General features: G+C 35.3%; 1 long non-coding RNA gene across 1 annotated transcript; it reads left to right on the top strand.

Moving 5' to 3' along the window:
* Positions 1-107,146: 107,146 nt before the first annotated feature.
* Positions 107,147-262,222, top strand: LOC141571820 (uncharacterized). The gene is made up of 3 exons (XR_012496877.1): positions 107,147-107,230; positions 260,840-260,935; positions 262,175-262,222. It is a non-coding gene; the product is annotated as an uncharacterized LOC141571820 (long non-coding RNA).
* Positions 262,223-288,358: the final 26,136 nt, after the last annotated feature.

Genomic DNA, 288,358 nt, shown 5'->3' with positions numbered 1-288,358 from the left:
TTTTGTAGCCAGCAACTTTACTGTATTCGTTGATTGATTCTAATAGCTTTTTGGTGGAGTCTTTAGGGTTTTCTATATATAGCATCATGTCATCTGCAAAGAGTGATAATTTAACTTCTTCATTCCCAATTTGGATGCCTTTTATTTCTTTCTCTTGCCTGATTGCTCTGGCAAGGACTTCCAACACTATGTTGAAAAGCAGAGGTGATAGGGGACAGCCCTCTCATGTTCCTGGACGTAGAGCAAAGGGCTTCAGTTTTTCACCATTAATTATGAGATTAGCTGAGGGCTTGTCATATATGGCCTTTATTATGTTAAGGTATTTTCCTTCTATACCTATTTTATTAAGTGTTTTAATCATAAATGGATGCTGTATCTTGTCAAATGCTTTTTCTGCATTAATTGATATAATCATATGATTTCTGTCCTTTATTTTGTTTATGTGATGTATCACATTGATGGATTTGCGGATGTTGAAACATCCTGGTGCCCCGGGGATGAACCCCACTTGGTCGTGATGAATAATCTTTTTAATGCATTGTTGCATTCGATTTGCTAGAATTTTGTTTAGGATTTTTGCATGTGTATTCATCAGAGATATTGGTCTGTAGTTTTCTTTTTTTTGTTGTCCTTACCAGGTTTTGGTATCAGGGTAGTGTTGGCCTCGTAAAATGAGTTAGGGAGTACTGTTTCTTCTTCAATTTTTTTGGAAGAGTTTGAGCAGGATTGGTATTAGATCCTCTTTGAAGGTTTGGTAGAATTCACTAGTGAAGCCATCTGGTCCCGGACTTTTGCTTTTGGGAAGGTTTTGGATGACTGATTCAATTTCGTTACTGGTGATCGGTCTGTTTAGATTTTCCAGTTCTTCATGGTTCAGTCTTGGAAGGCTATATGTTTCTAAGAACTTGTCCATTTCTTCTAGGTTATTGAATTTGGTGGCATATAGTCCTTCATAGTATTCTTGGATGATCCTTTGTATTTCTGTGGTGTCCGTGATAACTTCCCCTTTTTAGTTTCTGATTTTGTTAATTAGTGTCTTCTCTCTTTTTATCTTAGTGAGTCTAGCCAAGGGTTTGTCAATTTTGTTAATCTTTTCAAAGAACCAGCTCTTTGTCACATTAGTTTTTTCTATTGTCTTTTTGTTCTCTATTTCATTTAGTTCTGCTCTGATTTTTTTACGTCCTTTCTTCTCCTGACCTTGGATTTCACTTGTTCTTCTTTTTCTAGTTCTTTAAGGTATAACATGAGGTTATTTATTTGGGATTTTTCTTGTTTCTTGATATAGGCCTGTAATGATATAAATTTCTCTCTTAAAACTGCTTTTGCTGCATCCCAAAAATTTTGGTAGGATGTATTTTCATTGTCATTTGTTTCTATGTATCTTTTGATCTCTCCTCTAATTTCTTCTTTGACCCAGTCATTCTTTAAAAGTATGTTGTTTAATCTCCATGTATTTGTGTTTTTTCCTCCTTTCTTTTTGCAGTTGATATCCAATTTCAAAGCCTTGTGATCAGAGAATATGCTTGGTATGATTTCAATCTTCTTAAATTTGCTGAGGCTGATTTTATGTCCCAATATATGGTCTATCCTTGAGAATGTTCCATGTACACTAGAAAAGAATGTATAGTCTGATGTTTTAGGATGAAGTGCTCTATATATGTCAATTATGTCCATTTCATCTAATGTGTCATTTAGGGCTGCTATTTCGTTATTTATTTTCTGTTTGGATGATCTATCCATAGCTGTCAATGATGTATTTAAGTCCCCTAGTATAATTGTGTTTTGGTCAATTTCTCCCTTTAGTTCTGTTAGTAGTTGCTTGGTGTATTTCGGTGCTCCCTGATTGGGGGCGTAAATATTGATGACTGTTATGTCCTCTTGTTGTATAGTTCCCTTTACCATTATGAAATGTCCATCTTTGTCTCTTGTTATCTTTTTCACCCTGAAGTCTGTTTCATCTGATATCATTATTGCTACACCTGATTTTTCTCTGGGTACCATTTGCTTGGAGTGTCAGTTTCTACCTTTTCACTTTGAGTCTATGCTTGTCCTTGTAGCTGAGTGTGTCTCTTGGAGACAGCATATGGTTGGGTTTAGTTTTTTGATCCAATCTGCTACTCTGTGCCTTTCTATTGGTGAGTTCAGTCCATTTACATTTAGGGTGATTATTGATATGTGAGGATTTCCTGTCATTCTATTTTTATTTTTCTGGTAAAGCTGTGTCTCCATTGTTTCTTTGCCTTTTTGTTGTTGTCTATTATTTCTATGTGGTGGTATTCTATGATGTTTCCCTCTGTTTCTTCTTTTATTATAGTACATATTTCAGTTCTGGATTTTTTTTTTGAGTGGTTACTCTTAAGTTTATGTAAAATAAAATTTGATATTTAGAGTATTCCATTTTCTTCAGCACGCTTACTTTCTCCATTCCCATATTCCGGTTCAAGCCTTTACTCTCCCCCTTTTTATGTTTTGTTTGCCACAAATTGTCCCTGTTGATGGTGGTCGAATAGCCTCCTTTAGTATTTCTTGTCATGGAGGTTGTGTATTAGAAAATTCCCTAAGCTTCTGTATGTCTGGAAAGGTCTTTATTCCTCCTTCATAGCTAAAGGATATCTTTGCTGGATATATTATTCTTGGCTCATAATTTCTCTCTTTCAATAGTTTGAATATTGAAACTATTGAAACTGGCTTGTAGAGTTTCTGCTGAAAAATCTGATGATAATCTGATCTGATAACAGCTTCAATACAATGTGCCTTGGAGAAGGCCTGTTGGGATTGAGGTAATTACGTGTTCTTTTTGCTTCTTGGTTTCGAGGATCCAATTCTTTCCACAAATTTGGGAAGTTCTCATCAACAATTTTTTTTGAATATATTCTCTGTTCCCTTCTCTCTTTCTTCTCCTTGTGGTATGCCCATTATTCTTATATTGCTCTTTCTGATGGAGTCAGAAAGTTCTTGTAGAGTTCTTTCATTTCTTTTAAGTCTCAAGTCTCTTTCTTCTTCCATCTGTGTAATTTCCAGGTTTCTATCTTCTATGTCACTGATTCTTTCCTCCATCTGGTCAACTTTACTACCTAAGCTGGTTATTTCATTCTTAATTTCTTCTATTGAGGTCTTAATCTCCAGAAATTCTATTTGGTTCTTTTTAAAATTTCAATCTCTTTCGTAAAATGCTCATGCTGTTCTTTGATTGTGTTTCTGAGTTCATTAAATGGCCTTTCTGTGTTTTCTTGCCTCTCGTTGAGTTTTTCAGAACTGCAATCTTGAATTCTCTGTCATTCAAGTCACGTATTTCCATATCTTTAAGTTCCCTTTCTGGAGACTTTTCACTTTCTTTCTGAGCTGTCTTGTTGCCTTGGTTATTCATGGCAATTACTGATTTATTATTTCTCTTCCTAGACATCTACAGGAGTGGCTTCTGCAACAGGTTGACAGGAAGAGGTCTTTCTTGTGTTTTCCCATACTTGTAGGTAGAATGTTTTATTTTCTCTCTGACTGCAGCCTTTTTATTCCTCTCTCACACAGTAGTGCTATGTTTTCTCTGCACTATTCCAGCTTTTCACACAATGGGGGGATTCCCTGGGAGACGAGCTTCTCCTCTGTTAATAGTTTGCCTGGGTCACAGGGCGCAGTGTCCATGTGGGTATGCGGAGAGCTTTTGAAGTTCCAAAGCTCTCCCTGCACCAGATTCGGAGCCCGTATGTTTCAGCAGTTGTTTACTCCTGCAGGGATCTGCCCAGATAGGTGGGGCCAGGGGTAGGGTGAGTTGTGAGAGGTGGCCCAGAGCAATGGCGGTGACCACCACCACAGCCGGTCCTGCTTCCACAGCTCCCTCCCCTTTGCTGGAACTAGTTGGGCTGCGAATCTGTTTCTGCAGTCCATAGTTCTCAGAACAGCAAATACTTTGTTCTTTTGATCTGACACTGCTACTGTTCCACTTGTAGCACTGGGCTGGTGGGGGCGGGGTGAGCTCTGGGAGCGTAGGGAGGGGGCGGTTAGTCTCAGTGCCTAAGGCTTCTGTTCTCTGCTCGGCAGTGAGGGCTTAAACCACCGTTTTCAGCCTTCTTCCCTCAGTCTTTTCTCCGAGGTCTCTGCCGTGAGCGTAGGGTTCAGCCTTGTTATGTGCTGTCCCCTCAGCCCTGTGGGCCATAAGCGGACCCCTAGCAGTCCGAGTTCTTCCCTCTCCTGCAGCTTCAGTAGTAGTTCTGAGATGCAACGAGCTCAGAGCACTGAGCTAGGTCTGCGTCCTGTGCCCACACGGCCCTTCCCACCTCTTCCGCTCGCAGGATTTGCCCACCTTTAGGTGAATTCAGTACTGGGCCTCTTCGTCTTGCCTCTTTGCTGGGCAGGGAGTCCTTTGTGGAGTTATAGTTGTTCGATTAGTTGTAAATTCCTGGGAAGACTTACAGAGACTCACCTCACGCTGCCATTTTGATCTCCACACTCATCAATTTTTAAATAAAATTTGAGTGCTGGTTGAATATGTGACATATTGTAAATATTCGATTAACATTTGATAAGTTAACATATATATGAATAAGGCCTATCTGAGACAATGTTATTCAAATGTTAAATGTCATATATGTGTCATCGAAAATTTCACCCAATTATCCATCCTTTCCATTACGATATTTTCAGTACAGTAAAGAGCTTTAGGGGGCCAACGATGTCAGAAGACACACAATCCTTTCAAGAGTTATTGGTAACTCTGCTCTGTGAAGGAGGGAGTTGTCTTGTAGGATAGGAAACATGAAATGGCATCCTATTTGGGCCATTTAACAGAAGCACCCTTTCTGTTTTAAGGGGAACAATGACACGGATGTTTTCATTCCTCTCTCTCTTGGTTTCTGCCCTATCTTCTCTTTCCTAGAGGTTTTTAACCTGTAGTTTTATATCATGATTTTTAAATTATAAGCCACAAGATACTAAAATTAAAATGATTATAAAGCATTAGTCATTTCTACATCAATATTATTTTATCTAATTTGTCTTTTCTTTTTAAAATGAAATTATATGCTTCCTTTTCCCATGCCTATTTTGGAATCAAACCAGAATCTCTCTGTTACCTGACAGCTCAGTTTGTGTTGTAGGTGGAGTAACCCTGAAACCAGAAAATCTCATGAGTTCTGTGTTTCAGTAAAGGACTTACTGGAACTCAGAGGAAGCAGCACAGCAGATAAAATTCTCTGTATGCCTAGGTACTCTAAAAAGTGGGTGCCTAATTTTATTTATTCATTTGTTTATGGATTATGTGGTGTTTCTTTTCATAAAGAAAGAAAGCTGTTATTCTACAGAGCACTACTGTCTTCTTTCTGTGCAAAGCCCATCCCTTATTTATTGATTAATTCACTTTTACGCTGATCCCTCATTCCCATTTCCTCCTCCTACAGCCTAGGATTCTAGTGTGTTCAATTTGTACATTTCAGTTTTTTATGTCATCTTAAAATTATCATTACAGTTTAGTATATTTTTGTCTGTAAACATGGTAATTTACATGAAATTCTATATTTTTACACTTTCTCTAAACACTGGCTTTTTAAAAAAATGTATGTTTTAAATTTATTGGGGTGACAATTGTTAGTAAAATTACATAGATTTCAGGTGTACAATTCTGTATTACATCATCTATAAATCCCATTGTGTGTTCACCACCCAGAGTCAGTTCTCCTTCCATCACCATATATTTGATCCCCCTTACCCTCTTCTCCCACCCCCCACCCCCCTTACCCTCTGGTAACCACTAAACTATTGTCTGTGTCTATGAGTTTCTGTTTCTCATTTGTTTGTCTTGTTCTTTTGTTGTTTTTGGTTTATATACCACATATCAGTGAAATCACATGGTTCTCTGCTTTTTCTGTCTGACTTATTTCGCTCAGCATTACATTCTCAAGATCCATTCATGTTGTCACAAATGTTCCTATATCATCTTTTCTTACCGTAAACACTGGCTTTTTAATAGCTACCCATGGTACAGGAAGTACATGTAGTTGTTTGCTTCTAACTACTGGATAGCATTCTACAGTATATGTCCACTATATTTTCCTTACTTATTTGCCTAGATGTGGGCCAAATATTGTCTTCAACTACCTTCTGGTGCAAACACAATAATGAATACCCTTGACAATCTAGTAAATTATGGATTTTTGTGAATATTTCTTGTTCGATATGAACTTTAAAGCAATATTGCTGGGTCAGCAGTTTTGTCTGGAATGAATTCTCCCAGGGAGCTTTTCAGGACTTTCGCGCCAGTCTGTCCCCCACCCGAAGTGGGTGAGTGTTCCTGCTTCATGCCCTCACCAACATATGGCATTGCAGTATTTGCTAATCCATAAGGTAACAGTTAGTATTTTACTGTTTTGATTTGAATCCCTGTGATTACCAGTGTACTTGAGAATTTCTTAACACTCAGGTATTAATCATTATGCCTTTCTTTCTGTGGATTGCCCTTCAACATCCTCACCTGTCTGCCTATGTGCTTATTTTGCTGTTGACTTCCTGGACAGCTTTGTTTATTCTGGACATTAATCACTTACTAATCTTAGATACGACCACTGTCTCGTTCATCCATATCTCTGTGATGTATTTGGGGGTTCCACAGTGGTCTGCTTAGTGGCACATTTATAGCCTTAAAAAGTTCAAATACATACATCCGCCAATATATGCAACTGATGGTTTACAGTAACTCAAGGGAATAGATTATGAATCAATTGTCACCTTCCTTTTATGGCTATGAGAACTAAAATATATTTTTCCCCCATGCCTGAATTCCGAGTAGCACTGTGTGTATGGTGGCTTTAGACACAGGCTAAATTTTTTGTGAGGTTTGGAGGGTAGATTAGAAACAGCAGTTGTTTCAATATTCTAAAGGTGAGTGTAGGGTGCCAGGAATTGCCACAGAATCATATGATTCATAGAATCATAGAATCATATGATTGTTGCTGATCTGTGCCTCGAAGTCCTCCAGTTCCCACAGTATCTTCTTCTGAAGCTTCTCCACATGCTGGACCTCCTGATGATTTTTTTACCCCTCAATTTCCATGTAATTTGTGGGTAGCTCTGTGGTGAAGGATTCGAGCTCCACCTGCGGTCACCTGCATAAAGAGTAAAGGCAACTTGAGCCAGCTGTGGCATAGAATTGCTTCTAGCTCTGTTATACTTTTACATCTAGAATTTCTTCACATCTGTCAGCCTGGCAACTGCAGACTCAACACCAGACACAGAAGTAACAGCTTTTGCATAAACTTCTTCACCAGTTTTCACAACTGGACAAAAGTCCCTAGAATAAATCCCTTGTTTCAAATGACTTCCAGTTTTTCTGCTTCTCAGACCAAATTCTGACTAGTAACAGTATTTGTATAATAAAGATGGAAGCATGCACTCATATGTAAATCCATAAGCAAAGAAATTTACTTATCACTGAATCTGTCTCGGGGCATAATTCCAAACAGGCAGAATATGAAACCTTATTTATGGAGGTAGGCCATTTATTAGAAAATAGAATCAACTATTTTAATTACATTCTTCGAGAACAATCATTTTTAACTTATTTTGGATAATGCACCACTTCGGGACTCTGATAAGCTGTGGCTCCTTTGTCAGAAAAAGAAGAAGTACAATGTTCTGTTTACTACTGTAGGATGTTTACAGATCTCCTGAAGCCTATCAGTAGACCTCTGAACCATTGAGGGGTTTATGAATCCCAGGGTGAAAACTCCTATCATAGACCAAGGCGCACATTTTGTTTCTTGCCAGATTAGTCTGTGCCTGGTTAGCTCATCTGTTTTGAACCTGGTTCTAATGTGGATGAGATCACATATTCAACTCATGTATAGTTCAGATGACTTAGCTCTTCAAACTAACAGGTTAGATATTTTTCATATGTGTGCTATGAGCCACAAGTAGGATCTTGGGAGAACGTAAGATGGTTCAGTGAGAATTTATTCTTACTAGCTGTGATTAACAACTGAAATTCCTGCCAATAGGTGGTTGATAGTACTACATTGTACTCAAAGTAAACTCTGAATTTATGGTGTGGACAACAGTGTCCTGCCTTTGAAGCCAGTGGTTGATGATAAACAGCTAAACTGTCCAATGTGTTCTTCTCACTTTTGTATGATTGTCAGAGTCCAGAAGTCCAAAAAGTTTCCATCTATCACTGTGGAATAGAAGCAAACACAGCCAGTGGTGAGGGTGTGGTAATATTCAGCAGAATTTGGTTAAGGCAGATTCAAATTTAAACTACTGTTTTTCCAAGCCAAGAACAAATAGATACCAGACATTGGCTGGGGAGGGAAACACAGCTAATTAAAAAGTTTCCTGGTAGCTTTTCTTTAAATATTACTTTTTTTTAAAAAATGATGAACAATCACTTCTGACGAAAAAAGTGAATAAAATGCATACTCCTTAATTAATTTAAAACGAGACCACATAAAATAAGGCTATGAACCAACCTAATTATTCTCATTTCTGATTTCAGTTTATTTCTAAGGACATGGAATGAGATAGAGAATGATGATAAACTCCTGGAAAATACTGAGATCCTCTAAAGAAGAGCTGCTAAAAACTGATTATGTAACCATGACTATACTTTTCCCAAACTTTTCATAACGTCAATGTTCCCACCAGATTACTTCCTAACTAGCAGTGGATGTTTGGGAAACTGAGAGTAAAGAGATTGCCCCTTAAAGGATTTGGCTTGATTTTTCCCTTTTTACCCTGTGGCTAAATCAGACACACCAGAAGTTTACTTAAGCCCCAATATACTCTGGGTTTTATATGTGTCTTATTACCCTTTCCTTCTAAATGAAGAAATTTCAAATCACCTTTTTGTTTTTTTAAATGCTAGGGGATGAGGAGACGGGAGAATGGGAAGTGACTAGTGGATACAGGGTTTCTTTTTTTGGAGTGCTGGAAGAGTGCTGGAATAAGGTAGAGATGATTGTTGCATAACTTGTGAGTTACTGAAAACCACTCAATTGTGTGTTTCAAATGGTGAGTTTTACCATTTGTCATTATATCTCATTAAAAAACAAAAAACAGTATAGTCAAGAAAGCCACATAAAAATTAAATTCCCACCCAGTGAAACTCAAATAGAGCCCTGTTTCCTTTTCTAAGCATCTGCTTGTTCTACTGTTCTCCCTACGTCACATTCCCATCATCAAAACATGGTCAGGGAAACCTGCCATAGTGTGACTAGTCCCCCCAGTTTGCTTGGGACTCTCTGATTTTAACACAAAAGTCCTACATCTTAGGAAATCTCTCAGTCCTGAGCACACCTGGATGGTTTGTCACCTTTACCTGTTAACAAGCAGTTCTTTTCTAATTAGAGCTTGCATGTTTTCTGTATTTCCAAAAGCATTTGTATTTTCTCTTTTTCAAATATACTGCCGCTTTCCCGTTTTACCTTGGGAAGAGCAGACAATACCTTTGCGAACACCTGGCCTCATGCTCCTTATTCAGTTGTTTAACTGAAGCCACGATTCTTTACATTACAGTTTTGGCCTGGAGTCACTTGTTTGAATATTTGAGTTCATTTAGTTAACCAGTTAAAGAAAATAACATTTGTCAAAAAGATAAGAAATGAGAAATGTATTCATTTTTCCTTAAAAGAAAATAATCAAAATTCTCCTTTCTATAGCCACTGAAACTCAATTTTCGTGCTCTGTGTATGCTTCTGCTTTAGAAATAAAGACTCAATAGAAATGTTTCTTTACATCTTTCAGGTTGGAATAAATCCTCTCAGGGCCCAAAGCAGATCTGGGTTATAGATGCTCATTCATTTCTCAGTGTGGGGGTTTCTCAGCATCACACAGTTACAAAGTATGAGATACAAGACTTAGCCACAATGGCAACATAACTTGCTTGTGTTTCCTTTGATCTGCAAAAATGCAGAGAGCACACAATTCTAGTGTGTCACCTCTAATTTTGTCCTATATCCAGAAATATATGGAGGCATTCCATTTTTCTGAGACCTTCAATCTTTCTGTTGAAGTTAATTGAGTCAAATTAACCTTTATACAAAGTGTGATCAAACAATATGGTGAATGTTTAAATTTAAAAAAAAATTAAAGTAAAAGATATAATGCCATTACTCCCTCTAAAAATATCCCCCCTTGCTTCAAACATACTTATTCCATTGTTCTTGCCATTTTTTGGAAACAGTTCTGGAAGTCCTCTTTTGTGAGTGTGTTTAGTTGTGCTGTCGTGGCTGCCTCAATGTCCTGAATCATTTTGACTTTGGGGAAGAGCCAGAGTCCCACGGTCCCACATTTGGTGAATAAGGTGATGAGGACACACTAATGTTTTTGTTTGACAGAAATTGCCATATACCAGAAGTGCAGAAGTGGTGTGTGACTGGGAGTGTTGTCATGATGGAGGATGATTTATGGCACACTAAAACACACCTTCTCTCAACTGTAGCTCACACCTGAGTGATTGTACCAAGCAAGTTGAAATTTGTCACACACTGTTATGAAAGTTCGATGCACTGCTTCCCATATTGAAACTCCCTTCCTTTCTGTTGGATGGGATTCAGCAGCATCATTCACCATATTTTGTGATAACAATGGGAACGTTCCGTGTCACACATCGCTTCTAGTACATAAATTTCTGTCAAATTAAAACATTACGATGTGTCCTTATCCACCTTATTCACTGGAATAAGTCATGAGATTTCTGGCTCTTCCCCAAAGTCAAAATGACCGTGAAAGGTAAACGTTTTGAATCAATTCAGGATATTAAGGCAGCCATGACAGTGCAACTAAAGATGTCCACAAAAGAGGACTTCCAGAACTGCTTCCGAAAGTGGCAAGAATGATGGGATAAGTGTGTTTGAAGCGAGGGGGAGTATTTTGAGGGGGATTAATGGCAATGTGTCTTTTACTGTAATAAATGTTTTTAATTTAAACATTCACCATATTTTTTGATCACACCTCATAATTGTTTCTTCTCTCACATCAGTCTTGGTCATTTCAGAAGGTGGAAGGCGAGTGCAATGTATCACAATGACTATAGCACTAGGAGCATCCAGGAGTGGGGAAGCTTTTCATTAGTTACCGTATTTAATCTTCACAATTGCCCCTTTAAGCATGGAACAAATTATTATACTCATAGCGCACACACAGAAAGGAAGGAAGAGAGAGAGAGAGAGAGAGAGAGAGAGAGAGAGAGAGAGAGAAGCTCAGAGAGATTAAAATAATCTTCCTATGGTCGCATGGAGCTGAGGTGGCTGAATCAAAATTCAAGACCAGTTTAGCTTGATTACAAATTCCGTGCTCTTTCTGCTACACTGTGCCTGGGCAATGAGCTACGTGGCTGGGATTCTGGAAGAATATCTACCACTTTGATAATTAACCTTGCCTTTCTTTAAAATCCTTCCAGTAATATCCCTTGCTTTGTGCAAAATCTATATAAAACCCCAAAGTTATTCACTTAAACTTTCCCAGCAATTCCTAGCATAGGAGTAGAAACAGCATGGGGGCTTCTGAAGGATGATAGGCCCCCTTTCAAGTGTAGCTCAAAACCAGCGCTAGGAAACTCACAGCTGCTTTTCTATCCATTTTCCTGTTTTGTTTTTGTCCAAAGTACAGTTTGAGTGGCCATTGATTTTACTTATTTGCTTATTATCTCTCCTTACTCCAGTATGTAAACTCCATGACAATAGGGATTTCATCTCTGCTTCCTTGCTTTGTCTCCAGTGTCTAAGTGCCTGGCACCCAGTGTGTATTTTTGAATGAATAAATCAATGACTCCCTCAATGGGACAGAAAAGTAAAATATAGTAGAGCTGTATCTCATGGAAAATTAGGATAGACAGTCCCGTCAAGTGCAGTACCTATGCTGACACACATACTGGGTCTTCCTCAATCCAACAGATTATTTGTCCCTCCAAGAACACTGAAACAGATGTATTTTTTTATTGTACTTTCCTTGCAAAAAGTACAGCTACCATATTATACTGAAAAAATGCCTATCTTTACAAACTGGAATCTCAATAATCACAGAATTTCTCTAGATGAACACAGGTAAGCGAGATGCTCCACTAGTACTGTCAAGAGAAGTGCCCCTTCCTAAGACAGCCAGACATCAATGCCAGGTGGTACAATTTCTCTGCCTCTAGAGTGAAATAGAGTGAAGAGCCTTCCTGCTAAGGCATGAAATGGGGACTAGCTTCAAATCTCGCTTTCCATCTAGAGTGCCACTTCATGTTCTACTGGAATGGCTGTGCTCTGAGTGAAGTCTGGAGTTGATAGCAGTCCCATCTTGCATCATTCAGAGCTGGAAGGGTGGCACTAGCATGACATTGATTTTTGAGTCCCTGGAAATGGCAGTGACCTAATCACTCCCAGTTCAGCCAAAGGTCAGGATACATGTAGGACATTTTCAAAAAGAAATAATGGTCCCTCAGATTTCTCTGCACTTTTGGATTTCTCTTGTGGCTTTGCTCTCCTACTGCCAGCTTGGTTTTCCTTGCTGTCTTGGTATCTTTGCTCTGGCAGTGACCAGATAGTCCCAGTTCAGCATGAGTTTGGATTTTGTGTATAACACCTATTTGGACAGGCAACCAAGTGAGATATTCCAAGAGTTACTTGAAGCTTATGCTCTGCATTTTTATCACATCATAATATACTCAGGGAGAAGATTGCTTTTGGCAAATACAAAGGCTTTTTATTTGCACATCACTCACTCACTTGCCATATGACTAGGGAAAGACATTGGAAAGCTACGTCTGTCTTAACATTGTGTGATTTATTCCAGGAGGAGATACACAAAACAAAGAAACAAATCCCCAATCTTTTAGGTACCTTTTAAAGAAATGTCAGTAGACCTAAATATGTCCGGTGGGTTTCAGTAAGGTTCATGGTGCCGTGGACATACCTGAAGCATAGGGAAAGCAGGAAGAATGTAATATGACCAACCATCTTGGTTTGCCTGAGATTGAAGCTTTGCTAGGAAGTGGGACTTTGGAGCTAAAACTGGGAAAGTCCTGGGCAAATCCAGATGGTTGGTCACCCTGGAGCAGAAAACAAAGAAGAAAAGGCAGTGAATATTATTAGAGTGCCACCCACAAGCGATTCTATTCCTTATTCCCTCACTGAGTCAGTGTTTTGGAGTGTGTGCTCTGAGCCCAATCTCTGTGCTAGGCACAGGGCACATACAGTGGTGATTAAACCTCATGGCTCATAGTGTCCAGAGAATCCACGTCTCTAGTGGAACTTGAGAGGCTGGAACTGAGTAGTAACCCAAATATCTTGTAGTCAAAACCATTCTACCCTGATTGATAGATAAGAACTCTAAGACTCAGAGGTTTTGAATGGCTGATGCTCCTACAGTGAGTCAGACCCTCAGTTCTCCTAAGAGCTGCACCAAACTGCTTTCCTATCTCCCATCAGCCAGCTGCTTGCATTTCAGACCAAGCCAGCGTCCCTCATCATATTCCATCTGTGCTTACTCAGCATATCCATTTACATCCTACTGTCTCTACATCGACTTCTAGGTGTCAGATTTAATTACAACCCATTACTGAAATGAGAACAATAATTTATAGAGGAATGCTGACCTAACATAGGTACCAAAAAAAAAAAAAAAAAAAAAAAAGAGGATGGAGGGAGAATACTCATATAGAAATATACACACTGAAATTGTGTGGGTATATACTTAAGTTAATAATCCTGTATGTTTGTATCTCTCAAGACACTTGCCACTTTTCACTTTGTATCATAATCATTTACAAGAATATGCTGTATCTTTTTGAGCGAGGAGTCTATATCATCTCTATCATTTCACCATAATCTTAGCACTTTCCTTGGTTCCTTTGAACATACAGCATTTCCCTGAAAATAAGACCTAACCAGGCAATCAGCTCTAATGCGTCTTTTGGAGCAAAAATTAATATAAGACCAGGTATTATATTATATTAATTATATTATATTGTATTATATTATATTATATACCCTGTCTTATATTATAGTAAAATAAGACCAGGTATATTATATTATATTATATTATATTATATTATATTATATTATATTATATTATATTATATTATATATTATTTTATTTTATATTATATTATAATATTATATTTTTCTATTCTATTCTATTCTATTCTATTCTATTCTATTCTATTCTATTCTATTCTATTCTATTCTATTCTATTCTATTCTATTCTATTCTATTCTATGACACTGTTTTATAGTAAAATAAGACCAGGTCTTATATTAATTTTTGCTCCAAAAGATGCATTAGAGCTGATTGTCCGGCTAGGTCTTATTTTCAGGGAAACACATAGTAGCATCTTTATGCATGGTTGCCAAGAAGTAAATACGTGAATGGAAACTTATTTTCTCAAAGTCAAAACCAGTTCGGGCAACTACTTTCCTTTAGCTCAAGGACAACTGGTTTAACCTTGTCTTGATTTGATGCAGTCTCATACAAAAAGCGTTTAGTAACTAAATGCCTGCATATTTTGGGCTTTTAAAATGGATTCACTACCACAGGTCTGTTCTATTTATCTTTTCCATTTAAGATAGCGATTAATGATGTAGACCAATGTCTAATGTCACAGAAAATAAGAGCTCGAGGAAGCTTAATTTGGAAGCTGATTTGCCAAGTAAACTTGTTTTCCCTGCATCTAGTACAGTGCCTAGCACACTCTAGGTCTTTAAGAAATTCTAATTGGATGAATAAATTGGCAAATCAGGTAAATATTACTAATATATGGGATCCAAAGAAGGAGGAAGACCCTTTTATCAGCTCTTAGGCTAGAGGTGTTTATTTATTTTAATTTAATTAAAAGGAAAATGCTTTTAAAATGCTGAGAACAGGTTTTGTGGAAATAGTAAATTCTTTTTGAAATTAAAATAAATGTAGGAATAACTTTCCTCATCCCTAGGGGAAGAAAGATTGACCCAAGTAACTTTATGGATTGTTTCCATTCATTAACTATTGATCCACCTTAGTTATAGCTCATCAATTTTTATAAAGTTCAAATTGTTCACAAAGAATATTTCAGCTCATCCCACAAGTTATTCTTTTGTATATTTTAGGACAATTCCCATCTCAACATTGTATGAAGCATGTCGCTGAAATCTAATTAGTACATCACCTGCTACAGCAGCATGTGCTTTTATCTCATTACTCTTCCCCTGTGAGCCATATGTCTGCTTCCAAAATCAATCTTTTTATGTAATTATTGCAACAAAGAATTTATTTGGTTTTGCAACAACTGTCTCACCTCCTTGCAAGGCATTTTTGTTCTTCAGTTTCCCAAGGCAGACATCCTGCAGTTGTCTTTCTCAACATGGTGCTGTATGGTCCAAAGTAATACAGTTTCTTTTTCTATCTAATGTGCCGATTTATTTATTTTTTTAGATATTAATTGCTACCACATTGTTTTTGTTGATTTCATTTGTTTATGCTCTCTGGGACTTTCTTTTTTAATCAGAAAGAATTATAATAACCTCATGCTGAAATTTGTGTCCAAAACTTGTGCTGTGCCTTGATATAATAGGCAGAAGTCAAAAACAGACCAAAAAAAAAAAAAATAACTGGGAAAAGGGTAAGGAGTGAATTGAAAACAATGGCCAGTCTTGGATGTTTTTTTTAACTTTTTTTACATTGGATGTTATCCATTTTGAGAACCTAACTGTTTTATTGTTGGGAAAAAGTTCTCATAGGAGAAGTCTGTCAATTATAGAACTAAGATACCAATTAGTTTGGATGATCTTATCTTAAGTAGCCCAGAAATTTTCTGAGATGAAATTAAAACTGCTGTGAATAGTGTCCACTTTTCTGCATAATCCATGATTTTCTTTTAATATTTAATACAACAGAATTTATTCTTTCAATATACATTCTTTAATGCCTGCTATGTACCAAGCACTGTTGTAGGAGCTGGGAATTCTAAGGTGAACGAGACATACCTCTTCACTGCCCTTCCACCTCTTTTGGACTATTGAGGAAGCCAGACACTGAACAAGGAAACAAAACAAATGATCGTGACCATTGGAAGAAGAACGGGACACCCGGCATTCTTAACCTGGTAGAGAGGAGTACTCTGAGAGTACAGCAACTAAACTAATGCCTGGGAAGTGAGTCGAACTGACTGGAAGCACATAGAGATACTGCTTCACAGACAATGGAAAGACCTTAGGATACAAACATCTTTGAATGAGTTGCAGTAGAACCACTTTGAGAAGCTATTCATTTTGTAGCCCTCAGTAGATTACTCAAGAAAAATGGAAAACTTCACTACTCTTGCAAAAAAAAAGACTTCTTCCTGACTCCACCGAATCTCATCATTATATGCTTTCATAGTATATTCTATCTTCCTTTTAAAGCCCTTACATAATTGTCATCTTTCCCAAAATTTTATTATGAACATTTTTAAACATACAGAAAAGTTGAACGTGAACAGCCATGTGCTCAAAACCAAGATTCTGCAATTAACATGTTAATATATTTGCTTTGTCACACATCAGTCGTCCATTCATCCCTCTATTCATCAACCCATGTTTTTCAAAGCAATTCAAAATTAGTTGCATATATAGGAACACTAAATCCCTAAACAATTTCAGCATTCACATCACTAACTAGAGGTGAATATTTGCATGTGTCTGAGTGTATATGTGGGTGTATAAAATCAAATATATATTTTAATATGTTTGGTATAGTGTACACACGATGAAATATGTACACAAAACAGTTATTCTAGTTAATACGTTTTGAAATATGCATATATGAGTACTTATGTACCCCAAACTCCTATCATGATACAGAACATTCCCCAAAAGTGACCCCATGCCCCTTCCTAAGTAATCTCTGTCCCTGCCACTCCCAAGCCAAACACTGTTCTTGTTTCTTTCCAGTGTACATTAATTTGACCTATTTTAGAACTTTATATAAATTGATTCATATAGTAGAAATTCATTTAGCAAAATGATTTTGAGATTTAATCATGGTATGTTATTGCCTTTTAATTGCCAAGAATGATCATTGCATGAATATGCAACAGTCTCCTTAGTCATTTTCTGATTACAGACTGTTGGCTTCTTCCAGTTTAGGGATATTATTAATATTAATAAAGCAGCTATAAACATTCTTATGCCACTGCATTTTGTTGTGTATGTGGTTTTTTTTCTTTTGAAATATGCTTTTATTTCTCATGAATAAATTCCTAGAAGTGGAATTGCTGGGAGACAGAGTGTATGTTTAAGAACGGTGTAAGTATGTTAAGTAAGGTTTAAGTCATAAGAAACTGTTAAGTTGGTTTTTATTAAGTGGTTATACTGTGTCTTCTCACCAGCAACATATGAGTCTTAATTGCTCCACATCCAAGCTGATTTTAGGGCTTGTCAGTCTTTAATTTTAGCAATTTTGGGAGTAACAGTAGCTAACGGTAATGTTGATTTGCATTTCTGAAATGATTTAATGATGTAGAGTACTTTGTCTTGTACTGTTGGTCATTTATATATCTTCAAAAGTGAGGTGTCTGTTTAATCTTTAAACTAGTTTTTTAATTGGACTGTTTTTAATTATTGAATTGTAGATGTTCTTTACACATTCTGGATTTGAGTTCTTTGTGAGATATGTTTTGTGAATATTTTCTCCCAGTTTGTGCCCTTGATGATTCATTTTCTTTGCAGTGGCTTTTGAGGAGGAGTTTTAATTTTGATGAAGTCTAATTAATTATGTTTTTTTATTTTATGGTTATTGCTTTCTGTAATGTGTCTAAAAAACAGTAGCCTATCTCTAAGTAATGAATATATTCTTTTATGTATTGTAAAAATTGTTTTGTTTTAGCTTTTATGCTTAGATCTAAGTACCACCTCAAATTAATGTTTGTGTATGTTGTGAGGCAGAGGTTGAGGCTAATTTTTTTTCCATGTGGATATTCAATTGTTCAACACCACTTGTTGAAAAGCCTTTCTCTTCCCACCTTGGATTGATTTGGCAACTTCGTCAGAAATTAAATGACCATGTGTGTCTATTCCTGGGCTCTGATTTTGTTCCATTGTTGTTCTTTCTGTCTATCTTTAGACTGTAGTCTTGACTGATACAGTTTTTTAGTAAGTCTTGTTACCAGTTAATGTAAGTCTTCCAACTTAGTTCTCTTCATTTTTCCCAAGATAGATTTTGCTCATCTGTGTCATTTGCATTTCTATATAAATGTTAGACTCCAATGATTGATTCCTACAAAATTGCCTGATGGTATTTTGATTTACATTGAATTAAACCTGTAGATAACTTTGGGGAAAATTAACAAAATGCTAGCAAAGTAGTCTTTTAATCTGTGAACATCATATAAATCTTATTTAATCTTTCTCTTCAATCTTTTGTGGTTTTTAGTGTGTTATGAACTGAATGTTTGTGTCCCACCAAAAAGTCATATGTTGAAGCCCTATCCCCCAAAATGATGGTATTTAGAGATGGGTCCTTTACAAGGTAAGTAGGTCTTGAGGAAGTGGTCTCTGTCTGATAGAGACACCAGAGATTTTGGTCTCTCTCTTTCTCAGTGCAAGCACTGAGAAAAAGCCATGTGAGGGTATTGAGAAGGTAGGTGGCTGTCTGCAAGCAAGGAAGAGAGCGCTCACCAGAACCCGGCAATGCTGGCACCCTGATCTTGGATTTTCAGCCTCAAGAAATGTGAGACAATACATTTCTTCATTTTAAGTCACATAGTTTATAGTATTTTGTTCTGGTAACCTGAACCAACTAAGGCATAGTGTATCGGTTCTACATTTGTTTTGATAAATTTTTTCCTAAGGATTTTTATTTCTTTTTGGACACTATTGTAAATGGGTTATTTTTAAATTCACTTTTTAATTTACTGCTCATATATATAAAAATCCAATTGATTACTTTGTGAAAGGAATCCTGTTTCTTTGCTAAGATCACTTAGCATTTCTGGTTCTGGTTATCAATTACTGAAAAGCACATTCTCAAGCTTAGTGAGTTAAAGCAATGAAGACATTGATTTTGCATAAAGCTGCAATTTGGGGCAGAGCTCTGTGGACATAGCTTGTCTCTGCACCATTCAGCTGCAATAATCTGAAGGCTCACTTCTTTACTCGCCTGGTGATTGATGGTGACTGTTGGCTGGGGCTGTGCTTAGAACACCCACACATGGCCTGTGTGTATGGCTGCGTGGATTCTTTATGCCATGTTAGCTTGGTCCTAAGGGTACAACTCCTAAGAGCGTTTGAGTTATTTATCTGTCCTTTACATTTTTGTTTTCTACCTCAATTTCAAGCTATTCATTCAAGCCCTAAAACCTACATTGATTTTATAATGCCTTCTCTAAGGAATTCTCTTTATGATGCCTTCTCTTTAGAATCCTGGTCTTGAGCTTGTGCCTGGCATACGCTAGGGCGTTTATAAATATGTTTTAAATTTGTGTTGTTCAGCATGTAAACAAAGAAAAGCATGAACATATGAATGGAATTAAGGGATGAATGAATGCTGACTGCTGTTCCTATTTAATTTTATATATAACTTATCCCCTGACTACCTGCCGACCCCGTCTTCCTGGTGGCTGAAGGACACCGAGCTTGTACTTTGTTTAATTCACTTGGTTTTCATGTTTTGGCTTGAGTTCTCTTTAGCTCCACGTAATCTCTTTGCAATTTTGGCTTCTCTGACATCTGTGCACATTTGGAATCACACTGACCTGGCACATGATTCATGCCCTCCTTGTTTTGTTACTTCAGTGCTCCATTCCCATAGAATTTCTCCTTAATTCAGATCTCAGTCATCAGTCCTTGAACTTGTCCAAGCAATGAAAATTAGATCTCTCCTGACACATACTGGATTCCCAGCTTCAGTCCGACTTCTGTTTTCATGAAGACATTCATTTCAGCCAGCCCAGCCTCAGCTGCAGATTTTGGTGTTCAAGATACTCCTTACTGCTGGCCCAGTTCTGTTGCTTTCTCTTGCATACTATTGATCATGTTCTACATACTATCCCTGCAATTCTTGTTTTTATTTGCGTGTGATATGATGAATGGATAACCCAGTCAGATGTAATATTGCACAATATGCGTTCGTCTTCAATTCCCATTCTTAGTCCATAGGGTAGGTAGTCTATAGAAAGGGTCTGGTGCTTATGCTTTGGGGTAATAATTTCAACTGCAGAAGGTTTTTAAATATTTACCCTTTACATCTGAATCATGTTCTAGGTCAGTGTTTTACAAGCATTTTTCTATCTTAACGTACAATAAGAAATTTAACATTAAGGCATAATATAATCTTACCTTTCCCATGCAATGATATACTCTAAAATTTCTTATCCTGTTCTATTTTATCCCATTCTACTTATTTTAAAATAATATTTGTTGCTACCCACTAATGGGTCATGGTTTCTATATTTTATTAAACATGTAAGATTATTGGACTGCATAAAAAATGTGGCAGTCCTGGAATTTCTTTCAAGAGTAAGTTGCTGACCTTATTGACTTTCAGCAACTGTGATCTTCACTTAGGGAATTAAAATTTTTTTAAAAAGTGAGCATAGAAAAATGTTTTGTACATCATAGATTTTTGTATTGATTATTTTCCCACTGACTGTTTAGTTCCCTTCTCCCTCTCATGGAACATAATACCCAATCCTTTTCAGGTTGCAATCATGTTTAAAAATTAAAAACCCCAATTAGCCAATTCAAAATGTAGCCATTAAAAGTCAAAGAAACAGGAAATATTTTAAAGAGGGCAATATAAGGTATTTCTGCCATAATGGCAACAATTTTCGTTAGTTGGGCTTTTTTCATGATTTCGAACAATGTAGGACAGATATTTTCCCCAGTGGTGTTCTTCAAAGTAGTAAAAGGTAACACTTCAAAAAAGATGCTCCATAATGTCCAATAATCTCGGAAAATTCAATTTTAAAGAAAGTTACATTTTTAACTAAAGGACTTCTCCAAGTCTTCCATATGCTAACACGCATTCTGAATCTCTGGTTCAGTCTGCCATGGGATACCATCTTCCAAATACCATTGTAGGACATTTTATAGAAAGAGAATACATTGAGCTGGGAGTTGGGAGACAATTCTCACCCTAGCTCCTTATGCCCCTGAACATCTGATCTTTCAATTTTTGTTATCTCTAAAGTTAAGAAAACAGAATTATCACTGAAGTCACTTACATTTTAAGAACTCTAAGGTAGGAAGAGTGAGAAATTCCCAAAGGGATTTGGAAACAGAGTGTTACTGATGAGCTGGGGTGCAGGGCTTTACTTTTAATAATGTCTCATCTGCCATGGCTGCTCACCCTGAGCCTTCTTACTCAACAAACAGTCATAACTCTGTTCTGTTGGTAACAAAAACTTCGCATATGGCTTGATTTTTCACTTGAAACTCAATGAAACTTTCTACTTAAAGTGGTTTGGGGTTGTAGCCACAGACACCTAATTTACAGGCACCCAGCCCTAGTTGCAAACTTCAACAGGCTCAAAATACACCCATCCAAAATTTACAATTATTTCCATTTTCTTAGCCAGACCTTGAGAGTTCAATATCTAAAATTCAGACTAGAAATTTCAAGTGAAAGATTAGTTATCATTAACGAGTGTTTATACTCTAAATTGAAACAAAAGAATAAAATAGTAATTGAAGAAGGAGTGGTAATTTCTAGAGGGACTATTTAACTATTTGGGAGTAAATCCGAGAAATTATTTTCAGGTAAATCATATTCATTAACTAAAAATCATGGCTATTCTGAACAATAAATTAAGCACAAATGGATTCTCTTGAATCCAATAGGAAGATAGAAAATAATAAAACTTTAATTTTGTATTAGAGTATTGGGTTGGAAAAGTGCCTTTCAGGTCCCATTTCATAAACATTGTAGGAAAATAATTTCATAATGGCATTTCAAATGTAAATATTATTTAAATAAAGATCTAGAAAGTCAGACAACCAAATTCTAGAACAGGTGTCATTTTAGAACAACTACTTTAGAACGATTAATTTAAGAAACTATTTCATTTTTCCAGAGCATATTTCCAAAATACCGATCCTGTTTGGCTTTAAATTCCCAACATTTGTTCTGTTGAAGTGGTTTACCTTTGAATAGAATTCTTTTTTGCTAAAAAATGAACTTTTTAAAAAATGTTAAATTTTATGACTTAGTACAAGCCCTCTTTTCTTCTCTTCTTCCTTTGCCTGCCTTAGCTATTTCCTTTTGCTTTAGAAAATGTTAGCTAAACTTTTTAGTTTCCAATGCCTTTAGATTTCAGAAAAGTTGCAAAAATAGTGTAGAGTTCCAGTGTCTCTCATCCCAGTTTCCCCTGTTATGAACATCTTATGTTAGTATGGCATATTTGTCATAATTAATGAACTGATGCGGAAATGTTGTTGTTTTTTTTACTAAATTCTGTACTTTATTTTATTTATTTATTTTTTAAGAGAATTTTTATAAGACTTTATTTGATCCAAACTGAGGACAAGCCACCTTAGTAGTCAGATTTCTTTAGTTTTTACTTAATGCCTTTTTTTTTTTTTCTGTTCCTGGATTCTCTTCCAGATACCACATTGCATTCGGCATTCATGGCTCCTAAGACTCTTTTTATACTGTGACAGTTTTCAGTCTTTCCTCATTTTTGATGACTTTGAAACTGTTGTGGAATACTGGTCAAGTATTTAGTAGAATACTAAATTGAGATTGGATGATCCTTTTTCCTATGATTAGGTGTGTTTTTTTGTTTTGTTTTGTTTTTGTTTTGTACAGCATCTCCTTTTCCGTACTGCATTCTTCGTAAGGAAGTCACTTTGTATTGCTCACACTTAAGGAGTGGGGATATAATAGCTTTTTTAAAATAATAAAGATAACATAGAATATAATGGGGATAAACAGATTTATATAGCCCTTCACAGCTTACAAAGTGTATTTACATATGACCTAATCACCAACCCTATGTGGTAGGCATGGAAGAAATTATGGTGGTAAGAATAATTGATAAAGTATCAAATAGGTGAGAAAAAATGGAAAATTCATTACATGGCAGCTGGTTGGCTTCAGGCATTCCAGAATATTCCATTGTTTCTTACTCTTATTCTGTATCTTTTCCAACGTTACTTAGAAATCATTCTTTGAATGTGTTGTCATCACTCCAGAATCAATGTTACGAATGAAACCTCACTGTATTGTCCATCCTCTCCCTCCTACCACCTCAGGTCTCTCTCTCTCTCTCTCTCTCTCTCTCTCTCTCTCTCTCTCTCTCTCTCTCTCTGTCTCTCTCTGTCTCTCTCTCTCTCTCTCTCTCTCTCTCTCTCTCTCTCTCTCTCTCTCTCTCTCACACACACACACACACACACACACACACACACCCTTGTTAAAACAACTCTTCATCCAAACTTTCCTGATTCTGCCAGAAGAACTACCCTTTCCTCTGTTAGGTAGGCTGGATTCTGTGATTCATTTTGAAGTAATTGTTTAATTCTTCATATCCAAGGGGCCAACAATTGTCTTCTTTAAAATGTCCTTCATTTCTACCCTTTTCTATTTGTTCTGAAGCCTACGCCCTAGTTATGCTTACGAGTATATTTCCTCATGCCTGGAATACTACAAAGTTGTTTCAGTTGTTCTCTGTTGATAATAATTCTTTCTTGCAATTGTCCTTAAATGCCAATTTTATTGCCCCTCTTCTTTGCTCAAAAATTAAGTGACTCTGATTCTTAGCATATCTCTTCGTGTCTTACGGATTCAACAGCATGGCAGACATGACCTAACTTCCCATCACTGTATGACTCGCATGTGGAACTCTAATGAGGCTGAAATAATGGCTCTAAAAATAAGCCTAATGCCCTCCCCCTCCAATGCTCTCCTAATGCCCCCTCCTCATCTATTCAGACTGTAATCATTCAAGTGTCAGTTTAAATTGTCTTTTCATCCAAGTGCCTCTTAATATAATCTTAGGTTCAGAGCAAGTTGAGGTCAGTGGACGCTGGAGTAAAAATAAGTTAGCTTATCTGAATCGTTTGATGTTGTCTTACAGCGAGGTAAAGCTTCTGGTTTCTTATTCTTTTGTATTCCCCAGAACACAAAGAGTACTGATGGACATGTAATAGTATTCACAATAAATGCTTCATGTTGATTGATGATGAAGTTTCTATTTCTCTTTAGGGAAGTGGCCATTGAATCTTGGCCGCTTTCCCTTTTGCATTTGTCTGCCAGCATTAAACATTAATTAGGCTATGTATTCCAATTTTCAAATATGTCACTTTCTGAAAAAAATAAATCTTCTTAAAGTGTTTTCTCAAATTTTAACTAAGCTCTGCTGGCTACTTTCCAGACTTGAGACATTTTTTTTCCTTTGTAAGCTTTTCATACAAAGTGGATTTTTAAATTTTCTTTCAAAATTATAAACATATAGCAATTATGATTTTGTTGAATACATAAAAACTCTAACAAGAAGGAGGAGTTGACTAGAGAGCCAGTTTATCTTTACCAAAAATGGAAAAAAAATGATATTTAGAGAACTTATTTTTGTTTCCCTCCTGTGGAAAATTTAAGGGATTATTTTTAAGGTCATATTCCAAGTGAATGCAGTAAAGGGCTCCCTATTGAGTTGGAGTGGTTTCCAAATAAGTCCCATCAAGAGGAGATCTTACTTAGGAGCATTCGAACAAACTCTCAAATTGCCTCTGTTCTGTGCTATCCAATAAGAATGAAACAGAACAAATTAGAGAGTGAAAGTGGCTCTGGAGAGTTGTTTGCCAACCATTAAAACAACTGAGGATACTGAACTGAAGGAAGTTATTATTTTTATCATCAAAGTTAGTTTCAGTGCAGACTTTAAATGGAAGCATAATTGCTTTAGAAAGTGCTTCGGGGTGGTGGTGAGTGGGCACTGGAGGCCTGGAACACTAAATTAATTCAATCAGCAGAGGAAGGCAGAAGCACCCAGCACAGTGACTCTGTAGGGACTGTCCATTCATTCATTAAATATAAATATAATTGCTTCAACACAGCTGAACACCAAAATATTCACTTAAATTACCAAAAATTGGTATACCTTATTAAAGCCAAGGGGAAGAGAGTTTTGTGTATCTTTTAATCACTATATAAAATGAGTTTCTTTGAAGGCAACTCATATTTATTGTACCATTACACTGAAACCAGTGTTGTTTTCAGAAATGTGTGTTTTGCTGAAAAGTTACGATAAATCTCCTTCTCTCTCTCACCAATTATTATTTTTCAAAAACCAATAAAATCATGCTTATTATAGTCAGACATGCCTCCTGCCTTTACAAACATGAAGTTCTGAAAGAGGCAAAACTAGTTAAACGTATAGATACAATCACATACAAAAGTCACTATTAAAACTGTTTTGCTGGCCACACTCTCTCCCTATGCTTTCCTCCTTCCAACCATTACCTTTATTTCTTTAAATTTTTTTTTGCCTTCCTGTCTGGGAATTGACCAAATTAAATTAAAGATGTCATGAAGTTGGAATTTGCCTAAGCAAGGGAAAGGATTCACATGGTTTGCTATCTCTTCGAGAGTTTCCTTAGGTTGTCAGCAATAGAGATCAGTAGTACAGGTTAGGCTTTTTAAAGAACTATAACTTTTCAAGAATTGCTCTTTCAATTCAGCAGCCCCATTTTTTATATTGAAAATATGTACTTCATAAGGAAGTGGAAGATGATTTTAAACTTTTAGCTCATTTAAAATCTGTCTCTTTTAAGGAAATAAAAATTACAAAATGGTGTGGCACATTTTTATAAGTAACCTTTTAAAGGTCATGGTGTGAAACATGATTAATAAAAATTCTGGATAAAGAAAATAAACCAAATTTTCTACTTAAGAAACAATATGAAAATAAAACACTAAAGAGAATAATCACAGAGAATCTGAATCCTAAGTAACCTGAATAAGTGACTTAGATTATGTATTGAAAAATGTTTTCACATGTGTTATATCAGTTGATATCAGTAAATCCTTTCAACAAACTTGAATTGATCACATGCTGTTGAGCTCAGTGAGGTCCAATTCACACAATACTGAAGCTGGCCAGTTGAAATAAAGGGAAATTGAAGAAGTGAGATGTTACCTATTTCTTAATCACTGGGGAAATTTTCTTTGCTTGTTGCTTTCTACTTCCTTTCTTGATATAATTCCTGAAGTCTATTGTCTAGGGACAAAGGGGAATTGTTATTATTCAAGGAAAATATGATTGTATTTGTAGAAAATTCTACCTTATATACAAAAAAGCTAGTAGAACCAATAAGTGAGTTTTTCAACGTATTACAATACTGATTCAACAAATAAAAAAATCAATTATGTTTCTATATGTTTACATCAAACAATTTTAAATTGAAATTTAAAAATATTAAAAATAACATCAACAATAAGAAATACTTAGAGATAAATTTTATGGAAGATATACAATACATATATACAGAAATTTATAAAATGCTGCTGACAGAAATTGCAAAAAGCTAAAGTAATGGAGAGATATACTACATTCATGCATCTACTTTTGTAACCACTTAAAATCTAAATAATTAAAATTATAAAAACAATTTTTACTTGATGGGAAATACAAAAACAGAAAATCAACCAGATTTGGCCCATGAGCCATAATTTGCTGACTCCTGCTATACAAATCACAACTAATCAGCATTTGAACAATAACACAAGGCCACTGTCTTATTTAATTAATATATATTAGTAAAATGAACAACTGACAGAGAAATTAAGATACAAGTTTAATATTTGAACATCTACTTTCAGGTGTAAGCAACCTAGACTGAAATTTTTCTTATATGTTTTTTTATGCTGAAATTTAGTCAGTTGAAGTGTAAGAGTATATTTATTATTGTGAGGATAAGCTGATTAATGATAAAATGATTAATTTTGTCTATGATTGCAATTATTAGGGGTTTTAGATGATTCATCAGTAAAACATAGATAGTTAGATAACATATCAAAGCACACACATCTTTTGAACTGAAAATATTGATAATATTATAAAATTCGAAGCAGAATACTAGATATTGTATTATATCCTAATTCCAATCTTATAGAGTTGTCTGGTGTTTTATAACTAATAATATTAAAAACAATCGGTATAAACTGTACTTAATTTTTATTATTGTTTTCCAATTATACTATAAGTATTCTGAGAAGAAAAATACTATTCTTTTGGGATTTTCTATCATTTAAAGATGAATTAGAAGCAGAATAGTCTAGCTCAAAATTTCATAAGAAGAAAAATAAAAAGCCCTCCAAAATAAGATTCAATTAAAACATTTTATGTTTAGAAATCTTTGATCCAAGAAAAATAAAAAGTCAAGAAAAATAGTTTTTGGGGAAAAGAAGTATTTAAAACAATTTTCGTCTCATCAATCAAATTTCAAGACAATAGAGTGTTCCGGAATGCTTTAAAAATATAATTCTTTGTAGTTTTACATATATAGTTGGTAAAATTTAAATGAAACATGTTGAAATAATTACCACAGCTACCAACCATTTTAAATAAACATGAAGGATTTTTTAGATCTGTTCATGGAATGAAGTCTAGGTATAGTATTCCATCTAGACTCTTACTACTGACAAACTTTTTTCTGCATTATGTTCTGATGTAAACCTGAAGATTAGTGGTAGTAATTTAAGTATTTCTGTTTTGTGTACATTTGAACATATCAAAACAATAAGAAATTAACTTTAAAAAAACTCAGTGGATAATGATGAGTTCAATCTTGCTTCTGCTTGACCTACTTGCTGAGAGACTTTTTGGTTTCAGACGGGTAACAACATAGTGAATTTAACTGAAGAAATATTTATAGAAGGGAAAATAAGAAAAATGTTCCCAGAAACCAGCTGACGTAATCAAATTCAAGTACTTTGAGATGATACCTGCTGAAAGATCCTCCCATTATTCTACTCTAGGGTAGATGCTGAAATTATAGTGGAAGTAATGAGAGCAGAAAAGCAAATAGAAATTGAGAGATGATTATGTTATATTGAAAGCCATTTGCTTTGCTCCATTGTTATATTTCTGAGCCAAAATAGAGTACTTTCTTTTCCTCAAGGGATTTTGTGTAGTAGCAGGTGTGTGAACAAATGTTAGAAATAAAAACATTATAAGGGAAGGAGGCAGTTTTAAGTTCCCTTTTGAAAATATTTCGAATGCATCATTAAGCTTCAATTTATAAGATTCTGAAAATATAATTGTTATTACAACCAGCAAAATCTTTAAGTGTAGGAATTGAAAAGGAGATATTAGTTTAGATACTTTCTAATAGGGAAGAAGAAAAACTTCGTAGCAATATTTATTTAGACTTTTTTTCTGTAAGGAGGAATTATCTCTTCTTCTACATTAATTTACTCCTTCAGTTATTTATGTCAGTCAGTCAAAAAAACTGATGAGTATTTATTTTTTTCTTTGGATTACAATTCAATAGTATCAATCATTAGTTTTTTTGCCTAAGTTGTTTTAGCTTTGGCCATTGGGAGTTTAGTTAGTCCATGCTAGCACTGTGCATGGCCCTATCTTCTCTCTCTCTCATTGTGCACATTAATAAAATCATTTATAAGTGCTAGGAGCTCTATTGTAAGTTATTTAGTCTTTATGCGGACAACCATGTTAGTGGCAGATAGGGACCATTCTATTTCTTCATTTTGATCTATATGCCATCTGTTACTTTTTCTGGCTTTCTTATACTAGCTAAGTATGATATGGAATAGAAATGGTGACAGAAGCATCCTTGCCTTGTTTCCAAAATTAATAGGAAAGCATTCAGTTTTTCACCATTACATTTGATTCTAGCTCTGGGGTTTTTGGAGAGGCCTTTACCAGGTTAAGGAACTTCTTTTTTATTCACAGTTTTCAGAGAGCTTTTATCATGAATATGTAGATGTTGAATTTTGTCAGATACTTTTTTTTGTTCTGTTTCTTTTGAGGTGATCATGTGTATTTTCTCCTTTATTCTGTCGATGTAATGAATCACATCAATTGATTTTCAAATGTTGAACCAGCTTTTGTGTATATTGCAGGATCCAATTTATTGCTGAGTATTTTTTGTGTGTATACTTAGTCTGTAATTTTATTTTCTTATATTTTTCTGATTTTAATTTTAGAGTAAAGATATTTTCATAAAATGAATTGAAAATATTCTTTACCTTTGTATTCTATGGAATAGATTGTGTAGAAATGATATTTCTTAAATGTTTGCTAGCATTCATCAGTAAAATCATGTTAACCTTAAGGTTTGAGTGTGTGTGTGTGTGTGTGTGTGTGTGTGTGTGTGTGTGTATGTCCGTGTCCTATTTGGAAAATTTTAAACTTTGAATTTAATTTCTTTTAATAGACATAGTTCAACTTATTGATTTCTGAGTCATTGCTAGTCTTTTGGTAGTTTCTGTCTGTCAAGGAATTGTTCCATTTATTCTAAGTTGCGGAATATTTGGGCATAAAGTCGTTTGTATTATTAACTTATTTCTTTAATAGCTGTGGAGTCTATAGGGATATGTTCTACTGTTATTGGATGAAATGCTCTATAATGTCAGTTAGGTCTAATTGTTGGGCATGCTGTTCAGGTCTTTTACTTTCCTATTTATTTTCTACTTGTTCTAGTAATTACTGGGAGAGGTGTCTTGAAGTTTCTAATGATCATTGTGGATTTGTCTGTTTCTTATTTCAGTTCTATCAGATTTTGTCTCATACATTTGAAGCTCTGTTATTAGGTGTATACACACTTAGAAGGATTTCATTTTGGAGAATTGATTGCTTTATCATTATGTAATGTTCCTCTTTGTCCTGGGTAACATTCCTTGTTTTTAGGTCTACTTTGTCTATTATTAATATAGCTGTTCCAACTTTCTTTCCGTTTATATTCACATGGTATTATTTTTATCCATTCTTTTACATTTCCTCACCTGTGTTTTTGCACATTTTCTCACCTGTGTTTTTGCACATATAGACAGCATATAATTGGATCTTGCTTTTATCTGAAGTCTCATAATCTCTGTCTTAGTGTGGTTAATTCAAATTTAATATAAACATTTATATGGTTGAATTGGATCTGCCATCTTGTTGGCTGTTTTCCATTTGTTTCTTGTTGTTTTTATCATTTTCCCTCTTTGCTTAGTTTGAGGCTAATTGAGAATCTCAATGATTTATATTAATCTTTTGTTTACTTTTTATTGTCTCTTTTAATGTAATTCAAACAAATATAGAAAATAGATTGAAGCAAATAAATCGAACCTCAGGGTCCTGGAGACCCTAACAAAAAATCTAACATCTTTTCATCACAGCCCTGAAAAGCAGCAGAAAGACAACAGATCTGAAAAATATTGGAAGGAATAATGGCTGAAAAAGTTCCAAATTTGGCAAGAGATATGTCTATGTATTCAAGAAGCTGAGTGAACCTCAAACAGAGTAAACACAAAATATCCACATTCAAACACAATATAATTAAAGTTCTGATTAAAACAGACCAAAAAAACAAAACAAAAAACCCAAAACAAAACAAACAAACAAACAAACAAACAAAAACAACAACTTGAAAATAGTCAGAGAAAAGGGACACCTTACAAACAGAGAAAAAAACATACAAGTGACAGAGGATTTCTCATCAGACACCAAAGAGATCACAAAGAACTGACACAATGTTTACAGGTGTTGAAATAAAAGAACCGGCAACCCAGAGTCCTATACTTAGCAAAAATATCCTCAGAAATAAAGGGGAAATCAAGGCATTATCAATCAGATGAAGGAAAATTAAAATAATTTGTTTCGACAGACTTAACCTAAAAACAAACAAAACAAAACTAAAGGATGTTTTCTAAACATAAAGGAAACAATAAAAGAACAAACCTTTGCACTTGAGGAAGGAAGAACAGAGTAGGTGATATTTGGAAGATGTGACCATTAGGCGAAACTCAGTACAGGATATGTGGGATCTCTGTGTTATGTCTTACAACTACATGTGACTCTTCAATGATCTCAAACTAAGATGGTTAATTTGAAAAAAAAAAAAAAAAGAATTTAAAGGTAGTGTAGCTCTTTCTCATTATAAAAGTGGTAGGGACTCTCCTTTTCAGCTCACTATATCCTGGTGTTGAAGCTTGAGTATAGAAAGGGATTTTTATTATTATTATTATGGGGTTGGAAGGAAGGAAATCCCTAAAGGGATGATACAGGGCTTTATTGATTTTATACATTAATTATAGTTTAAACAAAGTCTTTGAAACCACATTTACCAACTTTTTTGATACCTCAAATTAATTGCCCCTCCTCTCCTACCCCCTCCTCTTTTCACTTCATTTTGCCTTGCCTGCTGCCTCCACCTCTGCCTCAGTTCTCTTTCCCCGTCTTCTTTCTCCTCCTTTTCTTTTCTCTCTCCTCTTAACTCCCTCCCTCCTACTGTCCCCCTCCATCGTGATTTCAAACCTATCCACTTTTTTCTATCACAGTAAAACTTTTTGAAATATAATTGTCTATAGTGGTTGCCTCCACATACTCACTATTTTAAACTAATGTCTGACCTCACCACTGCACTGAAACTTCTGTTGAACAGATCACCAAACATTTGCATGTCACTATTCTAGACTGTCAATCTTTCAATATTTATTTTAACCTCTCAGGAATGTTAACACTGCTTACAGGTGTGGCCAGTTTGGGTTCATTTTATTTGGGACTCCCTGCTCTTCCTGGGATTGTATGCGTATTTCATTCTCCAGGATAGGAAAATTTTCAGTCATTATTTCTTCAAATAGGTTCTTAATTCTTTGCTTTCTCTCTTCTTCTTCTAGTACCCCTCTGATGCAAATGTTACTCTTGATGTTGTCCCAGAGGTTTCTTAAACTACCCTCATTTTTTTGTATCCTTTTTTCTCTTCCAATTGGGTGTTTTCTGTTGCCTTTTCCCCCCCAAATCACCGATTCAATCCTCTGCTTCATCTAGCCTGCTGGTGATTCCTTCTAGTGCATTCTTGATTTTAGTTATTGTATTCTTCACTTCTGACTGGTTCTTTCTCATGGTTTCTATGTCCCTTTTTTATGCTTGCTATCTCTTTGTTGAAGTTCTTACTAAGTTCCTTGAGCACCCTTATACCTATTGTTTTGAACTCTGTATCTGGTAGGTTGCTTGCCTCCTTTTCATTTAGTTTTATTTCTGGACTTTTCTCCTGTTCTTTCATTTGGGACGTATTTCTTTGTGTCTTCATTTTGGCTGCCTCTCTGTTTGTTTCTATGTATTACATAGATCTGCTATGTCTCCCAGTCTTGTCCAGGTGGCTTTATGTAGTAGGTGCCATATGCGACCCTGACACAGTCTCCTTGGTCATCTGCTCTGGGTGCTCCAGGAGTGTCCTTTGTGTGGGTTGTGTGTGCCTTCCTGTTATAGTTGAGACTTGATTACTATTGGCAGTGGGTGGGATTAACTCTCAGGCTGATTGGCTGTGGGATTTGGCCACATCCACAGCTTACTGGCTGCTGTGCAGGGAGTTTACCCCCACTGAGTGGGATTTGCCCCAATGAGCTCTGGTGCCTGGTTGAGACCATTCTTTGTTTGTACCACTTTGGGGGCCAATTTGGCAGTGCTCTGCTATGGTCTGAAGCTATCTTCCATGTATGTTAATTTTGGGGCCTCTTGGGAGGGGCTCCAGTACAGGGCCATGTCACTCAGTGCCTATGACTGGCTGGGGACTCCCTGGTAGGAGCTACAGTACCATTTGCAGTTGTTCACTGCTTGTGCTAAACTTGGAGATGCATGGGAGGGGCAATGCTCTGAACTGAGGATGGCTGCCACCAGTATTGGGCCTGGGGTAGCTCTGCAAAAAGCTAAGACACCCGAAGGCCACCTGCCACCTGCTGGCTCCCTTAAAGTTCAGCCGTTGATAAACGCTTCTTCAGTATTCAAGTTGGGTAAGGCAGGGTCTCAGGGAGTCACTAGCGTGAGATGTATTGTGGTCACCAGATTAGTGTAGATTCTGGTTTAGTGCCAGTGCTGAGCCTGGAGCTACTCAGCAAAAGTCTCAGATGACACCAACGCCAGTTACCACCCACCTGGGACCCATGGACTGATTATTTTCCAAGGAAGAATGCAATATGGATGGGGCTGGCTGCTCTTGGAGAAAGTTCCTCTGGTGTTGAGGGAGTAGGTGAGGCAGGGTCCCAGTGACTCAGCACAGTGGAGCAGTGGAGCTTACCAGGCCAATCAGATTCAGATTTGGCCATAAGCTTAGGGGGCGGGATCAACACAGGAAAGATGGTGCCCACCTGCTGGCTACACTGAAGCAGACCCCTCACAGGGAAAATGGCAACTGTCCTTCAGCCCTTGCTCAGCAGCCATATACCTTAGTCTGCTCCCTATATGACTCTGATGCCCTCCGAGTCACTATTCTTCTGTTGGAGACCCAGATGAGTGCCTGAGAGCAAATGAGTCTGTGTGTGGGCCATTTAAGTGGATGCCTGGGTTTTCTGCACACTTCCATCCCACCCTGACTGTTAGAATCCCCACTTTTTTTCACAGCCAAATGTTGTTGGGGCTCCCCTTCTCAGCACCAGTACATTAGCCTGAGGAGGTCGGTGTGGGGCGGGGATCCCTAGCTCCTCTGGGGGGAACCTCTGCAGCCAAGATATCTTTCCTGATTCTCATCCACCACATGCAGGTGTGGGGCTCATTTCTCAGCTCTGCCTCTCCTACCTGACTCAGCATGTCTTCTTCTTTATATCCTTAGTTATAAAACTTCTGCTCAGCTAGACTTCAAATGATTCTCCAGGTTGGTTATTCTATAATTTAGTTGTAATTTTAATGTGTTCACGGAAGGAAGCACGAACAAGTGTTTATCTACTCTACTAGCTTGTATCTCCTTTGATGATTTTAAAATGTAAATTTCTTATCTGAACTTTGGCCCTATAATCAAATGAATATATTTACTTGGATATTCCAAGATATTGCAAAATTAATGTCTATAAATAAACTCACCATCTTTTCCTACATACATTCCTTCTGTATTTCCCAAATAAGTGAACAGTACTGCCATCCATGCAGTTTTTTGAAGTGAGAAGTTTGGTGTCATTATTTCTCCTTCTCACTCTCTCAGCATTTTTTCTGTAATTGTGTTCTATGATTTTTACCTCTCATCCCTACCTCTATTCCACTAATAGAGGCCATAATCATCTCTTGTTTATATTACCGCAATAGCTGCTTATTAGGTTTTCCTGTCTACATCTTGTCTCTTCCAGTTATCTCTGGTGAGAGGTTTATGTAAGGATATAGTGCAGTATGCGCTGAGGAACATAATTTTTTAATTAATTCACTCATTCATTCCATTATCAAATATTTGAGTGCCTCTTACAGACCAGGCACTGTGCCAGGCAATGGGGTTGAGGTGAACAGGCAGGGTTTTGCTTTCATCAACCACATAGAGGCAAAAGTCAGTTCACCAAAGAGGGTTTTCCTGGCCACCTTAGCTAGAATAGCACTCCACTTCTATACACTTCTCTTTCTCTACTTTCTTGATATACTGTACATTCATTTTTTAAAAAATTTGTTGCCTGTCTTCTAAAATGTAGACACCAAGGGTGCTGGTAACTTAAGTTTGTTTTGTAGATTGCCATACTTCAGAACAATGCTTGGTACATAGTAGACCCTTTATAAATATTTTTTGAATAAAACATTAAATCTTGGAGGCAATAAGTAAGAATCAAATTTGACAAAAAAAAAAAAAAGGATTTTAGGTAAGTACTATGAAGGAAATAAGCAGGATGCCCCATTAAGACTGAATAAATAGCTTACTTTTAGACAGCTGGAGAGAAACTCTTTTAAGTCAAGACTTGAACCATGAAAAAGAAGCAGCCGTATGAATATCATGGGACAGAACATTCTAAGAAGGTGAACCAACTTGCACAAAACTAATTAAGTGGGATAGTGCTTTGCATGCTCAAGTAATAAAAAGAGGTCACTGCTGCTAGAATGTAGAATGTGATACAAAATGAGGCTCATCATGCATGGGAAGAAATTTAGATTTTATTATAGTTAGTGAACAGACTATTAAAAATAATATTTCTTGATTGTACATAGCCACTGTGTCATAAGTATTTGTTAAATATCTGCCTTTCCTGCCAAAAGCTTCATGAGGGCAAAGAGCACATGTCATTTACTCTGGATGCTCACGGCTTAGCAAAACCTGGTATATTACGAGCACTTATTAAATAGATTGATTGTGAAGGCCTGGAGTCAACCTCATTAAAAACATTTTTTTTCTTTTTCTTTTTCAATTGGTCTACGTAAAATTTATTTCTCACAGTTCTGGAGGCTGGGAAGTCCCAAGATCAAGGCACTGACACATTTGGTGTCTGGTGAGGACCTTCTTAGCTATAACTTGACACAGTGGAAGGGGTGAGGAGTCTCCAGGGCCTCTTTTTTTTTCTTTTTCAAATTAAAGTTTATTGGGTGACAATTGTTAGTAAAGTTATATAGATTTCAGGTGTATAATTCTGTAATACATTATCTGTATCTCGCATTGTGTGTTCACCACCTAAGGTCAGTTTTCTTTCCATCACCATATATTAGACCCCATTTACCCTCTTCTAGAGCCCCCTCCCCCCTTACCCTCTGGTAACCCCTAAACTATTGTCTATGTCTGTGAGTTTTTGTTCCTTCATTTATTTGTCTTGTTCTTTTGTTGTTTTCAGTTTTATATACCACATATCATTGAAATCATATGGTTTTCTACTTTTGCTGTCTGACTTATTTAGCTTAGCATTATTATCTCAAGATCCATGCATGTTGTTACAGGTGGTACTATTTCATCTTTTCTTACTGCCGAATAGTATTCCATTCCAACTTCTTTATCCATTCATCTATCGAAGGACGTTTTAGTTGTTTCCATGTCTTGGCTACCGCAAATAAAGCTACAATGAACATTGGAGCACACGTGTCTTTATGGATAAATGTTTTCAGATTTTTTTGGTTGATATCCATGAGCGGGATTGCTGGGTCATATGGTAATTCTATTCGTAATGTTTTGAGGAACCTCCACACTGCCTTCCATAACGGCTGCACCAGTCTGCATTCCCACCAACAAGGTATGAGGGTTTTTTTTTTCTCCACAGCCTCTCCAACACTTGTTACTATTTGTCTTGTTGATGATAGCCATTCTGACTGGAGTGAGGTGATATCTCATTGTGGTTTTTATTTGCATTTCTCTGATGATTAGTGATGTTGAGCATTTTTTCATGTCTATTGGCCATTTGTATGTTCTCTTTGGAGAAATGTCTCTTTAAGTCCTCTGCTCATGTTTTAATTGGATTGTTTTTTTCTTGTTGAGTTGTATGAGTTCCTTGTATATTCTGGATATTAGCCCCTTATCCGAGGCACTGTTTGCAAACACCTCCCATTCAGTTGGTTGCCTCTTTATTTTGTCGATGGTTTCTTTTGCTGTGCAGAAGCTTTTAAGTTTGATATAGTCCCATTCATTTATTTTAGCTTTTACTTCCATTGCCTTTGGAGTCAAATTCGTAAAATGCTCTTTGAACCCAAGGTCCATGAGTTTAGTACCTATGTTTTCTTCTGTGCAGTTCATCGTTTCAGGTATTATGCTTAGGTCTTCGATCCATTTTGAATTAATTTTGGTACATGGTGACAAATAGCAGTTCAGTTTCATTCTTCTGCACGTGGCTTTCCAATTCTCCTAGCACCATTTATTGAAGAGGCTGTCTTTTCTCCATTGTATGTTTTTGGCTTATTTGTCAAAAATTGTCTGTCCATATTTATGTGGGTTTATTTCTAGTTTCTCACATCTATTGCATTGGTCCGGGTGTCTGTTTTTCTGCCAATATCATGCTGTTTTGATTATTGTTGCCCTGCAGTGCAAGCTAAAGTCAGGGAGTGTGATACCTCCAGCAGTGTTCTTTTTTTCTTAGGATTGCTTTGGCTATTCAGGGTCTTTTGTGGTTCCATACAAATCTGATGATTTTTTGTTCTATTTTTTTAAAAAAATGCCATTTGGCTTTTGATGGGGATTTCATTAAATCTGTATATTGCTTTGGGTAATATGGCCATTTTAACAATGTTGATTCTTTCAATCCATGAGCACAGAATATTTTCCATTTCTTTGTGTCTTCTTCAACTTCTTTTAAAAATATCTTATAGTTTTCAGCATATAGGTCTTTCACATCCTTGGTTAAGTTTATTCCTAGGTATTTTATTCGTTTTGTTGCAATTAGAAAATGAATTATTGGGTTTTTTGTTTGTTTCTTTTCCCGAGATTTCATTGTTAGTATATAGGAATACAGTGGACTTTTGTACGTTGGCTTTGTAGTCCAGAACTTTACTGTATTCGTTTACTGTTTCTAATCTCTTTTTGGTGGAGTCTTTAGGGTTTTCTATATATAGCATCATGTCATCTGCAAAGAGTGACAATTTAACTTCTTCATTCCCAATTTGGATGCCTTTTATTTCTTTCTCTTGCCTGATTGCTCTGGCGAGAGCTTCCAACACTATGTTGAAAAGCAGAGGTGAATGGGGACAGCCCTGTCATGTTCCTGAACATAGAGCAAAGGGCTTCAGTTTTCACTGTTAATTATGAGATTATTTGTTTGTCCTTGTAGCTGAGATATGTGTCTCTTTAGAGGCAGCATATGGTTGCGTTTAGTTTTTTGATCCACTCTGCTACTCTGTGCCTTTTTATTGGTGAGTTCAGTACATTTACATTTAGCGTGATTATTAATATGTGAGGATTTCCTATCATTCTATCTTTAGTTTTCTGGTAAGACTGTGTCTCCATTGTTTCTTTGCCTTTTCGTTGTTGTCTATTATTTCTGTGTGGTGGTATTCTATGATTTTTCAATCTGTTTCTTCTTTTGTTATGTTACATGTTTCAGTTCTGGATTTTTTTTTGAGTGGTTATCATTAAGTTTATGTAAAAGAAAGTTTCATATTTATAGTATTCCATTTTCTTCAGCACGCTTACTTTCTCCATTCCCATATTCCAGTTCAGGCCTTTACTCTCCCCCCTTTTATGTTTTGGTTGTCACAGATTTTCCCTATTTATGCTGGTCGAATAGCCTCCTTCAGTATTTCCTGTAGTGAAGGTCATGTGTTAGAAAATTCCCTCAGCTTCTGTATGTCTGGAAAGGTCTCTATTCCTCTTTCATTTCTAAAGGATGTCTTTGCTGGATATATTATTGTTGGCTCATAATTTCTCTCTTTCAATAGTTGTAATATTTGATTCCACTCCCTCTTGGCTTGTAGAGTTTCTGCTGAAAAATCTGATGATAATCTAATGGGCTTTCTTTTATAGGTTACCACCTTCTTTTCTCTGGCTGCCTTGAGAATTCTTTCGTTGTTGTTAATTTTTGACAGCTTCAATACAATGTACCTTGGACAAGGCCTGTTGGGGTTGAGGTAATTAGGTGTTGTATTTGCTTCTTAGATTCAAAGATCCAGGTCTTTCCACAAGTTTGGGAAGTTCTCGTCAATTGTTTGTTTGAATATACTCTCTGTTCCCTTCTCTCTTTCTTCTCCTTCTGGTATGCCTATTATTCTTACATTGCTCTTTCTGGTGGAGTCAGAAAATTATTGTAGAGTTCTTTCATTTCTTTTAAGTCTCAGGTCTCTTTCTTCTTCCATCCATGTCATTTCCAGATTTCTGTCTTCGATGTCACTTATTCTTTCCTCCATCTGTTGAACCTTACTACCTAAACTGGCTATTTTATTCTTCATTTCTTTTATTGAGTTCTTAATCTCCAAAAATTATGTATGGCTCTTTTTAAAAATTTCAATCTCTTTGGTAAAATTTTCATTTTGTTCTTTGATTGCATTTCTGAGTTCATTAAACTGCCTGTCTGTGTTTTCTTGCATCTCGTTGAGATTTTAAGAACTGCAATCTTGAATTCTCTGTCATTTAAGTCACATATTTCCATGTCTTTAAATTCATTTTCTGGAGACTTTTCATTTTCTTCCTTAGCTCTCTTGTTACATTGGTTATTCATGGCAATTAATGATTTATTATTTCTCTTTCTAGATATCTACAGGAGTGGGTTCTGCAACAGGTTGATAGAAAGAAGTCTGTCTTTTCTTTTTTTTTCCCAGTAGGTGTTGGTAGAATGTTTTGTTTTCTCTCCAACTGCAGCCTTTTATTCTCTCTCACACTGTAGTGGTATATTTTCTCTGCACTATTCTGGTGTCTCACACAATGACGGTGATTCCCTGGAAGGCGGGCTTCTCCTCTGTGAACAGTTCAGCCTATGTGGGGGATGTGGAGATCTTCTGAAATTCCAAAGCTCTTCCTGCACCAGGTTCAGAGCCCATGTGTTTCACCAGCTCTGTTTACTTGTGCAGGGATCTGCCCAGATAGATGGGGACAGGGGCACGGTGTGTAGTGAGAGGTGGCCCAGAGCAATGGCGAGGACCACCACCATAGCCAGTCCTGCTTCCACAGCTCCCTCCCCTTTGCTGGAACTAGTTGGGCTGCGAATCTGTGTCTGCGGGCCACAGTTCTCAGAACTACAAATATTCTGTTCTTTTGATCTAACACTGCTACTGTTCTGCTTCTAGCACTGGACAGGTGGGGTTGGGGTAGGCTCTGGGAGAGTAATGAGGGGGCGGCTAGGCTCAGTGCCTAAGGCTTCTCTTCTCTGTTTGGCAGTGAGGGCTTAAGCTACCATTTTCAGCCTTCTTCCCTCAGTCTTTGCTCCGAGGTCTCTGCCATGAGCATTGGGTTCAGCGTGTTATTTGCTGCCCCCTCAGCCCTGTGGGCCATCAGCGGAGCCCTAGCAGTCCAAGTTCTTCCATCTCCTGCAGTTACCGTAGTTCCGGAATGCAGCGAGCTCGGAGCACCGACATAGGTCTGTGTCCTGTGCCCGCGCATCCCTGTCTCTACACTTCTCCCTTCCATCTTCCTCCACTCATGCAATTTGCCCACCATTATATGATTTCAGTAGTGCACCTCTTAGTCTTGCCTGTCTGCTACACAGGGAGTCTTTTGTGGAGTTATAGTTGTTCAATTTGTTGTAAATTCCAGGGGAGTTTTCAAGAGGCTCACCTCACGCCGCCATTTTTATGACGTCATACAACATTTTTTTTTCCCACTGCCAGCTTTAATAAATATTTCAGTAGGACCTGAATATAAAATCTCATTAAGTATTATGCTGAAATTGAAAATATTCTATCAGATTTTATCAAGAATTGTTTACATAGTATAAGATTTATTGTCTAGAAGCAATAAACTTTTCCTTTTTTGTTTGTGTGCTTTGTTTCCCCCCACCCCACCCCAAAAAAGAAAGAAAATTGGGATTAATAGGTAGGAATTTGTTCTTTGGTGATTTATGAGTTTCCCAAGTTTCCTTTCATTGGGAGTACTTAAGCAAAGTCTGACTTACAATTTATCAGTTATTCAAAGGAAAGGATTCTTATATTGGAACGGTTTGGACTACAAGAAAACAGCCATCTTTCCTGCAAATATAAGATCTGACTCTTTCATGGCTGTTATCATAAATACATTTCTAATAAATTACAGTTGTTTACTTAGACAAATGCAATTTTATATTGCCTTAGTGACTCCTAACTTAGGAGTTTGACATTGAAATGATATATTTTTGGCCTCTAGTTCCTCGTATGTTCTACTTGCAGTCAGTACAAATATCAGTAAACATTTTGAAAATAAAGCAAGTATGCAAATACTTAACAATAATAACAAATTGAGGATATAGATGAATGTGAAATAGAAGGCACAGAAATCCATTATTAGACCAAAGTGTTTTTTTTTCCTTTTTTAAGATTTTTATTAAAATATATCTAACATACAATATTAGTTTCAGGTGTACACTATAGTTATTCAACCTTTATATACCTAAAGAAGTGATCACCATGATAAGTCCAGAAACCATCTGACACCGTACCATGCTATCACAACATTATTGACTATATTCCCTATGCTGTACATAATTATATCAGGTGTACAGCATAGTGGGGATACATTTATATAATTTAAGAAGTGATCCCCCTCACTAGTCTAGTACCCACTTGGCTCTGTATAGAGTTTTTACCATGTTATTGATTATATTCCCAATGCTTTACTTTACATCTCCATGACTATTTTGTAACTACCAATTTTCATTCCTTAATCCCTTCACCATTTTCACCCGGTCCCCAGACCCCCTCCTATCTATCACCTGAATAAATCTAGTACCCATCTGACACCATACATAGTTATTGCAATATTATTGACTATCTTCCTTATGCTACACCCTACCTCCCCATAGCTACTGTGTTACATCCCCATGGCTACTGTGTGACAATCCATTTGTACTTCTTAATCCCTTCCTCTTTTTCACCACTTCCATCTGGCAACCATCAAAATGTTCTCTGTATCTATGAATTTGTTTCTGTTTCATTTGTTTGTTTATTTTGTTCTTTAGATTCCACTTACAAGTGAAATCATATGACATTTGTCTTTTGCTGTCTGACTTAACTACACTTAGCATAATACCCTCTTGGTCCATCTATGTTGTTGCAGATAGCAAGATTTCACTCTTTCTAATGGCTGAGTAATACTCCATTGTATATATGTACCATCTCTTCTTTAGTCATTCATCCATTCAGGGACACCCAGGTTGCCTTCATGTCTTGGCTATTGTAAATAATGCTGCAATGAATGTATGCAAGAACACATCCCCTCAAATTAGCGTTTTGGGTTTCTTTGGATAAATATCAAGAAGTGGGATTACTGGGTCCTTCTTTGTTGTTATAGCCTTTGTTTTAAAGTCTATTTTGTCTGGCATAAGCATTGCTACCTCAGTTTTTTTTTTTTTTTTCTACCTTGAAATAACTTTTTCCATCTTTTTACTTTCAGTCTATGTGTGCCTTTTGAGGTGAAGTGAGTCTCTTGTAGGTAGCATATGTATAGCTCCAGTTTTCTTATCCATTCAGCCACCCTGTGTCTTTTGATTGGAACATTTAATCCCTTTATATTTAAACTAATTGATATTTAAACTAATTGTTGATATGTGGTTATTGCCATTTCATTATTTATATTTTTTATTTTTATTTTTTTTCATTTAAAGAAGTCTGTCTAAGATTCCTTGTAAAACTGGTTTGGTAGAGATGAACTCCTTTAGCTTTTTCTTGTCTGGAAAGCTTTTTTTTGTCCTTTGATTCTGATAGCTTCGCTGGGTAGAGTAATCTTGGTTGTAGTTCCTTGTTTTTCATCACTTTGAATATTTCCTGTCAATCTTTTCCTGCAAAATTTCTGTTGAAAACTCAGCTGACAGTCTTATGGGAGCTCTCTTGGAGGTAGCTAACTCCTTTTCTCTTGCTGTTTTTAAGATTCTTTCTTTGTATTTAACCTTTGGCATTTTAATTATGATGTGTCTTGGTGTGAACCTGTTTGGGTTCATCTTATTTGGGACTCTGCACTTTCTGGGCTTGATTATACATTTCCTTTATCAGGGTAGGGAAGTTTTCTGTCATTCTTCAAATAGGTTTTAAACTCCTGCTCTCTCTCTTTTCCTTCTGGTATCTTTATGATGTGAATGTTGTTATGCTTGATATTGTCCCAGAGGCCCCTTAAAGTGTCCTCACTTTTTTTTTTATTCTTTTCCTTTTTTGCTGTTCTGTTTGGGTGTTTTCTTCTACCTTATCATCTAAATCACTGATTTGGACCTCTGCTTCATCTAATCTACTGTTGAGACTTGGTTGCTGGGGGGAAGGATTGATCCTTCAGCTTATTGGCTGTGAGAACTGGCTGTAACTACATTGAAGGACCTGTTGTGGAGAGTATGAACTCATGTACCAGATTTGCTTTAGCAGGGCTCTTGTGCCTTCCCAGTATGCCCTTTGGGTGTGTTGTCCTTGGAAGTGTCTGGTGACACTCCAGCTTCATTCAAAGCTGGCCACTGGGCATGCCAGCCTCAGGGATACCTGGGCACGAACCCGTGGCAGGCCAAGTTTACTCACAGCCTGTGCCCTGAATGGGGTCACCTGGTATGAGCCACAAAGGAATCTGCAGATGGCAGCCACTCACACTGTATTTGGAGGTGACTTGAGAGGCCATGCAATAAACCAAGGCTGGCTGTTGCTATTGTCTGGCTTAGTGCTACTCAGCCAGAGGTATAGGACATGCCCAAGCTAGATGCTGCTTATTTGGGTTTTGGAAACCCTTGAGAGACTCTAGGAAAGTCTATAGTACAAAAAACCCACTGTAAGCAGCTTGGATGTGCCTTAAATTTTGGTAGGGTGTGATCTCAGAATCTCTAGGGCATGGCAAACGAATGGTGTTAGCCAAGTTGATGGAGACTCAAATATGGCAGCCATCTGCGTCTGCACACTGGGAAGGGGGAGGGATCAACAGAGAAACGATGGCCTTTGCCAGCTCCTCCATCCAGGAGAAAGCTTCCCCTCCAGCCCTTACCCTGAAGCCAGCCAATTTAGTTCCTCCTACTATGTCTCTTTAGCCTTTTGAGATGCTGCCCAGTGCCGGAGCTCAGAGCGATTGAGTCCATCAGCGAGTAAGTCCATGGGTGGGCTTCAGAATATACCTGCCCTTCTTCCCATTCAGCCATAATCTCTGCTGTTTTTCACAACCAGGAATTATGGGGACTTCTCTCCTCGGCACTGGAACCCTAGGCCGGGGAGCCTGGTATGGTGCTGGGACCCATTACTTTTTTGGTGGGAGGACCTCCACAGCCGAGATAGCCCTCCCAGTTTTTAATGGTGGCATATGAGTGTGGGACCAACCCATTTCACATCTCTGCCCCTCCTACCAGTCTTAGGTGGCTTTTTCAATATGTCGTTAGTTATAGGACTTCTATTCACCTAGTCTTCAGGTGGTTTTCAATGATGGTTTTGTAGTTTAGTTGTAATTTTGATGTGGTCCTGAGAGAAGGTAAGCACAGCATTGATCTACTCTCCCATCTTGACTGGCCCAAAGTGTTTCTTATGCTAAAATTTAATTCATCTTAACATCCCAAATATTCTCATTGGCCTACTTTTGAAAAAAGAAGGATTAAAATTTTGCTGGCTGTAGGCTTTTGACAGTTCTTATTTAAATAAAGTTATAAATCAAATTACATGCAGTGATGAGTTTCTAGTTTTCTGAAAATCTTTTAGAAACAGTATAACAATTATAATAGAAATAAGTGTAAAATAACCAGATTCATATTCACATTCTTGAAATAATTTTTAGTTCTCCTTCCTGATAGAGGAGCAGAAAGCAGTTCTGCACTGATGACTTTATTGTTAACTTTGCATTGTTAGGTTTTTCTATCTCCTTTACAGTTGCTCTTGTTTTTTTATTATTTCATGTAAATGTTAGTTTTCTAACTGCATATGAAAATAAGTATGACATTAATCACAGCCTAATGAGCAACCCGACTATAAAAAGAAAACTTACTGAATAAAAATATACTCAGTAGCTTGAACATACCCAAACTTACATATGAATTAGGCTTATTTAAATATCACCACAAAGATGTGTTCTTTGTGAGCTAAAAATGTCCACACGGTTGCTGTGGTTTAATTTATTCCCTTGATTTGAGGCACATTAATGTCTATGTGAAATATGCCAAAGCTCAATGAAATGAGTCTCATTAGTATATAAATACAATGGTTAATTTATGTTGTTATTTGTTGACCAATTATATTAGAAATTATAGTGTTTAATAGAGGACAATCAGGTTTCCAAGAGCTATAACTTTGCCTGCAGTGGGTACGAGACAAATACAATCAATGCTCAGTACTAGCACCCCCTGTGTTTCCTCCATCATCTTCTAAATATGTCTATTTTTATAAATAAGTAATGTAGGGCTAAACTACGCTTTCTCAAATTTTGCATCGTGTCTCAGTTATTTAGAGTGAGTTTTAATCTTCCTCTTCACTGATTTTTTTCCCTGTTCCCTTATCTGAGATTCATATGTACAACAGCCTGAGTTTCTTAAAATGTCTAGATGAAATCTTTTTCATAATGAATTTATAAAATATATTGCACGTTTTACTTTTAGGACTATATGATAGCAACATATATTTATATTAATTTGTATTCACCAATTATATCTCATAACCTTTAGACATAACACCATATTATATTGTTGATAAAAATGAAATAGCAATGATTTGCTGATTGTGTCTCAGTCTGTAGGAATTCTAATTGCTCTTTATTGTCCTGTGCATATATTAACTCTTCCAAGAATTCTTCCCTGATTTTTCTAGCCAGCAATCACCTTTTCCTCTGCTTAACTTCCATGTACTATGTTTAGATTTCCCATGTGGAATTTACCTCACTCTGTTGTTCAGTATGGTCTTGAAACCAATGAGAAAATAGGACGAATTATATTTTTGGCAATGGTCATTATAGTAAAGCAGTTCATACCCCTAAGATTCTGGAAGATTTCGAAATAATTTGGTTAAAGTGTCTTATTTCACTGACTGAGCTTTGGCACTTCCAAATTTATTTACTGTTATTTTGAGAGGTGAAATCAGGGAGCATGGGACAGATTTAAAGGGGAAGATTTCCTAAAATGTGTGGCACTCCTTCAAGAGAGGGAGAGAACAGGTGACAGAATGTGTGCCTACGTCCTTGGGGTAGAAGGAGAACGCCACTATGGAGCCTCATGAGAGGTCCTGAGGGCAATAGACCCCTAACTGGAGTGAGAAATGGGTAATGAAAGTGACATGGAGGACATTTTAATCACATTTCACAATTCAGCCTCTGACTGTCCCTAATAAAGAGGAGGCTTACCTGTTTTCTGTGCCTACAGAAAACCAGACCAGATAATAGGAAACAGGCTTATCTTACTTTAAGACATAAGTATGTTGGTTGGTCGTAAGAAAAAACCTCTGTGTGAGTACACATCAAAATGGGATATTGGGAGAAGTTTCAATATTTTAAATTTATGATGATTTAAAGAAAGTAATCACAGACTATTCTCTGGATTGTTTAGTGTCTTTATAATTCCTTAACATAGTGAATGGCACTAGACGATTTAATTTCCCTTTTAGTTGTCTAATTTTATAAGGAAGAACAAAGTCAAAACCGTAGGACAAGAAATTGTCTCTCTCTCTCTCTTTCTCTCTCTCTCTGTGTGTGTGTGTGTGTGTGTGTGTGTGTGTGTGTGTGTGTGTGTGAGGGCTATGTATTTAGGAAATCACTGTCCAGTGATTAATCATTTAAGTGCCATGTCGGTCATAGACTTAAAGTGACCTTAACTTCAATGTTCATCTTCTCGTAGGACAAGTGATGAGAAAAACGATGCTAATGGTAGAATAACCCATATACCTAGGCACACATGTCCTACTGGTCTATTAGTCATTCCCTGTGTTAGGCTAGGCTGGTGGGAAGGGAGGTGCACATTGTATTGACTATGGTAATTTTTGTGCAATGACCTGATTTATGTCAACCTGATCACATTGCTGATGTTATGTGATTCGTTCATGAATCGATGCCTCTGTCATCTTGTATTTTCTTTCTCTCCCCCCTTCTTTCCATCTTCCTCTGCTCCTCCCCTTTGTTTTCTTCAAGAAATGTTGGAAAACTATTACTTCCATAGTCTAAAGCGTGCCTTAGACATACATTGGAAATGATGTACAGTCCTTTTCCTTGGGGTGCAAAATATCAGGGTTGCAGCAATCTTTGTCAACCATATCTAAATGATCTCATCCAGAATTGGGCCCTTAGTAGTCAAAGAATTACAATTTTTGAGTGCTTTCCATGCACCAAGGTCTTTACACATCAGTTAATTTCCTCAGAGGTACTATGAAATAGAACTTATCATCCCTGGGGGATAGAGGAGGAAACTGAAGCTCAGGGATGTTAAATAACTTGTGTGATATTTCATAGCTTAGAGGCCATTAAAGCTGGGCTCTAAAATCTGGTCAGCTTGACCTCAAGGAATATGCCTTTAGTACAATACTGCCTATCAGATATTGTTTTATTATTTCAGATTTTGATTATTATAATAGTATTAAAATCAAGCATAATTCATAGTGTCCATATTTAATTTGGAATTTGGGTGTATGACTTGGGAAAGAGAAAAATGGAGATAGGAAAGGAAAAGTCAATGCCAAGTTTTTTTTTTTATATTTAGCATGTCATTTGACTATGGCATCAGGTATAAGTGGGAACTTTGTTTTTTTCACTTCTACTGTGCTAACATCCAGAATTCAGTGCATATTTGTTGAATGGATAAATTAATGAGAAGCTATCTGTGAGATAGGTATCATTATTCACATTTTGTAGTTGAAGAAACTGAGGTATAGGAAAGTTAAATAATTTGCCTAAAAATCATACTGCTAGTAAATGTCAGAAGAAATTTAACTCAGATCTGTTGAGTCCAACATTTTGCTGATTAACCATTAGATAATAGCACTTTTCCCCAAAGCATTATTGCTCTAGAGACTTCAGATGGACACTAATTTTACAACAAATGAAAAATAAAGCGACATTTTAAATGCTTTTCCCCCATCAGTCTAAAACAGTGCTACTCAAAGTGCTTGATGAAGCTGATGGTTTTCCGGTTCCCACTGGGATGAGGAGTTTCAGCCGGATGAAAAGTAACTGCATGACCAAATACTCTGTTTTGCACAAATGACATTTTTTTTCAGCACTAGACTTTCTTTATGAAGGAATCATTGTGTTGATTCACATTCTGGTATGAGCTCTATCTCCTCATTGTCATGGTCTGGGGTCAGTGGTTCAAGGTCACTCACGGATCCTGGCTCCTACTCTGAGTGGTTCTGACTCATGTGCCCCATCCCAGTCCTTTTCAACGGGAATCCGAAGACGTTCTGCCTGTGCATGAACCTTTGAAAAGCACTGGCATAGAGGACGTTTCTAAGTGTACTTTTTCATAAACATCCGGCAAAAGTTACCAAAAGATTTTTGGATTTCTTTTTTTTGACATCCCACATTTGGGTACAGTCTTTGAAGATGTCCAATAAATAATCACACATGAATGATGCTTTAAAATATAGACGAATTTAATATGCACAAAATCTTTTGAATTTCAAAATGATCCTGTGTTACTGTTTCTTTTACATAGGAGGTAATTTGGGGTTAATGAGATTAAGAATTTGCCCCAAACTACAAGCTAGTAAATTGTAGTCAGTACTTATCCTCAGCTTTCCTGGTCCCACCTCTCCAATTTACTGTATGATTTATTTTTTTCCTGTTTTTCTCTCATTAGGAATTGGACAGATACACCGTAGTAGACATCCAATGTGTGTGTTTAGGAGGAAATTATGAATTTTACTTCACAATGTACCCCATGAAATATACAATTTTTATCACTCTATTTTGAAATATACACTGTTGTGTATTTAATTTGTTAGGCAATCAGTAGAAGTACTTTAATACTCAAAAATTTAAAAGTCGAACTTTTACTCAGGGGACAGAGAAAAATATGAGTTTAATTATATTGCAAATGAACATCTTGCAACATATAAACAGCCCAAATCACATTACATCACAATGCTCTAATAAAAAATAATTAAAACAAGGAAATAAACTGTCACAAGTACTAAAATGTACCCAAGAGCCAATAAAAAGGATGCAAATGAGATTTCCCAGAGAGAAATGTGCTGACTTGGATATTTGCAAGTCATTTTCTTGGATGGTGAAATCTGTAAAGAAGGTAAATTTGAGTGAGGAATTGGTTTAGGATTCAGTATTGAAAGCCTTTTGGTGATACCTCCTTCCATGCCCCTGTTTTTTTGTTTTTTAACTTTTATTTTATGTTACCTGTTTGTCATTCTGTGTATGGAATGAAAACAAACAGCTGTATGTCAGAGGATATCATTTACTATTTGGTAATGCAGTTCTGCTTATGAAAAGCAGTTATAAGGATAGTAAATAGGCATTTTTTCATTCTTATCTTTTGTCACAAATGTGCACGTTGAAATCTGAGAGCAGGTGGGAAAGAATCAAAAGCCCAAACTGTCATATATGCGTATGTGTTCCCCAAACAAGAAAATTCTGACATTACGCTGTGGAGATTATATATTTTTGAGAGCACAGTTGACAAACAGAATCTTGCAGGTACATTGAGGGTAAATCTAATTGAGTTAGAGCTGCCTTCCTCACTAACTACAAACATTGTGGTTTTTGGACACAACAGCCACGGAAAAGAAATGAACACAGGTGACATAGCCCGGGTGAATGAATTATCGGAATTACCTGGTGCCAAATGATAGTCTGCGTTGTGGTTACCTTTTTCTATAAGTGACAGATGATACAGAGCACAGAACCAGGCTCAGATAAGTTTTTGCATGGTTGGTGGCAGTGTTGGATGGGAAAGATTGTTTTCCTTGAGGATTCCTCCTGTTGTCAGTGAATTCCTGGGGATGGAAAAGGAGCTTCTTTGAGAAATAGAGTGCTATGCAAAAGCTTTCAGTTTTCCCTCTTTGCTGTACTGATCCTGACAGCAGGAAGTAAGTGTTTCAGATAAGAGACATCCTATATGCATGTGGAGATGATTGGCAGCCCCTAATAGCCAAAATAATGGAAATGACTTGATATCTGTTCCATGAAATTTGTGAGATGTACTTTATTATTAATGTTTCATACAAAGTCTTGGAAGTCGGTATTATTTTAGAGGTAAAGATGAAATACTTATAGTACCCACCTGTAATAGAAGAACTAAAATTCTAGCTGTAGGGAGAGTAGTTGATTTTAAAGTCCAATGACTTCCATCTTACTTTGTTTTTCTCTGTCTTCTACATAGACATGCTATTGGTAAAATACTGTACATTGAGTCACTTTGTAGATTTTTTGCTTGGTCTCCTTTGACTTCCCAAATGGATTTGGGGATGACTAACCAAAGTTAAGGTACAGACTGTAGGCATAGAAGGGAATAGCACAAATGAACTCACTCGTGCAGAGATTGAACTGAAAGCCTTTGCATGGTTCTTGCTCTGCTTCTCTCTTGTGCCTCATTTAGCAGTTTTCAAAGGCTGACATCCTAGATGGCTGCTCCTTTTTTCTCCCATTCAGCCGTTCTCACTCGCTCTGTTGCAGGACCCTTATGAATCAGTTAATCTGGTCAATTATTTTCCTCACCATTTATAAAAATAAAATAGCAACATTAATTTCCTTTTAGGATAATTAGGAGAAATGAATTGGAAATTAAGAACAAAATGTATTCCCTATAGAAGGATTTTGGGGGAAAATAGAGCAGAACTATTCCCTTAAATCTTCTGCAGAAATATAATCTATATGGTGCAAATAATTTATAATTGTTGCCATCTCAGAGTTTTGTTTTGAGGCTTATAGGCATATTATTCAGATAACCAGAATCCCCTGGTAGACACCTATTTCTTAATTCTTTTTGCCAGACAAGATGGAGCCCATAAAATTGACACAGGTGATCTTCTTTTGTTCGGGAATGTCATCAACTGGTAAATACCTGTAATAATTTCTGTCTCAGTCTGCTGCCATTCAGTATGCAATTAATTGCCTTATCTACCAGCCACATCTATGTGATTTGATATACTAAGGACACAGTTTATATTATTATCACTGTGTTTTATGTTATTGTCATCGACTAGTTTTCTCTCTCAAATATATACATATTTGATATATATTTTTTATATCAAGATATACATTTATTTATATATCTTAGATTTATATAATAACATAAGTTTATATATAATTATAATATGTAATTCATATATTTATATATCTTCATAATGTACAGGAAACCAGCTATCTTACCATGAGGTAAACCAGGAAGATACTCAGCCTTACATCTTATAAAATAAAAGACTCATATGCAAGTACAAGTACTTGGTACATGGTAGGCCAAGCCTACCATGGATACATATTTGCAGAATGTGTAAAAGGAAAAAAAGGCCAATTTGATATCTATCAATTGCAGTAAAAATATATCAAGTCCAAATACCATAATCTTAAAATAATAACAATAATAACAATTGAGCTAGTGTGGAAATAATTCTCACATAATCTTTCCTGATAAAAGCATGATCTCAAAGTACTATCTCAGACTTTTATTACCAAATCACTCTGAGTTACTTTATTTTGGGCAACTAAATCAAGTAGAAACTTGCAATAAAAATATTCATATGTATGTTTAAAAAAAACCCAAAACTTGAAGATTCACGGTCTTACCATAGGGTGTTTTAGCCAAACTATATATATGTGTGTGTGTTTTTTTTGAAAAATAAAACCAAAATGTCCTACTTCAAGTATTAATCATATTTTGTAAAATTTTCATTTAGAATACAGAAAATGTTTTGAATCTGTTAAGACTTTATAGCAGGATCACTGGATAAATTTTCTGTTCGGTTATAAAATGAAAATTGAGTGAAATTAAGGAATGGCAACTAGAAGGCTCTATGATAGTTATGACGGATAAACGGCTTCTTTCTTATTGTAGCAGTGGAGAATGGAGATTGCACATGGAACATTTATCAGGATAGAATTTATGCCAGGCAACAAAATAAGTCTCAAGAAATTTCAAAGGATCGGAATCATGAAGAGTATATTCTCTAATCATAGCAGTATTAAGTTCTATTAAATAAAAAATGAGGTGACTAGAAAATCTCAAATATTTGGAAATTAACCATATACTTCTAAATAATCTCTGGGTCAAAAAGAAATTACAAAAGAATTTAGAAAATATTTTAACCTTAATGATAATGAAAATAATGACATACCAAATGTTGTAGGATGGAGTTAAAGCAGTGCTTAGAGGAAAATATATACCTTTAAATGCATATATTAGAAAAGATTTTGCACTTTAGTGATTTAAGCTTCTACCTTAAGAAATAAAAAAGAAGGGCATAATAAAGCCAAGTAAGTAGATAAAGGAAATAATACAAATTAGAGTAGAAGTCAATGATAGAGAAAATGGAAATGAAAAAGAAAAACAACAAAGTCAGAATTGGTTGTTTAAAAGGTTTATTAAAATTGACAAACTTTTAACCAGATTGATCATAAAAAAGAGAAAACTGAATTGTCAGTACTAGGAAGTATCATTCATATATTGATGTGTTTCATTAAATTCCCTGTGATGAGGAGGCATAGATAACTGCCAGTGGGGACTCTACTTGGTGCAATGTTTCTCGAATCAAGTTTAGCAAGACAGATCCAATGCCTTAAAAACCAGAAATGTAGCTTTTAGGATTGTATTCTGAGGAAAACATTAGATATGGGTTGTGAAGATTGATGTGTGAAGTTGGTCATTGTATCATCATTCACACTGGGATAAAAAGATACCCACCTAATATTCCCATAATAACTGATTAGTTAAACTATTGGTGCTTCTTTGGGATGACGTGTCATGTGGCTATTAGAAACCATATTGCCAGTATTTATCAAATGATGTGGTTTAATTTAAAATTAGAATATAAAACTGCATATGTAGTATTTAAATTTTTTAGAGAGAAAGAGTGGTGTGTGTTTCCCCTGGAAATTACATTATTATTTTTTTCTTTATTTTGTCCAAGGTGAAATATAAATATAACGTAAAAAGAATATGCATGTGGTGCATGGAAGGAATAGAAGTTCTGATACAGTGAGGGCAAGAGAGAGTGTGTGTTTAGGAGCTCCACATACCCACTGTTGAGACACAGAGGGGAACTTTGAACAATTAAGAGATGGAGTGACAGGATAAGGTCTGTAAGGAGTAGAAGCTACAAGTGTCAAGAATGGGAGGTGGATGAACAAAGAAAATCATGACTCTATTTGACACACTCAATTTTGCTCTGAGATTGTATTTTTCTTTTTTTTTACCTTGTGTATTATTTCTTAGGGCTGGCATAACAAATACCACAAGCTGGGTAGCTTAAAACAACAATCATTTGGTCTCTCACAATTGAGAAAGCTAAAAGTCCCAAACCAAGGTCTGGGTAAGGCTAGTTCCTTCTGGAGGCAGAGGGGAACTGTCTTCCATGCCTCTCTCCTCGCTTCTGGTGGTTACCAGCAGTCCTCGGCATTCCCTAGCTTGTAGCTGCATATTTTCAATCTCTGCCTCCATCATCACATGACCTTCTCTATGTGACTTTCTGTGTCCTCTGCTCTTCTTACAAGGACACCAGTTATTGGATTTAGGACTCATCCTATTCCAGTATGACCTCATTTTAATTCAACTAATTTCATCTGCAAAACACCTATTTCCAAATAAATTTATATTCTAAGACATCAAATGGACATGGATTTCAGGGGGACACTGTTCAACCCACAACACCATCTCCATTCATTTTCCTTTTTATTTTGCTCAACTTGGAATGGAGGGAGGGAGTTCAGATGAAGGTTAAGCCATCTACAGTGAGCAATTCAAAGGTGCTCTGTGAAGAATCTTTGGAATGGGCATAAGCCAATTCTCGCTTCCTCAGCACATTAAAGAAGGTATGTGGAAATAGCATTCTATAGAGGGTTGGGTACAAACTCAGCTTAGTAAGGGTTATGCTTGAAATGCCTGTTTACATTAGGCATGCAAGTTATTTTGACTAAATTTTTCTCTTTTAGAACACGAGATTTGCTTTATAATGTTTTGTATGTTGACAGTTTATGTTGTGTCTGTGAGAGACATGGTTTTAAATCTGAGAAAATATTTTTCCATATTGGGTATAGTTTCCAGTTCTTGATTTCTATCTAAGCAACACTGTCCCACTGTCCTAAGTACAGAGTTTAAGAATGAGACAGAACATATAATCCAAGGTAAACATATGTTGGATAACAATACCTTTAAATCTGTCTATGTGTGGCATTTGTAAAAACCAATTTTATGATTGTCCATGTGATGAATTTACTAATTTTCTATCCTTTTCTTTTGGTGGCTAACATATTCTTTTGAATTGAGGTGTTTGGTTGCTAATAAAGATAGCTAATTATACAATGCTACTAAGACTGCATAGCTCAAAATCTACTTAGCAATTAATGCTGAAAATGTTTTTCATTCTCTTTGATGACATTTTCAAATATAACTTTTTCTTCCTAACATTGCTGCATAATCCCTTATTAAGAATACTCATGTCAAAATTTAATAACTAGACAGCTTTCTGGTATAATGGCAGCTCTTTAGATTTTTAGACTTTATAAATCTAGCCTTAGCATTGCTTTATTCTTTAGACAGTTACTAAGAGCAGAGCTCAGCTAAGAGAGCTCAACACTCAAATGTTATGAGAGGCATCAGGTCGCTTTCTTGTTGTTGACAATGCAGCTAGCACCGTCATGATTCCTGTTTTTAAGTGTTAGTAGTGAATTATTTCTCAGAAAAATAATGTGATCCCTGTCAGCAGGAGATTTGAGTATTTTTATTTTTCTTAAAGAAAAACATTTGTGGGCAGAACAGGATACAATCAATAATATTTTCTAATATTGTATTTAAGAAATAGAAAGAATGGTTAAACATATTCCACTTCATTTACTAATTTATCAAGTCAAATTAGAAGACAGGTCAAAAATGTCATTTAAATGTGATGCTGTCAATCAGTCTCCTTTGATCAGATCTGTTAGCTTATTTTCCAGGTTCAGACTGGATGACTCACTTTCTCTCGTCTTTTCCTATTAAGGCCAGAATATGAAAATGCCCAAATGACAAGCAGTAGCTGGGAGAAAATAAATCTAAGACTCTAGTTAAGACTGCACCAACTTATACTTTAATGTCAGGTCCTGGGATTTCATACCGAATTGAAAGAAGAATGTGTTCATGAGGAACATTTTGCACTGTTTGCTAAATCTCTGTTAGACACATTATGCATTGATAGCTTAGTTTCCTTTATATAAGGATTTGTCTGACATATATGCCTTTTTGAATTTAGCGACAGAGATGCTTTCCACTTCAAAAGAACTATTTTATTTCTATCCAAAAATGGAAACCATAAAGCTCACTGTATTAACCATTCAGTAACCACATTGAGCTAACAAACATCTCCCTTGAAACTCCCTTCACCTTCCTCATTTTGTATTTACATATTTTTTCGTTGTATAAGTCATGCACATAATTATAAACATGAGAAGTGTAATGAAAAGAATACAGTCACTCATATTTGCTGTCATTTCTCCTATGTGCTATTACCATTTTGCTCTATAACATATTTTATATAGAAAATCTGTATATAGAAAATGGGATTAATTTAAGCATAGCATTTTATAACTTGATATTTTCCTCAAAGTCTGAAAGTTAGTATTATTAATAATAATATTTTAAGGAGTAGTATTGATAAAATTGTACATAAGCAATGTGGTACACATTTATTTGTTGGCCTTTCAAAAGAATAACATCAGTAGTGTTTGTTTTTTTAAGAGAGGGGTTCAAAGAAAAAAATAGTATCAGTCTATGTGTATTTACACACTCCTCTGAAAGATGAAGAAATGAGCAAACATATTTTCTTTCTCCTTCCGTCTTCCAAATTTCATTTATTGTATCCTTGTTTTTAGTTCTTGCTGTTCTTTTTATGACTTTATGTAATATACCTCAAACTCTGTCTCTTAATGTATCTGCATTAACCTTTATCTATTGATGACATGCTAAAGAAATGTAAGTAATGCTCCTACTCTAGGAGCATCTTTATTTTTCCTTTACTTTCTCCTGAAAAAAAAAGTTGTAATATTACTGAATTCATGACATTTATTTTCTGTGACCCCACTTTTTACAGTTTTTTAAGTTAAATTTTAGATTTAGGTGAATTCAGTGCAATACTTAGTTCTGTTTATTGTGGCTTTTCTATTTATTTCTCATTTGGTTCTGTCATTAACTTGTCATTGTTGTTTTGTTTGTACTTTTAACGAAGGTTTCTGCATGATATATTCCACTAAAAATTTTGACTTCACTTTTATCTCCAAATTATTTTTCAAACCATTTTGTTTGGAGGAAGAACAATTTGAGATCCAGGTTCAATCTACCACCTTAAACAATTTCTTCTGCTATATCAAAAAGGATGGAAAGCATATTGTATGTATTCTTACTACTATAATACAATGTTTCAGAAAAAACCTCAGGATCTCTTTAAACTGACAAATATTATACTTAAATACATTAACATAATTGATAGCTATATTTTTATGACCAGTTAAATAATAATAAACATTTTAAAAATAGATTAATCTTTTCAGATATTTACTTTACATATAAATTCTCTGGTAATCTCATCTAGGTGGCATTCTGCACAAAAGTGTATGTGATCCAGGAATCATATTCAGTTTTTATTATGGTTGATTTAAGACTGATAACTTTCACCGTTAAAATCCTTCAGGTTAAAGCATTTTTCTTCCATTATTTTATGGTTTAGAAATTTTGAGTTTCAAATTCTTATTTAAGTATTCAAGGATATATACTACTTAAAAAAAATTAAACAACAAAAATAGCCATATTCTCACTTCTGTAGCATAACTGTAGCAAAGGAATGATATTCCTCAATTAAGGTAAGAATGAGTTTCCTTTCCTTGGTATTCATCAAAATTACCATCTACATACATGTCAGGTAGCTAGACTATATGTTTTTAATTCTATTAATTCATAGAGTTCCCTATCCCAGGAATTCATCTACCATAGGTTAGAGAAAGAGACAGTTTACGTTATTTAAACAGTAAAACTATTAAATTGATAAAACTATTAAGACAATTTAACGAATCATAATTTTATCCTGTTGTGTAACCTTGAACATGTTGCTTAAACTCTCTAAACCTCAGTAGGCAGATTTGTAAAAATAGTGATAAAAGAGTGACTATCTCACCGGATAACCTGTTTATTAAATAAAATGATATAAATTAAGACTTCATTTACAATGCCTCACATAAAGCTCTCAATAAATGGTAGCCATTATTTCTTGTTATTAATAACATCTTTAATTTTAAAATATCACTATTTAGAATTTGACTATGAGATTTCTAGAAAACCAAAAGATAATTCAGGCTTTCATTTTAATTTATTGCCATTTAACTATAATTTACTAGACAACTACTCTGGGAAGCTCTATAGAAGATACAGAAAAAATAACTATAAATTAATTCTGGCTCAAGTAGATAACTTTTTAGTTAATTTGATTGATGTGTGTGGCCAAACCAGATAACCAAATCTCTTACGTGGACATTTGTCTGAATCAAATGGAGATTACTTAAATAATTTCCAGATTGAGGTGAAGGTGTGCATAAAATAACAGGATAGAAAAGGATAAGTCTACTTTTATAGATAACACTTGGTTCTGTGGAGGCTGATGAAGTCTTAATTTCACTCTGCAATGAAAATTAACTTGATATATTTGGTCAGGTGGAGAAAAAAAATCCAGTTATTTTCCTAATGTGACTGGGAAGTTGTAGACTTGCACCAATTTTTTTTTTTTTTTTTACAACGTAGAAATGATAATAGTGTATGTTTTTCATTGTCTTTTTAAAAAATTGCTGTGTTGAATGATCCGTGTAATAGCTATGTATACAAAGTGTCACATGTCTGGTGGCTATTACTTCTAGCGTGTTAACCAATAATGCCTTGCAGGTTATAAGGCAGGCAGGAATTAGCAAAGCCTATCCACTAGAAATCTTTTATTCTTTTCCCCGAACAAGGATCAGACAGGTTCAGGGGCTGTCTTCTGTCAATTATTTCCCTTCTTTAAGGTCTTGTTGATAAATAATATTTCCAAGAAGGGCAGCCCCCTTCTCAGAATACCTGTCATTGAGGCGGGACTTCCCGGAGTGGCAGGGTAACAGGTATTTTTTTCTCTTATTGGAAAAGTAGTAGTTAATGTCAGAAATCTAGACAGATTGCTGAGTGTGCTCCAAAATAGGTAGACCAGGCTGATAATGGGTAATTGAGCTTTATTTTTTCGCAGAATTCATTCTTTCCAAGCAGCTTGCTTAGAAGCACTTCATTTTTATATTGAGTATTTTTGACTGAATGCTTTCACCATGGTGACAGATCTATGGTAGTTATTATTTGCTCAAGGAAATCTGTCGATGTCAAAATTTTCCAGATTGTTGCCTTTTGAGAGATCGAGTTATAATAGATCAGGTTCCCATTGCCACTAAAATCTGGCAAATCCTTTCCTGAGGATGATAATCCAGACTATTATTTACATTCCAACAAGCCTTTTGTATTTCCCAGATGTCTTATTCTTTTTCTTGAGAAATAGTCTCATCCTTCCTTCTTTTCATTGAGAGTTTCAGCCTGATTTCTTTCTTATTACTCTCTTGGGTTTTTCTTATGACTTGCTTGGCTGAATTGGTTTTCTCTGATTTGAGATTTTGATATTTTCAATGCTGGGCCATATTTTTCTCCTTGATTCTTTTTCTTCTTTCTGTTCCACCTCTTTATTCCTACGTTCTGTATTGTTCCTCATAGAGATTTTACCTGAAATTGAAAATGTGCAAGCAGTTTCAATAATCCCATGAAATCATATATGTATACATTTATGTATACATGTCATTTTTTCACAAAGCTTTTATATAGAATGATCTCATTTGCCCAAAACAGTTATTACATAGTGTTTTATTTGGAAAAGTTGCTCAAATAAACATTTTAAATCTGCTACACTAAAATATTTACTGTTTTTTGCTTTTTTATCATTTTCTTGTTTTCAGCAAAATACTTTACCTTTTAGCGGGTTCTTCTCTCATATAAATATTAAAATTTAGCTCACAGGGACCTTGGAAGGGACCTTTAGTCTAAACTTGTAGAGATCAGAAAACTGAGATCAAGGTGTTAGATGCCTTCTTCAAGATCACATACGTATAATTGTATAATCAGTACTCGAGCTGATAACTAGTTTTACTTGAATGTGCTTTCTGTCACACTGCCATGCTGTTTTTCGTGGATGTTTAAAAAACAACTTATATTTAACAAATCATTTCTAAATTACTTTCAAATTAATTAAAAAAACAGCTGTTATTCAAATAATTATTGTTAACAAAGTCCAATGAAATAAATATGTGATTTAGGCAATCTGAAGAACTTTTACATTTGCAGTAATCAATAGCTGGTCAACACTCATTATTTTTCATAAAAATGCTGTGTTAAGAAATTAGTTAATGCGTCTTTCATTGAAAAGACATGGGCCACCATGTCCTTTGTACACAAAATGACAGTTAAACTAATTAATTTGACATATAGTTCTTCTTTACTTATGGGACACAGGTGGACAGTATCACATTGTCTGAAAAAAATCTAGCATGAAACTGCAATGATTTAATTATGACATATTAGTTCTATTGCTGAGTAACATGGTACTACAAACTTAGTGACTTAAAATAACATCCAGTTATTAGCTCATAATTCTGTAGGTGGGCTTGACTGGGTATCACAAGGCTGAAATAATGGTACAGCCCAGACTGAACTCTTTTCTGGAGGCTGTGGGAAAGAATCCCCTTCCAGGCTCATTCTTATTATTGGCAGAATTAATTTCCTCAGGGTTATAGGCTGTATTCCTCATCTTGTGGCCCCCTCTATCTTCTAGCCTGTAATGGCATGTTAAAATTTTTTGTTTTTTTTTCAGTTTAGCATCATTTATTAAGTGATCTCAGCTGCGGTTGTAGCTGCTGTGTGTCAGCCTGTTCTTAAAACATAAAACGCTCTTCCAATTCCTCTTGTCCAGGACAGAAGGATCTTCCAGGTAGCTTGCCAACAGAACAAGAGACTCCGATGGTGCCAGCTTCAATTATTCTGATATACACTAGAATTTTATACTATTGCTTTGATAATACCGTCATTCCCCCCCCCCCCCAAGGTTAGGAAATTCCAAATTTCCCTGTGCAATCAAAACTGTATACTCCAGAATTCTAGTAGCTACTGGCAATTCTGGCAATCTGATAGAACTATGCGACTAGGATTTCCATTGATACATACTTTAACACTACAAATGAGAGGAGAGTAATTCTATTTTGAGGTATAAATTCATGGAAATTGAATTTTGTTCGTAGACAAGTTCTTAACCAATTATAATGAAAATACCTATAAATATTTTATTTTCAGGCCTTTTGTTGTATTTCATCTGAAGAATCATATCCAGAACTCAGAAAATTAGAAAATGATGTTTAAATTAAATGTCAGGTTTTCTCATTTTTAATAATTATCCAAGTCTCTTTTGACTCTTAGTTCACATCAAATTGTGAGTCATGACACCCAAAGTAGTAAGAGTGTATCCACGCAATAGCATACTAATGCTTTACAAAGGAACAAATGCACACATGTGTGGGCTGGTGTGATTTACTCTTGGAACCATGAGGAATAAGGTATATCTTACTCAAACAGCTGGTTAAATATTCTGTACCAGAGAGGGAGGTTTATATTTCATATAAGTGGTGACCTTCAGGTTGGTTAAATGGCCTGATAGTTACATTTTTTTATTTTTTATGTTTTTACCCTCCTCTTTCTGCTTGCATTTTGACTGTTGATGGCTTTGCCTAAGTGCAACTTTTTAAGGTCATTCATGTTGAAGCATGGAACAGTTGCAAACAGCAATTTCCCAAGATGTATAGACAACCGATTTCTTTCTAAAGGATCTTATTTATAAGTAGTTTTGTATGAACAACATTTTAATTTTGTCAGTGCATTATTCTGGGAAACAGAAGTCGTAGGTTGGGGTTTTGAGTAATTTTTTAAATCATAGACTCTTTAAAAATCTGATGAAAACTCTGGACAGTTCTTGCCGGACATGAACATCCACATTAAAAATGCAAAATGTTTAAACAACGTTTGGAGAACCATACATCAATAAATTCCATTCATATACTCTTGAATTCCATGGATCTCCCATGTGAAACAAATGAGCACTTGCCAGATATGTGACCTTGTTTATTTCATTTATAATAGATGGGGCAAATTGTGGAGACTAGGAACTAGATATTATTTTTTGTGTGTTAACATTCTCTTTTTTGTAATTTAAATTAGCAAAACATGTCAGTTTAATAGATATTAAATATGGTTTAGAAATATGGATGGCCATATAGTTTGGCCATATATGGAATAAGTTTAGTCCAGTAGGCAAATCAATTGTCTCGATAGCCTCAGCTTCAAAAGTAGGTGGGTTTCTGGAATCAATGCAGGTTACTATAGTATAGTTTTGTGGATTTTGAAAGTTTGTTTACACTCATAGAAAATGGAAATGATAATAGCCTCCTATTTATAGGCAAAAACAGGCCAAAGAAGTTAAGTGGGCCCTATTACATTTTTCTGTCATGGATGACAGAATGAGCCTGTAAGTATCCATCTATAATTCCAAAGTCACCCCACAGATGGAGCATGTTTATACTTATATGATTACGAACCAAATTATAATCACATTGAAGAGGTCCTTCAGCAAGGGAGATAATATTAGGAGATGACATCTGAGAATTTCCATAATGGGTCGGTGCATTTTCAAATAGAAAACAAATATATCAAGATGCTCCAATTTTGTCACCAGAAGTGGTAGTTTGACTAATGCTAACCACAGAACTATTTAGACCATTTACTATAATCCAGTTGTAAATAATTTTAGGCTGTCTTTAATTTTTTTTTCCACTTGGAAAACAGAGAACATTTGTAGTAACTAAATGCTGGCCTTAAAAATTACATATCCATATCTTATTCCCTGGACCCTATAAATGTTACTTTATTTGGAAAAAGCGTTTTTTGCAGATGTAATTAGGTTAAAGATACTGAGATGAAGACATTATCTGGGATTATCTGGGTGAGCTCTAATCTAGTGACAAGTACTGACACACATAGGAGAAGACAGATACAGAGGAAAAGGCAATGGGAAGATGGGGACAGACAATAGAGTGATGTGGCCACAAGCCAAGGAAGCAGGTGACCACTAGATGCTAGAAGAGGCAAGGAAAGGGATCTCTTTTGAAGCCTCTGCAGGGAATATAGCCCAGCTATCTGAAATAATACATTTCTGTTGTTTTAAGACACTTAGTTTGTGGCACTTTGTTACAACCGCCCTAGGAAACTAATACAGCTGTTTCAAATGATCTTTCTTTTTGTATTAGTTTGCTGGGGCTGTCATAACAAAGAACCACAAACTAAATGGCTTAACCAACAACAATTTATTGTTTTCCAGTTCTGAGGTTGGAAGTCCAAAATCAAAGTGTTGGCGAGATTAGTTCCTTCTAAGGGCTATAAGGCAGAAAGATGAGGCTTATGTCTGAGGGATATTATTATAATTTGAACTCCATAGGCTGGCAGCAAACCTTGAGGATTGCAGAAAACATATTTGCTGATCTAAATCTTATTAAGTTCGGCTGTTTATAACCTTTTACTTTATATTTCTGCATTTTAATGCTTTATCTTGCATGATGTTTCTTCCAACCATTGTTCTGTAAGCATTGTGTGCCCAGGACTTTGAGGAGGCAGAATAAATTGGGGAAGGAAAAGAAGTAAGATTATAGAGGGTTGCTGTAGCAGTGTTTGCCCTTACAAACTGTACAATCTAGTTTCTGAGATCACTAGGGATAATAAGTGCTCTTTTCCTCCTTTACAGGCTTTCTGATCGCTCATCTGAATTCGAATGAAAACAGTTTTTTGCTTTTTTTTTCCCAAAGGTTTTATTAAGCCAGAGGGACTATTACTTTGTACATGGTTATGTCTCTAGCCTGACTGGACTATGATTGATGCCCTCATTACATCTCATTAGTATTCGTGGTGGTGCTGGTATAGCTGTTAAGAGTGAAAGCCTGGGGAAGAAAAAACAAAAACAGAAAACTCCAAGAATCTTAGAGAAAGCTAACCCCTTCTTCCTTTCTTCTTCCTGTTTAAAGTTGACACAAAACTTTGATTTTGAAGCTATTTCAAGAGAGGAACAAAAAAAAACAACACACACACAAAAAAATAAGCACACAGACAAGAAGTAAAATGGAAACAGAAAAATAGATTCAACATAAATAATGTATGCTCCAATAATTTTGTAGAGAATTTGTAATTCCAAGTGATATAAATTGGCTTCAGCATCTTTCTTCATTTCTGCGGCCCAGATCTTTCTGCTTACTACTGGAATATATAGTTGGGGTATTTAACACCTCTTCATTTCAAAATGGAAATGAAAAGAAGCTGCAGATTTCTCCTGTACTCCAAGGAGAGCAGAAGAAGCATTTATTGTTTGAATTTCCTTGATTTCTTTTTTGCATGTCACACACTGCTTAATTATGTATTGCTTTCTGTCTCATAAGGAATCGTTTCAAATAACACAGTGGCCCATGTTAAGGAAATGATTCATCTTCCTAATGTATTTGAAAATATGGTTTGCAGCACTATTTTAGAAGCTGCATTATAAGTCTCTGCTATGCAAAACATCTTTGGAGGCTAAAATTAATGTCCACAAGAAGCTTATGCAACAGGAAAAATGAACACAGGGCAAAGCAAAGCAAAAATAAACCCCTCCTCCCTGACTCTTCTGCAGTCAATGAGACGGCAAATTTAACATTCTCAGATACTCCCAGACAGATGAAGGCTTTTGTGCATCAAAAAAGTGTGTGTGGGGGGGCACAGCCTGAATACACCAGAGAAGTCTTTTAGTTCCTGTTTTTCCTTTCCTGCCTCTTTCTACAAATTCTCTTTGTGTGATGTAGGGATTGTATATCTCTAGTAAGATGAAGAAAAAAGAACATTTTTATGCCAATATTTAATCTCAGAAAATTATAGACCACTGAATACAGAGTGGTGACCTATACATGTATTTGAGTTAATGAGTCAATTCTCTTCATAAAGTCCAGAGTAAGTAGAAAGTTTATGGAGGTCCAACAACTGAAAAGGAAACTGTTAGTGATCACAATAATTTTTATTCCTTACACAAATGAATACTATTTGCTTTTCCAAATAGTAATCTCATATCTAACTAGCAATTGTATGTACAAAGATGATTTATTCCAAGTATAATAAACAAAACATTGACTTTCTCTAATTCTGTCATATGACACTATATTTTGTAATGATGAGAATTGCAATTGGAACATAGCTGAGCTTTTTTTTTTTTTTAGTCTTATGATTTTTATATTTAAGTGGGAACCTGGGGGATATTGACAAAAGTTAAAATGAAAAGCCCTGTAGGAACAGCAGGGAAGGAAATCAGACACATAGTAGAACCTCTAGACATAGTTTAAAGAAAAAAAAGAAAAAAAAATGGTAAGCACCCAAATGCTTTTCTGAATAAGAGGCATCACAAGATGAGTCTTCACTTTTTTAAAAACAAAAGTCACACTTTTACAAGTGAGATCATGATAAGGTTTTATATCAAGATGTCAAGTGTAGAAACATTTACTATAAAGGAACCTCTGTGAAAAGTGAGATTCAGGCAGAAGAAGAAAGGGGAAATCAGAAACAGAAAACAGGAAGTAAGAAGCTGAAAAATGGAAATGTGACAACAATCAATCAATAGGAAGCCAATTTTGCAGTCTCTAGAGTCTTCGAAGTATTGTCGGAAGATATACCCTTTCCCTATGTTTATTCTCTCACAATTTTTTCAAACCTGCTCTCTGATAGTAATAAGGCTTTTTGTTATTTCTTTCTTGCTTTCAAAATACTTTTATTTACCTTATTTATCACAGTGACATTAGGTTTTCAAAGGTAGATAATACTACTATTTTACAGTTGAGTTAAATAAGGCTTAGATAGGTTAAGTGTCTACAGATAACAGAGCTAACTCTTGGTTCCCATCTTTATCGAACTTCATTATGCATCTGTTGCTGTGTAACTAATTTTCCCCAAGTGACTTAAAACAGCACTCAAAATTTATTATCTCAAACAGTTCCTGTGGGTAAGGAATTTGGGGGAGTGGCTTAGCTGGGTGTTCCTGGTTCAGTGTCTCCCATAAGTTTGCAAACTTGGTGTTGGCTATAACTGCAGTCCTCTGAAGGCTTTCATAGTGCTGGAGAATCCACTTCCAAGATGACTCACTCATGTGGCTGTCAAGCTGGTGCTGGCTGTTGCAGCAGGCCTTAGTTATTCTCCTTGTAAACCACTACATAGGGTCTTCTCAACATGGCAGCTGACTTCCTGAAAAAAAGTGCTCCAAGGACAGAAGCGACATGTTTTGGCCTCACCTTGGAAGTCATTCCCCACAATTTTTGCAATATCCTATTTGTTACATAGGCTAGTCCTATTCCATGTGGGGTGGATGGTGGTGGTACAAAAGAGTAAAATTGTAGGGGCAGGGGACCACTGGAAGCCATCTTGAAGGTTGGCTGCCACACCAGGTGATAAAATTTACGTTATGATGCTCTCCCATCCTTTTTTACTTTTATTTCTATGTTTCTGTTTAAAACTTTATAGTTATTTGGGTGATGATTTATTTGCCTTGCTTCTTTACCACTTATCTTATATAGACACACTAAAATGTAAGGTACCTGAGCATAAGCACTGGAACTTCCATCTATTAGCTGTTTACAGATCAGATTATAACAGTTTGAGAATAATGGTTTCCCCATTGACCCTGAGTAAATGAAGAACTAAATGCGTAAGTAAACTGATGAAATGAAGATATCTAATTTGTCAACAGATGTGCCAGGATCAGGTTTATAATGATGGACTTCCAGATTTCAAGTCAAAAGTGCCAGAATTTATTGCCAGGAGGAAGTTCCCAAAGCAGATTAAGTCAGATTTGCCTACAGTCTTAAATCCCTCATACAAGCAGCTTCTTTACTGTCTCTTTTAGATTTACTAGTCTTCCTGTTACGGATAATATTAGTGATTTCTGCAGGAAAGTCATGTAAGATAGTGATGACACAGTAACATAGTAAAACTAAAATGTTCCAGAGGAAAATAACCAGAAAATGTTTATTTTCTTTGAATCAGAAACTTATTAAAACAAGTACAATATATTGACTTACAGAATTCATTCTCATAGAAAAAATAAACTGAGTTTAGGTAGTTTAAGATGCTTTGGAAGGCTGTGTATTATGAGAACTAACTGCTAGAAGGAAGTTAAGAGACTTTTTTCTCTTCCTAGAAATAAAGAAAATAACCCTTTCCCAGATCCATATCTTCATGTTTCAAAACCGGGCCATATTTTCTCCAAAGTAGATTCTTCTTAATAAAGCAGGGTTGGTTTTGATGAAGAAAAGGCAAATAAGCATACTGGGAAGAACAAAGAAACAGAGAAAGCAAATATTTTAAAATAAAAAAAAAGTGAAGATATTAAAAAATCACCAGTAATGTCTTTTAGCAAACTATTCACAGAAGTTTTCTCTCTATTCCATGCTCGTGCAGTGGATCACTGCTTTAAACACAGGCTTAAAACTTGGAGATCACCAAGGCCATCACATACGAATTTACTAATCCCCCACCCAACAGCATATATGAACATTTATTTTGTTTTAAAACAGTTTTACTGTTGTATAATTGACTTACAACAGATGCACATATTTAAAGTGCATTTTGATATGGCTAAAATTAGCCATATTTACATATATCCCCAGATGGAGGTAATGGATATGGCCATAACTCCCCAAGTTGCCTTTGTGTTACTTGTTAATCTCTCATGTGTCTCCCACCCTTCTCACTGCCTGAACCTCAAGCAACCACTGATCTGCTTTCTGTTACTCTAAATTCGTTTTAATCTTCTGGAATTTTATATAAGTGGAAGGTATCGTACAGTATATACTATTTTTTGGTCTGATTTCATAATATAATATGATTCATATAATATGCTTATATGTATTATTAATATATACTATAATTATTTGGGGATTCATTCATGTTGTTGCATTTTTCAAAAATGGATTCATTTTGATTGCTGAGGAGTACTTCATTGTATGGATATACCATAATGCGTTTATCATTCATCTGTTGATAATTTGTGTTGACTCCAGTTGTCGGTTATTACAGATAAATCTGCTATGAACATTTGTATTTAAGTCCTTGTTGAGCATATGATTTCATTTATCTTGGGTAAATGCCCAGGAGTGGAATGGCTAAGTCTATCGGCAGGTATATGGTTACTTAAGAACTGCTGCTTTGTTTTCCAAAGTGACTGTGCCATCCTACATTTCCACTAGTAGCATATCAGTGTTACAGTTCCTCCAAATCCTCACCAAGACTTCGTAGGGTCAGTCTTTTTTTAATTTTAGCCATTCTATTAGGTGAGTAGCAGTGTGTCATTATGCTTTTAGTTGGCATTTCCCTGGTGACTAGTGATGTTAAATATATTTCTGTGTGCTTATTTGCTATCCATATATGTTTCTGAAAAAAAAAATCACTTCAGATTTTTTGGACCGATTTAATCATCTTTTTTATTATTGAATTTTGAATGTTTTCTAAAGAGATATTTTGAGTACAACCTCTTTATCTGATACATGATTTGAAAGTGGTTTCTCCTAGTATATGGCTTGTCTTTTCATTCTCTTAACAGTGTTTTTCAGAAAGCAAGAGTTTTAATTTTTGATGAAATACAATCTATAATTTTTGTTCTTTTATGGATCTTACTTTTGAAAAATTGATTTTCTAATACAAGATCACAATGAAGGATACTTTTGCTGATTATAGAATTCCAGGTGCACAAATTTTTTATACTGTCAGCACTATAAAGCAAGTCTCTCAGGCCCTCACTCCTCTGGATGATTTAAGGTTTTCTCTTTACAGTTGATTTTAGGCAATTTGATTACGATGTGCATACCTTGGTATAATTTTCTCATGTTTCTCAGTCTTGAGCTTCTTAGATCTGTGCGTATATAGTTGTCATTATATTTGGAAAGATTTTGGCTACTAAATTTTTAAATATTTTTCTGTTTCCACCCCATTTATACCTTTCCTTTAGGGCCTCCAAGTATATCTTCTTTTGCCTGTTTCAGTTTTAACATTTCAATAATGTTTATGTATTTATAACTTCTTTGTATGAATCAGAAGAATACTACTTCTACTAAACGCATATATAGCTGCTTAAAAGTGTGCACAGCTCACTGATGATATGTTCTTTTGCTTCCTTTTAAAATCAGTTTTCTCTCTCATTTGGCTTATGTCTATTGCTATGCATTCAACTTCACTATTTTTCTACTGTGATATCTAATTTCTTCTTAATTCCATCAAATATTTTTTCTCACCTATTGTAGTTTTCATTCCTAGACATTTGATTTATGTATGTTTTAAAACATTCCATTTCTCTACTTAACTTTTTGAACAAATAGAATCAAGTTATAATAACTATTTTAAAGTCTTTGTGAATCCTAACATCTTTGTTAGATCTGAGTTGATTTTAATTGTTTTTTGTCGTTGTTGTTGTCATTGTTATTGGTAAATATTTCCTCCTCCTTTGCATACCTGGTGATTTTTATTTGACGCCAGTGACTGTGAATATTACCTTGTTGAGTGCTGGATATTTTTGTATTCATGTAAATATTTTGAACTTTGTGCTGGGAATCAGCTAAGCTACTTTGAAAGACTATGATCCTTTTGAATCTTGCTTTTTCTTTTTGTTAGGTGAGACGAGGGCTGTCTTATTCTAGGACACGGTTCTTCAGCTTTGACATTATTGATATTTGGAGCTGGATTATTGTGGGGTGCTGTCCTATGCTTATAAGATGTGATGTTTAGTAATAGTCTTGGACTCTACTTATCTAATCCCACAGCACCCTCCACCTCTAGTTTGACAACCAGAAATTTCTCTGAATATTTCCAAATGTCCCCTGGGGTTCAAAATTATCTCTGTTTGAGAAGTACTGATTTAAAACTAATTCCTACACTCTACTGAAGCAAGACCTTTCTGAGTACCCTATCAGAGCTTTGTGAATTGTAAGGTTCTCTCTTCTTGATGGCAGGAGCAGGCACCGTTCCCAGCTTTGGCAAGTATCAGACACTCTTCCCCCTATTCTTTTCAAATGTTCTTTTCTTGGCTTCGTGTTAGTTTCTTCATTTTCATGGGCAAATCCACACTCTGCCTGAATACTTGGGGAACCTCTGCAGATTTCCAGTGTTTGTTCTTTGTGTAGTTCTTTCTCCTCTGATTTTCTGTCCTGCAAATTCTAACTACATTTGTCTCCTTATTCTCAGCTCTGTCTTTTCAACTCATAGTTTCTGATAGGTACCTTTTCCATATACGGTAACCCAGAAACTCTCTCAAAGCAGAAAGCTTGCATCCTTGTAAGTCTCAACCTGTTTGTTTTCCATAATCTATCTGGGATCATTGAACTTCATTATCTAATGTCCAGTGTCTCATTTTATTGTGTGTGTGTGTGTGTATGTGTATACACACACACACACACACACACACACACACACACACACACACACACACATATATCTGTGTGTGTATGTGTGATTTTAGTTATTTCAGGCAAGAAAGTAAGTTTTATCCTAATTTTTTAACCTTAGTCTGAAATGGTTGTCTCTCACATATTTTCTTTAACCATGACTATATTATCTATTTTATTCCCACTCAAAATTTTGATTCAGCCATCTTGTTTTTCTTCTGTTCTCATTAGCTAATATTTTCATGATAAACCACTAGATAATATCTGGATTTTCAGAAATATCTATGTGATAGTTATTAGTATGTAGCTTTTATTAAAGTCACGGGCCTGGATAAGATTACCTATGTAAAATATAAAGATAGAATTGAGAAGATGACAGAAGTTATTCAGGTCTGTGTGATTTAAATTAATGTGTTTTATATAAATCATATCACATATATTTACATGCAAAATAACCTGAGTTGTATATGCTTAGCCCCCTTTTGAGCCTGAACAAACTTTGAGTACCAGGACTATGGCTTCTCTACCATCTGTCATCCCAGTATAATGAGGGAATTGATGATGAGTGGTAAATGGAGCATAGAGGAAAGAGGGGAGAAGTGAGGAAACAAGTTGAAAACATGCTGTTTCACCTTGTCCTTACTGTTTTATTCTGCAGTCAGTTTGAATTATTGCAATCCTAGTCCACCATAATAAATAGATAATTGTTTGCTTTATATTTATCAAGAAATAAAGTTCAATTCTCACTGAACAAAATAAATATTTAGGTGGACCTTTTAGTTGGTTGTGTGTCTTCAAAACATTAAGGCTTCCATGTGTATAAGTTTACTCTAACCAGGACAAATTATATTTGTATACAGTGCTATGAAATAATTCCTTTGAACTTTATGGAATATTGTTATCTGGATCTATTGTTATCTTATTTATATAGTAAAGATTATATATCTTTACTATATAATCCAAATATTGTTATAATATTTGGATGATATAGTAAAACTGAAAAAAAATTCTGCTTGGTCTTCTTACAGATGCTCTGTAATGGCAAAACCAAATGCACATATCAATATGGAAAGTCATTAAAAAAAAAATATTGTTTTAAAAATTCCAGTCTTGCCTGGACAGAGGTCCAAATTTGTTTAGTGAATGCTTTGATAATACTACCAAGAGGCTAAGAAGCAAGGAGTCTGCTGCAACCTTGGATTATGAGAACCTGGTAGAGTTGCTCTGTGTTAGAAAGAGATGTCTTTCGGAAAAGAGAAGGGAGAGGCTAGCAGAGGACAAGGACAGTTGGGATGGAATCAAGGAAATCTGAAATATAAAGGAGTTTTGGGAAGGAAGAAATTAACAGATGAGTACCTATTCAATCATTTGCTATGTAGTACACAAAATAAGCATCTCTTTTGTTCCATGAAACATTTAGGAAGGTCAGCGTGGCTCATTAGAGATTTGGGAAGAAGATTTCTTTCCTCAGGATATGATGAAGTTTGGGATCTAGATTAAGGGTTTGGATGAGACAAACCCAGGAGCCTTCCAAAGAGACATAGCTTTTACTGGGCAAGTGTAGTTTTATAGAAACATCAAAGATTTAGGCACTCTGTATGCCACTAGAGATTTTTGGGTAAGTTACTAATTAACCAAAAATTTGTGTTGCTTTTTTCATATTGGTGTAGAAGTGCCCTATGCTATATTCTATAGAGCATTACAAATGATGTATGTCACTTTGCTAGTCTCTATTTTATTTCAACTAGCAAAGTAGATTTAGGCAAAAACCTTTTTATTACTTTACCTTCTACGATGATTTTGAAGAGTATATTTGTAAAGTTATTTCAAGATGTAAAAACTTTCTTTCTATAAAGAAGTATCTATGGAGCTTGTATAGCTCAGGGCCAAAGGTCATATTAATATCTGACAATTCCACTTAGTTTTTTAAATGATTTTCATTTTCATTGAAGCTGATAACACCTATAATTTCTATAAATTGATAGAGTTAAAAAAACATAGAGAGGTTTTTCTCCAAAGAATAGAGGAAGATTGGTTAAAGAAAAGCAAGATTGTTATTTAGACGTGGATTCCCTATTGATAAACTGGAAGGGACTGTGAAGTTGTCATAGTCTTTTAAAATTAATGGGAAAACATTTCAATGCTTTTAAATAAAGGTGAACAAAGGCAACTTCCCACAAAAGAATTTTAAACAAGAATAAAATGACAGAAGGCATTTAATTCCTCTTTGTTCCTGCAGTTGGTTCAGGCTTGAGAAGTACATGATAATTATCTCTTCTGTTTGATGATTCACTGATAAATATGAAACTTATAGAAACTCTTTCAACATTTGTATTGTGTTTGAATCAACATAACACTATTATGCCAAATATAGAAATAATTTAAAATGGATTTCTACTTAATTTTATTTAAAAATGTGAATAACTAAATAGTGTATGCTCTCTCCCTACCAGCCTTTTTATCTAAAAATGTTACCGTTTTTTACTTTCAACTATTTATTATGTATTCAGATTTTATTTTAGGCAAAAGGATGGACTAGCTAGTTAATGTCTTGATGACCAACATACAAATTTTTCAGTAGCAAATACTTTGAGTGTAGGCTTCCTCTGTACCATTGACAGTGGTGGGAGGTGGAAGCATCCCCTAATTTTGAGTTAGACATGACTTTCTAACTTAAAATATCAACAGACATCAGTATGTCTAGGTCATGGAATTATTTCTGCCCTATAATTGCTAATCTCTCTCAATTGCACTTTATCCCAACTCCGCTGATAAGGCCCAGCAACTTTCATCAGTTCTCTTAGAAAACCAAACTATAGGCATAAAGTGACAAAAGACTATTTTTATTTCAAGTAATATCTAATCTGATTAGTTTAATTTTCAAGTGCTTTTTGTATAAGTTATCATATATGTACACATATGTGTGTGTGTGTATATATATATATATATATATATATATATATATATACATTTTTTTCTCACTAGAGATGAGAAGCTAAGGATTAGAAAGGCCAAGTGACCTGTCCTAAATCATAAAACTATGAAGCAGATAAATCAGTCATTTAGGGAGACATAACTCCCAATGTCTGTGTTCCTTCCATTATATTGAACTGGACATATTGAACAAGGTGATGGTGTGGAATAAGGGGCACTGGGCATCCCATAGTTAAAAATACTAATTCAGTCACATTGTTGAAGGGCCCCTCCAAGTACATAGTCTCTGCACTCAAGGTATTGAGAAGTTAGTGTAGGAATGGGCACATACAGTTGGCTGTACTACAAGAACATCTAGATAAGTGCCACATCTTATCATAAAATGATATGAAAATGACTAAAAAGTTCTGAGACAAAAGGAGTCAGGGCAAAGCTTTCTGTAATTGTCTGGGAACATTATAAGATAAGCAGATATTCAATAAAAAGATTCATGGAAAGGCGATTCTGGGCTTTTAGTCATCACATGAGAAAAGTTGTTGAATGAGAATTTGTGGCAAGGGTAATGGAAAAAGGGAAGATTGGCACATTATATTGTAGAGCCAGCAGTGGTAGAATTTATACCCCTCTCAAAAAATAGCCTATGTTAGTTTTGTATTGCTGTGTGAAAAATTGCCACAAAATTCACAGTTTAAAACAATACCCATTTGTTAGGTCACAGTTCTGTAGGTTAGAATTACAGGTAAAGCTTATCTGGGTCCTCTGCTCAGAAACCACAAGGCTAATAGCAGGGTCATGGCCAAGTTGTTTTCTCATCTGGACTTTAGGCTCCTCTTCCAATTTCAGGTGCTTGAGAAATAATTTAGTTTCTTGTGATTATAGGATGGAAGTTCTGTTTCCTTGTTCCAGTCAGCCAAACATTGCTCTCAGCAACTAGAGGTTGCCAATATTCCTTGCCAGATGGCCTCATGCATCTCCAAACCCAGCAACAGAGACACACTTTCACATTAAATCCCTTTCATATTTTGAATCTTTCCTTCAGGAAGAGGTCAGTTCCTTTTATGGACCCACCTAATTAGGATAATCTCCCTTTTTAAGGTCAAGTGATTTGCTACCTTATTACAAGTATAAAACCCCTTCACAGCACACCTAGATTTGTGTTTGAATAACAGAGAATATGTATGTACACCAGGGGGGCAATCTTGAGTACCATCTTAGAATTCTACTTACTATTAACCTGATGAAGTTAGAGAAAGAGAGAAGAAAACATTTAAAATAACTTCAAAGTTTTTAGAAGATTTACCTTCCAGAAAAGTTAATGGTCCCTTTTATTGAGTTGGTGAGTACAGAATTTGGAGCTGATTGCGATGGAGGTATTGAGATTAATTTAGGTCACTTTGAATTTGAGGTTCCAGTGCCATAGGATAGGCAGCAGTCAGTTGTCAGTTTCAGTCTGGAAGTTAGGAAGTAGGTGATGGATATTTGTGAACCATTAGCATTTTAAGATTTAAAATTCTTTTGTGAATGAATTCACCCAAAGGAGACTTGGTAAGAATTTCAAATTCGATGGAATTTGGAAAAATTGATAGCTCTGTTAATCATCTAAGTGTCTTCATAGTCTAAAAGCTCCCTGAAAGCAAGAAGACTATTTTGCTCACCATTATATCTTCAGTAGTCAGTGGTGTGCTTAACACAGAGAAGATACTCAGTAATAAATGTGCATTGAATGGCTTGATGAATGAATGAATGAATGAATGAATGAATGAATGAATACACTCATGAAGTCATGGGTGGGAGGTGCCCAATACTACAGAGAGGTTAAGTGAAATGAACACAAAGAAAGTCAATGGACTTGACAGGAGATGATTCATGGATTCTTAAAACTAGTTTCATCAGAACGGTGAACATGGATATTGGTTATAAATAATAATTCTAAATTATTATGTTGAGAATAAGCAAGAAGTAGCAAGTAGCAAGTACATTTCTCATATGTAAGATAAATTTTAAAAGGTAGCTTAAATGGGTAAACATAGTCATGAGTCATGAGGAAGAGAGTGTGTGTGTTTAAGATAGAATATATTTGAGTACGTGTTTTGTTCAGAAGGACAGAATTAGAAGGAATAGAAGAGATTAAAGAAATTAATAGGAGAAAGAGAACAATGGGGGTCAAACTATTGATTCGTTTATCTATTTATCAATAAATGTTTACTAAATACCTCTCATATACTGGGCAGTAGTTGAGGTGATTGGAATACACTTACATCCTTGGGGTACTTATATTTTAATAGGAAAATAGATTGTAAAATATAATATAAAATGAGTATAATGAAGATCTGTTTGAAGAAAGGGCATTTAAGGCTGTCTAAGAGAAGGAAGGTGAGAGATAATGGTTGATATGAATATACATATATATTCATATTCATATATAGACCTTGGTGAGCATATGGAGAATAGGTGTGGCTGAGAATGAGTTGTTACCAATCGCTGAGGTCAGAACAAGGTCTAAAGCAATAAGAGGAGGAAACAAGGATAAATATATTAAAGAGAAGTATATTCAGGTCTTGCTGACCCCATGGATGTAAGAGATGTGAGAAAGAGATGTTGTTAGGATGACCCTAAGTTGTGGCTTGATAGCAACAATCAGGATACACAACACTGGCACATGAGTAACTTAGCATAATTTTGAGGTACTTATGGAACATCTGAGAAAAGATTTGTGATAATCAGTTGAAAATAGCATGTCTGTAACTCAAAATGAAGACAGAATTTTTAAAATCCTCAACACAGTGTAAATTATTAGAAGACATTCAAGCAGATGAGATCGAGGTAGAAAATTAGCTTCGGAAGAAACTTCAGATGAATTAAGCTCTAAACAATAAGGAAATAAGAAGAAAAATGGGTAAAAGGATATGACCATTTCAAGAGAGACCCTGGTGAATATGAGAGAGTTCATAACAGAAAGACATCCATGACATATTAGACAAGAATTACTGGTAAGACGGAGAAAAAAAAAATTGGGAGGGTGAGGAATGTGAAGAATGTTTGCAGTAGCTGTTAGGCCAAGATGGACATTGAGGTGGCACCTCAATTATGGCTAAGACAGAGGAGTAGAGAGGCATAGAGAGGTCATCAGTTTGGTTTGATTGTATTACTCAACATTCCTCAGAAAGGAAACAAAGATCAATAGCGTTAATCCAGGTTAGGGAATTTACTAGAGGGGCACTAGAGAAGGCAAGTGTGCCTTTCTCTTTTTGAGGATATTAGTTGAAGTAGTTAACTATAGGATCTAATGGGCTGATTAACTAAGGAAGAACTCAAAATACTGAAAGCTATTAAAAAAGCTTAAGGATAGGATGAGTAGGTTGAAGGAAATCTGAGAGCTCGAAGCAGAGGCAATGGTGATCAGAAAAGAGTATCTGGGATTTATACTTTTAGTTGAAGTACTAGGACTTCAGAGCAATTTGAGTTGATAAAGCAGAGAAAATATGAAATTCAGAGATGTTCAGATCAATGGCCTGTGAAGACTGAAGACCTGAGGGCTCATCACCATGTTCTCAATGCGGTCGTTCTCAGCTGGGGCCGACTTCGTCCTCCCAGGTTGGGTTGCCAGATAAAACAGAGAACACCCAGTTGAATTTTAGTATCATATGAACAACAAATAGCTTTTAAAGCAAAGTATGTCCCATGAAATATGTGTGACATATTTATGCAAAAAATTGGTGTTTATCTGAAGTTCATATTTAACTGGGTTTCTAGGGGACATTTGGCAATTTCGGTCATCACACTGGGAGAAGCGTTGCTATTGGCATCTAGTGGGTAGAGGCCAGAGATGCTGCTAAATATTGTATAATGCACAAGGCAGCCGACCACAACCACAAAAAAATGAAATAACTTACAATATCAGTAGTTCTGTGGTCAAGAAAACTTGGCTTAACAGAGCTTTTTCAGAGAATCTTTCCCTGAAATAAACTTTCTTCTTTATGCATATTTTCATTATACCTATTTTCACATTATTTCCTAACCATCATTCTAGGTTAGGTTCTCCTACATATATGCCACAGAATTTTATTCTCTTTGGTCGCATGTGCTTATCAGAGTTGCAATAAAATACTTACTAGTTCAAGGACAATTTTCCCCTCAAGATTAGAAGCCCCATCAATGATGTAATCCTAGTTCCTAATCCTGCGCTAAAGCACAAAATAGCCATGCAATAAATATTTATTAAATGACTGAATGAACAAAGGGTCTTGGAAGTCACCTGGGATGATGAGAGTGGATGAGAATGAAAAAAATACAATAAACCAGGTGCCAAAGTTCCTATGGAATAGAGAGCAGTATTTTAGAAGAGGTCATGCAATGATAATATTGACAAGGAGAAAGTACAGTACAATAACTGGATTTAATGTTTCCATGGAGAGGATCCAATATCCGGGCAGGAAAATTACTATTGGAAAGTTCATTAAAACAGTCATAAATATAATTAATTTAAAAACTTGTTGAGATTTTGTTAGTTCTAGTTAATAGAAAAGGATTGTAATGCTTCAGACTGACTTTCTTTGTGTGTGTGTGTGTGTGTGTGTTCCCTTTTTCTTTTCTTTTTTTTTAAGTTAAAATTTATGGGGGTGACAATGGTTAGTAAATTACATTGTTTTCAAGTGTACAATTCTGTAATACATCATCTATACATCACATTGTGTGTTCATGACCTAGAGTCAGTTCTCCTTCCATCACCATATATTTGACCCCGTTTACCCTCTTCTACCACTCCCCTCCCCACTAACCCTCAGGTAACCACTAAACTGTTGTCTGTGTCCTCAAAGTATATTACAGAATTTTCAAATGTAATAGAACACCTAAGACTGCTTGAAAAATGAATTTGTTGGATCAATGGCTGAAAGACCAGGTTCCCTGAAATATTACTTTAAGTAGCACATTTCACACTGCTAGTGTGAAATTCAGAAACTCTGAAAAAGTGCTATGTGATCTCTGTAAAAGATAATAACATATTTATTGGATTTCTTTATTATGAAACTAGGGATTTAGAGTTTATGATACCCTGCAGTACATCATGACAACTATTTACTCTTTAAATGCTTTTGTTACTCTAAATATAAATATTCTAAAAACTCAGTTGCTTTTGATGGCTTCTATTTATTGCTAAGAGTATCATTTTTCAGACAGTCATAAGGATGAACTGGTTCATCTCATTACAAGAAGGCACCATTAAAAGACAAGTTTTAATCATTCTGCCATAAAATATCTATTTTTTCTAATTTTGTGTAATGAATAAATCAGTCATTTAAATAGCACTTATTAGATAACTAGAAGTTTCTGTCTCTGTAGCATCGCATACCTATTAATTCAGATATACTGTTTCAATCAAGAAATATTTATTGAATACCATGCTTTTTATAGGCTCTATCTTGGGGAGGAGTGTAGAGGGATGAAATGATAAGCAAAAATGTATATAGTCCCTACCTTATGGAGCTTGCTATTCACCAAGGGAGCCATTTATTAAACAAAATATTATAACACAGTAATTTAGTTATAATTGTAAAATGTATTATGAGCACCTTATGAATATATTTTATAACTTATTATAGGAATACTGTGATAGTTATCTATGCAGCATAGCAAATTACTTCAAAATTTACCAGCTTAAAACAACAAGCATTTGTTATCTCACAATGACATCTGAGAATGGCCCAGGTGTGTTGTGTTGACTCAAAGTCTCTCATGAGATTGCAGTCAACATGTCAGCTAGGGATGTGTTTATGGGAGGGTTGGCTGGGATTGAAGGATCCACTTTCAAGGGACTTACTCACATGGCTATTGCCAAGAGGCCTTAGTTCCTCACCACTTTGGCTTCTCCATGGGGCTGCTTGAACATTCTCAGGATATGGTAACTGGCTTCCTCTAGAGTGAATGATCCAAGAGAAACAGCAATAAAGGAAGCTACAATACCTATTACAGTGTAGTCTCATAAGTTGTTCAGTGCCATTTCCACCGCATTGTATTTGTGAGAAATGAATCATGCAAGTATAGCCCATGTTCAGGGCGGGTAAAGGCATAATTGGGCTTCACCTTTTGAAAAGAGGAGTGTTGCATAATTTGTGGATATAGTTTATCACTAGATAAACCATCTAGATAAATGCCATGGGGGTTCGATGGCATTTGGGCATTTGTGATTGGTGCCTCCTTTAATGTTATTGGCTTAGGGCAAGGTATTCAGCAAATGAAGAGCATGAAAGTCAGGAGGAGGAACTTGGATTTGTTAATGTGTGGTGTAAATAATGAGTTAAGATTAATGGGGAGAGTGTTCAGGGTGCTTCCCTATAGGAAGGAAATGGATTTAAGGAGGTCCTTTGTCACCCTAATCTAGAGTCTGAGAGTCTTGTTAGATTTGAAATTAGATCCAGGTTAGACTATGGCTTTTTATGGAAGGCAAGCCAGGCAAGTAGGTGTGGTCATTTTAGGAATCAGATAAACTCTGATCTGACACTTGATTGTGCAACTTATCATCTGAGTAACCTTGGATGAATCAACCAACTTCTCTGAATCTCACTTTTTTCCTTTCTAGTGCAGGAAAAATTACCTCATTAGTGTCTCTTCTATTCTGTGGTCAGTGCTTTCCCCCTTCTTCCTGGCCTTTCTCTTCTCTTGCACCCCTGTTCTGTTACTGTGGATGTGTTGATACTGTTTGGGAGACCGAGAACTACCCGATTGAACTGCACATGCCAACTCATGTAGCTGATATATACGGGACATCATCACTGACTAGGAGACCAAGCAGATTATTAGCTGACAAATAGATATGTAGAGATCAGCCAGTTGACAAATGATCTGAACAAAGGCTGAAGGCCAAAAGCCCAGTCTAAATCAATAGGAAGCCCAAAAGGGCCAATTAAAGGGGGTGCAGTAGTTTCCCAGAAGACTAAAATTACTGGGAGTCCATGTTCTATGTTTGTCTACAACTCAGAAGACATAGATAATAAAGACTCAAAATTTAATCCAATCAGAAAGTATGATTGCTCAGTTTGGTTTTGGGGTGAATAAATCATCACAATGTCAATATCACAGTGGTTTGCAGGTTATGTTCTAGAGTGAGACCACCTGGGTGCAAATACTATCTCGGACATGTAGAGCCTGTGTGTAATTGGGAAATTACTTCCATCTCCTGTACCTTAGTTTTCTTATCTGTAAAACGTGGATAATTATAGTACTTTCTCAAAGACTCTTTTTAGGATCAGATTAAGTAACGCATGTCTTGGGTTGGATTGAACCCAACCTGAAGACTTTAGGTCTAGCAAGTTCATAGTTTAAATCACAACCGCCCAAGCTGACCCACACACACTAGGTGAGGGGGGGAAAATGCTCAAATTTTAAGCCACAGAGGTTTTAGCTGATTTGTTATGCAATATTATTATAGCAATACCTGACTTGCCTTTTGTGAAACAATGATTTATTATTAGTAAACAAGCATCAGGTGTGCACTGCCTGTTTCCCTAAACGGCTTTAAGCAGAGTCACAAGCCCAACCCAGACTAGATGAGCCACAGTAATTGTTATCTGAGTTTGGGAGTACTTTTTGTGACAGTAGATGACTGATACACCTACTCTGTGCCAGGCATAGAAAAGAAAACAGTCAGTTTTGCTGTGGTGTTTGCATTCTAATGAATATTTTTAAATAGTACTAAATGCAGGCCAAATGCATTTATTCCTGACCAGAATGTTTTTTAAATTTAATTTATTGGAATGACATTGGTTAATAGCATTATACAAGTTTCAAATGTACAACTCTATAATACTTCATCTGTATATTGCATTGTATGCTCACCACCCAAAGCCCAGTCTCCCTCCGTCACCCTATATTTAACCCCCTTTACCCTCCCTCAACCCCCTTACTCGCTGGTAACCGTCATACTGTTGTGTTCTGTGTCTACGAGTTTGTTTGTTTTGTTTATACATTTGTTGCTTCCTGTTTTATAATATCTCGTATATAAGTGAAGTCATGGTTCTTGTCCTTTTCCGTCTGACTTATTTCGCTTAGCAAGATACTCTCAAGATCCATCCATGTTGTTGCAAATGGCAGTGTTTCATCTGTTCTTATGGCCGACTAATATTCCATTGTATATATGTACCATATCTTCTTTATCCAATCATCCATTGAAGGACACGTGGGTTGTTTCCATGTCTTGGCCACTGTAAATAATGCTGCAGTGAAATATAGGGGTTCATCTATCTTTATGAATAAATGTTTTCAAATTTTTTGGGTACATACCCAGAAATGGGATTGTTGGGTCACATGGTAACTCTATTCTTAATTTTTTAAAGGAAACTCCATACTGTTTTCCACAGTGGTTATACCAGTTTACAAGAATGTTTTACACAAAATGATACAGTTCACTTTTCATCTTCCACTAGAGTATAAAGCTATAATATAAATTCTTAAACCCATAAGTGAGAAATTAAACCCTAGAATGTATTATAAATGAAAGCTACAGAATCTTTCCCTTGAAGAATTTGAAATATAGCATAACTATCCTTTTGCTTAGAATATTTAGATATCTGCCTGCCTGAGGGCAGGGGCATGGACCAGAAAACTGAAATTGCTCTGCTTTTATGATTTAATTATTTCAGTCAGTTTGAATGATCTTAGCCAGTTTGAATGTCAAGGTAGCTGCTAGGCACTTTTCTAAATAGTTTATGAAGGTAAAGATTTATAAAATTTTATCCTGGTCCAGGTAAAGGAGGTCAACAGCTTGGAAGGCTTTGTTCTTAAGAGTTTGAAAATGTAGTGAACAACTTGATGAAACAGCTCATGCTGGGCATGGAGTTTTACAGCAGCTGTACACTTTCAGGTTCTAATAATCAATCAGTTACACCTGAATAAGTTTATACACAGATTTATCCTTATTTGGCTGCTCAGTTCCATTTATTACAACTTTTATTTTATTTTTAAAAACTTTGAAATATGGAAGCTCAAGCTGGAAATTAATGAGTCATGATATTTATTTTTGCACTTGTAGTTTACAATCTAGGACTTCTTTTCATAAGGACTATTTTTGGGTATACGTTTCTACCCCCTCCCACGTTTAAATATGTATAAGATAATTTATATATGGGGGAAATACTTCTTAATATAGATGATCACTTCAGGAAATCTCAAAGGTGAATTTAAATAGGTAAAGATTGTATTTTATATTCACCATTTCAAATGAATTGAATAATTGTTTTTAAAGGCTCTAAGCTCTGAGGTAATTTGAAGCTCTAAAAAAACCAAGATTTCTTAAAATACTGGATTAGAAAAGGATTGGTAGATTCAAGTATCTCTTATTACCAAGAATCAAGGGAAAAGTCCTAATGTCCTAATATTAATTCATGAATCTAAGTAAAAGTCATTGAGAGTGGGGGAGGTAGTTAAAGCCTGTTCCAACTAAGAAAATTCACATTCAAAGTTTTTAAAACGGTTGTTCAAGGGATTTCTGTTTCCTAAGATATAGAAAGCCACAAAGAATGTTCCTCCCATTTTAACACTGAGAAAAAGCTTAGTAAACTATAAAGTCATTACTTTGAAACCATCAGAGAGCTGAATTTGAAAAGCCACGTTAAAGTGACCATTTTGTAGCTACCAATTTGTACTTCTTAATCCTTCACCTTTTTTCAACCTACCTGCAAACTGCCTCCCATCTATCACCCTGATAAATCTAGTACCCATCTGACACCATACATAGTTATTACAATATTATTGACTACATTCCTTATGCTATCCCCTACATCCCCATGACTACTTTGTAACAACCAATTTGTTCTTAATCCCTTCCCATTTTTCACTCACTTCCCATATGGCAACCATCCAAATGTTTTCTGTATTTATGAGTTTGTTTCTGTTTCATTTGTTTGTTTATTTTGTTCTTTAGATTTCACATATAAATGAAATCACATTGCAACTGTCTTTCTCTGTCTGACACACTCCACTCAGCACAATACCCTCCAGGTCTATCCATGACTCCACAGATCTCAAGAATCCATTCCCTTCCATAGCCAAGCAATATTCCATTGTACATATGTACCACCTCCTCTTTATCTGTTCTTCTACTGATAGATACCCAGGCTGCCTCTACATCTTGGTCATTGTAAACAATGCTTCAATGAATATATGGATGCACATGTCCCCTTGAAATAGTGTTTGGGTTTCTTTAGATAAATACCCAGAAGGGGAATTACTGGGTTCTTCTTTATCTCTTGTTATAGACTTTGTTTTAAAATTTATTTTTTCTGGTACAAATATTACTACCTCAGCTTTTTTTGTTTGTTTGTTTCCATTTTCATGTAATATCTTTTCCCCAACCCTTTACTTTCAATCTGTGTGTGCCTTTTGATCTGAAGTAAGTCTCTTGTAGGCAGCATATGTAAAGGTCTTGTTTTTTTATCCATTCAGCCACCCTATCTTTTGATTGGAACATTTAATCCATTTACATTTAGAATAATTGTTGATAGATATGTAGTTGTTGCCATTTTTGTATTTATGTTTTTTTTTTCTTTCTCTTCTTCTTGAAGTCCCTCTAAGATTCCTTGTAATGCTGGTTTGGTGGTGATGAACTCCTTTAGCTTTTTCTTGTCTGGGAAGCTCTTTATCTGTCATTCCATTCTAAATAATAGCTTTGCTGGGTAGAGTAATCTTGGTTGTAGGTCCTAGTTTTTCATCACTTTGATTATTTTGTGCCAATCCCTTCTGGCCTGCAGAGTTTCTCTTGAGAAATTACCTTATGGTTTATGGAGCTCCCTTGTAGGCAACTAACTGCTTTTCTCTTGCCACTTTTAAGATTCTTTCCTTGTCTTCAACCTTTGCCATTTTAATTACAATGTGTCTTGGTGTGAGCCTGTTTGGGTTCATCTTGTTTGGGACTCTGCACTTCCTGGGCTTGTATATCCACATCCTTCATTAGGTTAGGGAAGTTTCCAGTCATTGCTTTTTCAAATAGGTTTTCAGTTTCTTGTTTTCTCTCTTTTCCTTCTGGTACCCCATGAAGCAAATGTTGGTATGCTTGATGTTGTCCCAGAGGCTCCTTAAAACTATCCTAAATTTTGGGGTTCTTTTTTCTTTCCATTGGCTTTTCCACTGTGAAGTAAATGAGCTCAGGGTGATGTCCTTCTTGACTTATTCATGGTTCTCACCTCTCTAGATGACTGTTTCTCAACAGTCTTCTCTAATCTAAAATCTCCAACTCCAAATCCCTTGCCCGTCTTTAATCCTAGATTGCTCTACTTACTGTTCTCAATTCCTCTCCTCTTGAACCTATTTCAGTCAGTCTTTTGCCTTCACCACTTCACTAGAATTGCTCTTGTAGAGCTTATTGATGACTTTCACTTAGTTCAACTCAATTATCAATTATTAGATCATGTTTTGCTCTATCTTTTAGCAGGGTTTGACGTAGTTCACATCTTCATTTCCAGACACCTATCTCTTCAATTGTCTTTCTGCCTAACTGGTATTTCCTTTTCAATCTCATTCAATTTCTTTTTTCTTTATCATTTGGCTGACTTAAATATTGATATAACCTTGGCTTAGTGCTCTCACTTCTTATATTTTCTAGATATACTTGTTACCTTGGTGATTTTATTAAGTTCCAAAGCATTAAATACAAAATACTCTGAAGACTCCCAAATTTATGTCTCTATTAACATATCTATCATGCAATTTAATAAAATCTAGTAGATCACCATATATAGAGTTTTATGCAATAGCTGATATATGGCCAAATTTGTGGTGTCAGCCCATTCTCTGGTGGCACATGCACTTTTGTACATGATCAATCATGAAAGTGAATTCTCTACTGTAAAGAAGATTTGGTTCATAATTAGGGCAGAAAGTTATTATTAAAATGTTCTTTTTGCCAAACAGGATTCCTAATACATAATTAGAAATATTTATGTCTCGGATTAAAATTAGGAAAATGGCTATGGACTTCATTCTTATAAAAATAGATTGCTTTGTTATTTATCCACTTCCTTCCCCACCACAATAACATTGTGCCTTCTTAACACATGCGCATGTGCACACACACACACACACACACACACACACACACACACCTGCTGGGCCTATGGAACTGTATGGACCACAAGCAGACTAACAGAACATGTTTGTTTGTTTGTAGTAATCCCAGTTACGGTGGATAGTAGAGCTAAGACATTCTTCTGGATATGATATGATTTATGGAGGGGTTAGTTCAGTCTTCAGTAAACCAGTGCGTGCTTATCAGCTTATCCTGTGCCATCACTGCCAGGCATACCAATTTCCCCCTATATCTCACAATGTCAAAACCATCCCTGTCTGAGCCTCTGTATCTTTGTCATTTAATAATATTCATACCCCTACCATGCCTCCTCCAGACACTCTTCTCCTCCTGTTTTTTTTTCATTTTCTTTAAGATGTGGGTTGTGATTAGCCTGCCTTGTGAAGATTTCATAGCCTTGGATAATCAAAGAATATCTTTATTTTCTCAGAAAAGAGTGTTACACTTAGTTGCCCATAACTCAGGATATATTTCAAGTATGCTGACAAACCTTCCTATGTGATAATGACTGAGACCACATTTTGTCTTCTGAATTCACAGTAAATATTTGATTGAATGATTGATTTACTTACTGAAGATGGAACCTAATATTTATAATTTTATCAAGTTTTACTGTTCTGAAACTACTGATTTTACTGGATATTTTGTAACTAGCTTTTTAAAAAGGCATTTTCTTATTTTGAGTCTGCCAATTTTTTTTTTATAAATAATTACCTTTTTCATACTGGGCATTACTACTCTAGATTTAGTAGAGATAATTTTGATTTTAAAAGTATGTCTATAGTTTGGGTTTCATGTTTTAGTCTAATTATTTATAAATAGAACCAATATTATTTAAATACAATGATTAATATAAACCGAATTCCATATTCAACTAGAATTCCATGCTATGGTAGAAGACTACCTGGATAGACTATAATAGACTTCAGTCCTGAAAGTGTCATCTCTGCCTAAAACTACATTTTGAAAAGATCTACAATTGTGGTTTCTACAAGGATTTTCCAGAGGTATACACTCAGATTTGCATATAATTTGTATGTTTTAGTGACATTGAAATCCAGCCTTAGGCATTGTCCTCGTTAAAGTTTTGTTTGGCTCTTCCCAAGGTCATTTTTTGAGTTGTCTTTCTTTTTCTTTTCTTTTTCAAATCTATTTAAAATAATTAGTCTAAATATATTAAGCATTGATTCTGAAGTTTACTAGCTTACTTTCTATACCAACTGAGACACTATCAACAGCAGTGGCTCATTATCACATGGATTGAGAGAGAGAGAGAAGAGGGCTTTCTTATTTATACCCCCTTTCCCACCTCCTACATAGTGTCTGGATTGCATTTGACAATTATTTGTTGAGTGAATGAATGAATGAGTCTCATTTGAAGGGTGGCTGATTTTATGAGTGAAGCAATAAGGCATATCAGAAGGAGTTTGAATTTGGAACTCAGATATCATAGGTTTAAAAATCAACCCTGCCACTTGATGGCTATTTGATTAAGCAAATTATTTTAGTTTGAGGTTCATTCCTTATCTCAAGCAAACTTTCCTGAAGGGGAGAAGGTAGTTATATATTGTCATCTATTCTTCCTTTACATTCATTTTTCTATTAACTAGTATACTGTTCTTCCCAGGGATAATATCTTTTCTTCTGTAAAATGGATCGAGTGTGGTTGTATACCCTTAAGGCATTATGAAACTTCCATTTCACACTTGCCAAGCACCTTCCCCTTGGAAAGTTATCATTGTTCCTACTCCATCCCTATGACTAGATAGCTCAGTGAAAAGGAAAGCAATTGAAGTAAAAATTGCAAAAAGAGTCTTGCAATGTTACTCAAACAGTACAGGTTCTAGGAAGGGGAACAAACTGGCTGGTCTACGATGTCTACCAAATCATCTGGGTAAAACTAACAGCTTTCACAACAGGAGTCCGTGCTTATTAAAAAAACCAAATCTATTGTAATAACATTCTTTTAATTTGCCAAAATGCAAAATTTGGGCCCAATAAAAAAAAAAATGATCCAAAGTGTTTGAGGTAATGATTAAAACCCGATGGCATCGAGGAAAGTGGGGCTTGAGGATTGGAATGCGTGAGAGGTCTGTGAGGAAGGATGGGGGAGAGCCACAATTGCTATTCTGTTCGCACATGGGCTTTTTCTGCTGTATTTTTCCCACCAGTCTTCTTTGCTTATACGTTGTATTTGTTTTATAAGATTGTTTATCTCAAAGATGGAAACTTGGAGGGTGTTTGAGACCCTGCAGAGCATGACTATGGTGCCTAAGGGAATTGTCACTTTGCATCGAAAAGCATCTGGTAGAGATATAATGGCAAGCATCAGCTGCTTGAAATATTTTCTTGGGCTCCACTCGGTACACCTGACTCCTAGTCCCCAGATGGCCCAAACTCAGTGACTGAACTGAGAGGAAACCTGACCTGCTCTGCCTCAAGTCTAACCCTTCTGTACTCTAAATGAAAAATCGAGCTGTGACAACCATCTGAGTGTGGGGACTAGTGACATGGAGTTGGTAAAGGCTCCTTTTGAACCTTTTGAAATTAACATGCAAATATGAGGTATTTGAAACTAACAGAAGTGCTATATTCTGCTCCAAGAATTTAAAAGTCTTCCTGAAGCAGTGATGAGACACATTTCTTATAGCAATCTGCTTATGGTTCAAATTCAGAGGTGTGAATTTCTGATTCCTAATACATAAGGTGCAGATGGAGGAGTATGCAGAGATACTTACGAAGTTTTTTCTTCCCTCCATAAAGTTATATTTGTTTACTATCAATGCTTAGATCATGTATTTAGTAAGATACCGTTTTACTGGAGGAAGATAAAAAAATCCTCGTTTGATTTTCAGCTTTATAATTTCAGATGTAATGTAATTGAGCACAGCTGAGCAATTAACTGATCATATTGATCTCAAACTATAGCTCAAGTCAAAACAAATGTTGGTCACAGGCATTGATTTTTCCTTAGTTTTGTGTTTTCAAAGAGGAAATGCTTCCAAGATTTCATACGCTTCTCTTTCTTCTTAAAGTATTAAATGGGTTATATTTCAAAACTCATTTTATTTCCTTTAGTTCTCCCTTCCCTCTGACCCTCCCTCATCCTTTACATTTTGTCTCAGATAACTAACTTCGAGGCCAGTGATGAACCAGGGCTGGCAATTCCTAACGTGGTAGAAAGCTCCAAGGGTTGACAATGTGACTGAGACCTGAGACTGTTGCAGACATATCTTAAAACTGTATGATATACGTTGTATAAATGGTATTTGATGGCCTTCACTGAATATGAATAACAATAGCATTGGCTTTTTACATGTGCAGTCATTTAGTGAAGAAAGTGGTAAACCTTCCTAGGAGTGTGAGATTTTCGTGAAGTGGCATGGAATCTTCTGCACGTCCATCATGTGAAACAAGACACCATTTATCTTTTGTCTTCTTTACTTTGTTCTTTTTAATTTAAGGTTATTCCTTTAAGTATCCTTACAAGGGGTGGGGGATGGGGGGTGATGGGGTGGAGCTTTAGTTTCATTTAATTCAGTGTTTTATCTGACAGTTCCTAATAGAAACCCTAATGTATTTGAGTCTTAGGAGATAAACAATAAAATTCCACATTGCTAAGAACCCCAGATTTTGCCACATGTATTTCCTTATTTTCAATAAATACAACAAATTACCAAATTTCACTTCAGTCATAAAAATATAAAAGAAGATCCATTTTTATTTCACTTTCTGGGAAGCTAATTTTCATTGCTAAAAGTTAAATGGAAATTTCTGGCATCACAGAAATGAATGAGCATAATGGGCATTGCCACATATGTTGTTGAATGCCATAAAATAAAGAAGGCATTTGAGGGAATGTTCTACTTCTACTGATTTCAGAGGTGGTTCTGTTGGTAGTGGTAAGTAGGTGGAATTCATTGCCATTTGTGGGTTGCATTTCCGTACAGGATAGAAGGTTTTTGAAATGCCATAACTATTGACCACCGTAAAAGTTAAACATTAGTCTCTACATTAAATCTGCATATAAGGATTAAAGGCAATTGTCACAATATGTTTTTCATGGAACACAGTGTAAAAAAAGAAAGGAGTAGATGTTAACTGGCATTGCTTAGTCTGAGATTGAAGATTTCATTTAAATGAAAACTATGCTCCATGTGGCAACAGTAGAAGGAGTATAAGTCCAGGGCAAGAGAGTGGATACACTTGTCTGGAAAACCAGAGAAAAACACTTGATAATTTCTATTTATAAATAAAAGATTTCATTTTAAAAGCATTATAAACCATTATAAATGCAGGGTTTCTCTGAAGGCAGATGATCATGCTATTTGTTACTGGAGCTCTAGAATCTACCAAAATCAATGAGAGAAAAAGAAAAACACTAGGATAGTAGCCTTAGTGCTTTAGTAATGAAGGTTATTGACATTAGAGAAGTTGTATACTTGAGAGCTCTCGGCAAGTATTGATACTAATTAATTGTTAAACTTTCAATAAAAGATTGATTTCTATGGTGATTTAAAATTCATAACTTGTTCTTATTGTTGGCAATTTAAATATGATGTATTTTCCCCTTTTATTTGCCTAAAGGATTCCCATAAACTAATCAAAATACCTAGAATAATTATTCAAGAATATAACCCTTTATATAAGGCTTTATTTTTCTTAATGATCTTCAGAAATTTTAATTTTAATAAATGACACAAGGTTAAGTCTCAAGCCACACATCCTATAATCCTGTTAGTGGCATGTAATATAAGAGAAAAAAATAGGGTACCTTTCTACTTGGTGCACAAATGTTTTTGTTTCATCCCATCATTAAACAGTTCTGGTATGTGCTGGTGTAGCACCTACTGAGTTTCCCATTTTAGATGTTTAAGGGTTTGCCATTTTCTGCCAAGGATCTGATGTTACTGATTCTATTATTTTGGTAGATTTGCAGAGGTATAACCATTTCTTTCATTTAAATAGAAATGCACACCTGTTAGGAAATGCATTATGTTTAAAGCTGCTGTTTGCAGAAGATAACTTTGAAATCAAAGTATATCAAGCCATAAAGACTTGGGCTTCTTCACATTATCTCTATTGACTTTTACTTGGCCCTGGAAATGGTGGTCAGTATTTTGGTGCTTTTCTGTGAGGTTTCCCTGCATGTAAAATGAGTGAGCTGTCACTCACTCATTACAAATTGGAGTAATTCATAAGAATCACACATGTACAGACCTTGCACAGTGCAGAAAAGTACCAGCTTAGCTGAAGCTATTATAGGAATGAAGGTTCATGTTCATATCTGTCTCCATAATAGTCACCTGCTGTGTGCATACATATTAAATACTCTATCAATTTATATCACTTCCAACCCTTGCTAGAGAAACCACATCTGTTTCCTGAAAAATCTTAAAGTAAAAATAATACTTTGTGAGTCGATTATTTTACATTAGAAACTAGATAAGAAAGTGACTATTAAACCAGATCTTTAAATCAAGACAGTTCAGAGATAATATTTTTTTTATTAGTTTCAGGTGTACAAAACAATGTAATAGTTAGAGATTTATACCCCTCACAAAGTGATAACCCTCTTCCCCAACCTACTGTGTTTCCCTGAAAATAAGACCTAGCCGGATGATCAGCCATAATGCGTCTTTTGGAGCAAAAATTAATATAAGACCTGGTCTTATTTTACTATAATATAAGACCCAGTGTAATATAATATAATACAATATAATATAATATAATTTAATACCGGGTTTTATATTAATTTTTGCTCCAAAAGATGCGTTAGAGCTGATGGTCTGGCTAGGTGTTATTTTTGGGGAAACACGGTACTATCCCTCGGACAGTGTATATAGCTGTTACAATTTCATTGACTCTATTCCCTACACTGTACTCCACATCCTGTGATCATATATATATTAAATTATAGTTGACATTCATTGTTATTCACCTTCAGCTTCAGGTGTACAGTGCAGTGGTCAGGCATCTACACCGTCCCTGAAGTGGTCTCCCTAATAAGACAAGTGTCCATCGGATACCCTACAAAATCTTTACAACATTATTGATTATATTCCCCAAACTGTCTTTCGTATCCCCGTGGCAGTCTTGTGGTTATCAGTTTGTGCTTTCTAATCCCCTCACCTTCTCCCTCATCCCTACCCTCCTCCCATCTAGCAACCCTCAGTTTTTTCTCTCTATCTCTGAGACAATATTAAAGACAGATTTCCTTACTAACAACTATGATACCATTGAAGAGTGAGACTTCTAAATTTTTTAAGTACATGTTTTTGTTTGTGTTTGTCAGGAGATACTATTTTGACATGTCTCATTTTTATGGGGAAAATTTTATTTTATTTTCAATAATAGCAATTTTCAGCCAGAAGGAAATCACTGTATCCTGGGAAATGGTACATGTTCTCTAATTCTTGATGTAGAAACACAAAGAATTGCCTTGATCAATGGTCATATTTTGCTTACTGGTTTAAAATCCTTGACCAGTGTTAGGGAATCCTGAAGAAATAGAGAATGAAGGATAAGCCTATACCTAATAAAGGTATTTCAAAAGTTTTCTGAAGGGTGAGGTTATAACTTTGAAAATATAATACAATAAGAAATGACATAAAGCAAGACACTGAATTGGAAAATGTGACAATCAATAAGATCAGATTGTTTTTTGCCTCACACCACCACCCATTTTTATTTCTAAAAGGTCCTTTATATATTTTCAGTATAGAAAACTTGGAGAAAACACACAAAAATAAAAGAAAAAAATTAAGATTCCACCCAGATATAATCGCTGCGCTGTTAACATTTTGGTGATTGTATTTGCAGTTTTTGATATATATGTCTCTATTACCTGGATTCACAGAGTTGAATTAATGCAGTAGATACAACTGTATTTTCAATATTTTAACCTTGTCATTTTATGAGCTATTTTAGTATTTTGGTAAACATCATTTTTAATGGATGCATAGTTCTGTGTCATATAAATGGCTCCTCAACTTTGAACAATACTTAATAATCTCAACTCATTGAATACCAATTTCCAGGCCGAGCTAATATTGTTGCAAGCTTGGAGTTCTACCAAATTCTTTCAACCTGAACCATAGTAAATGTAGTCTTCTCCTAGTATTGATATATTGTGTATTTTTGGAAAAGATAATCAGAGGCTTTTGTTTCAGTTACCTCATCCATAAAATGAACAGCACATTTCCCATTTTACCTCATAGAAATGTTTTGTGGGTAAAATGAGATGCAAGACATTTCGTAAAACAAACAAACAAACAAAAACAAACAAACAAACAAAAAAACTACAAAGGACCACACAAATGCAAAATGGTCTTGTTTTTAATGCTGAGTTTTATATTGAGTTTTAATGCTGATGGATTTATATTGACATATGTCTCTTTCCCTGCCATCATTTCTAAGGGTCAGTGTACAAGCTGAATAGATACACTATTTTGTTGCAATTGCTTGAACTAGCCAGCATCATGGGTAGGTCCTTCAGGAGTCTGTGTTTGAAATCCAAAAGTAAATAAGAATTAAATCCAAAGTGGTTATAAATTAGATTTCTCTTCAACTGTGTGTTAGGTCCACTTAGGGAAAATATCAAAACATAAACATGAAAATCACAAATTTATAAACATGAAAATTACAGACTGGAAACTGCATGATATAAATATGATTCTCCCTAATGCAAAATAAATGTCTTGTATGAATTAAGATATTATATTACTTTTCAGAATAGAATATAGAATAGACACAATAGAACTATATAGAATAGATACAGATATTGTCTATAGACACTTAATTGCGAGGTATGGCAATTAAGTTCACGAACGTGTTGCAATGATGTTGCCAACGTTTTTTGATATCAGAGGGATTATTCATTTATGAATTTGTACCAACTACACAAACAGTTAACCAAGTTTACTATTTGGAAGTGCTGAAAAGGCTGCGTGAAAAAGTTGGACGACCTGAACTTTTCACCAACAGTTCATGTCTCTTGCATCATGACAATGCACCAGTTCACACAGCACTGTCCGTGAGGGAATTTTTAGCCAGTATACAAATAACTATTGGAAAACCCTCCCTACTCACCTGATCTGGTCCCCAATGACTTCTTTCTTTACCCAAGGATAAAGGAAATATTGAAAGGAAGACATTTTGATGACATGCAGGACATCAAGGATAATATGATGACAGCTCTGATGGCCATTCCAGAAAGAGAGTTCCGAAATTGCTCTGAAGGGTGGACTAGGCACTGGCGTTGGTGCATAGCTTCCCCAGGGGAGTACTTCGAAGGTGACCATAGTGATATTCAGCAATGAAGCATGTAGCACTTTTTCTAGGATTAATTCGCAAACTTAATTGTCCTACCTTGTACTTTTGGTTACCTGCCCATTAGCTACGTATTTCTATTTTTAATTGTCAATTCTATTTGTAGCAGCGTTTTCAGTCCCAAGTGATGTAGTCAGTAATTAAGTTATCTTTATTTCCCTATGACAGATACCTACTTTCCTAACTTCCTTTAGAGGTAAAGTTTATTATAGGAAGAAGAAGATTTTACCTTTTTTGACATTATTAAACCTATAGGTATGTTTAATAATCTATTAAACATTTAGACTTCTTTTTGTTTTAAAAATTAAATGTCTTCTGTTTAATCATCTGTTCGTCTGGTACTTTGCTTATTGTTGACGAGATTCTTAAGTTATGTGTAATATATGAGTAAATATAATGGAGTACATCTCAACAAGAATTGTCTTCTTTTTAAATCCCCAGAACTTAGATAATGTTTCTTACATGATGGCTGCTAATAAATACAGTTTGAATAAAATCAATACAAAATACATACAAAGACATATATTTATATATATTCAGGGCTTATAACTTGTGGAGAAATTTACTTAAACTAGATTATAAACAATATGAAGGCAGGGATTTTATCTCTTTTATTGACAATTCTTCTCTGAGCTCCTAATATAATATTTAGCAATAGCATTCCTCATTAAGTGTATTTCAATTCATGGATTCATTGAGTAATGAATTAAACATTAACTTGTGTGATTACCACAGTAACCCTACAGGGCATATCTGGTGAGTATTAATACTATTTAAAGATGAAGGAAGTAATTTTTGACTAAATTATTCACTCAAGGTCACATTGCTGGTAAAAGTTAGAACAGGAGCTGAAAGCAGATCTTTTCATACCATGGCTGCCACACTTTGCAAATTGCCAAGTACCATCTCATTTAAAAGCATGATGGAATACGTACGAATTGGTTTGCACTCTAGTCGCTGATTTACCAAAGCATTTCTACATAAAAGGTATATCAATTAGGATGTTTCAGCTTTAGCAGTTTCAGATAGCACTTTCAGGCTTGGCAACTACCAGAGAAAGAAATAGAACGTCTCATCTCTTTGTTTTGTTTTTTGGAGTGAGGAAACCCAACCTAGAATGCTCCCCCCAGTAAGCTTCCTCTTAAGTCTCATTGGCCATATTATCATCACATTCCTGTTTCTAAGCTAATCTTTGACTGTATTATTTAGAGCAATTTAGATTGCTATTGTTTAGAGTGAAGTGATATTGGAGAATTGATTGTAATGACTAGTACTTAGGGGCAGTGCACTATTACACCACTATGTGCTAATGTCGTGTTATGTAAAGTTACATTGGAAAAGGCCAACATGTATGTTTCTCTTTTTTAAAAAAATGTGTTGTGTTTCTTATATTCATACTGAATCATATTAAACAAACCTAACTATGACAGTAAAATAAAAAGTCTGCCTTCATTTTTTGTTTATCTCTTGAAAGCTTTAAGCATCACTCCTCCGTTTTCTTCCTGTGTCCCATCCTCTGAATCTGGCATGCTGCTAAGAAAGTCTGTGTGCTTCTTCCTTTGGTGCCATGCAGACCCCTGCCTGCTAGTAGAAACCTCATCTCAGCTCTACCTCATCACGATCAGAGAAACCCAAAGTCAGGCACCTTTCCCTGCGAATCTCAAGCCATTTGTAGACCGTCTGGGGCGATATGGCCTGCTCTCTCCAGAAAACCTCATTATGTAAGGGATAAAACGTTTTCATACACTCTTGATGTGTGTGTGTGTGTGTGTGTGTGTGTGTGTGTGTGTGTGTGTGTGTGTGGTATCATCAGTGACAACACCCAATCCAAATTTTGGATGGGGATCTCTCCTGTCTTTACAGGGTGATCATAACAGGAAGGATAATAGTTATCAGAGATTTATGAAATATAAACTTTTAAAACTTAACTTGCTCTTTGCTGGCACATAGATCATCCTTATTAATAAACTGTTAAGCTATTATACTATTTATTTGGTGAGTTTTAAGCTGTCCTCAGAAGTCCAAGTTACCTGCTTCTCTACTCCACAACATTTTAACCCCACTGTGGTTATTTAAATTGCTCCTGTAGTAATTCCTGAGTGTTAGAAATTTGGTCTCTGTTCCTAATATTTTTAAAAATCACTCCAGGAAGGCCTATATTTTAAGACCATCACTCCATTTTCTCAATGAGTTTTTCCAATATTTTCTACTTAATTGAATAAACCTAAGCTCTATGTAATGTCCTATTTGGTAGACTGGAAATGGTGTAAGAGACACAGAAAAAGAAAGAAATTAAAGAAAAAACAAAGCAGACGGCAACTCTGTTTTAAGATGAGAAACCCAAATACTTTATGACACTCTGAATAAGGTACACTGTTTAAAGTTTTTGGATACTAACTTTCTAAAATATCACGCTGTGTCATTGCTACCTTCAAAAACTGCTGACTGTTATATTTTCTACAACACTGAATCTAATCTCCTCTGACAGGCATTCAGGTTCCCCTTTATCTGATCACTTCCTAAATTATACATGCTTATTTCTCCATATTTGTCGACTACATCACTCTACTTTAACTACTGTATTTTGCCATGTATAATGGGCTCCTGTGTATAATGGGCACCCACGTTTTTGGCCCAGACTTTCAGTGAAAAAAACATCATTAGTTTTAATTTTTTAATTCAAATTTTTATTTGTTTAAATTTAAGTACTTGTTTTCTGTATTATAAAGTAATTTTAGCATTTATTTTTTAACATTGTGTACAAGAAATTTTATGTAACAAATAATTACGAAACACAAGAACAGATACAAGATACAAGAAATTTTATGTACTGGTAACAAATTTACCATATTTACACATCATAGAAGGCCAAGAACTCTTTGTTATTGCAAGTTCGTTGCAAGTTTGTCCCAAGTTCAACAAAACTGATGATCCTATTCCAGGGTATTATTTTGCATACGGACATTGTTATTGATTTCTAGAGTTACACTTTTAACTCATAAGCATGAATAAAAAAATTAAAAACATTTATGTAGATACGGAATTAGCACTACCCATGTATAATGCACATCCTTATTTTTCCCTCACAACTTTGGGCAAAAAAAAGTGTATTATACACGGCAAAATATGGTAAGTCTATTTCTTTAGTCTTTAAATTCTCTAGGAATTGGCTCACTTTATTCTTCCCACTGTGAAAGTCTCACCTTTTTATTTCCAACCACCTAAGTTTCATGCATCTTTCAAGAATCAGTCAAGCCCTCCCTTTTAAAATTGACTGACTCCCTATTTTGCCTAAAACATTCTTCTCAGTGTTGGTGATATAAAATAGTGATACAGGCATAATGTCGGTCCTCACTGAGCTTAGAGTTTAACAAGGGGCGAGCCAAGTTAACCAACATGTATATAAGCATTGATTTATCGAACCCCCAATGCTTTGGGAACATATTGGAAGGGCACCTCAGCAAGTTATTAAATATTCTAGCCTTCACTGATCTTTTCAATCTCTTAACATCTACGTACCCCTTTTTCTGTACCATGCAATTTAGCACTTAATATTCTCTTGTGTTTTAAAATTGTTTCAGAAGCTGAAGGTGGAGAACATTTTATTCACTAGGTTTTTCCTGGAGAAGAAAATTGTCTTTCTTTCATAGAAATATTTTGATAAGGAACTTGGGGTAGAGGCTGAAATTTGATGGCCTTCATGTGTAGCTGAATTGCTATGAATGAGAAAATAAGAATTCATATTGTTCTTGAGAAATAAGGAGGTGGGAAGGGGGAGAAAGAAAAGACAGAGACAACAGAAGAATTAATTAGAGACAGTGGGAATGCACACAATGTGTGATGTGGATCTTCAGCAATGTCACTAAACTGCCAAAATTTGTGATATGAGTGCAAGTAGATGCTGTGTGCATATGTGAGAGAGAGAGAGAGAGAGAGAGAGAGAGAGAGAGAGAGAGAGAGAGAGAGTTTTGCTTTGTCTCTGACATAAGTCAAAATCTGCACTGGTAAATGAAGGAGCCCTGTAGGAAACATTTATTAGTGCTACTAATCCAGCTAGGTTATATGCTTTCTTAAGTCAGGGGCTGTGATTCATTTTTCTGTCCACCATGAGCAAAGAAGGCATCTAATATTTTTTTTCATTTTTCAAAAAGTTCTGTAATTTCTTACAAATTGGCATTCATGTTTGGGGCTGCAGTCAGATGTGCTGGAAGGTAATAGAGACAGAAGGGGAGGACATTTCTGGAAGTGAATGAACATCCATTAAATAACCAGCCGGCTATTAATGTTGCTCCTTGCTGAGGATTTCCATAGAATCAGCAGCACGGCTTTTCTACCTTTCTGATACTCTGAATAACGTTCAGTTCCAGAGCTGCTGAATGTGATTAAACAACATGAGTAGCAGCATGCCTCAGGAGAACAGTGTGCGGTCGTCTGTGCTGCGTGGTTGGAGGGATTGGCTCTGTGCCGCCTGTCAAAATACATAACCTTACATGTCGGAAAGGTCACAGCCATTTCCTGTATGGATGCAGCAAAGCTACTGAATGAATTCTTGATCAGAAAACGTCCTAGGTCAATATACACCACAGGGAAACCAAACTCTGTGCTATAATGGGATTTACTTCCGACTGCTTCAGGCTTGGAGGAGAAATGGTTGATCAACTCTCATAAAATTGTAATGCAGAGAATCTGCCTTGCCACTCATCATATTAACACTCACTGATAAAAGCTTTTTAATTGTACTCCAAAAGTCCTCCAAACTGCGTGTTTTTTTGTGTTTTTTTTTTCATAGTGGTGCTTTCCACTGCATTTCTCTTGAAACTGTATCCCACTATATTGCCCAATCTCTTTATTAACGAACACATTTGATTCAAGCTTCAGCTATGGTGGAGTTTCACCAGTCTGGTTTCACACTCTCTCAGAACTGTAGGCTTTGTGGTCCTTCCCGAATTTTGGAAGTAGAGTCTCTGGATGCTACATCCTGGAATCTGCATTTTCAAACAAATTAGAGGTGATTTTGATGAGCAGTTAGTCTGTGGATCCTTATTCAAAAAAGATAGTATGGTCCCTACCACCCCGAGTTACTGAATTTAAAAGTCTAGGGGAGGGCCCTGAAACCTTCATTTTTCATAGGGACTCTTGAAGATGCTATAACCATCCTTGAAGTTAACCAAGTGAAAGATATAAAACATACCAAATTATCCCTGTTTTACATAATAATGACCAAATAGCTTAACCAAATTTTCACTGATGTTATTGATTGTTTTGACACTAGTTGGACAGAACCTCTGAGTCTCAGTTTCACCATTTAGACAGTGAAAATCAAACAGAAAATAAGAAGGAAATTAGAGTTATTGTAAAATGTGCTGTTTTATAATTTCATCTAGGGAGCTAGTAGAATACTTGCAAACAATAAGAGGTGTAAATTGAAAGGAATTAAGAAATTAACCAGGATATTATTTGCTATCCTTTAATAAGAAAATAGTTAATAAGCTACATCACTCTAAATAAAATGGTCACCAAGGACCTTATTTATTCCAGAAAATAACAGATATTTCTCAGAAGACAGATCCTTCTAGCTCCCACCTCACTTAAGATTTGGGGAAGAGCTGAGAAAACATCTCTCAAGCTGTGAAATGAACACAACACCGTCTATGGGATCTTGTGTTTTGGGGGCATGACTGTTGAAGAGCTCTGATTCTGAAGCAGGTTCAGGATACCACTGACAGATCAGAAATTCTGTCAAATGATGGTAGAAAACATGATACATATTAATTGATCATTTAAGAGAAATACGAAAATTTTTAAGGAATTCTTTATAGAGTCTGGAACTCTATAATTGAAAAAGATTCATTAGTTCCTATGGGAGATAGATGTCTATTGTGAGAAAGTAGAAATAAGACATATTCATTTATTTAAATCTACTTGTGGGTAGAAGACTTGAGCATGGGTTTTGGGGCAGCTAATTTTTATGTCAACGCTACTGGCTTTACAGTAAACAACAATCTGTTTACTGTATCATTCGTAAAGCAGGTCAAGTCTCAAGCAAATTGGGCAGAGTTGCTCCCTCTGGGTGGTTGACTCCACAACCCCCATCCCACATCCTGGGTGGAGGGTGACCGGCCTAGTCCCAACTCCCTTATCACAGGCATTAGTTCAGGCAGGGACATGACCTAAGTAGGTTTGATGTGTGTGAAAACGAAGGGCTTCTGCTTGATAGTTTGAGGAAGAGAAGCCCTTCCTTTCAGGCTGGTCTTGTGCTCATATAAATATGAACCAGAATTGCAACAGCCATTTTTGCTACAATGAAGCAAGCAAACCTTTAGAAAGCACAAATTGGTAACTACAGTGTTGCCACAGGGATATGAAAGGCAGTTTGGGGAATATAATCAATAACGTTGTAAAGATTTTGTAGGGTGTCAGATGGGCATTTGTCGTAGTAGGGAGACCACTTCATGGATGGTGTAGATGCCTGACCACTGCACTGTCCACCTGAAGCTGAAGCTGAATAATACCGAATGTCAAGTATAATTTAATATATATAGTCACAGGATGTGGAGTACAGCATAGGGAATACAGTAAATGGAATTGTGACAGCTATATATGAGGTCAGAGAGGTAGTAGATTGGGGGAGGGGTTTATCACTTTGTGAGGGGTGTAAATGTCTAACTATTACATTGTTTTATACACCTGAAAATAATTAAGAAAGAAAGAAAGAGGAAGGAAGGAAGGAAGGAAGGAAGGAAGGAAGGAAGGAAGGAAGGAAGGAAGGAAGGAAGGAAGGAAGGAAGGAAGGAAGGAAGGAAGAAAAAAACCTTAGGATGAAACTAACACATAGAGAAGGGTAAATTTCTAAAACCAGTGGTGAGGAACTGGAACCTTGATGACAATGGGACTTTCTCTAGCAAACATTATGTGACTTCTACTTCTCCCCAGGACTATTTGTATAAGTCCAATAAGCTCTAGCACCCTTTTCCCCTTACAATTTCATAATGTACATAAAATGTTTAAAGAGTATGAGTAAACACCCAACTGCTCCCCACAAAGCTTAAGTGGAGTTTATTTGTACATCAGAAACTCACTGTGTTCTCCTCCCAGTTCCTTTCCCATCCCATTCTCCAGGGTGACGGTGACTATAATCCCGATTATTGTGTTATCATTTTCATACTTTCCTTTGTGGACACACCATATATGTAGTCATTCATAAACCGATATAAGAATGTGAAAGCTTGAATATATGAAACATATGATGAACAAATGTTAAACATAGAAAGGAAAATTATGTTGGACTATATCTCTTCTTCAGAGAATAGGTGAATGATGTATGGTATACTTGTTGGTTGTCTTTTTAGGACTGTTCACCTAGGGTAAGGTACCACAGTAACAGTCAAATTGAAAGGTAATCCTAGAGCTTTTACAGCACAAGAATAAGAAAAAGAACAATTGTAAAAGGAGAGGTAAATACGAAGGACCAGCATGATGTCTTCACCAAGACCACACACATGCTCAGGCATGTAAGCTTATAGGTACTAGAGAATGTATAGACATTGCAGTTCTGATTGTTCAGCCATACAGGGGAACGGAATACTGATACATGCTACAACATGATGAACTTTGAAAACATTATGTAAAGTGAAACAAGCAAGTCACTGAATGATAGACATTATTGGTTGGTTCCATTTATGTGAAGGGTGAGAAATAGGCAAAATAAAGTAGATTCATGATTGTGGGGGGCTGGGATGAGGGGTATTGAGTAGCGACTCATAAAGGGTACAGGTTTTGATTTACTTTTTCAAAGTGGTAAGAATGTTCCAGAATTTGATAGTGATGATGGTTGTACAACTTTGTGAATATGCTGAAAGCTATTGAAATGTACACTTTAAATGGATAAGTTTTATTGTATGTGAATTAGATCTCAATTGAAAAATGATCTGTGATTATTTGGCATATTTTCACATACTCTTAGGTGTATATATCATCCACTTTGAGGTCTGCTGCCCTATGAACCCCATGAATTAAAGGACAGAATTAGGAATAGGGAGGCAAATAAAAATTTGTATAGAAAGGCATCAGTTTCTTTGATGAAGTATATAGGTATACAACATTTGATAAAAAAAAACAATGAATACCTGGGTACCGCATACCACCATGTTTCAGAAATGAAACTTATACTTAAAATTTTACTTCTGTTTAGCTATACCTTCTTACCTTTCTATATTCCTACTTAGAAATAACCATTGTCCTGTATTTGATGTTGATCAAACATATTTGTCCCAAAGTAACATACAGTGGTGTTTAATTTCAGTCTTTAGTTTTGATACATTCTATGTCGACTGAAACGCTGTCCATCCCTTTGATTTTCTCCTTGATCCCTCCCCTTTGCATTCCTTTCACTTCTTCACCTTACTTTAAGTTCAGATGGATTTTTGAACGTAGAGTGAGATCCAGGAGTGGTATGACCAGTACAATTTCTACGAGACAGAGAACGTTCATTCTCTTCCCTCTGCCAAAGATCTGCTTCGTGCAGAAAGATCTGTCACAGGCACTCTTCCTGGAAGCAAACCCTGAGTTGTATATGAGTGAACATTTTCACTTGCAGTAGCAACACCTCTTCTCCTTCCAAACAAACTATTGGAAACCAGTGGCTAAAGGCTATGATTCTTATTATTCTAGATAATTGGAAGGGGGAGTAGGCAAAGAGTAGGCAAAGATAAAGTTAAAGAGCAGGGAACTTGGGGAAATTGTGGCAACTCCCACATTATTAATTTTTGTTTCTCAGTAGTATTTGTTTCACAATAGTATTCTCTCTCATTAGGTACTACTATCACCTTCTTCGCTGACTGGGGGCATGTATACAGTAGGCAGCTGCTTATATAGCATGGTTTGTAGCCCATTGTAGGTTTTATGTGCCTAAACCATAATTATTTTGCTCCTCCATCCGATTTGTAATTCCCACTATTAATCATTTTTTGAGTAAAAGCCATGTCTTCTGGTAAATGGTAAAATGAACACAAGTTGGATAATTAGAACCTTATTTGTCTCTGCAAACTTAGCAGCAAACGGATATGATAATTCCCATTTTGCTTGCCATGTGGGTTGTCTTTCAATCTATTAATCTTTTATTCATTTGACAACTATTTATTGAATATTCACTGTGTTCCTGCACAAGGATTACAGCCATAATGAAGTCACACAGACCTTAAAAGTTGGCTTGTAGAATAGGGTGAGATTATAAAGGGGTGCCTCGTGAGGAACGTCACCATGTTTAGGGACACTGAGAATCTGGGGAGTGGAATGACAGAGGCATATGGAGTGGATGAAAGGAATCTGAAGGTCTAGGATAGGACGTGTATGTTTGTGTGTGTGTGTGTGTGTGTGTGTGTGTAAGGGTGGTCATAAAAGATGAGTGACTGGAGGATCTCTGAACTTAAACTTCACCTGTTCTGCTATTCAGTCCATGGTTAATCTTGACCTCCTCTAAATCAGTGACGCGGTAAGAAACATAGTATCAACTACAATTCAGTTTTGTGTTGCTCGTTACCAGAAAGATTTGTAAAACTACTGAGGTGTGTGCAATTGCTATACAACTTTTAAGACCTTTAAAGGGTCACAGCAAACATTAGATAGGACATTTCCTGGGGAAGAAGGAACATTTTCATTGATGGTAATAGCCTGCCTCCAGGCCTTCACTTCTGTTTAGTCTCTGAGTCTGTCTCCCTGTCTCCATCTGTCAAGTTTTTGATGAAACCTTTTTTGTTCCTTTGGGAAAAGTGGACTTTTCCTCTAGAAGCTCCTAGAGAATTATGTCTGTGCTTCACTTTGATGCTTACCACAGACATTTGTGTATTCTTATTGTTGGTATACCCCTTAGGTCCTTGACAGGGACTGCCCTATGTATAACCTATTATCAATATTTAGCAGTTCATCGATACATGCTGAGTAGGGAATACATTATTCATAATGATCCTGTAATATGTTAATTTGCCTAGTTTGTGAATAGTGTTTAAATTTGACATGTAACTTCTCCAAGTTCCTGTTTTAAAAATGCTTTTAGTTTAAAACCAAACATTTTTGTCTAGAGAAAAAGGGAAACAATAGTATACCATGTTATATGTATATATTTGACTTTTTTATTAACATGTTGTCTTTGGAAGCTCAAATGCCTCAACTATTCATTTGGTTTGGCCTATTGCTGAATTCCCAGATTGTACATGACCCGAACTGTCATCTACTTTATGAAAAAGAAGCTAATTCTCCCTACAGAACAGAGAGGCCAAAATCCTGAGATGAGACAGTAAACAACTAGATTTTTTCATGTTAGTTTCATGTGATGTTAGATTGATATTTGAAAGTAATATGTCTATGGTGAAGAAACTTTGTCTGAAATTCACCCAAAATTTTAGTTTTATTTCACTTTCTTTTCTTCATTGAACTATGAGAAAAATAATTGAGTATCTCTTTTAAAAGTAATATCATAATCTGAACCTTTTTTTTTTTCTTTCTTTCTTTTGTTTCTATCTTTGTTCTTGCCATATTGGCATGTTTGGGACCATGAACACCAAATGCTAACAGCACTTCCTTCAGTGTTATTGGTTTATTTTAAACTTTTTTCTTTTGCATTGGCCTGTGTTTGATTTTTAAAAATATTAAGCACATATGATTTTTACAAGTCATTTCCGAAAAGAAATTATTTATGTACTATTTTCATGTTTAAAGTGTGTGAATAAAATCTAAAGAAAGAACCTATTACAAAATATATTCACTATACTTTAGTGAATCAGCTAGTTTTGTCATTGAAGCTTGTACCTTCCTTGAAATTCTTAAACACCTCTTTATGTAAATCTTCCACCCTATTGGAATCACACATCTGCATAAGTAGATGGTTTACTTGCAAAAATCCTGTAAATATCTTGGACTCCATCTTGCTGTGTAACAGTCTAAATGCAAATGAGGATTTGATCACAAATGGAATCACAGAAAAGTTGTGCCCCTGCCACATTACTATTTTTGAAAATATCAATTTGACTTTCATATGTAAACATCATAGTAAAATAATATATTTCTCTCTATATTCTTTGATACAGAAAAAAATGTTTATTTTCTTTCAAGTGTTAGAAATGGCCTTTGTAAAACTTTAGCTATATTAAAAACTCAAATTTTTAATTTCTATAAGGTAACACTACAAATAAGTTTGGTTCCTTCCTGGCCTTTGCTGGTTCTTTTAGCATTTTTGTATTACTAGGGATGAGTAAGGGCAGGGGAAGGTGCAGTTTTATAAGGCATATGGAGAGTATTACTTGAAGGACACTACATGCCACTATCACCTTGTTCCTAAAACACTGGATCAGTCATGCTATATTAATAACAGCATCTTACACTTATATGAGACCAGGGAATATTAAGACACTTAACAGATAATAACATATCTAATCATCATAATCATTCCTATAGGTTGCTTTACACAGATAAAGGAGCCCTGAAGTTGTCACCTGCCTAATGTCACAAAGCTTGAAAGTGTCAGAGCTATGACAGGAAACTACCGTGTTTCCCCGGAAGTAAGACCTAGGCGGACAATCAGCTCTAATACGTCTTTTGGAGCAAAAATTAATATAAGACCCAGTCTTATTTTACTATAATATAAGACTGGGTCTAGAATAGAATAGGATAGAGTAGAATAAAATGGAGTAGAATAGAATAGAACAGAACAGAACAGAATAGAATACCGGGTCTTATATTAATTTTTGCTCCAAAAGACGTATTAGAGCTGATTGTCGGGCTAGATCTTGTTTTCTGGGCAACACAATAGAAAGTTTGTCTCCAGAGTTTATGTATACTGCTTATTTGATAATCCAGAAGATCGTTTGCCTAGGTCACTAATAGCCATGTTCCTAATTCCGTAATGGGTAGAATGACCATATGAGTAGCAGTAACATGAATAGACTCAGTAAGGCTCATATTATGAACATGCTTGAACACTGAGACTGTTCTCTAAGGGGAAAGTAAGTACTTACTGATTGGTGGTATGCACCACCAAACTTAGTGTGTTTAATCTTTAAAAGTGTGTGTGCATGTGGTGTAGGGGGTTTGCAATTAAATGAGTCTGAGAAGAGATAGGGAAGCAAATGCTTCTGGAGGGTACTCCTGTGGGGTCACATTGTCAGTGTCATTAATGCTCTAGAGTCATAAGGATACGTGTTCCTATATGTTTTCATAGGAGGCAAGGAGGCAAGCAGACAAGGAGAAGAACATAAATCTAACTAAGAACAGCATAGCAACCAGCACTACGCCAGTGTGAATCAAGAAATAAGTCTCTGTAAAGAATAGAGCATGGATGTTCACTTTTATTGTGTAGCACTGAAGATTATTATGAGTCAGTTCAACTTATGTTTCTGTTGCCAACAACATTTATAAAATTGACAGTTTTGCAGGGAGGATTGTGAGCAGCTATAAAAATATTATTTCCCTATTGATAAGAGTTAATTCCAATTTTGTTCAACCTGTAAAACATCGTTTAGGGGTCAATCAAAAGATTCAGGAGCAATGGAGTCTAGAATCCCATCTTGGCAGTTGAGTCTTTAAGGATATGCATATTTAGACTATATTTTCTTTGATCACAAGCCCCTCTCTGACAGTGAGTTAAGAACCTAGAAGTGATGTATTCTTTCAGTCCTTTAGGGAACCACTTATTTTACTATTGTAGCCATGAAGTTTTAAATATAACAAACCCACTGGCTCCCATTAAACAGTACACACACACACACAAAGCATTTTACAGTGGGCATTTGGAGGTGGCCTTAAAGTTGTTAAAGATTTTGCTTGTCTTGGTTCAGTCATCAGTTCAAATGGAGACTGAAGCCAAGAAATCAATAGAAGGCTGAGACTTGTAAAGTCAGCAGTGCAAGAATTAGGAGAGTTCACCAAGAGCAAAGATGTGTCATCAGAGACCAAGGCTAAGAACCTCCACACCTTCATAATTCACAATTGCTATGTGAATTACAGATGTGAAAGTTGGACTGTGAAGAAGTCTGGTAGGAAAAAACTGGATTCGTTTGAAACATGGTGTTGGAGGAGAGCTCTGTGGATACCCTGGACCGCCAGGAAGATAAACAAGTGTGTCCTAGAGCAAATTAAGCCTGAAACATTACTGGAGGCAAATATGAAGAAACTAAAGCTGCCCTACTTCTGGCACATCATGAGAAGGCAGGGTTATTTGGAAAAGACAGTAATGCTGGGAAAAATAGAAGGCGGCAGGAAACAAGGAAGAGCAAATATGAGATGGAGTGACTCCATACAACAAACCATAGGCATGAGTCTACAGGAGCTGAGCAGGGCTGTTGAGGATGGGACGTTGTGGACATCACTCGTTCATAGGGTCGCCAGGAGTTGGAACTAACTTAACAACACATAACACTCACATTTCGGAGGCTAGAGGAAACACAAGTACTACAGTACAGTGTCTGGCAAAACTCTGTTCTTGAGACCAGCATAATATGTATGTTACGTGTCTGCCTCTTTGATATGGTCATCAATATGTTTTATATTTGCAAGTTCACCTTCCCAGATAGAAAAGCTTTGAGAAAAAGCTTGAGTTATGCTTCTATCTGTGTACTGTAGCTTATCTGAGAGAATGAAAGAAAAAAAATCCATAAGGAACCTGTAAAAATGAAAAATGAAAGGGTTGTGGAGAGTGATGAAACTGTGCATGTGTGTGTTAGATAAGTACGCATAACTTTTGTCATCTAAAAAAATGGAATCAAATGAAACTTGCAAACAAATAATCAACACTAGAGTTTGTCAAAAAGGATAATGAAATACACAGGGCAAAAAGAGAGGAACCTATGTGCCATTACATTAAACTAGATATTTTTTATTCATTCATTTAACAAATGCATATCAAGCCCCTACTATAAACTACTGTGTTTCCCCGAAAATAAGACCTAGCTGGACAAAAATTAATATAAGACACAGTCTTATTTTACTATCAGACCGGGACTAATAATATAATATGATATGATATGATATGAATATGATATGATATGATATGATATGATATAATATAGTATAATAATATAATAATACCAGGTCTTATATTAATTTTTGCTCCAAAAGATGCATTAGAGCTGAGTGTCTGGCTAGGTCTTATTTTTGGGGAAACACAAGGTGTATTTTAGATGCTTGAAATATATCAATGGGACAAAATAGATACAAATTAAATACGTTATGGAGCTTAAATTTTAGCAAGAAGAGAAGGGTAATAACTAATAAATTAAGTAGTATAGAACATTAGGAGGTGAGAAATATTATAAAAATAGAGTAAGACAAGGGAGTTTATGGAAGAATTATAAAATTAAGTGCCTAGACACTGAATTTGGAGTATACAAAACAGCTAAATTTAATATTTTAAACAGAATTATGAGGAGGATATCCAGGCAATAATAATTCAAGCAATATTGTCGATACTTGTGATGGTTAATTTTACATGCCAACTTGACTGGGCTAAGGGATGCCCAGGTAGCTGGCAAAACCTTATTTTTGGGTGTGTCTGTGAGGGTGTCTCTGGAAGAGATTGACATATGAATTGGCCAACTGAGTGAAAATCACCTTCACCAATGCAGCTGGTCATCATCCAGTCCTCTGAGGGCACGAATAGAACAAAATGGTAAAGGAGGGGTGAATTTACTGTCTCCTTGTGAGCTAAAACATCCATCTTCTCCTACCCTCAGACATCTGCACTGCTGGTTCTAAGGCCTTTAGACTCAGACTGAAATATATCATTGGCGTTCCTGGTTCTCCGGCTTGCAGAAGGTACATGCTGGGACTTCATGACCTCCTTAATTCTGTGAGTGAATTCATATAAACTATCCTGTCTGTTTGTCTGTCTATCTATCATCTATCTATCTTTAAGGGAGGAGCGTACATTAATAGAGATTCCTTGTTATGTACAAGATGTTGACTGCATAGACACTGGTATGTCTGTTTTCCTGGGTAGGGATGTAAATATGGCGTCTGTTACAATTCACCAACCTTATATAATAGTACCTACTTTTGCTCCATTTCATGATAATATATCACGATATAAAAATACCTCATTTGTTATTAGGAAGTCCAGGGAAAGGAACTGGAACACGGGGCAGAAGGGGTTCTCCTAATTATTTTTCCAGTTTAAGATGTTTTCAGAGAAAAAACATATTTGAAAATCCAGTGACTAAGATCTACATTTCATACTTTGCAACCTTGATTTATGGTATAAGACATGGGCAAGGGGTACAGTACTGCTTGGGAAAATAAGAATGTTTTGAGTAGGATGCTGGAAGTGGTTAACTGATTTATGGAGTTACGGGGAAGAATGCTACTAGGTCTGACACAGAATAACTGCCATTAGAGAGTTCATATGTCATATTTGGGGAAATTAACAAGGATATGAACAGGAAAAATGATGTACGTATGTCTATATACCATTGCTAAAATAGATCAGAAACAAAATATCTGACACATTTTAACAATATCACAAGTATCAAAACTTGGTAGTTATATTGCCTGTGCTTGGAATATGGAAATAAAATAAAAACAAGTAAATAAAAGCAGTGATATACAGATGAAAAGAACTCCATGTGAGAAGAAATCAGCTTGTGTTGCAAGCAGAGTAGAGAGAAGTTAGCTGCAATTAAAAGGAGAGAGAAAGAAGTGACTGATGACTTTGGAAATGTACATACTCACACATTCTTTAGAATATGCATAGAGACAAAAGCCCCTTTTAATGAGGTTCCATGAAATTCTGCCAAAAAGAAATCATCTTTAGTGGATTATAAATTAGCTTACACTATCAGAAAAATAAGACAGATTGAAGGGTAGGCTTTCTAATTTCAACCTTGCTTCATGTACTAGTCAGGATTCTCTGGATATTAAGGAAAAGAGTCCTACTTAAACCCGTGCAATAAAAGTTGGATTTTATTTTAGGAATACAAAGACTCGAACAGCAGGGACTGAAGAATGGTTAAGTGTCGCAGGAACTAGAAAGCTAGAATACCTGATTCAGTCACTTATCTTTGTGTTTATGTTCCATTCCCTTCTCTTTGCAGATTGACTTTGTTCTGCCCCCAAATAGTGATTTCCTTAACTCCACACCAGTATGAGCTTTCAGTTGGTCTCCATCCAACTAATTAATCCAGTTTCTTATTGATTCAATTTTATAATTTCCAGATATATATCTGATTGGGCTAGTACATCTTTTTTATCTTGTTATTGCTATCGAGAATTTTTTTTTTCATTTTTTAATGGGAGGGGGAGGACAGTGAAGTGATGAGAAATGACAGACACCCTCATCTCCCTTCATAGGCCATCAGCTGATCAGGTTGGCAGGACAGAGATGTCTTTCCCAGGTTACAAAAATGTGAAGGACTCTCCACTAGATCCCATCAGGAATCCAACGCCAGAAAGCTTAGCTGGGGCAAATGTGGGTCAGTTCAGGGTTCAAATCCTGGGTGATGTGGTCAGTCTAGCCATCCCACTTCTTCGTCTAATGCAGTCCATCTCTGTTACTGTGGTCCAGGGGTGTGCTTTAGCCTAAGCCCTGGGTTCTGATATTTTCACAATGGTGTCTTGTCTATGGCTAATTGATTTCTTGGGAGGGGATATGAAGTCAGGTACTACCTTGTTACTACCTTCATGACATCATTGCAGTATTGGTATTGTTATTCATAGGTTGTGGTTTTTATTTTGTGGTACACAGCAAATGAGTAACTATATTCATATCTCTGAGACTAAGATTTTTGGCATGAAATAAATTAGATTCAATTGTAAGATTAATGAGGCTAAGTAAAAACTCTATAATACTGAACTTGAAATAAAATAACCAGTAAGAACTCATGATGTATTTTATCTTTAAAAATATAGATGGAAGGAGAACTGACTCTGGGTGCTGAATACACAATGTGATGTATAGAGGATGTATTACAGAATTGTACACTTGAAACCTGTGTATCTTTACTAACCATTGTCACCCCAATACACTTTAATTAAAAAAAAACACAGATGTTTTTCTAACACTAAAAATGCATAGAAACAATATCAAACAGTAGTAATAAGTCCAACCATTGTCCACTGTGAGGGAAATAACATTGTCTGGAGATCAACTGTGATAAATACTAATAAAAAGAGAGATGTCTTGCATTGACTTTTTAATGAGGATATAACTTGAACTGAGGATTATGATGAACTGAAACCTTTACAGTTGAGGTTCAATGAACAAACAAAATGAAACAAAGAAAGAATAAGAACACGTCGACTGCTTATCCCAAGATTAATGCTACTGACATCACCTCTGTTCACATCTCTTGTTTATGTATTAGATGGTAACCTCTTGAGATCAGCAAATGGGGTCCTAGAGGCCAACATTTATATAGAGGTAGGCAGGTGACTCAATTCTTGAAATAAGTCCTTTGGGAGAGAAGTTTCAGAGAGTTATTCCTATTCACTATAAAGTTACCGTAGTTACAGGAAGTAGCATTTGTTCTGGGTTACATCTTGCTTCATTATCTTGAATGAAATTGTGTGAGGACGTGGTGCCAGGAGTGGCTTCAATCATTCTGAAACATTGAAAAGAAAACTTGGAAAATTGTGGTGAGGTTATTCCTAAATCCTTGACACTGGCTTAACAAATGACTGTAAAAACTATCCTCTCGTGCACTTGTTAAGTAAGACAACCATAATTAACTCTGTAGTTCAGGCTGCTGTTTCTTGGTCATTATCTTAGTTGAAGCGAAAGCCTTTTCTAACGATGAGACATTAGCCACTATAGAAAATCCAAGTGTAGATGGGTACTACACTTATTTGGGGGATCACTTCATAAATTATGTAAATGTATAACCACTTTGCTCAAAATGGGTTAAAGACTTAAGTGTAAGACCTGAAACCATAAAACACCAAGAAGAAAACATAGGCAGTAAACTCTCAGATATTACCCTTAGTAATATTTTTACTGTATACTGGAAACTAATATAAAATAATATTTAATGTTAATTATACTTTTAAAAACTAGTCACAGGGATCTATAGTACAGCATAGGGAATATAGTCAATATATTCTAATAACTATGTACAGTGTCAGGTAATAGACTTATTGGGGTTGTTACTTTGTCAGGTATATAAACGTCTAATCACTATGTTGTTTTGTACACATGAAACTAATAACATTGTGTAAAATTTCAGGTTCACTGCACTATATTGTAGACTTTATAGCCACCCATCTTTCTTCTTTCCATCTTACATACTAGTCATACTGACTATTCAATGATTATAATACATCCTGAACTTTTTTGATGCCCTACTCTTGCCATGATGTTTCAACAATTATTAGTGCCAGGGTTATTATTCTAATGAACAAATATCCTTTGGTAAATACTCTATTGCTTTTGCCATTATTTCAATAAGGTACAATAGACTCCCTGCAATATCAAAGCTATAGTTATGGTTTCAGATTGACAATAAGATTCATAAGGCATAAACAGAAAGGCTTTAATCTAATACAATATCTAATTAGCTTTTTCAGAAGGATAAAAGCAGGAAATACAGCAAGTACAACATCTTCATTTCATTACAAGACCGGATAGGTACCAAAAGACGCAGCTTTTGTCTCCTGATGGATATGGGGTGTGTATGGCTGCCATGGTTGAAGGCCATGGATGGATCACCTTGACCTATCAAAGGCCATAGCTCCTTTACCCAGCAATTTTATATATCATTATATTCTAAGGCTTCCATGCCAATGCTCACCTCTCACAACCCAGTGTAGTGCCACACACAAAGGAGGCATAAACAACAGTCTTCATTTGTCTTAACTATTGCTTCAAAAACACCCCAAAAAACAAAACAAAAAAACAAAAACAAAACCAAAAACACTTTCTGAGTAGAACTTCATCAGCCCAGGCCTAATATTAAAACTAGCATTTCTCATGGAATATATATATATACACACACACACACACACACACAGACACACACACACACACATATACACATATATATACATACATACATATACACATATATATACACACATATATATGCACATGCACACATATACACATTAAGCACTATGTTCAACGATTTACAAATGCTATCTTAATTATCTCTAACTTCATAACATTTCTGTGAGGTTGATATCATTCTATTTAAAATGAAAAGCCTTATGACTCAGGGCCAATAAATAATCTGCTCAAGCACTAACATCTGATAACCATTGGAGCCAGAATGTTAACCAAGGTCTAATTGAATTCAATTAAAAGGATTTTGTTTCTCAATATACTATGGTACTATGAGGCCATATTGTAAGAGGTGCCTATACAAAGTAGGGAGTATTCAAAAAATTTATTAACATAATGTTGGAGATCAGGTATGTATGAAAGAAAATTGAAAGAGCTATGGTTTATTAGGGGGAGAGTTACCAGATATGAATAATACTTCGACTCACTCTAGGTTCTGAGCCAACTGAGATGAAGTACAAGGATTTGGATGAGCCGTGGAACCATGGAATACATCCAATATCAGCTTTATTATCCAAAGCACACAGCATACTGTTAAACTTGAATGTTAAAATATGGCTTGGACCTAATGGGGACGAGAGGCTTTCCATATTCTCCTTTAATAATTGAAATCTCTTGCCCATCCAGTTTCAGGCCAACGGAATGAGTAACAGTTATTTCTTATAGTTAGGGGCATTGGAAGGTCTTTAATGGTGAACTTACTGCATAGACAGAATTGAGGACACTATCTTTTCATCAAAGAATTGAGGCATCCTTTTCATCTGAGAGAGAGCTTACCGAGACACTAAGACACACAAAACACACACTTTGAATATTAACTCTGACTATTAGAAGGGAATGAATATTAGGCCTTGGCCTGTGTTAATTACTCTCTCTGAGTGGAAGGGAGATGAAGGAGTGGGTAGTGTGAATAGAGAGAGGAAAAACCCAACTTGTGTTTCTTATACACCTCTCTCCTGAAAAAAGAAATAACATTATCTGCATATAACCCTATAAGTGAAGGAATGGTTCCTTTTCCCCATCTCTGCAATGCACAGGCATTGGAAAAAAGAAGCAGAAATGGGAGGGTAAAATGAAAACTCTTTTCAATTATTTAAAAGGCCCTAATAGGCAAAAGAAAAGTCCTGTTTAGAAGACAAATGCTAAGTTAAGGCAAGCCAGAGTATTGCTTATTATAAGAAAGACCTTTCCATGAATTAGCTAGCCATTAGTAGAATGAGCTACTTCAGTGTTGCCTGAGCAAAGCCAAAATTGCTCAAGATTTATGTTCCAGTGACTGGCAAACTCAGGAAGATTTCTTCTATTAAAAACCTTGAATCCATACTTGTTTTTAATACTTAAGGGTCTTGACTCTTACCATTTCTTAAATACTTGGATAGCTTTTCATTTTTTTAAAAGTCAGTAGAGGCATTTATCAGAAGCATTTAAGTGGAAGCTGGATGGCCATTTTTTTCTCTCTCAGGCAAAGCACATGGTTTGCAAACATTGCAATAGGGAGACCAAGCTATTTTGTTGAAGTCTGGCTGGAGAAAAGGGCTACAGGTGAGGAAGAGTCATGTCACTCTAGGGATTATATCAAATCTATTGCAATTTATTAGAAAGTGTATTACTTATTAGCATTAGAATTTACTTATTAGTAAAATATCACTTGCAAAATGTCTTATCACTTCTGCTATTAATTGAGAAGATATTAGACATGATGACTTCCATGTCCTTTTCAAATCAAGCTACAATTAGTGGTTTTCCTATTGTGCAGAAAGAGACTATATTAATCGGGAGGCTGTTGGGTTAGAGTAACAGTAAATCCTACTTAAGTCGACTTAAACAATAGAGAATGTATTTTCTCACAGAACAGCAAGTCCAGAGGTAGAATGGTTGCAGGGTTTATGAGTTCAGTGACTCAACAATGTCATCATAGACTCAGGTTCTTTCCTTCTTCTCTGGTTTCTCCATGGTGTGTCCAGCTTTATCTTTGGGTTGATTCCTCCCCTGGCTTCCAGATGACTTATGCATTCATAACATACAAGAGAAGAGACCACTTCTTTGCAGTGGCATCTCCCTCCCCACTACGCTCACACAGATTTCTCTTTGGGCTTTATGAGCCTATAGGAATCCTTCATCAGCCACTTCAGGAAGAAGAGAGTCATAGTGAATAAAGGTCCAGAACTTTTTCTGTTTTGTATATAATTTTATCCAGATTAAGTACCTGCTCTCTATTTTATCTATGCCTTGATAGAAAAAAAACAATTTTCACAGTAAAAATTTATCTATGAAAAGAAAATTTCAAGGGTCGTTTTTTACCCATTACATGTGAGGAAATAACTTGTGGTGTTATTAGTCAATCTGATTGTTATCAAAAGGTGGGTTGCCTTAAAATAAATTTCATCCCATTTCATGCTAAGGTAAATGTCATAGAAGACATATTAGCAATTAGTAATCCCAGAGCAGATAATGTCATTTAAGATTAATAGCTGTTGAGCTTTCTTCTACTCGAAGCCAGAAAGCTAGCTTAACAATTTTAACAATGCCTGGCCTCACCAATGTTCCATAATAATGATTGTCTTAATTTTCGTCACCAGGTGATAAGCAAATTTGTACAATTTTTCATGATAAGCCTTTGATAAGAAATTCAAGTTGTCAAATCAGAACATTTTCTCAGGTAAAAGCGCTGCACTAACTAACCCAGAGTGTTTTGGGAACAGGCAAAGTATAGATGTCCTTCAGCTTTGATAGCTTCATGTTTACACTGGCAAGCACTTGTCACAGGGAAAAATATATATATTGACTCTATATCCTATCATATTTAGTAGTGAATGGAAAAGCAATTGACATAAAAGTCTTATATTTTCCTGCCCATTTTCATCTTATGTTAAATTCAGTGTAAAAATAGAGGATGTATATAAAGTCATGATGGCAGAGTTAAACATATTTTTACTGTTTCACAGGCTTTTTATTTTAATTTAAAAAATGTTTTATGGAGGTACAATTGACATACACATTGCACATTTATAAAGTGTAAAGTTTAATTTGGTTGATATATATATATAGTCTGAAAACATCTCCAAAATCAAAAAATGAGCTTGTTCATCACCCTCAAAAATTTCCTTGTCTAATGGGGAAGGTGTACTGTTTTGTCTGGTTTCTGTCACTTGCGTAATTATTTTAAGATTCATCCTTTTTGCATGTGTATTAATAGTTCATTCCTTTTATTGCTGAGTACTGTTTCATCATATGGGTGTACTATGTATTGTAGTCTCACTTGCAGTTTTCCCCATGAGAAATCTGCTGTCATGTTTGTATCTGTTCCTTTTTTACACAGCATGTCTTTTTTTTTTTTTTTTTTTTAATCACAGGTTTTAAGCAATTTGATTTTGATGTGCCTCGGAGTAGTTCTCTTACCATTTCTTGTCTTGGTACTTGTTGAGTTTCTTGGATCTGTGAGTTTATAGTTTTCATCAAATTGAAAAATTTTGATCATTGTTTCTTCAGATATTTTTCTACTGACCCTCTCTCCTTCTCCTCTTCTTCAGGGACTCCCTTACGTATATATGAGGCAGCTTACCATATTTTGCCATGTATTATGTGCTCCCGTGTACAATATGCACCTATGTTTTCGGTCCAAACTTTCAGGGAAAAAATCTTTTAATTTTTTAATTCAAATTTTTATTTGTTTACATTTAGGTACTTGTTTTTTTGTATTATAAAGGCATTTTAGCATTTATTTTTTTAACATTATGGTACAAGAAATTTCATGTAAGAAATAATTACAAAACACAAGAACAGATACAAGGTACAAGAAATTTTATGTACTGGTAACAAATTTATGATATTTACGCACCATAGAAGGCCAAGAACTCTTCGTCGTTGCAAGTTTGTCGTTGCAACTCTTCATCATTGCAAGTTCAGCAAAACGGTTATCATATTCCAGGGTATTATTTTGCATATCATTATTGATTTCTAGAGTTACACATTTGACTCATAAGCATAAGTAAAATAATTTAAAACATTTATATAGATACAGAATTAGTACTACCCATGTTAATGTGCATCCTTATTTTTCCTTCACAAATTTGGGCAAAATGTGTGCATTATACATGGCAAAATGTGGTAAATTTTAATATTTTTTAATGCATACCTTTCTATAGTGAATTATTATGTATGAATTCATATGAATACTACCTATCTTTTCAATCAGTCTTATACCATCCTATGCCCATTCAAAGTAAATGTTGATTTAATATGTTTGCAAAATCAGTTTTCAAAAGTACAGGCTTAAAACAAATTTATTTGATTTTTCATTAAATGCAATGCATTGATCTTATAAAATTTTTTTTTAGCACATGATTGATAATACATTGATTTAGTACATCAGAATTTTACATCCCAAATGTAAACTCTGGATTGATAGGCCTTTTTTTGTGCCTTTTCATAATGTTCAAAAATATTAAAATGGCAATGCAGTATTTTTGCATTAAAAATACTCTTTTTAGAATGGTGCTTTTATATTTGAAAATGTTGCCAACTAAGATAGAAGTGGCCAACATTGGATGATATATAAAATGTGCATTATTTTAACCTTTTAATTTTTGAAATGGAAGAAAGTATGTGGCTGTTGTGAAAAGGTTTTATTGAAATCTTTGATAAAATAGAAAAGCAACAGCACCAAATATTTTAGATATATAGATCATATGATACATTTAGATATACTATATTAGCTTCTAAATACAGTTTTCTTCCATTGTTCCTCTCCAAGCTGAATATTTTGGGCTTTATATAAAAACCACTAGTAGACCTAGTAAATTGGATGATCTAAATTCCATTTCTGAACCCCTTCTAATTATCTTAGCTATTCTAAAGCTGAAGTACCAATTGTCCATCATTCCTGGAAACTAGGAGATCCATGAGAAACAATGAAATTTAAAGGCTGGTCTGCCAGCGCTACCTCTTCTCCTTACTCCTTTCTGTCTCAGGGGCTCCCCAAAAGTAAAATTGAAGCAGCCATTACCAAACATGGTGAAAAAGAAAGACAGAAAGAGCTTCTTTCTGAAGACATTGTTAAGCTTCAGTAGCACCATTTCTGGAACTTCTTGGTACATAAGTTAGACTCTTTTTGAAACCTAGTATAGTTTTTCTTTCACCTGAGGCCAATTGCATTCCTAGCTGATACAGCAGTTTTGGTAATACCCGCTTTTTTTATGAACTCTTAGTATGGACTGAATTTCATGAAAGCCTCTACCTCTGCTTGATAATAACATGTTTGGTGAATTTGACGTGATTTGGCCTACTGTTTGGGCATATAAATGCACATTTTATTTTGTCTTGCTTCAGTGGCTAGAGGAACCTGTGTGCTAGTCTATACTATATGTTGTCTTATAATGAAGCAGACGAATGCCACACAAAAGTCACTTGTGTTTTCTCTATATACTAAAAAGTCTTCACCATATACTAAGAAGCATTAGTATTTGTTGAGATGCGCTCCAGTTTTTCATATGTGTTATGTGTACTGTTCATGTAATGATTCATAGATGTGTGACTATTCAGTGATGAAAAAATATATCATATATTTATATATATATATCTCATATATTTATATATATATTTATGTATATATTTGCTTTCTTCCCACATATTTTTCATGCTATCCCCCGCCCCCCACAAAACTTAAGAATTCATTATTCACTTAGTCTGCAAACTTTTGCTGAGCCTAAATTATGCTAGGTACCGGGGATACAAGTGGATGTCTTTAATGAGTGCACCATCCAATGAGAAAAAACAAGATAGAAAGATGTATTAAATCAGAAATTTTAAGTGGTGAGGTCCAGCAATTTATACATATATTTTAAAAGCTTCCCAAGTGATGCCAATATGCACAAGGTTTGAAAATCATAGGTAGACTACACATATAGTCAATCAAAATCCCCAAGTAATTGATGGAGTGCTCCGTGTAGACATGTAGAATTCCTGCCATATTTTACTGCTGTGTTCCTCACCCCATTGCTTCCACCATCCTTTAGAATCTGTAAGAGCCTTACACAGCCCTTATACTGAAAATCTACATTTTTCAGATGAGGAAGTTGATGAACAGAGAGGTATAGTGGTGTGGCCAACACAGTTGCTTCAGGACTCTTACGTGGTTCTTCTAACTCTTAGTTTAATTGTCTTTTGTCTCCATGATGGGCAAACTCAATGCTATTATTACTACATTTTATGAAAGAAAAAGAATCTTGACTTATAATGTATTTCTATTACACATATATACCCCAATGAGAGCCATAAATGTCTTCAATTCTACTAATTCTCTTCTACACTTAGCCTCTTATTTTTCATTTACTTTCATAGGCAATGTCTAAAGATGCAGTTGTCACACTCACATTGTATTTTATTTTCAAAACCACATTCTGGAATCATTAATTTTCCCGACCATGCCAGCTACTCAAAGATTTATTTCAAAATATGATTGTCATATGGGATTGTCTTCTGGGACAGCTGTCAGAATCCTTTTCTGAGTTAGGGTCAAGAACAAACCATAAGGTACCATTAAGAATATTATGGTGATGGATATGTTTATGGCATTGACTGTGGTGATGGTTTTCTGGGTGTATAATTATATCCAAACTCATAAAGTTGTATGTAGTAAATGTGCACAGCTCCTTTTAGAGGAGAGCACATATGTTCAGAGGAAAAAGTGACTTTTGTGAAAGCACACTACACTGCCAGCAAGTTCTGGAACAGGGGTTAGATCTCAGATTTACAGTTGGGAAATTTAAGGGTCTCATGTACATTATAGAACTTCTGAGGCAATCAGAGTGAATGTAACAGATAGTGATTGGTCTTCTTTAGAGAGATCTGCTGCTTTTTTCTCATGGCAATGCAAGTGGGTAATAAAACTTTGTTTCATAAAAGATGCAATTCATATTAAATGACTGAAGTGATAGAAAACTACTCAGTGACCTGGCAAACTAATCATTGTGTGTTGATGGATTTGTTATTATTACCACAGGAGTAGTGTTGGCATCATATTTGTAATAATTTCAAATACATTAATTTTGGGTTATATTAAATTATTACTAAAGATATATGGATATTGAATCATATTTCATTGATTTTTAACATTTCATTACAGATAAGGGTATAATTTCATTAATTCTTCATGGTTTTCTTTTGCAAATGATATACCCAATTTACTTAGGAACATCCATTTATTTCTAATATCTAGCCCTTCTATAAAAAATACCCTATTTTATTGAAGCTACAGCTCCATTTGAATTCAAGATAGCATTCTCAATTCAAAATAACACCAAAAAGATAAAAAAGAGATGAAACTGGTTTGGAGAAAATATTATCTATACTTCATTGTCATGTGTGTTTTATATATATATATATATATATATATATATATATATATATATATATATATATATATATATATATATATATATAATGCATATTATAATTGTAGTGATATGTAAAACTATTCTATGTAATATATAATTATATGTATTACATGTCAGGTATTTTTGCATAAAGAGGACTGGCACATAGATGTTGTCGTGTAATAAGTCACATGTGATTGTTCACATTGATTCTAAAGAAAATGGAAAGGAACCTGATGGTGACTCAAGGCAAACCATAGCCTCTGATCATTCAGTGTCACATAACAGAAAATGTCCATCCTTTAAGTTATATGTTCATATTCTGATGCTGCTGTTTTCTAGCTGGGTATTATTAGAAACCATTTTAAGCCTTTGGGTCTGAATTTCTGCAACTAGAAAATCAGAAATATAAGATCAGAAATGTCCAGCCTATCTATCTATCTATCTATCTATCTATCTATCTATCTATCTATCTATCATCTACCTATCTAGCTGCCTATCTGCTGATATGGAACCTTTCAAAATGAAATCTTACATGGAACCCCACATGGTAAAACAGATGAAAACCGAGTTATTCTTACTGAAACTGTTAAAGGGGTCTGCCTCGCTGGCTGTTTCCCTTTCTCCTTTCAAAGATCCATCGGTATCCCTCATTCTCTTCTAGCTTCTCCTTTCTTCCCCCAGTCACCTCTTCAGGATAATATTATTCTTCGAAACATAATTTGAAAAAAAGAAAAAAAACTGGTCTAGATGATCTCTCAGTTTTCCTTATATTTGAACACTCAATGATCTAATAAAAGGAGGGGACCCTTAAAATGATTATGAATTTAAGATTTATATCTCATTCCTATGCTCACTCCCTTGAAATCACCCTAGAATTTATCATAGTGGATGGTAAATTTGAACTTGATTTTTTTATAAATGGGTAACCACTACAATATTTAAAATAAATGTATTACTCTTATAAATGTGTGTGTTCTTGGACCAGTGTTATCCTGTTAAATATCCTCATTCAAATATCCTTAAATTCTTAAGTAAATTATACGTTGATTTGTACTTTTCTTTCTAAAATATCTTAAGTATTCTTTCATATATATATGCAACCACATAAAACTCAGATCAATTTATAATCTTCCATATAAATTTTAATATGAGTTTGTAATCTTCTAGTATGTATCTATTGCACTTCTGATTGCAGTTTCATTACACTTAGAAATTTAGTTGAGGAGAACTGATATTTTCACTAACTAGGATTATAGCACATTTTACAATTAATTATATCTTCTTTTATGTTCTTCACTAAATTTTCATGATTTCATTTATATGGGACTTATTTTTTTTTGTTAAGTGTCTTACTAATTATATTTTAATATGTAAGTTTTTTTGGTTGTTATTTTTGTAATAGTATGCTTTCTTTCATTATTTTTTCATAACTGATAAATGCTGGTATGTACAAAATATGCTTTTTAAGATATTAAAATTAAAACTATAAAATTTTACTATATTAAAATTTTATAAATATAAATAAATATATAAATATGAAAAATATAAAATTTTATATTAACTATAAAATTTTACTGGTTTAAAATGAAATTTTGATTATTTTCTTTTATCCAGTCGTATCTATCACCAAAAGTGATAGGTTTATCTTTCCTTTCAGATACTCATAACTGCTGGGAATATTAAATGGTACTGTTGGTAAAAGAGTTGATAGTTTCTTATAAAATTAAAACAATACCTACCACTTGGGCCAGTAATGTAATTCTAAGTATTAATATAAGAAAAATAAAAACATATGTCCACAAAAAGCATTGTACCTGAAATTTTTATAAAAAATTTTATTAAAATATAGCTACCATGCAATATTATGTTAGTTTCAGGTGTACACCATCATTAGTCAACATTTATATACCTAAAGAAGTGATCACCATCTGACACTGTACCATGTTATCATAATATTATTGACTATATTTCCTATGCTGTACATTACATCCCCATGACTTATTTGTTTTATACCTGGAAATTTGAACATCTTACCCTTCACCTTTCACCCTGACTTTTAAAATTTTCAGTTACAGTTGACATTCAATATTGTTTTATATTAATTTCAGGTGTATAGCATAGTGGTTAGACATTTATGTAATTTAAGAAGTGGTCCCCCTGACTGGTCTAGTACCCACCAGGCACTATACATAGTTACTACCATATTATTGACTATATTCTCTGCGCTTTATTTCACATCCCCATGACTATTTTGTTACTACCAGTTTGTACTTCTTAATGCCTTCACCTTTTACACCCTGCCCCCAACCCCCTCCCATCTATCACCCCAATAAGTCTAGTACCCACCTGGCACCGTATATAGTTATTACAATATTATTGACTATATTCCTTGAACTATACTCTACATCTCCATGACTACTTTGTATCAACAATATGTACTTCTTAATCCCTTTTTCACTCATCCCCACCCCCCTCACCAATCTGAAAAGCATCAAAAGTTTCTCCGTATCTATGAGTTTGTTTCTGTTTTGTTTGTTTCTTTATTTGGTTTTTAGATTCCACATATAAGCAAAATCACATTGCATCTGTCTTTCTCTGTCTGACATACTCCACTCAGCATTATACCCTCCAGGTCCATCCATGCTGCCACAGATGGCAGGAACCCATTCCATTCCCTGGCTGAGCAATATTTCATTGTATATATGTACTTCTTACTCTTTATTCATTCATCCATCAACTCACACCCATGCTGCCTCCACATCTTGGCTATTGTAAACAATGCTGCAGTGAACATATGGATGCACACATCCCCTCAAAGTAGCGTTTTGGGTTTCTTTGGATAAGTATCGAGACTTGGGGTTACTGGGTCCTTCTTTGTCACTTGTTATAGCCTTTGTGTTAAAGTATATTTTGTCTGGTGTAAGTATTACTACCCCAGTTTTTGTTTGTTTTCATTTTCATGAAATATATTTTTTCCATCCCTTTACTTTCAGTCTGTGTGTGCCTTTTGATCTAAAGTGCATCTCTTGTAAGCAGCATATGTAAGGGTCTTGTTTTCTTATCCATTCAGTGACTTTGTGTTTTGATTGGAGCATTTAATCCATTTACATTTAAAGTAATTGATAGATATGTAGTTATTGCCAATTATTATTATTATTATTATTATTATTATTGTTATTATTATGTCGTAAAGAAATCCCTCTAAGATTCCTTGTAATTCTGGTTTGGTGGAGATGAACTCCTTTAACTTTTTCTTGTCTGGGAAGCTCTTTATTCGTCCTTTGATTCTAAATGATAGCTTTGCTGTGTAATCTTGGTTGTAGGGCTTTGCTTTTCATCATGTTGACTATTTTATGCCAATCCCTTCTGGCCTGCAGAGTTTCTGTTGAGAAATCAACTGATGGTCTTATGGAATTCCCTTTATAGGTAACTAACTGCTTTTCACTTGCTGCTTTTAAGATTATTTTGAAAAATTTTTTTGTCTTTGGCATTTTAATTATAATGTGTTTTGGTGTGGGCCTCTTTGGGTTCATCTTGTTTGGGACTCACTGAGCTGCCTGGGCTTGTATATCTATTTCCTTTACCAGGTTAGGGAAATTTTCCATCATTATTTCTTCAAATAGGATTTCAGTTCCTTGCTCTCTCTCTTTTCCTTCTGGTACCCCTATGATGCAATTGTTGGTATGCTTGTTATTGTCCCAGAGGCCCCTTAAACTATCCTCATATTTTTGTATCCTCTTTTCTTTTTGCTTTTATGATTGGGTGTTTTCTGCTACTTTATCGTCTAAATCGCTGATTCAGTCTTCTGCTTAATCTAATTTACTGTTGATACCCTCTAATGAATTATTCATTTCTATTATTGTTTATTTCTGTTTAGTCCTTTTTACTGTTTTCTACCATATTTTTGATGTTTTCTATTCTTTGTTTAAGTTCTCCCTGAGATCACTGAGCATCTTTATAACCAGTGTTTTGAACTCTGCATCTTGCAGATTGCTGGTCTCCATGTTCTTTAGTTCTTTTTCTAGAGCTTTATTCTGTTCTTTTATTTGGGGTATGTTTCTTTGTCTCCCTGTTTTGGCTGCCTCCATGTGTTTGAGTCTATGTGTTATGTAAGGCTGCTATGTCTCCCACTCTTAGTAGAGTGGTCTTACGTAATAGGTGTGCTGTGGGATTCAGTAGCAGTCTTTCTGGCCACCGGAGCTGGGCATGCCAGGTGTGTGTACCTTGTGTGGGTTGTGTGTGCCCTCCTGTTGTGGTTGAGCCTTGGTTGTTGTTTGCATTCAGTGGGAGGGATTGATCCTTGGGCCCTTTGACTGTGAGGACTGGCTGTGACTACAGTGGAGGAGCTGTTGTGCAGGGGTTTGAGCAGGATTCACTTTAGCAGGGCTCTGGTGCCTGTCCAGTGTGCCCTTTGGCTGTATTGTCCCCAGAGGTGGCAAGGTGATACTCTGGCTGAGTTCAAAGCTGGCCACCATGAGTGCCAGTCCTTGCCAGGCCTTTTGGGAGGAGCCCCACTGCAGGTCATGTTCAGCTATAGCTTGTGTCTTGCTCTGTCCTACTTGGCATGAACCACAGTGCAATCTGCAGATGGCTGCCACCCATGCTCAGCTTGGAGGTACCTCAATAGGTAAAGCCACAAACCAAGGCCGGCTGTCACTAGTGCCAGGCTTAGGGCTACTCAGCCAGAGGTATGGACGTGCGAAGTTAGGCACTGCTAGTTGGGGTTTTGTGAACCTTTGAGAGATTTTAGGAAGTCCACAGCATGAGCCAAAACAAGCTATTTATATGGAAAAGCCACTGGAAGCTACTTGATTGGGCCTGGAAGCTGGGTGGATAGGAGAGTCTCAAGGAATGAGGGTGAATGAATAGTGTTAGCCAGGTTGATGGAGACTCAGATATGGCCTCCACCTGGGTGTGCACTGGGAGGGGGGAGGGCTCAACAAAGAAACAATGGCTTCTGTCAGCTGCTTCATCCGTTATAAAGCTATCCTTCCAGACCTTGCCTTGGAGCCAGACAACTCAGTTCTTCCCCATATGTTCCTGGTTCCTTTTGTGCTGCTGCCCCAGCTTTGGAGTTCTGAACAAGTGAGTCTGTCATTGAGTAAGCCCGTGCATGGGCCATTTAAGAAGAATGCCTGGGAATGAAGTCACCCTCATCTCACTCAGCCACAGTCTCTACTGGTTTTCACAGCCAGAAATGGAGACTTCTCTCCCTGGCAGTGAAACCCTAGGCTGGGGAGCCTGGTGTTTGGTTGGGACTCCTCACTACTATGGGGGGACTTCCACAGCTGAAATATCCCTCCTGATTTTTAATGGTCATGCACAGGTGTGGGACCAGCCGTTTCCTGTCTCCACCCTTCCTACCAGTCTCTAGGTGGCTTCTTCTGTATGTCCTTGTAGCTGTAGGGTTGGATTCAGCTAGACTTAGAGAGAGTCTCAATGACGGTTATTTTGTAGTTTAGCTGTGATTTTAGTATGGTTGTGAGAGGAGGTAAGCACAGAGTTTACCTACTCTGCCATCTTTGTACCTCAGTTTTTATAGCAGCTTTATTCATAATAACTAAAAATTAAAAGTAACCCCAGCGTCCATGAACAGGAAAACTGATAAACAGATTGTGGTTAATTCTGCAATGGAATTCAACACAGAAATCTAAAGCAAGGAACTAAACATGGATTGATTTCACAGATCAGCCCAGTAAAATAATCCTTTTGTTCTAAGGACAACTTTGTAGGTTGAATATTTAGATGATTTATTTTCAACCTTACTTATTTTTGTTAAGTATATTTAGGGATGTAATTTCACCACTAACTTCTGTAGCTGCACTTGCATCCCAGAGATTTAGACATGTACTTTTGTTTATATTGAAATCTACATATTTTATTAAATCCAGTTATTCCCTCCTTAACCCTTGAATTTAAAAAGATGAAAAATACAAGGCAGGTAGCAGTCAGAAGACCATATGAGTTCCGAAATCCTATAGGGCAGATGTTGCCACATCTTCCTACTCGAGTATAGGTCTTGATCAGCCCCAGCTTTGCTCCCTGAGAATAGTATCCAAGTTCACTGCTCATGCCAGCCCTTGACTCCATCTTTGGGATGTACTTCCTGTTCCATTTTATCTTCCTTGGACATATTTGCAGAGTTAGAATTGGTAAGTGTGCCGTTCTTGGTAGCCAAGGATATTTTTTAATGTGTTCCTTTCCTTAATAAAGTTGAGGACCAGATGTATTTTTACATGTTAAATATTTCAGTCATTTAGTCCTGGTTGACATTGCTTTTGCTAGTCCATTTCTTTATCAAAGACTGATTCCTTTGGCAAAAGCCACGCTCACAATTCTTTTTGAGATACTACTCTCTATATTTTTAATTTCAGGTAATTTGGGTGCATCAAGTGTCTATGTATATTTACTCTTTCTCGAGCCATGCAGGTCTGGGAGAAAGGTCTACTAGACACCATTTAAATATTTTCAGCAGTGTTAACAAATGGGATTGAAGCCATAGCTGATTTTGTCTTTATCTTGAGCCCATTTCTTAATGGTTGCATGCTGTGTTGTTTGGTCTTTTCCACATGATTGCATTTACAGGGATCACTTTTCATTTGGTGAGCTCTGAATCTGTCTCTGAAATGGATCTTTGTCCTTCTAAATTATCTTCAAAACCAGCCAGTTTTATTCCAAGCTCATGACTTTCTTGTATCATTGCAGCAAATGCAAATAGCAGGAGCCAGCTCATACTTCACACTTTCAACATTCTTTTCAAAATCTTACCATCCGATTTCACCAGTTTACTGGATGAATTTCCTATTTTCAGATTATTTTAGGCAGCACTTTTACCAAGTATTTCACTACTATATGAGTCACTATTTACCAGCCTTCTGTTTTTCCTGATATGTGGCCCAACTGTACAAGCATATTTCAAACCTCTTCTCATGTCATGTGTACTATCACCCTGCTGCCAAAGCAAGTCACATGGCCAAGCCCTAAGTCAACACGATGGGAAGTATAATTTTCCCAGGTAGATGGTGGTTATGAGGAGTGAAGGGTTCCTGAACCCTAATCTTTATCTACCCTACTACTCAACTAGTATTATGGTGCATTTTAAAAATTGCCTGTCTAGATAAAAAGGTGATTAAAGAGAATATTTGAAAATCATTCTTTGAACAGGCATATATATATATATATATATATATATATATATATATATATATATATATATATACATATATATGTATATATATATATATACATATATATGTATATATATGTATGTGTGTATATATATATATATATATATATATATATATATATATATATGACATGCACTCTTCTTTGAAAGGGTATTCACATACATTGGGAGTGATTGAAGTCTCTTATTAATTCTTTCATCTGATCACAGAAAATTTATAACCACTTCTACACACAGGGGACTTAGACTGTAAAGAAAAAAATTCTATCTGTAAAAGTTTATTACCTCTCAATCTTGAATTTTTTACGTCATCTTGCACAGAAGAAGAGGGAGTAAGTTCTGTTAACAGAGAGAGAATCACACAGTTGAACATAATCCTTATGGTTTAACTGTTTTATAGCAAAATAATTTCTGAGAAACACACTTTACAGAAATAATTCTTCTTAGTAAAAAGAATTATTTTAGAAATAAAGAAAAACTAATGATGATTTAAATAGTTTCATTCTGTTTTGCTTGCTTTTTATGAATCGTGACTGTAGGAGCTTGAGGGATTTGTGATTAATCAAAGGAAAGGATTTGACCATGACAGGCAGTAGCACACCAAGCTTTATCTGGAAATGCCTTGACAGGTTTGTCGCAACACGAGTCTCTCCAAAGGCAATGGGTCAGGGGCCTGCTACTCAGAAGGAGAGGTAAGCAAGGGGACTTTCAGGGAAGAGGGGAAGCAGAGAAGTGCTGAGCCATGTGGGTAAGGTTACTTAGGCTCCTGGCAGGAGTCTTTGGGTCAGAGAACTCTGAAAGGCAGCAGCAGTTTGGGACATTATAACTATAAGGCCCTATTTTATCAATATATAACAGCTGTTAAGTGAATTTTCATGAGGTATTCAAAACAGACAGGCTCTAAATGGCCAAATATCTGCTTGCTTTTCACTATGTTTAAAATATTATAAGTAGATGTGCAAAAATTTGAATCTGGGAATGGCAGGTTCTCAGTCTGCAGTGAAGAAACAACCTAGAGGCCAATACACAGAGGCCATTTTTTTGCTCATTTACATAATGATGATGCAATAGAAAGAGCAGCAGCTTCATTAGGATACATGCAACCTTGGCTGCAACTTGAGTCCTGATAGAGTTTTTAGGGACTTTGGTTAAGTATGCCACTAAGTATATCTGACCCTGATTTTTCCTCTTCTCTAAAATGAAGAGATTAGATGAGGGATCTACAAGTGAATGGCTTGCAAACCAAATCTGGCCCACTACCTGGTTTTGCCAATATTTTGATGGGCTACAGCTACATTCATTCATTTATGTATTTCCTATGGCTGTTTTCCTTCTGCAAAGGCAGAGTTAAGTAGATGTGAAAGAGACCATATGGTCCAGAAGCCTAAAATACTTATTATTTGATCTTTTACAGAAATGTTTACTGACCGCTGGACTAGACTGTACTATAGGCTTCCTTTAGCTTAAACCTTTTGCTACTAGTTCAAGGCCTGTGTACCCAACACTTTGAAAGGCCAAAACTCAAAACATCAGGGTTTGGAATAAGGAAAGTTTTGTTGGTCAAGAAGGCACCACCCAAGAAGATTGGACACCTAATGGTGCCTCAAATCTATCTTTAGAGAATCCCGAATTCAGTCTTCTTTTATGTCAAGGGAAGGGAGAATGGGTGGGGCAAGAGGTGGTCTCCAAGGAACAGATTTGATTCCAGTCAGCTCTTGACTTTCTTGACCTCCACTGATCTGAGTCAGGTCTGAGATTCCTATAAATCTTTGATAAATTGTCGTGGCTTTGCATATCTTTTCCCACCTATTCCGGACGCTGTTTTTGCAAAATTCCTCTACTTAATTAGCCTTATTTGCCTGAATGCCCAGGGAGAAATGCAGGCTAGAATTTATGGTAACAGTCAGATGGGAGAGAAACAAAAGCATTCCCCTTGGTTAACACTTTTTTGATTACAAAAGAAGAAATTAGAAGTCCAGTTTTTAGCCTCTTGCTTAGAGTTCCCACGTCTTATTTTTACTTACCTTTTGAGCCATCAGTCAATATTTAAGCTGTAGAGCCTATTTGTTTCATACCAAATGTCACAAACATCATTTCTTCTACACCTAAAATAATGTTGCTAGTTACCCTGAATAAATCAGTAGCTATTTCATTTTTATGTCTAACATGGAATGAAAATAGAAAGAGAAGATAAAGTGCAGGAAAATGAAAAATATAATATTTACTTGAAATAACATGAGTATTTTATGTTGAAAAAAATGTGATTACCTAACTGGATATCAGCTAGTGGCATGCATCCCCTTTCTTAGTGTTGGTGACCCTGGTCATTTCATCTCCTTGGGACTTCGGGTCTACATTTTTACATCTCATATGGCCAAGTACAAAAGTTGCTCAGAAGCTACTCGTTCATTTTAGCCACTTAGATTTTTATTTGTCAAACATTGTCCTTAATTTATAATTCAATATTTCAACCAGCAATCACTAGTTATTACAAGAAACTTCAAATTGTCAGAGGTCAAACTCTTTGTCAGATTTTGTCAGAGGTCCAAAATCATTGTCTTCCTTTCCCAATAAACGTCAAGATTGTTTTGCTATACTATAAAGAAAATTCTTTGCAGATCTTTATTATATTGCCAGCTCAAGAATAGTAAAGTATATTATCAAACTGTGTGTCACATATTTTAAAAATAATTTAAAGCATGATGAGAACATTCATCTAAAAAAAAAAGATATGTATTCTCAGAATGTTTTTGTCATATATATTCAAAATAATTCCTTCCTGAAGACGCTTCTGAATGTGATTGAAATGACAATGTATTTATATTCAATTCTATGCATACTATGGTGAAGGCCCAGTGGATATAGTGAAAAGATAATGGCCATGGAATTTCATTGATTTTCAAATAGAAAATGTAGGATGGAATTGAAAAAATTTAAATATTTTAGATATATTTGCTGTTTACATGAAAAATACAGTATGTTATTTGACCAGATTTTCTCATTTTAATACATTTTATGTTTGCTGCCTATGCCAATTCATAATGAACCATGTCTGGCTGATGCACGCTGAGTCATTATAATGCTCCAAGCATTGCTATTGGTGCTTCCACAACGACTGTTTCCTCATTAAGTACTGACAATAGCCCTGTGAACTAGGTTCTTGTTTGATTTTCTCTTTTGTTTGTTTGTTTGTTTCCATTATGTAGTTGAGGATACTGAGGCTGGGGTAAGTGTACATTAAAACACAGATCAAAAAAAGCCACAGAGCCAGGTATCAAACCTAAGTCTCCAGGCTTTAGATATCCAGAGAACAAGGACAAAAAGATTTGCTGTCTCACCACTAAGCCTGTGCTGATTCTGCTCTGGTTGCTCATCTACATCAATAATAAGATGGGTGAAATCCTGGTTTAAAAAATGACAATTAGAACAAAATCCTATATACTGCTGTTTGAGAACTTTTCATTGTCATTTGTCAATTTGACGAATATCAAGCATCAACCAAAAATGACTAGGAGAATGGGGGCAATGAAAGAAAAGATAAAAGCATATCAGCAAATATTAATAGCAAAGTCAAATTGTTGTGTGGCGGTGATTATTTAAATCAGATTTTTTTTTTTCAAATGTGCTTTCTTTATTCCCTTGCTGCTGCCAGCACTATAGCAGCTCGCTTTTTCTCATAGTCTCATTTCTGCAGAATTCAGGCACTACCCCAGCAGAGTGCCTACTTGGAGCCCGTTCAATGAATGGCCATACTGCATAAATGACAGAGGGTGCAGCACGCCATACGGATACACCCAGTGGTTAGCAGGAGATGACGGACCTTTATGGTAGCTACCAAGTCAGATGGATCCAGTTTCCTTAAACATAAGAGATCAGTGGCCGTCATGCTTCAGCTTTTGTTAAAGCTGCGGAAATCATCCGTGCTTGTCTCCAAAACAGCATGATTTTGACGAGGTTTTTTGTTCCTGCTGCTGAATAGAGTGCACTCGATACCTTGTCAGCTTGCAGCAGCAGTTAAAAGAAACTTCGACCCAGCTTTCTTTATGTAAATCTGTTAACAGGTGTAAAGAGCTGTATGGCACACCTGAGTATGTGCTGAAAGTGGCTTGTGTTTTCAGACATACTTCAGGTTCCAAAATGCATGCGCTATAAAAAGCAAGTACCTGTCAGGTGAGTAACTTCTTCCCACCAATACTGTTACAGAAGGGCAGTCTGGTTTTCTAATATCTCACTTAATGTCTCAGTTGAATATCTTTTATTAAGAAAGAGTTAAAAAGTTATAACCAGTTCAATAGTGTGCTTGATATTTCTGTGGCAAAAACAATTATTTTGAAACATATTTCTGTGTCTAATTCCTGCTGGCACCCACTCCTTTTCCTAAATTGTTATTCTTTCTTAGATGGTATTATTTTCTGCCTTGAGTAGAAATCTTCTCTCAACCATGAACTGCTTACTTTGTGATTGTGGTGTAACAAGTTTGTGATGAGAGCTTTACAAGCTTTATATCTAAAGTCTGTGTTGATACCCCAGTGGTTATTTATATACCTGTTATATACCTGTTAAGTACCTCTGAACACTTTCTCTCTTAGGGGGATTTAGTACATTGGGGGTCCAGCCTGCCCAAGCTAGAAGCCCAAGTTTTTTTTCCTAACTTCCTTCAATTAGAATCTGACAAATGACCAAGGCTCTGTCAATTAGACAAACACGCCTGAGACAATGAGGTTAGGAAGAGGATGCTGAGCAGAATTTATTGGGGAAGATACATAGGTGAGAGGAAGAGACATCTGTCTGTCAGAGCATTTTGTGACCAGAGCTGGCAGTGAGAGCGCCAGGGCTTGAGTGTGGGGACAGCTGCAACGAGGCTTCCACTGGTTAGACTATAATAATGGTGTTGGGATCTTAACCACATTCCTCTAGTTCTGTCTGTGGCCTTTGCAGAGACTCGGTGAGCTGCCTCTGTCTGTTCATACACGCTTTTGTCGCTGGGCGACATGGTATAGTTACACTACGTACCTTTGCAAAACTCTCAGTAATAAATAACCAGACTTTCAAGTATTACCTTTCTATCTTTGTTTTGGCATCTCATGTACCGTGTTTCCCGGAAAATAAGACCTAGCTGGACCATCAGCTCTAATGCGTCTTTTGGAGCAAAAATTAATATAAGACCCAGTCTTATTTTAATACAACGTTAAGACTGTGTCTTATACGCTGTAACATGAGATGACACGACATGACATGACATAATAAAACATCATATAATATCCGGTCTTATTTTAATATAAGACTGGGTCTTATGTCCAAACTCTTTAGTCTAAGACCCAGTTTTATATTAATTTTTGCTCCAAAAGACGCATTAGAGCTGATGGTCCGCCTAGGTCTTATTTTTGGGGAAACACGGTAACTCTTAGTACAGAGAAGTACAACAGATGTGTTTTTAATCTATTCTCTATTCTCTTCCTCTTTATTTTCTGTAACTGTTCACCAAGTATTGGTATATCTATCATATTGCCCCAAGACTGTAAGTAACTGAATGCATGATTTGTGTGAAAACAATTTTGTTTCTTTTATGTCTATCACCGTACCTTTTATATGGTGGGTACTCAATAAATGTTGAACATGTAGCTAAATGCTCGTGCCCAAACCTTGTGATGTAAAGCAAAGTCTATGCATCAAGCTCTTCAAGGCAAAGTAGCATCATGTTTATCATAAGTAGAAAAATGTAACTTTAGAACATCATGGATTAAAGGTAACTTGAGGGAGAAAGTAGAGAGATTAGATGAAAAGAAGGGAGGATGGTAGGACACAGGAAAAAAGGAAAATTTTATTTATGATTTACAAATGTTTCTTTAGTTCTGGAGAAAAGGAAAGAAATGCTTTTTTTTTTTTTTATAAGCAACTAAGAAATAAATATTGTCATTTCAGTCACTTCTGTGAAAACCAATATGTAGCCGTAAGATTTAATAACAATTGTTTGCAGTGTTGTTGTCTTATTTTTACAATAAAGCGTGAAAATGCAGTACAAAGGATAAAGTAATAAGTCAAGCTACCAGCATGATGAAACATTATTAGAGTAATGTTGCATTTAGACTGGCATCCTGTTTACTGGGGTGACGGAAGGCTAAGAGAGTTAGTTTTAAGTTGGTAGGCATAAATAACTCCAACTCACACAACTTGAAAGGCGGGAAGGAGGATCTGATTAAACAAAACAAAAATGAGATGTTCCATTTTCAGGAAGGAGGATCACAATGTCTCAGGCTTGTTTGGGGCAGTGTTCTCATTTGGTTGCCTCTTTTTTTATTGAATTTTTGCAGTGAAGCCAACTTCACTTTCTGTCAAGTGTCACCAGTTCAATTTTCACAGTCTGCATGTCTCCACACACTTCTGCCTATCCTATGAAAATATTGATAAGAATTCTTGACGTGTGAGGGAAGAATTGTGTCACAAAGCTTCTCTGTTAAAACTGCATCACTCTCCCATAGCACATGAACGATCAGCAAGGTACTGAGAAGTGCAAATGTCATTATTTGAAGGTATAGGATCAAATAATTTTAGAGGTCAAAGGGACTTTATAAGTTATTTTCACCAGTTTTCTAGTCCCTTGGGATTATTTTTGGCAGTATCTCTGGAATATGGCCATGTAGCTTCTTCTTAGATAACCTGTAGGTGTTGGGGACTCTGGTTTTCTCCTGAAGTGTCCATCTGTTGACTTGAAATAATTATTGATTGTTTTGTATGCTGCAGGCACAATATACTAAGAAATATGTTGGTATATACCAGATGTTGCAGGGGTGTATCTTTTGAATGCTTCTCCCATATTGCAATGATCTAAAATTCATCTGACTTTAATTCCCATTAATGGGCATACATTCATTCAATATTAGTCCATAATAAGAGTGCTCGTTTATCTTGAGCTTCATGATCCATACAACTGAATTTAATTGCTAGGTAGAGAGTATACATGGTCCATTTAATTATACTTTTTAAAACAGAATAGTATTCCTTATTAAAACATCAAGGTTTATTAACTTAAAAAAAACCTACCACATTTAAAAGAGGATATCTATTCAGATTAAGAATAAAAGAAATAATCATTTAAATACATTTTATCTCCTCATTTTGCACAGTTTTTCACAATCTGTTCTAATTGTCAATCATATTCCAAGAGAAGAATTCTTTATTCTATATTCTAATCAAACACAACATTTTCTTAATCTTGACTTAAACATCCATAATTGAATTTAAAACCTACATGGCTTTAATCCTTTTGAAAATTGTACCACTGTCCAAAATTTGTTTATTTTTTGGGAAGCTTACTTACTTACTTTATTTAATTTATTTATTAAAATTTATTGGGGAGACAATTGTTAGTAAAGTTACATAGGTTTCAGGTGTACAATTCTGTAATACATCGTCTATATATCGCATTGTGTGTTCCCCACCCAGAGGCAGTTCTCCTTCCATCACCATATATTTGAGCCCGTTTACCCTTTTCTAGAACTCCCTGTCCCCAAAATTTATTTAAAAGTCATGGTGAATCCTGACTGCACAATGAAATCATTTGGGGAGATTTGAAAAATACTGAGACTCACTCACCTCTCCCCATTCAGATTTAATTGGATTTTGGTGAGACCCAGGCATTGGTAGGTTTCTAATCTTTCCAGGGGATTCTAACATGTAGCCAGGTTTCAGAACCCCTATTTAAATGAAAGCTTGAAATACACTAATGAGTCTCTCCCATGCTTGTGTATTTACTGTATACTATACTATTAAATTATGTAGATTTTTTGAATGTATACTTTGATAAATTAAAGATACATATTACCCCTAGGACAATCAAATAAAAATAATACAAAGAGGTATACTTCAAAACTCAGCAGAGGAAATACAAATCAAATGCTAGAAAAGTATTGCTCATCAAATTAAAAGGCAGATAAAAAAACTGAGGAACAAAAAATATATCAGTTTGGAACAAATGTGAGTACTTACAATAAATAGAAGAGGAATAAACATAGCAGTTGAAAGATCTTGCTTATAAGACTGAATAAAAAAGCAGGCTTACCTATATTCTATTACAAGGAATATTAAATAAAAAGACAAACTGCTTAAAAATAAAAGGATGGGGAAAGGTATACCTTGAGAACACTAAGCATAAGTAAGCAGATGTGGGTATATTGATGTCAAACAAAAAGCATGCTATACTTCATGAACAAAAATATTAACAATGATAAGTCTGTATATACATAAAAACAATTTCAAAATACAGAAGCAAAACTGACAAATTTAAGGGATAAATAGGCAACTTCACAAGCATCTTTGGAAATTTAACACTACCCTGTCAATCAGTGATAGGACTCATAAAAATAAAAAATAAACAAGATTTAGAATGTTTGAACAATACTATTTTTAAAAAATGACTTTCTGACTTTGATAGAACACTACATTTACAATTGTAGAATATACATTATTTTCAAGTACATTGAAACATTCACCAACATAGATAATATGCTGAGTCATAAGACAGAATTCAATGAATGTCAAAGGATCAAAATAATGCAAATTATGTTATCTGACCATAGCAATATTAATTTAGGAATCAATAGAAAACAATCATATTCCTCAGGTGTCTGGAATGACACATTGCTCAGAGAAGAAACCTGAAGGGAAATGAGATCTTTATAGAATTCTACTAGAATGGTTAGAATGACATTTTTAGATTTATTTTTGTATAATTTTTATTAATTTTTTAAAATTTATTTTTAAGCATTGTTCACATACAATATTATATTAGTTTCAGATGTACAACATAGTGATTCAATATTTACGTATCTTACAAAGTGATCACCACAGTAAGTATAGTAACTGTCTGTCACCATATGTACTTATGACATTATTGACTCTATCCCCTATGCTGTATATTACAGTCCCATGATTTATTTTATAACTGGAAATTTGTACTTCTTAATCCTCTTACCCTTTTTTGCCGAACCCCACTCCCTTGCCCTCTGTCAACTATCAGTTTGTTCCCTGTTTCTATGAGTCTGTTTTTGTTTTGTTTTTCAGATTCCACATATAGGTGAAATCATATGCAATTTGTTCTTTTTTGTATGACTTGTTTCACTCGGCATAATACTCTCTAGGTCAGTCCATGTTGTCACAAAGAGCAAGATTTCATTCTTTTTTATGGCTGAATAATATTGCATTGTATATATGTACCATAACTTCTTTATCCATTCATCTATTGATGGACACTTAGGTTGCTTCCATATCTTAGCTATTGTAAACAATGCTGTGAACATAGGGGTGCATATATTTTTGAATTATTGTTTTCATTTTCCTCAGATATATACCCAGAAATGGAATTTCTGGGTCTTATGGTAGTTCTATTTTTAATTTTTTGAGGAATCTCCATACTGTTTTCTGTAGTGACTATACTTACAATCCCACCAACAATGCACAGGATTCCTTTTCCCTACATCCTCACCAATACTTGTTATTTGTTGTTTTTTTAATGATAGCCATTCTGACTATGTGAGGTGATATCTCATTGTGTTTCAGATTTGCATTTCCCTGACAATTAGTGACATTGAGCATCTTTTCATATGTCTGTTAGTTATCTGTACGTCTTCTTTGTAGAAATGTTTATTCAAGTCTTCTGCCCATTTTTATTTTATTTTATTATTATTTTTATTATTAGTTTCAGGTGCACAAAACAACATAATAGACATTTACACACCTCACAAAGTGATAACCCCCCAAGTCTACTACCCCTCTGACATCGTACATAGCTATTACAACACCGTTGACTATATTCCCTATGCTGTCTTCTGCCTATTTTTAAAATTGGATTTTTTTTTATGTTGAGTTGAATTAGTTCTTTATATATTTTTAATATTAACCTCTTATTGGATATGTCATTTGAAAATGTCTTCTCCCATTCAATAGGTTTCCTTTTTGTCTTGTTGATGGTTTCCTTCTCTCTCCCAATATTAGACAAATTAGATAAAATGGACAAATTACTTGAAGAAACAACAGCAAGACGAGCACTTTCTCTCTAAAGTAATGCTCGTGAATTATTAATGAGCTCAAAAAATCACTAGGGGGATCTTTATAAAGTGCTAATTCCAATTCAGAAGTCTGGGGTAAAACCTGAGATTGTGCATTTCTAGCAAACTCCAAGGTGATGCTGATGCTGATAAGATAAAAATGTGTGGCTTGAGAAGGGATACCCACTATTCTATTAAAATCCTTTAGCATACTGAATAGTATTATAAGCATACTGGACAGGGAATTTTGATCTAGAATCCAGGGAAGGAGTGCCAATAAATGGGGCGTTGACTCACGAGATGTTTTATAGGGATGTCTGAATGGTACTAGGTTGGAGTGGATACCATGATACAGAGAGAAGAATGTACACATTACCTGGCGAGATGCAAAAAAATATATGTATATATATATATATATATATATATATATATATATATATATATATATATATATATGTATATTTTCAATTCACAGACTTCATGGGTCCTACTTGAATTGAACCCTAATGATCCAAGCTAATTGGATGAAGATACTTATGGTAGCATAACATCAGTAATGTAATTTTGGATATTACTGGTGATAATAGTTACAGTGGAAACATGCCTGTTTTATATTTATGGCCTGTTATAATGGAGATAAATTTTCAAAGAAAATATTTAAATAATAAAAAATGGTTAAATTAATTAAAGATCACATGAAAAAGATCCCTTGATTTGCAGATAAAATGAAGTTTACACATTTTTCTTGATATAATGGTCTTTCTATCTTAGATGGTTTAAGTGAAGAATTTAATTAAGATTGCTTTCAAAAGAGAATTACTAGTCTTCAAAAATACTTAATCTTCAAAATTAAAAATAAAGACATTTTTCTCATTTAACAGTTGCCTGCACAGTTAATACAATGGTGTTTTGCCTCTTGGAGTTAATATTATATATCTTCATAGCTCAGCATAAATAAAAAATGTATATACCACGTTATTTTCTCCTTGACTTATATTTTAATTTCAGTAACTTTTTAAAAAAATTTTATTGGGGAATATTGGGGAATGGTGTGTTTCTCCAGGGCCCATCAGCTCCAAGTCATTGTCCTTCAATCTAGTTGTGGCGGGCGCAGCTTAGCTCTAAGTTCAGTTGCCATTTTCAATCTTCAGTTGCAGGGGGCACAGCCCACCATCCCATGCAGGAACCCCCAACCTGATGGCCACCCCTCCGGAAGCTCAGTGACAGCTCGTTATCCTCAGTTTAGTTGTAGAGGGTGCAGCTTAGTGGCCCATGTGGAAATCGAACTGTAACCCTGTTGTTCAGAGCTTGTGCTCTAACCAACTGAGCCACCTGGCCGCCCAGTTTCAGTAATGTTTTAGTTTTCCTTTCTGATTGATTTTAAGTAAGCATTGACGTCTAAGTTATAATCATATTGCTGGAAACCGTCTCAGAGGTTTAGTAAGGAGAAAATAGACAAAACAGTAAGTTATTTCACAGAAATAAGTAAAGCAAGCTACCTTTGCAGTATGATAATTTTTGGAAAGTAGCTTTGGTTCAGAATCTAGTCCCAAGGTCTGCAGTTGCAAAAATTCACCTTTGTTAAGCAGTTCATGTATTGATCAGGCTCTCAGTTTTAAAGGAGATGGGTGTACAAAGCAGTATGTAAATGCATAGTAATTAATGGCAGATATTAATTTCTCCTGGTCATATTTTAATAAAAATAGTATGTATTTAAGGCATGCAATGTGAAGATTTGATGTAAATGTACATAGTGAAATAATTACTACAGTTGAGCTCTTAGTTCCAATGATTTTTTTCTATTGTTTTTCTAGTCTATTTTTATTTCTTCTCTGATCCTTATTATTTCCTTCTTTCTGCTAACTTTAGGCTTACTGAGATAGTCCTGGATCTTGGGGCCGCTGGACCCTGGGGCCACTGGAACCCTGGAACGCAGGGACCAGTCTGGCACTGGAGTAGGCCTGGAACCTGGGTCCAAGGGGGTTGGCCTGGAGGCTGAGTCTGTGAGTGCTGGCCTGGTGCTTGGTGCCACAGCAGTTGGCCTGGCATTGGGGCCAGTCTGGCTCTGGAGTGAGCCTGGAGCCTGGGTCCATAGGTGCCTGCATCATCAGGTGCTGGCTTGGAGCCTGGGCCGAGGGGACCAGCCTTGTACTGAGGGTACCAGGAGCCTGGGTCTGTGCGTGGTAGCCTAGAGGCTAGGGCCATAAGTGCCAGCCTGGAACCAGGGGCCAGCCAGTAGCGTGGGGTCAAAGGTGCCAGCCAGGGGTCTATATAATGGGGTCTATAATGAGATCAGGTGCTCAGTTCACTCTTTTGCTGCCACAGGGTGGTGTCTCTCTTCAAGCTGTGCTGCCAGGCTTTGGGGGAGGGATGAAGAAGGTAATGTAAAACTGTCTTTCCTATCCTTTGCGATGTATTTTTCTTAGTGCTGCGCTCCACCCAGGTACCTAATCTTGCACCTGGAATCCTTAGCTCTCGTGAAGTTATTTTAAAAGCTTGTTTACTGGTTGAAATCAGAGCAGAGCGATTTGGGCTGAGGCTATTTAGGCCTTGGAAAAGCCTGGCGATTTCTCTCTCACACAGGATGTGTCTGTGTAGCAACTAAAGAGCTTGTATTATCCTGATCCAGTACCCCTACTTATAGACTCTGCAAGACAAACACTTAGAATATCCTAAGAAAAACGTGAAAGAAGCATAAGCAAAAATACTGACTTTCAAAACTTACTCGTACTAAGGTTGAATGATAAAACGGAAATGCTTTTTTTATTCTCTGTAACTTTGGGCTAATTAAAATTTGGGTACTATCCATTGAAATATGCTATAAAGTTTAGTTTATAACTCTATTTTCCCTCCACTTTCTAGAAGTTAACTACTGACCTTTTCCTATTGTGTTCATTATGTTTTCTCTCCAGGATATTTTAGCACACACGTACAAATAAATAAAACCTAAATATTAAAAAAAAGAAGCTTCTGTAATGCATTAAACACACATACATTTAAATATCTATTGTGTAAATATGTATATATTTGCATACTCAGACAACCATGTAATCTGATGTAACCAATACCGAGACAGTTCAAGCCATAAAGACAGGGTATAATCCTAATCGTGACTGAAGATCTAGGTCTAGGAAAACATCTGTTTACTAGAGATTATGTTTAATCAAAGTACTGAAAAATAATAATCTTTTTACTATTTATAATGCCTTTTGCATTTTTTGCAATTGTCTGATATTATAATGTTTTCAGAGATCTAAAGTTCTCAGAACCTTTCAATAACAGCAGTTTTTATACCCATTGCAATTCTAAACAAAAATATATGTTCAGACTATGCATTCTTATAGATATGTGTGTCAAATGAATGTTGAGCTATACTATTAAAAATATAATAGAGATTTGTCTTACCTCTGCATATTGGGTCAATAACATGTTTAATCCATCACTACATATCAAATTTTCTACTCCTCTAAATCATGAGAATTTCTTCCCCCTCCCATTGTAATTAAGATAGGAAATATTTATAACTGGGAAAAAAACTGTTTAGAATGAGGAAATGTTTTGAAAGGCAGTACTTACAACATTTATTTTTTAAATTATTACACACATACACACACACACACACACACACACACACGGTGTGACAGTTAAGTTCGTGAACTCATCCTAGAAAAAGTACTACTTACCTCATTGCTGAATATCACTATGGTCACCTTCAAAGTACTCCCCTTGGGAAGCTATGCACCGACGCCAGTGCCTAGTCCACCCTTCAAAGTGATTTTGGAACTCTTTTTCTGGAATGACCATTAGAGCTGTCATCGTATTACCTTTGATGTCCTGAATGTCATCAAAATGTCTTCCTTTAAATATTTCCTTTATCTTCGGGTAAAGAAAGAAGTCATTGGGGGTCAGATCAGGTGAGTAAGGAGGGTGTTCCAATACAGTTATTTGTTTACTGGCTAAAAACTCCCTCATAGACAGTGCCTTGTGAGCTGGTGCATTGTTGTGATGCAAAACGCATGAATTGTTGGTGAAAAGTTCAGGTCGTCCAACTTTTTCACGTAGCCTTTTCAGCATTTCCAAATAGTAAACTTGGTTAACTGTTTGTGTAGTTGGTACAAATTCATAATGAATAATCTCTCTGATATAAAAAAAGGTTAGCAACATCGTTGCAACAAATTCACAAACTTGATTGTCAGACCTCCGTATTTGTATATATATGGATATGTGTTATACATTTTAGATATAATCAGTCATACACATTTAACGAGCAATTATTGATGCCTAATAGATATCTCAACCAAATATATTCCAACTAAACTCCTGCTCGTCCCCCATAAACTTGCTCCATTATATCTCAATTAGTGGTAACTCCATCTTCTTAGTTGGACAGGCTAAGAACCTTTGAGTTATCCTTGATGTTTATTTCTTTCATTAACTGTTGTCTGTAATTTCAAAACATATCCAGAGTCCTACCACTTCCACTACTGTCAAAGCCATCACTGTCTTTAAATAATATGCCTCCTACCCTTGTTCCCCCTACAGGCGAATCTGAACCTAGCAGCCCGCGTTGTCTTCTAAGTGTGAATTAGATCATAGCACCTCACGGTTTAGAACTGCCCAAAGGCTCCCCATCTTACAGAGAATCAAGGCCGCCTCTTCACAGTGACCTACAAGGCCCTTCACTGCCCCCTGCTACTTCACTGACCTCTTCTTCAGTTCTAGCTTTCTGGTCCCTTCCTGGTTAACTGAATAATTACAACATCAGGACTTTCACTGGTTCTTCCTGCTTCTGAGAAGACTCTTTCTGTATATGTCTCTATGGCTCATCACTATATCTGTCCAATCTTTGCTCAGTTGTAACCTTCACAGAGAGGACTACACTACATCAAAAACTGCAAACCTGACCCTGGCACTTCTAATCATCCTTTCCTGCTGTTTTTATCACTAATAAAATTCAAACACATAACACAGTTTATCTTTCTCTTCTCAATATAAAACCCATAAGGGATATGTTTATTTCTTTAGCTCAAGTACCTTGAAGAGTAGCTTACACACAGTGAAATTTTTTTTGACTGACTCACTGAATATACATCGTTCACTATTTTAAGTGCCCAGGGAGTTAATAATGAACCGGACACACTTGTGTCCTGCTATATGGAGCTAATAGGCTATCAGATTCGTCAAAGCATTTGGAGGTTGAAGAGATATTTGAAGTGCATGTCCAACTTCAGTATTTCATACATCAGGAAAGGAGGCCCAGTGATGTTACGTGGCTCTTCAGTGATCACAGAGGGACCAGAGCCCAATAATCTGATTCATAAGATAGCACTCTTTCCACACCACACACTGTGATTAACAATTTTCATTTATCATAGTCAGCGCTTAAGGTACAGCAGGCACTGCAGAAAGTAAATATAAGGTGTACAGGAGAAAATTTAATGTACAATATTATAAATTGTATTGTTAATGCTGAAGAACTGGTATGAAAAAATAATCCTGAAGCAGTTCAGAATTGTAAGAAATCTCTTGCCCTAAAAAAGTTATGACTTCTTTCAATGAGCTGAGAGATGAGTAAAATAAGAGTAATGGAGCTAGGTAAAATATATCTAAAGGTGTGGATGTTATAGTTTGGAGAGAGAATGATGGAGAGTGATAAGCTCCCTTGAGTTAATTTAAACCTGTAGGCCTCAGTGAATTGAACTCTTACTAGAGTGTAGATCTTGACAATACGATTACAGATGAACTCAAGACATCATAACAGAAATCAGAGGACAAAATGTTCTTTTAAATTTTATCTTTCAAAAAGATAAAAAATATAGTAGAGGACATAAATGAAGAACTATATTGAAAGAGCTAGCTAACCAAATATTTGTGAGTGTAATGACAAAATTGACAATTACCAGGAGTTGTCATAGGCACAGACTTGCTAGAAAGGTTTGATATTTTACCTTAAAATTTGTATGGGTGTGTTGTGTTTGTTGTGCATGTGTATTTCTGCAGGTACACTGCTGTGTATTTATGCAGGGTATTTGACAAAGTGCCTCTTAATACATTGTAGGCAATATAGGGTTAAATAATTAGCACATGTTACTGGTTCATAGCTGGTTGAATATTTGTACACAAATTATTTATATTAACGAATAGATTTAAACCTAGAATGGAGACTTTACTGTAGCCAGTTCTCTCATTTGTCTTTGTTTTTTTTTTAAACATTTGTATCAATGACTTGAGTGTAGATTAAAATAATGCACAGTAATGATTTTTTTTTAGTTACCTAATAGACAAGATGTCAGAATCAAGGTTCCAAAAATATTGAGCAGAAGTGATAATCATAATTTTAATTACTACATTTGGAGTAGCTACTATGTGCTGATTAGGTACCTTTATGCAATGCATATCATTTGATCACTATAACTTCCCAACTAGACATTATTGCTACCCTTGATTTAAAAATAAGGCATATAAAAATGAAATGGCCTACCCAGTGGCAGAAGAAAAATTTTATCTCAGCTCTTTCTTACTCAAGAGCTCATGTTATACTTTTGCCAAGCTAGTTTATAAGATTTATAAATAGGAAGTTAGAGACAAAGAAAAATGCATGTATTTAGATACAAAGAGTAATTTTCCTACATATACAAAGAGGTGACTTGAATTAAAAACACTTCTAAAAGAAGATTTTGGTATATATGAGTGAAAGATTCTATTCAGTTGCTAATAAAGATAATACAATAATAAATCTTAGACTAAATGGAAAATATTAGACCAAAGGGATAGCACTTTCATTCTATTTGTCTTCCATCAGATCACATCGAGACTATTGTGGCTAATTGGTTATGTGGCCCCTAAAGAATGCTATGGACAAACTAGGGAGACTTGTAGAGTGTGAATAATTAGGACAATAGGAATGTGAGTGCTTTCCTTGCTTATATATTTATTGTTATTCCTAAAGTGAGTTGTTACAGAAAATGTCTTAAATTTCTGTATGGAAAATACATATAACAATAGCCTACCTAGTCTTACAAATTAACATCTCCAAAAACAGATGGAGAAATGCATAAGAAGGCTTTAACTCATGTAAGCTTATTGGGTAGATAGGATCTCTGAATGACTCATAGAACAACATGAAATACTTTTGGATAAAGCAAACTAGCAATATAAAGTCTCCTAGGACTATCAAACTGAAATATATATATATATATATATATATATATATATATATATATATAAAATTAACTCCCCCCAAAATTTAATAGAGGCAGAACTAGGGTTTCTGACTATGTGAAAATATTATAGAATATACTTATAAGCATATATATTTATGCAAACCAAGGATTTACATTTTCTGGAAGTTCTACTACTAAGGGTGCAATAAAACGTTTTATAGTCACCAAAGAAGAGTGGGAGGATAATGTAAAGCACTACAGAAATTGCAGCATACCACGCAGGGGTAACCTGACCAACTTACATGAAAAATTACACTGCTCTTCATCACACTCTGTTAGACTTTCAGACAGTTCATTTAGCCTTTGATTTGTTGAGTATATAAACTTCAATTTGGGCTTTGAAACCAGTTCTGACTGATTTGACAGAAGCAAAGGAGACTTCTGCTTTCAATTTAAAGACTGTGATCAAAGAAATGGTGAATGAGATTTTTCTATTTGCAGCACTGCTTTTCTTGAGTGCCTTTAGCTATGACCTGATGCATTTATTGTTCTTTGAGGAAGAGTAAGGTAAGACTAATTAACAGAATACCTGCGGCTAGAATACAAAGAGGGTTCTCTGTGTCATCCCAGGAATTTTCATTAACTAAGGAGTGAAGGCAATGAAAACTGATGTTCCAAGAATATGCTGGTTTGCTTCCACCAAGTGAATTCAGAAAGTCTACCAACTGGAAAAAATATTATTTTAATCTTTGTCAATTTTGTTATTCAAAAATACTAGCAAAGGCCATAAAGGTAAAAGCCATTTAAAAATTCCATCAATATGGCAAAGACTATCAAGATTACTTTGAGTCATCTTCATTCTTTGTGCCAAGGACCATAAAGTATTTTTCATTTATATTAGTTAACACTGTTGTTAATGGATATATCTGAAATCTACATCAGATAAAATTGCCTCAGTTGATATGTCAGAGGCTACAAGTTAGAAATGAGTTCTCTCCATTAAAAATATATATATATGTATACACACACACACACACACACACACACACACACACACATCTCCTCAATACCCCTTCCATACTATTATCAAATTATTGATAATATTGTTAATGCAAAAAATAGACTGAGCTATATTTATTGGCTTAGCATTCTGAGGTCACTTACAATTTTAGAATTAGAATATCAGGTCTGTGCATTGTAGCATAAGCACGAGTTTAGTGCATGGCTTTCAAGCAGTTTGCTTCATGTGCGTATTAAAAATCTTTACAATTTAATTGACTGGCTCAGGAATGTATTGTTAACTACAACAGAATATATAGACTATTATTTTAAAGTTTATTATTGATAATTTTATGCATCTTTTCCCTGGGCAATGTAGAGGTCACGAAGAACAGTTATATCACAAGAAAAACAATAATGAAAATTTCCTTAATTTTAAAGGAAATCTCACCTGAACTGATCATCTATATTATTCAAAATGGTTTATGACCCAAAAATCCAAATTAATCAAAAGCATTGGATCTTTTGCTCATGTCTCCGCTTCTATTCTATATTTTGCTGTATAAGGCAGAGAGAAGTATATAAATGTGGATATGGGAGTCAATTAACCTCTGAACAGAGTCCTATGGGAAATGATAGACAAAGTCAGGAAACAAGTTGTCATCCAGTAACATGCATTCAGATTAATGCAAAAAATAAAAGTTAATTTTAATATATCTTCTACAAACAGAAGAGTGTCATGACAAGATTTACATGGGGAAGGAAGCAATGAAAGGGTGAAAATAAATTTGATGCCTCTTTTAAGTGTCTTGGTAGAACATGATGAAATCTAAACTAGAGAAAGTATGAGGGAGAGGTAGAAGAGATAATTTTGGGTCATATGAAGAACATAGAATCTGCAAATTTTGGATGTTAAAAAATGAGAGAAAAAAAGTATCATGGATGACTACTAGGTTTCTGGATTGGAGGTACTGCTGTTTCTCAGGAAAGAGAGACTAGAAGATAAAGAGAAAATGGAGCTTGAAATGTCAGACTTATTCCACATTCTCTTTTATCTATCACTTAGATTAATAATCAAGTGAATTGATAAGTGCTCTTTCTTCACTCTGAATTTATAGATATACTATTAATATTCACAAGTGACTATAAGTGTTTCAGATACAAGATCAATATAAAAAAATTAAATGCACTTCCATATAACAACAGCAAACAATTTACAAAAATAAATTTAACAGATGTATTATTTATGGCGGCCTCAATAAAATCAAATATGTAGGAATAAAGTGAACGAAAGTTATGCAAACCATCTAACTGAAAACTACATCACTACTGAGATTAACTAAAGAAGACCTAAATAAAATGGAGGATATATCATGTTCATGGATTGGACAAATAAATATTGTAAGACAGAAATTCCCAAATGATGTTTATAGGTTCATTTCATGTATTATAGAAATGTACATTTGAAACCTATGTAATTTTATTAAGCATTGTCATCGCAATAAATTTAATTTGAAAAGAAATGTAAATAAAATATTATTCAGAATCCCTAGACATTTTTTCCGTGGAAACTAATAAGCTTTCTAAAATTTATATGGAGACTCAAAGAATTAAGAATAATTTTCTTTTGTGTGTGTGTGAATTGGCCAAGGGGAATGGTTGAATTTGAACTAGTCTTTGTTAAGTTCATTTGGCCTGTGATGTGTGGTTGTTTGTAATAACAAATCACAGCTTTTCTCCCAGACTAATGTGATTTTGATGTTTCCGCAACTGGCTGAAATAATAACTCTTCTACAATGTTTGCTTGTGCTTAAAGAAAATTTTTTTATATTCTACCAAATAGGAAAATATGGCAAATATCAAATTTATATTTAAAAAAGAAAATCCGGACAGATGTCACAATGTCTAAAATTGGAAAACAGATCAGAGTTAATTTTGAACTCTGCCTCTAGTTGCTGCAAAAGGAGTGCCACAGAGAATTAAATCCTCCTGTTTTAGCAAGGGGGAATGATTTTATAAGACAGATGTTGACTTTAATGTAATTTAATGATAAAATTTATGGACAAAAAGTAAGAGGAACTTTATCCGAGTTCTGGTTTATAATCAATGTTGTGCTTTCCTAGAAAGTTATTTAACTTCTCTTTTTTAAATTTGTAAGATGGGTTATACAAAATTTATTCTATCAACTTTTTAAATTGATAACGAAAATATATGAAATACTAGGTGTGAAATTTGTATAAGAAAATAGTTGCCAGATGCTCCATGTTTTGTTTGTGCTCCTTTTTACTATTATTATTACTACTAGTACTTCCAAATGCAATACTCATAGTATTGGTATATGAACTATTTCAGTAGTTTTCTAACTTGTCTACTACTCTTTAGTTTAACTCAATTCATAGTACATCACGCTGAGAGATTCTCTTCCAAAAGAATAGTGGCTAGTATGTCACTTTTATTGGTTCCAGATAATTATAGAAGTTGACACGTTGTACTATGTCTTTTTTGTCTTTTCCCAAAGGTTGCCGCAAAATTTTATCATATTGCTTGCTACAGCCCTGTTTCTTCCTTTAAATCCTTCAGTTAAAAAAAAAAAAAAAGTCTTATTTTTTCCTTCACAGAGAAAAATGAATGTAATCTGCGTGAGACCCAGTAACTTGCCTGCCCCTCCTCTCCCTTAAAAGTACATGAATTATATTCTTATTTCTGAGGAAGCCATGTGTCTCCTCCTCTCCAAAGTGCTAAATCCCCCTATGTACTCAGTCATCACTTTCAATTTCCCCAGGGCCTTGATTCAAAAATTCCCTTTAATTTTGTGATTTCACACTTTCCTTTTCTATGAATCCATTCTTTCTTTCTGTAAGTTGTTCAAACTACCTTCATCCTTAAAAGCTTTCCACCATCTTATCTTGTACTCAACCACCACCATCTATTATTCTCTTCCTTCACTGACACGTTACTTAAGCTAAGTCTCTAATTATCTTCTACTTCTTTAGCTCCTTCTACTCTTCAACTCATTTCAATTTAGATTTCTTATTAATTTTGAAATCAGCCTTGATAAGATCACCAGTGAACTAAAAATCATTAATGCAATGGCTCATCTCACTGCTCACTAGATAGACCCGAGCACCTAATGCTGCTGATCTAATTCTTTAGACTCTTCCCTCCTTTGATTTAAGGAAACGAATCTTTTCTGGTTTACCTTCTATTTGGCCTAATTACTGATGTCCATTTCTTCATCCTTGTCTTAAGTGTTGATATTTTTCATGAGCTCTTAATTACCCATTCTCTTCTTCACTTACATATGCTTCCGAGCTGTGTTAAATGTATGCTCTCATGACTTCATTTTCACCCAAGCATCCATGTCTAACAAGTATCTCTCTCATGAAAATGTATCTCCACTACCTTTCTATATCGAAGTCCGTCTGATTCCACACTTTCAGGGCCTTACTCAAACTCGTCCAGTAGGTGTCCCTTACTCCCCTCCCTCCTGAGATAACCTATGTTCTTTCTACCTTGCTTTATCTGGGGATTTGGAAAATATGCTACCCGAGGACAATGTTCTTGTTTTATCTGAATATCTCCCTCAGTGCTTTTTACAATCTTTCACATAGTAATTTCTCAATAACCACTTGTTCAATGCATGAAGAATGAATATTACAATTGAAAAAGATCTTATAGATCATTCCATTCCATTTTTACTATTGATGACAAACGGTTAGTCTGGGATCTTATAACCTTAGCCTTTTACTATACTCCAAATAGCCTCAGTTTAGATTCTAAACATTTCATGGACAGGCTTTGATAATGCACACACATCGAGCTGACTACACTGGATGGGAGGTACAGGAGACAAACCTCATACGCAAATTTAGTTCCTGAAATATTTTTATTGCTGCTTATAAATGTAACAGCTTCCAAAAAATTTCTCTTGTTAAGCAAAGTGAGGTGACAGTGTTTCTTTCTCCAAAACCAAGTTGCTCCTTTTCAACTGTAGAAATAATGAACATGAAAGATAACACATGGCATAAATATTGGTTAATATTAGTTTTCACAACATATTTGACCAAATTCATTTATGGTTTTCTGATATGCATGCGTCCGGGAGAAAGAGACACAACAATACAATGACTGACACATTGCTGGGAAATGTTCTTTAATTTCAACAGCGGAGAAAGGCAAAGCAATATGAGTGAAAGAAAACCAACAGGAAAACCTATTAGCATTCCTCAGTAATCCTGTGATAAAATCTGTTCCTGAAGACACATACTTAGGAAATACATAGAAAAAATGACATCTGGTTTCTTCTTTTTATAGGCTATATTAAAAATGAAAGGTTTGATATTATAGAAATTTATTTTAGAACATGTGAAACTGATATAATTGAGCACCAGTGATTATTGACACTGTAGTTACTTTCATTTTACTTTATAGCTTTATTTAGGTATAATTAACAAATAAAAATTGTGTATATTTAAGGTGTACAACATGGTGATTTGATATATATACATACACTGTGGAATGATTATCACAATCAAGCTCATTACCACATCCATAACCTCAAATAATTACCATGTGTGTGTGTGTGTGTGTGTGTGTGTGTGTGTGTGTGTTGAGAACATTTGAGAGCCACTCTCTTATCGAACTTCAAGCATACAGTACAATATTATTAAATCTATTCACAGCATGTACATTTGATCCCCAGAACCTATTGATCTTACAACTGAAAGTTTGTATCCTTTGAAAATATCTTCCCCCATTTTTCAGCTCCTGACAATCACCATTCTACTCTGGTTCTGTGAGTTCTGCTTTTTCAGATTGCATATGTAAGTGAGTTTATACAGTATATACCCTTCTCTGTCTGGCTTGTTTAACTTAGACATTATTCTAAGTTAAATGTGTCCTCCAAGTGCATTCATGTTGTTGCCAATGGCATACTTTCCTTTTTTCTTAAGGCTGAATAATATTCCATTATATATACATACCACATTTTTTTTTTTTTAATCCATTCATCCAGAGAGACACTTAAGTTGCTTCTACATCTTGGCTATTGTGAATGCTGCAATGAACATGAGAGGGGAGATATCTATTTGAGAGAGAGATTTCATTTCTTTGGATATATACCAAGAAGTGGGACTGCTGGTAGTTTCATTTAAACATTTTTGAGGCACCTCCATTCTAGTTTTCATAATGATTGTATCAGTTTACATTTCCACCAACAGTGTTCCCTTTTCTTTACCCTCACTGACACTTTTCTCTTTTTGTATAGTTTCAGCAATGTGAGTTTAGAAAGAAGACTCAGAGGAATGAAGTTGGTTAAAAGCACAGAAAGTAAGATACAGAAAAGATGGTCGGGGGCATATATTATAATCAAAAAACATGTAAGAGTGAGTTAAATGAAGAAGCTGAACAAAATGAAGTAATTTCCCACCTCTGTATATTGAATCATGTGAATTGAGATTATGCAAAGTCCTTACTCGAAGATATCGTTCCAGAAGTTCTGACTGGGCTGAGATCAGTTGATTCAGTCATTCAACAGACATTTATTAAAAATCTTCTGTGTGCTAGGCACTGTTTTATGTGCTCAGGATATTTCAGTGAATATAATAAAGACCTGTGATCTCCTGTGCATAAAACAAAATCTTCAAGCTTAACAGTGGGTTTCTTAAAGACTAACTAGTAAATGAAATCTGGGCCCATGTCACTGGACGACACTAGTTAAGTCTGCCTCCTGGGCCAGGAAACCTATATCCACTAAATATGTATTGCAGAATCTGTTTTTGCTCCACTGTTCTGAAAGGCATCAACTCCACAAAGCAGCACATCTCTGTTGTGAAAGAAAGTAATTTCTGAGTTATTTGCCCTAAGAGAAATTTTGTGGGAAGAACAAGACTTTTACCATGTACTTCCTTGTCACTATATATGAGCCTTTGGTCATATTTTCCTTCATTTCTATTTTAACACAAGGGGTAAAACAAAAAACAAAAAACATATCTCTTTTAACTTGCAACGTGTCAAAGTGTATGTTGCTTCAGAATGTAATTGTACTACTGTCTAGCAAGTTCTACTTGGGAATTGGAGAATCATCTCCTACTGACAAGAACATATTTCAACTGAAGCAGCAAGTTGCTTACAAGTCCCTAGGTTACAGTTCGGAAAATGAAAAGCAGTCCCATCAAATAGAAGGATAGGCAGGCCTCACAGGCTACCCGAAGACGTCTTCTCCTTCTAATTTTGCTGCCATGATTCCTACAGAGTAAATTGTATTGCTCATAGTGGAATGGGGCCCTGCATGTTCACTCTCTTATTCTTTTGTATATGTTGCAAAAGAAGCCAGAGAAAGCCCAAATTTTAGAGCCACATAGTCCACACCAGTGACAAAGACATTTGCATTGTGCATTGGTATTTTTTTTTTTTTTTTTTTTTAAGAAATTCATTTCCATCTGAAGCTGTCCTGGAAGGGCACAGAGTGGAGGTTTGGGGTGGCTCATTACAGAGGGTTTGATTCATGCTTTTGATCTGTGTACATGCAGCAAGCAGCTGATGTAGCTGCCACTTTGAGGCAGGAGGTCAGCTCTCCCTCCAGGGAGAGGTCTGATCCTTGCCAGAGAAGCACATCTGTTTTTGCATTGTTCACTGCTGCTTCTGGGCCCTGGGTCTCTTCTGCCCTACACTCTCCCCATTAATCCAAAACTTTGATTTACTGACATATAAGTATGAAAGAGTTGTGTAATTTGACATAATTTGGGAGAGTAAAACATTCTATATTCAAAGAGATCCATTTCTAGTCATGGAATATTAGAGGGCATTTATTTTTGGGCAGAAGATTCTGTTCACATTTCTCAAATTGTTAAACATAGGATGGCTCTTGGTAATTATAAACTATTCTGTTGCCAACGACGTTCTGACATTTAGCTGCATCTGTTTTAATTTTTAGTGTTATATTTAACCACCCCTTCCCTGTCCTCATAACTCAAAGTGGTCATCATTGTAAGCTCTGATTATAGCATATTGACTAGAAAGAGGAAAATATTAAGAGTTAATCTGATGTCTCTATTTAATATTTCTTATGCTGAACCAATGCATGTTTTTCTCACCTCTTTGCCTGCTTTCTAATATTTTCCAATGGCATGCACTAGAATGTGAGTTCCCTGAAGGCAACTAATATCCTCTTCATAGTGTATCCTCTGGTCTTAGCACAATGTCTGTTTATGGGAGTTTTACAATAAATGTTGAATAAGTCAGTCTATTTATCTATCCATACACATATGTTGACCATTGTCCATGACGACAGACGTAAGTGTCACTTCAGATTGGCTTACTGACCAACTGAGATGATCACACAAACCCACACAATTCTGGACTTATTTTTGAGTCCCTTATTTGTGTCTGGCATGATCACAAATTTTCTTTAACATTTAAATTTTCTTTAACATTTCATTGTTCATATCTGAATCATATGGTCGCCACTACCTGCAAGGAAAAGCAGTATGGAATAAGTTGACCAGCCTAGTCCATCACCCAATTTCTCTCTCTCATTTACCTCACCCCAACTTCCTTTGTTTCTAAACTCTAATATCTGGAAGGAAATTAAGAAGACCAGTTAAAGCTACAAATCTTAAACTCGTTGTTAAGATTGTTGGTATTCATCTCAGAAACCACAGGCTACGGTAGCGTTGGACAAGTGTGAAAGATCACCTCAGACATGGAACAGAGGAAATGATGTTTTGCTCATAATTGATTCAGGAGAATAGAACTTTCGTTTCACTTTGACATTAACTACAGCTGAAGAATTTAAAATACAACAACAACAAAACAACAACAACAAAAAAACACATAAAAAAACAAACCCGAAACCACCAAAATTACTGTCCTGTTTAATTCACACAAATTAAATTGTATTAATTCGCAATGAATGGTTTTAGGAATTCTTTTTAGGAAACATATTCAAATTTTGCTTATTGGCTCTAATTTGGATATGTCAACATTTTGATAAATGTCCAGATCTTGGTGAAGTGCTGTGAAACATGTTTACAAAAGGGTTTCAGTTAATTTGTCACCTTGTATTTTGTGTTATGACCTTCACATTGAAAGCAGTCATAACATTGCTGACAAAGATCTGTGCTGTGTTGTAATTTTATTGTCAGTAGAAATTACACGAGTTGCTTATATAATCCGAGGCAAGATATTACTTACTTGAAGGTCAAAGCTTTGATTACGATCACATTGCTGTTAGTAGTTTGCAGACACATTCACTTTTTGATATTTACGGAAATATTATTTTGTCAGGAATGCAAATCTGCATTCTTTCCATACGTAATTGTCCAATGCTCCTACATAATTAACTTCTGGAATGAGTCACTAAACTAAAATGGTTAGAACTATTTTCTCTGAAAATAGTTTTGCCACTGATCTTTTTATTGATGAGTCCATCACCAATTGACACTTAGAATGCCCATTAGGATTTGTCTTTTGGTGCTATTCTTCTATAACACAAATAGTTAGCAGTATATAATCTGACTTAGACAAAAAGCAGATCCTCTCTTCTAAGATCAACTAATCTTGTACAAGGGTAACAAGACCATTCAATGGGAAGGTATAATCTTTCAACAAATAGTGCTGGGACAAATGAATATCCAGATGCAAATGAATGAAGTTCACAGCATATATAAATATTAACTCAAAATGAATTGAAGACCTAAATTTAAGAGCAAAAACTGTAGGTATGATTTTTGAAAATCATATATCTGGTAAGTGGTTAATATCCAGAATATATAAAGAACTCCTACAACTCAATAGCAACAAAAAAAGAAACATAAACAAAATTTTCAAAGTTTCAGATGAACTTTCTGTTTTCTGAGGATACACTGGAATATTTGTGCCCAAAATTTTATGCTCCTTTTTGCAGGATCACCATGATTAGCTGGAGGTTTTTGTAATTGAAAATTGTTCTCCAAAAGAGCTCCATTACCTTTCTATTGTGCCACAGAATAGAAAATTCTGCAAAATATATATGTAACTGTAGAAATTGCTGTATATCTCCTTCCTATGTCTGCTTCCAGGTCCACATCAAAATATCCACTGCTTTCCAGGAGACAGTAGACTGCATCATCTTAATTTCTTCCTGAAATCTTCTCATGTCATCTTTGCATATGTGTGATATGTTGACTGATCACAGACTGCTCTCTTTAGGGAGATTTGTCAGCCTCCACTTTTTAACTAGATAGCAAACTGACTGACCAGGTCCTGAGTGTGAGCTCAGGTTCTAAATAGTGGACCTTCCTCTGGTATAGTGCACTAATGCACACCCCAAGATTTCAACACTCATCCCTGGAGCACTGCCAACATATACGAGAGAACTTGCAAGCCTCAGCACAGATAGGCCCATCTATTCTCGCACCCAAAAGTTCTTAAACGTATAGGCAGAGCAACACTGCTCACCTCGGGAGAAAACTGCGAACATGTAAATTCTGAAAACTTTATTCTGAAAAACATATCTGTTGGTTCCCGTGCCCCTATACTCACTCTGCCAACTGCTCATTATCTAAAATTGTTGACATCCTGTTTTATCCTCCCAGTTTCTACTTAGCTTCAACCCTCATCCTTTCACCTGATGGGTGTGTTTACATATTATCTTGAGTCTTTCTTGGAAAAATGCCCTGTCTCCCTTTCAGGTATCCTCTCCTTCCTCTTGCTTCTCTCCCCAAAATGGTATCCGGGTGTGGAATGGGGGAATAAAGCTGTGATACTTATGTGACACCAAAGTATAAGTATAGGAAGATCAGCATCCCTCCTCCATCCAGGTGCTGCATCCTATCCTGCTGACACTTGCAGCTTGTTCCTGAGTGATGTAACTTACTGTCTTGTCTCCTGCCTTATTTTCCCTCAGCCTCTGACCAGTGGTTACCTTTTACCTTTCTTGTGGGGTTGCTACTGTTTGTTGTAGAGTCCCATCTAGGCTTGAGGTCTGTCACAGAGCATCCATACCACAAGGGAGCTAAGGAAAGTCAGACTTGCTCAAAACCGGGGTTTTTGTTTGCCTGATCACACTGCGCTGCCATGTTAAGTCAGGCCCCAGGTTCCTGACCTCTTTCTGGTGTTCGAAACAGGAAGTTGTATGCTCTACTCTCCCTATCATCACTGTTATCTAAGGCTCACCATTCCCTCTCCAGATTTGGCCTAGAGAGAGAAAACTCAGAGCACTTTATTCTCTTTCCTCTCGCCAGTGTCAGGGTCAGAAAAAGAGTAGACTTTTCATTTCCCTCAATCCTATACTTGTACCAACAAGCAGCAAAACTTCTTGCCGAGCAGGAGTATCTTTTCTACCCGTTCAATAGCTAAGAGGGGAGGTTGATAAAAGTATTTGGAAAACCCTCTGCAGACCATAGCTTCAATTGCAAAGTTACTGTCTAAAACATAAATGGCAAGGCAAATCTATTGTCTTTTAACACTTCATTTTAAAATAAAATAGTTTTATATTGCATTTATAATTTAGAAAAAAATTTGGATACTTTAACTTCTATTTCCAAGTCAATAAGGTCATATTTGACCCAGCACATAACTGAGAATTTAGCCCTATATTATTTCACTCTTAGTTCTTCCAATATCAAGTACTTGGAGGAGCTGGGAAATTACAAGAAAAAATTTTATCACCATGAGCATAGCCAAAGTCACAACAGCAAATGATGTCTGCAGAAAATCCAAGTGGGAGATCAGGGGTGGTATATAGCTATTCTAGTCAATCTGTTTTTTGTTTGTTTGTTTGTTTTTTTGATTCAGATTTATTGAGATAGAATTCACATACCATGCAATTCACCCATTTTAAGTGCACGATTCTTTTTTTTTTTTTTGTATATTTACAGATATGTGCAACCATCATCTCAGTAAATTTTAGAACATTTCATCACCTCAAAAAGAAAGTTCATGCCCTTTTGCTATTAGTTTTCTATCACCTTTCCTCTCCCTGTCCCAGCCTTAAGCAACAAGCTACTTTCTGTCTCTATAGATTTCCCTATTCTGAACTTTCATATGAATGGAATCATACAGTATGTGGACTTTGGTGACTAGTTTCTTTCACTTACCATGTTTTTAAGGTTCATCCAAGTTGTAACATGTATCAGTACTTCACTCCTTTTTATGGCCAAATATTATTTCATTGTATGGCTATGTCACATTTTGTTTATACATTCTTCTGTTGATAGACTTGTTTGAGATGTTTCCACTTTTTGGCTGTTATGACAATGCCCCAGTAAACACTGGCATACAAGTATGTGTTTGTATCTGTTTTCAATTATTTGGGGTATACACCCTACCTCAGTGAAATTGCTGACTATGGTAATTCTGCTTAATTTTTAGGAAACATCAAACTGTTTTCCAAGTGGCTGTGCTATTTTACGTTACTACCAGCAGTGCACTAGTGTTCCAATATCTTCACATCCTCACCAACATTTGTTATTTTCTCTTTCTTTTCTTTTTTCTTTTTTTCTTTTTTTTATGCTAGCCATCCTAACAGATATGAAGTGGTATCTAACTGTGGATTTAATTTGCATTTCCCTAGAGGTGTTGAGTATCTTTTCATGTACTTGTTGGCCATTTCTATGTCTTCTTTGGAAAATGTCTATTTAGGTAGTTTGCCCATTTTTTAAATTGGGTTATTTTCTTTTGCTTTTGAGTTGTGTGAGTTCCTTGCATATTTTGGGTATTATCCCTTTATCAGATATATGGTTTGCAAATATTTTCTCCCATTCCATAAGATACCCGCTCTTTCTGCTGTTGGTTTCCTTTGCTGTGCATAAGCTTTTTAGTTTGATGTAGTCCCATTGGTTGATATTTGTTTTTGTTGACTTAGCTTTTGATGTCAAATCCAAATAATCTGTATGACTCTAGGTATGCTTTCACTCCACCCCAGGTTTGAAGTCATTATATTAGCATCGATAGCATCAAAACAGCTAGTGACATACGTTTGCATGAGATTAATAGCCATGCAGCTGGATGATTAGGTTGCTAGGTCATATACTCAAGTTGAGAGCATGTATTTATTAATGTTTAATATTGGGATAACTTCTCAATGAGATAGAGTCTAAATTCTGCTCTGGAGTTCAGAGGGTGATATCAACCTGGTTCTGGGAAACAAGGTTGGTGATATAATTTCAGAGTATGGTGATTACTTACTAGCATGAGCCACCTATAAAACAAGGTAGGTGCTTACTTCAATCATGACCTTTGAAAATTTCTCAGCTATCGTGTGGGAGGCTTATTTAGGAATGGAATTAGAGCAAGATGTTCTTCTTCTCATGAGTAAACTGGGAGTCTTTTAAATACTTTTTAATTACAATTTCTGAGCCCAGTTTTTGAAGGTGCCAGTCAAGCTGAAAAGCAGTGTTATTTATTTCACTGTCAGGGTGAGAGAATGATGGAAGAGTGAGTTCCTAACGTGCTCTGGAACCAATTTAAACATTCTGAGGAAAAGAAAAACTTCCCCGCTTAAGTTATGTAACATGTTTTCTTTGAGTGAATTTTAAATTCAAGAATAATTTAGATTTTCTCTAAGAAATTTTTATTATTAACAGTTATGTATACTTTTATTTAACATATTTAACAATAAGCAAAGCAGGGAAGCTGTTTTGTGGGCCACTATTTTTTTTAACCAAAAAGGTTACTTTTTATTTGAAACCTAATAATTTATATATTTATACATGTTTGTATAATTTTTTTTAAAAAAAATTTCTTTAAAAATTAAGCCACTGACAAAAGAAAAATAAATAATTCAAGTAAAATGAAATGCGTTCCAACAGATGGACACAAATGAGGTTTGGCCCTTAAGTTTTAAGTCTTACCTAGCAATGTAATTTGTTATTCATATATGATTTGCTATCAAGAGTCTATGAGGGGCAGAACAAACAAGAAATAAAACAAGCAGAAGAGTAGGCAATGGATACTCTGAAAATTGTGTTTAAAAATGGGTAGAGAAGCTTATGAAGCCAAGCAATAATGAGATGGCTTGTCAGAATTATTCAAACTCAAGAAGATATATAGAATTCTTTGGAAAATAGCATTTATTAACTTCTGGGATCCTTCTTAGGTGTGCCTTATTTTACATCATGTTTCGAGTCTTATTTTAAAAATTCTTTAAATGAACAAGAGAAATATGGTATTGAACAAAGCCATTTGTTAAATCTTTTCATAAAATAATCCCCAGCAATATAAGCCAAAGTTCTCCAAAAATTTTTTATTGCACATATCCATTAGTTAATAAAAAATAACACCCAACAGTAATATACTATATTTCATCAATTCTAAAATGCATTTTTTCTTCCTAAAATCATTTTAAAACTTCCAAAATCAGGATGCAGTTCACAACTAGTGTCCGACAGTTTAATAATTTCAAGTTACGTGCTTGGATGGTTCTGTGCATATTCAGTTTAATTGTCATTTAAAAGTTTTCAAAATGGCTGTGCTGTGAATGGACATTGAAATAAAAAGAAATTGTGTAATCAGCAAGGCATGAAAGCAGGGTGGCAGAGCACAAATCCATTATAAATGAAGCAAGCCTTTGTCTTTGGAAGAATTACTTCAATTCCTTATTTTCTTTCAAAGCAACAGAACATGTTATATATCCTAAGGAAGGAAAATAAATAAAGCTGTGCTATTATTTTTTTTTTAATTCCTATCAAACATCACGTAATGCTACTGATGACAGTGAAAAAAATGAATACCTTAAAGTAGATTAAAGAAATTCCAAAGAAACAATGTCTATTGTGACCAATTTATGTGTCATTCTGGACTTTTTAAAAAGTATGTGTCTTTGGATTTTTTCCAACAGGATATAGTTTTTTCTTCCCTATTGTTACATAAAATGGTAATATTATGACTGGTTTCATCTTAGAGTCTATATGAAATATAGAATATGAAATATAAGGTACGGTAAGTCAAATATTTATAAATGATATACATGTAATACTTGCCTGTTTTATATAAACTTTAAAATAGTTTTTATCACTTATGTACTACCTATATAAAAGTATTTTATGCACACACACACTCATATTTCCTTTTTGAGCGACCAGTGGATATTGTCCATATCCTGCAGTGCATACAACATACATTGGAGAATATTGATATAATCAAGTTTCCTCTAACAGGAAAATTTTATTTCCTTAAGTACTCATTCATGACTCTTTATTAAATTGCCAGATTTAGAGTCTTAAAAAGAGTCATGCAATAAATTATTACCTATATGCTTAATGTACTGAATACTGTGAGGTTCTCCCCCTGCCCCACATCCTATCTTCGTGTTAATGCACTAACTGCTGGGAATATCACATAGTGGAAGCTCTGAGCTTTTTCTTTCACTGGGACATGTCTTAGGCCACATAAAACTGTTTTGTCTAAGATTATGACCCTTCCCATGGGGCTGCTCATGGCTAATGACTCATGTGGAAATACAAAGGCCTGACTCCCACACCTCAATTTGGGACATCAAAGGGCTATTTCAGCTTCAGAGTTCCTCATAGGACCTAGACGAAGGCTTCAGTTGCTACCACGTTGTTGGATCAGTTTCTCTCTATGCTCAACTCTGCCTTCCTCACTTCCTTAAAGGTATTATCTTCCCATAATAAATCTTCTGCACACAACTCCCCATCTTGAAGTCTAATATCAGGAAATCCAATCTCAGACACTATATCATATTCTAATTTTCACGGTGAAAAGAACACAGTGTTCATGGAGTTTTGAAGTGATTCATCTATATGTTTTTTTTAATAGATTTTATTTGTCATAGAAGCTACAGTACCTTGAGTTATGGCAAGAAAATTAGAAAGCGGTGTTATTAAGGGAGGCTGGTCTGTGACTGAAAAAAAAGAAATAACCTAATACATAATGATTCACACACTATAGGAGTTTATTTTCTTCCCATGAAAGAATAGTGGGTCTTCTTGTGGTCATTCAGTGTTCCCTTCATAGTGCAGCTTCCCCACTCCCTAGGGCATGTCATAACTTACATCCTGGGGTCAATAGAATTGAAAAGAGAGTGGAGGATGGGTGATACTCACTTGTTTAAAGCCATCGCCTAAAAATTACATACATCACTGTCGTTCACATTCCATTGTCCTCACTCAGTTACTTATCTGCAATATGGGATCCAGGAAGAAGGGGAAACGGATTTTTGATCAACTATCAGAGCCTTTGCTATGCATGCCTTTCTCAGGATGAAAATGAACTCCCAGGAAAGATGGTCAAGTAAATAAAAAATATATTTACCTGAACCTACTCAATCACAGTGAAATGAAAACAAATGAACCAGTTGCAAAGAATGAGACTCATTTTAAACTGAAGTTCAGAAATTAATACAACCTGATACCAGTGCTGTGTACTAGATACCAAACAATTAAAAAAAAAGTTGAAAAAAGTACTTCCAGATATAATATACATCTTCCTAATATAAGCAGAAAGCGAAAAATATTCTACAATACCCACAAGCAGCCCCTAGCTTAAAGGGATGAGACCTAGAAATTTATTTCAGTCTTGTAGGAAATTAAGAATCCTACTTGAAGTCCAAATAAATTCCAAATGGGATTTTGAAAATTAACAAAATCACTCTTCATTTAGAATAATAAATAGGTAACACTAACCAGCAAAATACTGAAAGTAAAATATAGTTAAGGAAAATTTGTCTTTCCGTGTAAATGTGCTTAAACTAATTAAAACACTTTGGCACCACTATAGTAATTGACAGATAAATCAACACTTAATACAATGACTGACACATAGTAGTTGCTTGAAAAAATAGTTATTCAATGAATGAATGGATTGATAAATAATAAATTCATAAAATTATAAATATTGATTACATAATTATATGGCATTTCAAGTGAATAAGGAAACTATGACTTATTCACTAAATATTGATAGGGTAATGCATTAATTACCTGGACAAAAAATTAAGTATGTGTTGTATTAGAAGCAACCAACTCCAGCGCATGCATTTTATAAGTATTTTGTTTTTACAAAATAAATAAAATCATGGACTATGGGAAGAACCCGGAAGATTGTATTATTCATTTTTATTACCCTACATTAAAAGAAAGTTGTATTTAGAGACATTAAGATTCTGTCAAAGGCCAGTTAATTTAGTAGAGAGCCATAACCTGAATGTCTGAATCTGTGCTTGTTCTACTATGTTAGGCTTTCTTTAGGAGAGAGGTAAATATGCATAGGACCTGCTGTGAGGCTCACATTTAATTCCTTTACATTCTCATCCACAGAGATGTAAGCAGAGAATGGAATTAAAGGTAATCAAGCTTGTGATCTTAAAATATAGATATTTCCTAGTTTCAAAAATCTTCAATAAAAATAATTTCACAACAATTCTTATCATAGTGAGTAAGCCCTAGAATTTAATAATAAACTTGTTTTCTAAATGTCTAAACTCAATCTCACGTGTTACAGCTTGTACCTTCTTTTGCATGTTCCTCTTGGAGTAGTTGAAGACAAATTCTATGCAGCTGACATGCCCAGAACTTAATTTTAGTGGGAATCTAGAGGTGACAAAAAATGCATGTTTTTTTCCAAGTAACATCAAATTAGTCTGACTCTATTCACACAAGTTTATAAGAAATGGCACCATCAATAGAATAGACCCTATTCAGGTATTATATTGGTGATATAGGAAGGTTTAAATCATTTTCTGGAACAGTTGGAATAGCTCCAAAACCCTTCTGTTTCTGGGGTTGAGGTGTGTAGTTATGCTTGGTGTCCCTGCTCAGTTCCCTTTTCCTGGCTGGTGCACTCGTGTCCCAGCCTCTGCTGAGTACTGGTTGCTAACGGCTGCGATTTACTTGTCTCCTGAGAATTACCACCAGGACTGATATATGTGGAAAATGACACTGTCTCTAGTATCAGCTCATGACTGACTGATACTGGAGTACAATACATCCATTCCTTGTCCACAAGGGGTATTTCATTACTATTCATGCTTTAGCGCTCACCTGGGAACAGACTGACTGTGGGCTTCACTGAGACCCTCAACTTTGCCCGGTTTCCTCGTGCCTTACTTCCCTTACTCTCTTACATTTTTCACCCGAGTGCATTCCCTCACTAAATCCCTTGCAGAAGAATTCTCACTTCAGGCTCTGATTATAAGGGACACTATTTAGGACAAGGAATGAACAAGGAATTTCTTTGGTCCCCACTGAGAAATTGTTTTGTTTTGTACCACTAATGAAACTAAACAAAAGAACCCTCTAATTTGAAGATATTATGTTCTGTTTATATTATGTAAAAATCTGTTATCTACCAGCTCCTAAACAGCCTGTTACATTTCTTCTGTTTTTATATGAAAATATACACTTATTCTTCATACCCATGTATTTCTTTTCCCTGCTTCAGTTATGACACTGTTGGTTTAGCTATAACTATCTTCCTCAGTTTCTCATACAGACCTGGTTCTAGCCAATGCTTGGCTTCATGACCCACTTCACATGGCCGCAAGCTAAAGGCAGTCAACCAAGGAGCGGGTCTCTGCACTCTCTTGAAATGATGGTACTGAACTACGAACAGAAATGCAGAAGCAGCCAGTCATTCACTTCTCCATTCAATCATATATTCGACAAGTATGTGTCAAGTTATCTTCTATTGCCAAGGACTCTGCAAGGGCTGGAAATGCAATGGCATCCCTGGCCAATACATAAATCTTGCCTTTAAATAACTTAAATTCTCTTGGAAGAGGTAAGAGAACATTAATTCAGTAGTTATAATAAATGCTATAGGTTCGGTGGTAGTAAGAACAGATAATGAAAGGTGATCAGAAACACACAGCAGAGTCATTTAACTCAGCATCCAATATGTGCCTTCCTAGGGGAGGCAATGCCCAAACTAGGATATTAAGTTTGAATCAGAATGAGCAAAGAAAATGAGAATGTAGAAAGAGTGCTACAGACAGAGAGAAGACCATGTGTGAGGCCCAGAAACAAAAACTGTCTGGAATATTTCAGGATGTGCAGTATGGCTGGCCTGAGGCATGGGGAATGAGAGATGAGACAGAGACTAGAAAGGAAAAGACGGGACAGATGAAAGGGTTTGGTGTTATTTATAATTGAGAAAATAAGATCGTTCTCTCCCACCTCATCTCTGAGTCAGGCTAGCAAACAACATCTCCTCTTTGGATAGTTACATAACTTTCAGGAAACATAGAACATTACAATTCACTAGAAAGTATATATTATCTTTTGTCAGTGACAAAACAGGAGAATTGAAAAGTGGGAGCATATCGAAGGTGTAAGTAGCTGTATCCCTTCTCTGTGGCATATTGACTCAACCACCTTTGGCAAACGCGCTGCCAAAGTGCTGCCGTGTCCTCATAACTCACGGTGATTCTCCTTGGACATGTACAAAGATCTTTGTTCCTTTTCCTGGGCCTAGCCCGCACTTTTGCTCTTAGCTGCTAGCCACTAGTCCTTGTTGATTCAAGTGACCCTTCTTATTAAGTTGATCTGATGGGCTCTTTTATCACAATCATCTAAGACGAGGGGGAAGTGAAACTAAATACCCTTGAATGACTTTTATAAATTAATAGACCAAGAACAGGCTGGATTTCAGACACCATCCAGGGCTCTAGATTCTGTGTCCAAAGCTCATTCTAAAGTATGGCGTCCATCACGTGTCCATCTCAGACCCTCCCCTGTCTTCAGTTCCTCACAAAGTAGAAGGTGGATTCAGTACTTAAAACTTAGTTTAAAATCATTAGCTTTTATAACCAGAGGGATGCTATGTATATCTATGTCCTGTTAGAGAAGAATGCCTAATGGAAACAAGGCTTTCATCTGGCCAAAGAAAGAGGGGGAAAAAAGGAGAATATCATGATTTTCGAAGGTTTGCTTTTTAAATTTTGAAGTTTTTAGTCATTTCAGTATACAAATTGCACCAAGAAAGAAAAATCTATAAGTAGGATAATTTCAAATATAGGGATTACTTCAGACAGAGAGCCAATGGTGTTTTTGTGTTGTGTGTTCAATGGAAGTGATGACCGGGTGTTTACAGGACCCAAAATGAATTATCAAGTGTATTAATGCATTAAAAAGGCAGGCTCGGGGTTTAGAAGTCAATTACATGCTGCATGTTATAGTGCCTGCAAACATTCCATTTCTGGTAGATGAAATAGTTTTTGTTTTATCTTTTCTGATAGTGATACAATCTTTTTGTCCATTCTCTGTAGAGAATTGAGGACATTGGTTGAGAAAATGTTCAGGGTCTCCCATGTTTCACATGTTGCATCGGAAGAGATTTTACAGTAAGAGATATTTAGAGATACCAGTGTTTTTAATCTGTTTCCTTTGCGGTAATCACGTTGTCCAAGCCTATCACAGAACTTCGATGTGTTCTCAGTGACGGAACTTCTTTTTCTGAGTCAAGGAAAAAGAGCAGGGAGAAGTGACCGGTCATGTGACCAGAGGACCTTATTTTCAGTATCCCAAAGAGGAGACACACCCTGAAGATAGTTGTGAAATGAGAAAGCTTCTTTTGAGGTCCTCCCTCATCTGTTGCCAACGGCCACTTTTATGCCTTGTAGTCTCCATCCTTTATTACGGCTCTCCAATCACATTAGTCCTGAGACTGTCCGTCAGACTTAGCCCTTCCATAACTAATCATTGTTATTGAGTTATTATCTCTCCCATAGGGTGCTTGATTTTTAGTTCATAGGGGTTTTTACTTTCTACTTTATGTATCGTTAAGAGATTTTGTAAGGATGCATTCGTTTTATAATGAGAAACTGAAAATATATTTCCATTTTGTGAAAACGAGGTGTTTGTGGGTGAACATTTTTTTAAGACTGAATTATAGAGAAGATCAATGGGAAAATTAATAGGGAAGATGCTGCCTCCTTATTCTGTTCCACCACAATCCGTTTGTCCCCTTAAGTGACAGAAAACACTTAAGATATTTCTAACAGAGGGAATTTAATAATGGCAGTGGGTTACCTGGGTGATGGTAGAGGTGAGAAGACATGGGCTAGAAAAATAACATGGCAATTGATAAGTAATTATTAAGTAATAATAAAGAAAACATAGTGACTGATTTAAAATGAAATTTGCAAGAGATGATTTCTAGATGATACCATGTTTCTTCTGAGACATTTCTCAGAAAATGATCCTGCCTTTAACAGAAATTAGGAACCAAGAGAAAAACCTGGTTTAGAAGGAAAGATAATCTAATGATTTGAGGTGATTATGGAAAATCCAAGGAGACATTTTTAGTATTATTATTATTTTTTTTTTTTGCCACATTGGAGATACTGAGTAAACGTGCTTTGTTTTTTATTATGTGAGAAATATCATTAAAATATAATCTTTAAATATCCTTAAAATATCTGTATAAATTTAATATTTATCAGTAGTGGATAAAATCCAAAGAGTATATATAAATGATAGGTGAAAAGCCAAGGACCAATCTTAAGGAGGGGCTGGAGTTAAAAATAAAAAAAATAATTGGAAGGAAGCTAGTAACATAATGTACATCTTAGATGAACCACATGTCTTGTGAGATGCTTTATGAAATGTGGAAATAGTAGTTAACATAAACTTTCTCTCTGATAAAGAAATGCACAAATCAGAAATATGAGTCTCTCTTTAAAAAGAAATCACATTTAGATAAAAGGAAACAATGAGGCAAATCACTTGGATCTACAAATGCTTTTCTAAATATTCAGATACTGTGCTGTAAATCCTTTGCTTTGACTGATGAGAAAAGTTAAGTAACACAAAATCTTTATGAACCATAGAAGCAAATAAGGATCCCCTTTTTATCCCACCTTTAACTGAGACATAATTGACATATAACGTGGTATAAGTTCAAGGAATACACATGTTGATTGGATACACTCATATAACTGTAAAATGATTGCCAACATAGCTTAGCTAAAACCTCCATCATGTCACATAATTACCATTTCTTTTTTTGTGGTGAGAAATTTTAAGATCTACTCTCTTAGCAACTTTAAAGTATATAATACAGTATGATTAGCTACAATCATCGTGATGTACCTTAGATCCCAGAGCTTGTTATTCTTATAACAGGAAGTATAACCATTAAGGATCCTTTTTGATGACTTAGATTGAGACAGATGTTTCAAGAATAATTTTGTCCATGTTTCCATCTCTTTTAAAAATAATAGGTTTCTTCTCATTATATGTATATATTTTTTTCTGCAAATAGATAAGGAGTGTCTTGCTGCCAAATTGTTTTACTTCGGAGCTTGCCTCTACCCAGCTAGAAATGTAAACATTGATCAGTATAATTATCAATGTTCAGGAGACGTGTTACAGGTAATTGTGGAAAGTCATAAATGATGGCATATTCGTTTTCTCTATTGCTGATGTAACACATCACTGTGAACTTGTGGTCATTTGTGGATAAAAACAACACAAATATTCTTACAGTTCTGTAGGTAAGAAGTCTCACACAGGTCTCACTGGGCTGTTGTCATAAAGGCTGGTTCCTCTGGGGGTACTGTGGGAAAATGCATTTCTTTGCTTTCCTCTAGTTTGTAGAGACCACATTCTTTAGGTGGTAGGCCCTTTCCTCCATCAGCTAGCAACATCACGCCTTTCTGACCTCTCTTCCATGGTCAGTTTCCGTCTCTCATCATAACTGGAAAGAGTCTTACATTTAAGGACCCATGTGTTTGTATTGGGTCTATCTGGAGAATCCAGGATAATTTCCCCATCTCAAGGTCATCTGATTAGCAACCTTCATTTCACTGTTAACCTTAATTCTCTTTTGTCATGTTCACAGGTTCTGTTGATTAGCACATGGGTGTCTTTGGGAGGAAAGCCATTATTTTGCCTACCACCCACGGATGGAATACTGTTAATCACTTCACTTGTAACTGAATTTATAAAGCAACTTACTTTTTCTTTTTCTGATTTCTTTCCCCACTGGAGATTGATTAGACATTATAGAACCTCTGAGAAGCTTCTAGTGTTTGAAATCACTGACTTTTAAGTACCTATCTCTGCTACTGCTCTTTATAAGAAGTTTCAATAAAATTAATGTGCTTCTGAAATTTCATGAACATAAAATACAATGTGAATATTTTTTCTCTCACATTTTCTCATTTATTTCCTATGAGAAGGCATTATTTTTAATCTCTTCACACAGATAAGCAATCTGTGTTCTAATCTTTAATTAATTTGCCCAATAAGTAATATTTTGGGGATTCTAATCCTTCCTGATGATTCTTGGCCTTTTTTTCTATTCCCTTTTTAAACTCTCTGTGATGTCATCAGTAATACTATTTATTCTATTCCGGGTCTGTTTTTAGAAAGTAAAGTTCATGAGGCAGATTTTGTTTTTGTTGCAGTGGGTGTTCTGTGCTGTCCACTTTGCAAACCCAGCACGGAGAGCAACGCCAGGCCCCATTCTATGCTCCACATTGACACTGTAAGAAGGCAAATAAGTGAGAAGACTAAAGATGATGTAGAGTTGTGAAAACTAATTAAGGTGATTGTGTCTTGTCTGCCTTGAAGATGATCCAGTGAATGTGCTTTATGGCACTGTCGCTTATGAAACAAAAGGGAGAGACCCAGGGGTCAGCCTGACCTGTGGAACCCTATTCTAACATCGACATCAGAATGTAGGTGAAGGTATAAACACAAGTATAGGTGTATATTAACAGTAGTGTGAATGCTGAAAGGTTGGTGAACCTAGAAACACTTAAGTGTGTGTCTCTTATAAATGATAATTAACTAGCTCTACCTATTCAGTGCAAACTATTTACTAGTTATTATTTCCTTAATAGACCTATCATTTAAATCTTCCGCAGGTTCTATTAGCCATTAGCTCACAAATATGTATTAAGGTCTTTCTACGTACAGGATATCATGTTAAGTTGGATACATGAGGAAGAGGGAGGGAATCGGTGCATCTTCTTTAATTACTGTGACTTCCAATAACTTCTTTATGATGCTGTACTCCCCCCACCCCCATCCTGAATTTTATCATGTTGTTTTTCTCCACAGTTAGAGAAAGCAAGAGAACTAGCCAGTTCTCCCCACTGGTTTGAAAATTCCTTAGAGTGTGAGAATCATTAAAAACTAATTTGTAAACAATGTTTCCACTAAGTTAATGAGAACATTTGCCAACTTGATGATAATGAGTGCTGTATTCCAAACAGAAGTCGCTATGTGGACATCATGACTTTCCTGGTCATAAGCCAAGGTGTCTCATCATCTCAGTCCATTTATTTGAGGACACAAAGGAAAAAAAGGGAAATGCTGAGAGTCATCTGTCATGTGATGTATCCCTCTAAGAGAGGACTTCAAAGTAACAATTTGGCAAATTATGTTCTAATGGTGTGAAGTTCCTATTTCCGCTCTGACTTCATCTGCTGCTGCTACAGACTTACCCATTCCACTCCAACCAGAGTACTTCCTAGCTGTCCTTTAAACATGACAACCATGCGCCATCTCAGAGCCTTTTCACTTCCTCTTCTGTTTTCCTGGAATACTTTGTTCCAAGATGTCCACCTCTGGTAACTCCTTCACTTTCTTCAGGGCATTACTTAGATGCAACTTTTTCAGCAAGACCTTTCCTGGCCACCCTTCATAAAACTGCAAGCTTCCAATCCTAAATTCTATATCCTTTTCCAGTTTATTATTTGTCTCTGTAGTATTATTCTCTTTCTTGTGCATCCTACCCCACCAGAATTTAAGATTATGAGGCAGAGGATATTTGGTGGTCCCCTAGCACATAGAACTTTTTTAGGCATTCAATGAATATTTGTTAAAGGAATAGATTTTAATGACACCCAATCTAATTCCAGAATTTCAGTTGGTAGCTTTAGTATGTTACTAAACACTGAGTTCTTAAAGATAGGATCTCTCTCTTGTTTGTTTGGTTTGTTTTTACTTTGCAACTCCACGGTTCCTGGAAAAAAGTAGTTATTTAAATGTTTATTAAATTTAAAGTTAATTATATTTTATAACACCTCTGGAAGGAATGGGAAAAATTATATCTAATTTAAAAGAAATATATTGTCATGGAACAATGTTTTTGATTTTGTGTAATAATTCATGAAACAGGATGCATTTAACACAGTGAGTGATTTTGTGAGGAAGAGGTATTTGAAAAGAGAGTTAAGTCCTTTCCTGATGAGAATTAAGTATACTTCCTTTTACTTCGAATAGTTTTACCATAATCAGGCTGGGGAGATTTATGCTAGAGAATAACCATAAATATTACGAAAATACTATTCCCTTCTGAAAAGAAGCGTGGTGTGTGGGAGGAAATTCTGGCAAAATGGTCACTGACTAAATTCAGCCAAAAAATCTTGATGGTTTAAACAGAAAATATAGGTATTTTAAAAAGTCATGCCCCAGAATAGAATGCTTGAAGGTTGCTTTCGTTTAAGAATAGTTTACTGACCTTCCTGATTTCCTAAGCCAAGCTGTGGCCTGTTAGTGCTTCTTCACATAAAAACACGAACACAGCAATGCTTTCCAATAGCTCTCTGGGGTACTGATGCTCAAAGGTTCCTCCAATATTGTACTGTACTGCTCAATTCTGATCACACTTTCTATATATTTTTAAAATATTTCCCACATACCAACACTGACCTATAATATGAAAAAGGAGGGGAGAGGGTAAAATAAATCTGGAATCTCTTCATTTATACTGAGATAATATTAAGAGATAATTGGTAGATTTTTTTCCCCCTTTTCTTCCTTCTAGGTCTACATCTTACACTCTATCCCCTACTCTCTAAGCATATACATACACCATGATTCCTTTACTGTCATCCACAAACAAGGAGAAAACTGGTTTCTGACCTTTTAAAATCTAGGATTCAATATGGAAAAGATAAAAAGTATATCTTAGTAATTTTCATGAGATACCAAAATATAGCCTGGTGTTTTTCCAAGATGCCCTTTAAAGTAGTAATTGTACCTGTTTTCTTCTTTATGGGGTCTCTCTACCCAATCCAAATATCATATCCTGTGTCCTATTTAGATATTAAGCACTTGAGTAGCAAATTTATGAATTTAAAGCAGACAAAAATTTGAAAATCCACATGGAAGAAATATATTTCTTTCCCTCTAGAAAATAATAAGCTAACACAACATAGTAATTAAACATTCTTTAACGAGAGTGCTTGCGAGAAGCAGTAGCTTTCCTATTTTATCTGATTATTTAAAATATCTTTAATATTTTCAAGAGTCAATTATATTTACTATAACCAAGTTTTTCTCTGGCTGAGATAATTTTCTAACCAGGATGGTTTTCCTAAAACACTCAAATTGCTACATTTACATTTCACTGATATATATATATATATATATATATATATATATATATATATATATATCCCCTACTATGATTGTGTTACTGTCGATCTCTGCCTTTATGTCAGTCAATATTTGTTTTATATATTTAGGAACTCCTATGTTGGATGCATAGATGTTTACTAGGTTTATGTCCATTTGTTGGAGTGATACTTTTATCGTTCTATAATGTCCTTCTTTGTCTCTTATTATAGTCTTTGTTTTAAAAATCTATTTTGTCCAATATAAAAGTATTGTTGTTTCAGCTGTTTTTCTCATTTCCATTTGTGTGAAATATCTTTTTCAATCCCCTTACTTACAGTCTATGTGTGTGTTTCGACCTGAAAGACACCATATGAATAGGTTTTGTTTACTTCTGCATTCAGCTACCCTATGTCTTTTCAAGTATTTAATCCATTTGCATTTAAAGTGATTATTGATAGGTACACAGTTACTGTCATTTTATTATTCATATTTTTTATCTTTTACTGTTTGTTTGTCTGGTTTTCCCCTTCTACTTCTTAAGGAAGTTCTTTTGACATTTCTTGTAATACTGGCTTGGTAATACCCACACACCTATTTTACCAGACCAATGTGGTCTCAGATTTGGCCCTTCAGGGGAAGGTTCAACATTGAAAAGTTGGCAAGCTCCTGTTAGCTATGAATAAGAGAGGCTCTAGACAGGGACAATGGTAGCTATCCCTCCAGCCCTCGAGCTGAAGCCACATAGCTCTGTCTGTCCATGTATGTGTTTGGTGTCTCTAGAGTTGTGGCCCCTCCACTGGAGTCCAGATGAGTGCTTGCAAATGAATGGGTCAGTGTGTGGAACCTTGAAGAGGATGCCTGGGTTTCAAACTGCCTTCTATCTCACGAGGATGAACAGGCAGAGTCCTTGCTGATTTTCACTGCCAGATGTAGGGACTCCTCATCCCAGTCCAGTACGCCTGGGCTAGGGAACCTGGTGTGGGGCTGGGACCTCTCCATCTTTATGGGAGATCTCTGCCATTGAGGTGTCCTTTTTGGTGTTCAGCTACTACCTGTGGGTTTGGAGTCAGTCCGTTTCACGTCTCTGCCTCGCCTACTAATCTTGATGTGGTCTCTTCTTTATATCCTTAGTTATAGAGGTCTTTTCAGCTAGTTTTCAGATGATTCTTGAGATTGATTTTTCTGTAATTTACTTATAATTTTTATGTGCTCCTGGGAGGCTGCATGCATAGCTTTTACCTAATCCACCATCTTGGACCTTCTCCAATAATCAGATTGTTTTAAAGAATAGCTATAATTTTCAGACTTAATGATCAACCTCATTGTCCACATTTCCTCAAGAATTTATGTCATATGATTTAAAAAATCAATTAAAACTGATTCAGCATAATTCAGCTACAAATAATAGCTCATAGCATTGTAGATGGGAACACTTCAATTCTCATTGATGAAAGAATTATCTGTGGATCTCGGCTGGCTGTGGAATTTTTTGTGCATTAAGAGTAGATCTCTAGTGTTACAGTGGAGAAACCAGACAAACACTCTTTCAGCCAGGAGATCAAGGTTAACATTCACAGTGATAAGTCATGTTGATAGAATGAACCCTTGATATGATGTGATGAGAACTGTACTTTACCTTCGGGTCTTCTTCCACAAAACCCATAATCCTTGTTTAACCATTAGAAGAACATGAAACAACCCCTAATTATAAAACATTTTATATAACGCCTGACCTTTTTTGTTTTTGTTGCATGATTTGTGCAGTTATCAATTCCTTTATGAGATCTTGTGATTGGGACAATGACGAACATTCTCAGAACAGGGTACCGGGGAGGAGAGAGCTTGACAGAAAATGATGTAAAATTTTCAGCCGAAAATCCTCTGCAAATCTTCAGGTCACTCTGCAAAATCCTCAGTGCTTTAGCCACCTTAGTCCCCTTAAACTGTCATTTCCAAGGCATTAAGAATTAACCTGTGACATTTATAGAGTTCACCTTGTTTGTTTCCCATTTCTGGGGAGCACTGTCCTTTGTTGCCTGATGTGTGGTGCTTGAAACCAATTTCCATATATTTTATTCTTTTTTTGTGTGACGTTTTCAAGTGCGATGGAAAATCTAGTTCCTATTATTCCATTTGAAGGGAACTTGATTTCTCCTTCCTGTTTCCACTTTAACTCTCGTTTTCTCTCTAATGAACTAGAGAACACTTAAGCCAGAAGATATTATTCAAGTTGTAGAAATAACTGTCTACAGGAATTATTTATAAGGAAGGAGAGGTCTAGAATAGGTAGGACCTTCAATGAAATAATGAGTTTTGCTTTCTGAACAATATTTTTTATTGTGAATTTGACCTACTGGCATTAGCAATTGAAGAGAGATCACAAATTATCATCATTTCTCTAAATCTGATATAAAACTATGCCAATGTAACATATAAAAGTGATACTTATAGAAAAATATTAGAAATGTTAGAGGTATTTACAATAGCATCACAAACAAACTCAATCCCAAAAGGCTTTCCTTGTGCTGTTTTCTTAGTTTCATTAATCCTGAGTTTCACATCTCCAAATCCCACTCAATCCTGGAAGAGTAGTTTAAGTCCCTCCTTTACAAGAAAGCCTTCCAAACAATTCCAGACTTTTAAAAATTGTAGCATTTATAACTTAAAAAAAAAAAAACCCACAAAAACAAATTCCAGTGTTTTATGCTATTTTATCATGTATTATCATTTTTTAATGTCTTAAAATCCTATCAATAGAAATTAACTGCTTTCTCCACATTGTTAGATGTCTGCATACATTTCTTTTACTTCCTTATGCTCTTATATAAACTTACTGAGTATCATCTTAATCAAGATGTTATACTTATTACAAGCTGTTCACAAGTTAGGTGTAGCCAGAGGAAATGGCTTGTACTTGTTCTATTTTTTGAAAGGTGTCTATTGCTAATCAAGACTACTTGTGAAAGGACAGTAATGACTTCTAAGTCAATTACGAGTAAGGGACACTAGTAGCAGAAATCTAAGTCCTTTAGATGGAACAAATAACCCTCCAAAAGACAGGGAAACAAAAGGACAATGTCAAGTGTTACAGACAGGAATAGGTTTGCAGTGAGATACATAACCATTCAGGAACAAATTGATATCTATGGAAACAGAGATAGAGTGGGAGAGTATTAAGAAAGGCAAGGTAAGTCGTCTTAACCTATCCAACACTTGAGTCCATTGAAGAATTTCTTGAATGCCATGTGGTAGGGATCAAGAATCCCCCCCCCCCATATGAATGTTCAATTGAGTCAGCATCTTTTTTATTAAAAAGAGCCTTATTTCCCTCACTGTGTTATATAACAGCAGCATTGCCATTGATCAGGTGATCACTTAGTTATAGGTCTGTTTCTAGTCTCTATTCTGTTCCACTTGTCTATCTTTGATAGTTTATATTTGTATATCCTTAGAATTAAATTGCTAACTTCCACAATAGAAAAATCCTTAGTACTCTGATTGGGCTTTAATTGCATCTGTGGATCAATTTGAAAGAATTGATATTATTACCTTAGTGAATTTCCCAACTCATGAACACGCTTTATAGTTCCATTTATAAGTCTTTGTTTTTCCTTCACAATGATTCGTAATTTCCTGTGCAGACTTTTCATGTAACTACCAGAACAATTTCAATCTTTTAAATTATCCCTTTAATGTGTTTACTGATAGCTTGTTCAATTTTTCCCTTTAATTATATTGTATAATGCTGAAGTTTGAAAAAAAAAAATTACATAGCCTCAGAAAGTTTCTTTGGGACAATTCCCTATTATTTCTGAACTTCCACCCCCAACCTGATATAATATTATTTTTAATTTCTATCAGCATATAATAGTTTTGTATATTCTCAAGCTTTATATAGATGGGAAGATATAATGTGCATGTTTTATCCATTTTCTTACTTATGTACAGATGGGTTATTTATATTTTTTATTATTATGGATAGAACAGCTATGTATATTTTTGACAAGGCTTTTTATAAACTTTTCTTCACTTAATTTTGGTAAGATATTTATCTAAGAATGGGATTGATGGGTCATAGGGCAATTGCATGTTAAAGTTTATTAGATATTCCCCATTTCCCAAAGTGGTTTATTATTTTACATTCTGAACAATAAATATGAGAATTCAAGTGGCTCCATATTCTTGCCAAAACTTGGCATTATCAGTCTGAATTTTGGCCTTTTTGGAGAGTGTGTAGAATTATCTCATTGTGTTTTTTTGTTGCTTTTTTAAAATTTTATTTTATTAAATTTACTGGGGTGACAATTGTTAGTAAAATTACATAGATTTCAGGTATACAATTCTGTATTACATCATCTATAAATCCCATTGTGTGTTCATCACCCAGAGTCAGTTCTCCTTCCATCACCATATATTCGATCTCCCTTACCCTCATCTCCCACCCCCCACCCCCCACCCCCCTTACCCTCTGGCAACCACTAAACTATTATCTGTGTCTATAAGTTTCTGTTTCTCATTTGTTTGTCTTGTTCTTTTGTTGTTTTATTGAAGTGCCCTAATGACTAATGATTTTGATCACCTTTTTATATGGTAATTGTTCTTGCAAATATCTTTTGTAAAAGTCTTCAATACTTTTTTTTAGCAAAGATAGCTACCTTTTTATTGTTGAGTTTTGTATGTATCATAGATACAAGTTACTTGTCATGAATATGTATTGTATTCATATTTTTTCCAGTCTGGCTTACTTTTCCATTTCCTTAACATTATTTTGTTCTTGTGATTGTTTTATTTTACTTTACAATAATTATAAATTCATCACACATTGCAAAAAAGTGTACAGGCAGGTCCCTTGTACCTTTCACCCAATTTTTTCCAGTAGTAACAACTTTCTTAACTACAGGACAATCTTAAAATCAGAAAATGACTTTGGCACAAGCACAGAGCTTCTTCACATTCTACCAGTTTTACATGTGCACATGTGTATGTGTGCACTTCTGTGCAGTTTTATCACATGTTTAGAGTCATGTATCCACAATCACAATTAAGTTACAGGACTGTTCAGCACTTTAAAGTACAATTATGCAATGCATATGCATTTTTGAAAGATATTTAAATGATTTCAGTCGTGAGTAATACAAGAATTGTAATAAGTCCTACATATCACTGTTTTTTTCCTTCATCATATTAATATTGTTTGAACAATTTGAGTGATTTCACGCATTGAGATAAAAAGTCCAGTTCCAAAAACCATACTTTTATTGTTCATTTATGCCAGTAAAATATTACTCTTAATGCAGCCAAAGTTGGTTTCAAACATGATTTATTTCCTTTGGATCCTTAGTTTATTAGCCTCTAATGAACATAGCTATTTAAATGTATAACTAATAATAGAAGCATTATTAAGTACTCTATATTCTTTAATGCCAGGTGGTATTCCTTTAAATAGGACTGTATTCTTTTTTAAAATCATGCATAATAATAACTGTGATTCAGATGATAGAGAATACATGGAGTTGGGAAAAGAGCCAATAGAATTCAGGACTGTCATGGTTTTCTTGTTATTTGCCAATCATATATTGGCCTGACAATTCAGTGTTGAAGTAAAAAGCTCTCATCCATGACACATCTATTAGATCTACAGGACCTCATTTGTTATCAAGCAGTGAAGAGCAGGATAGAAGGTGGATGAAGAATGGACTTTTGAACCTTGAGGAATTAGCTTTCGACAATCCCAGAAAAGGCCAAATAGTCTTGCCCAAGAAGAACCATCATCCACCTAGGTGAGATAAATCATCTGACAAAAGTGCTGATGGTTTCTGAACTTCTTTGTTGACTCATGGAAAATCATTCACTGGAGATCACGACCTATCTTATACAGTCAGGGCACTATAATGGAGATTCAGAAATGTTGAGCCTAACTTAAGAAGAACAAACTGCTGATACCAACTTGTTGACTTCTGTAAAGCTCCACAACTCCAGCACTAAATTCTATTCCTCTGCCATATGTGAGGCCGTGTTGCCCAGGTGGGATACAGAGATGAACTCCACAGAATCGCTCATCTCTGCCCATGGAATAGGGGACCCTCATGCCTATACCCAAGTCTGTGTTTCTGTCTTGCCTGTGTTTCTTGTCTTGTACTTGTGAGCCGGGTGATAGGAATTCTTTTGCCAGTCTTAATATTCTCTCCTTGTTCTGACAGAACCAGTATTTATTCCCTTTCCCCTTTTTTGACAGTGCATGTTTCACAGACTCAGGTTTTCAAGAAATTTTTCACATCTTTTATCCCATTGTAAACACCAGACCCAGTACATTTTTTCTCTTGAGAGTAGAGGGAAAGAATAATTCCTTTATATTATTTTGCTAATGTGTGTGCAAGCAAAGAAAAACTATTCATCAAAATGTGTTTCAGAAACCTCCCTTTCCATTTCTACATATATATAGTGCATTATATTTAATATGAAGATATTGAAGGAGAAAATAGAATGTTTTTCCCCTTTCCTACAGAATGTACATCTGTCAAAAGCCTAAATTTAGAGAATAATAAATTATTTGGGGGTTGTCACAGGCTTAAGATTCTTGTGATTCTAATTTATATCAATAAGAAGACTGGTCTGTTGCAACAGAATTTGATTAACAGTGCATGTACCTTGATGGCAGAATGAATTCTGCCTTAGTTTCCTGAGACTTTTGGAAAAATCCCCAAATTTGATAGGCTTCACTTTGAAAAAGTGCCTGTCTCCAAGGGGATTTATAAAAAAACAAAAACAAAAACTAAACAAAACAAACAAATGAAAACAGACTTCTGGAAAGGGGTGCAACAAAAAGCAATGCATGGTGATGATAGATACACCCAGCAGTGGCTCAGAATGATGCCAACGGAGGCCCCGAGGGACAGAATTGTCAAACATTCCTGTGTTGCTTTACTGAGACCCTTGGGCAACAGTCATTATCAACTACTCTAGTCATCCATTTCTAGTTATTATAGTTGAGGAGAACTTTGAAAAACCCCAAGTGTAAAAGTCTCTGAACACTGAAACCCTGGAAAAGTCATCTTTAAATAAATATTTATTTTTTAGAAGAAGTTCACGGTTTCTTTTTTTTTCAACCTAAACTCTTACACAAAATTCCAGTTTAAAAAACTAGCACACACAGATCACTTTTTGCAATGGGTAAGGGAGACCCTGCAATGCTACTTCTCAGCTCAAAAACATCAACTCCTCGATTCTTCTTTGAGATCCAGGGTAGGCATATAAAAAACAAATTAAAAGAAAGAAAAAAACTCTTTGGAAGCTATTACTTGTATATCACTTCCATGTACTCATTGTTCCTCAGTGTGTGTCTTTCATACTGAACGACTTGAACTATTTGAACATCACCTATAACTTTTTGTGAGATTGTGTTGATGATTAACAAATGCCCAGTGAGCAATCACAAGTGTTAGGAAACCAAGGAAAGCAACCTCTGAAGTAGTGCATGTAGAACACACTTCCTGCAACCACAGAATATCGCTCTATACCCCCCCTTTGCCACATGCATGACCTCTGGTGAGTAATCCTAGAGTCATATTTTCCCAAGAGTTCTTCCAAAGATAGGGACTACACCTGTTTCTTTTCAATCTCAGAGTCAATTGATTATTTTTCAGTTTTAAACATATCACATTCTTTTTTGAAATATAGCTTTCTGGTTTTTTCCTGTTATTTCTCCTACCATGTAAATACTCGAAGGTACGTTTGATTCCTGGTAGCACCTACAGCTCTCTTGTGTATTGCAGGTCCTCAGTGAATGTTTATAGCAGTAAGGAGGTGGGGTTTGGAGCTAGAAACATTGGGCTTGAATATTGCAGCTACATAAGTTAGCTGCGTAATGTTGGTCAAGTCAATCCACTACCTTACTTTTTAGTCCCTACATAGCTAAATAAGGGTAATAATTCTTAACCGAGGGGGAGGAGGTTGTGAGGATTAGAAATGGTTTTTATATAATAGCTAGTATATTATCTGGCACATAGTAACCTTCTGAAATGCCAGTTGCTTTATTTTTGAATGGATATTGTTAAGGGCATTGCTGAATTAGCTCATTATACCTAATTCAATTTAATAAATGCCATTAGCCTAATAGAAGTATTTTTGTTTGTAGTTAAACTTGAGATGTTTGACCAAGAATAATCTCTTTAGGTTTTGGCTAACCTTATTTGTGCAAAAGAAAAATACTAACATGCATTGGAGTACTAGAAAAATTTAATTCCATGAATCCTTAGGAATACTTCAAGTGTATGACCGAACAAAGCCACAGGTAGTGTCACTAATGCTCAGATTATTAGCTCCCTTGTACTAAATGACATAGGGGTAATACACAATACCTAGTAAGTTCTCAAAAATAACTCACTTTTTATTTTATAGTTGGAATCATCCTAAAATATTAGATACACTGTTAACTCTAACCTTTTGTTTTCTATTTTATCAGTTTTCCTGAAAGTGTATGTTATTTAAAGTTTATGATTGATAATTTAATGTATTAAAGTATATTAACACTAATCATGCCCCACATGCTGTTATGAAAATAACTTTAGATGACTTGTCAATTGTGCATTGACACAAGACATTAATGAGTCCGACTCAAGTATAGAATCAATCAATTAGTACTAATACGTCTTTGCCTAACTGGCAGAAGATACAGAATCGGGTTGTCAACCTGATATGGGTACATAGAGCTTTGCAATGTAATGGAACCTTCCAAGCTGTAGATCTACCAAATGCAACCTGTCCTAAAATTTTGTGTCATCTGGAGTTTTGATAAGTACAGCTTTTATGTCATTATCTGCACTGTTTATTAGAACGCATATTAAGAAAGACTGTTCCTCAGAACAGAATGTTCTACCACCGTGTTGTCAACCTTTCCTTCTCCAGACGATAAGACATCAATCTACTCCCCTTAGCTTTAACTATTTTGAGGTCAGTGCTTTAGAGAAAAGTCAAATTCAGCATTGACCTTAACAGTGGACCCTAGCTTCACATGCTAATTTGTAAGAGATAGCAAAACTGAAACAAACCTGCCATCTTGATAGTTCTCTAAGTTATATGACTTGTATCACACACAGAAAATTTAAATAAATAGCATATACTTGTGTCAGGGTATGCTATCTATTTACATTTAAATTTAGTTCTACAGCTCAAGCGAACACAGTATTCCAGTATTTCGTCTAGCTCTCATAAGGCCTGTCAAGCCAAGTGCAATTTGTTCTTAGGTTGGGCAAAGGTCTTGATTTTATAAGAATTGTCATGTCCTCCTACTCACTTTGCTCCATTCACAGAACAGCTGTTAGCAGCAAGATATATGGGAATTTTTGTTATCAAACATAATAAACAACACCATTCTCTAGCAAAGCCCAGGAAGTGGTGTAAGAAGTCTCAATCCCATCAGGTTGCAAAGGGTGACAGCATATTCTTTAAGTATGACACACTCTAAGCAACCTGCAGGGATGATAGAAACTTCTAATGATGAAAACATAAACAGTAGCCACAAAAATCACAAAATCAGGCTTTCATACATCTTGGCTTTAAAAAGGAAAATGGATGGGAAAACTCAGAGAAATCAGATTTCAGATATGACAGGAAATCTAATGAGACTTTGAAGTAATTGATTTTCTAAATTTGAGATTTTTTTGATTCAAGGATTAAGGGAAACATTAGTGTATCTTATGCTCTAAACTGACTGCAGCAGTGGGAAAATGATTAAGATTGAAAGAAGTGAATTAGGATATGGATGGTTGGGTCAGTGAGGCTTGAGGTCAGTGACGGGATGGGCAAGGTAAATCTGGCAAAGAAAGATAAATGGGATACAGATGAAAATTATGGATGAATTTAGAGGAGCACATGATGTGTCATAATTAACATTTACCTGAAAATAATGTGATTATTAAACCTGTGTTATCAATTATATGATTCTCATTGAAGAAAAGAATAGAGTTAAAATGCAATTAGAAAGGAATGGTACCAACATTAAAATAAATATTTTGCTAAGTATGTTTTAGATAGATATACTACCGTGAAAGAAAGTAAATCCGAAATCTTGGAAACAACTTTGCCTAGTTAAAAGAGAAGTAGGGGTTAGGATATGGATTTTAATTCTACATTGGATAGCAGTAAGGTGGATATAGGTAATCCCGTTTATTGCTTTTGAACTCGGTATAACAGTATCTGCTTTTTAGTTAATTAATAATATTAATGGAAAACAATTATATGTCCCGAGCTATATACTAAGTGCTGGAGTTAGGTAGTGTTCGTGGAGACTGATGGGAACAAAGGAAATAAGGAATCAAAAGCTACTGAGCTTGTCACTGGGTGGGGAACACAGCAAACATACAAAGAACAACTGAGAACTAAGTAAGATGGTGCTCATGCCTAGTGTTATGGAACTAATCTTTCTATATCCAAGGAGTGATTTTAGGATGAAATAAAACAATATTCTTTTAGCTCAAAGTTATAAATACGCATGTATATCTGGAGTGAACTTGGAGTCAAAAGAGCTGGACTAATTTCTTTACCTCCGATAACTGTATGAGCTACGGTAGATCGTTTATCGCTAAACTTTTATTTCTTACCTATAAAACAGAAATAGTATCATTCTTTTTTCAGTTGTCTTGTAGCTTTATAAGTTAATGCACTTAAAACATTTAACACTATGACATCAAATAAATGTCACTATTTTTAAATTTACTAATAGGATTATAATGTTAAAAATGGAATAAAGCGGATAATGCTATCTTAGATTTATAAAGCATTGGATCCTTCATTCTTTTACATTGCTTGATCCAATGGATACATATTGTAAAAAAGTCACACTAAGCAAGGTAGAGAAAAGAAGTTTGCCTGCCATATATCCATACAAAAAAACAAAACAAAACATGATTTTCAATTAACAACTATGTATGCCATGGCTGGTATTTGTTATATGATAATTTATTACCCGAAGCTACAACTAAATCAAGTAATTTTTCTATTTTATTTTAATGAAACAATTGTGCTCAAGGGAAACTTCTATCTTTATGAACATCCCACTTTCATGTGTTTTCAACTATACCACACTCATTTCTAAGTAGCTATTAATACAAAATTAATACAGGAATATTATAAGGCTGTATGAATTATTTAATGCCATTTGACTCTCTGATTATCTATTTATTTCTATTTTCCCTGTTTTTGTTTTTAAATCTATGTAATCTATCTCCCTTTTCTTTTTCCTTCAATCTGTTTTGAGGAGAATTAAGTATTCATTTTTTTTCAAATGATGTGGTTAGATTGAGGTAGGGGGCATCTATTGAAATTTACAAAAAATTACTCTTGGGACGATTAATCATCACACATCTATTAATTTCATTTAATAAGCAAGAAGTCCTCCTAAACACCCTTATCTCCTCACTCAAAATGCCCAATGATTCTGGAAAGGCTATGGGGACACATTTGTCAACACAAGAGTTAGACATTCAATGCTCCAGTCAATGCAATTGGTCACAGTGCTTTGGTTTGTTGTAAAGATGTAACGCCTTGAGCTCCATTCACTGAAAATCTTGTTCTCATTTTTTTAGGATACTCTTCTATTCTCATCACTTCATCTGTATTTCTTGTAGACATCTCCACTCAGTTGAAGAGGATATCTTTGTTTTCATATTTATTAACATTTAGTTGATGAATAAAGTTGTAAGATAGTGTACATGTGTACATGATGATTTGATATATGTATACATTGTGAAAGGATTTCCCCACTGAGTTAGTTAACACATCCATTACCATACGTATTTACCTTTTTTGGGGGGAGGATGGGGTGAGAACACTGAAGTTGTACTCTGTTAGCAAATTTGAGTTAAAACAGTGTTACCAACTCTAGTCAGCAGGTTGTACGTTAGATCCTCAGACCTATTCATCTTACAGCTGAAAGTTTGTACCCTTTACCAGCCTCTTCGTATTTCTCCACTCCCTGGCATCCACCATTCTACTTTCTGTTTCTGTGAGTTCAGCTTTTCTTTTCTTCTTAGATTCCACATGTAAGTGATATCATGCAGTATTTGTCTTTCTTTTTCTGGCTTATTTCATGTAGCATAAAGCCCTCCGTATTTACGTTCATCCATATTGTCCCAAGTGAAGAGTTTTCTTCTTTTTAAAGACTGAATAATATTCCATTGTGTGTTTGTATGTATGTAGGTGTGAGTATATATTTATGTTTGTGTGTGTGGTGTGTGTGCGTGTGTGTATTCGCTATGATATGCTACTAAATACAACAATGAAATTGCTATACTAATTCATGGTTTCAAATATTCAAATACTACAGTGATTAGCAAACGTCATAAACGGTCAGACATTAAATGTATTTTACTTTACTGGCCATATAGTCTCTGTCACCAACTACCCAAATCTGTCATTGTAGCACAAAGGGAGTCAGAGAGAGTAAATAAATGAATAATAAAACTTCACAAAATCGGGCAGCCAGCCACATGTTTTCTGACGCCTGAGATAGGAGTAGCATAAGCTTACTTTGTACTCTTAAAAGTAAGGTAAATATTATAAATTTGACACCAAGTATCTGAGGTATGTCACATTTTTAATACTTTATCATTATTCAGTTGTAGTTAAATAAAACAGTTAATTTCTGTTCATACATATCTTATTTAGATTATTTATTTATTCAACAAATACCCATAAAGTAACAATCATGTCCCAAATATTGGCCCTGTGTGAAGACAACAAAAATGAATAAGGTGTAATCTCTTTCCAAAATGAAAACAAACAAAAACATGTTCTTTTAATGATATGTCTGTATTTAGATGCAAAGGGAGTAAGATTAACATTATGGCTCTATAAAAGAATGAATAGGCTATTAAAATCCACAGCTGTGGTCAATTGCAATAATTTTCACAATATTTGACAACTGCCCACCTCAAGAGGTGGAATCTATTTCTCCACCCCATGAATCAAGCCATGGCCACATGATTTGCTCTGATAATAGCACCTTGACCAAGGTGATACAAGTAGAGGTTTCAAATCGTCTTCAGAATTGGGGTTTATCCTTTTTTGCTGCTCTTTGTGGATCTAGAGACCACCATGTGAGGAAGTCCAGGGCAGCCTACTGGGGGGCAAGAGATCATATGGAACAGAAATGAGCTATCACAGCCGAGACTCCCTAGATTAACGAGTCTGCCAACAACAGATGTATGAGTGAGACTATCCTAATCCATCCAACCCCAGCTGAGTCTCCTATTGACCATAAATGTCAGATGAGCTGACACAGAGCAGATAAACTGTCCAGCTGACCCACAGAATCATGAAAAATCACGTTTTTGTTTTAAGTCATTAAGTTTTGTTATTTTTTATGCATCCAGAGAAAACTGACATGATAGCCACTGTTCTATTGCTTGGAACACACTTACATTGGCATATCCACATGTATGTTTATGTGTATGTGTGTGTATTTGTGTGGTATGTATATATATGTAGCAAGCATACTTGCAGTCTTGTTTTATAACTTGAATGTATACGCCAGCTTTGTTAACTAAATTGAGATATTTTATACAGGATGCCAATTAATATTACATTGCAGTGATAGCTCTCAATTGGCATTCCTCAGCTACTGAGAGAGAATCTGCTTTCAAAGAAAAAAAGATAAGGAATGAAGAAATGGGCACTGCAATGAAATTTTGCCCCAAATTAAAAATGTATAACGTTTAAAAATGTGCCCCATACCACATGACACATTGGCTTCTATTACTGCAGTACAGTATTACCCCTGATCTGCGGTTTCACTTTCTGTGGTTTCAGTTACTCGCAGTCAACTGTAGTACAAAAATATTAAATGGAAAATTCCAGAAATAAAGAATGCATAAGTGTAAATTTCATGCTCTTCTTAGTAGCGTGATGAAATCACATGCTGTCCCTCTCCGTCCCTCCCAGGATATGACGCATCCCTTTGTCTAGCACACCCTCGCTGGGTGAGGCTACTGCCTGTCAGTCACTCAGTAGTCTTCTCGGTCATCAGATTGATTGACATGAAATTGCAGTGCTTGTGTTCAAGTCACCTTTATGGTAGCCTAACGCTACATCCCCGTGCCTGTCATTCACCTCTCTTCATCTCATCACATAGGCTTTGTATCATCTCCCATCATCACAAGAAGGGTGAGCATAGTACAATAAGATATTTTGAGAGAGAACCCACATTCACATAACTTTTATTACAGTATATTGATATAATTGTTCTATTTATTATTAGTTATTAATGTTAATCTCTTATTGTGCCTAATTTATAAATTGAACTTTATCTTAGATTTGTATGTACAGAAAAAAATACATGGTATATATGCCAGGGGTGCCAAATAATGTATACAAGTGGACACTTTGGTCAACATTGCTCAAGCCATAGTTCACCGTAATCAGAAGTGTCTGGGCGCTGATGTAACCACTTTGTAATTGGAGAAATCAAGTGTGATGTGTATTCATCTTTTGTTATCAGTATATATTGACTAATACAATTTTAATACAGTTTTCCTTTCTTAAAATGCGTATACATTTTTTTGGCACCCTCTGTATATATGGTTTGGTACTATCTGTGGTTTCAGCCATCCACTGGGGGTCTTGGAATATATCCCCTCTGGGTAAGGTGGGGGGACTACTGTAGTTCATAACATTCTGGATGCCAGCAAAACTTAATAGTTCATACAATATGGTCTTCTCTTCACTGGCATTTGTCTTTGATTTATATTATATTACTAATTGTTAGTAGAGGGATAACATTTCTGACAATTTGCAGTGCTATTAATTCCTCTAGCTCTTTTAGTGACAATTTCTATAGTAAGTACTGAGACTCAAGGGCTTGTAACAGACAATGACCCTATAAGAGGTAAGCTATTCTTCCTTTTCCCGCAGTGGAAAAGTTGTAACCAGCACAAGGAACATCATCACTTAAAAAACTTCATTCTGGAGCATTGGATGCCCAATTAACATTGTACCCAGAATAGAATCACAGATAAAACACGATGTGCTCATCTGCATGACAGACCCACAGCATCTAAGAGCTTTGTTGACTCTCAGAAGGGGGACTGCTCTTTCCTCCTCTGCTCCATCCAGTTCCCAACATAGAGCATCCTTTTTTTTTTTTTTTTTTCTGCTTGAATAAAATAGCCCTGTTTATCCTTAGGATTGTCCCTGAAGAAAATCATCCTTTCTGGTGGGCCTCCCAATCTCTCTATGTTCTTGGAAAGGCAGTATATTTGTACAAATGGGAAAGCGAAGGTGTGGAAAGTTTACAACAGTGGGGATCCTTCAGCTGCTGAAAACATCCTTCCCCTTCAGCTGTTTTAAAGGGAGGGGGGAAAGAAAGGATAAAGAAATGCATTGTAGTGAACTTTTGCCCCAAATTAAAATGTATAACATTTAAAAATATGATACCTCTTAACTTTCACTCATTTCAGTTAAAACAGAAGAATATCCAAATGAACTTGAAAGAGCCACAGCTCTCTTTCTACCTTCAAAACTGAACATCAGGGACCACAATTTTATGAGTGTTATTCTAGTATGACCACTGTATCAATTATTTCCATAACAAACATCCTCCAAACTTATTCACTTAAAATGACAAGTTAATGTTTATGATTCTGTCAGTAGACAGGGTAGTTCCTTACTGGATTCACCTGGGCTCATGAAGTTGCATTCAGCTGGATGACCAACTGGTTTAGAATGTCCAAGATGGCCTCACTTATATATTTGGGGCTCATTATTTCTCCACTAAGACTCTCATCCGGTGTTAGGCTATATTGGCTCCTTGTGTGCTAATTTAATGTCCGTGTTTCAAGCAGGTGAGGGAGGAAGCTGCAATGCCTCATAAGTTCTACACTCAGGAACTTACGCACTGTCATATTATTCTATTGGTCAAAATGAGTGACATGGGCAGCCAGGTGTAGGCAGGTGGAGAAATAGAGTCCATCTTTGGATGGGAGAAGTGGCAGTGTGATTAGAAAGGGACATGTATACCTGGATGGTAGGAAGTTGTGGTCATTAAGGAATCTGTGAATACAAACTTTATGGCATAACCATAAATAGCACTGCTTATGTTGGAATGAAGGTCAAATGATACTCTCATGGGTTATGTTTGCTATCTTTCCAGGATGAATGAGCACAGCATTTCTCAGCAGGAGTTCTAGGGGTGAAATTTTCTCTCCTAAGATATTCACAGAAAAGGCACAAAAATTGTTTTCTTCCTTACTGAGGTTGAGAAAACCTACATATTGTATTTGACTTAGAGATTATGAATCTTACCATAATAAAGGACCTCAATTAAGGCTAGAGGAAACTACTGTCTTTGTCTAACTGAGCATTTGAGGAGTGGAACTTGTTATTAGCAGCCCTTACCCTTAATGTATTCTGATCAAAAGAGTGCTCTGGCTTGAAAATTACTGGAATTGATGAACAGGTAATTCTTGCCACAATGGATGAATAGTGTAGCAGGCACAATTAATATCCTGGTCAATAATTAGAAAAAAAATCAAGTACCAATAATTACAAGCATAACTATACATTTGTGACAGCATACCTTTTCTGTTTCCTGCCTGAATAGAAACATTCCCCTCTGCTTTCATTTCATCATCCACTCTTGATATTTGAATAAGGTAACTGTCAGGGATTCAATGAACTAAAAGACCCTGCTATTCCACTTTTTTTTTTTAAACCAGCTTTGAGGCAGCATGTGTAACAATTAGTAGTTCCAAATTGTTATTCCTAATTGTTTGACTATTCCATTCTATACAGGGAAGAGACTTCTATTCCTCAGTAGCATTCCCCATAGGCTCTTCTAAAATGTGCATATCCACAATGTTTTAAAAGAATTACAGTTCATTAAAATAAGACATTTTCTCATGCCAAGTTTCAGAGCACTATCACAGTTAGCCATTATTTTCATTTGTACACATTAAATATCTGTGACATGAAATGACATAAATGTGGGTTCAGTAATGGAGTAACATAATTAGAGCAGTTGACATCTATAATGCTATTTATTTATTTTTAATAATTTTGTATTTTTCAATTACAGTTGACATATATTATATTAGTTTCAGGCATGCAACATAGTGATTAGATGTTTATATAACTTATGAAGTGATCACCCCGATAAATCTGGTACCCACCTGATACCATACATAGTTTTTACAATATTATTGACCATAGTCCCTGTGCTATACTTTATACCTAATAACTGTTTTATAGCTACCAACTTGTACCTCTTAATCTTTTCTCCTTTTTCATCCACCCCCACAACACTCACCTGAGTGGCAACCATCAAAATGTTCTCTGTATCTATGTGTTTGTTTCTGTTTTGTTCATTCATTTACTTTGTTTTTTAGGTTCTACATGTAAGTGAAATCATATGGTATTTGTCTTTACCTGACCTTTGGGTGTGTCATTTGTGAAGGTGGTGGGTGGTGCCTTTGTGTTGTCTGAAGCTGGCCACTGGGTGTGTTAGTTCTGGGGGCTTCTTGGGAGGGGCTGTGTTGCAGGCCACGGTCAGCAGCTGTCTGTGCTCTACCCAAGACCACTTGATAAGAGCTACAAAGTGATCTACAGATGGTTGTATTTTGTGCTGAGCTTGGAGTTGTCTGGGAGAGGCTAGCTGTCAACTGAGGTTGACTGCTGCTGGTTCTGGGTTTGGGCCTGCTGAGCAAGAGGTGCAGGACATGCCAAGGCCAGATGCAGCTTGTTTGTGGTTTGTGAAACTTTGAGAGATTTTAGGAAAGTCTGTAGCCTGAGCCAAGACAGGCCATTTGTGTGGAAAAGCCATTGGAAGTGGCTTGAGAGGACCTGCAAGTTGGGTAGGGTGGGGTGGGACTTCAGGGAATCATCAGGGTGGGGTGAATGGTGTTCACCAGGTAAATGGAGACTCAGATATGGTGGCCACCTGCATCTGCACACTGGGTTGGGGAAGGGCTCAACAAACAAACAGTGGCTTCTGCCAGCACTTTTGTCTGGGATAAAGCTGCCTCTCCAGCCCTTGCTCTGAAGCAAGACAATTCAGTTCCAAATCATATGTCCCTGGCACCTTTAGAGATGCTGCTCCAGAGCTAGAGCTCAGAGTGAGTGAGTCCTTGTGCAGTCCCTTTAAGAGGAACACCTGGGACTCCAGCAGCCCTCTGTCTCACTCAGTCACAGTCTCCACTGGTCTTCACAGACAGAAGTTATGGGGAATTCTCTCCCCAGCACTGAAACCCTGAGCTGGGGAGCCTGATGTGGGCCTGGGACTGTTTGCTCCTCTGAGGAGACCTCCACAGCTGAGGTATTCCTTCTAATTTTTTACCATCATGCATGCATATAGGACCAGTCTATTCTGCATCTCTGTCCCTTCTACCAGTCTTGATGTGGGTTCTTCTATATATCCTTTGTTATAGGACTTATATTCAGCTAAACTTCAGGTGATTCTCAATGATGGTTGTTCTGTAGTTGTAATTTTGATTTGGTCATAGAGAAGGTAAGCATAGCATTTACCTACTCTGCCATCTTGATCAGAAGCCTATAATTCTATCTAAAAGCAAGTATACATTGACGACTATTCAGTCCTCCATAAACAAATGAGTATATATAACCACATCTTGTGTTTTTTAGCCTATTTAACATTTAGAATATTAAGGGACCATGTAGCTAATAATAATATTAGAGAAGCAGGCCTTAATTTTTTTTCTTCATTGGGGAAAATATATTTTTTCAGTAAATTTTTATTGCCTTTAATAATTTTCAGTGATTTAAAATCTTTTATAATACAGCCACACAATAAAATATATTTTCCTACTGAATAAATAATTTAATAATAAGGTGAAATGAATTTGGTAATAAAATGAAATAAAATTTGTTACCTTAACGATATCACAAAAGGATCCAGTTTGTATTTAGAATGCCATTGAGGGGCTCCAAAATAGAAAGCTATCAATGCATCTCTAGATGAACTTAGATCATCTTAATTATATTCTCTGCTTGCTACACTGATGATCGTTGTCCTTATTTTGTTGTTGTTGTTGTTTTCTTGAAATTATGAGGTAATATAAGGATATCAATTTACCCTGGTAAATGTAATATATGTCATATCATTTCACAATTAATATTTCCATTGGAAATGTGTATTTTCAGGAAGTTTAAATGGAAGTTTAAATGCAGTAAATGTAAAATTAAGGGACATAAATTACACTCTGGCCATCATAGAATAATTGGGACCTATCTGACTTTATCTTTAAAAAAACTGGGGAACATATGTGAAATGATTATTTTCAGATACTGAACAAAGCAGTATAGGACAGTGATCCCTGAAAGAAGGGTAACAAACAAGGTGAGCCCTTTGAATTCCCCATTTCTTCTTTTGTGGGAGTTTTTTGGCCACAGAACAGGGAGATAACAGAGTTGAAAAATGAGGTGGAGTCAAAGCAGCTACAATTCACATAAAAGTGCAATACAGAGGAGAGAGCTTATGAAGGTCAGAGAGCTATACACCAAGAAAGATTCTAGAAATCTGCAGAGATTCTTCAACTGAGCTCTGATCACCAGATGCTTTTGAGACTGAGAAAAGAACTGTTCAATATCAGCAAGTACAACAAATTCGGGAGCTCACATAGGGCCAAGAATAATTTCTGTTCTTATCAGTCAGCATGGAAAACCTCTTACTACCTGGGACTCCAGGTATAGTAAACAAATGTTGCTGGTATTTTTCCCATTCTTACTAATAAGTAATGTTTAAACAAATAAGTACTTGTTTGTATATTAAACAAGAATATCTAAAAGCAGAGAGAAGAGACAGACTGGTTAGACACTTCAGGTCTTAAGGAATGACATGTAGTAAGTTCTCTGCATTTTCTTTTGTCCTCATAGATCTTGGGCTGAATGTTGGAAAGGTCAACAACCTAGATATACCAATAGCTACAGACAAAACAAAACCCTGACACAATCCTGTTCTCTCTAACTAAAAGACCAGCAAAGGGCCAGTCTAGTAAGATAGATAATAACAGCTCCACTCTAGCCAAACACCACAGAAAAACAGTGGTCCCACCAGCAAAGGCTGAGTGGAGAGCCTAGACTTCTACCATTGTCAGGCTGTGCTGAGGTGCTCCAACACTCTACTGGGTGGTGTCCGAGAAGGCTGAGTAGGGACTGGGGCATTCATCCTCCACCAGAGCATAAACAATGCCTTTCTCCATGTTGTCAGTGGAGACCAGCTGGGACCCTGTATCTCCACTCCCCATGGTTGTAATGAGGCATCCTGCCCCGTGCCTGCTGGAGTGGTATAGGAGGAGGTCCTGAGGAGATTCAGAACTTTCATACTTACCCAGCTACAATGAAGCAACCGCCTCACATTGTCTGTTTAGGCTGTGTGGATATGTATCTCAGGGTGTCAATGTCGTCTAAATAGGGAACATATATTTCCATCTGGCAGAAATGAGAGGGCATCTCCCTTCCATTTTAGAGTGGGATCTGAGGAAGACACCAAAACAAATATTTAACTATGATCCAGGTTCTCATAAAACAATACCCAAAATGTCCAGTGTTTATTTGAAAACCACTTCTCATACCAACAACCAGAAAAATTTAAACGTGAATGAGAAAAGGCACTCAAAGAACTCATACAGATGTTATAACTATTGGAAATTAATTTTAAAACAACCATTATGAAATTGGCTCAATGAGCAATTAGGAGCACACTTGAAACAAATGAAATAAAAAAGTAGAATCTTAACAAAGAAATAGGAATTCTCAGAAAAGAGGTAGAATACATGAAGAATAACTAAATGGAAATTTTGGAAATAAAAATTCATTAACACCAAACAGCAACCCTCAATGGATGTGCTCAGCATCACACAGAAGGAACAGAGAAAACAGTGAAGTTGAACATAGAGCAATAGATATTACCTAATATGAGCAACAGAGAGGAAAGTGACAAACAAAACAAAACAAAACAAAACCTCAGAGACTTGTGGAACCATAACAAAAGATCTAGCATTTGTGTCTTTAGAATTCCACGTGGAGGGGGAAAAGATGGTTGGGATAAGCATATTCAAAAAAATTATAGCCAAAAATTTCTCTAACTTGTCAAAAGACGTAAACCTATAGATTTAAAAAGCTCAGCAAACCCCAAACAGGATAAACTAATACATATCTATATCTATATCATCTATATCTATATCTATACCTATATCTATATCTATTTATATTTATGTATCTATATACCTACAGATTTGTCATAGTCAAACTTATGAAAACTAGTTATAAAGAAAGCAGTGAGTGAGAAATGATATCTTACCTATAGGGGAAAAACAATTGGAATGACAGCAGAGGTTTCATAGAAACCATGGAGGCCAGAAAAAAGTGGCACTACATTTTTCAAATGTTTGATTTGATTTCAAATCAAAATGCTACATCCAGAGAAAATACCCTTTAGAAGTGAATAGGAAATCAAGATATTCTCAATGAAGAAAAACAAAAAGAATTTCTCACCATCAAATCTCTCCTAAAAGAATGGCTAAGGAAGCTGTCTAAAACTAAAGGACATGGTAAAACAAACAAACAAACAAACAAAAAAACACCTTGAAACATCAAGAAGAAAGAAAGAACAACAGAAAGAGCAAAAATATGGAAAAATACTATTTAAAAATTAATCTAAAGAAAGTAGGAGTGGCTAGATTAACATCAGATAAAGTAGACTCCATATGAATCAATAGGTTGATAGAGGGATAAATAAATGCATGTTATAAAGCAAATATAGTTAAATGATAATCATAAAATATAAGTGGTAAATATATGATTATTCACTGTAAACTTTAAAAAATTTTTCTGTATGTTTAAACTTTATAATCAAGTGTTAGGAGATATACCCATGTCAAAAAATTACAGAAAAATCAAAGGAATGATATTGCCTTAGTAAGAAGTCAAAATTAGCCATAGATGAGAAGTTGCTATGGCCTCGCCTAATGAAGTTTATAAGTAAGTCTCCATAGGATAAAAGTTTATGCATATTTTAATTGCAGTTCCGAAACAAGATGAAAATACTTTTAAAGAATTAAAAAATATTCAGCACTTAACAAAATAAAATGAACAATACCTGGCTACCAAACAAAGCTTACCAGCCATGTAAATAAGTAAGACAGTACAATATAAGTCAAGTTGTAACCAAAAAAGGAAAAAAAAAGAAAAAAAAAGCGATCAATAGAAACAGATTTAGATAAGTGACAAATGATAACATTAGAAAGCAAGGACAATAAATGAGTTATAGCTATATTAGATTTGTTCAAGAAGGCAGAGAAAAGCATGATCCAGTTAAGGAGACAGATGTAAAATATAAAGGCCCAAACTGAATATAGAGATGTTAGCAAATCTGACATTTAATATGAAAACACACTGGTTGGGATTAATAGGCAATTAGACATTGCAGAAAAAAAAAAGATTAGTAAATTTGAAAACATAGCAGCAGAAATTATATCAAATGAAACACAAAAACTAAATAATAATGAAAACAATGATAAATAATAATAATTAATAAAAACAGAGCATTAATAATCTGTGGAATAACTTAAAGTCTCCAAATATACATTTATTGAATCTCTGAAGGGAGAACAGGAGAAAAAAAATATTTGAAGAAACAAGGCTAAAAGTTTCCCCAAATTAATAAAAACTATAAATTCACAGATCCAAGAAAAATAACAAATGCTAAGTATAAGAAACTTATGTAAAAAATTGTGTGAAAGCACATCATAATCAAGTTACTTACACTAATGTAAACAGAAAGTCTTAAAAACAAAGAAGAATGACATAATATATACATAGGACTAAAGAAAACAATGATTGCAGACTTCTTTTTAAAACAATGCAAGCCAGATGACAGTGGAGCAACATATTTAAATGGAAGAGGAAAACGTCTTAGAATTGGGTACCGAGGAAAATTACCTTTTAAAAACAAAGACAACGTAAAATTTTTTTTCAGACTTATAAGGCCTAAAAGAATTTATCACCAGCAGACCTGCTGTACAGGAAATTTTAAAGGAAGTCCTTCAGGAAGAAGAAAAATGATGCCAAATGGGAATATGGATCTATACAAAGAAATGAAGAGTAGTGGAATTGGTAAATATGTGGGCACTTGTAAAGAGTATTTTTTATCCTTTAAAACCTGTTCAAGACATAATTGACTATTTAAAGCAAAAACATTATATTGTGGGGGTAGAATCTCTGTAGAAATGAAATAATTATTAGCACAACTGCTAGTAGTGGGGGAATGGTAGTATATTGTTAAAATTTTCATGCACTATGACCAAGGAGTTGCAATATTTTAAAAATGTAATATGTGATAAGTATACATATTGCATGATTCTCTTTCTAGACAATGCTAACAAATTTATAGTGACAGAAGATCAGCTGTTGCCTAGGGATTGGAACAGAGGACATAGGGAAGGAGGGATGGATTAAAAAAGGGCAGAAGGAAATTCTTCAAGCTGATGGGTATATTCAATGGGTCAACTGTAGAAATGTTTTATAGATTTATACACATATCAGATATAATCAAATCATACATTTTGAATATGTGTTGATAATTGTATGTCAATCATATCCTGATCAAGTTGTTAATAGAAAATAAAAGAAAAGAAAATGCAAGAGGTGTACATTATCAAAGAAGACAGTTAATCATTCTCCATTTGATATATTTGAAAAAATTAGTTCCCTCTTTTATCATAAAAATGTTTTAAAGTTAAGCATATAATATGTGTCAGGGCCTTTGTATTAAGAGCATTGTATAGAGGACATTCTTTCATATTTAGGACATGCATATTAGGAAAGTAAACTGATTATGTTCATTCCATACAAGGGAAAACAGAGGTTGGAAAAGCTATGTAAGTTGTCCAGGGTCATAGAACTAGTGACTTTCAGGACCAGAACTGAAACTCAGACAATCTGATTCCAGGATTCATATTTTTTCACCACCTTCTTTATCCTACTAACACTGGTAGTTTTCTATACTACAATGTTAAAATCAATTTTAAGTCATTTTTTTCTTAAGCAATGGTCAATTTTGCATCTTACAATTGTGTGTTTTACTGTTGTTGTTTTTCTTTTTCTTTCTGCAAACCTGATCCTCACTGGAATTGATTTTAAGTCCTGTGCAAATTTGGACTTTGGGTGGAAGAACATTGGTCATTCTAACTTTATTTGTCTTTGTGTTAATAGCTCAATATTCATAAATATCTATTTGGGTTCTTTTGTTTATTTCAGTCTTTTGAGGGGCTTATCCAATTCTCATTTGGCCATTATCATTTGGTATAGAAATCATACTCTGAAAAATATAAATCATCAATTTGTGCATATAAGTCTCTCCTTAAATATCGTAGTTTTGCTGTTTCTTACATTAAGGAATTTCCTTGTAGGACTGGAAATTATATATTCAAAATCTTGAATAGGGAACATATTAAAGCCCTTGAAAAATGAAATCAGGCTTCTAAAGGGCCCCTCTCTGCCCCTCCTCTTCCTGATTGGGACATAGGATTTGGAAATAAAACATACACATAATAAAAGATAATCCATTTGCTTTAAGCTGAAATAAAAAGAGGCTCAACTGAAAGAATTGTTTGTCTCTCAGAACTCTATGTTTGTAGCTGATGGTTTTTATTTTGTGATAATAGCCAGTTCATCAATCTTCCAGCCTACAACCTTGAAGTAGCCTTTCTCATCCTTATTTTTCATCTTGGATATCTGAATTGTTTTTATTCATTCCATTAAAACTTTAGCTCACTTGGATTCTTACTCACCCTTTTGTTCCGGCCCAGGGTTTTAATACTGAAGCATGAGGCGGCTGCAAGTCTCATCTCTGGCATAGTTTCGTCTCCACCTGCTGACCATTTCCAGAAGAACCATCCTAAGACACACTAGTTTCCTCAGGTTACCTAGTTCTTCAAGCTCTTAGAATATCTCTGTGATTCTATATTCTATCTAAACTTTATAACATTCCCCAATTCTGTACCCTCCCACTGCCAGCTATACACGTTCAAAGTTTTATATATCCACAAATTCTGTCTTTAGCTTTTAACATATCTATTCTCAGGATTGTGTCTGAGCTTCACTCTACTCTTCAAGAAGGGATTTCATCTAACTTATTTTGGAATATCTGAATCCCATTCTTTATTTTATCCTGTAATCAAACTGTTTCCTTCATGGATCCTATTCTGGATCCTTCAAATCATGTTTATATCCTTCCTTTCCGAATGCCTAATGTTTATAATCAGCACTTCATGTTTGATTTTCATTTATTGGTTTTAGGTAAGACTTATAAGATTATAAACACTTTCAGAGAAAGACATACTTCTCCTTTTCCATCATCTACAAGTTAACGACATTTAGTATATCTCAAAGTATTTACTAGTTTTTTTTGAATCACATGTCATAGATTCCCTACAAGGTTGGTTATAAGCAGGCTTCTCTAGAGGCACTACTATCGATACCAAAAACAGAACGACAAACCTCTACTTCCCAGATTTTTAAATATTCTCTATAGTGGACCATCTTTTTAATTGGAGGGAGGACTTGCTTTTTAAAAATAAACAAATGGCAGTAAAAACTTGGTCTAACAAAAAAGAGTGGGTGATCAGTATGCATAATACTGTATTTGGCCAAAAATGCTATGTGGTTATAAGTTGTTGAGGTTAACACTCTTTTAGAAATAACAAAAATAATACTTAGAAAAATATTTTATAAAGTAAAAATGCTTCAAATAATGAGTTATTTCTCACTTTAATATATAAGATTTGAAGTCATAATCACTTTTTATTATATATTTGTAGGCTCTGCCATGTCCCTTCTCCCTCTTTCATCTTCCTAAGAGCTCATTTAATGGCATTGGAATTACTCCCAGATTTTAAAATAGGAACCACAAAGCCAGCTCTACCAGACAAATGTCTTCTGATATAATTGAACCAATGGAATAATGTTGGTACTTGTTCAGTCAAAAATTCAAGCCAATCTGAGTTTATAATATACATAACTCCCAGGAAGGAATCCAAAGATGCTAAAGAGCTTTGTCATATTGCAAATGTTTTGCACAAAAAGAATATTTGAATGGCAGTTTGCTTTGGAAGGTTCCCCTTTAAATACTTGCCTTTGGTCTATGCTAAGTCCACTGCATTTGCTAATTTAAAAAGCAGACAGAATGCCATCAAAGCTTCCTAAGGCTGAATTTACTTCTATTTAAAGTTTCTCAGTTGAGGAAAACAACAGCTCCCCCCTCTCTCTCTCTCTCTCTCTCTCTCTCTCTCTCTCTCTCTAGATTGTCTAAACTATATTTGACTCTATATGCATGTTAATGTGGATATATGTCATTCTTTGATTCTAGAGAGTTTCCTCAGTGCTTTGTTTGTTATTTTGTTTTTAGGAAATTAAACCCTCCAAAGCAAATTTTATTACTCTTCATAAATAATAACTTGAAAAGTTAAGGAAAATTAGTCTCGCCAAAGAGAATATGAACTACAAATATTAGAAAAGAAATTCAGCCAAGTTGTTCTAACATTATGATTAGATGATCTGTTTTAAATTCATGAGAAGTGATATAACATGTACTTCATGACAATAAAGCATTTTTTATTATCAATTATTTATGGCAACCAAAAAGGAGTCCACGTGACCAGCTTTTTGATATTGCTTTACTAGCCTCTCATCTCCCTCATCATTATAAAAAATACATCCAAACTAAGAAAATTAATGGGGACTGTTTAATAAGACCGGGAAACTTAAGGAAGCCTTGACATTTTCTTTTAAAATATCTTAATTTGGAGATCTAGGCAATATGCAAACAACTTTCTGTTTCCCCATCTGCGTGGTTGTGTTCAAAGACCCAAACATAGATATGTTGATAATGAATGATACTTAATCTTTTTGCTGCCCTAAACTGTGGAGAGATGGAAAGATAGTTTAATTCAACATTTGCCTTTCCAAATGTGTTTCTTAAAAATGTGGATCTGTAAGGATCATCTGGAATTCACAGAGTTGACTATATATAACCTATCCTCAGATTACTATTTCCTTGCCTCACTCTTAATGCTGAATTGGGAGCCTGGAATTTCAAATCACAGCGTAGAAACGCAAAGAGAGAGAATTTAAGTAAAGGAATTCAGTTAAAGATACCAGCCCTGTGGATACAATATTGTGCACATACGGTAAGATTAATGATAATCTTAGTTTGGTTTCTTGATCAGTAGCAAAATGGAGAAAAGCATGGTCCCAGGAGGCACTGGACAGGTTTTCAAATCTTGAGTGACCTTTCCTGTGGGGGAGCATTCCTATGATTCAGTTTCCTCAGACATAAAATTGTGCTGATGAAAGGAAAATGCAATGATAAAAAAATATTCACACAATCTGAGACAAATAAAGAAAAAAGGGTTAAGAAACCGGAGAGGGAGGCTACATAGTATAAAATAAGATGGTAGATATAAACCCAAATATTTTGGTAATTATATAAAATGCAACTGTACTAAATGTTCCATGTAAAGTGTAAATATTTTCAGATTACATTTAAAGTTTTAGAAATCTAACTATGAGTTGTTTACAAAAGGCACATATAAAGATACTGATATAAAAGTAATAGAAGAGAGTTGAAGGAAAAATAAACAGTTCCCAAAGTCTATCCAGAACAATGATTGTGTAGACTGTTAATATCAGATGAACTAAGCTTTAATGCAGAAAAGACAATAGCGGTAAGAAGAGGAATTCCAGGGAGGTATAACCATGTAAAATTTGTATATACCCAATAACATAGTTATAAAATGTAGAAAGCAAAATATGGCAGATTTATGAGAAGAAATAATTTACAGTTATAGTGGGAAATTTAAACCAATCATTTTCAGCATTTTATGAAACAAGATGGAAACGTCAAAATAATATGAGCACAAAATACAAGAAAATAATCATTGCTAGTGAATAGAGTTCCCTCAAAAATTCCCGATACAATAACAAATGTCTATGAAAAAGAAGTTATTTTATCACTTATACCAGAATATGGTATCTTCTTCTATTTGAAGTTGTAAGATAAAATAGCCAAGATTCAGTGTTGTCACACGTTAGACGTGACACAAGCTAGATATCATTGCCAAGCTTGGAGTAGCCTACGTATCCTTCAATAAGATTAGTTTATAAGGCCTGAAACAGAAGTCTTTTGAAACTTCACCCTCTCCATCTTTTTCACTGTGTGAACACTGTGTTCAACTTCCCTGCATTCTATTAGTAACTTGACAAAGTCAGACCCATTAGCTTAGCACAGTCTTTAATAAAAGAACATTTATTATTGCTTCCCCCACTGCTTCTTAAGGCAAGATTACATCAATAATGGACTATTCCATTTTCCAGTTTTCAGTTTTATTAGTTTCCAGCCAAAACTTAATCAAGATTTAAGGTCAATGAACACAGAGGCAGTCTAGCCCTTGAGGGAGTGAGAGCAAAAGATAAATGTGACTTCGGAAGATTCTTATCACTGCCATTAGAACTGTGAAAATAAAATAGCAGCTAGATGTTTAAAGACTATTTTAACACTACAATAGCCTGGCTTGCTTATAATTTGCAAAGTAAACCCAGTTAGGGCCAGTCAATGCAATTACAGAAAAGAGGAAAAGATTGTTTTTCCATGCAAGAAAACATTAAGAAAATTAAGTTTCCCCCCTTTTGTCCAAATATTGACTGTAATATAGATAGCAGAGATTCGTAGTTACTATAAAACATGGAACTGTTTTTATATTGTTCCTTAACTATATAGCTGATTATTAAAAAAGCATAGGAAGGCTGTGGTTTAATGAGTGCAGTTTTGAAAAACAACTGGGGGAAGGCCATTACTGCATGATATTGCTGCTTTTTCATTAGCTTGAAAGCACAGCCAAAGCGGAACATGTCTAAACTAGTTCAGCTACCAATCTATTATTAATTTCCCACAAGTTGTTCTATCACTCCTTGCTCTTCCATAAAAGAGAGGGAAATGCAGATCTTTAATGCTATAGCTTAAAACCTGTTTAGATTGCTATTTTCCTGTAATGGTTCAAAATGTTCTCAGCCTGATAGCAAAAACAGAACCTTTTTGCTTTATATCAGAATATTTTTAGAAACAGAATAGAAACTTGAGAACAGAAGTAAGTAGATAATAGATATCACAAGAAAAGAGAAGTTCTGAGTCTGAAAACATAAGTTGGGAGTTTAGCGTTCTAAGGAAAGCAAAAAATCATGAATTACATTGTAGGTAATTCAAATAACTTTGCCATATTCTTAGTGATTGTTATTACTGGTTTTACAACAATCTTCTGCAGAACTCAGTGGATTGTCATCTGAGAACATGCCTCTTACAGTTCCTTTAAATTTACTCTATAGACCTAACCTTTCCCCTGCCCCTGAATAAAAAATAAGGTAGGTCCTAATGGCTTTTATGGTTAATAGCAAATAATAAAATTGATTCTCCAGTCTCTTCAATTCACATAGCATAGCCTTACTTTATTAACCAACTGCTTAGGCCTGAGCAATAGCGGTAGCTTCAATCTTGCTTTCAAGTTAAAACTTCTTCCCCGATTTGCTTACTATAAATGAGAATCTGGAAGGTGAAGAAAAAAGTATATAGTTCCTTATCCCTTCTACACCAAATGGATTTATTCTTCCTTTTCTGTCTTGTTAATTTTAGTGTCAGGTCCCCTCTGTGATAGGAACAGTGGGAGGGAGGATAGGAAATGGAAGCATGAAAGTTTCTAATGACTGGTGTCATGGTAGAGCGCTACCATTCTGAACTTGACAGATGTATAAGCTGACTTTTTCTAATAAAATCCCCATCACTTTGATCACTCAAGTGAGGTTCCATAAGCATTGGTGAACGCATCCCCATTCTAACTTTTCCCTTGTGATTCCTGTAATAGAGCTAGGCATCTGTCATTTGTTCAACTTCTTTCTGCTGAGAACTTAGATATGTTCAAAAACACCCAGTGCTGGCTTTCTTTCTTTTTTTCATGTATATGTGCCAATGGGAATTCTCATGTTTTCAGCACCATGAAAACCCTGAAAAATTTGCGAGTTCAGGCCAATTCTTAGGCGGTAACAACTGTTTTATTTCTCCACCATCAAAGCTCAGTAAACCTTCAAATTTCTTTTTTATGTGTCAGACATCAGTCCATGGTGTCCCACAGACTAGAATGGAATCGTGTAAGAAGCTCAGAGAGTTCCCAATTAACCCTCTCCCCCCTTATGCTTAAGTGAGAGACAGGCCCTCCTCTAGCCCTTCTCTATAAATGTGATAAACAACATTCCAATATCTCTCTGCCAAAATTATATCACCACCTCAAGCCCACTTATTTCCTTAATGGGAATGAAGGGTTTAAAAGCCCTACCTAGTTGATGGACACTTCTGGAATCATGTACTTGTACCTTTATTTAAAATGTGGTATATACTGTCATGGTACTTCAGTTACGACTTCTGTTTTACATTGTGCTACATTAATATTGATGTCATCGTTGTTCAAATATATCCACTACTTGGATACAGCTAATTTCATTTCAGAGGTCATTATTGAACAAATTTAGTAGATTAAACTCAGTTTGAGCTAGAAATTCAATGAACAAAAATCTTTAAGGTGATATGGTATATGCAAGATGAGGTTTTATAATGATAAGTGCATAATATTAGGTCCTGTTGCCAAATATAGTTTTGCTCTTTAGATGACAGGAGCTGCAAAATATCACTCTAATTGAGTCCCTGAATAACACTGTGTTCAAAAATTCCTTACAAATCCATTAATGTACTTTCCAGAAAGGTTTGGTAGAAAGGTGTCCAGATCATTTTTCTAGTCACAAGAGAAACTAGTAAAGAAAACTGCTGACAGTAAGCCTGCAGGGCTAAGTCCAAGAAACCTGGATTTTCCACTTCATGAAAGTGTCATCTCACACAAGATATTTAATTTCCTCAGACTTCATTTTCTTGTTTTCCAAAATGTTTAATAATACTACACAGACTGCCTCATATAACAAAATAAGCACCATGCATAAAAGTGCTTTGAAATTTTAATAAACATTTAAATCATTTAATTTAGTTATTATCGCCATCATTATTATCATTATTCTTTGGATTTTATTTAAATCCTGGGAATTTTTACCTTAGGTTTAAAAAAAATTATCTATTAGTTTGGTGCAAAAGTAGTTGTGCTTTAAAAGGTTAAAAATAATTGCAAAAACCGCAATTACTTTTGCACCAACTTAATAAATTTCTTGAAACTGGTAATTTATTAGTACTTATGACTGTGTGATGATTTGTCTCCCTTCTCCCTCCCCCCAAATGTGTTCTATTATATTAGACTGAGATTGGAGATTGGGGGAGGTGGTATGAGAGATCAGAGCTGTCTAGTTTGAGTGTATACATTGCAGAGATAGCTATTATTATTATTATTATTATTTTTGAAAGATCTACTAAAATTTGTCATTCTACTTCTTTAAAGGTTGTCATGACCAGTTATTCATCTGTAGCTGAAGATTCAAATGTATTTTTCCATGAGTAAAGGGACTACTAGATGCACAGGCAACTCATATCTATTTTGACAGAAACTCAATGCATCAAAAGAATGATTTTGGCTTAATCTAAAGCAAGTGTTAGAAAAAGTAAAAAATCAACAACACTCAGTAAAGCAATAAAGTTAGTACATTTCCTCTAGTTTTCAATGTCTATATTGAAAACAGCTGTAACGTTAGAAAAGGATCCAACTCCAAATGTGCAATCCATGCCAAAACCTCAAAACCACCAAAGGTAGACAACCACGTCTTATTTAATTGAGGCTGGATGAAGAATGATAGTAAAATATTGCTTGTGGTTTTAACATGGAGCTTTCCTCAAGCCAAGAGAAAAAACAACCCCAGATGTTCAGATGGCGCACACATTTCCTTTTCTGATGTTCTCAAGTGGCCTCCTACTTAATTGTTTATAGCAGCTCTAACTACAAAAAGAATAGCATTTTATTTTGGAGACTATTTCCGAAGATGGCTATTTGGACGTAGAAATCATACTTTTCTCACTTAAACTTTGAATCTCATAGGAGTAAAGTGATGTAGCTTCCTCGAACCACCAAATGAAACTAATTCTTAAATCAAAGGAACTTGCTTTCTGGCAAAGGAAGGACCAACTGAATTGCTGTTTATCATAACCTTTAGATAAGGGGTGGTCTAATTAGACCTAATTAAGACTCTGATTTATTTCATTAGAGACATTTAAATCAAGTGACTTAGTATCATATCATCTCTGTCTTATGACAGATACTCAACCAGATTCGACTTTATAGAATTCTGTACTGTCCTTTATTTCTAAATGATCTGAATTAAAGAGGAGCCAGGTTTAAAGGTATGGGTGTTTTAAGTTATCAAGTAAACTACTTTTTTTTTTTACAAATATTCTGACTGCTAACATTGTGTATTGTCAGTTTACCACCTTCTTAAAATTTTTATGGGCTCGGCATCATTAAAGCCCAGACATTATCAAAAATTAACTTGATGTCTTTTTTGTGAAGTTACTTTATTTTTCTAGGATTTCCTCTTCATTGGAATCTAGGTTGACAGTAGGGAACAAAGTTAGAGAGGCATGGATTTTCTGCTGTTTTCAAACTTCAGGAAGTATTATTGTCTTAAACATCCCATGAGCATTAGTACCTGTTTATAATCTGTGTGTGTCTCTCTCTCTCTCTCTCTCTCTCTCTCTCTGTGTGTGTGGTTGTTTCTCAAAGAAAATTGTTTTCTCAGAAACATATCCGCTCAAACTTGATTTTATTTCCTAGGAAATCCCTCAATTTTAAATAGATTTTTTTGTTTTGTTTTGTTTTTTGGAGGGGTGGCATTCTCAAGGGACCATCATTATTCCCTGGAGAAAATTTAACTACCATGTTTTTTGTTGTTTATTTATTTTAACGAGAGTTATCACAAGGAAAACTTTTAAAAAGTAGTTCAATATAATAGTTGTATTATTATTGCTGCTATAAAAAGTTATGACAAACTTAATGATTTAAACAATATAAGTGTATTGTCTTATAGTTTTGGACTTTAGAAGTCTGAAATGGGTGTTAAAATCAGTGGGCTAAAATCAGGTGTGTGCAGAGCTGTGCCTGTCCCTAGAGGTTCCAGGGGAAGACTATTTCTATGCCTTTTCCTGATTCTAGAGATGCATAAATCTCTTGGCTCATAGCCCCTTCCTCCATCTTCAAAGCTAGCATCTCCTATATCTCTGCATCTGACACACTTCTACTTCCCTCTATCACTTATTAAGGACCCTTGTGATAATAGTGAGCCCACCCAGATAACTCAGCATAATCCCTTCATGTCAAGGTCAGCTGGTTAGTACCTTTAATTCCATCTGTAAACATAAGTCTCACTTGACATGTAATATAACATATTTCAGAGTTCCAGGGATTAGGACATGGGCAAAATTAGGGTTTGGAGGAAGCATTATTCTGCCTACCACAATAGTCAATCAAGAAAACACCCCTAATATGCTTACTTCCAAAGATAGGCCTCCCTAATGCCCACGTTCTTTGGACTTATTACCTTAATACCTAATAGGAATTTTGGATTCGATGTTCTATTTCATATGTGGTTTCCTATTTCAAGTTTACCGTTTTTTGTTTGTTTGTTTGTTTGTTTTGCCATAGTATACTAATTACTATTTCTTAATTTATTGGGACTAATCAGCAAGGATTAAATAAACAGAATATGTGAGCCTTTATATTTTGTTTATTTGATGTTCCTTTTTAAAATATTGTTGTAATTTCAGTATCTATCTGACAAGCTTAGGGTGCTCTATGACAAGAACTATTCTACAGTAGCCTACCTACCCTTTAGGGACCCCCTGAAGTAATACAGCACACATTCTCATGATGTAAACAGCAGTGAATTCATTTGACATGCTCACTTAAGGTTTGTAAACCAGTCTGTCTTGAGTGCCCATTGTGTGCTATGTGCTTTATGAAGAACCTCTCCTTTACCGCTGTAGATCACCTTTCATAGATGATGCAGCTGAGGCTCAGGGATATTAGGAAACTTGGACAAGATCACGCAGTCTGTGGTGGAGTTGAGATTCTAATCTGGTTCTCTGCTTTAGATAATATCTTAACCAATAATACACTGTAGCAAAAGCTCAGAAAGGGGGTTTAGAAGAACTAATTGTAGTTCTGGGCAGGAGTAGAAGAAGAAGACAGCAATGCCATGTGAATAAAGGCAAAGAAAGTTTGGAGGATTGGGCGTTCCACATTGCATTTGTGGAAGAGACTGGGAAGAACTAAAGATTACAAGGAAGCCACTGAATTAGCCTGACCAACCTGCCCTCTGATGATGGCTCAGAGGGCAAACTGCAAGGAGTTCAAGGGTGAGAGGAAATGTAGAAAGAGATAAAAAATTCAATGTGAGAATGAAAACACAGAAGGAAGGGAAAGAGAATGGACATCAAGTAGAAAAACGGAAGAAAAACATCTGTCGATGATGCACAAAGAAATGAGCATGGAGTTAAAACAGGTATGAGATTGAATTTAGATTCTACTATTTAGAAGCCACAACTTTAGCCACTTAACTTGTTTGGGCAAGTTTCCCATATGAAAATCAAGGGCAGTAAGAACTCACTGACATTAGTACAAGGATCAAGTGCAAAATTATTAGAGATCATTAACTCTAGAGGATTTAAATAGTGAAAGACAGTGGGTTTGCTTGAAGACAAAGGACCGAGCCCCGAGAGACATAGAGAAGTAGAGAGGTGTTGGTTTGGAAGAGATTGGGAAGGAGTGCAAGCTAGAGAATAGATAGAAGGATTAACGTTCCAGCCAAAGACCTACATTGTATTCTCTTCTTAAGTAAACCCATAAAAGCATTTTGTAGTGGTGAGACTGAGATACCATGAAAGTAGGTCAAAGTAAGGAAAAAATGTTCCTTTTGGTTGGGTATTCTTTCGTTCTCCAGAGGCTCGTTGGCTCCACTTTTTCCTGTTGTTCTGTATCCTAGTCACTTCTGAAAGCCCTGCCAGGAAAGAATACAAGACGATAGAAATGCTGCTTAAGTAGCATTATTATTAGGTTTCTGCAGTTTTATTAGCTTCCTAGGTTTTCTACATTTAAAAGTGGTCCTGTGTGTAGTCGCAAAGGTGAAGACTGACCTTGGTGTTTTTCCCTATGTGAACGACAATCTGTCAGGTGACTCGTGATCATTTGGGCTCCTGTGTAACTGTGTTCTATTTGAATGAAAATGCCACTGCAACAGTTGTAGCTTAATCAAAACGAAGGTGATTTAGCCTAGACAGTATTTAGACTGATCAGGGTAAGCTATGTAGTTCTTTCTTTCTTTTTCTTTTCTTCCCCATGAGAAATTACTACAACACAGAAATCGGCATAACTACTTATTACGTTCTCATATTTGACTTTATGTGGGACACCGTTTGAAATTAGTGCTAGGACAACTTCACTACTTCTGTTGACTTCATAAGATTTCTTTTATCAGACAAGGATAAAAATAGAGCACGCCAGGTTGTTCGCTTTTGTTTTTGTTTTTGTTTTCTCTTATAGAAAACCCATAACTAAGCAAAACACTTAAATGCAATAACTGTTATTCTGGGTTCTTTGTAGGATTTTGTTTATAAAATTCATATGACAATGCTAAGTGAAAAAAAGTGAAATTACATATACAACATAATTATAACTAAAAGATACTTATAAAAGAACTGTAAGGAATCAGCAAAATGTTAACAGGGGTTATACTTGAATGGGATGATGGGTATGTTCTTCATCTCTCTACATTTATTCAATAATTTGACTATTTTTACTTTTAATATGAGATAAAATGAAAAGGGTTAATTCTGTATGACTTCCAATTTCTCACCATTTCTTACACATTTCCTTTATTTTATTTTTCATCCTCTCAAATTATCATTCTTTGGAAACTGATAGGGAATAACATATTTAATAAACCCAAAATGTTTGTTATATAAATACTTTTATATAAATCAAAGATATATCATTTACTTTTATTTTAATTTTTTCCTTTAAGTTGGTTATAGTTTTAAAGAATCTGTCACATTATGTTTGAGGATTCTGAGTAGGAAAATAACACAAGCAAGTGAACAGAGAGAAGTCAAGTAAAAAAAAACATAAAAATCTAGTTTGAGGACACTTAAACACTAGGTAACCCAGCTTATGGTATTCTATTCACAAATGTTATTTAAAAAACAAACAAACAAATGTGATTGCTGGATAGTCTCATGGGAAATCAGAGTACTGCCATCTAACTGTTGTGATTTTAGGGCAGGGGGAGAGTCCCTTCTTGTCCTAAATTAGTTAGATTCTCTAATGCCTTGCTCTACTGATTGAGACGTGTGTGTGTGTGTGTGTGTGTGTGTGTGTGTGTGTTGTTGAGGAGAGAGGACGGGAGGGAAGAGGAGTTAATCTTGTAGTCATGCACTTAGTGAAATGTTTTTAAGGATAAAAGGTAGGAAAAGGTAGGGGATGTTACACTGAAGGAAAAAAATGGTTATTAAAAATAACTTTCTTTGGTTTTCTCCTTCTGTACCTTTTTTTTTTTTTTTTTTTAAGCATTTGCCAATGTCCTAGGAATGGATTTTAGATGCAATAGAATACATGCAAATTATTAAAGAGTTGAGTGGTTGTGTGGAAAACATTGTTAATAAAATGAGTCAGATTGGGTTTGTATGTGAATATGAGAGTCTTGGCATGGAGTAGAGTGATGATTTTGTCTTCCAGTGTGTTGCACATTATTTCCCATTTAATGTTATTGGTAGATATAAAGAGCATTATGTTAATGTCCTTTTTCAAGGTAATAAAAATGTTGACTATGCAAGGGTTCTTATATTTCTGTATGAGATTTTCTTTTAGGTTTACATTAAAATTTGTCATCAGTTGATCTGTTGATCAGTCAATTGCTAATATTTCTAACTATATAATCATTGACCCCATGAACATTTTGCAGTTGTTATAGCATTATTGTGTTTATAATATTTTACTAGAAGAATATATATGTGGCCTTTAGGGACATTACTCTAGATATGCTATGCAGAATAGACTATAAGAGAAAATCCTTAAGGAACTCTTGAAAATGGTTGACACATGGAGAAATAGTTTTTCAGCTTTTTATTTGAAAACCGCTTGTACTTCCTACCAAAATATTAAGATCCACAGTCCACCTCCTCATTTATCTTTATTTATCTGTTCAGACAAGTATAAATTTTTCTATATTTATATGATGTCTCTAGCAATGTGGATATTCTATATTGTCAAAAAGCCTTTTTAAGACATGTCGATTAAGATTTGGAAAGCAATCTAGTCTCTGGATAATGCAATAATCTTTGAACTTGGATCACTTAGGTTACGTTTCCTAACAATGAAGATTAAACTGCTGTCTTGAATATAACCATCATCCTTTGGTCATTCACAGTTGCAGAGAACATTCTGTTATTCATTTTCTGAGTGAGAAATCTAACAAGGAATCTTCATTAGCTCTTTGATCTAATTACACACCAGAATCTCTTGTTAAAAAAAAAAGAAAGAAAAAGTGGTGTTTGGGGCTGAAAGGCCTCAATAATATTCTTGCTTACAAAAAACGCAAGGAAAAGCATAAGTATTAAGAGGAAGATAGGAAATCTTAAATTCAAGACCTTACTACTTGCAGAACTAGTTGAGAAAAAAAAAATCACTAAATTTTATTCTAATTTTCCTCATATCATTAAATGGAGATAACATGACTCCCGTGCTTGCATCAGAGATTTGTACATGTGTCCTGGAATGTTTAAACTACTCTGCAAGTATAAATTACTGACTTTATCAAGTATTGACTTCAATATTAATCAATGTTATTTTTAAGAATAAGAAACTCATATAGAGCTCACCTTCCATTTAAAAATACATGTCTTGCTCAACCTCATTGTTCCTCCTACAAAGATACTGTTCGAAGCACAGTACCAATTAAGGGGAGCAGGATGCTCAGAAAAGTCAGACCGGATAAAGGTTTGGGAATAGTTATATAAACGTTCTTTGAATTTTTAAAATTTTGAGTGTTCTACTTTAAAATGTTGTTGTATTATGATTGGCTCACTTGGCTCTTTGTGTATATCATTCTGCAAAGCTGTACAAGAGAAAGCATATTCTAAAAGTATTGATAAAATCTTCTGAAGGTAATAAATATATTATCTCTGTCATTAGGAAAGGTAAACAATCTAAGTAGAATTAACCCTTATATTCTCTAATTTAAGAAATTAAATAAAATCTACCTCTATCATTTTGAGTTAAAATCTTGCTTATTTGAGAACAATGCTATAGTTTTAAAAATCTTACTTGAAAACTCTAATTCATGATCATTTGAAACTAAAAGCAATGCTACATACTTTTGGCATTTGACTAAGTTTTGTATTATTTATGTGTCTTATCTTGTTACTTGATTGATTGCTAATACTGTAGGTATATAGTGCTATAAGTATGCCTGCCTCACTTTTCCCTGTTTCAGGATGAACGTTTTTTTGTTTGTTTGTTTTGTTTTTGTTTTTTTGTTTAATGGAGAGAGCTGGGAAGAATTTTTCTTGTTGTGAAAACAACTAATTTCTTTGCACATAGTGCTATTGTAAAACAGTTGATTGCAATGGTAGTGAAATCACTAATTTCTATGTTGGAAATATTCCTAGAATGCTCTATATGCATTCATAGTCATACTTTATAGGCTCAGTGTAATCCTGTGATTAGTTCCAGGAACATAGTCAGAATAAAGTGTTTCAAACTTGTTTTTTTGTAAACAGTCCAAGATTTATAGCTTCCAGTACCATAAATAGTAGCAATACATTTGACTTATGTAGCGTGGATTTAAATGGTCAGTACCAATAGAGCAACTATTTCCTAAAAATCATCTGCTATCACTGATAAACAAATTGATGAAGGTTTAGACTGTGTATTTCTTCTAGTTTCGGTGGTCAAATTTTGAGTCTCGTTTCCTGAGTCACCACTGTATGTAATTACATTGATGTATCCTGTAGAATGGAAGTAAGTTTACTGGGGCAGTCTCTTGCCAGTGGCTAGAATTAGGAGAAAGTAACTGGCTAGAGAAGAATGGGAGTTTATTAGCACAAGATTCAACAAAAAGACTTCACACAAAATGAAATAAGAATTAGTCCAAAAAACAAACCCCTAAAACTTTGGTCTTTTTTAATTCTGTAGCTCTGTGGTGTTTTTTTGTTTTGTGTCGTTTATTTTTAAAAATAATTTGTTATGCAGTGTTGATTTTAAATTCATAAATATATACAGCCCACCTAGTACATCAAGTAGAAATGCTGTTAAAGGCCATGAATCAGTGGCTTATTTACAGGGCATTAAATGTAGTCAATAGAACACCAGCATTTACTGTGTATCAGCAGATTACAGAGAACTATATTAAATGCTAGGAGATATATGTGGCTTCATGCAGCCCATGAGAAAGCTTTCTCTGGTCCTTCTCAACAACAGAAAGATGGCCATACAGTACAGTTTTCTTAAGTACTCTGATTCTCATCTCGGTCTAACTCGACGGAAACAAAAATCCACTTATCTGCTCAGTTAATCTTGTATATAACTCTAAAACTTGTGTTAAATTGATAGTCCAAGGTTATTTTAGAGTTTAGAAAATTAAGTTGTAGGATTTCGAGAGTAGGAAGTATCTACTGTGGCTCTAATGTTATACACACATACACACATATTTTTGAATTGCATGGGGAAATTGATGTATGTTTAGGATTGTATTGCCCATTGTATATATAAAAGTATTGGACTATAAAAGTTCCTCAGACGGTCCTTATTTTCCCTTCCACAAACCTCCTTCAACAGCCCGGCACACAAAGTAAGCACTGCTCTCTCCTCTTTCATGGACTGCTCTCTTCGCGTTCTAGCAGATGTCTTCCATTGAACCACTCGCTGATTATCAAGGAGATATCCTCATAAGTCATGTATTTCTACTCTTCTGTAACTTTACAGAGAGTGATGAAAGGTGGCATAAATTAAAATAACGCTGTCTTCTGATACTCTAAGCAAGCTGAATGTGAAACAGGAAAGACCATGATTATTTTAATAAACACTCATTTAAAATTTGAAAAATGAGAATCTGTACATGGATTTGTGAGAGCAGGAAAGCTCAATCAAAACCTCAAAAGTATCTAATCCTCAACCCTAATTCACCCCCCCCCAAAAAAAAAGAAAAACAACAACAACAGGTGAAGTACACTGCTGATAAGATATTTTTTCACTTGGATACCTAAAGGATGCCCTTATTTATAAGCGGTTGTCCCAAGTATTAATTGCTATTTTACGCTTTTCCTAAACATAATTCATCCTCACCGTCTCTGTGCAAATCATGTATCTTTACTCAAAAACATAAAAACAAAATACAACTCAAGTTTCTACAGAGATTAGTATGTCTGGTAGAAGTTGCCCTCCAAGATCTGCTCTTTCGAAATATTTTTCCAAGAAAAAGTCCTGATACTAATCTGTCTCTGTTACTCAGGCCTGGTATGGGAAAGATGGAAGGAAAATATGTGTCACCTGCGACGACAAGCTTGCTGTAGGTGGCTCTTTGACTTTGTGTTCTCTTAGAGAAAAGTTGAAGTTGAGAAATAAAAAAGAAAATCAGCACATCACTGCGCTAGGACTTTTATTAAGATGATTATATTATAGTTTTTGTCAGTGTTCTGGTAACAGACTTCCACAGGTTTTGAGTGGGTTGCCTCAATCCTATTTCCCCCCATAAATTCTGGGACTTTTCATAAGTTTTTCAGAAATGCATACTCGTGTAGCACTGGAGCAGAGATATTCAGTTTTTCTGAGCTGTGAATACTTTTATTAAGTGGGGGAGAAGCACTGAGGCTTGGACGGATTGTTCACACTTCAAAGTGTTGTAGTAAATTCGAGGAGCACGATTTAAAAATGTTTAGTTCTGCTTAGTGAGAGATTTACAGTGGCAACAAGACAGTCAAATATGTTTTACATCACTTAGTTCTTTTCGAATTTGAACGCATGGTCTTATTACAGAAAGGATTTTTTTAACAGTTAAAATACCTTGTTTCTGTGCAATAGGATGGTGAGCTAGGCCTCATCTATCAAATATTCCATATTTCATTGTCTTTTAACGATTGCCCAACCAGGAAATTTAAAAGAATTCACAGGGTATAAAATCCGAGCATAAAATATGGCTGAGAAACAGGACTGATTCTGTTAAAACCAATCATGTTACTTCATTTGAACACAGTTTGTTAAGGAGTACAAACAAAAGAAGAAAATGAATTTAGTAATTATTTCTTAAATTGGGTTCGTGATGACCTTGTGCAAATTCTTCTATAATTCTGAGTAAAAAGACATATTTCGCAGCCCACCATATACAGCAATAATTACAGAAGTAATTCTGGAAGAAGAAAGTATAGTATCAAGTTGTTGATTCCAAGTGTTCTACTGAAATGAATTAGAAATTGAACACTTGCAGACCTCTCTTAAGAAGAGCTTTAAAGTTAAAGGGGGATTGATGACCAAAGGTACAAGCTTGCCAAGGAGGCTCTCTGAGATAACATAGCTATCCTGCTCAGAAACATCCATTTAAAGAAAAAAATTAGTCAGTTGTATTCATCACAACCATAAAATTTTTTTCTTTTAATTTTTAACAATGATAGCCCTGCCTTGTAGGTAGAGGATTCTTTTTTTCTTTAAAGCAAATTTTCGCAAATCAAATCTGACATGCTATGTTTGTATATAGGCTTATATCAACCAGTTGAGGCAACCATGATGCTGTGATTCCTAAGACTGGTAAATTATGATGTAGTTATTTTTCAGAAATCAGGACAAACTTAGAAATAGTGCAGTATAGTGGTTAAGTAGAGGGTCTCTCAAATTATCCAATCTGAAGTTGAATTCTGGCTTTGTTGTTTATGAATTGTGTGATCTTAGACATGTAACCTCCCTAAGGCTCAATTTCCTCAGTTACAACAAAGTACGTAACTCATAGCTGTGTTTTAGCATTAAATTTAATAATGCCTGTAAAGCCACTTGTGCTCAATAAATTTTAGATCTGGTTAGAAATTGGGGTAACTTACTAACTGGATGTAACCAGATAACTTATTGATAAGTTAAATTGCATCTTGTTTTTCACCACAGTTGACCCTCCAAGATAATAGACACTGTTAATGTCACTCCCTAGAATGATAATAAGACCTTGTTTGTAAAGAATGAATTTGTCTTTCCTCAGGGGAACTCACTACCATTTTTATGTTTCTGGGTTGGAAAAGAACCATTGGCACTCAGTGTTGGGTTGACCTGAAGTTTTATTCTTAAAAATCTGTTTCACTGCTTATTAAGGTATTGGAGTTGAGTTGTTTGAAGGGAAAGGGGATTGGATGGATTCTTTTAGTTAAGAGACTAAAGGCTGAACACTCAGAAGGGACTGGAAACAAGGAGAAAATGGTGGGGCCCAGGTACCAGGGGTTCAGGTCCCTGGGACACATCTTGAAGTATTCTACAGAAGGTCAACTACCTAGATAGTGAGTGAATGGATGTATGGAAAAACTGCTAGATCCATGGAAATTTCCAAAAAATGTGTTGGATCTGAGAAGCAATCTAAGCCCTTTCTCTGAGACAAAAACTGTTTCGGGAGTGTGAGAAATGCCTTTGTTTTCCATTATTGAATCATAATTGATGGGACACAAGGCTTGCCTGATATCAGAAACTTGTTCTCTAAATTACAGTTTTCATGCAAATGGAAAGAAAACCCTACGCATGGCTTCAGCCTTTGGGTGCCATGTTATTTGACTAACCAATGAGGATGCCTCACTGAAACGCCTGCTCCCAATTTAAGATTACTTTTGGACTTCTGTGGGAGGAGAAGGGAATTTCTGCATTTCTGCCTTTTAAGGCTAGTGTGGGAGTGCATTAGGTGATCTCAAGCTGGGAAGAAAAGAGAGTACACGTTATCATTATAATCACTGTGATATATTTTAAAATCAAGACCACTGTGACCTTGTAAACGTGGGTGAGGAGAGTTTCATTAAAGGGCTTTCACATTTGAAATCTCAGGAAGAGTTCAACTCTATAGATTTTTGAAAACGGAAAAGTTTTCTACCCACATATATTAAACAGTTTTCAACCTTCATAATAGGTAATTTGATGTAACTGTTGTTAATTGTGCTACCTTTTTGCACCCTGGGTTCCACCAGATAAGTGGTGTCATTAAAAACCTACCAAGTAGGGAAGCTCTGAACATATGAGGGGGAAAAAAATATTCAAAATGAAAAGATGGGAGTCAGCCCTGTGAGGAAATTAGGGACAGATCACCAACTATTTCCTTCCTTTAAAATTTAAAATAAAAGTTTTTTGTTTTTTTTCGTTTTTTTCCTCTTTTTGGGTATATTGATTCTTTCCATGGCATCTCATCTACTTGAAAAAGAACTTTCAGAAATCACTTTTTTTTTTAAAGGGTACAGTTGACATCTTTTAATTTAGATTGAGAAGGCAACTGACAAAGCCAGAGGGATTGCAATTAAGATTGCTTTAGAAATGTTGAGCAGCAGACAACAATGCCCCAAGTAGGAATGAGGGGTCTTGTCCTGTGAAATAATTTCAGGAAAAGGCAGACTTGAAACAGAAACCTCCCAAGAAGTTGAGTTTATAAAGTTTCCAGAAACTTGTGCCAATCCTTTACCAACATCAGCATTCATTGTAAGAGTTATTATGTATGACATTATTCTGAGAGGGAAATGTAATTTAAGTATTTCCATTTCACACATCAGTTACATTGTATCAAATGAGTGTGTATAAGCAATATTACACATATAAGCCTATGCCATAATGCATTATATAAGCAAGCAGGGCTTGTTATTCTTTTAGTGATTTTAAAAATATTTAATTTTAAAGCAATATTTTCACAGAATAGAGATTAAGTATGAAAGAAATTAATTTGTTAAATTTTAGCCAATAGATGCATTTTAAATTTCCATGATGACCTGTCTCTATGTAGTTGTTATTTCAGAAGTTATACCAGGGAAGTATGAAGTATATGTAACAAACAACTGGAGTATATTAATAAATCTGTGGTTCAAATAAGAGTTGAACACTATACTTTTTCTCTGTCATTAATATCCTACTGCAATTTATTGGCAATTTGCTTGAGAAAAAAAAATTTGCCCACTATGTACATTAGCATATATTATTTCTCTTAATTTGCAGTATGACCATGGATTTTATTAAAGATCAGAAAGTTTCTTAAATTGACAAAAATCCTTGCAAGACATTTGGTCCTGTCCCAAAGGTCCCTGATATTTGGTCCTATCCAGAACGTCCACGGAAACATTTGGTCCATACTGACCCATCTACCTAAACCCATGTGCCATTACCAGCTATAGAGTTGCAAAGGGTTGTTATTGACCATATAGCCACAACACAATTATCAGACCAATAAGACATGATAGTATTTTGTATGTATTAATCCTGTAAACCAAAAGTATAAAAAATACATTATGGTCTATGTGAACCCAGGGACATTTCCTAAGTGTGGATGTTTTTGACAGGACCAAAATGTCAAAGACTCTTTGGCAAGTATCAAAAATGCTCATGGACATTATTGATGGAACTAAATATCAAGGACCTTTTGGCATGGGCAAAATATCTCCATGGATGTTTTGGACAGGACCAAATGCTCAGTAATTGACAAAAATCATTCAGATCGTAAGTACCTGAACCGGAATTTGAAACAAGCCCTGTGCCTATTTTCAAAATTCCATTTTTATATGTAGACACATTCACTGCTCTATAGTAAGGTATGTGAGGTTGTAATTATTCCATTCTGAGTGGATAGTATGTATCCAAAACTTTGGCTGATACATACTGTTCTGGCTAACTACTTCCTCAGATTTCATTTTCTTATCTCTAAAAGAAGATCATAACAGTACATAGGCTATAAACATTCATAGGTAATCCAATGAAGTAATACACATAAAACACTTAGTGTGTCGTGTCATATACTTATTTTATATTATACTTACTCTGTTGTGCTATAGGTAGCAAATATTAAATACTCTAAAGTACTAGTTATAGATAATAAAATATATGATACACATATATAGCATAAAATATATGTAAATATTTATATGTGATCATATATATTTATGTATACAAATGATTTAATCTCAGTTGGATTATATTCTTTCTTTGGTCCCATTTTCCGGTGTACCAGGAACCTTTCTCTCCCTCTTCCTCTTTCCCTAAGATGGGGTCAGAGTGCACAGAGGGAAGGGGTCAGGGTGTGGCTCATTTATCTGTAAGGCAGGGAGCAGGAATTCAGCTGCTCATGCAGGAATCCTCTGCTCCTCTGGCCAGTGGGCTCTGTCCCTCATGTGGTTGCTGTTTATCCTTATGGATTTCATAGTGTGAGTGTATGACTGTCATAAGGCACAGTCTGGTTATTTTTTATTTGGGTCAAGTGGGATGACTGTAATAACAACCTTAGTCTCAACCTCTGTTATAGACACTTCTGAGGCCTGGCTGTCATTAATTATATCTCATGATGACTTGAGAAGTCTTATTAACAGCCCTTGTTGCTAATAATCACTTCACCTACCCTGCTGGAAAACTCCACAGATAGACTCCTAGTCATCTCTCTTCTGTTCTAGGTCCATTCAGGAAATAAAGGCGGCTTAAAAGAAGAAGGGTGGAAGGGAGGGAGGAATGGAGGGGGGAGGAGGAAAGGAGAGGGGAACAGAGGGGAAAAAAGGAAGGAAGAAACCCTGACTGTGTGATGTTGCTTACTTTACTTGCATATCTCTGTAGCATAGGCTAGTACAGGCATATCTTGGCGATATTGCAGGTTGCGTTCCAGACCACCACAATAAAAAGCATACCACAATAAAGTGATCCACACAATTTTTTTTGGTTTCCCAGTGCATATAAAAGTTTTGTTTACACTACACAGTATTCTATTAATGTGTAAAATAGCACCATATCAAAAATGTATGTACCTTAATTTAAAAATACTTTATTGCTAAAAAATGCTAACCATTTATTGGAGCCTTCAGTGAGTTGTACTCTTTTTGCTGGTGGAGAGTCTTGCCTCGGTGTTGATGGCTGCTGACTGATCAGGGTGGTGGTTGCTGAAGGTTGGGGTGGCTGTGGCAATTTCTTAAAATAAGTTAAAATGAAGTTTGCTGAATAGATTGGCTTTTCCTTTCATGAATGATGTCTGTATCATGCAGTGCTGTTTGATAGAATTTTACCCACTGTAGCACATCTTTCAAGAATGGAGTCAGTCCTCTCAAACCCTGCCTGCTTCATCAACTAAATTTATGTAACATTCTAAATGCTTTGTTCTCATTTCAACAGTCTTCACAGCATCTTCATCAGAAGGAGATTCCATCGCAAGAAACTATTTTCTTTGTTCATCCTTAAGAAGCAATTCCTCCTCATCCATCAAAATTTTATCATGAGATTGCAGCAGTTCAGGCACATCTTCAGGCTCCATTTCTAATTCTAGTTCTCTTGCTATTTCCACCACATCTGCAGTTGCTTCCTTTACTGAAGTCTTTAATCTCTCATAGTCATCCACGCGTGTCGGAATCAACTTCTTCCAAAGTCCTATTAATATTGATATTTTGACCTCTTTCCATGGATCATGACTGTTCTTAATGGCATCAGGATGGTGAATCCTTTCCAGAAGGTTTTCAATTTACTTTGCCCAGATCCATCAAAGAAATCACTATCTATAGCAGCTGTAGCCTTATGAGATGTATTTCTTAAGAAAAAGAAGCCTTGAAAATGGAAATTCCTCTTTAATCCATTGGCTACAGAATGGATATTGTGTTAGCAGGCATGGAAACATTAATTTCTCATACATCTCTGTCAGAGCTCTTGGGTGACCAGGTGCATTGTCAATGAACAGCAATATTTTGAAAGGAATCTTTTGTTCTGAGCAGTAGATCTCAACAGTGGTCTTATAATATTCAGTAAATCTTGTAAACAGATATGTTGTCATCCAGGCTTTGTTGTTCTATTTATAAAGCATAGGCAGAATAGATTTAGCATAATTCTTAAGGGCCCTCAGATTTTTTAGAATGGTAAATGATCATTGGTTTCAACTGAAAGTCACCAGCTGCATTAGTCCCTTACAAGAGAGTCAGCCTGTCCTCTGAAGCTCTGTAGCCAGACATTGATTCTCTCTAGCTATGAAAGTCCTAATTGGCGTTTTCTTCCAATATGGCAGTTTCATCTACATTGAAAATCTGTTGTTTAGTGTAGCGACTTTCATTAATTATCTAAGCTAGATCTTCTGGATAACTTGCTGCTGCTTCTACATCAGTGCTTGCTGCTTCACCTTGCACTTTTATGTTATGGAGATGGCTTTGTCCCTTGAACCTCATGAACCAACCTCTGCTAGTTTCAAATGTTTCTTCTGTGGCTTCTTCACCTCTCTCAGCCTACATAGAATTGAAGGGAGTTAGGATCTTGCTCTGGATTAGGGTTCGGCTTAAGGGAATGTTGTGTCTGGTTTGATCTTCTAGCCACACCACTAAGACTTTCTCCATATCAAGCAATAAGGTTGTTTTCCTCTCTTCTCATTTGTGTGTTCAGTGGAGTAACAACTTAATTTCCTCTAAGAACTTCTCCTTTGCATTCATGACTTGGCTTAACCATTGGGCACAAGAGATTTAGCTTTCAGCCTGTCTCAGCTTTCTACATGCCTTCTTCACAAAGTTTAATCATTTCTAGCTTTTGATTTTAAGTGAGACGTGCAACTCTCCCGTTCACTTGAACACTTAGAGGCCATTATAGGGTTATTGACTAATAATTTCAATATTGCTGTGTCTCAGGGAATAGGGAGGCCTGAGGAGAGGGAGAGAGATGAGGGAACAACCAGTCAGTGGAGCAGTTAGAACCCTTTACACCATTAACCATTAAGTCTGCAGTCTTATATGGGCTTGGTTCATGGTCCCCCAAAACAATTACAGTAGTAACAACATCAAAGATCACTGATCACAGACCACCAGAACAAATATAATATAATGAAAAAGTTAAAAATACTATGAAAATTACCAAACTGTGACACAGAAACACAACATAAGCAAGTGCTGTTGGAAAATGGCACCGACAGACTTGTTCCACTGTGGGTTGCCACAAACCTTCAATCTGTAAAAAATTCAAAGCACAATAGCAAAAGAAGCACAATTAAACAAGGTGTGCCTGTATTGGAAAGCCTGAAAGACAGCCCCTCCACACACTCAGAGTCCCAAATGAAGGGGACACTGTCAGGGAAAAACTCTCCTTAGTTGTGTATTTACTTACCTAACACAAATTCTTCTTCATTCTGTGGTCTATTCTTACTCTTTCTCTTTCTTCTCTCATCTATGTCCAGAGGAAGGAAAAGGGCAGATTTGCTTTTCACTTCTGCTATGTCATATTGTTCTATTGCCATAGATTGAGGCTGGCTGTCATGGTTGCCAAGACACTATATAACACTCCAGGTTTGGTCCTAGATATACGAAGGTAGAAGATGAAGAAATTAGAAAAAAAATGTTTCTCAAGACAATACTTTGGCTTTGTAGTTAATGGTGTTTTTGCCTAATCCCATTTTGATGTTAGCTATTAAAGCGGACCTAGTTTATCTTTGTATGCTTTCCATAACAAAGCTGAATTTTCCTCTATCCAATGAACATCTGAAGACTACTACTGAAAATATAAAGTAAGAACAGATCAGTAATTTAAAAAAATATTAATCTTATTTAAAAATATTTATAATGCACACACATCATGTTACTGACAACTAGTGCCCATTAGTCAAATGTGTTAAACAATAATAAATTAGATAACCTTTTAATGGTGATTGTGTTCCCAATTAAAAATTTTTAATTTGTATTTTATTACTGACTGTTGCAGTTGTAGGGGTTTTATGCTAGCATATGGACAAAAATAAATAGCGTGATTTTAATTAGTTTCCAGTTTTCTTGCTTCCAATTCCTTAAAAACTCGTAAGTAATGGTAAGAGCCTTTATAAACACTTTTTGAATGTGCTCAAAATTTGAATGAGCAAATTAAGACTGCTTTTCACTTAGGATGTAAATAGTCAAAGGGCTCTATCACTCCTACAATAACATGAGAATAAGACAGATAAACCACAGAACCGTGACATTTTAAAACTCAGCAAAGAGCTGAAGAAACAAAGAAAAATAAATGAACTAAATTACAGAAAGTAATGGGTAATTTCCTAAGAAAGAAGAAATCCAAGCCTGCTTTTCTATGTGCAGGTCAGTGAGAAAAGGAGAACTAAATACACTATAGATTGGGTGTAAGGAGGAATCCGTCAGACTTTTAATGGCTGTGAGTGGGCTGGCCCAAAGAATTCGAATCCCAAGGAGCCCTAATCACAAAGCCAGTTTGCATCACCTTGCCAATGCTTTCCTAAGAGCCTTCAAAGAGTACGATAGGTGACAGGTGAGTGTCAGAAGGTGGGATCTGGTCAGGAATGCTGAGAGAGCCCCTCTGAAGTCCATGAGATCTGCATCCATTGCGGAGGCACTTTTACCCTGGTTGCACCATTGGCTGTGCTTTTATGCTCCATTGCCTGTGATTTCTTTGATTCACATCTGTTTGCTCTTGATAATGTCTTCCCAACCTGCTATCTCACACCATCCCTGGACCTCTGCCCAGGTGGCTACCAAAGGCTGCCTATAATTGCCAGTGGCCTTCTGGGTTTTCCCACATGGATTTGAGGCCTTTCCTTCTATTTTAAAGGCCTCCCGGAATTTAAGGTTGCTGGAAGTGCTTGCAATCTGCCTTCACATAGCAGGCATTACCAAAGATTGGGGTCAGGGCACCAGGAAAGAGATTGATTTCCTACAGGGCAGAAAACTGGCGGTGAAAATGAAGAGCCAAGCGATCACTCATGTACCTTCAAGGCAGATGTCAGCCTCTAAAGCAGAGGCAGATCTAATTCTCAGAAAACTGGTAACTAGGCTAGAAAGGATAAAAAGATCTGTGGAGTCTTGAGATTAGGAGACAAGGAATGTGTGCTCGCATTCACCACTTTCATTAAAATTTTACTGGAAAGAAGAAGAAAATATGAAAGGCGTAAAATTTAAACAAGAAAAAATAAGGCTGTTCTTATTCACACACAACTTGATTGTTATGTAGAATACCCTGTGAATCTGAAAAAATAAATGAACAACAAAATGTAGAACTAATAATAGAATGAGAAAGAAAATTACAAAGGTCACAGGCAGTAGTTGCTGGACTTGGATGACACTGGCTTATAAGAGCTGATTTTTAAAATTTCAGAAATTTTGTGTGCAGGCTATAAAGCACAGACATTGTTAAAAAATTAGTTATATTTAAGTAAGTTATTTAAAAAGGTAACAAATATTCAAAAATGATCACTTCCAAATAGTTTATTACATTTTAACAATGGCTGTGTTCTTGAGGATATTTATATCTCTTGTATTTGCATAATGATAATTCTATGTGCTATTGTGTGCTACTGCACACAATCTTATTAACTCATTGTTTAGTGTTGTCTGTTTGTAGCTTGAAATCTGCCATGGAATTTATACCATGAAACTCCACAAACACTGTAAACTGGGGATTTTCTTTTCTGTAAGAGTTGGTTATTAGGCATTTACCAACACAACAAAAGCCACAAATATAAAAGTAATTATACTTCTGTATACTAGAAGTACGGATTAGAAATGAATTTTTAAATATCTAAATAACATGCCTAGCTATAAATATGAAAAATATACTAGATCTATGTAATAGAAATGGAAAATAGTCTAAAAAGTAGAAAAATTGCTCAGATAAATTAAAATATACCTAAATATATGATTATGCAGTGTACAATGATTATTATAAGACTCAATACTGTTAAAATTTCCATTATCTCCAAATTGATGTATGCATACAATATAATCCTAATCAAAATCCCAAATGATCCTTTAAAGATATTGACACATTTATTCGAAAATGTGTACTGAAATGCAAAAACCTAAAATAGTATGTTTAAAAGATGAAAAAACTTAGAGGATTTAAACTAACTGATTTTAATCTGTAAAGCTACAGTGATGAAGGCAGTATTGTGTTGGTGTAAGAATAGCCACATAGTAAATGGAATATAGAATCTAGGAATAAACTCGAGCATATATGATTCATTGATTTTTGGCCAAGATTTGAAATCAATTCTATGGGGAACAAAAATCTTTTTACCAAATGGTGCTGTAACATCTGGATATCCACACGAAAAGAAAATGAACTTTGTTCCCTACCCCATCTAGGTACAACAATTAATTTGGTTGGAGCATACTCCTAAATTTATAATAAAATTCAGCAGAATATTTTTGTTACCCTGGAGTTGGCAAAGATTTTTTAGGCAACACATGACAAGCACTAACCACAAATGAAAACTGATAAATTGGACCTCATAGAAGTTTTAAAGTATCCTCGTTATCAAAAGATACTATTAAGTGAATGCCAAAGAAAGCCATAAACTGGGATAAAATAGAAATACATATATCTTTAGAAAAGAATTGTATCTTGAGTACATAGGAAATACTACAGATGAACAATAAAAAGAGAGACTATATAATCTAACTTTAAGCAAAAGACTTCAACAGACAGTTCACAAAAGATATATGAATGATCAATAAGCTAATGAAAAGATGATTGAAATTTTTGATCAGAATAATGCACATTAAAACACACAATGTAAAGTCATTTCAACAAATAAGACTATGTAAAATAAAAAGAGTAACAATATCAATGGATGGCAAAGATACGGTATATTTGTCATGCAATATTGGTGTGAATTTAAAATTGCATAACTGCTTTGGTGAATTGTGGCAGGTTTTTTTTTTTTTAATAAAGATAAATGTCTTTTATTTCAACTAAGTGTTGGCCGTCTTTTTCTATAAGTAGCCAGGTATTAAATAGTTTAAGCTTTGCAAGCCACATGGTTTCTGCTACAAATGCTCAGTTCAGCTATTGTTGCACAAAAGTAGCCATAGACAATATATGAACAAATGAGCATGACTGCGTGTTAGTAAAATTTTATTTACAAAGACAGGTGGTAGGCCACATTTGGCCCACAGATAGTTTGCTGATTCCTGATCTAAACTATTGAAATCCCACTCTTATAGAGAAATGAAAATATTGGTCTATTAAAAGACTCATATTCTAGTGGATTATAGTGGATGGATTATAGCTTTATCCATCATAAACAAAATCTGGAAACAACCCACATGGCTATCAACAAGAGAAATGGATAAACAAATTCAGTTATTTGTATAATGAAATACAACTCAACAATTAAAAAGCATGAAATACTAATCCATGCAACTAACATGAAAGGAATTAAGAAAACAAAACGAAAAATACACTGACCATGCCAAATGAAGATGAACGAATTACCAACACAAGCACAGTTGGTTAGGATGTGGAGTGACTAGAATCATCATCCATTGCTGATGAGAGTGTGAAATTTGTACCAACATTTGAAAAACAGGAAATGTTCTTTAAAGTCTAGCATACATAGAGGAGATGTTAGATGGATTCGGTATATGTTTACTTTCATAAAATACTTAGTTTTCCAAGGTAGATGTGCCATTTTACACTTACACCAGGTCTACTCTATGACTCAGCAATTCCATTCCCAAGTAAATGATGCCTTCAGGGAATCTGTACCCCTAAGAGAGTTTCCACTCTCAAGAGAAATGAAGACATATGTTCACAAAGAGACTTATGTAAAAATGTTTATAGCAAATACATTCGTAATAGCCCCAAATTGGAGATAAGCCAAGTGTCCTTCAACAGAAAAAAAATGACATAACATTTTTGACATATTCATACAATGTAATACCACTCAGTAATTTAAAGGAATGTACAAATTACTGATATCCTCAAGATAGGTGATTCTCCAAAACATTTTGTTGAGCAAAAGAGGCCAGAGACAAAAGAGTACTGTACACTGTTAATCTACAATCCAAAATCTAGGGAAAAACAAATTATGGTAATAGAAATTAGAAATGGTTGCCTCTGCTAAAGTGGGTTATATTGACTAAAACACAGACAGGAACATTCTAGGGTAATGTGAATGTCCTAAGTCTTGTGTAGGGTTGGTGATACAGAGTTGTATACAGTTACCAATCATAAACTGAAACTAAAATCACATTTTGTGACCTGAAAATTATGTATCTTTTTAATAAACAAAGAAAATGCCAGCAAAATCATATAAATTGCCAAATTTTCTGATTAACCATGAACATCTGACTTAGCCAATTATTGTAGTTGCCATGCCTAAAGACCAGTCACTTGCTAATTTTGACATTAGTCTATTTTATATCCTTACATGTCCTTATACGTCATCCACATTTGTTTAGGTGGAACAGAGACTAACATGATACCATCATTATGCTTTATGGTTTACAAAGCACTTGCATTTGCTTTCTCATTTAATCCTTAATATCCCCATATGTATTGACATGTTCATTTCGCTGTTAAGAAATTAAAAGTGGAAAGAATTTAAGGGATTTCTCCAAGACCCAAAAGCTAGTCACTGACAGAGCTCAATTTGAGCACTTAGCTTCGGACACTAAAGCTCGGCTAACATGGCTTGTGCGTTACTGATTCTCTATGACGATCGTTGCCACAGACCACATTCTGAATTTATTCAACTACTGGAGTATATGTGACTGTGTTTCTATAACAGACTTGTCTCTAATGTGTCTTGTTCATCTACCCGTGATCCTTGTTAGCATGTTTCAACAAGGAACAGAACATTAAGACACTAAGAATGTAGTATTGAAAAAGAAAGTGAAACTGCACAATGGCTTCCACACAGGGGGAGAGATCTGGTGTGAATCGATATGTATAAAGAACTAAGACAAGAAAACATTCCCAAGATTAATATGAAAGAGAATGATAGTTGCAATCTATTCCATTTGAATTCTCAAATCAGTGGTGTATAGTGAAGGATCATTTAGAAAATCTTCGTCCCAAAGTTAGTGATTGGAGGTTGAACTTACATATTTTATAGTGTGTGTAATTCAAGAGATAGATATGACAGCAGTATTTCTCTTCTAATGAACAAAGGTTGTAACTGCCTGGGAAGGCATGCCTAGCTCAAGTTAGAGTTTTCACCGTCAGCCCAGCATGGGAATGACAACCATTTCTCATTCTGTCTGCATGCCAGCTCTCAATTGCTTGGTGGTGGCTTCCTGGATTATAATGATGAGAAGGATTCGTAGTCATTGGTGGGGCTTCATGAAAGTGTCATTAAAGGTACTAAGGATGGGAGAGTGGTAAACTGTGTACCACATTTCTGACGTTCCTTGACTGTAGCCTTAGGAAATTTCCACACTGTGAAGCCAGCTTTAGGAAGGCAGCGCTCCCCTTTTCTTTATTGTTTCTGGTCTTTCCCCCGACCATATACCACCAAGAGCCAAACAACTGCAGAGTGTTTCAAATGTAAAAAAAATGAGGGGATTTCAGGACAGACAATATGCTAAGGTGTGCAGTGAAAGATACAAAGTAGTATTGAGATGCAGTGTCAAGCAAGCTGTGTTCAGTTTAGGTTAAGCGCTCTTTGGAATTCTCTTGTTATAGTAACTGCATCACACACAGAGGCACCTTTATCTAATCATTAGCACATAGCCTATTCATTCCCTTATACCCTCTGTCTGCTCATCCAGGAAGCTTTTTTTAACTTCTGTCTTAGTTCAAGTTTCTTTGTAACAAAGCAATGATAAAAACACTATCTTGGATATATACAGTATTTTACAATTTATGAAACCCTTTAAATTCTTTCCTCCTATCTGATACTTTAAATAGCTTTAGGAGGTAGATTAATGTTATTTCCATGTCTTATAAAAGAACTAAAAAAGAAAGAACAAAAGTGTGTCACCAAAGAAACAGTTTTCCTTCCTAAATTCAGAATGACTCTAGATTCCATCTACCTGACTTTCAACTCTTCAATACTAATCCCCAATTAATGAGTATGTGCAGACATAGAATATATAGATACAGTGTATACAAATATAGAGTAACACATATATCCAGGACCATGCTAGAATTTATGCTCAATATATTGGGAGAAGTTTAACATAATGCCATTGTATAGGCGTTGTCCTGAACTTTTAGTAAGTCCTGTAGTAGAATATCTGACCCCCATCAATTAGATCCACGATTCCTAAGGTGAAGCATGATTTAGAATACTAAATTTTCAAGGAAAGGTAATGGTTATTCTGAAAGTCCCCCTTTATACATCCTGCTACTTAGGTATAGGAAATCCAATGTCAGAACAACCAGATAAAAATATAAAACTGCATCGATCTTTAGAGACTGATTTGAAAGACTTTTCTATTTGGATTAAACATTGGTGCTGGTGTGGTTTGTACAGCTCTATTGTAAATGCTGCACAGCCTGCATTTAGCTTGGGACGAAAGTTTCTCTGTTCAGTTTAAACATGCCCACTGATGGCCACAAAGGCTCAATGCAGTGCAGTGGTAATTTGAGGTAATTTGTCAGTAGGAAACAGGAAAATCGATTTTTTTTTTTCCATTCATGGTAAACCATTTTTCAATCTTAATACTTTTCAGATGTGTTTGTGGGGATACAAATGTTTTCTCAATATAGTTTGTGTCTAACCACTTTATTTTTTAAAGAATAGAAGGGGAATAAAATGAATGTAGAAATTAAGTTTAAATCCTCTTTTTCATATTTTTTATGCAATTAGAGAGAATAAAAATATATAACACTCCAGGATTTTTTTTGAGGATTAAAGGATATGTGGAATGGGAAATTTTATTGTAAATTGTAAAGAAAATGGCCTTAACCTGGGATGCAGGGTTAAATTGTCACTATCAAAGCCATCAAGGTCTGTGGCTAAATTTTGGGAAATTGAGATTACCCAGAATTATATGAAAAATTTGTTGGTGGATGTGCGTTTGTAATGCGTCACATTCGAGTGGTTCTTTTCTGTATATCATCCTTTCCCTTGGTAACATAAACAGGGTTTCTCATTTTCATTTTATTGACGAAGAAACTAAGAGCAGATGGCAAATTATTTGAATAGGACTCTGGGATTCAGGACCCAGTTTTCGTGTTTCTGGTTCTTGGCTCTTTCTACTACAATGAACATACTTTCAAAACCACAGAACCAGAATTCTATTTGAATCTATATTTCTTGTCATTTCAAAGACACAGAGAAACCCTCAGTTACCCACAACTTATCTACGGATAGGTTTTGAATGTTCTTTGTCATCATTCCCTGCCTATCTTATGTCTCATTTGAATAACGGACAGAGTAAGCAGAGATGGTATTCAAACCAAACTGCCTTGCCTGCTCCTTTGGAAGAAGTTTCTGGGTGAGCATCTGCCCTCTACTGGAATGCAATTGTATATGGAGAATATTCCAAAAAGATTTCACTCAACGGCTATTTTTTGAGCTTCCACCTTATAATTGGCATTATACTGGGTCCAGGGAGAAAGAAAACCTAGACTCTTAGCTGTGTCTCTTGAGAAGGGTCTGGTGCAGGCAGAGACACTGTCAGGTTTACATTACAGAAAGTGAGTCATGTCTGCTATCTAGAGAACAGACTGGCGCTTGGTAATATAAAGCTGAGTGACCAATCAGGATAATATTGTTATAATCCAGGTGAAAGTAATGAGTAATGGGGAGAATGGCAGTGGAATGCAGGGAAATGGGTGAACTTGATGTTTAAATATTTTAATAAGACGTTTTTAAAGGATGTTGGAATGATTGATGAGAGGAATTGAGGGAAATCAATGGGTTGAGGAGTGTGCCTGGCTTTCTCATCCAGGATGATGACGATGACATCATGCAAAATTCAGAGGACAGTGGGACTTCTTTTAATGAAGAAAATCAGTAGTTCAAATTTGGAATGATTTAATTATTTTCTTCAAAAGAAAACTTTGGAATCTCAAAGAGTTCTGTGAAAAGACTTGAAAAGTTTTTCTTTCTTTATTTTTTTTTTTGGTTTGTTTGCTTGTTTGCTTTTGGATGACGGGGCGGTGGTCAGCTCAGTTATGGCAATGCATAGCAGAGAAATCTTCCACAGTTGAGGATGGATCTAAGCAGTGTTTCAAATAGCTGACCTCTTCCGTCTCGCCAGTGGTGAAATTTCCATGCCTGTCGTGTTACAGCGCATCCTCGAGCCAGTCAACTGGCAGGAGTTTGTTCTGTTTACCAAGAGCACTGGTAGCTTGAAATTGATTCATTAACTTAATTCAGTGACTGCTAAGCATGCTAAGAATAGGATGTAAAGGGGCATGCATCGGGAGCTCAGTATCCTGCCTGGTAGGCCGGAAACTTGAAATTCTTAGCTGCACTTATGTGGCTTTCCACATGTTCCCCGGGCAACCTCAGGACATGTCCCCTTTGCCTTTTTTACTGTGAAATGAGGGCGGTGCAGCATCAAATGCAGTGCTGTGGGCTCTTCTCCACAAGGGCAGGATGCCAACAATGCCACGAGAACTTAGCACTATGGCACATGGAGATTCACGTAAAAAATGCTGCACTTACACATACAGTTCAGGGAAAATTAACCATTTGCCTTAAATTTATGTTTTAAATAGGATTGAATGTATATTTGAAATATCTGTTTTGTGAAAGGAAAAAAACACAATACTTTTTATGGCTACATCCATTTCTACTATGATCTTTAATTCTCACTTCCTCACTAAGGTATAGGTAATAAAGGTATTATGTTCATTTTTAAAGATAAGAACATAAACAAGAGTTTCAGTGACTTGCTCACGGTCATTTTATATTTAACAGTACAGACCAAAGCACAAGTCTAATCGTTCTTGGCAATAAATATAACCAGGGTGATTTTACCCCCAGGAGACATTTGGAAATGTCTGGAGACTTTTTTCATTGTCACAGATTGAGATGCTGTTGGAATCTAGTTGGTAACAGTTGGGCTGCTGTTAAACATGCTACAATGCACAGAAAATCTCCCAGCACACACACACACACACACACACACACACACACACACACACACACACACACGTTATCCAGCCCCAAGTGTCAGAGTGCTGGGACTTTGGATTCCGGCAAGGTGAGCCTAGATCAAAGTTTACAGGTAATTAGGGAGTTCATCTTAGGGGATTCCATCTGTCCCACATACTGTACCTTTTGCAATCCCAGGGGGAAAAAAAAATCCTAGTAGATATGGAAGTGAGCCCCGTAGCCTCATGAGGAAGTAGTAAGAGAATATATAGCTGTTTCCACATTCCAATGGAAGTGGGGGGAGAATATTCTACCATTTCACCTGTCCACTGACTACCCAAGTTGTTACCTACAGACCCCTCCATAGTGCTTTCCCCTCAGCGTACATCTCCTTATCTTGCCACTGTGCTCAAATTTTAAAATTTTAGGGCAGAGCAGCTATCTCTTTCACTTTTATATTCCCAGTTTGTTATAACCATGATACAGTGTATGCAGGCTATAAAATTTGGTTAAAATAATGAAAATGAAAGCCCAGGGCATGCTCTGAACAAGGTTGAAGATTTCCTTTGCTCCTCACAGGAGAACTTGCATGCAGAAATAGTCTTCTATGAATGAGTGCAGAAACAGTCAGCAGTGAGCACTTCCAAGAAAATACGTCCATCTTTCTAGGAGCTTGGAGGGGTCGCATTTGAACACATTCACCCCTCTTGCTCACTAAAACTGCCTCACACTCTGAGAAGTGATGTACATAAATTGAGACTGGGAAACATGAGTAACAATGCATCTGTCTTTGGGAATTTCCTCTTTAATGGTACCTTATTTACTGCTTGCTCAGAGTAAGTGAACCGATTTGAGAACCATACACAGGCAAATGCTCAATAAAGCTATTTCCTCTCTGTGTAGACTCACCCTATGAAAATACTTTTCCTCTCATTTTGTCCCTGTGAAACGCCATCTGTGCACATGATTGCTATAACTTTAGGGATAGAATCACCTGTCCTGGATGAAACTTGATAGGTAATTAGGGAGCTGGGCTTAAGGATTTGCCATCTGTCCCACATCCTGTTAGCTATAGCTTTGAGGCATTTTCTTGTCCTTGAGACAGCCTTTAGAGCTATACAATTTAGCATATGTTTAAATGACATTACAATGAATTATTTTTTGTGATGTTATTGTAATTTTTTATTAGTGTCATGTGTACCTGGGAATATGAAATACAGTATGGGAACTATAGACATTACAATGAATTTTAAATGATATACTTAAGACTTGGAGAAACCTGTGGCAACCCAAGCTCCAACAACTCATCCTGGGCCAATGAAGATGAAGCAAAGTCATCAGAAGGAGCAAAGGCTCCTTACGAGCAGTGGCAATCAGAAGCCATTGATGCCCATAATTGCTTTTACGTGGCTCTAGTGTCTGTAAGTCCAAATAAATTCCCCTTCAAGTTAATCTTGAAAGCGGTAATACAATCACAATAATAAAAAAGTGGGTAGAGTGAGCCAAAGGTCATGAGAAGGTAACCAAAAAGTACTCCCCTATTTAGTATAAACCTGCACATGATTAAGCAGCATATCTGGCTCTTCATAGGGTTTAGTAACAGACATTATTAGTTGCTTCCCAATATATATTCCCCCTTTCTTCCTTGTTTATAGAATCTTGATTGAATTCAGAGAGACAATGTTCCCAGATTAGCAGTCATTTTTCCAGCCTCCCTTGCTGGTAGGAGTGGCCATGAAACACATTCTGATCAATCAGGTTTTATTTGTTTATGTACATGTGTATGGATGTATTTATTTATTTATCAGTTTACAACTTTTTACTCTAAAAGCTGTTGCTTTATTGAAAAAGGGGGACTTCCACATCTGGTACAGATTTCATATCTCCTGCCTTTAAAGAAAGATCAACTCACTTTTCCCTCCAGATAATAAACCATCTGTCCAATTCCCTTTCCAGGAAATCTTCTCAGTAATTAATTTATATCTTATTTTTTCAATTTCTTTACTCTCACTCTGTTTTAAACACATTCCAATCAGACTTTCATCCTACCACTCTACCAAAACCCTTCTCACAATCACAAATGCCTTTCAGTTATAAATACAATGGTTATTTCCTTCCCCTCCTATTAGCTGATCTGATAGCAGCCTTTGAAACTCTGGATCAATTCCTCCTTCTTTAAACACTTCCTTAATTTTCTCCCTTGGGATATCACTTTCTTTTAATTTTCCTCCACATTTTCCAGTCTCTTATTTTTGTTCTCTACACTGGATCCTCCTCATATTTCTGGGCTCTAGATGTTGGAGTTGCTCAGAACTTGAGCCTTGGAACTCCTATCTCCTTTCATACAGACCTTTGGATCACCTTCAATATTAAGTCTTTGAAACAGCATCAATTCACTATGAGCTCCCAAAGTTTTATCTTTTGCCCAGATTACTTCATTGAGATCCAGATCTGTAAACTCTTGGCATTTCCATCTGAATCTCAAGCATTGATCTAAAATTTAATAAATTCAAAACCAAACTGCTGATTTCCCTTACACCTGCTTCTTCTCCATCTTAGGCCACTCCCTAATTTAATTTGCTCAAGCCAAATCTTCAATATCACACTTTGTAATTCTCTTTTATCCACATTCTACATCACCCAATCACTAAATCCTGTGACATCTACAAACAGAGTATATGCACAATTTGACTGCTTCTCATCACCACTACCACATTGGTTCATGCCGCCATTTCTTACCAGGTTACTGCAATACTCTTCTAGATGTTCTCCTGCTTTCACTCTTGCCCTCCCTATTATCTTCCCTCTACAAAGAAGCCAGAGAATCATTTCACAGTGTAAGTTAGGTCACATCATTTCTCTGCTCACACTCTCCAAATGACTATCCTTCACCTAGGATAAGAGCCAAAATCTTTACGTGGTCTCTGCAGCCCTACTTCACCTGTCACTCTCTTGTTCTGGCTTTCTCTTCTCCACTCCCTGCTGGCTCTCTTTCTCCCACCAACATTTTATGCAAGGTCCTGCCTCAACATTTCCAACAGCTGTTTCCTTCTCTGGCTCTGTGTACCCTGCTCCATTGCACTGCCATCAAACACATAACATGTGTGCATATTTGCTTATTATCTGTAAATTGTCAGTAAAATGTAAACTTTAAGAAAGCAGGATCATATTTTGCTTACCTAAAATTGTGTTTGGTACCCTGTAGTGTCTCAATGAATATTTGTTGAATGAACAAAGGAATCAATGAATAAATGAATAATTATGAGTGACTTCTCTGCACTCATCGCAATTATGTTTGTCCCAAGACTTTAGGAGACATGAGAAAATGCTTGACGTGCAATGTCAAGTTGCCAAAACAGGCAAAAAGCTGCTTTGAAAAAATAAGCCCAATTCTTCAGAATGTATCATCAAACACATACATACCTATGCTTAATATTAAAAGAACTACATCAAAATATTGACAGTGACTCTTAGCTCAGTTTGGGACTGAAATATCTTCTTTATATTTTGCCTTCACATTGTCAAATTTTTACTAGTCAGCATGAATTAGTTTGTAATAATTTAGAACCACAAAAATGGAAAGATTGATTTTAAAAATAAAAATCAGTGATTATTTACATATGATCTTACGTTTTCCAGAGTTATATTCTTAACTACATCTAGCGTAATGCCACACACACACATTCACACACACACACACGTGTAATCAATATATGTAAAATAAATAACTAATATGCTACTATAACCTGAAGATCTTCATAATCAGTTTAACTTCTGGAAATAGTATTTCGAAACTACTTTAGTATTCAGTCAGATAGTCATTCTATAAATTTTTAAAGCAGCAATTGTCTCAGGCAAGATTCCAGGTACTAAGAATATGGGGCGATCATGACAGCTTAAAGTTTCTACTTTATGGAACTTACTTTCTACTATAATGGAGGACATTTCCACCATGAAGATATCACCATTTTAAATATGTATAAACCCAATAATGTATCTTGAAAGTATATAAACCAAAAAATGAAGAACTGTAAGAAGACATTAACAATTCTACAATCATAAAGAGAGATATTAATATACCCCTCTCAGTAACAGAATAAGTAGCAAGAAACTACTAGGGTTTTTATTTTTTTGTCTTTTTATTTTATTTTTTATTAGTTTGTGGTGTACAAAACAATGTAATAGTTAGACATTTATACCCCTCACAAAGTGATAACCCCCTTCCCCCAATCTACTACCCCTCTGACATCGCATACAGCTGTTAAAATTCCATTGACTATCTTCCCTATGCTGTACTCCACATCCCGTGACTATGTATTTGATTATAGTTGATATTCAATATTATTCAGAAGAAACAATTAGGTTTGAACAACAGAAATAATAAACTTGATTTAATTAACATATATAAAACATTTGATTTGGAAAAATGTATAATCATTTTGAGTCAAAAGTAAAACCTAAAAAACAGGCATGAACTTATTTAATATAATTAATTATATCTAGAAATTCCTACAAGAAACATCATACTTAATGGTGTCTTATGAAAGCTTTCCACTGAAAACAGAAGAAAAAAGTATGCACACTATTAACATTTTTATTCAGTATTTATAAGGAAGTCCTTCTCAAGTGCAAAAAAAAAGAGCAAAAGCAACAACAAAAAGCCATGAGAAATGAAAAATAAGAAATAAAACTGTTAATTGTCATAAAAGACGTGAGTATATATAGAAAAAACAAAAACATACATACTGTGTTTCCACGAAAATAAGACCTAGCCGGACAATCATCTCTAATGCGTCTTTTGGAGCAAAAAATAATATAACACTTATATTAATTTTTGCTCCGAAAGACGCATTACAGCTGATTGTCTGGTTAGGTCTTATTTTCATGGAAACAGGGTAGATAAATGTTGAGAATTAATGAATGAATTTTAGCATCACTGTGAATATTCAAACACATGTGTATAGACACTTATAAATATACATAGTGTGCCCAAAAAATGTATACACATTTTAAGAAAGGAAAACTGTATTAATATTGCAGTACTCAATACAAGTCACGTTTGACTTCTGCAATTACAAGAGGTGCTCAAAGTGGTTACCATCAGCGTCCAGAAACTTCTGATTATGGCAAACTACTGCTTGAACAACGTTGACCAGTGTCCACCTGTATACATTTTTTTTGGCACCTCTGGTAGATACAAAAATAATTTTTATATTCCATAGAATTCCAATAATTCCATTGTGTCAACAAATAACCAGAAAGCAAAATGTGCATAACACCATTTATATCAGTATCTGAAATATCAAATACCAAGGAATAAATTAAATGTAAATTGCTCAAACAACTAAAATTATAAAATATTACTAAGATAAATTATGAAAGACCTAAATAACTGAAAGATTATATTTTGTTAATGGATTGGAAAACTAAATATTGTAATATGTCAGTTCTCCCCAAATTCTTCTCTAGCTTCAGATTAATCCAAGGCCAGTATTACTTTTATAGAATTGAACACGCTAATTCCAAAACTTACATATGACCAGGTTTCACATTCTGACTTCCAGAAACTAGCTCTGTGACTGTGAACAAATGACATATCTTATTTTGCCTCAGAATTTTTTTCACTATAATGCTACCTTGAAGATTGCTTCAGAGGATTAGAGATAATGTATGCAGTCGATCCTCATTATATGTGGATTCTACATTGTAAATTTGCGTACTCACTAAAATTTATTTGTAACCAAATGACCAATACTTTTGGGGCATTTTCATGGTCATGCCTGGATATGCACAATGCAGCAAAAAATTTGAATCCTCCAATGGGCATCTTCCCAGCTGAGTTTGAACAATGCTGTTTTGCTTTTTTCTTTCAGCTTATAAAGAGTATGGTCTCTTTAGTCCCACATTTTTGGCAATTTTGTTGGTGATTCTGCTGTTTAAAATGGTCCCCAGTGGTACAGAAGTGCTATCTAGTGTTCGTAAATGCAAGAAGGCTGTGATGGGCCTTATAAAGAAGATACATGTGTGACATAAGCTCTGTTCAGGCATGAGTTAGAGAGCTGTAGGCTGTGAGTTCAATATTGATGAATCAACAGTAGTTGTTAAATAAGGTGTCTTTAAACAGAAATCCACATGAAATAAGGTTGTGTATCTATTGATTGACAGAAATGTACCTAGTGACTAATAGGAACCTAACCCTGTATTTCCCCATTGGAGCAACACTTCAGTACAAGCTAATTCAATGTTCATGTTGACTTTGTGCATATTTACTAATAATGAAAATTGACTCTGTGTGTGTGTGTCTGTGTGTGTGTGGTGTGTGTGTGTGTATGTACAAATTCAGTGCATGATATAGTGAGAAGGAGAAGAGCACCCCCTGCCTGACATCCAGGAGCTGGCCTGGCACTCACTGCTAGGTATTGATATCCTCCTGCTGAGTGTAAACAACTTCACAGAGCATCCACATTAGACAGAGTGATTCTCTGACCATGATGGATCTCATCTCTCTCAGTTATTATAAGTGACTGCTACTTCTTTTCCTGCTTGCCTGTTACCTCCCTCTAGTACACCCTATTTACAGATAAGAATTATGGGATACCCAATTATAGATTTCCCCCACTTTCTGACAATACCCAATCCCGACCAAACTCCTACTGTTTTAGACTCTGTCCAAGATCACCCAAGCAATCCAAATCCAAACCCTTCCTAACACCCTCTTACTGAGACACCCTACACTTCCTCATGCCATGTATTCCCCCTCAATGCAATGAGAAATAAGCCCATCTTGTTCAACTGCACGTGTGTTCCTCGTGGTCTTTGGCTGGAGGACATTGGCAATAGACATAACTAGCAGGTAATAGTGGGTTTGTTGAAGTTATAGATATATTTGTCAAGCTAACTCACACTAACTATCCCAGATGGAGAGAGAGAGTGTAATTCCCTCATAGAGAGTTAATTTTGTAATTGCAAGGGTGTTTCATTATTTATTGTTCTGCATATAGTAGTATGAGGAGTTAAAATGTAGAAAGCTTAGGGTATTACCCATGGCTTTTATTTTCTGATACTTCGGCACATTGTGCTTTGCTGACTTTGGAGGGACTGCTTCACCCAGGGTTAGCTAATTCCTAGCAGACAACTCACCCATACCTTTTATATGAAAACCAACTATTCCAGAGCCCATAGCCCTCAGCACCTCCTCTACGCTCTCATCTCCTGGGTCACTCACTATTCCACTGCCCTAATCACTGCGGGGCCAATTACCAGACAAGTAGAGATAGCCTCCCCAAACCTGCTGAAATTATTCAAACTACTCAATCCTAGGCCCAGCTACCCTGGCATGCCCATTAGTTCCTATAGAAACCAAGATGAAGGCTCTTGCCCATATTTTCCTCTGTTCCCTCTGCCTCCTGACTGCCCCTGGTGCTTCCGGATGTGGTGCCTCCATGGCATGGCATGCCTTCTTGGGAATCTGTGAGTATAACAAACTACCTTTTTAATGGCAGTCTTCTGATCTATTGGCCTTGCTATACCCGAATAATAATAAAACTAACATTTTAAAACACTTAGCTTTTGTTATAAGAATTTAGAATGTAACGTTGGAGGCTAGGTAATTCACACAAGAGAACAAAAAGGAAACAAACACAATATGTAACTAGTGCAAATCTATGCAACAGCTGCTAAGGCATTGTTGGCAGCAAACATGAAAAGCATCTATGGAAGATGAAAGAGAGCAGTGCTTGGAGAGATGTGGTATGCTTGTTGGATAAGAAATGGTCCAGGGTCTTTTTGGAGAAGGTGGTGGATGAAGCAGTGAATTTGGAAGTAGGCGATTCATCTGCAGAATTACTTAACTGAGGTATGGCATTCAAATTTTCAGGTTTTAAGTTAAAGAATATATTTGATCAAGTAATGGAATAAAAATGGGTCTGAATGATGCTCATCCTCAAAATCAAGTATCTTTCCGACGTTTTTTTCAGAGGCAGAATGGAATTCAAGCTTTTATTTTGATTTTTAAAGGAAATATCCTAAAGACTGTATGATATGGACATAAACTTCTGAATCCAGGCAGTATTGCTTTGAAGAAGAGGGCAGATTATTGACATTTTGTAGGTGGGATTCCAAGAACATTAAAAGAAAATCTCTTTATGGAAGCAGAAATAGCCCCATGGACTAGGGCTTCTAGAAAATTAGGATAATTACTGAAATCAATTCTGGCTTACAAAGAACATAAAAGCGGAACACACACTGTTAAATTGCATTCTGCTCACCTGTGGTTTACCATACTTTTTTTCTCTCTTTTTCATAATGCTCAGATTTTTGTAAAGGCCAAGTAGAATTTCTAACAGATCATTAATGAGAAGCACTTGTGGCAGTAATGGGAACACCAACCTATCACAGCTCTTAAAAATCTACATCCTTTATAACTCGAAAATTCATAAAATGGAATAAAAAGTAAGTTAATTCCAGCAAATGACATTTATAGATAACAAGTATTTGGAAGTACTTTTTAAAGCTTTTAACACTTATATGATTCAAATTTATTTATGATGTGGTTAATACTGCCCAAGTTTGAGAAGTCCTATGTGCATGAATAAGCCCATGGATCTTTGATAGTTATTCATTTATTACTTTTATGCATGCACCCCACCCGCTCCATGCATAATTCATGAGTCATGTGGTTGATTTTTCAGGATAAGAGACAACTGTCTTAAGTTCAATGTGTGGATGTTTGCCTCAGCATGGAGGAGTGAACACAATGTGCTGGCTTCATGCCCAATGAATAGACCACATTTATATAATACTACTGCCTGGGAGAAGGAAGAAATGCTGAAACCAAAGGAATGATATTAATGTGCTTTCTAATCTATTTAGACCATAGGAAATCCAGACAGACAAATTCAGACAAATTCTTCTGAGGCCTCGTAAATTGATTCCATAGTGTGCACTTTAAGCTTATTGCTGGAATGTATCAGGCGTAATAATGAAATTCATGTTTTGTTCCTCAATTAATATAGTTCATAGTTACACCACCTGTTTGATGAATTACAGGTAGCAGGTAAAGAGTAAAGTTTTTTGAGATGGATAGACCTAATTCCGATTCTTAGTATTGCAACTTTGTAAAAGAATAACTGAACATAAATTATTGAACCTTTTGCTTTCATTTTGCTTGTTTGTATAATAAGTACACCACCTGTATATTAAAGATCTGTGAAAATTAAATCAAAACATAAAAGAACAAGGCTGAGACATTGCAGGTACTCAAAATATGGATCATTCTTCAAAGAACTAATTCCAAAACAAATTAGGAATTTTAGAAGAAATGACTTGAAGTTACCCTTTTACTCAAAACTGAGAAGTGAATGGTTTATCTTTGTCATCATCCAGTTCCCCTTACTGAACCATTTAATTTTTGTATGGGTGGTTTAGTGCTTGTCATCATTCTTGATCAATGCCACGTCTAATAAGAAAATCTGTAATTCGTTCACATGCACTTTATTATTAACTGAATTATCTCTGACAAGTACTTACAGGCTTTAAAAGACTAGCTATAGAACCGGAGACTTCAGCTGGTGGGTGTGTATTTTTGATCCAGGTGTGTTATGTGTGTGGTTTGTTGGGGGTGGGGGAGAAGGACGGAGTTCGGGGATTGGGAGCATCGTGGGGGTAGCTGGGATGTTGATTTGCTAAATTTAAATAAAGGTTTCTCTTATCTTCTAAGGTATAATATATGAGTAATTGTACTCAGAATATTTTCTAGGGACAAATTTCTACGCGAAGTGCTTTTAAGTTGGTTTTTTACTCTGAAGAACTTTTAAATGGTTTCCTATCCAACAGTGATCCATACAAAAAATAATGAAAGAAAAGGTTATGTAATATACAATTAACTCTGAACAATACAGTTCACATGAGGGTTTTTTTCCAATTCATACCTGTACTGGTTTTGATCCATGTTTGGGAGTCCATGGTTATGGAGGGCAGACCACATGCATTGATCTAAGCCGTTTTATGTAAGGGACTTGAGCGTCTCAGATTTTGGTGTCCACAGGAGGTCTTAGAATCAATCCCCCATGGATACTGAAGGACTGCTATTTGGGGGGATTCGAAAGATATATTTGGATTTTTGACTAATGGGAATCAGCATCACAAAACTCACGTTCTTGTAAGACTTTAATTTTTCTTGTATGGTCCTAGACATTTAATTTCATTCACTTGCTTTTGCCATTTCCAGGGTAAATGTGCATCCTTGCTTTTTTACTCAGTGCTGCCGATATGTATTAGAGAGAAAAACACAATTGAAGTTCTGGAACCTTAATAGCGATAGTCTGAATCATTAACAATTTGATATGGAAGTATGAATAAGGTTTTTTTCTTAATTTCTTTATGTTTTAAAAACATATTTGTAAGATTAAGAGATTTTTTCTTCTGCACTTGGAATCTTACATAAAGATAGCTAGAGATCTTCCTGTGTCAAAAAGTAAAAAGCAGGGATTGGACAATTGATTTGGGGTGATAAATGAGTATAAGTAATAACACTGAAGGGTAACAGAATATGCCACCCCAAAATATGACTGTACAAGTTCAGAACGTGTTACCCTAAAAAATGCCACTTTAGTATATTGATTATTTTGAGCTGTGAGCCCTTGAAAAACAGCAAATATAAGGAGAGGCTTTCTCTGACTACAGGTATCTGCCTAAAGACAGATCCCCCAAAAGGAACTCGCTTCATAAATTTCTCTGGGAGTTTCATCATCCAGAGAAGATTGACTCATCATAGGAGAGGAGACCAGAAGTACATACCACACCCAGACAAGCTGTCACAAACTATCATCCCTCCCATCGGTTCTTTGAAGGGCTCATTTGTCTTTTCTCAAAATCATTTACTCTCCTGTAAGAGACCTACACTCCCTCTCCCATTTGACTATTAAGATGGTATTTAAACTTCAATTTCAAGCCACCTCAGGGAGTGACTCATTTTTCCTTGGGTATCTCTCATGTATACATGAGGTAAACATATTAATAAACTTTTACTTGTTCTCCTCTTTTAATATTTCTTTTATTACAGAGGTCTCAGCTAAGAACATAGAAAGGTAGAGGGAAAATTACTTTTTCTCCCCACTATACAATGTGGAATGCATTCCTTTTAATCACCAGTGAAGTTTCTAGCAACCAGAAAAGAGTTTCATATGCTTATATGACTAGACTGTGGCTTATGCTCCATGTAGCCTATTTCCTCTCTATCAAAAGTCACATGCCACTGAATCAAAATAATTTCCTGTGGAAAAAAGCTACATTTGCAAGAATGTTAAATTGGGTAGATACACCTGGAAGCTTAGAAAGAAGCACATTACAAAATTAAAAATAAAGTTTACTTGAAGTTATAATACAGGGAATATATTCAATGGGAGCAGAATTTGTTACCCCAAAATATGACATTTTGGCATATGAATTATTTGGAGCTGAAGGCAGTCAAGACCCAGAAGACTCAAGAAAAACTTTTACCTCGCCCTTAACTATATAAAAGAATTGAGATGGGAGGGTTGGCTCAGGAGAGAGCTATTCCCGAAGGTAACATTTTCCTGAATGACCTACCTGTATGGCAGGGTAAACATCTGATTACCAAACATGCTTTCTCCTCATCATCTTATAAATTACCCTCTTCCCTTTTGAAGCCTTTGGTTGCTATCTCATTCCTTAGCCCAGGATGGTATATAAGCCCCAATTGACCAACTTGCCCTGGGGTCTCATATTTGTATGGGGCTCCTGTAGGTATAAAATTAAATGTTTCTCCTGTTCGTCTGTCTTATGTTAATTTGATTATTAGACCAGCCAAAGAAACTCAGAAGATAGAAAGAAAAATTTTCTTCCTCTATACTAAACTGTTGATTATTTTATATAGTTATTGATGCTGTTCTGAAATGATTAGTCTTCAGAGTTTAAATTCTTATCCTCCTCTGATGGCATGCTGGAACTGATTACAGAAAAATAAAATTTAATCTTCTTCCAAGTCATATGTTTTATAAGTGCATTTTAACTTTGGGCAATTGCATTTAAAATGAAAGGATTTCAACAGAATGGAAGCAGAATTAGGGGCAGTGTGAATTCAAAGACCGTCCATTTTCTTAAGCATCACTGAACAAAATTTTGTCCCTCTTTAAAAACACAGAGACTTCTCTGCTTTCCATATAACCTATCTCACATCTTCCATAGTGGCTTCCTAATTTCCCTATTTCTACCCAAGCACTCAGGTTCCTTTGTGAACCTATCTTAGCTTCTGTAATGTTGCCAGTGTTTCCTGTGGATAAAAGATGTGCCTTATGCCCTCATTGTCTTTTCCAGAACCCCTGATTATTCTAGCCATGACCAGCCACTCACGACTCCTTTCTTAAGAAATTACCTTCTGATTTTGCTATTAAAGAGGTAGAAGTTTTATGACATTATATAAAAAAAAATAACTTCATTGATTTGACAAAGAGACAAGAGGGGTGTTAAAAACTGAGCTCCCATCTAATATGGAGCCTCAAGTTCTGGGAAGTCCAGAAATTTCATAGCAGCCCTCATTTCAATAACTGAATTTAAAATAAACAAAAGCAAAGAGAAATTTTATAATTGCAGAATGAATTTTTCAATCTCATATTCTGGTATTCATTTCTGCAGTACAGTATTCAGATGACATTTAAAATTAAAATTTCCTTTCCATTTATCAAATATCTATATCCTTCCTCTACATCTGAACAAGGGATATCAGTAATGGCACTCTCTTGCAATACTTTAGCTTGATGATAATAAAAACACATAACTAGTTCCTTTATTATTCTTTCATTATTTGTTTGGGGAGGCGGGTTACTTTGGAAATCATCTCAGCTGTCAGTATCATCTTCTCTAGCATGAGTGTGTGTGTGTGTGTGTGTGTGTGTGTGTGTGTGTGTGTATGCGCGCGCGCGCATAGGGGTTCATGGGATTTTAAAATTATAGAGCATGTGTCTGAAAGTAATCCTATACATATTTTTTTTTGTAGCTAGGTAAGTTATCAATCACTAAGCATGACTAAAAATTATTTTACAAGAAGATCCAATGCCCTCAACTGGATTTCAAGTGCAAAAAAGAGGAAAATGCACATTAGTTTCGTTCCCTTCAAGACAACAGGTAAAAACATACCAAAAGAATAGATGGGATTAGGATCAAAGAAATCAGGACTCCTTTATATTTTCTCTCTAAAAACACTGGATGGGCACTAGGTTTTGGGAAAGTCAATTTAATCTTTTTTTTCATTTTCAACTTTTAATTTAATTGACTAATTTTATCAATCAACAGCTGACAATGCTTTTTCCTAACCCATGCATTGGATTTTCTATCATGGATAATGGGAAGGAAGTGGCTAAATTACCTAATACAAACAGAAACGTTTGTAGCAACTTTAAATTTGGGATAATTAAGCCTGTGTAACACTTATTTGCTGGTCATTATTCACCTTTATTTTTATTTAGACAGTGTGGTAGGTATCTCCAAGGTGGTCTCTGATGATATCTCCCTCTTAGTATTGATGCCTTCTGATGAACGCGGGCTTTCCATAATGTCTGGCTTCTTTCTAACAAGTAATCGATAACAATAATGTGAAGTTACTTTATTATTTAGATTACAAAAATAATGTGTGTTGTTTTTTTTCATTTTGGGCTTCCATCTCTTACTCTCTGGCTCACTTGCTCTGTGAGAAATCAGCTAACACGTTGTGAGCTGGAGAGACCCACATGGCAAGGAACTAATGTTTTTAGCCAATAGCCAGTAAGGACCTGTAACTTGTCAACAGATATGTAAGGTCCAGGGAAGATACATCAAGGGTTCACAGTTAAGCCTTGTGATGACTGTAGTCCTGGCCCAAACTTGAATACAATGTTATTAAGACACTCTGAACCTGAGGCATCCAGACAAATGCCCCAATTTATGAACCACAAAGACTGAGATAATAGATGTTGCTTTAAGTTGCTAAGTGTTTGATATTCGTTACTCAGCAATACATAATAATACAATCAGATTCTTTACCTTTCCAATAAAACTCCTATCAGTTTATAATTTTCTCACGTTTCATTCTGTTCTGTCAGTGAGTATATATAAACCATAAGTTTAGGGAAAAGAGCTACCATCATACTTTTTTGGTACTCTTTTATTTCCAATTTATGTTCCAAGTAATATTTTCTTTAAATATTATAGAAGACTGGGGATTTCAGGCTAACCGTTCTTACTTTACCAAGCTATATTTTTCATTAGGAACACTAGTTTCTGTCAATGGATAATAATCCTGTATGAGTATATATTTCTTTTAAATAGATTGGCATAGATCCCTGCATAAACTATTACTTTTCTTAATTACAGATAAGAATCAATAATGAAGTCATAATTTAAACCATATTGGCATACCTTTATTAAAAGATTCTTGAATTCAGATTTTCATCCAATAATAACAAGATTCGTAATACATACAAAATGAGAAATTAAGTTATGTTAAAAAAGAATATTAGATAAGTTCTGAGTCATGCTGTGAAATATTTTCCATAAGACAAAAAATCCTTATGGAGAAGACATGATTAAGTTTTTATTGAGATATACAATTTCTAAAAGGTTTTAGAAAGTTGAAGATATGCCATTTTGATTCACTCTCCAGTCTTGCCCCAGTAGGATGTAGTGGAAACTATGCATAGCAGTGGTTATATTTCTACAAAGTCAGTTTGTTGGATATTGAAGTTAACCAGCCACATTTGAATATTTGGTGGGTAACCATCAGAAAAATATTTTCCTATTTATATGTATGGTGGAATGAGTATATTTACTGTTTCTAAAGAATTTAGTTCTGAATTTAAAACCGTAATATATAGACTCGTTAGGTATTATAAACTACTCTCAGGTAATGGAGATCCCTGGCAAAGGTAATGTCACACGAAATAGAATTACAGGGTAAAAAGTCCCCTCAGAAGCCTTAGGATGGATCTGTCAGACATCCTCTTGGTTTCCACAGTCTTAATATAGAAGTTCCTCCTATGGATATATTCTCAGTTGTAAGAGAAAAAAAGTATTTTGCTAAATGTTTCCTGGTAACAGAGAATTGAAAGATAGAGAGTTCAGAGATAGAACTCCCAGAAGGAAGGACATTTTCTTCAGTTCTGTCCCTCAGAAAAGACTTTCTAACATTTTTCTTTTTTTTTTTTAAATTAAAGTTTATTGGGGTGACAATTGTTAGTAGAGTTATACAGATTTCAGGTGTACAATTCTGTAATACATCATCTACATATAACATTGTGTGTTCACTACCCAGAATCAGTTCTCTTTCCATCACCATATATTAGACCCCTTTCACCCTCATTTACCACCCCTGTTCCCCCTTACCCTCTGGTAACGACTAAATTATGGTCTGTGTCTGTGAGTTTTTGTTTCTTCCTTTGTTTCGCTTGTTCTTTTGTTGTTTTCAGTTTTATATCCCACATATCAGTGAAATCATATGGTTCTCGACTTTTTCTGTCTGACTTATTTTGCTCAGCATCATAATCTCAAGATCCATCCATGTTGTCGCAAATGGTACTATTTCATCTTTTCTCATGGCAGAATAGTATTCCATTGTGTATATGTACCACAACTTCTTTAACATTTTTCAAGAAGGGGGATAACATTATTTTTCTAAAATGGGATTTAATGAAAGCTGACTATAGTTTTAAGCAAGTTTCCCAATGCAAAATATTTCTTGGTTGAGAAAAGTGTTTATATACCTAATATTAACCTGTCTTTTTATAACTACACTGATTTGGTCAAATTAAATTGGATTCCAATTTCCTGTCCTGTTAAATTTGACTTTAAAAAATGCTGTTCTTTCTTGTAAAGATGTGTGGAGGAGGAAAAAAATAGTTTTCCTCCTACTTTTCTAAATTCTTCTGGCTGGACTAATAATTAAATGAACATGAGGCAGATTAACAGGAGAAAAAGACCAAATTTATTACATATGTGGTTATGGAAGTTCCATAAGAATATGAGACCCAGGACAGATTGGGTAGTTATGGTTTATGTACCATCTTGAGCTAAGGAGAAAGGGGGTCCTGTGATTTGGGACTTCAAAGTGCAGGAAGGCAATTCACAGGGAGATAGAGAAGCAAATGTTTGGTAAATAAATGTTTGCCCGGCCATCTTTACCGATGGATACAGAAAGGACTTTGATCAAATGGGCCTGGCGACCCTCCTCCCTGTCTATCACACACTAGTTCATGTTAAACTATAGTTATCTGTGACGATAGCGCCCTTCTCGAGTAGGTCCTCTATCTAAATTCTTCTAGGCAGTTAGGGGATAAACTCAAGGTTTTTCCTGAGTCTTTCGTTTCTTGAAAATAAACAGTTTAAAATACTCAATATCCCAAAGAGGCACGTTTTGGGATGATAAACTGTGTTCCCTTCAAATGTTCACTGTGGGACATCTGGAATCATTATAGGAGATAGATAGATAGATAGATAGATAGATAGATAGATAGATAGATAGATAGATAGATAATCATCTATCTAAAGGTATTTTAACCTTAGAAATATGTTCATAGACCTAGGACTTATGCAGATGAATTATTGATTTTATTAATTATTTTAGCATTTTTCTAAGCTGTCCCACAGACTTCTTTATTATAACAATAGATTTGATAGTATTTTCATATATATGGTAAATTCTCAAGAAAATTGAAACCTATGGAAAATAATTTTTGTAGAACAACAGTTGTAATGAAATAGAGATTGGTAAAAAATTATTCAGAATATTCAGGATACTCACAATACTATTTCTTTCAAACTTGAAACACAAGTTAGGTTTTCTTGGTAATGTAACAGTCAATAAAAATAAGATTATATGTTTAAAAGATTGTTATAGAAAATAAAGATAAAATGGAAAAGAATGCAAATTTTACCTAATTTTCAATTATTATAGCCTACCAACATTACTTTTTTGTTTTTTCACAAAAACATTTCTTGTTTCCAGTTCAATACTATTGGCAAAGTTTAATATTTTCTTGAGATTTCAATGTCAAAATGAACTTTCCTTTAAATTAGTCTGTTTTTCAATCTGCAGGCTCTTTTTCTTCTGAATGAATGGTTGTGATTGCAAATTCAATTGATATAAAAACCTCTAGTACTTAGAAAAAAGAAATGGGAAACAGCCAGGACATTTGATAACAAGTAATTTGCTATATTGTGTTTAAAAGGAACAGAAACTCAGTACCTTGAAGGAAAGTGCGTAATGGAAAAAATGCCCCAACAGTGACTAAAAAACAAGTTATAAAGCCAGAAGAAAATCTGCAATTTTGGATAATGTGACAGAAATAGCATAACTTGGAAAGAATTCTTTTTACCTAATCAAAGTTAACTCCAAATTGTTGGCTTTTACTTCAGAGAAAAATGTTCTAATTTCAACATAAATGTTCTCACTTTATTTTCACTTTAAATAATTTAAAATTATTAATCTAGATCAGCTAATGAAAAAGTTTAAGCATCTGTGATTTAAGGAAAAGGTACAGTAATTTTGAAGTGGGGTTATGTTATTTTAAAACATACTGTTTAAAGAAAGTAATCTTATGCAAGCTATTTTATGTTTCTATAAATAACATCAGAAACTAATTGTACTAAAGTTATTCACATCCCATCATGACACCTCAAATCATTTTTAGTAATGTTAATCAGAAAATTAAAGAATGATTAATGGTTACATCAAACTGATATATTTAAAAGTTTTCATATAAGTGCTTCTTTTGCTACACCAGGATCATTGGAAGCTATCTTATCATTTACAATTCCTTATCAGTATAAAAGTTTTAAAACTTCAAATCTTTAAAATTTAAAAGCAGTAGCAGATTGGTGTCCGTGGAGAGTGTATACCTTGGTTAAGGGTATGATAATATAGTAATTAATGTGGAAAAAATAACTTCAAGAACAGGGGTTAAACTAATCAGAACAGGCAAATTAGAAGTTGATAAAGTTGTGGTGTATAGATGAGTAATGGGGTTGAATGATACTGGGTGAGAGAAGGAAATAGAAAAAACATGCATCTCTTTGTGTCTACTTCACTTGCTTAGGCATTTTATTAGGCACCTTCTATCTTTTTTATAATAGTAATAGAGTGATAGGGTAGATATTATATTCATTTTACAGCTAAGCAAAGTCTGGATAAGTGACATTCCTCAGTCAAGGTCCCATTGCATATGTTTTAGATATAATTATTTGTATTAGATTGGTTAAAATACTTCTGTGAAGTTTACTTGAGAAACTAAGAGAAACTTGTCATTATAAAAAAATGTGTGACTAGAAGACTTACTGTACCTGATAGTATCATGAGCAAAGCAACAATGAGATGTGAAGTACCATACTGTGTGTGGGTAAGGGAGACAGAGTTTAGGTTATTAGATAGTAATGGAGCTTATAAGTGAAAGGCAGCTTGTAATTTAACTTTACGGGTTAAAAAAAACCCTTTAATACCAATGTAAGGAATTTGGACTTTATCCTACACTCAATGGAGGATCATAAGATCATTTTCACCAGATGGCAACCAAATCAAAATTACGGTCTAGGTTTTGCATTTCCTCAACCTGTTCTAGGAAAAACACATTCTCTAACATAGTATCATTTCCAAAGATTGTTCAACTGAAATGCATTCTTTTAATTTAGAAGTTAATTTAATTTAACTTATATTTAGAATATTTATTTAATAAATATTTAATTTAGAATTTAAGTATAACCTGGCAGAGGGACGGGGTACCCGCATCTCCCTACCCGAAGATAGCTTCATAAAAATTGTAGTGTTTCCATCAAATTTCTGTACTTTAATTTTCTTTTTTCCTAAGATTTGTGTTAATATAGCTAATATACAATATTATATTAGTTTCAGATGTATACCGTAGTTATTCAACATTTATGTACTTGAAGAAGTGATCACCATGATAAGTCCAACAACCATCTGATATGATACCACACTATCACAATATTATTGACTATATTCCCTGTGCTGTACACTATATCCCCATGACTTATTTGTTTTATACCTGGACATTTGAACCTCTTATTCCCTTTCACTCCTCCCCCTCCTTTTTAATTTTTCAGTTACAATCAACATTCCACACTATATTAATTTCAGGTGTATAGCACAGTGATCAGACATCCATACAACTCAAGAAGTGATCCTGCTAACTAGTCCAGCACCCATCTGGCGCCACACATAGCCATTACCATATTATTGATTATATTTCCTATGCTTCACTCCACATCCCATGACCATTCTGCAACTACCAATCTGCACTTCCAAATCCCTTTACCCTTTCCACTGTGCCCCTAACCCCCCTTCCATCTACCACTCCAATATATCTAGCACCTAACTGACACCACACATAGCCACAACACTAATGACCATATTCCTTATGCTATACCCCACATCCCCATGGCTACCCTGCAACAACCAATTTGTACCTCTCAATCTCTTCCCCCCTTCACCTAACCCCTGAATCCCCCCTTCCAGCCCGCAACCACCAAAATGTTCTCTGCATCAATGAGTCAGCCCCTGTCCTACCTCTCTGTTTATTTTGTTCTTTAGGTTCCATATATAAGCAGAAATCACATTGCATCTGTCTTTCTCTGACTGACACACTCCATTCTGTACAGTATCCTCCAGGTCCCTCTGTGCAGCTTCAGATGGCAAGAGCCCATTCCCTTCGATAGCCGAGGAGTATTCCCTTCTATATGTAGGTATATGCACCAACTCTTCTTTTTTTTTTAACATTTTTTATTAGTTTCAGGTGTACAAAACAATGTACTAATTAAACATTTATCATGTATATCCCTCACACAGTGATAACTCCCCTCTCCCCATCTAATACTCCTCTGACATTGCATACAGCCATTACATTTCCATGACCTCTATTCCTAATGTACTCCACTTCTTGAATATATATATATATATATATATATATATATATACACACACACACACATATAATTGTACTTGACATTCGTTATTGTGGAATCTAAAGAAAATAATAAATGAATAAACCAATCAGAGACATAGAGGAAAAACTGAGTGTTGCCAACTCCTCTTTATCCACTCATCCATCAATGGACAACCAGGCTGCCTCCACATCTTGGCCATTGTAAACAATGCTGCAATGAACATAAGGATGCACACATCCCCTTGAAATAGCATTTTGGGTTTGTTCGGATAAATACTCAGAAGTGGTATTACCAGGTCCTTCTTTGTCTCTTGTTATGGCCTTTGTTTTAAAGTCTATTTTGTCTGATGTAAGTATTGCTATCCCAGAGTTTGTTTGTTTCCAATTTCATGAAATGTCTTTTTCCATCCCTTTACTTTCTGTCTGTGCGTGTCTTTCAATCTGAAGTGAGTCTCTTATAGGCAGCAAATGTAAGGGTTTCGTTATCTTATCCATTCAGCCCTCCTGTGTTTTTTGATTGAGACATTTAATCCATTTATATTGAAAGTAATTGTTGATAGATGTGTAGCTATTGCCATTTTATTCATAATTTCGATTTTTTTTTTTCATCTTAAACTTGTCCCTGGTAATGCTTGTTTGGTTTTTGAACTCCTTTAGTTTTTTCTTGTCTGGGAAGCTCTTTATCTGTCCTTTAATTCTAAATAATAGCTTTCCTATGTAGTATAATCTTGGTTGTAGGTCATTTTTCATCGCTGAATATTTTGTGCCAATTCCTTCTGGCCTATAAAATTTCTGTTGAGAAATCATCTGACAGTCTTATAGGAGCTCACTTGTAGGTAACTGCTTTTCTCTTGCTGCTTTTAAGATTCCCTTTGTCTTTAACCTTCAGCATTTTATTTATGTTGTGTCTTGGTGTGGGTTTATTTGGGTTCATCTTGTTTCAGACGCTGCACTTTTTGGGCTTATATACGTCTATTTCTGTCACCAGGTTAGGGAAGTTTTCTGTCATTATTTCTTCAAATAGGTTTTCAATTCCTTGCTGTTTCTCTTGTCCTCTGGTATCTCTATGATGTGAATTTTGATACGATTGATGCTGTCCCATTAGCCCCTTAAACTATCCTCATAAATTTGGATTCTTTTTTACGTTTTGCTGTTGTCTTTGGGTGTTTTATGCTATCTTATCTTCTAAACCACTGATTCAATCCTCTGCTTCATCTAATCTACTGTTGATTCTCTCTAATGTATTCTTCATTTCAGTTATTGCATTGTTTATTTCTGACTGGTTGACGGAAACTTTTATAGGTTCTGGGGTTACATATAGCACTGAAGGCAGTCCTGGCCCTCAGTGACCTTAGATTTCAGCAAGAGAGAGACTTTCAATAAGCAAACAAATAAGGAAATAATAAAACTCTGATAAATACAATAAAATAGTTCAAGGCAATAGGAGGTTCAGGGTGGGGGTTGGGGTAGTGCACTGCAAAGAGAACATTTGAGCAGAGACCTGGAAGGTGTGAGGAAGTGAAACACGAACTCCTCTTAAGGCCAGCATTTCAGGCAAAAGGAGGAACCAGTGCAAATGACTTAGCCCAAACTATGCTCGCAGTGTTTCAGCCCTCCCAAGTGTGCTTGGAGTATGTGACAGGGTAGAGTTTGAGAAAGGGAAGAGTCACAGCAGATGAGTATCAAGGAGGTAGCTGTGAGCGGCCAACACATTGTAAGACATTGTTTGGATTTTGGCATTTACTCTAAGAAAGGAATTCATTTAAGGATTTTTTATATGAGTGACATCATTTTACTTATATTCTGAAAGGATCATTACGGGGCAGAGTAGGGAACAAGGGCTACAAGAGTCATACCAGTTATAAACTTTTGCAGTAATCCAGATAAGAGACAATGATGGCTTGGTATTTGCTTCTAACAGTAAAAAATCTTAGAATAGTAAAATCCCAGATCTATTTTGAAGCTCTAGTCAACAGACTTTACAGATAGATCAGGTGTGGTATATGAAAGAAATAGAGGAAACGTAGAATACTCCAAATGAGATAGGGTGGGTAATGAGAAGATGTTGGGAGAACTAAGGAATCTAGAGATTAGTTTTATTCATATTAAGTTTGAGATGAGTATTAGATATCCAACTGTAGATGTCGACTAGTTGTATACAAAAGTCTAGAATTCAGAGGAATAGTCAGATTCCAAGATATAAAATGGGGAATACAAAGAATATAAATATATTCACTACTATAAGATTGAATGGGGTCTCCTATGGAGTAAGTGTAGGTAAAGAGAAGTCTGTGGCCTAAGTCCTGGGGCTTTCCAACACTTACAGGTCATAGGGAAAAGGGAGAACCAGAAAATGAAGTAGGAACAATGGAAGTGGGAGGAGAATCAAGTGAGACTGAGGTGTTGAAAGCCAAGTGAAGAAAGAATTTATGATGGAATAAGTGATCAACAATTTTGATGACTAAAACCATTGAATTTGGCTGTGTAGACCTTGATAATAGCTATTTGTTGGTAGCATGGAAGAAGGTCTAATTACACTGGCTTAAAGGGTAAATGAAGGATAACTAATGGAGGCTGTATTTTCAAAGAATTTTATTACATAAGAGCGAAAAGAAGTTAATTGGAGTAGAATATGGGCACAAATAAATATTTTGTAATGGCATATTTTATAGTATCAGATTTTTATTCTAACTGAAATGATCCATCAAAAGTGAAAAAGTGGTAACATACCATGTTTCCCCAAAAATAAGAGCTAGTCGGACCATCAGCTCTGATGTGTCTTTCGGAGCAAAAAATAATGTAAGATCCTGTATTACATTACTATATTATATTATATTATACCAGGTATTATATTATGTTATGTTATGTTATATTATGTTATATTATATTATATTATGTTATATTATACCCAATCTTATATTATATGAAAATAAGACCAGGTCTTATATTAATTTTTGCTCCAAAAGATGCATTAGAGCTGATGGTCTGGCTAGGTCTTATTTTCGGGGAAACACGGTTGCAAAGGAAGGGGAAATTGAGTAGATGAGAGAGCATTAAATGTAATCTATAGGAATATTTTGTCCATAATAACAAAGATACGGGAAGGTTGGAAAATGTGATCTTAGGAGTAGAAGTTTTCTTGGACTACTTCTATTGGGATTCATATTATATCCCTATTGTCTTTTAAAAAGATATTGAAATCCACAGAATTAATTGTTCTTTGTGAAAAATATCATGGTATTTATATTAATGAAGAATTTTGAAGTCCTTTTGCTCTCAAGCCAGTGCTTTAAAAAACACATGATTTAAAGTAATTAAAATATATAGCTTCATAGAAGGGTTGATAAATATAAATATTATTTTAATGAATCCCTCTTTTCTGATTTGTTTTTACCTTTTGTGAAAGATATCATTAATTTTCTTTGTTCTTTCTATTTTCTAACTGGAGCATGCTAACTTCTCTATAACTATAGCTATTAGACAAATAAAATGGGAATGTAATTTTTTGGTTGACATCACTTTATGACACTTATTTGAGACTTCAGACATTTTTTGTTTCTATACAAATGAACTCATCTAAATTTTATTCAACTGTGGGAAAAGTATTTTACTGCACATAAAAACTTAGAAGAACCAACTTTATTTTGGAATAGTAGTCTTCCTAAAAATTTGTTCTCAGGAAGATATTCACAAACATGCTTATCAATGAAGAACTTTATTTTAATTTTCAGGTGAGTTCACCTAAATGAGCCAGCAGGATCTCCAAAGACTTGTTTTATTTCCTAATAAATTTGTGTATTCTCAAATCATAGTATAATGAACTGCTATGGGTATGGTTATTATCCAACTAAAAATCTACTGGTCTTTGGAAGGAAACAATGAACAGAACACTTGACATTTGCATTACAGTGGAGAAATTGAGAATATAAAAGAAAATGCTTCAAGTAGTCAAATAAGACTTGGTATTCCGGTTACAACTCTATCCTTTGACAGTGTCAACTCTAAGATGCTATTTAAGTAGCAGGACAAAATTTTCTCCTTAGAGAAGTGTGAATACCAAAAACAAAAAGGAATGTATCACCAAACATCTTAAGTCATTTCATTTTTTCATATATTTTATAAAATTTTTGAAAGAGCCGAGTTACAATTTAATAATTTCTTTTGAGTCACTGGGCATTTGGATATTTAGTAATATTCCTTACCTTCTGGAAATCCACTGTTATCTAAAGAAACTAATACACTTATATCGCCCTTTAAAATGAGATATATTCAGAATTACTGAAGGTTGGAAGGAAAATCAAGTTTGTAAGAAATGGCAGAAATTTTCACATCTAAATATTGATTTTAGATGAGCAAATATTATTATTTATATTTCCATAATTTATTAGAGAGCAAGTCAATGTGATTTAAGAAATTTCTTGAACGATTATTCAAAATAAATAATTTTCAAAAAGCTTTTCAGAACTGGGAAAAACCACATACATATATTTCATTATTATAACCACTTTTTAAGGACATATTATTAATTAGGAAGAGAATATAAAGAAAACAGTGACAAAGATAGCAATATGATTGAGCATATTTTATACAATTTTAGTTTTAAACTTTTCCAGATTATAGGAAATTTGCCCGTGTAACACTGAAAGCATTTCTGTTCTTTATTTAATACTTATGAATGAAACTTTTGCTTTATTTTAGATGAAATGATTCCTGGAAGATGTGATTGTGGATGTAGGCATAGATATTTTTTCCATTAGTAAAAATGTAGTTAAAACAACTCTGGATATTTCTATATTTATAATTAAACAACCATGGCAATAAAAAGGAAAAGTTTACATGGTTGACAACAACATTGATAAATTAATCTATACTCAACATTTTATATTTTGACCTTCTAAATTTTAGATCTAGGTGTATGTCTTCTACAATCATAAACTAATCAGTAGAAAACTAACATTGAACTCCTATAAAAGCCTACTTACTCATAAGTCATTCTGTAGAGTTGATAATCTAAGAAGATCAATCAAATTGGTTCATTATTATTGCTATTTTATTTTGACATTTAGTTTCATTCATATTGAAGAACAACAAATGCAGAAGAAAAGTTTTTCTTGCTCTGAGAAGTCACAGAGTATATTATTTATTTTGAGGAAAAAATAATTTTAGTAATTTTATTAAATGACTAGAAAATAAAGGTGAGCTTTTCATATAAAATTATCCCAGAAATAATTGATTTAGATTTTAACATATTGATAATGTTTTTCATCTCTTCTGCTCTGTAGAACCAAAGTATGACATGCTGAAATAATACCAAGCAAGAAAAAATACCAGGAAGATACTGAGTTTAGGCAGATTCTTAGCTATACTTAAAATATACTTATATATGCCTATTGGGAAAAGGCTGTAACATAGGGATTAACCTTTCCATGTACATTTTCTTTTATATAAGATAGGGGAAAAATAATTAGAACTGTCGAAAATAAAAGAGAATACAGCTTTAGGGAGAAGATATGAGATGACTGGCTTCTGGGAGAAAGTAGTAAATTTCCTTTAGAGTACAATTTGAAAGCAGATATAGAAGCAAGACCACTGAATATCAACATTTACTTAATGCCTTCCTCTGTATTTTGACTTCCTATCCATGCATAACCAGAAATAGAGATGTTTTCTTCTCTCTTTTAATACCCATGTGAAAAAAAGTAAGTGAATCAAAGCCTAATTTGTGTTTGTATTTATTTGAATTTCTCTATTCAACGTAACTTGAGAGTGACCTTATACAATCTTATACAAGAATGATTGTATATGATCTTACTTATATAAATCCCTCTGAAGTACTTAAAAAGGATGAATATTGGAAATTATGAGGAAAAAAAGACAAAAGTCAGGAAACAGAATTATACAAATTTGTGGAATTATACAAATTAATTTTCATCATTTTCCACTGAAACTGAATTTAGTTTTAGCTTTTTGAAAATATTTTCCACGTTCTAGTTGATGACTAATAGCTTTGTTAATGGAGCTATTATGCCTTAGCAAACTAATAAGGATTTTGCATGTCAAAATATGAGTCTTCCTAACCTTTTTTTATTTTCCCAGAACTGAATTGTTTTCTTCTTTTTAAAAATTATATGAACTGAAAAGCTGTTGTAAGTTTGAATAACCCACGATTCTACCAAAAAAAAAATCCCAAATTGCCTAAAACTCTTTATCATATATAAATATGATTTATTATATCATTTATATAATATAATCTACAATATAGGAATATTCAAATAACTATTTGAAAAATTTCTTGTCTGACCATTCAACGTGTTCCATGTCACTAGTCCAACCATTAGCATAACCTTGGTTGCTGGGCTTATTACTTTATTCTAAAACAAAGACTATTTTAATATATGAAACATTTTATAATATATATCATATTTACTGATTTATTTATATAAAATATTGCTAGAAAGTATTGGGGAATGAAAGGCTTTGTGGTAAATGTAATAAAGTGGATGCAAAACTAGAGTAATCTGAAATGCTGCATTGATCAAATTCTGAGCATGTCTGAACAGACCAAAATAAAGAACAGTCTACTCCCAAGATGATTACATGAGGTTTGACAATTAAGTCCATGGACTCATCCTAGAAAAAGTGCTACATATCTCATCGCTCAATACCACTACGGTCGCCTTCGAAGTGCTCCCCTTGGAAAGCTATGCACTGATGCAAGCGCCTAGTCCACCCTTCAAAGCAATTATGGAACTGTTTTTCTGGAATGGCCATCAGAGCTGTCATTGTATTATACTTGATGTCCTGAATGTCATCAAAATGTCTTTCTTTCAATATTTCTTTATCTTTGTGTAAAGAAAGAAGTCATTGGGGGCCAGATCAGGTGAGTAGGGAGGGTGTTCCAATACAGTTATTTGTTTACTGGCGAAAAACTCCCTCATAGACAGTGCTGTGTGAGCTGGAGCATTGTTATGATGCAAGAGCCATGAATTGTTGATGAAAAGTTCAGGTTGTCTTTTTCACACAGCGTTTTCAACACTTCCAAATAATAAACTTGGTTAACTGTTTGTCCGGTTGGTACAAATTCATAATGAATAATCCCTATGATATGAAAAAAGGTAGCAACAAGTTCGCGAACTTAATTGTCAGACCTTCGTGTATATACAATGAGGTTAGGGCTTTAACCTCCAATGTGAAATAGATATGTGCATTTCATCTGAGAGTAATCTTACTATTGGAAACCTTAACTGATCAGTAACAAAGAGAAAAATATTTCTGGTGAGAGTTTATGTTTTTCTTCCTCACCTGTAAAGAAAACTGTTCACCTCTCTGATCCTAGTCTGAATTCTGAGTAAGAAATGAATCTTTAATAACAAAAGGGACATGTTTTCTCAAGGACAGATTAATGTAGGAAAATCCTCCCAGGCCATATGATATATTAGCAAAATTAAAATGAAAGATTTCTGTGGACCTCTCTGTGTTGACACTGCAGTCAGTGGTTGTAAGAGCCTCAGAACCATGTGTCTTCAGGTTATCTGCCAATGAATCTTTCATCAAAAGTAGAGATTCTTAAGCTCTAGTGTCACTAGATATACAGCAGAGATCAAATTGCCGAGATACAAACTACAGCAAAGAGAAAGGAACAAATTAATCATACACATGACAACATAGATGAAAAGCAAAATCATCACGCTTAGTGAAAGAAGACACAAAGTAGTCCATATTGAACGATTCTACTTGTATAAAACTCTAGAAAATGCAAACTGATCCATAGTGATAGAAAGCAGATTGGTGGTCATTTAGGACATGACGTGGAGGGAGGGATGGACTATAGATGAGTATGATAGAAAATTTTGCATTTGGAGTTGATAGAATCAACTTTTGTATGTTGATTGTGGTAGTGGTTTCTCAGGCATATACATCTGTTGAAACTCATTGAAATGTACTCTTTAAATGGGTGCAGTTTTCTGGATTTTAATTATATCTCAATAAAGTTATTTTAAAAATCATACTTAGAGAATCAAGATTTCAGCAAGATCAGACTAGACTGTGTCAAAGCCTAAAGGAGCCAAGATATGTTCTTTGGATTTTACAAGTTTTGTACAATAATTTTCAAATTCTGTGTTCTCAATCACAATGAAAACTTAAAAAGACTAATTGACGCATTTTTTCACAGATAACAACTTCCTTACTCTGTACTGACAGGTGCTATTTGAATATATGTTCATTTTGTGTATAATCCTTTGGTGCTACATCGTGGTGCTATGGTATTTTAGTCATTGTGCTATAATCAGAAAAGAAGTGATGTGGATTTTATGTATAAATTTTGCATTCACATTAAGTGAATATTAACTTATGTCAACCAACCAAAGATTTGTAGAAGCTCAGATAAAAAAGAAAAAAACATGTCATTAAATCTTCACAAAGCATATATGTTAACATGTCAACTCAAAAGTGCTTGCCGTGTTCGTATAATGAGAGATAAAACTAACTTTTAGAGTTTTAATTTAATTTTATTTCTTTACTTTGTAGTTTTACTTATAGGTTTATAACATGTATAAGAGTTGTATGTCATATACACATAGTTTATATGCATATGGTTAAATATTATTGTAATAAGAATAGCTTAAAGTCATTTTCTTTAAAAAAAGCTTTTTAATTACTCAAGTTTGAGAAATAACCTAACAAGACTACTTTGAAGATGTTGATAATTTTGTTATAACTTTATATCTGGTAATGATATTTCTGTCAAAAATAGTATGTCATTAAATTCAGTTTAGAAGTATTATTCTTTTGAAGCCATAATGTACCCTCTGGTTGTTCATTGTAAATATCCAATATGTTAGTGATACTATAAATTAAGCAAAGCTTATTGGCTTGTCTTAATAAATAGCTATGACTCCAGACACTGAGAAAACTCATTTATGTTTGTAAATTGTAAATTATCACATGTATTAGAACATAAGCAATTCACAAATTGGGATTACAGATATGGCATGATTTTTGAAGAGCCGGGAGTGTCAGTATGCTTTTTTTGTTTTGAAAAGTGGATTTTTAAAAGATAGTTCTGATAATTTCCCTGTTGGTTATATTAAATACAAGAATGTTTTCCTTCCTAATTATAGTACGTAATGAGAAAACTAAAGGTTGAGAAAATTCCTTTAGTCCATTTGTTGCAGCTAATGCTAATAATAAAGGCATTTCCTGGTGATTTCTTTATGCCGCTCCATTAAAATAAACCTGAAAGACATGGCTCATGACTCCAATGGAAGCAAACAAGCTGACTGGTAATCCATCCATCCTTCAAAAACAGGAACAACAACAACAAAACAAGAATGCCTATTAGAAAAAGCCAGAATTTTTAATGGAAAAACATACATTACAATTAGAAGCCCTCCCTGCTCTTGCTTCCTTTTGTCCCTACCCAACAACCAACTGGAGAGCAAGCCTTGGGATCTTGGCACACTTCTACAGGCAACACAAACGTAGCATTCCTTTGGTTTTAGAAGAGGTTTTCCAAAGTGAATCCTTATAATGATGGGTTTAGTGAGGAGCAAATGATTTTTATGGGAAAGCTAAACAAAGCTATTTAGGACTTAAAATGGAAATATTCAGTAATACCTTTAGTGTGGCCAGTTATTTCCACACACTGAAATCTTTCTCGTATCAATTTTTGCCCTTTTTTTTTTTTTTTCAGAAAGGGAACAGGGAAAAGTATCATCACATATTACGCACAAAAAAGCCACAATTGAGCTTTATTTTATCACCTTAACTGCTTAAATAGTGTATAAGCGAACACTATCCAACACAAGATAGTTTAATGATCAGACTCATGTCTTTATTTCCACTGATCTGTGTGTTGACTTCTGCAAGTTATTTTCCCCTTCTGAATCTGTTTTATATCTTTAAATGATGTGGATAGACTACATCTGATATTTTGAATTAATGCTTCCATGGACATATCTCAGAGGCCCCTTGGGATCAGAATGGAGCGTGATTGAGTAGATGTCTATCTACCCGTCCCTCAGCTCCAAATTCACAACCATTCAATAGAAATGCACTGTTTCGTATTTATTTACTGGGTTTGGTGGATTTCTTTTTAGAGAAAATTGATCTAGAAATATGTTTTTAAGTGCTAGTAGCTATTAGAATGGATTATTGCTGTGGTGCATTCTAAGATCTGTACTTAAACCTATTAGCAATAGCAAGTGGCATGCAGAAATTGTTATTACTGTTAATCATGACACCAGCATGTCACCAAGAGACAGATTTTTTAGTATAATAAGTTCCCCACTTAAAACCAGGTTGCAAGGCACATATTTGTTCACAGTTAGTTATTTGGGAGATGGCAAGTGTTTTTCCCATAGAAACGGTTTTTAAGATTAAGTGCTTAGGCTAGCTGAACAAAAAAAAAAGAAAGAAAGAATAAAACAGAGAAGAAAAGAAAGAAAATGAATTTGATGCCAAAGTGAGAACAAACCATTTTCAATAAAAAAGAGTGGGAGAAATACTCTTACAAAAGCTGCAGTTAAACTCAGAAAGAAAAACAGTATTATAGATTGACTTTTAAAAATTTTATTTTTCAATATTTCAAAACAAATGTCTTCAGAGATATTTAATCTACTTGACTATCTTCTTTGGTTTTAAAAGTTATCCAGAGACACGACTGGTGAGAAAGCTCTTTGTTGGTGTTGGCATGGTGACTGTAAAATTTAAACAAAACAAAACAAACAGCCAATGGCCATTTAACTTTATTCAGAATGAGAGATTTGCTCAACCCCATTTAAATCCTGGTATCCCTCTCCAAGCTAAAGAAAACTCTAAAAATTTGTGTTAAAAGTAGGGAAAAAAGCAGTGACAATAGCTTTCACTATCTCAATTTTTTAAATTTTGTTCAGAAACAGATTTCTAATCAAATATGCTGATAACTCAGGGTGTAGCTCCATCAAGACTGGTGGAATGTTTATATGTTTTAAAAATATATCCTGAGGTAAAAAGTTTGTTTAAAATATCAGTAAATGGAGGTCTATGGGGAAAAAAAAAAGTCTAAGTAGCTAGACAATTTAGTCAATAAAATACAAATATATAGTTATTTTGAATGATATTAATTCTACTTAAGTAAAAGTATCATATTTGAAAATTTTGCAATATCCTATAGAAAAGTCTCTTTTACTTATGCTGTAATATTTTCTAACTAAATATTGTAGTGGGAGATGATTCAGAATCTATGGCTTATTAATACATTGTTCGACATTCTGAACAAATGGGACAAACTTCAAAAGTGATCATAATAATTTCTGTAAAATCCTATGTTCACCAACCTTAGTTCCTGGATGTTTATATGTTTTGTCCTTCTTGACCTTCCAACAGTAGAGTAATTGGGCATCCCACAAATATAGTAGTTTCCATGAGCCTGATTGTGGGAAATGGAAATCCCATATTATTATATCTCAAGGTTATACTTAACCATGGAGAGAGTTACATGATCATTCTCATCTCAAGGCTAATATGCGTTGGATACTTTGCTTAAATTCTGAAACCTTGCAATTAACAAAGAAAATTTGCTAGTAGTTATTCTGTAAGTTCTGTAAATAGTTAATCTGTATTGCTTCATCATTAAAATAAGAATTCTCCATATATTTATTCTTTAAGCACTAACACAGAGCCTCTTTCTTTAATCAATCACAAATACACAAAATTCCTTTCCCCACTTTTATGATAGGCATGCATTAGTATATTCTTATATAAACCAAAAACAATCATCTTTCCAATTCTCCACTTCTCTTATTATAGCAAATATTTAACCAAACAAGAAATTTGAAGTTTGAGCATATTCCCACAAGATTTTAAACATTAGAAGGAATGTGCTTCCTAGGCAGTTATTTTTAGGAAGGTAGTATATATTTTTCCAGTCAGAGGTTTCATTTTGATATGAGCATGATTGATACATCATGTATAGTAATTCTGTGTCATTTGTGGGCGATAAGCATCACCAAAAACACACACATGCATCATGTGGTATATGAAAATTATGGCTTGATTAAATTTTTGTTTAATTCCGGAACACTACAGTTTTCTTGGAAACATACATTTCAGAAGAAAAAAAAAAAAAGATTCCTTTTTCTGGGAAAGCAAAATGAAGGGGCCACGTATGACATCTTTTTCACAACATATTTTAATGGTCTTCCAACCCTGTCAGCATATTGTTGGATGTTGCCTTTCCTCTGTCTTTCTTTTTCCCTCTGTGGTAACTGAAAGTGACTGAATGGGTGAGAGAAAGATGTCCTAGAGATTACAGGGTTCTTCAGCAGCAAGTTGAAACTTCTTTCTATCTTGATTTGTTTTCTGCACTGCACATATGTAAATAATTACATACCTAACAAAAATTTTATTTATTATAAATCAAAACTTAAATACAATATTCTAAAAATTATACTTATATAACAAAAATGTTTCTATTAATTTCTTGCCAAATGTTATTATACAAGATATACAATATTTCTCAATTCTAAATAATGATTTCCCCAATCATGAAAAAAGAAAGTGGCTTCTAGAAACTCAAAGGTAACAGTTTCTTGTAGTCTATCAAAATTAATCTAGTTAGTAAATGAAGGGCTTTGTAAGATTCTGTTTCTTAACTCTGTTTCTGAAGTCTTAACCCAGAATATTCATAAAATTTATTACATATGCACTAATATAGAATTCTAGTTAAATGTAATTTAAGACATACCTGTTTCAGAAAAGATATTAAATTGGGTTGCAAAATATTAAAAAGTGGCTTAAAAGTGGAATGAAAAATAAGATACAATATTTGGGATATAAGAGAGAAAACAGAAATAAGAATTAAAATGTCTTATGTAGTAGTTAAGTAGTTACAGTAGCTAAAAACATTACAACAAAACACTTAAAGTTATATATGCCCACATGCTATAATATACACAGATCTATATCTAATTGCACCCATTTTAATAATATTGCTTTTTAAAAATGTTTTATTAAAGTATAATATAGTAAAGTGCAGCTCAAAGATCTTGTACGTGTGTGTATGCACCCAGGTAACTACTAGTCATATTAAGATAGGGGGCATTTCAAAAGTTTCCCTTATGTCCCATATCAGTAAGTACCCTGCATACCCAAAATAACCACCATTCTCTCTAATAGGTTAGTTTTGCCAGTTCTTGGACTTCACATAGAAAAAAAATCAGACACTATGTATTTTGTGTGACTGTCTTCTCTTTATCTTCATATCTGTCATCTGTATCTATACTGTTGAGTGTAACATTAATTCATTCTTTATTATTAAGTTGTAGGCCACAGGATTTATACTACAAATTATTGATATGAGCATGCTACTGGAAATGGGCAGTCTAAGCCTCTTGTTCTTTCTCCACAGGTTATTCAAGCATGCCTACCAGTCTCTTTTGCCACCTCTCATCTCCAAAGGAGAACAGTGGTAAGCCAAAAGTGGAAGATCCTGCCTTTTAAGATGGTGTGTTATTTCTTTGTTCTCTACTTTAATTACCGTGAATAAATAATCCACTGAGCTCAGAATTCAAAAGCCACAGAGAGCCACTCCCTTTCATCCTTAATAGAATGGCAGGGTTCAGTGACTGATAAACAAGAATCACCTCTGCTAGCTCTAGGCAAAAGAGTAGGCAGAATAAGGAGATTTGGTGTTAACAGAGATATTTCAGCCATTCTTCAGAAGAACAGGACACAAGGCTTGGGAACATGCAAGCAGCCAGTCACATATTGATGGACGTGATTTGAGAAGTATGTTACTAAGAGTACTTTGAGTTGCTGTATGTGAGAACTCATATCAATTTCAGGTTGAAAAGTTTATTTTGCTCCATGGGTCTTTATACATCATTTGATCTAAAAGCATGAAGTGTAATATATGTAATTAACTTATCATAGTTTGTTTCCTATCTAAGTACCTCTAGCTGTTTCCTTTGCTGGGGACCTGCATAAGAGCCTTTCATTTTTAAGTATGGTTTGCATCTCAGCAAATGAAATTACATGTCATCCAAGACCAGGGTCTTTCTTGTAGTTCATGTTTTCTGTAACAATTAAGTGTATTTTTATTATAAACATGTTTTATAACCTCAAAAACTTTGGTAGAAAAAATATTTTAAAATTGATTTTATTTTATTCCTTAAAGTTGTGTTTTTGTGTGCTTTTATATTTCTAAAATGGAGAGAAATTTTCTCAGTGCAACATATTGATTTTTAAATAAGTAACAGGCATTTTCCAATTCTGTGTTCCATTTTGCTTCCTACTTTCTCTTATTTATTGAATTATTCATTTACTTTTATTTCACTTGCATCACACCCCAAAATTCAAACTACACTCTCTTACCATTTTAAGTTCCAGAAAAATTTTTGACATTTATAGATAAATCAGTTGTTCACAGAGTAAATCAATGTCATAAGTTATATAGTATTAAAATGAATAAGGCATCTATAATTTATATATATGGTCATTCTTAATTTTTTATAAAAATTGTTTTTTACTATCTGTGATATTAAATGAAAATATTTGATTTGGTCAATAATCCATAAGTGCTTTTTTTCTCTACATCATTTTTTTCTAGTAATGCACTATTCAAATAAGGAAAAGTGCTCATTTTTGAGAAAATACCATAAAATCATGGTGTTTAATTTTTATATAAACAATTCAATAGCCTCATGTTCATATAAGGATTATGTGTTGCAATGTTTTGTTATAGAGAATCTTCACCCTGCCATTGAAAGAACAACAGCAAGCTCTCATCGTACAAAGGTAGGTCGATATTTTTCATTCTTCTTAAGATGCTTGTTTCTGTATAGAGAGAGCAAATTTGTTGACTTAAAAACCAATTTCTGAAGAAAGTTCATTTCAAAAAGTAAAAATTCTTCAACTGTAAACTGTTCTAAAATGTTCATTTTTAAGCATGTAATTATCATGAATTAATGCCTCATTATGCCTTGATGATCTCTTTTCAATGATTATTTCAAATGGGAGATGTTCTAGAATTACCAATTAAAAATTAGAAAACGAAAACTCAGTAACTAGATGCTAACTGATTATACTGTGCTAAATATAGTTTTGTCCAAACTAACCTTATTTTTTGTGCTGACAGGATTAGCCAATTGCATGTTGTTTATAGAGTAAACCCTTAATTATACTGGGGTATTATTGTAATCTTTTATGGTATCTTTTCTAAAGCGTTGGGGAGATATGCATAGAATGACACAAGTGTACGCCACTGATAAACTGCCAAAGAGTGTGGTATAATGGATTCATAGCACCGTGAAGGAAGGTCTTTTATGGGCTGATATAAAGCTCTCAACAGCTTTATCAACAACTCTGAAAATAAGAGAGAAGACATGGTTATCAAATTTATAAATGACTAGAAACCAGAAAGATTAATTCATGTAAGAAATGAGATGCAAGAAAATGTCTGACTATGATGGGCCGAGTCAACATGATGAAATTTGACAGGTACAAATGTAGAATATAGATCTCACACTAAAAAAATATGTGAAAGTAGCAGTGAAAACCAGCTTGATAATGAAAATGTGTGGTGATGTGTGGGGTGTGTGTCCATATGTATGATGGTAAGAGACTTAGTGGTTTTATTAATAAATACATTAAGTGTTAACTAAAAATGTCAGATGGCAATTAGAAGTGGCTGTAAGGTTGAGCTGCATTAATAGACAATGTATCTTGACCAAGAGAAATACCAGCCCCTCTGTATTCTCCCTGGTTGGACCACAGCATTATATACAAGTTTAGGAACCACATTTTAGATAACAATGGCAAACTGGGTAATTTTTCCATCAGTGAGTCTTACTCTTCAGGAGATCACAGATAATATCCCATTGGGAATCTAAAAGAAGCCATTAATATCCCAATGGGATACTATCTGTGATCTCCTGAAGAGTAAGTAAGTATATATAATATATATGACATTATATATATGATATATATATATATATATATATATATATAATCTCCAGAAAAATGTGCTTAATACATAGATACAGAATTTCATATATAGTTCCCAAAGGTTTACAGCATTCTTGTGAATTCCCTAGAATCTCTGATTCAGCTTAAGAATCTCTGCTCTAAGACCAAGTGGTAAACTGGTGAGGATTGTTGTTTCCCTAACATATGAAAACAGTTAAAGGAAATGGAGTTGTTTAGTCTGGAGTAAAGAGCACTGAGAGGTAGGAATAAACTAGCTGCCATCATATTTGAGGAATTTTCATGTTCAAGAGTTATTGCATTTATTTCATGTATCTCCAATGAGAAGAATAGAAACACCAGAGGGACATATTTTGTGTAAGTAGAAATAGAACGAATGAAAGGAATTTAATTCAATTTAATATTCAATCAGTGCTTTCCACATGGTATGCTAGACTAGGAGGATGAATATAAATATCAAATGAATAAAACATAGCCTATTTCCTTTGGATGTTTAAGAGAAGAATGTTCCAACTTAAAAAGCAAATTTCCTTTGAGGAGAAATTTTAAAAATATGTATACGCCAGCCCTTTTATGACTATATGGCATAGATATTTTATCAACCTAGAGTAGATTTCATTGTTAGAGAAATAATAATTTGATTGGCCACACTTAGTAATGAAAATGGACAGTTATTTTAGTAGAGCTCATTGCCCTGTGTAAAGGATGTGACAGTAATGTTTGAGGCTACCTATAGTTTTTATTCTGAAATTTCCTTAATATACAAAGGTGATAGCTGGAGTGTGGTTGAGAAAGTATGCACAGGGGCCTAGGAGCATCTTGAGAAAAAGGAACACCGATTTCTCCCTCTTTTAGGATCCACTTTATTAGAAGCTCTTGTTACGTCCAGCGCAACACGGGCAGTGAGGGTGCGAGAAGTGGCGGTTTGGGTTAAGTTTTTAAGAAAGAAACAAACAGAGACTTAATGCAGTTAAATCTCTCCAAAGGCCAAGGGTCTCTCAGTCTCAGAGGACTGGAGCCCGGAATAAGGCCAACTGAAGGTTTTTATTGATAGGTATACAAAAAAAAGAAAGTAGCATTGTTTCTTACACGGTCTGTGAGACTCATACATCATAGCAGAAAAATGTTTATTCCAATCACCCTTTGTCTATAAACAGCCAAAGCAAAAGGTCCCATGATGTCTTACTTAAGGTATGTACCCTCTCAGGGTCAAGTCTCTCATATTGTAACAGCTCCGTTGAGATAAGTGGAGAGAACTGATCTTTGTTGTCCTCATGACTTCTCCCACAAACAGGTGCCAGGGAAAAGGCAGAGCCAGGCACAGCTTTCCCAGGCAGGGGGAAGGGGAGGAAAGGCTCCTTCCCATATTCTTCTAAGGCAGCTTATTGGGGGTCCCCACTCGTTTCCGCCTGGTTTAGGTTGTATCTCCCGTGAGATATCTTACCCGTCTTTGGCTGCACACCATCTTTGGGGACCAGACAGAGAGACATAAGGTGTAAACATAAGGATGAAACAGAGTCCCAGAAAGGCACAGTCTTACAGACTCAGGAAAGGAAACAGAGAACAAAGCCTGTAAAGTAGGAGCATGCCTGGAGTGTTTGAAGACCATTATGGTGGGCAGCATGGCTGGATCCAGGTGAGAAAGGGCTAGCAGAGTGAGCAGAGAGGGGGTGAGGTGAGAGAGCTTAGGGCCAGAGCATAGAGGCCCTTGTGGACCGTGTGGAAGGACTTGGGCTTTTACACCAAGTGAAATGGAAAGCCATCGGTGTGACATGTTTTGGTTTACCTTTCAAATGAATCACTCTACCTGCTAAGTGAGACTAGACAGCAGAAAAGCAAGGGTAATAGCAGGGGAAGAAACCAGAAGGCTCTTGGAATAATCTAGGTAAGAAAGGATGATTACTCAGATTAGGTGCCAGCAGAATATCTGGTGTTAAAATTCTAGATATAGTTTGAAATCAGAGCCAATAGAACTTGTTTATGAATCAGGAGTAGGTGGGGAGAAAAAGAGGAATCACAGATCATGCTAAGGTTTTTGGCTCAGGCAACTGAAAGGATGGCCGACGGAAACCAACTATTGAAAGTATAAAGATAATATATTTATAATAATCAGACTATACATACTCAGAGATTTCTTCCCTTGAGCCTAACGGTGTCCATTGCTGGTGCCAAAAGAAGGAATGCTAGCCCTTTGCCCACCCTGGGCTTGTCTTTATGCCAATTGGTGGCTGAGTTTAAGAATCATGCTATCCATGTCCTTTACACTGTTCACAGTGCTTTCTCTGAAGAACATATACCTAATAGATTATATTCATTTATTTATGCTTAGTCAATGTTGATCCAGCTGTAGGTGATGGGAAGGTACCAGTGATAAATTACTAACCAGACACACTAAGTGCTGCTAACATGGACCTCACAGTAAAGGAGATAACTTGATCACGCAGGACCCTTCATTTCAACTGGACAACTCATTTTATTCCTTTACCTTTCCTGTACTGCTGGAGTGATACCTTAGAAAAGATAATCTCCCTAATTTGGCTGCTGGTTCATGACTGATTTAGGGAATGGATGATGGTAGAATTAACATAGCTATAGGCAATGCTGTATTTCTCAGTATAAGACAACATAGAGAAAGATAACCAATGTTCTGTGATGCTATTAAAGGGAATGGATAATGTAAACCTGTCTGAAATGACTCAGGCAAATCATTCTTTTTTAACAAGTTCTATGCATATGAGGAACGTAAATATGTCTTACATGCTATATAATATAGAGAGTTTACAAAGAGCTTTGACCTACAAAAGCTTTAAAAAACAAACAAACCCAAAACTAATGTCTTAGCCCCCAAAAGAAAGAACATAAGTTACATTTAGGAAAATAATACGTCTTAGACACTGATTTATTAAAAAGACCATTTGTGCTCTCAAATAAACTCTTGGTGGGTCTACAGATATTGTGAGTTTCTGCTCCCACCTCATCCTCACAGAGTTGTGTGGATCTAAGGAGGTGAAACTGGACGTCATGGGAAGACTCCGGCCTCACAGAAAGCTTGGACTGATTCAGTGTTAGCCAAATTGGAGGGCAGCAGGAGGGCAGTGAGTCTACAGATAGTAGCAAGATGATTTCCATGAAAAGCCAAGGACTTCAGTGACATAGTTAAGTTTCCTAGATGATGAAAATTTTATATGCTTTGAAAGATCAATACCAAAAACACTATCATTAAAAATTATTATTTGTCTATAACTACAAATCCATTCTTTTTCTAGTACTTAAGGCTTTAATTATGATTTCCCAACACCAAGGTGGGTCATGAATAATTTGATGAATTTGATGCAATCTATGCATCACTTGTTGTGATTTTCCTGTTTGTTAGCTCAGAGGACCTTTTTGATGCAGAAACATAAAATAAAAATATTGCATTTGGAACTATCCTCTGGGGGGATATTATATGCCTAAGGGCTGTACCCGTAGAGAAATGATGACTTCCCAGAATATTGTTATAAAACACAGCCCTCCTTCTTCATTCCCTCTCCACTTCCAGCAGTAACAAAAACAAACAAAAAATATTGCAGAAAAATGTTTCTTTCGGAGGCATGACTTTGCCAGTTCAAGTGCAATATGTATCATCCTACTGCGCACTCGGTGCTTTTAGGAACATGATTTTATAGTACCAGTTTCACAGCCATGCTACCGCTCTGTGCAGCACTGCCTGGGAAGTTAGCTTGTGGTACCAGCCTGTCCGTCAAACACCTTGATGATGTGCCAAACATAAGCAGAACATCATGGTTTTTACTATGGGAACTCGAGGAAAATGTGTGTTTTTATGTGACTGTATTTCCATAGAATGCAGAAGTTTCAGGAAATTCTAATGGGTAGGATAGACAAGATAAGAGGAAGAAGAGAAAAGTTTTCTAGGAGAGATTATTATATGAAAGCTGACCGAGGACGATTTTCAGAATAGAAGAATGCAAAACTGGTTCTAATTATCCTAGGAGATGTCTGAGTGGTTCACAGCAATAACTTGTACATTATCAGCAATGCATATATGTCTCAAATGTTTTTTTTGAAAGCATGAGGCTATTGTTTTATAACATGATACATTTATGGATGTATGTTTCCATGTATGTATGAATATAGTCCATATAAACCAGTATAGACATGCAGGGTCAACTAATGCGAGAATCCTGAAACTTCTCGGATGGACAGATACAATTGGGAATATTCTGGAAAGGAAAGCACAAGTCTATTTTGCATGGTTTATGTCCTTATAAAACTGAAAATCCTCTCTAGATCCCTAAACTCAATTTCAAAGGACTATCTCTGCTTTGCTCTGGCACATTATACTTATCACAGAATTATGTTTTCTTCAAAGTTATTACTTGAAAGAAGAACAGATGCCAAATATTAAAACAGAAAGTTAACTTCTGAATATCTCATTTTTCTTTACAGATCAAATAAATTTTAAAAAATTGAATTAAAGTTTTGGATGGCATTCAATGTTCTTCTCTTCAAATTTTAAGAGTCCTAGATATCTTGCCAAGCATATAAACCAAATTTTATTGGAACTATAAGACTTTAATAAGAAGTCTCGGCTATTGCCTCCCCCAACCCCACATGGCAGGACTCTCATTTACTGGAGCCACCTTTTACCAAGCTGCCAACTTCCTCTTTTGCTAAGTGCCCATAAAACCTCATCTTCTCATTGGTTCTCTTCTTGAGTTCACGTTTTGTTCCTCAAGGATCCATTTTCTCTGAATATGATAATGTTTTCCTTTTTTTCTTTTTGCCACCCACACATCCTGTATCCTCCACCTAATATCACTTGGGAATAATCTGTACTTCTTAGACATGTTGCTGCTTCCATCACGGGGACAAAGACTCTAGATGTAAAGGCCTTAATTCAAACAGCGAAAGCCAGGTTATTAAACTGGAGTTACAGCCAGCAATAGTGAACTTCTCTTCAGATCAAAATCCTTTTTTATCTTGTCTGTCTGTTCTCTCTGAAAAGAATATTAGCATCTCTAAATGGTGGTAACAGTTCTGGAGAAGATGAATTTCATAATATTGTGGAAGAGAACAATGATAAAAGAATTATTTCTGTCTAAGTTTTTACTGAGTCTCCAAAGAATACGTGAAATTAAATTTTATTTAAATAAAGCACCGTGGGTCAATGGTTCTGGCTCATTAGTATAAAAGAAAAAAAAAAAAACTTCATAAAGCAGAAAAATAATGTTGGTTTCTTTTAAGGCAGAAGTATTGTTTCTTAAGAAATTTTAAGTAGAGAACCAAAGTAACGTGTCTCAAATTTTCTAGTCAAAAAATATTCAGGGGAAGCTGAGGGCCGTTCCTCCCTCTCACAAGTCCCTCAGTTTCCCTCAGAGGCAGCTAGCTATGAAGGATTTTATTAAAATAATGGAGGCTTCTCAGAGCACAATTTGAAAACAACAGTATTAAAAAACAGTACTAAGAGATACCATACTCTGAAAGGCAATGCTGTGATTTGGGAAAAAAAATCTCCTCATGATATATTCTTATCTGGTAATTGCTTAAAATTATCACTTGACTATGTATGTCTCAAAAGAAGCAACGTCTAAGAAAAAAAGCATTATAAATAGATTTACCTATCATATTGCATGTCGATATTACAAAGAGAAGTTTAAAACTAGCTAAAAAGACTATATCCCATTCCCACATTGAACTATATTCTGTTTAAATAGGATGGTAAAATGTAGTCAGATTCTAAAAGTATCACTTCAACTGTGGTTCTCAAAGGATAAATGTAGAAGGAGACCAACTACCAAGTAACTTCTTTCCTGTGGAAAGAAATTTTACAACTGATTTTATTTTGACACAAGTAGCAGTTATGGTAATTTTCGTCATTCTTCCTATTGGCATTTTCCTGGAGATCACTGGGGAAATAAAAGATGGTACCACTTCTGTGATTCAAATAGCATTACAGAAGTTTGTTTTTCTTTTTTAGAAAAGATTTGATTTTAAATAAAAAACATATATATTCATTTAAAATAGCTTTTTCTCTGACAGGAAAATAAGGTTTTTCTCAGTATGATTCTTTAAACAATTAACAAACTCTTTCCTATCATTTGCTTTTTTATGTTTGTTTGTTCTTCCCTAAGGACCTGAAAGCCACTTTCAATGGTTCCATGTTTATTTCAGGTTAAAATTAAGAGTCTCCAACTTTATTTCAAATAACTATTGGACAAAAATGTCTCTACATAGTCAGATTCGCTATCATTTTTGTTGTACTGAATACTTTTGTCTTTACAGTTTTCTGGGTATACACATGAGCCTATTGTAACAGATTACATTTACTGCTCCTTAGGGAGGTACTAAATCAAATGCCTATCCATATTTTAGAAGCCATTTCAAAATTATGTCTTTATTAAACTTTCTCAGTCCCTAGTACTCACCCTATTTTGAACCTCTGTAATATTTACTCTGTAGCTCTCATATGATGTATGTCTTATGGGAAAAGGAATTCATACTGTTGCATTAGATGTTAAAAGATGTTGGTCTGGAAGATTTAATAAAACAAGTTTTCTGTCTATAGAAAACCAACTCAATGTCTAGGTCGCAAATCCTAAATGAGAGTGTCAGTGGTGATAATAAAGAAATAACTCAATTTTAGTTTTGAGTATAAAATTCAACAACGTATCAGTTTGTCAACCCTTGAAAAGGAGAGCAGATATTCCAAAGAATATGACTATCCTGTGAGATAACATTAAATTAGCTATAAATTGGAGTAACGAGGCAATGATCATTTCTCACTATTTTTAATGAGAGTTTTGTTTATTCAGTGTAATTTTAACAGTTAGTAGTTATTAGTTAGAGACAAAAGTATCTTAAATGCTAGAGAGATATTGGATTAACCATCACTTGCCTTTGGTCTTCATGGACAACACATAGAGAAAATGGAGACCAAATGGACAAGAAAATTTAACACAACTTTAGTATAAGTTAAATATTAAATAAAATGCAATATAAGTTTAATAGAAGTTTAAATATAAGACAAGAAGATACAATAACAAGGTAAATATTACAAAAATTGAAATAGTTACCAAAACATCTTATAAAGCATATAGCAGAAATATATGAAATAGAGAAGAGGAAAACAATATAAAAGAACAGTTAACATGAGCTAGGTTTTTGAAACAATTAACAAAACTGGCAAACCTTTAGCTAGACTGAAAAAGAAAAAAAGAGATAAGACCTGAATAAATAAAATCAGAAATGAGTGAGGAGACATTACAACTGTTACCACACAAATACCATGGATCAGAATACACTACTATGAACAATTACATGCAAACAAATTGGATAACCTGGAAGAAATGGATGAAATCCTAGAAACATACAACCTTTGAAGACTGAAGAAATAGAAAATCTGAAAAGATGAATAATGCGTATAGAGACAGAATCAATAATCACCACAAAAGAAAACCTCAGGGCCAGATGGTTTCACTGGTAAAGTCTACTAGACATTTAAAGAAGAATTAATAACAATCCTTCTCAAACTCTTCCAAAAACTTGAATACTTCCAAACTCATTTTATGAAGCCAATATTACCCTGATACTAAAAACAGACAAGGGCACTACAAGAAAAGAAAATTACAGGCCAATATTCCTGATGAACATATATGCAAAAATTTACAGCAAAATACTAGCAAACATAATTCAACAGCACATTAGAAGGATCATACACCAAAAAAAGAGGGTTTTATCCCTGTGATAGAGTTAGCTCAACATACACAAGTCAATAAATGTGATATGCTATTAATAGAATGAAGGATAAAAATCATATAATCAATTTAGTAGATGCAGGAAAATCTTTGACACACTTTCGTGATGAAAACGCTCAATGTATTAGGTATGTAAGGAATATACTTCAATATAATAAAGGCCACATACAATAAGCCTACAGTTTACATCCCATTCAACGGTGAGGCCCTGAATGCTTTTTCTCTCCAATCAAGAACAGGACGAGGATGCCCACTTTCACCACTTCTTTTCAACATAGTACTGCAAGTCCTAACTAGAGCAGTTAAGCAATAAAAAGAAATAAAAGGCATCCAAATAAAACCGGAAGAAGTTAAATTGTCTGTTTGCAGGTGGCATGGTCTTATATATAGAAAACCCTAAATACTCAACAAAAAAAGCTGTTAGACATAATAAACAAATAAAGTTGCAAGATGTGTCAATATACAAAAATCAGTTCTATTTCTATATATGCACACTGAACTATCCAAAACAAAAATTAAGAAAATAATCCCATTTACAATAGCATCAAAAAGAATAAAATACTTACAAATAAATTTAGCCAAGATTACTGGTGAAAGATCTATACACTGAAAATTACAAAATATTGATGACGGAAAATGAGGAAGACACAAATAAATGAAAAGATATCCTGTCTTCATGGATTGGAAGAATTAATATTGTTACAATGTCCATACTACCCAAAGCAATCACTTATCGAAATTCCATCAGCATTAGTCAAAGAAACAGAAAAAAAAATCCAAAAAATTTGTGTGGAACTACAAAAATCCCTGAGTAGCTAAAGCAATCTTGAGAAAGAAGAACAAAGCTGGAGACATCACACTTTCTGATTTTAAATTATATTATAAACCAATAGTATTCAAAACAGGATGGTTCTGGCATAAAAATAGAGACACAGACTAATAGAGCAGAATAGGTAGCCCGGGAGAAAACAAACAAACAGAAAAATTTTTATTCTCTTCAACCCCTAGATGTAATTCCTTTTGCTGGCTTACAACTGACTTCTTCCACAGGCGTTGCCTCAAGATGAAGGGAGATGCCATGTCAAGTTTATGCCTCTTTCCAGATAGCCTACCTCTTACGACTCCTGATATGAGGTACAATGACCCAGCCACTTGCCTCAATTTAGGATAACTCTGAAAGGCCAGTCAAGCTCCAGAGTTCATTGTAGAATGAGGTAAGACCTTCTTTGCAACTGAATCACAGTGGAGGTTCTCCCTGAATCTAATTCTGCTTTCTTCACTTCCTTTCTCACAAGCGTTATACAAAGCACACTCTTATGGACTGAATGCTTGTGTCCCAGAAAAATTTGTATGTTGAAATCCTAATCCCCCGTGTGACGGTATTAGAAGGTGAAATCTTGGGGAGGTGATTAGGTCATGAGAGTGAAGCCTTCATGAATGTGCTTAGTGCCATAAAAGAGACTCCGGAGAGCTCTCTGACACATCTCCCTTGTGGGAACATAAGAAAAAGAGCCATCTATGAACCAAGAAGTGGGCTCTCACCAGACACTGAATCTTCTTAGTCTTTGGTCTTGGACTTCCCAACCACCAGAACTGGAAGAAATAAATTTCTGTTGTTTATAAGCCACCCAGTCTATGGTATCCTATTTATAGCTGTGTGAATGGACTAAGACAAGCACTCCCCAGTAAACTTCCTATACAGCAATCTGTCTCAGAATCTGTTTCCTGGGGAACCCAAGCTAATGTATCAGGATTAGATTCCAGTTCTGTGGTGGGTCTGAAAACCATTAGAGATCACCTAATCAATCTCCTTTTGCAGGATCCAGACAGAAGTCTGACCCATGGACAAGGGTTTCTGAGTACCTCGTAATCTGAGACTCTTACCCAGAGTACCCATCTCTGAAGGGCTGGAAATGGATTGTATGAGGAGAACCAATAGGAAAAATGACAGACAGCCAATCTTGTTTGCTCCATGGAAGAAGATGCATGTTAGAGTTCAAAAACAAATCTGAGTTCTAAACATGACTTTACCTCTTGCTATGTGATTAAAAAGTGACTCCTATGATTGTTGGTTTTCTCCTCTGCAATATGGGGATGATTTTGAGTACTATATTAAGTAATATTTTGTGAAGTGCTTAGCATAGTGCCTGGTACAGAAAATTAAAAAGGAGCAGCTCTTTATGTTTACAGCTGTTACTTCATTTAATTCTCCACATAGCATCTTCTATCTGCAATGATAAGTAAGTAACGTTAGAATGATGGGAAGAAAGCAAGCAAATGGTATGCAATAGTCATTAAGTCATAGTTTGAGAGGAAGGAGAGATCAAATGGCCCAGAAGGGCAAGTCGCTTTAAGGGGCTGAGAAGAGAGGTCTTCTGGGGCTCTTACTCTACCCTATGCTCTGGTATTCAATAAATACATGATTCACTTAAAAATGGATCATATGAGGCAAAAAAGAAAAAAAACAGCTCATGGGCAGAAGTTGAAATGGAAATGGTTTAACAGAAATGAAATGAAAATCCGTAAAGAAAATCATTTGGATAATTGAGGACTAGGAGCTTCTAGAACTGTGTTCTTATAAGTTTTCCACCTCCATTAATTCCATACTTAAAAGAAACCTATTAGTCACCATACCCATACTTTGAAAAATGTGATGCTGTGTGGGAAGTGTTGGTTTTTTCTAATGAAATATTCTCTTTGCTTGAGTGGTCATTAGCAGACAGAGACATGGAAGCTCTTACCAATTTTTCTTTACGTAGTAATTGAGAAGGAAGGAATTCTCTCTTTTTTTTTTTAATGAAAGGCGCCCTACTTAGTTTATTGACAGTGCATTTCATGATTGTTTTTTATTACTGGAATAGGAAATAATAGGTTATCTCTTTTTGAATTATAACTTGATGGCTAGTTTTTCTAGGGAACAAATAACTTTTTTTTTTCCACATTTTTATCCTAATAACATTTTAAAAACTGGGACCTACTGGGTGTTAACTCAGTCACCTCATTCACCTCATCCTATTTCCCTGTATCAAATTACCTTTGTTTTTATCACTGTAGTAGGAGGAGCCTAATAATACAAAGTGACATCAGTAATGTCACTGGCTGCTCCTCCGGACAATGCCTTCTGGCAACAGCTTGTTAATAGGATATCAGTTCTGAACCGAGCCTTCAGTTTCATGGGCTTGGAGCATTTGTTAGTATCCCTAACGTGATCAAAGTCAGGGAGATGGACTTACATTAACCAAAATCTTCACAAAAAAAAGTACATGTACTGGTTTCCTTTGGAAAATATAACCATCAAGTAGAAGGAAATGGTAAAATGAGCCGTATGTTTTTGTTCACTCTCAGAAAGCTGCATCTGATAATAATTAGAAAGTGAAATCCTTTCAGTGGATTTTGACATCCGTCTTTAATTGTCTGTTGCATCCATCTCCACAATGAGTGCATACACTAAGCAGACCATAAACTAAAGACCATTTTCCAGAGCACCGCCTCTGTGGGATATTGAGGAGTGAACTGCTAGCTTCTCTTTCTGAATCTGGCATTTCTACATTTCTAATCAACCATCTCATTTCAGTGGATATCCTTTCCCTTTTAATTTACTAATGGCATTGTCTTAGTCACAATTTAAACATGCTAATGTAGTCATACTTTGATTGAAACTACACCCTCATCTCTTGATTAGGACCACTTATTTCCAAGAAGTAATTATTTAGGTGGGTGTTTTTCTATATGGTTGACTTCATCCATTTACATATTGATTTTATGCAATCCATTTTCAAAAGTTTAACAAATTTCTAAGTTCCAAAGATAACATGTGCCTTTATCACTCTGTGCTCTTAGAATGTGATTGAGAAGTCAGTCTTTTTATCTATACCTCTCTAGTAGTTTATTGTATATACTATCTTGCAAAAGTTTTAAATTCAGTTTATATACCTAATGTTTTAAATAGATCATCTTTAACATGGTTCAAAAATCTAAAAAAAAAAAAAAAAACAAAGTGTGAAGATAAATATCTCTTTTCACCTTTGCCCCCCACTTTTTTTCCCCACTACTTAAACCCTACTAATGCTAAAACACCAAATAGTGTCTTCTGTATCATTCCAGTGTGTGTGTGTGTGTGTGTGTATAAATGAATATATATTTGCTTAATTTTTCCTATTACACAAATTCTAGATTACTGTACATACTGTTCTGTACCTTCTTTTACATTTAACAAGATACTTTGGCAAGCTTTCCAAATCAATGCAGAGGGAGCTACTTGTTTTTCCCAGCCATATATTATTCCAACGTATTAATGTGCCATAACTTGTTCAACCAGTTCTTTATTAACTAATATTTAGTTTTTTCTATTATTTTACTGTAGCAAAAACATGACAATAAATAATCTGAACATATGTCATTTCATCCATGTGTAAATACTAATGGACTTGCTACACCAGAAAACATATTCCAGTGTACTTTAGCAGATTTTGCCAAATTTCTCTTCATATGGTTTGTACCATTTTATACTACCACCAGTCATTTATGGAAGTATGTTTTGCTAGAGCTTGTTACCGGCTTTTTGTTTTTGCGAATTTGTTAAGTGAAAATGGCCTCTGATTCAAATTTTAATTTATCTTCCTTTGTAAAATTAGGAGTAGAATTAAATTTATCCATTGCACAAATATTTATTAAGCGCCTACTATATGCCAGCATTGTTCTATGTGATGGGAATATAAAAGTAAACTAAACGGAAAAATTCATGTATATATATGTGTGTGTGTGTGTGTGTGTATATATATATATGATATATTATACTATAATCATATAGGTATAGTAAATCACATAGTATGTTAGACAATGGTAATTTTTACGAAGAAATATAAAAGAAAACATAGTGAAAGGAGAATGATAGTCAAGATATGCTTCACTTGTAGAGTGGCATTTTGGCTAAAACTAGAAGATGAGTGAGTGGACTAAGCAGATATCTGGGAAAAGTGAGTTGTGGGTAGAAGGAACAACCAGGGCAAAATTCTCGAGGTGGGAGAATATCTGGCATTTTGGAAGAACACCAAGGAGTTCAGTGTGATGGGAGCAGATGTGAAGAGGAAAGGAGTCGTGCCAATTGTCAGAGAGTTAATGAGAAGCTAGAATGATTGGGCTTTGTACACAACCTCCAGAACTTTGCCGTTTATTCTGAATGAAATGGAAAACTACTGAGGAATTTGAGTAAAAGAGGGACACGATCTGATATATATTTTTAAAGGATTCCTTTGGTTTCTATCAAGATGAAACCTTACAGAGTTTGAGTGGAAACAGAGAGACGATTGGAAGGCTGATGCAGCAATCCTATCCAGAGATGAGGGCACCTTGGTCTTAGATGGGAGTGGTAGACCAGGGTTGTCCCATCCTGGATATATTTTGAAGATAGAGCAAACAGGACTTCCTGAAGGATTGGATATGTGATATAAGGGAAATAAAGAAGTAAATTATTACTCCATGTTTTCTACCCTGACCAACTGGAAGGATGGGGTTGCCATTGCCTGGATTATTTTCAAGACTTATTTGTTTTTTTTCCTGAACTTTCTGTTTATAGTCTTTGTGAGTTTTTCTGTTTCGATTCTGATGTTTTTTCTTAAAGCTTTCTAAATTATCTATTTAATCTATGGAAAATTATCCCTTTATAGGTAGCATGAGTTCAAAATATATTATGCCAATTTATATTTTTCCTTGCTCATGTTATTTTTACTTGTTTGTTTATTTTTAAGGCATGCAGATACTTTTTTTAAATTACTTGAATGGGTCCATTTTAATGGCTCCTGAATTCTTAGTTAAAATTAGAAATATTGTTCTTGCTTCAAAGTTAGAAATTTATTCTTTTATGATCTTTCTCTGTGGTCTTATTTTACACATTTGCATCTTTAATTCATTAGAAGTTTGTTCTGGTGAGGGATGGAAGGTATGACTGTGATAATGTCTAGATGACTGTCCAGTTGTCCTAACACCATTGATTGAATTATGTTTTCTTAACTGATTTTATATTCTGCTTTTCGTAACTTAGGTTCATAAATGCATTTGAGTCTAATATTGGCACTTCTATTTTATTCCTTTGGTGTTTGTGTCTGTTCATGAGACAAGGTCATCAGATTTTATTTATTTAAACTTTATAATCATTTTACTAAGTGGTATGACTAAGCCCATTTCTCTGATTATAATTTTCAGAGTTTCTTGGGTGTTTGTTATGTTTCCCACTTGATCTTTAGAAGCACCTTGATTATTTGGAGGAAAAAGATAAGAAAAGTATTGGTGTTTTATTTGGATCCTGTGAAAACTATAAATTAACTCAAAGAAAATTGGCATCTTTACTTTTTAAGACTTCCTGTCAGAACATAATCTGTATTTACATTTGTTTCAGCTTTTTTATTTTTATTTTTTATTTTTTTTTGGTGTGGGGGGTGTATTAAGCATTTCTCCATATGGGTCTTGTGCTTTTCTTGTTAAACATATTACTAGTTATTTTATCATTCTGTTGCTATTGTAAATGGGGGCATTTTTCTTTTACCCGATACCATCTAAGTGGTTTCTGTTTTACACATATGTATGGTATTGATTTCTGTATATTGCTTTTACAGCCTATTACTTTACTTCATTTTCATATTGTGTGTATGGTTTTTTAACGGGTCCTATTATGGGTTTCAGTTTTATAATAATTTTTATTGCAAAAGTGATAGTTTAATCTTTTCCTTTTCTAATTATGTCAAATTTATTAGCTAATATTTTCAATAAAATTGGAAAAAAAAACAACCAATTGTGAGAGTGAGCAGCCCCTGTAATTTCACCCTTCTATTCCCATGTTATAGAAGCCTATATATTAGATGGGGCATTAGGCACTTCTATAGCATTGAGGAACATTCTTTCAGAAAATTCATGAAATAATTATTTGTTCACTGTCTTTTTTTCCTTCTATACTGTGAGTTTCTTAAGGTTGTATTTTGTCTACATTACAATATTACATCCACAGGCACAGAATACTCCCAATAAATATATGTTAAATGAATGATTGGACAACTTAAATATTACATATCTCTGCTTAAATAACATATATCCTTATTTAACCATCATTTTGTCTCTGCATGTAACTGCTTCTTAGTTTGAGAAACTGTTGTATGGTTGACAGAGCAAAGAGTTCAGAGCCCAACATATCTCATCCCTTCACCCTCTGACTATGTATTGGGGGCATATATTCATCTTTCTTGTATCAGTTTGTGAAATACAAATAATGTATCATCCATGAGTCCTTCTGAAGAACAAACGAGATGTTTCCTGTGAAAGGCTGATCACCAAATTCCAGTTCCTCCCCTTCTCTTCAAACTAGTTCTTCTGGGGAATATTGACTCTAGTGATGATCCTTTTGTTCTGATTAATTGCTGACCTTTTGTCAGTGTGGAAGTAAACCCATCCCCTGTATCTGACCCTGTTTTGTTTGGATAGCATTCTCTTCCTCCTCTTCTGAGTATGCAATGCAGAGTTCTCATCTAATGTAAGACTTTGTTCCCACCTGATTCAAATTTCTATATATACTTCACTCCTTCAATGTATTGAGGAGAGTATTAATAATAAATCTCTCCTCAAAAAACAAAAAACATAAAAAACCAAAAACGATTTCACTGCAATTTACTTAGCCTGAATACTGCCATTTGAGGTTCAAAAAGGTATCTCAAGACAATGAAGCCCCTTTCTACCCATTTGTTTAGGAAAAGATATATGGTTAATAATAATAATAATAATATAAAAAGTATCTTGACTTGTAGACAGTGCTCCTAGCGACCAGATGCTTCAGTTTTTTAAAGCATTTCTTTTTCACTTCAATAAAGACTAAAGCATAAATAATTTAAAAAGCATGTTCATGAAATCATGTTTCAGTAGGCTCACTTTGGAGAGATGACATCTCCTCCTGCATGGCACTCCCTCACCGAGCTTGTTATCCAGCTCTGATCCACAGGTTAACAGACGTGATAATTTGTTCTTCACATGAGGCATTTGTACTTATTGCTACCGATGGCTCTCTGAGAATTGGAACTAGCAGTCCCACTACCATCCTTCAAAGACTGAACATAATGCTGAATTGATTTAAAAGAAGCCTGGCTGCATGAAAGTCTGAGAAATATAACATGGTCATCATTCCTCTCAACAAATTGCTGATTGCTCAGTAAAACTTGCAGGGGGTGGGAGGTGATGTTTGCAGGCTACAATAATTAGGGTAGAATGGTTTGGAGAAACTACTGGAAAGCTATGATGAAAGGCCAGGAGCATTGTGGCTTTATTAAGAAAATGCCAAACAGTGCTAACAGTGTCTGGAAAATAAGATTACCATTTTCATTCTGGGCCCCAGAGGAAGGAGAAAATAGCCAATTAAAACATTCAGTACTAGGAGTACCATGCTAAGCATTTAGTTATAAGATATGGTCGGCAATATTTTACATTTAGTACACTATCCTTCAACCAATCTAATGTCCTAATAACCATCGTGGGGTGAGGGCACAACTTTTGCTTCAGGAAAAGGAACTCACCCATCGTTTGAATCAGAGTCCAGAATTTATATTTTAGTATTTTTATATATTTTTTATTTTAAGTATATTTTGTATTAAAGTAAATCAGCAGGGAGGAAATTGTGAAAATAAATGAAAGAGGTTTTATAGAATGTGAAAGAGGAAAGGAGGGAGGACTGGAAAGGAGGGGAGAGAAGGAGACAGGAAGGAATATTTCAAGTAGATGACATTCAGGAAATACATATAGTGATATTTCATCACCTTTCCTTTTAACCAAGGCTAAGTGGCTGTTCTTTGAGTGTCTCCCATATAATCATTTGCAAAAATGTCAAAACTCTCCCCGTCATTTGACCTTTAGGGATGCTTAGTGAAGACTTAACAACCGTTCTCTTTCTGTATATTTCTTTCTGTTTCTCTATGTTCTACATTTGGTAGGCCGAATTACATGAGTCTTAAGAGATAATAAAGGAAATGAGAAGAGTGGTTTCTGTCCCTGGCAAACGAATAACCTTCCTGTTTTCCTGTTTCTTTATAAGAGAATGTCATTGATAATATTAGCCATGAGGACTTACCACGGTTATTTTATTGCCCCCTACGTCCCCGTGCTCAGATGCATCCACTGTGCCTAAGCTCCATGGGAGGGTTTTGGTTTTATTCTTTGCCTCAGGCCCTAGCATCCCATTAACCCAATTTTGCTCCTACCTCCCAATCTTATAAATGCAAATAATTGATGTGCTCTATAGTTAACCCCACATGCACTTTTTGAATTCCTGTAATAATGACATGACCTGCAGATTCATATATCAGAGTCATGAAGTGAATTAGTATGAGGTATACTATTTCAGGTGAATTGATACACTTTCTGAAAGCTTCTATTTCCATATCAGATTGAGATTCCAGCTTCCATATTTGTTCAAAGCTCTTAGAAAAAAGTACAGTTCTGTTCTGCTTGCATACACGTTAGAAACACAATTGATATGATGCAACCTAAGCATGTTTGATTATTAATGCTTTGTTTAAGTGTTTACACGTGTTGAAATTTAAGAATACTTGCAAGCAACGATCACAGTGACTAAAACAACCTATAGAAATGAGTGACTTAGATGCCTTGGAATATGCTGGGAACCCAACAAATAGGTCAACGGCAAACAAAGATTAAGGAGTTGTGAGTTCTCAGACTATTTTAGGTATGAGAAACGTCAGTCTTCCATGCCCTTCTCCTCATTACATTAGCCTCCTGGATTTGCACCTTCTCTCCTACTTTCCTCTCCCTCTCTCATCTGTGCTAGGAAGTATGTTTATGGCAACCAACAGAAATGACAAAACACTACCCTCATGGTTTCCCTGTCCTTCAATTTATACTGTTACTACATTTCTACAGAAATTTTCATTTCCATTAGAGAATTCCTCAGCATATTCCCATCATTTAATTTTCAGGAGGCTGTGAAATTTTCAAGTGATCTGGCACAAACTTAAATAATAGTATCTTAGAAATAAAAGATATGTTAGTGCAACCTTCAGCCGACTGTATAGTCAGTCCCATTCCCTTTAGCATGGTCTGAAGGATGGCCTCAGTCTCTGTTAAGATTCCCCAGTGATCCAAGTCCTTGGCAATACTTGGGATTGTCTGTTTTGGGGATTTTTGTTTGTTTGTTTTGTTTGTTTGTTTTGCTTTTTAATTTTAACCACCGTAATGGTTATATGAACTACACAGTAATAATGTATCATCGTTTTAATTTTCATTTTTCAGGCAACTAATGTTGTCACACATCTTTTTATGTGCTTATTAGTCATTTGTATATCTTCTTTGTTGAAGTGTCTGTTCAAATAACTTTGCTTATTCTATGTTGTTTTCATATGGTTTAAGAGTTCTTATTTATTTTATATAAAATTATATTGAATATAATTAACATATTTATCAATATATATCAATATATCTGTGCCCATAGTTCTGTCATATATATCTGAGAGAGAGAGATCTGGGTGAATGGACAGTATATCTATACCTCCTCCCTGCATTTCTGTCCTTGCATCTTTTAATGATCCGATTCATCTATTTTTTTTTGAAGGTTAAAGATCCAAGTTTATTTGAATTGTAATGAAATTAATGGGCTCTTATTAGGTGGCTCTCCTTTTTTAGAGTGAGTTTAATATTTATTAAAGAAAACAATCAAATTTTGATGTGCCTTTTCAGATATACTTATTTAATGATATAAGCTGTGCCCAGCCTATAATTGGATTCTTTTGTCCAAGAGGTTGTAACTTATTTTGACTGGAAATCGGGATGCATTCTTCATTAAGATGTTTGAATATAATGCAGCTCTTCATGTCCTCTACAGCGCCTAGCAGAGCGTCTTGCAAATAGGTGCCCAATAAGCACCCAATTGGCTCAGTTTCATTCTAAGTCCCTTGTAGATAGACTCATTTATAAAGTCATCAATTTTTAAATGATTTCCTTTTTGAGTCTTATTGAAGAAAATTTCACTTACCTCTAGGTCATAAAATTTTTTCTCATGTTTTCTTCTAAAAGTCTTATTGTTTTAATTTAACATTTGTATTTGTGATCCATCTTAAGTTAATGTTTGTGTATGGCATAGCATAACGGTCAATACTCATTTTTTTCACATATCTAATCATTAAGATACTTTTCATAGGTATTTACCTCAAATAGGGTACAATTTGTGCCACTGGTATTAACTAAATGTATTAAGTTCAGAAGGCAAAGAAGTGAATGTTATTATCCTACTTAATATTAATTGAGTTTATTGGCCAAAGAAATGCCTAAGCATAGGGCAAAACAAGTTAGTTTTTATTGATTGTTTGCAGTTATGTTTAGTCATCTTGTCACTAATGTGTAAATTAGAATGATTCTTGATGTATTAAAATTTTTTCATTGTATCACTCTCAAAAGTATTAATCCATAATTTCTACCCCGCCTTTCCACATCTCATCACCCTAACTTTTGGTCTGATTGGTATTTCTAGCTTCCTCCCTTACCTCTTTACAACCTATATTCAATGCAGTCGATAAAATGTACTTTAAAAAATGGAACATAAATTATTTTACTCCTTTGTCCACACCCTTCTGATTCCTCATCTCATTTCTAAGAAAAAGTAAACAAATAAATAATAAAAAAAAGACTACAAGTCCTTACCAGATCTCGTACATCCATGCTGTTCTGACCTCATCTGCTACTAGTCTCTTCATAACTCGTATCCTTACAACCACACAACCTCCTTGATACTTTGCCAACACATCAAGAATTAGGCCTCAGAGCCTTTGCAATTGTCCTTTTTTTCTCTCTGATGAAACTGATATTTCTCCAGATATTTGAATGTCTCTCTCTCTCTCATCAGTTTTTGGTCTTTATTCAAATATTTTTCTGTTCAGGGATCTTCCCCGCCTCCTCCCCCAATCTTCCTATTTAAAATCACCCTACCATTGTCTACCCAGTACCTCCCTATTCCCTTACTCTACTTTGGTTTCCTGCATAACACTTATTATTGTCTGGCCTATAATGTGTTTCTAAATTAATACATGTTTGTCATTGTGTACAAGAATGTTAAGACCATATTATCCGTCCCTCCTAAGGACTGTTACAGTACTCTGCAGTTTGTCTATAGGGAGAGCCTATAACATATTAGCTTCCTCTTTAATTTTAACCCTTTGAGGTAAAAGTAGATCTCATGTTCACCTTCGTACCTCTAGAGTTAACTCTCAATAGACATTTATGGAATGCATGGATCTATTGGATCATAACAAGCAAACAAGAAAAGAAGACAATGCCTCTAGCATTGACTGCGTTCAGTCAATAGGGAAAAAGTGTCACTTAGTTTCCTCATTGTTAAAATAGAAGTGACAATAGTAATGCATCTTGTGGGGCTGCAATAAGTACTAAATAAGTTACTACATTTAAGGAACTTAGAATAGGGTCTGGTACATAGTAAACATTCAGTAAATATTGACATCATCATCATCACTATCACTTATTAATAGACCCCATTTTTTCCTTTTTAAATAATTCAAACACTTTGTCAAGTTCCACTTGTCCAATAAAATCTTTCTATGAAGTGTGGTGTAGAGAAAGACATACAAATGAATATAAATGAAAGTAAAGAAAACTGGATGGCTTTTCTTAGAAAGTAAACCTACATCGTGGAGCTGATGAATTATCCAGTGAGCTTGACCCCAGGTACCTCGGTCTCTCAATAAATATTTCCTAATTCCAAGTCTTTAATGTACAGGGTTAGCATTTTTTATCTTTCTTTAGGGCACAAATTGGTCCATAGAAATGTGTCTCCAGTCAAGTTAATATCTGACTTGTTATATGGGTTAAATTTGATTTGGCATCCTGGGTATCTCTGTTTTCCAAATTAGATCTTCTCTCTTATTTTAGGTTGCTTGAAAGGTTAAAAATCAAGTTAAAACTTGTTTAATTAATTTAGGTTGGGTTTAGTAGTCATGTGTGTATCAGAGTGAACAGGGGCAATCATATTAGTTCTATTTATAATTCCAGGCTATTGCATGACAGAATGAAGACAAGATATAATTTAATCTAGCTCAATTTGAGAAAAACAAGCTCCAATCTTGGCTTTTGTTCAAACTCCTAAGAAATTGAAACAAAAACCTGTCATTTCAGTAAAGCTCTGCGTGTAAGAAGGCTAAAAATTTTGAATCATTATTTGTGCTTCCTTTTGCTCCGCCCCACCCCACTTCAATAAACCTCAGACTAAAATGGCATTCTAGAAACAATAACCCAGAACACAATAGGATTAGCAGGTTGTCTCTGAAGATAACTGTCACAGATGTCTAAGACTAAAGGTTAAGGGAATGAATCCTCTTCACAGAATAATACGTGAGTGTTTTTGGTATAAGAGAGAATACTGGACTGAGACTGAAACCTGAATCTAAACAGAGTCTGTGATGCTTCCTGCAAGTTATTTTATCTCTCCAAGTTTTAGCTTCTCTCTTTGAATAATAGGACTAAGTCATACCTGCTTGTTTGGACTAAATAAGGTAACCTATGAAATTGCCTAGCACAGTGTCTGGTAGTAGTATTAATTCAAGTGTTATTAGTATCAATTAAATGTGACTCTGAAGCTTCCACCTGCACTATCGTACCACCCAAGAGATCCCATTATAACTTTGTCTCTGAGAAGGAGGGTGAAGTCAGTAACTAAGGACTGAGGTACTATAACAGGAGAAGAAAAAGATGCCCTGATCTCCTGTTTTAAAAATAATATTTAGCCTCCAAGCAACACATTCCCTTAAATAGCATAACATCTAGCCATTTTGCATGCACATATTGCAACAAAAGTGCTAGTTTTGTAAAAGAAATAAAGGTCTAAACCACTTTGGTCATAGGAACAAGATTTATAATGTAGACGTGTTCCACAAAATGATGATTCTTATCATGAGAAACACTTTATCAAGTCCTATTCCATTCCCTGTACTACCTCCAATGCCACTCAGATTATATTTACAATCCAGGTGAAACATGTCCTTGCTAACTTCATGATTAGCTAATAGATGCTCATAGCTGGAAGTGTACATCATGGACAATGGAGATAAATTGTAGTACTAGACATAGTAACAATATCCAAAAGGTGCAGATGAGAGAATTACGCAGAGGTGAAGCTGTCTAGAGGTGCCAGGGAACAATCTTCAATTATTGACTACATAGAGTTTCTTCTTACACATGGGTTAGGATATGAAAAGATACAGAATAGACTCGTGGGGCAGATGGGAGTCAGTGGTCCAGTAATATACCTAGAGAAATTGAGGGCTTCTCCACACCTGGGATCTGTCTCATGCCACTTTTGCCTTAAGATAAAATCACTTCTGTTGAATATTCAGTACAAAGATGATTAAACAGATAGAAACTATACTGCTGTTTACTTTGTAGTTATATTTGAAATACAATTTCCAAACCATCAGCTTTCCTGGTTAGAATGTCTCAGGTGCCACAGATTCTTTGCCATTTTTAGGTAGCTGCTCCCAAATACATTGTTAAGTCACAATTAACGGTAAGGTAATCTATACACTAACAACCGATGGAAGGTTGACTAGTGATGTACAATTTCATTGACTTAGTTATTTCCTACCCAATAAACACAGCCACCAAGGTATTTGTCTTTTACTACTCCATTAATTATCAGATGCCATCTGCCCTTTACATCTGTCAAATTTTCCCTTAGGTCTACAAATGTTATTGTAAATTAGAAACAGTTTACTTGTATAAATATGAATAAAGGAAGATTCAATGGAACTTTCATTTCCAAAACTGATTTTGAAGTTGAATTATCAGTAGAATACACAAATGGTTTTTGTTGACTTATACTTTAACCTCAAACATTAGATATGAAACAGAATAGCCCAATGATCCAATTTATCAGGTTTACAATCAGATATCCTACAAATGCATACCTTTGATTTTAAAATCAAGTGCTAATGATCTCAAGTCTTGAGAGTTATACAATTATGATTTGTCATCATCTTACCAGTAGTATGTAATATGGACCCTCAAAAGGATCCTCCAAGAGGGAGGGGACTTTTGCTTCTTTAGTAAACTCTATTTCCCAAGCACTAAGAGTGGCTGACCTTCTGTAAGTACTTACAAAAGGATGGGGTGGCTTCCAGGACTATAATGGAATGGCTTCTGAAACCACGTAGCTAATGTTCAGATGTTGAATGGATATACTAAAACTGATCCTGCAAACGCATACTGCATTATTAGAGTTGAACAAGTTTTTGAAGATTTTCATGGATGAAGAAAATATCTTCTTCAGTATTTTTAATCCTCTCTCATTTCAAAACCCAATGTATTTTGTCTACTTCTCATATATGTTATTCAAGCTAATTTAATATTTATGGCCAATTCATCCGTAACTACTTGCTGTCATTTTTATGTTATATTGATGAGCATTTTAAAGGGTATCTATACATTTGAAGGCGCAACAAAATGAGTTTTAAGATTTCAGAGAGCACCAATTCCTTCAAATCTTATGACTCTTCCTTTAGAAAATGTTCAAAATTCAACAATTTCTCACTAATTCCACTGTTACAAGCCAAACTTAGGTACCATCATCTCACACTTGGACCAAAATAAGTTTCCTAACTGGCTTCCTGGTCGACCTTTACACTGCCACAGATACACACACACACACACACACACACACACACACACACACACACACACACACAGTTATGCTCCATATAGCAGCCAGGGTGATTCATTTATAATTTAAGCCAGATTGCATTTCCTGCATTGCGTCCCCACCTCAATCAGAGACAAATCAAAGTCTTCACAGCATCTTGTAAGCCCCTAAATAATCTACTTGCTATAGCTCTTTCCTCCTATTCGCACTGCTTTCTCCCGCCTTCATTTTCCTGCACCCATACTGGCCTTTGTGCTATTTCTTAAACATGTTGAGCACCCCTACTTCAGTAGATTTGTGCATTCTGCTTTCTCTAACTGGAATGTTCTTTCCCTGGATAGTTGTGTGGTCCTTTCCCTACTACTCAAATGTTGCCTTTGAAGAAATTGTTAACCAAAGCCTTCAAGCCATGTGACCTTTAATAAGGCTTCCAGCAAGGGCTCACAGGAAAGTAAGGTAAACCTTATTGGAAACTTGAAGAAAGGGGATCCTTGCTCTGTAGTGGCAAAAAAAATTTAACAACACTGTTGCCTATAGTAACCGAGTGAGCTAGCTGAGATTTCCAAGCAAAATGTTAAAAGTGTTGCTTGGTTCTTCTTGCTGCTCGTAAGAAAATGCAACAGGAGCCAGATAAGCTGAAACCTCCTACTAGCAACAGCCACAAAATGAGGGTTAAAGTGCCTTCTCCAACCCCATTCAAGTCTACAGAGGCAGATTGACTGCAATCTCCTGAGAAACCCAAGCAGCATCACCCACTAAGCCACTCTCAGATCCTGACCCTCACAACCTCTGTGAGGTAATAAATGTGTATTGCTGTAAGATGCTAAATTTTGAGTAATTTACTCATTACACAGCAATAGGTAATCTATACAAATAAAACCTTACTTCCTTATGAATATTCCAGCATGTGATCTGTTTCTCTATAGGTTTATCCCCTTAAACAGATTAAGGACAGGCAAGCGAGAGGAGGGACTGAAGAGGAGGATCAGGTCCCCTTTCTGGGTGGTGTAGACGAAGAATTCCCTTCTCTCATTTTCTAAGATTACAGAAATGAGTCATAACCTTCTTGTTCTTTGAGCTATTGAGGATACTTTGAGCTATTGGAATACTACATTTAGGATTCTCATCAGTTTTTTGTTTTTATTTTGGTGCTAGAATTTTATTTTTTATTTTTTATTGTTTTTGTTTAAGTATAGCTGGCATACAATATTATATTAGATTCAGGTATACAATATAGTGATTTGACGTTCATATATCTACAATGTGATCACCACACTAAACCTAGTTATCATCTGATACCATGAACACTTATATTAACATAATATTATTGACTATGTTCCCCTTCATATTTCACCCATTTCATTCCTCCCCTTCCCTCTGGCAACCATCAGTTTGATCTCTGTTTCTATGAGTCTTGTTTCGTTTTGTTTATTCATTTGTTTTGTTTTGTTTTGTTTCGATCACACAAATAAGTGAAACCATACCGTATTTGTCTTTCTCT

This window comes from Rhinolophus sinicus, linkage group LG05, assembly GCF_036562045.2.
Source record: "Rhinolophus sinicus isolate RSC01 linkage group LG05, ASM3656204v1, whole genome shotgun sequence".
NCBI lineage: Eukaryota > Metazoa > Chordata > Mammalia > Chiroptera > Rhinolophidae > Rhinolophus > Rhinolophus sinicus.
The sequence above is the reverse complement of the archived record's forward strand: the minus strand, read 5'-3'. Positions and strand labels throughout refer to the sequence as shown.